Source organism: Lutra lutra, chromosome 2, assembly GCF_902655055.1.
Source record: "Lutra lutra chromosome 2, mLutLut1.2, whole genome shotgun sequence".
Classification (NCBI taxonomy): domain Eukaryota; kingdom Metazoa; phylum Chordata; class Mammalia; order Carnivora; family Mustelidae; genus Lutra; species Lutra lutra.
Window position 1 is genome coordinate 59,723,900 of NC_062279.1, and position 288,358 is coordinate 60,012,257.

Below are 288,358 nucleotides of genomic sequence, written 5' to 3' on the forward strand. Positions count from 1 at the left end.
TATTCTTATTTTTAAAAAATTCTCAAGGGGTGCCTGGATGTCCAACTCCTGATTTTGGCTCAGGTCATGATATCAGGGTTGTGAGATTGAGCCCCACACTGGGCATGGAGCCTGCTTAAGATTTTGTCTCTCACTTTTTCTCTGCTTTTCCCCACTTCTCTCTCCCTCTCTTAAAATAAACAAACAAATAAATATAATTTAAAAATAAAGGATTTTATTAATAGTGACTTAAAAATATAATTCTCAGGAAACAAGGAATAGAAAGGAATTTCCTCAACCTTATAAAGAATATCTATAAGGGGGTGCCTGGGTAGCTCAGTAGTTAGGTGTCTGTCTGCAGCTCAGGTCATGATCCCAGGGTCCTGGGATTGAGCCCTGCATCAGGCTCCCTGCTCAGCAAGAAGTCTGCTTGCTTCTTCCTATCCCACTCCCCTGCCTGTGTTCCCTCTCTCGCTGTGTCTCTCTCTGTCAAATGAATAAATAAAATCTTTTTTTTAAAAGAATATTTTAAAAAATCTTAGCAATGACATCATACTTTAAAAGACTAAATGTCTTCCCCATAAGATGAAGAACATGATAAAGATTTCTGTTCTCTCTGCTTCTATTTAACATTAGACTAGAAGCTCCAGCCAATGTAATAAGACATGAAAAAAAAATAAAGGCACCAAGATTAAAAAGAAAGAAGTAAAATCGTTTTTATTTGCAGAAAACCTAATTGTCTCAATAGAAAATTCAGTTGGAGCTACAAAAAGGTATACTGAAACAAATAAGCAAGATTAGCAAGATTGCAAGATCCATATACAAAGAGCAACTATGTATCTAAATACTATCAACAAATCAAAATTTATAAAACAATCACACTTCAAATAGCATCAAACTACAAGATGGGAAAAATCTGACAAAAATGAAAGATTTGGGGTGTCTGGGTGGCTCAGTCAGTTATGCATGTGTCTGTGGCTGATGTCATGATCCTGCTTCTCCCTCTCTGCTGCTCCTCATGCTTGTGCACTCTTGCTCTCTCTCTCTCTCTCTCTCTCTCTGTCAAATAAGTAAATAAAATCTTTTAAAGACTTTTTTAAAAAATGAAATATCTATACATTAAAAATCTATATACTCTGCCCTCAAATAGGGGCACAAACTCCCCACTACTTAGTGCAAGATATGCATGGTGACCTCTTTCCAAAGAGAATAATTTGTAAGAAAAGAAAAAATAGTAACTTCGCAGAATAAAAACCTGAAAAACTCTGTCTTAGCCAAGTGACCAAGATTCACATCAACACTGATAAATCATGTTAATAGTATACACCTAAAATGTAATATGATGAGATACATGTAATGACAATGACACTTTACTTCTGTAGTCATCCTCCCCAAACCAATAACCCCCATCTAATTGTGAGAAAAACACCAGACAGATCCCTACTGAGGGACGTTCTTCAAAGTATCTAACCAATACTCTTCAAAATATCAAGACCATCAAAAACAAGGAAAGTCTGAGAAACTGTCACAGCCAAGAGGAGCCCAAGGAGACAAGACAACTTGTCTCACTGGAGAGGACCCCATATCATAAAAGGCACATTAGGTAAAAACTAAGGAAATTTGAATAAAATATAGATTTTAGTTATTAATAATGTATCAATATTTATTCATTAAATGTGACAAATGTACCATACTTATGTAAGATGTTAAAGATAGGAGAAACTGGGTATGGGGGGGCATGTAAATCTCTGTAATATCTTCATATTTTTCTGTAACTCCAAAATTATTAAAAGTAAAAATAGATTGAAAATAAAAGTTTACATGCGGCAAGTAATTTTACAAAAGCCTTAAAAAAATGGAAAGATGTACTACATTTATGGGTTAGAAAACTCAATGTTGTAAAAAATTTCCATTCTCTCCCAAATTCATCTACTACACAATCCCAATCAGGCTTTTTCTGCAAAAATTGACAAACTCATTCTAAAATTCATATGGAAACTTAGGGGACCTAGAATAGCCAAAACAAATTTGAAAATGAAACAAGGTGGTACCGGGAAGGGAGACAAACCATGAGACTCTTCATCTCAAGAAACAAACTGAGGGTTGCTGGAAGGGAGAGTGGAGGGAGGAATGGGGTGGCTGGGTGATGGATATTGGGGAGAGTATGTGCTATGGTGAGTGCTGTGAATTATATAATACTGATGATTCACAGACCTGTATCCCTGGGGCAAATAATACATTATATGTTAATAAAATTTTTAAAAATTTAAATAAAAAATTAAAAAAACAAATTTTGAGGACTAACACTAACTGATTCTAAGACTTATTATCAAGACAGTGAAATACTGGTGTCAAGATACACAAATAGGTCAATGGCACAGAATAAGAAGTCCAGAAATAGGCCCACACATATATGAACATCTGCTTTTTAATAGAAGTATGAAAGCATTTCAATGGAGAATGAAAAGACAATCCCACAGACTGAAGAAAATATTTGCAAGATATACATCTGATAGAACCATGAACCCAGAATATTTTTAAACCCTCAAAAATTGATAATTGATAATTGCCAAAGAAAATATACACATGGTAAATAAGTATATGAAAAGATGATTCACATTATACTTCATAGGGGAAATACAATTTAAATATTAAAAAAAGACTGATCACATCACATGTTGGTTAGGGGAAGCACCAACTAGACCCCTCATACCTGCTGGTGGAAATGTAAAGTGGCACAGACTCTTGGAAAAATTTTGGCAATTTTTTATAAAAATGCAAATTTTATAAAAATGCAAAAAAATTGGCAATTTTTTATAAAAAAATGAAAAATGCCATATGATCTAAAAACCACTTCTAGGTTTTTACATACAAAAGCAGATGTCCATACAAAGACTGTACCTGAAAGCTCATGGCAGCCTTTACCGTAGCAGCAAAAAAGTGGAAACCATCCAAATGACTGTCAACAAGTAAATGGATAAACAACTTCTATGCAAGGTAACACTGTCCAGCCATGGAAAAGAATGAACTACTGATAGATGCAACAACATGCATGAATATAAAAATAATTATAGGGGCGCCTGGGTGGCTCAGTGGGTTAAGCTGCTGCCTTCGGCTCAGGTCATGATCTCAGGGTCCTGGGATCGAGCTCCGCATCGGGCTCTCTGCTCAGCAGGGAGCCTGCTTCTCCCTCTGCCTGCCATTCTGCCTGCTTGTGATCTCTCTCTGTCAAATAAATAAATAAAATCTTTAAAAAAAAATAAAAAATAAAAAATAAAAATAACAATAATTATACTAAGAGAAAGAAGCCAGGCAAAAATGAATCATACATACTATAGGATTCCAGTTATATGAAATTCTAGAAAATGCAAATTAGTTGCTAGGGACAGAAACCAGATCAACAGCTGCCTGTGGATAGGAATGATGGGGGGTGTGTACATGAATTACATGGGCACAATGAAATACAGGGGCATCTGCTCATTATCTTTATTCTGGTGATGGTGTCATACAAGTGCACAGGTGTCCAGACACCAGATTGTTCACTTTAAATATGTATAGTTTAGTATATTTCACTTATACCTCAATGAAGCTGTTAAAGAACTAGCAGAATTATAAAATATTTTTTAAAAGCAAATCATGTCAAAAAATGGGCAGAAGACATGAACAGACACTTCTCCAATGAAGACATACAAATGGCTAATAGACACATGAAAAAATGTTCATTATCACTAGCCATCAGGGAGATTCAAATCAAAACCACATTGAGATACCACCTTACACCAGGTAGAATGGCCAAAATCAACAAGACAGTAAACAACATGTGTTGGAGAAGATGTGGAGAAGGGGGTACCCTCTTACACTGTTGGTGGGAATGCAAGTTGGTGCAGCCACTTTGGAAACCAGTGTGGAGATTCCTCAAGAAATTAAAAATAGAGCTTCCCTATGACCCTGCAATTGCAGTACTGGGTATTTACCCCAAAGATACGGATGGAGTGAAAAGAAGGGCCATCTCTACCCCAATGTTCATAGCAGCAATGGCCACAATTGCCAAACTGAGGAAGAGCCAAGATACCCTTCAAGGGACAAATGGATAAGGAAGATATGATCCATATATACAATGGAGTATTATGCCTCCATCAGAAAGGATGAATACCCAACTTTTGTATCAACATGGGCGAGACTGTAATAGATTATGCTGAGTGAAGTAAGTCAAGCAGAGAGAGTCAATTATCGTATGGTTTCACTTACTTGTGGAGCATAAGGAATAACACGGAGGACATGGGGAGATGGAGAGGAGAAGGGAGTTGGGGGAAATCGGAGGGGGAGACAAACCTTGAGAGACTATGGATTCTGAAAAACAATCTGAAGGTTTTGGAGGGGAAGGGGTTGGGGGGGTTGGGTAAGCCTGGTGGTGCGTATTGCGTGGAGCACTGGGTGTGGTGCATAAACAATGAATTCTGGAACACTGAAAAGAAATTTTAAAAATAAATAATTTTTTTTTTTTAAAAGCAAATGATGAACAGGGTGCCTGGGTGTCTCAGACAGCTAATCGGCCGACTGTTGGTTTCAGCTCCCGTCATGATCTCAGGGTCCTGGGATTGAGCCTCATATCAGGCTCCTCAAATCAGCAGAGTTCTCTCTCTCCCTCTGCCGCTCTCCCCAACTCACACACACTCTCTCTTTCTCTCTCTCTCTCTCTAAAATAAACAAACAAATAAATCTTTTTTTAAAAAAGCAAAGGATGATTTAGGGAAATATTTGCAAATACATTAAATACATTACAGAGAAAGGGTAAATATCTGTATACAAAGGCTATACAGATCAATGGAAACAGTAAGCACTGTACATTTTAAATGGACAAATGACATGAATATGCAATTCATGAAGAATAAACACAAATATAAATAATAAAATAAATACAAGAAAGTGAAATAAATAAAAATAAATATAAGAAACAGTAATCAAAGAGCTATAAATAGCACAAAAATAGAATTCTCTTGCTATTTTTATGGTTAGTATATTCAGTGTTAGTGAGGATGTGAGGGCACTCAGGTAAATACTTTCTGATGGTCATTTTGACAATGCATATCACAGTCTTAAAATTTTTGACTAAAGAATTGGTTCCTAGCAATTTGTACTAAGGTTAAAATCATGAACGAACACAAATCTATCTGCAAGTATATTCGTTAAAGAGTGAATTATAACAGAAAAAAATGAAAACCAACAATAAAAACAGGGGATTGGTCAAATACATTACACGTTTTTTAGAATGGACTACTAATCGGCCATTAAAAATGACATTACTAGGGGTATGCTCTAGTAATACTGGCTCAGTATTAAGCATCTGACTTCTGCTCAGGTCATGATCCCTGGGTCCCAAGTTCAAGCCTGGCATCCGGCTCTCTGCTCAGCGGGAAGCCTGTTTCCCGCTCTCCCTCTGCCCCTGTTTGTTCTTCTCTTGCTGTGTTTCTCTCTGTCAAATAAATAAATAAAATCTTTAAAAAAAAACTCCTAAAAAAAAGGCATTACTAGGGACTCTTCCTCTGCTCTGCCCCTGCTTGTGCTCTCTGTCTCTCTCTCTCTCTGACAAATAAGTAATTAAATATTTTTTAAATGACATTATTAAAAAATATTTCTGTACGGTATATACAGACTGATACCAGGTTTTTTCCTGGGGGTTGGGGGGCGGAATACGTGAATGTACATAGCAAAATGTATTGCCTTCTTTGTGCTTTATGCTTTTTAGATACCTTTTTTTACACTTAATATGCTTTACTTTTGCTTTTAAATAGTTATTTTAAAATGCTTACTTGTTCTATGTTCCATTCATTTAGAGTGTTAAGCCTTAGTTAGCATAGATAGATGAATTTGTGTCAATGGTATATACGCAGCTAATATATTACCTATCCCAGTTATAATGCCTTGACTCGCTTAAAATACAATGTGAAGAGAACATCTCTCCAACATATGACTTTAGAGTGGAAAGACCATGCTTTTTAGGGTTTCTTAAATGACAGTGTGTAGATCGTATTCCTGTACATCAGACACAATAATGAAGCCAAATCTGGGCATGGGAGCAGGAAATGGGAACAGGAAGGAATGAAATGAAGTATGGTAACCAATTGGACCAGTCACTGGTAACTTCATCTGTATCGATAGAGACAGAAGGAAGAGAGAGAGAGAGAGAGACTTACTATAGGACATCAGCGTGAAACACCAAAACAGGCTACAAGAGGAAATGAAGAGCCCAACTGCCAAAGGGTCTGGCAGGCTAGCTGACAACACTGCTGAAAAAAAGCCACCCCCAACAGAAAGACCACCTTATTAATGGAGGACTTGAGACTTTGGCCCCCAGGAATCAGCTTTTTTAGTGACTCTTGTTAATCCTCCACACCACTTTGTATTAGCTCATAACTCTCCAAATTCAGAGTCATCCACTGGTCTCCTCATAGAACACAGCGCATCTCTGTATGTAGTGGATGGGTGCTTGTTCAGGAATGGGGGGTGCCCTGGCAGGTGCTGCTTTGGGTTCTCTGTTTCAAGCATTCCGAAGCTTGCTCTTGCAGAGCTGGTACACTGCTGCCATCTAATGGGCAAACTGTGCCGGAGCTGAGTTCTTAATGGGCTTCTTTCCAAATCCCTCCACAAATACTTTGTCAAATGAGACCATCCTGCCTTAAGCCTGTCAGCCAGGAGGAAAAGGGCATAGCGAGGACAGATGGGACCCTATATGAAAGTGGAGGGAAGCATTTAAAGGCAATCAGGTGAAGGACCCGTCTTCTAAGCAAGGTCCAGAAGGACAGAATGCCATTCTGGAATGAGTGGAGGCTGAGCTGTCTGGTGGGGTGTGGAGAAGATGAAGAAGCGGGAATGAGAAGCAGGAAGGACATTAATAATTCCAGTGGAGTAATCCTTTATGAAAGTTATAGCATTTTGATAAGTGTCGTGTTTGCAAATGAGTTACTAAGAACTGACAAATATTTCTTGGTGAATACAGAAGGAACAGAGAAACAGGACATCTGGTCACCTCAGTCCTAACCCAGTTTCATAAAATGTTCAAGTTCAAGCATCAGATTAGTATCCTTGGAGATTAACTGGGCCTGAGGTGTATATACAATGGGCCTGGGGGTCCCAGCCCTGCAGGAGCAGACTTCCCCATGTTTGTCTTTGTTCCATTTTCATTGTTTAAGACTCATTATTTCTTTGTGAAATCTTTCCCATTCCCTCAATTAGTACAATCTCCTGCTTGTGTGTCTTGTGGCTTATAATTCTGTTACAACACTAATTTGAGTTGTTTGTTTACAAGTCTGCCTTCCTCTCTGGAACGAAACCTCATTTGATCCCTCTGCTGTTGTACTGGGCATGCCCCCAGGCTCCTGGGCCTGCTAGAAGCCCACCTCTCCACAACCTGCACAGGAGGCAAGCAGAAGACACACCACACTGCCCTCTTCTCTGTGCCCAGCGAGCCCCCAGTGCGGGGACTTTATGGGTTCAGCACTGAGGACAGTACATCAAGAGCTGAGGCCATAACCAAGAGAGCTCTGAGATGCTGCTGGGATCTATCCATTCTGGCACCGAGAACTGCAATGCTGTGGAATCACTTTCCCATTTTTCTTTAAATGAAAGCGATGAGTATCACATTGTGGAGAAGCACTTGGGCCTTGCAAATCATCTTTAAATAATCTGAAGGTAGTAACATCAATAGCATTTTTCACTCCTCCTCTGCTCCTATCAGCCTGCTTTTCCTTTGGGGAACCATCTCATCCCTGGTGTGGCAGCGATCAGACACTGCGTTAAGCAAACTATAACACTTTCCCCTGGGATGCACAGGAAGTGCCCATATTTCCCAAGCTCCTTGCATAGGTGGGTCATAAGATGAGTCATGGCCAACGAACTGCAAGCGAAATGCCTCACGTGTGTCCAGGCCTGACCCAAATCTCCTCCCGCTCTCTCTTCTGGCAGACCATGTGCTAAGGATGGTGATTCCAGAAAACTAAAGGATCCAGGGTCCCCATGAAGTCAGGGACCAGGGTCTCTAGAAGAAAGACACACAGGAAAGCCAACCTTCTGGCGTGGAACAGCCATGCTGAAAAGTGCATGAATGGGGACGCAAATGAACAGTGGGGGCATTAGCCACGGAGATTTGAAGGCTGACTGTTCTAAAAAGCCTACAATCTACTTTGAGAGGTAAGAAAGGCACATTAGAAAGAAAATGACAGTAATAGCAAGTGCTTTACATAGTGCTTTTGATGAATCTGGTATTGTTCTAAGCCCTTCACATATAATAACTTCTCTAGTTGTCACTGTGAACTTCTAAGGTGGGAAATACTGCTTATCCCTTAATTTTTGAATGAGGAAGCTGGGGAGCAGAGTGCTTAAGTCACTCACTCGAGAGCACACAGCTAGTAAGCGGCAGGTCTGGGGTCTGAACCCAGATTAATCAGGCTCCAGAGTCTATGTTCCTAAGTATGCTGGCTGCTTCGCAGTACAGTTCAATGGACCTTTATTCAGTATCTGCTTGTGCAAGAAACCATGCTAAATGTTTATATGTAAAACTGAGAAGAATCTACTGAGGAGTACTGGGTTCAAGTATGGAGGGGTACTGGGGAGTACTGAGTATCGAGTACTGAGAAGTACTGAGTATGGATAACGTAAGAGGCCAAAGAAGGAAGAGCTGACAGTGCAGGAAGCATAGCAAGAACTAACACCCGTTGACCACTTAGTGGGCATAATAGAGCCTTTACACGCCAGCATATTCAAGCCTCACCACTGCCTTATGAGGTGTGTCCTATTCTTATCCCCACCCTACAAAGGAAGACAGGGGCACAGACTTCCCACGCACCAGCGGGGAGATGGCTAAGCTGGGATTCACGTCCACACAGCCTGGCTGCAGAGCCCAAGTGCTTACCCACCAGTCTGTCGGCCTCTGGGGACTCAGCAAAAGAACCCAGGATGAAACTCACAGGTTTCAAATTTTGCCATTTCCAGGAATAGGCGACTGGGCTCATTATTGAGCTTCCCTTAGCCTGAATTTCATCATCTGTAAAAAGAAGCTAATGATGTTTCCTCCACTCACTAAATTATATTTAGGGCTAGGATCATTGATGTTATTTTTATCAGTGGTATTGTCATTAGATAGAGAGGCAAACAAAAGAATAGAGAAGGATGGTGTTTGGAGCAAGTGCACTGAGGTCGAACTCAGAAATATATATAACCCAGGATGCCTGGGTGGCTCAGTCAGTTAAGTGTCTGCCTTCGGCTCAGGTCATGATCCCAGGGTCCTGGGATGGAGCCCCACAACAGGGTCCTTGCTCAGCAGGAAGCCTGCCTGCCTGCAGCTCCCTCTGCTTGTTCTCTCTCTCTCTCTCTCTCTCTCCCCCTCCCTCTCAAATAAAAACTAAAAGAAATATGTATAACCCTGCCACAAAATGTCTTGGGAGATCTGTCAGTCATAAGAAATAACTCAGTCCTGCTGACTCAGCTAATTGTAAATACACCTGGTGGGAATGTTTCTTAATTGCTTTATCAGGAACCTTCCCATCAGTGCCAGTTTTTCTGACTTGCTCCCAGGAATCTCTCCCCCACAGTTCCTCTGCAATCTTCCTTCCCTACCTTCTAACAAACACTATGGTGTTAGATAGATAGAAAGGGAATAGTCGAAGAAGAGATTGCCTAGGGAGAGAATGTAGGGTGAAATGAAATAAAAGAGCCATTGTGGCAGAGACTTGAAAGATTCTAAATACCAAGTCAAGTGATGAAGAAATGGCAAGCAAAGAATACCAAATAATGGCTGGAGAGACAGAAAGAAAATAAGGCAACTGACACCAGCGAGCATCAAAGAAGGAAAGGAGAAGTCAATTGCACCAAGTGCTCCCAAGAGGTAAGATAAGATAAAGATGGAAAATCTCCCCTGAATTTAGTAACAAGGAGGTAGGTCATTTTGCAGTCCAGTCAGGATTTGAATAGGTTAAGGAGTAAATGGGATGTGGAAAAACGGATCCAGTGAATCTAGATATCTCATCCAAGAAAGTTGGCTCTGGGGGCACCTGGCTGGCTCAGTGTTAGGTTAAAGCCTCTGCCGTCAGCTGAGGTCATGATCCCAGGGTCCTGGGATCGAGCCCCGCATCGGGCTCTCTGCTCCACAAGGAGCCTGCTTCCCTCTCTCTCTCTCTCTCTGCCTGCCTCTCTGCCTACTTGTGATCTCTGTCTGTCAAATAAATAAATAAAATCTTTAAAAAAAAAAAAAAGAAAGTTGGCTCTGAAGAGGGGAGGAAGACTAGAGTGGTATCAGAATGGAAATGTAGCCTTAGGAGAGGGATTTATTAAAGATATTTGAGCATGCTTTGATGTTGATAAAATTAACCAGGAGAGAGAGAGAGAGATTGAAAATATAGATAAAATTTTCTGAGAAGGTGGGTACAGCTGACACAGGTAGAGGGCCTGACTTAGACAAAATGTGGGACTGGAAAGGAAGACAGGGTGAATGGGGATAGCTACAATAGTTTTATTCATCTAGTGAAGAAATGTCAAAGATGTTTCTCCTTGATGGTTTACATCTTCCTTGTGAAATTGGGGGGAAAAACACCTCCTGAGGGGACATACAAAAAAGGAGGACAGAGATTTAAGATCTGGAAAGTAGGCCACCAGTATATAAATTTAAAAAAAAAAAAAAAAGATTCGTGGGAAATGTTCACAGGTCAGTGTTCAGTTGGAGTCAGTGACCAGGATTTTCTCATGATAGCAATCTGCTTTGTATAATTTTCCCTAGCAGAATTCCGTGGTGCAAGTTACAGGGGAGGATGGTTGGGTTCATCTAGGGTTGAGGTTTGACAAAGAGGATACCATGAAAAAGGGCAAAGGGTCAAGGAATTAGGATGGTGACAAGAGAAGAATGAAATGATGTACCATGAAATCCAAGTAGAATACAGAAGGAAGACAGGAGGAAGCTGGTGGATGGAGAAGCCAGATGGAATGAGGGACAGGGAGACTTGGTGCTGACAAAGAGCAGGAACGTAGGAAATACTTGACCAGCAGGCCAAGGGACCAGAGGATTGGTTAAAGAGGAAATGTGTAGAGTAGCAATTTCAGCAAAGTATTCAGGGAAACGAAATGGCCCAGGGAGCAGATAGCTAAGGTCGAGTGGAGAATGGATCGTACAGTTGAAGATTTCACATACTGGATGGGCCATCTCCATGGAGTTGAAGTAACTCCTACTGATGACAGGAGTTGTGTAGAGGGCAAAGCTACACCATGGTTTGATACCAAAGTCTTCCATAAATGAGAAGTGTCTCTGAATCAGTAAATTACAGCAGTGAGCAGGGTGTGAGAGCACCAGAGCCAAATGGCAGAGGATGGAGGAAGTATAGCTTGAGCAGGACGGCAGCCCCCTACCATCCTGGAGAATGCAGAGAGTGAGATACAGATGAACTTCCTCTTGAGAAGACTAGGGATGAAATTTTGTCCAGGAACCAAGTTTTTTTTTTAAAGATTTTATTTATTTGACGGAGATAGAGATCACATGTAGGCAGAGAGGCAGGCTGAGGTGGGGGGTGGGGGGAGCAGGCTCCCTGCTGAGCAAAGAGCCCGATGTGGGGCTCGATCCCAGGACCCTGAGATCATGACCTGAGCTGAAGGCAGAGGCTTAACCCTCTGAGCCACCCAGATGCTCCCCAGGATTTCTTTTTAAAATCAGAGCTGTAGAAGGGAATGTTCAGTGAAGATGGGAGTTTATTGAATTAGATGACTGAGTTTGTTGGTCTTCAAGCACGTATGTAGAGTTTGAGAGTGGGAGGTTTGGTCAAGAGGAGGAAGCACAGAAATGACAGATGCCCAGAACAACACGTGGGGTACAAGCGAGAACAGAATGGAAGGCTAGATGTCCCCTGTTGCACAGTAGTGCTTGGGCCTCTCAGAATCTAGTAGTGGCCTAGAGGGAGGCCAGGCAGCTAGGGATGGGTCATGAATTCTCATTCCTCGTGATTTGGCACATGGCATGGATGCCGGGGAGCAACTAAGCAATTGTCAGGAGATCCTTCACCCCAAAGCAGTTGTCCTTGTCCTCTGGGGTTGATGCTCTGGGTCAAGACAGAGTGGTGCAGGGGCTGCTCTGACAGGGTGCTGGCTGGCAGGGTTGCTGTGGTCAGGAATCCAGAGTTGGGTTCGTTCAACAGGTACAGTTTCAGGACATGGGTTCAAAGAAATTGAGGGAACTATTAAGAGAGTTCAAGTGCCTCCCATGGGGTCCTGGTGGATTGCCCGGGGGAGACTAACAGCCAGAGGACAACCAAGTCAACAGACTGAAGGTGTATGATGTCAAAACATGAGTATAGTCAGAGTGGGTGAGTAGAAATGCTGGTCAGAGTGGAAGATAACCCTGGGGGCCCATCTCCCTACATCTAGGCAAGATACCCACAGTCCATCCCAGCAGACAGCTAACCCTCCTCTTCGTTCTCTTGAGAAACAAAGCAGTCCTTGATTACATTCTGTGCTTTCTCACCTAACACTTAAGTAAGAAAAGATAAAAATGATTGTCTCCAGCAGAGGGAGCACAACACCACAGAGAAGCAGATTTGTCATAGGCTTATTGTGTACTCAGAGGACTTTTGAACTGCTGAGGGATAAAAAATGGCGGCCGTTTGGAGTGATAGGAAAAATCAAGTGGAATAACCACCAGAAATGGAAAGCCTCAGAAGCCTAGCCTCATCTAGTCCTCTCTGAAGAGAGATCAATCCTTAAGAGCTGTGAACAGCATACAATAAGTTCCCTCCTCCCCACTTGTTCCTGAGACATCTACACTTGGGTCCCATCGGAGGTCCCTGGTGTCCCCACAGTTGTAAGATAAAGCTGGAAACACTTGGTCCCAGCGAGGACATCACTGGAAGTGTATGGGCCACATTTCTCCGACCTCTACCCCATGCCCAACCCACACAGCAAGTTTCCAGAGAGGGATGAAGTTTATTAGGATGAGGAATGTTCGTGTAACTACAGCACAGACAAAGCTTAGTTGCCAAAGCTAATCACATAAATAATCTCAATGTAATACATTATTTGAACCATAATACTTTATGTGCTATCATGTTTGGTCTTCAATTCTCCCTGAGTTCCTTCCATGAGTCCCTCATGTTATGTCCCTCCTTCAAGACCCCAAGCCCCGAGTGGAGGCCATATTCTTCATTGCTACGGGTGGCATCTGCTGTTCCTGTCCTGACTGCCCACCCTTGACATCCAATCTTCAAAAACAGCAATGCACTTATGTATCTAGGTCCCTTTGCTCCTTTTCAAAGTATTTTCTTTTTATTTCTCTCTCTCTCTCTCTCTCTTTTTTTTTTCCAAACTCATGACCCTGAGCTCAAGACCTGAGTTGAGACCAAGAGTCGAATGATTAACTGACTGAGCCACCCAGGTGTCCCTCAAAGTATTTTCAACAGACATTACTTTTGAGGCTCCTGGGTGGCTCAATCGGTGGAGTAACTGCGTTCAGTTCAGCTCAGGATCCCAGAGTCCTGGGATCGAGTCCCACATTGGGCTCCCAGCTCAGTGGGGAGCCTGTTTCTCCCTCTCCCTCTGCCACTCCCCCTGCTTCTGCCTGCTCTCTCTCTTTATCTTAGATAAATAAATAAATAAAATATTTCCCAAAAAAATCGACATTCCTTTTTTTCTTTCCAGGTCCTTATAAAAATTATGTATATACATTTGTGTCTATACACAATTTGTAATTTTTCACCAAATCAATACAATTTCTCCAAATCTTCTCTATAAAACTCAACCATACTCAAGTTATTATTGTTATCCTTCTAACCCATTTTTCTCCTAGCCCTGTGTATTTTGTAGGCCTCTTATTTCTCTTATTTCTCTTAGAGCCCACAGGTCTCCAAATCTGTGTTGGCTGCATGAGATTGTCATGCTCTCTTTCACCACGCTCTCACAGGTCCACAATTTCCCTCCACGGATCTAACTGCCTACACAGGCTTACTCTCTGCCACTTTCCACCTTCTCTCTTTCCCATGTGCTTCTAAGCAGGAACTTAATCCTAAGAAATACTAAATAATACTCATGAAGAACATGAGCCCTGGCCCCAGACCGAATGGGTTCAAGGCCCAGCTCTGAGCAAGCTGTTTAACTCTCTGTACTTTTGACTTGTCCCCTGTACCCAGGGGCCCTCTCCTGGGTTGCTGCAAAGCCTAAGTGCACGGACATGTGAAATGCCTTTAGAGCAGAGCCTGGCACGTGATAATGTTAGCTACTGTCCAGCAGGGGACTTCAGCCAACAGATTGTTCTGTTTGACAATCGACAGCCTCTCTGATGTGTCACGGTAACAGGCTCAGCACTCTACTAAAGACCTCTGCCGTCACCAGTCATCTGCTAATCTAGTTCTATTTTAGGACAGACCCTGAGGACACTGTTTCCAGCAGCTTCCCATTGGTCTTTCACAATCCTCGGCTCTACACCCCATCTGATGTAAGGCTTGTCCTTTCCGATTTGGTCCTAAACCTGAGTTAGGTTGACGTCATCTCCATCTTGCAGGAAGGGTAAATAAGGCCCATGGAGGCTTTCCGAAAGATGTGCACCTCATCAGTGGCCCCATCCAAATCTATCCACACCTCAGTTGATGAGAAAAGAGTAAATCTCCCTTTTCTTACAAAATACATGGGCTACAGAAACTTATCGGAGGGTATTACCAACACGGGACAGAAACCCTTCCTACAGGGTCTGCATTCCACTTTGCTTTTCCTAGATGCTTTAAAATCTGTCTTCAGACAGGTGCCTGGGTGGCTCATGGGGTTAAGCCTCTGACTCCTGATTTTGGCTCAGGTCGTGATCTCAGGGTGGTGAGATCAGGCCCACGACAGGCTCCACGCTCAGGGCGGTGTGTACTTCTTTCTCCCTCTTTCTCTTGGCCCCTTGTGCATGCACGCTCTCTCTCTCTCTCTCTCTAGAAGAAGTAAATCTTTAAAACAATTATAAAATAAAATAAAATCTGTCTTGCATTAAATCACACCGCCAGAGAGTTCTCTGCCCACCTCCATCGTCTAGCCATGTGGCACCCATGGAACTTTCTCTTTAGAGCACCTGCTCCAGCTACCCTGCCATTCTCCACTCAGATGGACCCATGCCTCCTCCCAGCATCTACGTGGGCCTCTCCAGAGGGCAGACCTCACAGCCAGGGATGACAACCTTGGGGTGACTCTTTGCTAGGGGCTGAGCTGTCTGTCGGCATGAGCAAGGGGACTTTTTGGTGTAGGATGAAGCCAGGGTGGGAACAAGAGCATGGGCTGCGGGCCTGGATTTTCCCTTCTTGTCATGAGTCCTGTAATGGTTAGGGTGAGCCTTTCTGCCCCGTCTTCTGGACAGATTTGATTTTCCCGAGTGACGGTGATGTCACCTCATACAGTGAAGGCAGTAGCCAGACCCAGACATGCAACACTGGTTAACAGGGGGCCGCCAGGACTTGCCCATAGAGCTGAGAGCGGGTAATCTGTCTCCCTTCTGAAGGACTAATGTATATTCTGGTCACTATAAAGCTTTTGTGGTCTTCCGGCCCCATCTCCCTTTTTTGGATTTGCTGTTAGAGCTCCCTCCCAAGTTTACAACCTCAGGGCAGGTGTGTGGTACGAACTCCACTCAGGTCTTATTTTTCCTTGTTTTCCCTTTACTCAAACACTCTGGTATATAAAGTTTGGTATGGTGTGTGTATTTTTGTAAACCACCTCATATCCTATTTGGACAGGGCTGGATAGAAAACAATGAAAAAAGAAAGAGAGAAAGATTTCCTCAATCGCAGGATGGGCCTGGGGAGCCCCAAGCACACACCTCCTTCATTCAGTGTCTTCAGACCCAATATACCAGCATCAGTTAACAAGGGACTGTGGGAACCTAGCGGCCAGCCTGGCTGGGGTTGGCCCACCCCCCTCCCCAATCTGCATTCCCGGCACCTGCTCTGGGCATGGAGGAACACATACTCTATGTCCTGCTTTCCTGCAAGCTACTGACTGGTCCTTGCATGCAAGTCAACCCCGGTCTCTTTATCTTGTACACCCCCTTGTAGCTTGAAGATTTCCCGGGGTGAACCAGCTCTATGGACGCAGAGAGCACAGGAGTCACCACACCAACCCTACATGGTGCCCCCTAGACTCCCACTTCCAAACTTGGGTTTGCAGCTTGATTCTGGAAAGATATCACGCCCTCGCTAGGATAGTCTGTGACTGTCTGACACTCAGCTCTGCCATGTAGTGTTCCGTTTGGCCTTTGACCTCAGTGGCCTGGACACAAGCTCAGAACTGCCTGCAAGTTTATAACATGCAGTGAAAACTCTTGAACTGGGACTGTCAGCAAAGCCAGGCCAAAGACACCCGTGAATGCTTCGGGAAGGAAGGCTGCAGGCAGGCCGGACCCAGCACCGCCTCCTTGAACATCTCAACACAGACACACCCCTGAAACAACCACATTTTGCTTTATTAGGCGTTCCATGGTAATATAACACAGAGTTCTTAAGGAATAATAAACACGAGACTTTTTTTTTTTTACCATAATTATTTTGCCATTAAGACAGTGGTTAAAAAAAAAAAAAAAAAAGAAGGTACTCTCCTGGCTACACACATCATCAGCTTTAGCACTGAAAGTTCCTCCACTCATGAGTCACAATCACAATTCCAAGGGTTAGAAACCATCTATGATTAAATCCTACAATGTTTTTAGAGCATCAAGTCACTGTAGTTATTCAGTTCGGAGACACTGTCCATTTATTTTAGCATTTACATATGACATTCATTTAACAGACACACAAAGCAAGCCAACAGGTAAACATGCTTACACAGCCTGCAGAAATCTTCAGGTTTTAAATTGTTTAAAAAAAACAATCAAAATAACCAAAACCACCATGACCTGCTACAGGAAAAAAAAGGAAGACTCAGTGAATACTAAAAGAGCTGCAAGTGTTTCTTAGAATTGAAACAAAAAAAAATTTTTTTTCCAACTTGTTCAAATTTCCTCTAAGTGCAGGTGAGAAAAAAAAAGCAAATATATTAAGTTAACCAATTATTATTTAAAAGTGCAATTTACTTTTAAAATAACAAACAACAACAACAACCAAAAATAAACCCCAACCATAACCCCAAAGGCAAAACATGTGGAGAGACGAGTGTGATGTAAGTGACCTACTTCTCCGTATTATGCTTTACGAAAGCAGATTTGGTTCAGTAAAAGCCTGCAAACATTAACATTGCTTAAGAGAACCTGTAAACGCGTTTGGAAGGAAATGCAACAGGAATCGGCAAAGACAGGGCCCAACACGAAGGCAGCTAGCGGGAAATGTCATGGATACAAGGGCGGGGATGTGGACACAAGGTCACCTGCAGTCTCTATGGGGGCCACATGCTCGATTTGTAAGATCTTCTCCCCACAACAGCTCTGACGGGACCTATTACTCCTTCAACAGCTGTTCCCTGTCACAAAGTAAAATGGACTCTAAGTTGAATTTCCCAAGGATTTTCTGAGTTTATTAGGCCTCCTTATACAGTAGGTCCTGTTCATCTGTGGTCTTGCTTTTCGAGGCTTCAGTTCTTGGCAGTCAGCCAACGTCCACAAGCAAGTGCTCCTCCCTCTGACGTACTGTCAGGAGGTCAGCAGGAGCTGCCGCTCGTCACAGTGCCTACGTCATTCACGTCACTTCATCCCATCACATAGCCATCTTACCAGCTGACGTCATCCCAAGAAGGGTGAGTATGGAATAAGGTATTTTGAGAAAGAGAGACCACATCCACATCACTTTTATTACCATATATTGTTACAATTATTCTATTTTATTATTGTTGTTGTTAACTTCCTACAGTGCCTAATTTATAAATTAAAGTATATCACAAGTACATATGGGAAAAAAAACAATACATATCAAGTTTAGTACTATTTGCGATTTCAGGTATCCACTGGGGGTCTTGGAATGTATCTCGTGTAGAAGTACTGCATGACATCTCCCAAAATAATTGAACAAGAAAATATTTTTTGCCCCGAAGTGAGAAGCCCCGGCGTGCTCTGGAATCCCAAAAGATATTTTTAGCCAGGAAAGAGCAGGCCCCAGGGTCAGACTTGCACCAGCTCAACACTGAGCTGGTGGCTGGCTCCAGGATGACTGGTTCACTTGGGTCATGGCGCTCAATTTACAGATTTGACCGCATTTTTCTTTAGTTAGTTAGCATTGCACAGAGGAAAAAACTTATGTCCTATAGCCTCAGGCTTCTGCAACATCTCAGTACTGTTCGAGTTTCTATGCTGAGCCCACAGGTGAGTGTGGGTAGCTCAGCCCTTCCGCTGCACCTGGAAGCATCCCGAACTCAAACGCATATCCTGGTGGGGGTGGGTGGGTAGCACCAGTCGTGTGTGGACTAGGAAAGCATATTACTATGGCTGCAGTGACAAAGCTCAAACCCTTCTAGGCAGGTTCTTACGACCACGCTAAGACAGGAGACCTGGTCATCTGAGAAGACACAGGGGAGTGGGGAAAAAACATGGGTCTCGGAGACAAGGGCTGAAGGAAACACAAAGAAAGGGACAGACGTGAAAACAGTCATGAATGAAAAAGCTAGCGAGAGAGAGAGAGAGCAGAAAAGATGTTAAGAAAGGAGAAGAGAATCCTCGAGAAATGTAATCTGCAGCAAAATCTAGGCCAAAAGAAAACCTGCCTTTATCAACAATTGACGCAGAAGATGATGGAATGCAATGCGGACATTTTGGAGCCTCTCAGGAGGGACACGAGTCTGCCAACCACCCTGAAGCAGCTCAATGGTTACATAATTGCATCATTAGGATGTCCAGTTCAAACCCCTTGTACTAATATTGAATTAGGCGTCCCAATTTAGTATGTAAAAAGAAAAAAAAAATAAACAAAAACCTACTCTCCCCCCTCCCCCACCCACCCTCTCCCCAGACCCATGAAAAAAACTTTTCAAAATTTAAAAAGAAAAAGGCAGCTCTGGGCAATTCACTTTATCTTCCCCCCACCCCACCCCCCTCCCCCCATGAAAAGGAAGATGGTAACAAGTACAACAGAGGTTAGAGATGAAAAACGCCCTCGTTGTGATTTGCTTTGTTTCGCATGTCTGAGTGTTGGATGCAGTTCCGTGTATGGGGCTGGTGGGTAGACTTGGGTGTGATATTCCTTAGGTGTAGAGGGAAGTGGGTGAGCAAAATCAGTGACTCCGGGTGAGGGATGGAGTGCAGGGCCCAAGAGGGAGCCCCGTGAACTGGCTGCCCCACAGTAACTATCACAGGCTCTTAAAAAAAAAAGGAAGGAAGTCTCAGAATGTCCTCAGGTGTCCCATCCCCCATCCCCAAGTAGGCTGCGGGCCGGCCTCTAGCCCAGGCTGGTGATGTTGGCACGGCCACCAGGGGGAGCCACAATGCGCTGGGTGGTGCGGCGGGGAATGTTGTCATCGATCTGAGCACCTGGAGAGGAGACAGGGATGGGGGTCAAAAAGGGTCACATGAGGCGGGGGGGGCAGTTACAGGAGTTCCCCCTCTAAACCAAAACAGCACAGCCCAGGAGAAAAAGGGCCAGGCCCAGTGTCTGTCCCTCTCCCAAAACCTCACTGCAAGTTTAAACTGCAAAAAAGGGACCTGCCTAAGGTAGCCAAAGAAATCACCAACCCTGTAAAGCAGTCCTTGCGAATGCTGGTTGGGTCCCTCACTTGAAAGAGTCAAAGTGTATATAAAATAACACCAGCTGGAGACTGACTGAGACTGCAGCCTGCCCGTGTCCTTGTTAGTCAGACTGCATGGCTTCTCTGAAGGCTTCTACAGCCTTCTCTCCAGCATTCTGTTCCCCCAACTCTGTACCTCTGCTGTGTAACCAGGAATAAGAGTAAGGATGCTTCCCTAGATTGGAATGGTCCGGTCAGATAAAAGAGCACAGACATGATTATGCCCATTTCACTCTCTGACAAAACTAGCGCTTGTTCTTCTGAAAATTTTTTGAAAATTCGTAGATGGCTCAGTCGGTTGAGTCTCTAACTCTTGGTTTCGGCTCAGGTCATGATCATAGGGTCCTGAGATCAAGCCCCACGGGCTCTGCACTGGATGTGGTGCCTGTTAAGATTCTCTTTCTCGGGGCACCTGGGTGGCTCAGTGGGTTAAAGTCTCTGCCTTAGGCTCAAGTCATGATCCTGGGGTCTTGGGATCGAGCCCTGCATCAGGCTCTCTGCTCAGCGGGGAGCCTGCTTCCCTTCCTGTCTCTCTGCCTGCCTCTCTGCCTACTTGTGATCTCTGTCAAATAAATAAATAAAATATTTAAAAAAAAAAAAAAGATTATCTTTCTCCCTCTCCCTCTGTCCCTCCCCCCTCTAAAAAATAAAAAACCGAAATAATAAAATTTTTGAAAATTGGTAACCCACAGATGGAATTATACATGGTAATTTTCTGAAACCCAGCATATTTGACAAGGGAAAAAAAAAAAAAAACCTATCAGATTAACTGTTTCTTTAATGTCCCATAGAGGGTGGGATACTTATCTGTGGCTTAGGGAGCTTGAAAAGAAGGCTTTTAGCCATAGACCAAATGGAGGAGCACAAGTTTCAAGTAAGGAAGCCTGACAATCTGGACGGCTCACCTTTGCTGACATCACACAAATAACAACTATCAAATGGCTCTGCTGTGAGCACTTTACATGGATGGTCACTTGTTTAACCCTTCTGACAGCCCTACAAGGTAGCCACTACTCTTCTACCCATTCTATAGATGAGGGGACTGAGGCATAGCTGTGTCTGGCTACAGAGTCAAACTATTCAAGCTCCAGACCCCACAAGCTGAGCTACCATGATGTGCTGCATACATGGGGGCAAAGAGAGTTCTGAAATACCACAACACCCTCTTTTAGGATGGTCACGAGACTTTGGAGAAATGTCCTCTTACTACATCAAGTTCTATATATACAGAGTATACACATCATGACGTTGTATGTGATGTAAATTCATGTTAAGATTCCGAAATGACCCAACTGGTCATTTTGTAGGAATTACATATCTGGGATATTAGTATTTCTCATGAGCATCATTCCTTCCCAGTTCCCCCCTTTAACGAAAGCACGCCTTGGGGCACCTGGATGGCTCAGTCGGTTAAACATCTGCCTTCAGCTCAGGTCATGATCCCAGGGTCTTGAGATCGAGATCCACAAGGGGCTCCCTGCTCAGTGGGAAGCCTACTTCTACCTCCCCCTCTGCCATTCACTCCACTTGTGCTCTCTGGCTCTCTCTGTCAAATAAATAAATAAAATCTTTGGAGGAACAAAACAAAACAAAACAAAAAACGAGCCTTGCTGGTTCAGTGAGAAAGATCCCATGGAACCGGGCCCAACCAAACCATAACCGTACCAGACAAACTGAATCCAGACTGGTGCAGGTTCCGGACAGGTGGGGCCTGCTGCTTGGCAGGAGATGTCTTAGCCGAGGAGGCCGGAGTGACAGTCTTGGGTGTCACAGACACCTCACACACAGGTCCGTCGTACAGGCCACGAGGAACCCCTCTCAGCTCTGCCAGCTGCAAAACACAAAAGCCCCTTGACTCAGGCCACATTCACAGAGGACATCTCCCAGGCAACTCTCTGAAGGGGGAAGGAACGGCAGTTAGGACAGGCCTGTGAGATGTGGGGATGGAGGGCTCCCCTTATGGACACATACAGTGGGGACAGATGTCAATGAGGAGCCAGCCCCCACCACTCCAGGCTGAAGTTCCCCCAAGATGGACCATGGGTAGTTGGTTACTCTACAAAAACTAACGTCTCTTACATTGTCCCCCCCAGGCACTTTAACTTACACCCAAGTTCAAAACTCCACACATGTTGTGAAGAGATTTGAGCTCACATTCAAGATCAGGCGCTCAAACTTCTTTTCAATCTCACTTTCTCTGTAATTCCCTCACAGCTCTGTCCATTCTCTGCCTCACAGTCCTCAAGTACCAGTGCCTTACCACGCCCTGAATACACTGTACATCTTCCCTGTTCATGACATTCTAACTTCCTTGTCTCCCTTCTTTGACTTCTCAAACTCCTACCTAATCCTCAAAACCCAACTCGAAATGCCCTCTCCCCGTGACACTTTTCCCTAGGACTCCACAGCAGTGGCTACCTCCTCTGAACCACTATACATCCCAGCACACACCAGTCTTACTTCATTCTGGCTGGCTATGGACATACCTGACTCGTCTACTGGTATTCTGAGCTCCAGAAATAAAAAGATCATGTATCCCTTATTCGTGAGCCACCTCTCCTCCATACTCCTCCACCTCCTCCTCTCAATATTCTAACTCAAAGTGCTTAGTCGGCATGTACAGAATTGAACATAACCCACAAGAAAAACACTTTTTAAGATCAAAGGTACTCACTCTGCTCCTCGCCTTGATACGCTTGTAAACAAAATCAGGGAAGGGCTTCCGGGGAATGTAACGCCCAGAGCCTTCAGTGACATGCAGGGTGCCATCCTCCAGGACGATCTTCCCCTGGCTGATGACCACCAGTGGAGAGCCACGGCACTCCATGCCCTCGAAGATGTTGTACTCGAGAGACTAGGAAGAGAGAGCATGAAAACTTTAGCATACACCCTCCCCAAGATCTCACAGACAAAAGAAAGGCCCTGTCCCGAATGCCCACCCCAGCAGGCACTTAATCTTTCTGTCTTCATTTTCCTGTCTAGAATTATCTTTCCCTGCCTCTCAAAACTCTGGGGGGAAAACAGCTGAACAGAAAAACTGTGTGGAAAAGCATGAGGGTTTGTAAAGATCTCCTCTGACCAAGTTCTAAATTTTGAAATGGGGCCATCCATGAGCAGGTTTTCCCACTGGCTTTCCTGGTTTTCAATCTGTTAGCAACAAGGTTCAACGGCAGTCCCTGAGTGAAAAGCCTGTGGGAACTCGAGCCAATGCCTTCAATGAAATGTTGACGTCTAGTTAACTTCCAGAACCATGAAGCTATCCTCCTAGCCTCAGGCTTTGCAGGGTGACATATCTGGGCTTCCTCTTGGAAGACAGGCGGGATCTTTGCATGCATGTGAGTCTGCTGTTGCAGAAGAAGGCAACAGAAAAGAGGAGGCCCCAGTCCCAACCCCCAGCTTCAATTCACCCTGTGCTCTTTTCCCAGGTTCCACAATGCCCTACGCTTCTTCCTGCCTGCCCTGCTCCTGCGCACGAATTACTGTGGCTGGAGAATTCACAGGGAAGCTCTCACCAGAGAAAGCAGCATGGCTTTCTGGGGAAAGTCAGACAGGTTATCAGCATTCAGGGGTCAGTCGATGAAGAGAGAGCTGCGATGGGACAGTGCAGTTCGGGAGAACATTTCTGCCTGGCACAGTGGCTAGAAGGATGGGGAAGCCCTGGGCTGGCTTCACAGCTCACATTCAGTGTCGGAATGCCGTGTTATTGGTTAAAGACAGCAGGGAAAGGCTGTCGGCACTGCTCGAGACCCCAGAGAATCATCTGGAAGTTACCTAAGAAGTGAGGCAGAGACACATCTGCAGGAAGGAAGGGGTGGAGGAGTGGCTCCATACACGCACTCTGGGACCAGAGTGTGTGTCCTCAAGTCTGGACTGTTTTTCATCCATTTGAAGACACTCATGCCTGGAATCAGTGCGTGTCTCACAGCAACAGAATGAGCTCTGCTGGCGGGCTCTAGCTTGGCTTTTCCCACCGGCCTAGGGGGTGACCATGCTGAGGCCATTTCACATCAATTGCTCAGCCTAACATTTCTGTGGACTGCTGTGGCAGTAGGAATTCACACCACCAACATGTGGGAGGACTGGCTTGCAGCTCAGCCTCTCAGGAGACATTCTGCCTGCTCGGTACAAAATGCCGATGTTTCGAGGCACACAGGATTCTCTGCGCCCCCCCCCACCCCCGCAGGACAGAATCGCCTCTCAGTTGTCCTATGTGAAGCACAGGCGAGCCCTAAAGGAGTCTCATAGTAGACTCAAAGTGGTGCGTCTTCTTTCATGGTGGCATACAAACTCAGAGAATAGCTTCAAATCAAGGCATCTCAGATTTGGTGAAATCCAGGAGTTGTGTGTGGAACTCTGAGTAGGTCACTTGAATCCTGCCTCAGAACTACAGGTTCTCCATCTGCCTCTCCCCCAAGGCCTACGTGAATATAACAACAGGAAAGCAACATACACAGGTAGATCACACTGTCAGAGTCCTGTCATCTCTGACCTCGGACAGGGTGTGTGTCACCCTGAGGCCATCAAACCCCATCTTTTACTCCGCACCTGTGTCTACACTCCAACAAGCTCTTCTTACACCCTAATGGAGGACTGGCGACCACCCTGGATGTGGGGCCATCCGCCCTGGGTTCGTATCCCGGGTCTGCCATACCCCGGCTGTGTGACTTTGGACAAGTCCCTCACAGCTCCTCGTCTCCCTAGGATAAAGCCCGCCCCACAGGACTGATGCCAAGATTCAAGGAAATAAAAGGAACAGAAGCATCCAGCACGGTACTTGGCACAGACCAGGCATTTAGGAAATGTCCAGTCATCCACGGTCTAGTTTTTTTTCTACTGTCCTTTCACAATAGGACTGCGAGCTCTTTAATGACAGAGCCATTGCAACATGCCTAGGCTGACTTTAATTGCCTGTAAACGACAGATCACAAATGACTAAAAGTATTTTGAGCCATCCCCCATTTTGTAAAAGATGGGAAGAATCAGCCCCATGAATCTACGTCACTTTAAACTAACAAACTAACAAGCCCAATGGTTGGGTCACAGCTCAGGGAATACAGAACCGACTCTCCCCTCCGCCAAACTGCAAGGCAGTGAAGCTGCGTTGCTCACCAGGTATAGACAATTTTAACCTACATCCAACCCTGGGGCTCCCTAAAATGACTCATCTGGCTGGATGCCTGAAAAGCCCAGGAAGACGCTTCTAGCAACGGGCTCAGTAATAGTTAGCTAAATGCTCCAAATTAAAGCTAATTAGCCCAGTAGTATGAAACACCGTATTACGCTGGGAAACCCTCTCATTTGTATTTTCCCGGATGATTAATGCTGCACAAATGTGTTTAGTGTGGACTCTCTGAATCAATCAGGTGAGGACAGATCAGAGGCACTTCTCTTACATGGGGCTGTCTGGAAGTAGAGGCAGGGCAGTGCTATCAGTCGGGAAAATTTGGGAGTGACGCGTGAATGGCAGACTCTTGTCTCCTCAAATCCTCTCTTCCTCACAGTCTCTCTCCTGCCACGGTAAGGGCTCCACATGCACACCCCTCAGCTAGGTCACCCACAGCTTAAATAATGAGCCCCGTTCACCCATCCCCTCTACAGAAGGGACTGCCAGGGAGGGAAAGCATTGTCTCCATCTAAGCCTGCCCAAGAGGCTGCATGTGTGGTCTGCTAGGGAAGACCCCTGGACAATTGGGGGTTCTAGTTCTGGTTCTACCACAAAATAGCCATATAACAGCAGACTGGTCACATAAGCTCTCAAAGCTTCCGTTTCCTATCTTCCCACCAAACAACTATGGTGTTGTTGCCATCTCTTTACTGAGAAGGCCCCAGGAAGAATAAATGGGACAATGTTGTTAATGCATATGAACAGGTATGTTCACTGGGCAGGACCCTAGGAGCTCTCCCCGCCAAGGCCATTCTAGATCCCCAAAAGGTTGTGATCTAAGTTACACATAGGTGTAGCTATAAGACTATACTGGGAAGCTAAGCCAGCCAACGGGGAGGGAGGGAAAAAGTCAATTCAAAGTTCATTCCTTTAAGACCACAAGAGCATCTGTTATTGAGGGGTTTGGTCTAGAACACGGACATGAGAATGCAGTGGCTTAAAAAAATAGAAGTGCCCAATGGGCATCTGAATATTTGCTGTGGGTCCACTGTGGCAGGCACTGCCATGAACGGTGCTGCCCTCCACCATTAAAATGGGGCAGTGCCTGACTTCTAGAAGCTTCTGACATCTTGGCATGACTTTGGAGGCTCTGAAGGTCTACAGACAGAGAGCTCTACCTATAAAGAACTCCAAAATGCTGAGAAGAGGAACAGTCTTACTGTCCTGACCAAAGATAAGAAGATAGCTTTTTTTTTTTCCCCTCAGCAAATTATAAGTTATAATATACCCTGGGAAAAAGTTCATTCCTATCACAGCAAGCTCTTTCTGGGGACTCTCCCTCCCTCAGTCCCTTTCTGGGACTCTAATTTGTTCGCGATTGGGTCCATGCAGTTAACAGGACTTACGCTGTTGTGGGTCTTGGCAGAGATGGTTTTGACACTGTCGGGGTCCCAGATGACCAGGTCAGCATCAGATCCCACAGCAATGCGGCCTTTCCGAGGGTAAAGGTTGAAGACTTTGGCTGCATTGGTGCTGGTCACGGCCACAAACTGGTTCTCGTCCATCTTCCCAGTGACCTGAAGAATACGACACACACATACACCCCAAAAGCAAGTTAAAAGGCTGAGGGGTGGAACACTCCTTAGCAAAAGCAGGAACACGCATTAGATCCACAAAACAATTTGGATGGATGTTAAGGCCATTGTTCAGAGTGAAAGAGTAAAAGAACCAATCTCAAAAGGCCATATACCATACAGCTTTATTTCTAGCCCACTCTCAAAATAACAAGTTACAGAGATGGAGGACAGCAAGGGACGAGGTGGGGATTCTTCCAGGGACTGGGGGTCAGTGCGACTAGCACAGGGCAGCAAAAGGTGGGGATCTTCGTGGCGATGGATGAAATCTGGGTCCTGACTCTGGAGGTGGTTACATGACCCTATGTATGGCAAAATGACACAGAACCAAATGCGAACATTGCAACACTGTCACTCTGTGGGCTTGGGTATGGTGCCATAATCATGCATCAGTGAGACCAGATGAAGGATACATAGGACCCCTCTGTCTTGTCTTTGTTAACTTCCTCTGAATCTATAATATTTCAAAGTAAAAAGTTAAGAAAAAAAAAAAAATGAAGGGACACCTGGGTGGCTCAGTTGGTTAAGCAGCTGCCTTCGGCTCAGGTCATGATCCCAGCATCCTGGGATCGAGTCCCGCATAGGGGTCCTTGCTCAGCAGGGAGCCTGCTTCTCCCTCTGCCTCTGCCTGCCATTCTGTCTGCCTGTGCTCGCTCTCTCTCCCTCTCTCTCTGACAAATAAATAAAATCTTTAAAAAAAAAAAAAAATGAAGCACGGGCTCTTCAGGAAACATTGCTTGGCTGGAAAGACTGGTCTTTTCACAACCATGGTGCAGCCCTCGGCTTCCAGTCTGGCCCAGTCAGAGGTCCTAGGCCAGTGTCTGGCTGTCCATGGCATCCCATCGGGGCCAGCCCCGGTCTCTTCACAGCCTTCCCTGCAGCTCTTCGTCTCTACCGCTTGTCTTCCTCTTCCCTTCAGATAGAAACTCTGAGGAAATGACTGTTTCTGAGTTAAGGAGCCCGCTCTGAAGCTCGTAGAAAAATGAGCAAAGGAAACGAGCAGGTATCAAGAGAGAGAAAGACAAATGCCAAATTAAGGACACAAAAAAGAAACTCACTGTAATCAGTAACTGAAGAATTAAGTGTAAAACAAATTTGCCAGCCAGATCAGTAAGACTTATGTTTTGGGGCGCCTGGGTGGCTCAGTGGGTTAAAGCCTCTGCCTTCGGCTCAGGTCATGATCCCAGGGTCCTGGGATCGAGCCCCGCATCGGGCTCTCTGCTCAGCAGGGAGCCTGCTCCCCCCACCTTCTCTCTGCCTACTTGTGATCTCTGTCTGTCAAATAAATAAATAAAATCTTAAAAAAAAAAAAAGACTTACGTTTTGCTGGTGATAATACCAATTTGGGCCTGGTGGCAGAAGTCGGCATAAACAGCCTCAAAAATATATTACCCTCTGACCCACGAATACCACTTCTAGAAATCTCACCTACAAGCATCATTAAAGATCTGTCCAAGGATGTGTATACAATATGTTCATCCCAGTTAAAAAAAAAAATCAGAAAACAATATCAACATTCAAAGAATGACAAATGAATTATAGACCAGCATTAAGATAGAATCTACTGCTACCAAAGACCAAGTTCTTCAGGAACATTTAAGGAAGTGGTGATATTTTCATGATACCCTGTTTTCATAAAACACGCCACAAAAGAGTATAGATGATGCCAGTGTTACTTACCCACTCACGCACATACATATCACACACGCACGTGTGCTCTTACACCGGCAAAACCCGGAAGGACATTTGTCAAAAATGTTCATTGCAATTATCTGAAAGATGTGTGATGAGGGATTTTTTATTCCCTTCCCTACTCTTTTTGGAATAAGGATATATTATTTCCATAATCTAAAGAAATCGTTAAGAACCAGAAAAACCTGTTGTGTTAATACGTTTTAAAACACTGCAAATCAGAGCCCAAAGGACCCCCGAAAGGTTTGTGGACATTCAAAACAAGCCTGCCAGAAGCCTGCAGTAGGCAGAAAGGCTAACTCCAGAGAGCCCGAAGGGACAGTTTTAAGGAAACGGAGTCCATTTCCCAGAGTGGAAGATTGCCTGACACCGGTCACCAGGTTGCTAAAAAAGTGTTTTCCTGAGTGATCAAAAAAGTCCTTATTTTAAAGCGTCTCTGTGTTGGTTTTTTTTTTTCCCCCCAGTCTCCATTGACCCAGAGGACAATGATAATAAATACATATGTAATATTTAGGAGGAAATGACCTCTAAGGAGCTGTCTGGGATTCCCAAACTGGAAAAATACTGTCACACAAGTACCAGCTTCTAGAATTCTCTCCACTGCCATTTCAAGGCCTCCGTGAGACCTACGACCGTGAGACGAGGAGGCAGGGTCAAGCTGACATCAGTCCATGAGCGAGGCCCCTGTTCCTTACCACAGCCTTATCCCAGATGACAGACATCCGCTCCTCGGTGCCATTGGTGCCTTCAGGGATCAGGGTAAAGTTGTCCTTCCCTACAGCCTTCTGGGCAGTGTTGAATGTACAGTGGGCACTGCCAGTGACCTGCAGATCTCCGCTGGAAGGAAAACACACAGCCAGCTTTTAACTGATCTTTGACGTCCAGTCACCCTTGGACAGATATTTTTTTAATTGGCCAAACCACCGGAGGTTTCTGAACTAGCCTATCCTCCCGCCTCAGGAGACAGGACATTGAGGAGGAAGCAACCCGGTCCTGGAGCTTCATTATAACACTGCTGTGTATCTAAATCCCTTCCGTGAGGTATCTAATCTCTGGGTGCTGCAGGACCACACTGGAAGCCTTCTGATACCTCTCCTCGCTGGTTGACTTTCAAGATGGCACAGGTTTTATCTGGATTTTCCCCGAAGAACAACGTCAGTGCGATAATGCCCCGTTCCCGCTCTACAATCTGAATTTTGAGAACAAAGGTGTCTCTGTGTGCGAGTCTGCTTCTGCCCACCAGGCTGTACCCTGATGGGTCAGCCAGTCTGGGGAGAGGCTGGGAATGGGGAGCGTGACCGGGTCACCAAGACTCACCAGGACAGCAAGGAGTTCAGAAAGTCCGGAGTGGTCGGGTCAGGGCTCAGGGGCGGGGAGGTAACAAAAGCAGCGGCCTTGGCCCAGTTCTTGCTCCAGTAGTGGGAGCCATCGGTCCCCAAGCTAGCGGTGATGGGCTCACCATACACCACAGTTCCTGACAAACAGAAAGACAAGGCTGAGTGCTCACGATACAGTGCGAGAAGGAAACCCCCCCGGTGGGAATCACTGCTGGCCTGGCTGCGGTCTGCGGGCTCTTGCCATCCCCTCCAAGGAGGCACCAGTGCCCTCTCGCAGGTGAGGACACTGATGGCCAGACAGCCCCACCAGCCAAAGTCACCACCCAAAGTGTGCTCCCCAAGACTCCTCCTTTGGGCCCCACTCTTCTACCTCTAAAACTGCTGATTCCCATGCCTACTAACAACCTCCTGCACCCAGTCCCAAATGCCAACCAAGCACCCAGTCCCAAATGCCATCCAGACTTTCTCATTGGGGCCATCCACGGGACCATCCCTCCACCTCAAACTGAACCTCGCAGCTCACAAAACACTTCTCGGCTCTCCCAACACTGCCCCACTGCCTCCCTTTGCACTGCCCCCCTTTGCACTGCCCATTCTGGCTCTGGGGCTGAGCGAGGAAGTTAGACCTGAGACCAGTGGGCTGAAACACTTGGGAACCTGTCTACAGCCCTGTGGGTGGGTCCAAGAAACAAAGTGGATCCCTGAATCACTACATGAGGGCCACTGTCCCTGAGAGCCAGCAGAGGCACAGCCGACTTGGCAAGACTGAGAAATGAGGGACCCTGCACAGTTACACTGCTGAAATGTTAGTGTTTCCAGAAGCTTGGTCTAACTTAATACGTCATCTGAGAACATCAAATCGTGTCCTCCTCTCTGTTCCAGTGCAAGCCAGAAAATCGGGAATCCCAAAGCCACTGAATGCCAGTGCTTCGACACCTTAAATACATCCTTCCGTGGTCACCCCACATTCCTTCCCTTCCAGCAGGCCTTCTTCCTTGCTCCCTGGCTCATTCTGATGCAGCCTCCCAATCACAGCTCAGATTTGCTTTTGCTTTCTCCAAGTTCTTCCACACCCCCCTGCTCATTCCCTGTGACACTTTCAGAGCGATCTTCCCACACCATTCTCTTGCATAAACTCCTCCTAAGCAGCCCTCCTGCCTTCAAGATTGAAACAAACTTTCCAAGGAAGCACCTAATGCCCTTCCTTATCCAGCTTCGTATCAAAGTTCACCCATTCCTCAGCACCGTCCACAACCCACCCGGGTCTTCACCTCTAATAATCCAATCATCACCCAATTTTGAATTTTCTGGTTCTCCACCTGATGGGACAATTCCTAAGAAAAGAAGTTTGCCTGCACACAGTAGGCACTCAATAAATGTGTTTCACACTCATGAAAGGACATAATCGAGGGCATCAGTGCCGGAATTTGACCTCAGCCAGCCTTAACCACCATCAGGAATGCACCTCTCCTCGCCTCCTCCCTTCGTACACATGGCTGACTCACCCCCACAGCAACCCCCACAGGGTTCCCGCTTCTCCAAACACAAGGCCCTCAAGGCCAAACACTTTCCAGTCAGGAATGCACCTCCTTTCCTCTCCCCAGCCTCTTCCAAGGACTTTTCTCTTGATAATACACCACAACACCCTCCCTGCTGCTGGAGCCTCAGGAATTTTACAGAGGAGCAGCTCTCCAGCTGGGGGAGCGTACCTCGCCTGAGGAAATCAGTAACAATCCCAGGCAGGAGGGCCCACAGGCTACAGAACCCAGAGGAAAGCCTCACACAGCAGGAAGCCCCCCAGGCAGAACAGGGCCAAAGCTCAGAATCACCCACTCCTGAGTTCCTGATCCACTCAAAGCCTCCCAGGCAGGATTTGGTCTCGAGGAGCCAGCTGGGCAGCTGCACAAACGGCTCCAGCTCACCCCGAAGTGGAAGAACACTGCACAATGAGAAGGCCTTGGCTGCTGCCAGCACCATTTTTAAACGCAAATGGCCAAGCAAACCAGCGCTGGGCCCTGGGCTCTCATGGGAACTCCGGCTTCCAGCTTTTGGTTTGCACATTCAGCGGGACCTTCTGACCCAGCCGGGTCTGGAGGTCCCACTACTGCCTGAGCACAGAGGGGAGGTCTCTGCCAGTCATTAGGGAACCAAAGGATCCCACCCTAAAGGTTTCCTGGTTCTGTGGACATGAATAGGTTTGAGAGAGCGGAACGCTCAGAGAACAAGAGTGGTCAGACCTTCTTTGAAGATCCATGGGCAAGCATAAACATTTTCCGGTAACTTGTTCCTGCTCTTCCTCTCCCTGAAACTTTCGTACAAGGGGCATCTGGTTCCTGTAACACCTCCCGGATCCCACAACTGTGAGTGCCCTCGACCACCGTGGCCCTTCTGTGAAATACAAATCAGGCTGGGAGTCGAGTCCCGTCCTCTCTGTGCACAGGAACTCACAGTTCCCCACAAAGGGGTGAACCCGGCCAGCAGCTCCCCCCGCACCCTGGGAAGCCCAGCACGGGGTCAGAGCTCCAAGGCCATCGCACACCAGAACCTGCCTCCTGAGACTGAGGACGAGCAGGACACCTGGCCCAGGGCCGAACTAAGATGGGGATCCTGGAGAAGGAGGGAGGCATCTTGTGGCTCATGTCTGCTCTGGCCTGTTCACATTTCAAGGGATTCAGAGGTCCTTGCTGGCTCTCGGTCGATTTCTTTTCTTCAGCCCCCAAAGGCAGCGCAGGCGTTAAGCCGTTCTGTAGGGGACCTCCACCTCCAGGGAGATGTGGGACCACCAGGATGGGGCTCCACCACTCTGTCCTAAAGGCTGCCGAGTCCCTTCCCAGGGCACCTCTCCCATTTTATAAACCCTATATGGAAGGGAGCTGTGGATGAGCTTTTGGACCTCCGTCAGGCCACAGACCCCACTAAAGTGCGTGCCAGAGAGAACTCCCAATGATAATATAACATGAAATAAGCTGAAATTGCCTTCACGCACTCCTCCAAACACACTGCTGACTCGTCCTTGGCAGTAGTCAGACCCTCGTGATCTTCTTCTCCAGGCAAAGTCTGAACTGAAGGATGTGACCCCAAGCCAGCCTCTGGCAGGCCCTCTAGCATGGACAGGAACTGTGAGGCCCTGGCGGTGGTGTTTATTCACCAGGAGCCCAGGGCCTGAGGGCACCCGTGGAGAATAAATGCGAGGCTGGGGTTTAGAAGTGTTTGACAGCTCCCGGCTCTGACAGTTAGGTCATTTCCCATGAACGGGAAGCAGGAGGACAAATCCAGAGTACAAATAATGGGAAACCATGTGTGTGTATTTCAAAATGCAGCCACAAAAGTGCAGTAAGAAATCAACTGGGTGGGGGCGCCTGGGTGGCTCAGTGGGTTAAGCTTCTGCCTTCGGCTCAGGTCATGATCTTAGGGTCCTCGGATGGAGCCCCGCATCGGGCTCTCTGCTCAGCAGGGAGCCTGCTTCCTCCTCACTCTCTACCTGCCTCTCTGCCTACTTGTGATCTCCGTTCTGTCAAATAAATAAATAAAAATCTTAAAAAAAAAAAATCAACTGGGACAGGGACACACACACACACACACAGCCACTCTCCCTCTCCTCTCAGAGAACCCACAGCCAGAATTCAACAGCCTAGGGGCTCTCCACGGATAACCAGCACTACCAGTCCATGGCGTGTTGGGTCAACAGAGATGCACAAAATATCACCACTGGATTCCCCTATCAAATACTTCTCAGAAGAGGCTAAGTTTGGGTTGACCATGGATTTGATTCCTTAGAACATTTATGTCAAACTGAGCCTAACAAGAGTGGCTGGTTCTTCCTAATGACACTGGGCAAAGTGGGGAAAGAAAAGGATGAATCCAATGATTCAGACTCCAGGCCTGAGTGCTACAGAAATGACACAAAAGTTTCCACATCTGCCCTGAAAGAGAGCCTTATCTCCAGTAGTCTCAAAGTTCAGATGGCTGGAAACCAACCCCAGAGTCTCATCCTGCAAGTGGCTACACGACAACACGGCACTAACTCCCAGCCTGGCAAGGGCCCTGACTGGGAAGGAAGTCCGCCTCTAGACAGCCTCGGGCTCGGGCTCGGGCTGCGGCCTCGAATCTTCCGAGTCTGCGGGCCTGCCTGGGTTCAGACCTCACAGCACCCACAACAACCCTGAGAGCCTCTTGCTTCAGACCAGTCTGCTTCTCTCTCCCTCTCTTCCCCTGTCCCTCATTCTCTCTCTCCTTCCTTCCTTCTCTCCCCCCGCCCTCCCTGCCTCTCCATATACATATATGGGCTCTGTTTCTCTGAAGAGCCCTAACCCAGATTTTGGTGAGATTTTATGACATTCACGAGCCAACCCATATGTCAAGATGATTAAGTTGTGAATTAACTTAATGCTAAGGCTTCATCCCCAAGTTGGGGTGGTCCTCACGGGCTCCACGAACACAAGTTTCTCATGACGCCGGAGTCATTCCGATTGACCCACAGGGCGTAGGAAGTTTTGGTTCCAGCTTGGGTTCCCAGGGTTTAACATGCCTCAGCAGTCACCAGATGTTCTAAACAATTCCGCCTCTGAGTTACAGGGGTGGGCGAGGAGGAGGATGGAGAAGGACATCTGTCAGATGAGGTTATCAGGCACAGCTGACACACTACCATTCCTACACAGAAGGCACCAGGAGCCGCGCTAGATTCCATTTGCGGACAAAGCGGAGTCTGAGGGAGCCATTTCTAGAGAAATCCCCACCCTGGACCCTCAATGGAAAAAGGTGGCCAGGAGTCTGGAACCATGGGCTGGATGACCTGGGGCAAGATATTTACTTTCTGCATTTTAACTTCTCTTCCACGAAATGAGCCTACTGAATTGACCAATGTCTAAGTTCTTCTGAAGAGGAAAAGATGCCCCAAATATTTTTTTTCCAGGCTGTGTCTTCATTTCCTTATCTGCAGAATGGGGTGGATGATACGTAGTCCTGCTGATGGGCACAGCACAGAGGGAACAGCCCAAGTGACGCTGTCTCTCTGGGAGATGGGAGGACGGCAGGTGGTCGCACTGCATCTAGTGCACATAGAATATCTTCTCACTTACGGTCATCTCCCATCCTCACTAGCCTATATACCTCCTGTCTCAGACTTAGGACCAGCAGCCTTCTAGGTGGAGAAGCACATGGGCATTAAGAAGACATAAAATCATGGTCTTTCAACCGCTCCCACTGTAGAGAAATGTCGAGTCCCCTTATGCAGCCTGATCTCCCTGAGACAGGTGGGGTGTGTCTGTAAACAGTGGCCCCTTCCTCTGTGTGTTCTAACCATACCTGGCGTGCAACTGAGCATTTCCCATTATGACTTTCTATCCAAGTGTCCCACCCCAATGAGTGAAGGAGCTGAGGGCTGGGACCATGTCTTGCCTCCAGTGCAGAAGCCTGCAGGATCACATAATAAAGTTTGCCGAATAAATGAAGATTTCATCTATCCATTTTACAGATGAAGACAAGGAGCAGCAGTAAACTGGCAGTGCCTTACCACCTGCCACTGGGGACTGGAAGAGCGCTAGAATCCTTAGCAGAAAACCCCTAGCCTGGATCAGCAGGCATCCTTGCTATACTTCCAACCAACCCTTTACTCTTTGACCATGAGAACGGTGGGGAGTTATTATAAACATCTGTACGTCTATCACCTCTGTTAGGTGCCATCTTCACCCTACAAGATAAGTCACTATCGCTAGCCCCTGCCCTTGTAGAAAATAAGATCTAGTGACGGTATGGGAGCTGCCCGGCATCACATCCTCATGCACGCAAGCTGGGATTTGATCCAGGACAGAACACACTGATCCCAGAACGCAAATGTGTAATAAAACCTTATCCTATTTCCTTCTTGGTTGTCTGGGAATCTTTGCTTCTGTATTACACACAACTCTACTAGGTGACAAGCTCAAGTTTCTACCAGGTTTGTCAAGAAACAAAACCCCAATGGGGACACCTGGGTGGCTCAGTCAGTTAAACATCTGCCTTCAGCTCAGGTCATGATTCCAAGGTCCTGGGATAGAGACCCACATCGGGCTCCCTGCTCTGCGGGGAGCCTGCTTCTCCTTCTCCCTCTGCCTGCTGCTCCCCATGGTTGTATGCTCTCTTTCTCTGTGTCAAATAAATAAAATCTTAAAAAAAAAAAAAAAAGAAAAGAAAGAAAAAAAGAAACTAAACCCCAACACATCCCAACACTGCTCATTTCAAAATAATCTCAAAACATGAAGGTAACTCAGCTACCCGTGTGACTCTTTGGGCCTGAAGTCAGGCACCTGACAATCAAGCCCAATCCTACCACTCACTAGTTCTGAGCTTCGGTTTACTCAGCTGCAAAGTAAACCAAAGCACAAGAATTCCTGCCCAGACTGCCTCCCAAAGTTGTTATGATGAAGTCCCAACAAGATGGAAAGAGCCTTAAGAGCCAACAAGCAAGCAAGGATCTCTCATTCTTGCTCATTAGCACCCAAATGCACCGGAAATTCCCTTCTGGCAGCTCAGGCCCAAGGAAAGCAAAGGGTTCCACAGACTACAGGGGGTCAGTTGGAATGCAAAAAGCCACTGAGGGAACCGAGATGTAGGCACCACACTGAGGACTCACAGGTGGAAGGTTCTGGAACAGACCAAAGTAGTCCCTTCTTAGTGCTCGCTGCCCAATACACACAGGGTCAAAGTCCAAAAGATGACAGAGGGACTCATCAGGCACTGAGGTGAGAGTATTAGAGCGGGGCTGGACTTTCCAGTAACATACTCCATCTCTCCTTTTCAAGTAAGGAAACTGAGGCACGGGAAGGAGAAGCCCCTGAGCTGCCCGCCAAGCTGGCTCACAGGCCAGCACTCTGAGCCCCAGACCAGGGCTGGTGCCACCCGCCAGGGCCAGGTTCTCATGAGAGACTGACTCCTCCGCCCTCCTATTTGGACAAGTGAAAAGTCTGAATCAGAAAGCAGGTTCTCGGGTTTTCCATTCTGTTAAATGGAACGTTAAATTCTATTAAAATTATGTTAAAATGCCTTACGCTCTATGCCCCAGGAGACTCTTAACTCTTTGCTTATTATCATCATCTGGGTACAGCATTGTTCCTAAAATAACTAAAGCTACCCACTCACTTCCTCTTTCCAGACACCGTGCCAACTGTCCCCATGCTCCGTGGAAGCAGCGGTTCTGTGATCAGTGTTGGGGGCTGAGGCTGAAGCAAACATGTGCCCAGAAAGACAAAGGGCCCAGGCGAGGGAGGGTCATTGACAGAGATCATCCACAGCATCTCCCAGAAAACAACTCCACGCTGATTCTGAGTAGATGCCTTACTCCAGTGACTGTCGCTTTACTTCAAAAAGGCAATTCCTATTAGCAGCCAGGAGAGGGCAGGTGTCCAGGAGGATAGGAACACAGCAACCGTGCGTGGCCAAGCCTCCGGGCAGAGGCCCCTGGGAGAGCTCCAAGGAGCCCCGGCACGGAACTGCTGGGTCCGTCTGGAAGCCATCATCTCTGGGGACAAGCTGACTCAGTGGTCATTGAGCAATCTGTTCTAGGACTCGCACCAAGTCACCCACCATTGAAGGACTTCTACGGTCCTTCTGCATGCGATCACATCCCGCAGAAAACTGGAAACAGAAGCATAAAGGTCACACCGTTCCCTTCTTGGCAGAGAAAAAAAAAAACACAGAGATAAAGGGACAGAAAGAGAGAAAGAGAGAGAGACCAGGAGAAAGCCAGACAAAGATCAGGAAAGAAATGATGAGGCCAGGACATGCACCCTCACAAACCAGGCGCCACTGGGCTGTCCACAAACCTGGACTCCCAAGCCCAGGACACGTGGGTGGTGTGAGGACTCAAAACTCACAGTCCATGGCAGATGACAGGAGAGGTCTGTTGCATTCATAACGTATAAGGGGTGCCACGGACCAGCCTTTAGAAGCAGCAGGGGAGGCTGTACTTAGTCAACTAGCTCCCAAGAACCTTCTCGATGGGCTCCCTAGTGCTGACAAAGTGCCAGCCTCAGCCCCGAATAAGTCAATATAAATTTAAAGGGAGCGACTCAAGCACCCAGAGAACTAGACATGAGGAGAGCCCGGGGGCAAAACGCTCTGCCCTACACCCTCACAACACTGTCTTACTCACCCGGGCAGAAATCACTACCAGCCACAGAGCAGGGACTCATTTTGCAATGGAATGCTCTCCAGAAGGACTCTGGGGCAGATGAGAAGGACGCCATCTGCATGCCTAGTTTATGGGGACTGCATCGAGTCAAGGCTAACTTGTCTGTGGGAGCGGGGGCGGGAGGGAAATGTGCCCACCCACCCACTCTTTGTGCGCGGCTTTAAATAGACGGTGACGAGGCAGCCGCTGTGGAACAGACAGAAACTGGAGCTCCCCGCCTCGCTCGGTGGTAATTAGGTTAATGCTGGAACGTGATGAACACAGCCCACTTGGCACGCAGGTCTGGAAAAGGAGCCACCTGCCTCCCTCGCGAACCTGCCCGCAGTCAGACAGCTGGTAAGGCGACACTCACCCTTTTTCCGGGCCTGGGCGATGACTTCGGCCGCACTCTTGCTCATCACCTTGGTGACGTACAGGGGGCAGTTGGTCTGGTTGGCGATGGTAATCGAGCGGTTCACAGCTTCGGCCTCGACCTGCAGAGGAGCACGTGGATGTGAGAGCTGTGCCCCGTCTGCACCCTCAACCCACCAAGGGAGGCCGAGAGGAATGAAAAGCCACCACCACGTCCTCAGGGTTCTGCCCTGAGCAGCATCACAGGAGGGGGATGGGACTTTCCCAGGGTCACTCAAAACGGGTGGGTGGAAATGATGGGGCAATTCCTTCAGAGACCCTGTGAGTGGCTGGAAGGGTGCCCAGCAGACCTACACCATCAGCATCAGCTGGGAGCTGATAAGAAATGCAGACTCTCCGGCCCTTCTCGGAACCAACGGATCAGTAACTCTGGGGATGGGACCCAGAATGTGGGTTTTAAGAGCTCTAGGTGATTTTTAATGCTTGCTCCTCTGAGAAAACCACCGGGCACGGAAAGGGATTGCCCCCAAGTCAGTGCATTCCTTCTAGCTGCAGGTCTTGAGTCAAGCCATCCAGGGATGAGATTTTTGTGCTGGGCTTCTATCCGACACCCACAAATGGGACCCAAGGAGCAATGTGACCTCACATGGCTCTGGGAGCAGGCAGATTTGCGGCAAGCCATGGTCTTCAGTATGGGTAACATGTCTGTGGCTGCACAGGCTGGTATGACCCTCAGTGTGGGATGGGAGAGCTGTTCCAATTCATGATTCCTTAAACCTGATGCTTCAACAACTAATAACCCAGACGACCCAGTGATTACTGCTGACTACCTGGCCAAGTAAGACTACTAAGCTCAAGGTATACTCTACAGATATATGTGTTAGAACAGACAAGTGCAGAGCCCGTGCAATGATAGAATGATGGCTCTCAAAAAGCCTTTTGTTCCCTCCCTAAATCCTGGCAGAAGCTGTGACTTCAACACCTCACACCAAGGGGCTGGGTTCAACTCAGATTTTTTGTATCTTCTGTGCCCCAGTGTAGTGCCTGGTACACAGCGGTCGGCCCAAAATGTTTACTTATTGTATGTTAACATTTAAAGCGAGCTTCTACTTTTCCTAAGTGGTAGCTGAGCTCCTAACTGAATTATTTTAGCCAACCAAGCTTCCTCAGGAGCTTGACCAAGAGCTGAAGTTCTACAATGGCGTTAACTGGTAATCTAATTTAATAAACGAAAACAACTTCATTCACATTGGCCCTTTCGGGCATCAGCTATGTGAAGAGAGAGGCCTCAAAATTCAAAGGCAAACCAAATGGCTCTTGCAAAAGTTCATTAAACCTCCAAATGTTTTTAATTCCTGGAATAGCTGAGCCACCCGCCCTCCCTCTCCCTGACTCCAGTTACAACAGAAGTGCCTCTGACCAGGGGCAGCACAGAGGAGGGACAGTCGGAATCTCTGAGGTCACGTCAAGAGTCCACAGTGTGAAGCATGGAAAGGACTTTTCTAGAAGCCTCACGGCTTCCCAGGGGCGCCAGTGACTAACCCAATTAATGGGCCCAACACCAACACTTCTGAAAGTGAACAGAGGCACTATTAATAACAGCATGGGAGCAATGGGCATGGGCTGGGACTGTCCTGGGTGAACTGGAATGTGAAATCAGACCAATTAGGAAGTAAATGGAGCGAATGTGCCAGGTCTATGGGGGGCCCTGAAGGATGGGCATCCTGGGGCCCTGTGTGGATTTGCTCATCCTCCGTGAGGTGAGCTCTGACCCCTCCCCTGCCACAGCACATGCCCCGGTGAGGGCACAGGCCTGACTACAAGGTAACCTCATGGAAAGAGGTCACTTAAACCCCAAGTCTCTGGGTTCCTTCCAGAACCGTGAAGGGATCCACATTTACCCTTCTGTGTGTACCTGTACATGCCTCTTACACGCAGTGAATGGATTTAAATAGCACCTACTTGAAATATTGTGAAAATAGTATTACAGCTCAAAATTTTTTTTATTGTGTTTATCTCAGTAGAGTTATCAAGGGGTTGGAGGGGTCATCCAGCCTTGCTGATTTTTAAGGTCAGGCACCCCAAGATCCAGAGAGGACAGCCACTTGCCTAGGAACACACAACAGTGTCAGTATGCACCAGACAATCAGAATACACAGTAGTGTCTGTAACCACACACCCTTGCACGCCCAGTCCTCCATGTCTCATACCCAGTCGCACTTCCAACAGGGCCCAGCTGGAAAATTCCCTTCTCTGGGAATGATATTTTGTCCCTGTCACCCTCATCCCCGAGTCTCCCACTTTCTTCCCTGATGCCAGTCTTTCAGCCCAGAGCCCATCACAGTCTGCCCTTCCTAGTTACTCTCCACCTGTCTCTTCCTCCCCATCTCATCCTCAATCCCCTCCTCGTTTGTCTTGCTGTCCCAGCAGGCCCGGTCATTATGCACACGGGGCACCACTGGGCGGCCAGGCAGTTTCTAGATTTCCACATCCCCGGTGGTGTCTCCTCTCAATCTTCCCAGCTGGGCCTGGGGAGAACCGAGCCAAGTTAACCACCACGATGTGGCGACAGGGGACAACACCGAGAAGGAAGGACGTGTTCATATGAGGTCAACGGCTGCCACTGGCAAGCGGGCTGGATCTCCCTCACTGCCCTGCCCAGCTCAAGCTCCTGCTCTCTTCTCTTTTTTATCCACAGAGGGTCTAACACATGACAGATGCCCAGCAACAAACAGAAAAGTCATCACCAGGAGCTACGGGAGAAGGTGGCGGCTCATGCCTGCTGGCTCAAGGGGCTGTCCTTAAGGGTGCATCTGCTCAGGGGAAGAACCAAATGCTGGGGCCGACAGGGAGCCTCTGATCAGCTAAGAAGCAGGGGACCCTGGAAAGCACCCACTACAGCCTTTCATGAGACAACAGGGTGCTGCCCAAAAGCCCAGAGCTCCTCAAACTGGAGCACTCCAGACCTGTCAGTCCCCAAAGAAGGCCTAATAATCCACGTCTGGGGACCCCGAAATTCTCCACGCAACAACTGCTACAAGGGAAACCTCCTGTGTCTGATCGTGGAAGAACGGGTTTGACTTTAGTGGTCAAAAGAGCAACAAGAACAACTCTCCTCCAATAGCTTTTGCCCGTTTCACAAACCCTGGGCTTGCGTCCTGTGTTTAAGTCTGCAGGGATCTGGGGATACTAGGACAGACAGAAGGAGAGGAAAGCAAGCCCCCAGGAAGGCTCTTACAAGTTCAACAAGAGTCTGGCTCTCAGAAGTAGCCTCGTGAAACAAGGTAAGTGGCACTGGCTCTTCTCGGAGGGCAACACCTTCTCCCCCACCTGCAACTTCGACAACTGGACAAAGGGGAAAGCACACTTTCTGAGCCAGGTGCCATCGCTGGTTACAGGGGCCCACCGGCTTTATGGTGAGCTGGGGCTCCCGAGTGTGTGTTTGTGTGCACACGCGCACACAGTACATGCGTGCAAACATCCAAGGATGAGCATTCCCAGTATGCGTGTATACGTGTGTACACGTGTGTGTACATGTTACATGTACACACTGCTGTACAAAGCCAGCCTCGGTACTCTGAACATCAGCTACAGGGACTATCACCCTCTTTCTCTGATCAGTTCCTCCCCAAGTCCCTGTCTACCAGCCCCAGCGACAGCACGCACAGGACCTTCAACCCCCCTTCACCCATGTGCCAGCCCCAGCTCAGCCCTTCGGCTTTCTAGTGTGCGTGGAAGGTTGGATGGTATGACAGGAATCCTAAGGCCTGGAGCGGGACCGGACAGTACTGGAAATGTCGCAGTTTCTGTCCTTCAGCTGACAAGAGGAAGGTGCCCTGGTGTGTGTGTATGTCTGTGGCTCTGTCTCTATGTGTGTGTCTGTCTGTTTCTGTCTGTGTGCATGTGCATGTGCAGGAAGAAGGGCAGGACAAGGAAATACAAATCCTCTGTGTGCAGGACATTCCAAGGGCCTCCTCCCCCTTCTCTTTTTCCGGCCTCTTTCTGACTTTCTTTCTCCTTTTCCAGGCTCACTTCTTCCCCAAAGTCAGAGGAAAAAGGTTATAGATAGCCTGCCCTCCTACCCCAACCCGGATAATCTTGATGGCACCTTTGGTCTCCAAACCCTTACAAATCTATCTTCTTCTTAGGGGGAGCCGGTGGCCCCTGCACTACAGGTCAGAAACTGAACCCTTCCCAGGGCCAGAGGGAACCTCCCGTTCTCAAGCTCTGTGCTTTGCGGGCACTGGTCCCATTCATAGTCCTCTGATCAAGCATCTCCTTCCACTTGTTGCCACAAGGAAAAATCCTACTGTTAAAGCCAACAGCCAGCTCCTTGAGGACTGTCATTGCCTGTCACTTCTCTCCTGTAAGAAGAGTCTGTTTGTTTCCATGAGACATCCAGCATTCTCTTTGTTGAGAGCTGACCATGTCCACAAAAGCCTGACCTCCACGGAGCCTTTCATCAAGGAGCCGATTTCCGAAAAGGTCACAGATTCTAAGTTTAAAAAAACAGATTCCCCAGCATGTAAGATGTGAGTACCTCCCTTCTGTCTCACAAGCCTAACCATCCAAGACAGTGACTCTCAGCCTGCGTGCTCCTGCTCTCAGTGATCCCTCTGGGTCTGGAAGATCGTCTGCCCCTCTCTGCTGATATCCCGGCCAGACCTACCATGGAAAAACTGACAATTCTCTTTATGCCGTTTAGCAATTTAGAAGAGCTTTTAGATCCCCGTGACGATGTCCTGGCGATGGTGAGATTCTGGAGGCCCCACGTTATGAACCACAAAACCCACATTGCAGGAGGCTATTAAGAAGCTGTTTGTGTCTACCCAAGAAAGGACGTGGCGGCTCAGAGACACAAGGGAGAGCCTCCAGCCTAAACAACCCCCACGGCTCTCCTCCACAGCTCAGGCGAGGACCTCACATTGCCTATGTAGACACCCACACATGTAACCTGTGACTTCTCAGAGGGCCCAAATTCAGATCCTGAGAAGTCCCAGTCTCGACGGGAAGTGGGTTCTATGTGGCTCTGGCAGCCCCCAGGGGACACTGAGTCACGTGTCCCATTCAACAGATGTTCACCTCCTCAGGCCGGCTCAGCACATGACCCTCGGGGCCCGTGATGCCCAGATCCAGGATCCTCTGCTGTTCCTGCAAGGTTGAAAGAAAGCCAGGCCATCAGTGAGAGCTGGACTACACATGGGTCTGATGGCTAGAGATCTTTGACCCAAAAAGTTACTCAGGCAAGATGTAAAAAACAACATTTCTAACCGCTCAGCCCTCATCCCAGGACCTTGGGAATAGAAGGGCTCACCTCACTGTCCCCAGCCCTACCTGAGCTCCCAAGTGTGTTCAGCTCTTCCCCTGGGATGCTGAAACCCCATGTGTGCCCAGCTCTGGGCCACAGTGTCAAATATCTGCTGGGGTCACCCATCCCGCCCATCCCACCCACCCCGGAGGCAGCTCCGTGCCAGCACCGGGAGAAATGGCTCTTCTGTGGAAAGGGAACAGGCAGAGAGTCCCATAAAACACAGGAAGGTGCGTGTCACCAACATCCGTGCTGCCAGTGAGACTGCCAGCCCCGGGCCCTAGGACAGTGGCACCGGGTCACCCTGCTTTTTCCCCCTTGCAGCTGGGCTACAGAGTGCCTTCCCTTTCCCAAGCCCACCGCTCGCCCTGTAGGTCATGAAGACAGCACGAAGAGGAAAGCGCTGTACCTCTGCAATGATGTCACCGTTCTCTGCATGGACTTGGGCGATCGCACCGATATCCCGAATCACGCTCAGGACTTCATAGATCTGGCGGGGAGAACAGAGACAGGGGTTTCCATCTCCCCGTTTACAAGCACAGCCACGCCCCTGCCAGTCACAGAAGTCAGAAACAGCACCCACGGCTGCTCCTACTCAAGCCAGCTCTCTTGACAAGCCCCAAGGTCAAGGCTTCTGGCCCCCTGTGGCAGAGCAGGACCACTCAGGAATCAAGAGGCAGCATGACCTAAAGGACGGGGAGTAGGCGAGGCTCATGGAGGACACCCCTGGGCCATGTTGTCCCAAAGAGGAAGCTCCAAGGCCTACTCCAGAGCCTGGTGGAACACCAGTCCTGGGGGGCGGCCAGGACACTGGGGTCATACCCTCCCTAAAGGTAAAGTTACCCCAGGGCCCTCATCCACTAGTCACTCCCACGAAGCTAAGGGACATACATACACTGGAGGCAGCTTCCAAGACAACAGCATTGGCCCCGATGTATTAAATGCCCATGAGCTTGGGCAGAAAGCCAACTTTCCTTACCTGGGAATCGGTTAGCTGGAAGCGATCCTTGAAAGCCATGTACACGAGGAAGGAATTTACCCCTAGTGGATAGACAAAATAGAGGTGGAAATGTGACTTTAATGCATAAACCAAATAATCCGGAAGCAAGTAAGAAAGATATGATACAGTGCATATGTGTATAGAGAGAGAGACAAAGAGAGGAAGGACAGGAGAGAGAGAGAGCAGAGAAACAAAGATAAAGCACATGAGGTAAAACATAAAGAATTGGTAAAAACAAAAAACAAGAAAAAATAAGACTGGGATGCAAAAGTGGTTTTTAGTATCCTGACAGTTCTTCTCTAAGTTTATTGAAACTGGAAGTTGCCCGCTTTGTATACCCATCCAGATACACAGCGCTGTTACTCACAACAGCCAAAGGGCAGAAGTGTCCACTGACAGATGAATGGATACACGAAATGTCATACAGCCATACAACAGGACGGAAATCCTGTCACATGGATGAACCTTGAGGACATGATGCGAAGGAAAATGTGCCGGTCATTAAAGGACAGACATGCAGGACTCCATTAATATGTCAAACTTACAGAGGCAGAGAATTGGGCTTTACCAGGGGCTAGAGGAGGAGGCGGGGGTGAGGGGTTAGGGTTTGTGTTTAACAGGTGTGGAGTTCCTGTTTGGAAAGATTAAAAGTTCTGGGGATGGAAAGTATAATGATTGCCCACTGGACTGTACATTTAAAAGTGACTCAGGGGCGCCTGGGTGGCTCAGTGGGTTAAGCCGCTGCCTTCGGCTCAGGTCATGATCTCAGGGTCCTGGGATCGAGTCCCGCATCGGGCTCTCTGCTCAGCAGGGAGCCTGCTTCCTCCTCTCTCTCTCTGCCTGCCTCTCTGTCTACTTGTGATCTCTCTCTGTCAAATAAATAAATAAAATCTTAAAAAAAAAAAAATAAAAAAAATAAAAGTGACTCAGATGGTAAAATTTAGGTTATGCTGTATTTTACCACAATTTTAAAAATTGAAAAATAAAAGCTGCCCTCAACTGCTGGGACTTTAAGAAAACAAATGAGAAGATTCAGGGGGATGAAGGTCTGTAATAAATGCCTCGTCTTTGGTAAATAAACTACTCCAAGCTGATTTTTTAGAAACCTTTTAAGTAAGAAAGGGTCCAACAAGCCCATGTCGCAATTCTCACCCTGGCATTTCAGAGTCCTTGTCACCGAGGCACCAGACCAGACATCCCTGCCCCACATCCATCACAAACATAAGCCACCACACTGACAACCTAGTCCTGGAGCTTAATTCACACCACCTGGGGTGCTGGACGCTGCCCCAGGTTCAATGGCTCGAGACATCCCAGCCTTTCTCTCCTGTCAGGCAACAGTTGCTATGGTAACCCTCCTGGCTGATCTGAAAAGTCAATTTCTTTCAGTATGGAAAGTTAAACCCCCCGGAGCCTCAGTATTCTCAAAAATAAGAAAGGTCAAGGGTGACCTATTTTCTTTTAGGTAGGATCTTCATACCAGAAAGAATCTTAGGATATCTAGTCCAATACTCTCATGTGAGAGATTTTTTTTAAATTGAGACTTAAAAAATTTAAGTTAATTCCCCAAGATCATAGAAGTCCAGACTTTCATTCTGGGTGTTTTCTGCCATGTCTATGGATACCTACCATACCCGTGCCTGGAGATTTCCCTCCTACTATTTTACTCACAGCTCATGGTACTTCTGAGCTTATAAGTCTTGGAACCTGAGAGCAACAGATGCATCCCTGACAGTTAAGATCCAGTGAGGTCAACATGTCACCCCAGGAGTCTAGCCTATAGCCAAGCTCAAGAGGGCCCCAGCATATCATGGGACTTGGCGATAACACCCCAACTGCCAAGGTTCCTTTGGACAAAACGGTCCCAGAGGTACCTTGAGGTAGCTCCCATTCCTCCAGCCTCCCTGTGAATCTTCCAGGGCCCAACCTCTGGAATCCTACTCCCTAAAATAGTCCTATGGAATAAAAAGGAACTTGGAGACCTGGGTGGCTCAGGTAGTTACATGGCTGAGTCTTGGTTTTGGCTCAGGTCATGATCTCAGGGTCATGAGATCGAGCCCTGCATCGGGCTCTGCGCTCCAAGGGGAGTCCACTTGACATTCTCTCTCGCCTTCTACCCCTCCTCCTGCCACTCTCACTTCCTCTAAAATACATAAATAAATCTTTTTTTAAAAAAAGAAAGAAAGAAAGAAAGAAAGACTGTTCAGGTTGTCCCAGAGCCTCCTCACCCTCAAATCTATCCTGGTTCTTATGGGTCTGTACAACGAGCTTGCCTGAGTCCCCCACTCAGTGTCCTGGGCCCCCGCCCCATGACTGCCCAAATCCTTGGCCTCAACTCTGCAACCTGGCTGGGTGCAGTTCCCTCAAGCCAGTAAGCGGTGAACAGCTGTTCCATAAGAACCGGTCGCCATGGTGAGGCTCAAGTTCTCATGTCCACGGAAGCTTCTGCTACTGCACTGGGTATGGTCACCTCCAGTGGGCCCTAGCTCAGCCCAACCCTTTCTCTGGCAGATGAGGAGGTGAGGCACAGAAGGGATCTGCTAGCGAGATTCACAGAGCAATCCCTCACAGAGCTGCACCAGCTCAGGCACCGAAGGGGGACTCTCCCCAGAGCCCACTGGTCAGCACAACCTACCGTGGTCCTTCACCAGGGCCTCCATCTCCTCCTGGATGCCCTTATGCCATTCAGTGATATCCACGTGCAGAGAGTAGTCACAGCACGACTTGCTGTCAGCCCATTCCCTCCACTGGTCGAAGGCTGCCAGCAGGCTTGTCCCAGGCTCAGGCACGACATGGTCAACTAGAAAAGAAGAGACACCGGTCGTCACCAACAGAAGTCTCGAGGGCCAATGTCGGCAGCTGCTTTCCCGTTGCAACCTTGAACAAGGCTCCTTGGGTTCAAAATCGAGATGGTGATCTCTATAACCAGCTTCTAAGAATCACCCGAAAACAGCGGACTCCCCGAGAGGAAGAAAGCAGAAACTTGGCATGGTGTGCGTGATAACCCTGGTGAAACCACGCAGGCACTGCCCAGATCTGATCACCCAGCTCAAAGGCCCTGAAAGCACGTACCTCGGACACATTTCACGGACAATGAGTCCTTATGGACAATGGCAGTGTCAAATGGCCGGCCAGAGCTGCCAGCCCTTTTTGTGTGTTGATAGCTGCCAGTGAGACGTCCCCACCAGACGGCAAGGAACTTGAAGATGCTGGACCACAGCCATGCAGACTGGGGCTTTTAAAGGTTCCCGGCATATCCAATCTCTCTATGCCGCTCATATTTCTGCCGCATAATACCACTTTGTAATTTAAGGGAGATCTTTCGTCTTAAGAGCTCAAAGCATCTTTTAAAATGGTGGTCATTGTTATATTGGTATTGAGTTAGGAGGAGATGGAGGACAGGGGACTTCGGACTCCAGCTGACCCGAGTTGATCTCTGGCTCCAACGCCTACCAGTACGTGCTCTTGGATAAGCGGCTTAATCTCCAGCAACCTAAGTTTCTGGACTGTTTCAAATGGGGATATGAACGGCCACACACATTTCTTAGGAGGACTGGATGAAACAGCGTATCTACTGATCTTCTGTCATTCACTTATTTAAATCCTCCAACAATCTCCCCTTGCTCTTAAGATAGGGAATCGTGTCCCCAGCAAGGGCCAAAAGATTCTGCCCAGCTTGGCCCTTGCCTACGTCTGCAACATCACTCTGGATTATCTCCACCTTGCACTTTGCTCTCCAACCACGGGGGCTACCTTTCAGTTCCTGCTCCCTTCTGCCACAAGACCTTTGCAGAGGTACAGTATCTCTAAATCTCAGAGGGCTCTGACCCGGTTACTCTGATGACAAGTGGTTTACCAGAACAATTACTCCCCATCTTCTACACAGAGACACTAAAATATGAAGCAAAAAGGCTGGTCCAAGGTCAAACCAAACTTATGCAACAAAGAATATAAAACCCAGGACTCCACACACCTAAAGCAATGAATCATTCTTCTAAATAAAATATTAGATTGTCTACACCCAGGGAAGCAGTTCTCCACTAAAAAAAAATGCCAGCCCGGCAATGCTAGTGAGCTCGAATTTCTGAAACAGATCAAATCTTGCAGATGCTGCTGAACAGTAATCCACTGAGCTTGGTTTTATATGTCTCAAAAATGTGGGCCTCTAAGCTGAATCTTCTTTTGATGAAATGCTTTCTTAATAAGCAATAGTATATGTAATTAAATGGGTCCACGCACCGCTGGTATTGTATCACATGCAGAATTATCTAATGAAAGCAAAGAGGACGTCGTGCACTGGGAATGCGAGTCGGTTCCATCTGTATAATGCTAACATAGAAACCCTGACAAAACAGTTCCAATTTTCCTAAACTGTGCCCCCCCCCCGCAATGCCAGAAGAAGAAAGGGGGAGTCGGGGGGGAGAGAAGGGTGGGGGGAGGAGAAGAAAATACGACTTTGTGGCCATCACAGAATCTCCCTAGTCATTTGCTGGCTTCGTCGCCTGTCCCACCACACCACTCTGCATAAGCTCCCAAATGGATCTTCTTAAGTCTTTCCCCAGATCCTGTCACTCTGCCGATGAATTTTTTGGTAGCAGTCTGCCACCTTGAGAATCCAGATTCAAATCCCCTCCATTCATCCCGTGGACTGGGTCTCATCTCACCATGGTACTCTCTGCCCCGAGCCCTGCTCACTACCATCAGCCCCCAGCTGTTTTCATTCCTTGACCTGCCTGACCCCTCCCACCTCTGGGCCTCTGCACCAGCAGTTCTCGCTCTGGAAACCCCAGTCCCCTGGCTCTTACTTGGGCATCTTTGCCTCGTCATCACTATCCCAGGATCACATCCCCATCAGCAGTCATTTCTGCCCCTGTGCCCACTACCGTGGTTTGCTATCTGACTCCCCCACTAGGATGTAAACTCCCTCAGCGCAGGGACTGAGTGCCTGATAGAGGAAGTGCTTGATGAACGTTTCTGATGAATGAATGAATGCTCCCTTCCAGCTTGCACTCCTCCCAGCAAGATGGGGCCAAGCACAGAAGGAGGTGCCCTTCCAGGAACTCGGCCAGATTTTCCTGTTCAACCTCAAGTATATATAAGGTCGTCTGGTGCTAAGCTACTCAAACTTGAGTGTGTTTAAGAATTCTCTTGAGAGCTTATGAAAACACAGGTTCCTGGACATCACCCCCAGAGTTTCAGATTCTGTAGGTCTGGGCTGAGAATTCCCATTTGTAGTCATCTCTCTTGGAGCGGGTCTGTGTGCCTTGAACCAGTCTGAACATCACCGAGTGCAGATCTTTTCCCATTTCCTCCTCCTACCACCTGAATTCACTCCTGCCCATTTTACCCTGAGGGTCCCGTTGTATGACCCACCAGCATTATCATTTACAAACCACATCAGGTTCCCTGTGGCTGTAATATGATGGCTTCCCTCCGTGTCCAAAAACAGCTCCCAGAGTGACAAACTCATGCAAACTCGGGACACAGACAAAGCTGAGGGCTCCAGGGAAGCTAAGCTTCCGCTAAGAACTAACAGCACTCAAGTAACGTGGCCGCGAAAAGCTTCCTCGTGTTTTCCCACAGTTCTCTTTCCATAGGAGCTCTCTCCAGGGAAAAGCTGCTGCAGGGAACAGGGCAGAATGTCATCCTCACTTCCGGAGGGAGCAGAGATTCCCCACTGAAGACACAAGCCTGCAGAGGATTTGTCCAGAACTCACAGGCCTTCCCTCTGGTGATTTTCCTAAGCTATCTGTCCCTGCAAGAGCCTGGCTCCTGCCTTGCTGCTGACCTTCCCCCTCACGAAAGAGGTGAGAGAAAGCTCCTCAACCCAGCCCTCCGCCATGCAGGGAAGAGAATGACCCTGGGGTCAGCAAGCCGGGTGTGGCTGCGGCTATGCCCGGCTACATCTACTCTTTGGGAACTCCATTTCTTTACGCGTAAAACGTGGGCCTAAAACGACCGACTGGGAGGGCTGCCGCAGGTTAAAGGAAGCCTGTATGAAAGCACCTTGCAAAATGTCTGGCACACACCGAGTTTTCACTCCCCTGGGACAAGCCCTGGGCAACATGCTGTGGTTTCGGCGGTAGGCCCGTGAGTCTGGTCTAGGAGGGAGCCAAGAACGTGCCGTAGGACAGAGGCCGGAACCGACGAGTCACAACCAGGGTCCTGCCTCTAGAAGACGCCAGCTACTTCCAAAGGACTGTTATTACTTCTCTTAAAACTGTCAAAAGACCCGCAGTTTTTAAATAGCTGAATGGACACGTAATTCACATACTACATGATTCGCCCATTTAAACTATACGAGTCAACGGTTTTTAGGCGAGTCAGAGAGTTGTGCAACCGTCGTCACAATCTAATTGTGGAACACCGCCCAAGAAAGAAACCCCATACCCATCTGCCGTCCTTCCCCATTCCCTCTTAAGCCTGCTGCTCCCAGCCCCAGGCAACCACTCATTCACCCTCTGTCTCTGTAGGTTTGCCCCAGCTGGACATTCATGTAAATGGAATCACAGAGCATGCGCTCGTCAGTGTGTGGTTTCTTTTGCTCAACATCACGTTCTAGAGGTCCATCCATGCTGGCGCAGGCGTCAGCCCTCCATTCTTTATTGCCCTGAGTGCTTGTACTACCCTATTTTTATATTTAGAGGATATTGGCAAGGTGCTGAATGCAAAATATATAAGCTCCTCCTTGAAAATTCAAAGAGAGAACTCCTCTGAAGTTTGCAGGATTCAGAAGACCCTATTTTTTTGTTGTTGTTTGTTTGTTTTTTAAAGATTTTCTTTATTTGACAGAGAGAGATCACAAGTAGGCAGAGAGAGGGGGTGGGGACGCAGGCTCCCCGCTGAGCAGAGAGCCCAATGCAGGACTCGATCCCAGGACCTTGAGATCATGACCTGAGCTAAAGGCAAAGGCTTAACCCACTGAGCCACCCAGGTGCCCCCTATGTCTTTAACTTTAAACTTTGAGGTAACTACCGTTTCACAGGCAGTTGTGAGAGATCCTTGGACCCTCCACCCAGTGGAGGTCCTCCACCAGGACCCCCTCTTTGACAAAATCCAAGACCCCAAGTGTTTAGAAGGCCAGCAGGTGGTGTCTATGACCAGCTCTCAAGGGACCCAGCATAACTGAAGACACAGAGGGGCCAAAAAAGTCATCATCGTGGTCCCTGCTCAGGAATTGAAGTGGCTGAGCAGGAACTCCATCCCAAAAGTTTCCTGGAGAGAAGCAGGTGGAGTGGGAGAAAGAGGCAGACAGAACTGCTGGGTCCCCCACTGGCCCCAGCCTCTCTGAAGCCTCACACATGATGCACGGAGGGCAGAAGTTCTAGAAGCTCCATTTAGTACACGTACCACCTCGCACTCCCTGTGGCACTGAATCTATCAGAACTGCCCATCTCCTGCCTCCCATTCCAGGATCCTCCCTGCCTTACTCTCTAGTCCCTGCACTGAGCCATCTGTGCGTCTGCCTCTCCTGTTCCCGTCCTAGACAGAATCAGCAGAGTTGAATTAAAAGCAAATCATCAGGGAGATGATGGTTCATCTGTGGGGCATCGAGCTGCCACCTACTTACTCAGCAAAATGCTGGGTGACCTATTCAGCAGAGAACAGCTTTTTTTCGTGGAGAGATAAGAGCCTTCGGGAGCCCCCCGCCTGCCAGTTAGAGTAAGATGATTTTGTTCTGGAAAAAAGCAGGAAGGGAAGAAAAAGCACCTGTCCTTGGGACATTGGGGGCTCCTGGAGAAGCGGTAGTGGAGGAAATGGAGCTAGCACTAGTACCTAACCCACAGGGTTCCGGCAAGGTGGAAACGAGCTAGCCTGGGAACTCCTTAGAAGGATGCCAGCTATAGAGCCGTGCTCAAGAAACACCAGGAAGAAGGGAAAAAAAAGAAACACCAGGAGGGAGACAGTTACACTCCTTTATAAAGAAAATTGCCACACATAAACCCCTCTGAGAGGTAGTTTGGGTGCCTCCAAAGCACACGGTTATGGGGCTACCTACTTGCCTTGCGTAAATATACTGCTTCTCCAGCAAAGCATTATTCTGAAGATCTGGAAATACCTCAAATGCTTGTGCCTGATTTCTCCTCTACAAACCAGTGACCACGCACATCTCATAGCACCTTTGTGAGTGCTCGGTAAGGCAGTATTAGTTAACAACCAAGTGCTATTCTGATAGGAGCACATCCTCTTCCCTGGGTCCCCCAGAGCATCAAGTGGGAGGACTGGCATACAGAAGGTGCTCAATAAACAGAGGAGAGACCAAAGGTCACACATGCCTCTGGCAAGAAAGGTCTCTGGCCGACTCTAGAAACGGAGCACGGAGGAACCTCTTCCTCCAAAGAAGCCCAGCCATGGGGCTCTGTGATTGAACACTCCAGTCCAAGGCTCCCTAGCACTCCCTGGGAAAGCTCTCAGAGCACACAGCTTTCCCGGCCAACTGCCACACAGACTCCCTGTGGCAGGGTGTTACACCCCAGCCCTCCTGAACGCTGGCAAGAGGACCCACCGCAGTGACTACCTTTAACAGAAGTGTAATTCACACACTTCACAATGGGAGGAACAGTAACAATTATTCTTATCGAACACTTCCTATGTCTGCCGCGATGTCATGCGTCTTTCGTGGATTATCTCATTTCACTCCGACCTCGGCCCGCTAAGGCTGCAGCCAGCGTGGGCCCCACTGTCTAGCTGGAGAGGAGAAGCTGAGCACAGGGGGGTTAAGTAACCCCCTCGTATTACTTAAAAGGCAGAGATGCGTAGAAAAGAACTGCAACATTGATACCCCCAGTGCCACGGCCAAGCAAGGCCCTTGGGAGAACTCTGGAAAGTGGTCAGTAACGTGGCCATAGCTGTTACCACTGCTGACTGGCTGAGGTGGAATGTGAGCCCAGGAAGTCTGACTCCAGAGCCTCTCCACCTAAAAGAGGGGGGAGGGGTGGGTCACTGAGACGTGAAATGGAGCCTTATCCCTTTATATTTTATAACTACAGCATGTAGCTCAATTAATTCAATAAGCAGAAAACTGTATAATTAGCGTAGCAAGTCCAGGGATATTAACTCGGGCTCCTAACTGCTCGACCTTGGAGGCACCTGGGTAATCCCCTTATTTCTCTCTTTGCCAAACTTTGTTTAATGGAATCTTGCAGCAAAAGCTAAACAAGTACAGTCCTACCAAGCAAGCTGAGCCAGGAGAAACTGCTCCGCATCCAGTGATCACTGCTAGAATCATTAAGCCAGAATCTGGAGGGAGTAAGAGCTGAAGCGCGACCCAGTGAAATGTATTTATAAAACAAGCAAACAACCTCCGACGTGACCTGGTGATCAGTCAGCTTTGGAGCAAAACGAAAAGGTAGAAGATACAAACCATACCCCTAAAATGTTGAAAATCTAGTCTGGGAACAACAACAGCAAAAAAAGGCATTCAAGAGTCCAAGGAAGAAGTGATTCTGCTTGGTCCTCAGGCCCCCGCACATCCCCCACCCTGCCCTTCCCACCACGCTCTGCAAAGAGTGGAGTGCTATGGATGTCCCGCTTTGTCCCTCACTCTCGGCCCACTGCACCCTTGGCTCTACTGCGAGGACACCGCCCCAACAAGCTCTCAATTCTTCCCTCCCCTGGGGACCACCACCGCCCTCCGCAGCCTTGGCACAGCTGCCCACAGCACCCTGCCGCCCACACCCGCCCCAGCTTCCGGACAGCACTCCGCATATCTGCCTCTGCTTCTCGGAATAACTGTCCCCTGGCCCCTCTTTGGTCCCCACTGTCTTCAATGCTGACCTCACCAGGAGCTCTGTCTGACTTCATTAAATTCCACTTACATGTCTGTCATTTATTCCGAAGGTCCTGCGGCGGGGAGCTGAGCAGCAGAATCGCAGGCCCTTTCCTCTAGCTGGCCTGCACAGGGCTCTTGTCTCTTTTCTGCTCTCCTTGCCCCCGGCCATGTCCTGTCTTTCCTCCCTCCTGATCTCCCTCCTCCTCCGTCCTCTGCTTCCTGCAGTCGTCTGCTGTGTGTCTTGGGCTCAGCATTCGACAGATGATGGATATGGGGACTAGGCAAATCCCGGGATCCGCAGCTGGAAGCAGGGGAGCCCCACAGGCTAGAGCACCTGCTGGGGCTGGCTTCAGCCGCATGAAGGGAGCCACCCATCTAGAAGCTGGGGGTGGGCACCTGGGGTCCCCCCCCCTGCAGTCCACGCCTCCTGCCCACCCATTTCTCTTCTTGGGGCCTGCGCCGGCCAGAATGAGAATGCCATTCCTTCCAGACTGCTGGAAGATGACTGCGAGTCCAGGAGCTAGAGCTGGAGGCTGAAGGTGGGGAAGGAGAGGTGGGAAGCAGGGCAGAGAAGGCCCAGCTTCCAAACCCAGCATTATTTCTCATTCTAAAGACGATCCTAGACAACCTGAGCTTTCCACCATGTTCACAACTGAACACCAGCATTAGCAGAGCTGCCCCCAATAGAGAAATATATCCACCCCTCCAGAAGCATTTCTCAATGGGAATGGGACAATGGACCCATGTTAGAACTTCATACCACTGTCTGCATTTATCTGATGGCAAGAGTATCCACCTCACGTGGGTACCACTTTTCAGCAATTCACCAAGTGCTAGCATAGGCCTTTAACCCACTGGGATGCTTACACTAGCGAGGCAGACACATTTCTGATGCTGGCGTCACAAAGGAACCATGGCCGGGAGACTTGCCCACAGTCAAGGAGACACAAACTCACAGAGCAGGAGTCCAACCCCCCCACCTTGCATTACAGCCTTTACGAACCGCACCCTTCTTGACATTTCTAGGAATACCACTCACCTCAACTCTTCAAACCTGGGCTGTCTCCCACCATCGAAAACAACTGCAGGTTCACTTATGTGAGCAGCTAATGACCTTCACCGAGTGGACAGAGGAGGAAATGGCCAATGCGAGCCGGTGACAGTCAATTTGGGATGTCAGACAAAAAGCTTGTCAAAAATGTCCGCACCTCGTAAGACCCTTTTCTCTGAGGCTTGGCATAGGCTGCACATGGGCTTAACGAGCACATGGCCCGAAAGATCAAAGGCCAGGCTAATGAAAGCTGTGTGTGGCGATGAAGGGTCATTTATAACGTATAAATCCTTTCAGAGTGACAAACCGCACCATGGGCAGAATTCCTCTCCCTGACTGGGCAAGAGCAGACACGGCGAGACCGGGAGAGTCTGGGAGCCCATCTGCAGGCGGCATGGGCACCGTCTTCCCAGGGAAGGGCCCGGCAGAGTCGACCAGGGGGCTTGGGGGAAGCAAGTCACTTCCCCAGGACGGGTTCACTTCAACACCAGCCTCTGGGGTAGGACTTGGTAGTCTGCTCTCGATTCACTCAGAAACGATGTGCCTGGGCTGCTCAGTGCCCACGGGAAAGGTCCCACCAACCCAAGAATGGTGAGAACAAATCATAGGTGCACTATTTAACCACCAAGGACGTTCAAAGGCCTTCAACTGCGGGTGCGCAGTGAGGCTCCTGAGTGCTCGGGAGTCTGTCGTACTGACCGAGGCCAGTCTGGCAGATTCTCCATGAAGAGGAATCAATGGCAAGAATGAGGTTCAGATCCAGGATGCTTAGAAACTGTTCTGTCTTTTTACTGATGAGGAAATCGGAGTCCCAGGGAAGTTTCAAGAGTCGCTAAAGATACATGAGATAAGCAATACCAGAATTAACCCTAGGTCTGAAGCCAAACTCTATACGCTATTGCCTTTATAAATCCTTTCATATATATATATATATATATGTATATATATATATATACATATATATATATATATATGAGAAAATACTACCTATAATCTATTTATATATGAGAAAATACTACCTATAATCCCACCATCCTCATAGTAGCCATGAATCTTTCTCTCGATCATCTTCCAGATCTGTCTTTTGCATCTATTTTATATGGGAGTAACGACAGGCACACTTACTTTTTCCTTAATACCATGTTGCCTTACAGTCTTCGTAATTCCATTTTTTCTAAAAGCTGTTTTGGGAGGAATGTCCTATAACTTTCTAAACCGTCCTCCTCTGCTGACCCTATACACTGCTTCTGGTTTTCCTGTGTTACATAACATTCTCGGGAGCACATTCACACAAATACCTCTCCCCTCTTCTAGGTGCTCTTCTCTGGAGAAGGTCCTAGAGCTTGGATGAACGAGGGTTCTTAATACAGACGACCATGCTGCATTCCAAAAGCGTCACCCCTTCAGGCTGCCACCAGCAAGACGTCAGGATGTCACCCCAGCCGATGCTGGTGTTTTCGTTTCATTTGCTTACTATTTAAGGGGGTAAGAAACAAAGCTCTTTTCACTGGGCTATGCCATCTTCTCTGTTTGATACATGGCCACCTTCCAAGACCAAATCGGGAACGGAGTAATACACGAGAGACCAGACCAACCAGCTGTACAAAGGACTTACTGACTATTTAACAAGAACCTGATTAAATGGCCGCGTCCATCATCTTAGCTCTGGTAGCCCCTCAACCCCTCTCCCAGCTTTGTTGAAGGAGCCCAAAGACGGTTCGCACTAAGGCTGCCTTGCCAAGCATCCAGTATGTGAGCTGGAGAGGGCCCAGGTGCCCAAGGAGGCTGAGCTTTGTCTCAGCTCCATGTATGTTCACAGGAAGACAGATTCAAGAGGAAGTGCCATCCCCAAAGCACGATGATGAAATCGTGGCCTGGGGAGAAGGCGAGGAGAGCCAAAGGTGAAAATCCCAGCCAAATTCGTTAGAGTGCAAAGCTTCAAACTTCAGATCCATCGAGCATTCCTCCAAGAGATGTTGAAATCATTGGCTAACAGCGGGAGAGGGTTCTGTTTCCTGTAATTAGACAGGCATTTGGAGTCTGAAGAAAAGCCAGGTTTATGGCAACTCCTATCCACGCACCAGTGGAAGAACCACAAAGTTGGCTTCAGGCTAGCAGTTTGAGCCTGGAATTCCTCGGAGCATCATGATGTCCTGGGGAGTGACTCCTCCCTACTGGGCTTCACAGGCCCCGCAGTGTGCTGGCTCTCAAACGCCCTGCTCAGACCCCTGGGCCTCAGCACCACCATCTGCAAAGCTGGGCTCTCGCTCGTGAAGGAAATGCCAGAGAACCGGGAAATAGTGTCGTGTGGGAACAGTCTCTGATGCTCTAAGTGTCCATACTGAACGTGCTGGAAACATGATGTGATGAAAGCTCACAGGCAGGGGTGCCTGGGTGGCTCAGTCAGTTAAGCCTCTGACTTAGGCTCAGGTCGGGATCCCAGGGTCCTGGGATCAAACCCCACATCGGACTCCCTGCTCATCGGGGAGGCTTCTCCCTCTGCCTGCTCATGGTCTCTCTCTCAAATAAATAAATCTTTAAAAAAAAAAAAAAAAAAGTAAAGAAAAAAAAAAACAACCCACAGGAAGTGGGTTGAATCCCCAGCCCTGCCACCTACTAGGTTCTAGGACCTTAGGCAAACTACTTAAAAAAAAAAAAAAAAAGTGCCTCAGTTTCCTTTGCAAAATAAGAACAGCAACAGTGGCTTCTTCCTAGGAGGGGTTAAAAGCATGAACTCCGTAGTAAGACTGCCTGAACCAGCACCCCAGCTCTATCATCCATCCATGACCTGCATAACCCTTGCAACCTTTTCCCTCTCTGGGCCTCAGTTTCCTTGCCTGTAAAATGGACATTTTTTTTTTTAAAAAAAGATTTTATTTGTCAGAGAGAGAGAGAGAGAGAGAGTGAGCACAGGCAGATAGAATGGCAGGCAGAGGCAGAGGGAGAAGCAGGCTCCCTGCTGAGCAAGGAGCCCGATGTGGGACTCGATCCCAGGACTCTGGGATCATGACCTGAGCCCAAGGCAGCCGCTTAACCAACTGAGCCACCCAGGCGTCCCTAAAATGGACATTTTAATGGCACCCCCTCACAAGGTTGTTATGAAATGGCAATTATAAAAGGCTTAGGACACTACTTGCGCAAAAGGTCTTACATAAGCATTTGTTAACTTAAAAGCAAAATGGGATTGTCTTGAGGATAAAAGGCCGCTTGAACCAATTCCTGGCACGAAGTCAGCCTTCCCTAAGTGTTCCATTTTACTGAGAGGTATCACACAAAGGGCCCAGGGCCTAAGGCATCTTGGGGGTGGAGAATCTAGGAGGCCAGGGTATTCGCCAGTGCTGCTGGTGGACCAGGGGGCAGGGGAATGGCTCCGCTGGGTAGGCTCAGGTAGAAACCCCATGAGGAGTAACAGGATATGGGAAGGGACAGGATAAAGGTCTTACTGAAAGGAGGAGGCCTGGCTCCCAGGCCACAAGAAAGGCATGGAACTTTAAGTCTTTTGCATAAAACAGAATAAGACCAAGAGAAGCAAAACAAATCTGTCCTGTTGATGCGGCGAGTAGGCACTGGCTATAAAACCAAACACAGTAAATGCTAGCGCAGGAAGAATCAGAGACCCTCTTTTAAGCAACATAAGTGTAGACTTTTCACCTCCCAGGGAACCTCCCTCCTCAACCCTTCCCTAAACCCTGGATACTAGGATGGAAACAATCTTCCTATCAAATGGAATGTATTAGGAATGAATAAATTCATCCCATTTTATTATGAGTCAAACGCAAGAAAAACGACCCAATCAGAACAGAAAACACAAACCATTAACAGAGTCCCTGTAATTCCAATCACAAGCAAAGAAACCTGGGTCTACCCTGGAGACATCACTTCAGTTAAGTCTCCAGCCAGCTTTTAAAACACTGAAATGATCCATATTTTCAAATACCTCCAGGGATATGGGCACCACAGGCTGGGATCCAGTATCTAGGTTTGCCGGGTCCCCTTGGGGTAAGAGAGGACCTAGCTGGAGGTGAGCTTCCTAAGAGTTCCTAGCAAAGGCTGCTCGAGGGTCTGCAGATTTCCTGAGCACACCCGCTTCCATGGGCTCTGTTTACAACACACAATATCCTGGACGCCGGCTTGATGATGCAAGAGTATGTCCGTGCGCATGTGTGTGTGCGCGCGCATCTGTGTGTGCATGGGTGTGCGTGTGCATGCCTGTGTGAGCGTGACAGGGGCTGCGGGGAAGGAGGTGAGTTCCCTCTACCTCCTGGGGCCGTTGGGCTGCTTTAAGGAAACAGAGACTTCCCTGTTTCCACCACAAAGTCTGCCATAAAATAAAATCCAGACTGCAAACAGGTCCTGCAAAGGGTGCAGGAAAGTAAGAAGCAACAGGGACCCTCAGGGGTCAGGGCACAACAACCTGCAGGGTCTGCATGTGGGGCCTGGTCCGACTCCGCGCCAAGGAGCTCCAGCTCGAGAGAAGGGCAGCAGCTGGCAGCGCTGGGCCCAGATGAGGTGGCCGCGGAAACATGTGAGTAATGACACTTCCTCTGTTTGTCTCAGCTTTTGGTTGCCCGGGGCTACCGGACCACAGATTCAGGAATGGCTTGCCAAAAATAAGAGATTACAGGGCTGTGTGGAACATCACAAAAAAAATAAAAGTCATACTGCAAGGCTTCCACATGAAGAGTGGGTTTGTCTCCGTTTTCCTTCCTGATGGTCCCTCATTGGAAAGGGAATCCAACTATAAATTCGAGGACCTGTGACTTCCTAATTAGAGCCCAACAGAAATCCAAATACTCACATACATAATAATGGGTAGTACTGTGTCCAGTGCTACAGCCAAAGACCAAGGTCAAGGTCAACAACAGGAAAAAACAGGAAGCAAATTAAAGAAACATGGCCGTGTTTACATTCCTATTTAAGTAGCTAATCAGACAAACCCTGATTGCAGTCATCTTTGTGCAGAAATAGGGTCTGAAATAAAAGATGTGGTGTTCACACCCACCGTATTTCAGGACATCATTCATGGACACACACCAAATAATACAAAAAAAGACAAGAGCACCTAGTTCAAATAAGAACTGACGTGTACACAGGACTCTAATTAGCTAACGAGCTGCTAATCCACCAGCTGCTGTGACAGTCTCCCTGTATCTGGAAAAGAACAGATCAGCTCTTAGATTGGAGCTCAACCCAGAAACAAAAGCGTGAGGAGCCTGGTACCTATTCTGTTTATTCCAATGTTGCACAACTGTCCTCCTTGCATCCCCTCCAAAGAAAGTTGGGCAGGGAAGGAAGAGCTGGTGATGTCATATGTTGACTGGGCCCTATCTAGAGCCAACATAATTGACGGGTGTTTTCCTCCAAGGAACCTGGACCCAATTCAAAAACATAGCATAACATCTCTGGAGCCTGAACCATGGTCATTGTACCATCATGTGCTCTCCATCTCAGGCTGAGGGCTACCGTTCAATGGGTCTTTTTACCATAGTTGATTAATAAGACTCTGAATAACAGCCAATGTATCTGGACAATGAGGTTCAAGCCTGATAAGGGAACCAGTTGTTCAGGGAGTCTTTTTTTTTTTTTTTTTTTTTTTTAAGAGAAGAAGAGACACACAGAGAGAGAGAAAGAGAGCATGTATGCACACGAGCGGGGTGGTGGGGGAGGGACAGAGGAAGAGGGAGAGAGAGAATCCCAAGCAAACTCCACAATCAGAGTGAAGCCCGACACAGGGCTGGATCTCACGACCCTGAGATCACGACTTAAGCCCAAATCAAGAGTCAGATGCTCAAGTGACTGAGCCACCCAGGCGCCCGCAGGGAGCCTTTCATTAAACCTCACAACTCTGTGGGTAGTTGAAAGTTCACAAACACTAGCCACTGCCACTGTACATAAAATTCAAACACTTCCTCACATTATGTTCTCTTCCTTCCCACGAACGGCAGGGGTAAGAGATAATAAGCAGATGCAAAGGAGAGTTCCAAGGAAACTTCTCTTTTTATAAAATTCCTTTAAGTGAAAAAGTATTTAAATGCCAAAAACCTGGAAAACAAGAGAATTTAGGAAAAACCCAAAATTCTGTTAGTCCATCATCCAAAGAAAACACATACTGATGTACTCTACCTAATCTCTTTTCCTACCCACTTACATACCCACTTATATATTCTTTACAGAAGTGGTATCTTAATTTTACAATATGTAAATTATATTTCACTAAAGTTCTTTTTTAAAAAAATTGTATGAAATTGGACATATTGCTCATGGTCTGCTTTCTTCTATCAATATACTATGAACATATTCATATTAATATGTATTTTCCACAATGGTTTTTATTTTTTTTTTAAAGATTTTATTTATTTATTTGACAGAGAGAGATCACAGTAGGCAGAGAGGCAGGCAGAGAGAGAGAGGAGGAAGCAGGCTCCCCGCTGAGCAGGGAGCCCGATGCGGGGGCTCCATCCCAGGACCCTGGGATCATGACCTGAGCTGAAGGCAGAGGCTTAACCCACTGAGCCACCCAGGCGCCCCGTCCACAATGGTTTTTAATGACTACATACTACCTTTTCCTACAGATGGCCATCATTTACTTAACCAATCACCTATTTTGCTCATTTGGCTTGTTTTTAATTTTTTTCTCATCATCAATGTCACAATGAACTTCCTTAGAGGGAAATGTTGCACATCGGTAATTCGGAGTCACACAGTATGAATACCTTCTGCTTATACATTGTCAAGGCTCTTTGTTAGATACTTGTCTTACTGCTCTTCTAAAGGCCATACCAATGTGAGCACCTAGCAACAGTTTCAGAGTGCCCATTTCACATTAACAAGGAATTACAATTCTTTTCAGTATTTGAACATTTAGGAGACAAAAATTTAGCTCATTATTATTTTAATTTGTATTTTGTATTACTCATTCAGTTGAGTATTTTTTCATAAGTTTAATGGTAGAATTAATTCTCCTTTTGTGAATACCACGTTCATATCCTTTAGTTTTTCTTAGTGTTCATCTTTTTATTGAAGTGGTAAGATTTCGTATTTTAAATGCATCAATCCCTTATCATATTTTGCAAATCTAATTTCCTACTTTTGGTATTCCTTTTATTTATTTTACTCTGACAATGTCTTTCATTTCTTTTTTTTTTTTTAAGATTTTATTTATTTATTTGACAGAGAGAGACACAACAAGAGAGAGAACACAAGCAGGGGGAGTGGGAGAGGGAGAAGCAGGCTTCCCAGTGATCAAGGAGCCTGATGCGGAGCTTGATCCCAGGACCCTGAGATCATGACCTGAGCTGAAGGCACACGCCCTACGACTGAGCCACCCAGGCGCCCCGATGTCTTTCATTTCTATGTTGTCAAGTGTCTCTGTCTTTTCTGATTCTACCTCTGATAAAATATCTAAATTATAGGACACTTCATCTGTATTCTCTTCTCATTCTCTTTTGACTTTGTTGTTTAAATTTAACTTAACCCATCTAAAAGGTATTTGGATATAGGATGTAAGGTAAGGAATTTATCTTTCTTTGTTTTTCAAATGGCTAACTATGCCAGCATAATGTGCCATCATTTCACCATGAGCTTGAAACGTTCTTTATTTCAAACACTAAATACTTAGACACAGTTCCACTTATGCATTTTCTACTTCTTCTCATCAATATAGACGTCTCTTCTGGAGCTAATGCCATATCACTTTAATTATGACATTTTTAATGGTTTTTTAAATATCCCATTATACATGGCTTCCTACCCATTTCATTATTTTCTTTTAAAATATTTTCTTGGCTTTTACTGTCTGATGATTCTTTCACCTGAACCTTAGAATCATTCAGTCAAGAGTCAAAAAACAAAAATAACTTTTGAGGTTTTGCCTGGAATCACACTAAATTTATAGATTAATCCCTAAGGAACTTGCTTCTTTATAGTATTAGGTCTTTCTAGTCATTAACATAGTATATTTTTTATTAATTCCTCTCTCTTAATATAAGAATGTATTCTTAAAATTTCCAGTTATTTTCTATTTTGCATAGCTATTGTGAATAGGATTTTTAAATTATATTTTTCAATTGGTTATTTCTGGCATAAGAGAAAGCTGTTAATTTTGAATACATATTTTTAAACTGGTCATCTTAATAAACTTTCTTCTTAAATCCAGTATTTCCTTCAGTCAAAACATTCTTTTGAATGTTTAAGACCATCTAACAAATAACAATCATTTTAGTTTTCCTTTCTAATTATTTTTCCTGCTTATTTTTCTCGTCTTATTACATTGGCTAGGACTTCCAGAAATGATGTAAGTAACAAAGATAATAATTGGCATTCTGGTCTCTTACTCAGCAGAGAGGCAGACACTGAAGTATGACTGGGTCAGCACTAGGACTCCTGCCCAAGCATCACGGCCCAGAGACCTGATGCAAAATTAAAGCTCAAAGCAAAGAGAAGAGAGCAGCTCCTACACACTTTACAAAATGAACAAATGCCTCTGAGAAACAAATAAGATACTGGATAATAACAGACCAAATGAAGACAATGCTAATATCTCCTAGAAAAATATGACTTGACAGGGAGAGGATTAGAATGGAGATGGTCAGAGGTCAGACTTTTCCTGGGTCCTGTAGAGAAGGAGTGCCAAAGCACAGCGGCCACGGAGCCCAGGGGGCAGCCAGCAGCTGATTTCCCAGCTCTGTGCTTCCTCTGACTCTCTCCAGAGGAGGGAGATACATTCTCTCACGCATACATTCACCTCCCCTTTCCCCAGCTGGGCCCATTTCCCCTCCTGAGAGAAACCTTCTGAGATTATCCAGAGGGAAGCTGTCCACTTGGCCTTCAGATGTGACAGAGTACTCATCTGGCTTTCACTTCCTCCCTGGCATAATTTCCAAGATGCAATGACACCTCACTATCCAAATCTGGCCACCTGACTCCTAACTCCTAACTCCATAAAATTGCCAAAAAAACACTTCTATTCAATCAAAACAAACTGCTCTCAGAGAATTGTGATTACAGAATTTCCTTCAGCACCTGTCTCTTTCTACCTTTATACAACAGTGAGGATCTCGGTCATTTGGTCTCCAAGTAGCAGGGAGACTTGAAACATGAGCTTAAATGCAGGAGGGTGGCAACCCCAGTCAGATACGCTAACAGCACTAAGAGGGACAGGAAGGGAGGAGGCAGGAAAATGATGAAATGGAGATAAATATTCCCAACAGCTAGAAACCATTTGTGGGAGTTGTTAAAAGCCCAATTCTCTGAGGGCAGGACAGTGCTTTAACATAGATCCTAATAAGAACCCAGAGGCATCAAATTATTATGTTCCATTCTCTTCACTTAGAAGGGACCAGTCACTACCCTGAAGAGGTATTTTTTTTTAATGCATGAGAACAGCAAAGAACATTAATTTTTATTTATTTATTTTTTAAGTAAACTCTATGCCCAACGTGGGGCTCGAACTCACAACCCCGAGATCAAGATTCACATGCTCTATCAACTAAGCCAGCCAGGTATCTTTGAAGAGGTATTTTTCACCAAAAGAGTTTAAAGTCCTTTTGTTTTAGAGGGTACATCTTTCAGGAGTTTGGAAGGGGCCCTTCGGAAAGGAAGGGATTAACATTTATTACGTGCCTAGTGTATGTTCAGCAGTTTGTGTAATCTATCAAATTTAAGATGCACAGTAACCTTGAAACCTCATATTACGTATCAGAGAGATGTGGCTAAGAACTGCCGTATGACTCAGCATCTGCACTTCTGGGTATATATCCCAAAGGATTAAAAGGACTGCAACAGATTATCTGCTCACAGAAGACTGCTCACAACAAATAGCCAAAAGGTGGAAACAACCCAACAGATGCCCGTTGGCAGATGAGTAGATTGAAAAATATGGTATATCCATACAATGGAGTATCACCCCACCTTCAAAAGGAAGGGGATTCTGACACATGCACCAAGATGGACGGACCTCGAGGACATTACGCTGAATGCAACAAGCCAGTCACAAAAAATGACAAATACGATTCCAGAATTCACAGTCAAATCCATCGAGACAGAAAGTAGCATAGCAGTTGTTGGGGGCTGTGGGGAAGGGGACCATGGAGTTAGTGTTTAACGGGGGTAGAGTTTCATGCTGGGAAGATAAAAAAGTTCTGGAGATGGGCGGTGGTGACAGTTGCACAACAGCGGGAACGTAGGCAATGCCACTGAGCTGTATGCTGATCAAAACAATAAACTTTCAGTTGCGTATGCATGCGGGCCATTTCAAAAGAAATTAATTAAAAAGGAAGAAAGGAAGAAATAGCAAACTGGGGCTCAGAGCAATGAGGAGAACTTGCCCAACTGGTATGCAGTGAAGGCAGAACTCCAACACCATCTGGGCAAATCCGGAACCTGCCTCTCCATCACCATCACACCACCCCAGGACCTGCCCTGCGCCTAAGGCCGTCCTTGCACAAAGGGGATTTCCTGTCAATGCCCTGGTTCTGTCCTCCGGGCACCGACTCTCTAGAACCTGGGGTCCCTCAACATTGCCTATGACAGGACGGGATAGAAGGGAACAGAACCTGGAGAGGAGCAGGGGAAAAAAAAAAAAAAGCAAACAGGTGGCGGGGGCTCTCCTTTGACCACAGAGATGAGCGGCAACAACCAACAGGATGCTCTCTACAGTGTACCCTTCCCCACCAGCCTCCACTCCCCACTCCCCGTCCTTCTAGACTCTTCCTATGCCTGTTAGGCTAAAAACTCTTCTTTTTCATTTTTTTTTTTAATACCCAAAAATACTGATTGACTTGTAAATTCTAAAGCATGCCAGACTCTTATTTACCAGATCCCACATACCTCAATCCATTTATGCAAGCCTCTCGTTTGGCTGGATGCCTCCTCCTGCTGTCCGCCCCACAATCTGAGAGCTCTAGGGTGAAATCCTAACCTGCCTTCAAGCCTGGGCAGAAGTCTCCCCTGACCCTCTCAGGCAGATTTTAAAGATTTCTTCTCAGTTGCCCCTGAACCTTAGTGTAGGGATTACTGTGTTATAGGGTAAGCTTTCATTAGTTGGTCTCCCCAGTAGCCTGCAAATTTCTGGAGAACAGGGACCATAGCTGCAGCTCTAATGCCTAGACGGGTACCTACCATGTGGCGTAACAAACATCAGCTGAACGGATGAATGAACAGGGTTTTCTTAGGGGAAACCACAGCGCTAATTAACTTCGTTGAAGTGACCACATCCTCGTTATCGTCCTCCAGCAGCCCACATGAATGCAGCCCCAGCCGCCCAGCACAACACCGTCAGTTCTCAGATGCGGCAGGTGCTCATCGCCGTTACACCAGAAACACCCAGAAAGCAAAAGATGACGCCACCTGAAATCCAGCGCACGTCCTGAAACCATGTTCACGTGCCTGACGTCCCCTCACCTGGTGACAGAGGCCCAGCAACATGCCACCAGATGACCAGGACCTGAGTCTGCATCTGGCCTTGTATGAGCTGGGTGGCCTTGGGCAAGTCACTTAACCTCTCTGTTCTGCGATTCCCTCCTGGGAGGCGGGGGGACGTTTCCCGCCCTGTGTATCTTACAGTGTGGAAAGGAGGGTACCAGGAGAGAGCAGCTGCGTGTAAAGGCCTCTGTAACTATCAGTGCAGAAGGTAATTATCTGGCCTATGGCTTTGGGGGTGGTGCAGGCAGGAGGTGCCCATTTGAGGCAGGAATGATGGACTGGCCCAGGAGATTTCCGGTACTCAGCCAGGAGTTCCCTGACAGGCTAAAGAGCTTCTATCAAGTTCCCTCCCTGGCACAGGGCAATGACCTGCCCAACGTAAAGCAGAATGAAGGATAGTCACAAAGGGCAGTAAAAACAGGACTCACTCTGGGCCATGGGGGAGACAAGAACCAGTCTAGAGGGGGCAGAGATAGATATGGCAGCCAACCAGGACAGTGAACCCTGCCTTCCTGGAGTAGGCCTGATTTCAGGTCTTCTGTCCTACGGAGATGAGCACCCCTGTCCTTGTCACATCAGATGCCTGCATGCAGGGCTAGGAAAGCATACTCAAAACCAAGCTCTCACATCACAGATCAAGGTAAGTGTGACTAAGAGCCAGTGAACAAGCAGACTGGCCTCAAAATAAAGCCTGAGAGTCAAACCACAATGACATACCCCCATCCCCCCCCCCGCCCCCCACTCTCCGGATGGCTGTGATCAAAACAACAGACAATAACAAGTGTTGGCAAGGGTATGGAGAAATTGGAGGCTTCCTACACTGCCGGTGGGAATGGAAAATGGTGCCACTGGTAAAGTTTGGCAGGTCCTCGGAAAGTTAAAGATAGAATTAGCATAAACCCCAGCACTCCCTCTCTTGGATAGATACCCGAGACAAATGAAAACATATGTGCAGACACAAATTCTGTCCACCAATGAACATTATATCATTCACAACAGCCGCAGAGTAGAAACAACCCAAATGCCATCAACCAGTCGATGGATAAGCAAAACACAGTCTATCTCTACAACACACTATTCTTTTTTCAGCCATTAAAAAGAATGAAGAGCTGATTCACACTACGACAGGCACAAGCCTTGAAAACGTTCTGCTAAACACAAGAAGCCAGACACAAAAGGCCACATGTTATGTGATTCTGTTTATGCAAAATATCCCAATCCACAGAACCAGAGAGTGGCCGAGTGTCTGGCGTTAGCTGCGGGTGGGGGGTAGCTGCTAATTGGTATGGAGTTTCTTTTGGGGGTGGCGAGAATGTTCTGACATCAGATGGTAGTGTTGGTTGCACAATTCTATGAATATCCTGAAAGCCACTGAATTGTACACTTGAAAAGACTAAGTTTTATAGCGCATCAACTATACACCACACACACACACACACACACATTTAGAGAGTTGATATAGTTTGTGCAAACCGACATATAAATAATGAAAGCAAGAAAGAAGGAAGGAAGCCTGATCCAATGAGACCTTGTCACTCAGCATCTCTTCTGGATGAAATTCCTCGGAACAAGCAGAACGGATAGGCAGTTTTTATGCAAACTGCCTTCAGGACAAAGAGAATGAGAAAAGGCAAGGGTCAAGCCTATCCATGAAGAGGGAACACAATCAGGAAAATGGCATTTTTCTGGCACTCCCATGGATGGAAAACCGAACGGTCGCTAGAGGCCACCTTTAACTGGCAAGGAGACAATGGAAATCGGGGCTTTATGTCATAGAAACAAATGCGCAGAACACGGTCTCGGAATCATCTGACTCTCAGAACTGAGACATGAAAGTCATATGCCTATTTACTCCAGCCAAAGGCAGCAGGAATATCGTTGAATAAAAACTTTCTGTCCCCCTAAAGAAGAGAATCTATTTCCTTTTTATCAGTTTTTCCAGTCCATCTTTCTAAGGCGAAGAGGCCTCGCCATTTAATGAAAATCCCAGTTTTACCACAAAGAGGAATGATACCTTTTCCAGCTAGTCTCTAGAAAGGAAGTTTTTGGTAGAGATGAGCTTTGCATGGTGGAAAAGTTTCTCTTTGTGAGGACAGAGAGGGAACTTCTGCCAGCACTCACTGCTGATAGTAACCGAAAATGCACGTAAGACAGGTTAATACAGAGAGAAATATGTCCCATGGGAAACAGGGCTCAGCAGCCATCTCTGTCCCATCCCCGAGGTCACCCACCTCCTGGGCTTTGGTCTCCCTAAGGCAAAATGAAGAGACAGGCAATAAACAATCCCTAAGTCCCACACACGGGTCTCACCTGGAGCTCCCAGTCAGGTGTTGTACCATCATCCAGCCCCCAGGAACAAAGATTTTGGTGTTCAAATTTTACCTGTCCTTGCAGCCAGCCATTATTTAAAAGTAACTTTTTCGGGCACCTGGTTGGCTCAGTCATTAAGCGTCTGCATTCGGCTCAGATCACAATCCCAGGGTCCCGGGATAGAGCCCACATCAGGCTCCCTGCTCAGCGGGGAGTCTGCTTCTCCCTCTCCTACTCCCCCTGCTTGTGTTCCCTCTCTCGCTGCCTCTCTCTCTGTCAAATAAATACATAAAATCTTTTAAAGAATAAAATAAAATGAAAGCACCTTTTTCCTAACTAAATAAATGGGCCTTTTTGTAGAATACAAGGGAGAGAATGATCAGGTATCTTAAATTTCCCACTAAGCAGGATATGAAATTCAGCAAAGCAAATCCTCCTTTTCCAAAGAAAGGTGGAAACTATGTTTCCTGGGGCCGGGGAGTTCTTCAATAACAGAGTGAAATGCTTCCAGCAAGAACAGAAATTTGGGTGATGGAGAAGCTGTGCTACCATAATGTCCAAAAAAAAAAAAAAAAAAAATGCACTGACTCCTTTGATCAAATCTCGATGAGAGAAGGCGAGGCGTATAGATGACGAAATGTGGACGGGACTGCTGAGGTCAATCGCTACAAAACAAAGGTACCTTCAAATACTTCAGAGTCCAGGCATCACGATAAAAAGTTTTCACCGTCAAAATGCAAAACTAGGCTTTAGGGCCGACCCCCCCCACCACAACGTAACCTCAAATGCATCATCCCACTGAATCCTTCCTGCAACCCTATCAAGCAAGAAAGTCTGATCCAGGCCCTTCGGATGATGAACAAAAAACCAAGACAGGATTACAGGGCAACCTGCCTGAGCTAATGAACACACAGCAGAGTCTCTTCCAGAATCAAGGGCTCCTGATCCCCAGCTCTGTGGAGACAAGTTGTGAAGAAGTGCAGGCCTCAAATTCTTTCCACTCCACCGCATGCTTCTCCTTGGATCCTCTCCATAAAGGAAAACGCAACGTGCAGAACAGCAATCCCCAAATGGTCGGGTTTTCCTCCCCGTCCTTGCTCCTCCTCGAACGATGCCATCTGCCTGAGGTGTTTCCCAATCACACGGGTGAAGAGCTGAGCCTGGGGAACCTCGAGAGGGGTCATGCCAAAGTGAGTCAGAGAAATGAGGAAAGACGAGGCTCAGGCAAGGGCAAGAAGACCTTGGAAGCAGCTTGCGTGATGGGACACGGCACCATCAGGCCCTGCACAGAAGAGAGCTCCTGGGCCTCCCAGAAGCACGGTTAAGTTCAGCTCATGAATGCATGACGTCAGTTACGCCTCTCCATCACTACGGCTTCTCCCTTTCCCTCTGCCTCTCCCCTTACTCGTGTGCTCTCTCTCTCTCCCAAATACATTAATTTTTTTAAAGATTTTATTTATTTATTTATTTGGCAGCAGAGAGAGAGAGACAGCAAGAGCAGTTAACACAAGCAGGGGGAATGGGAGAGGGAGAAGCAGACTCCCCAATGAGCAGGGAGCCCGATGCAGGGCTCTATCCCACGACCCTGGGATCATGACCTGAGCTGAAGGCAAATGCTTAATGACTGAGCCACCCAGGCTCCCCTAAATTAAAAAAAAAAATTTTTTTAAATCAATAAATGAAAGTTGGATCAAAGAGCAATAGTGATAGAGCTTGAATACCAACATCTTTCTGTTTCAAGGAGATGGATATTAGCCCAATGCCTGATGGCAAACTCTAGGTGGGGGCTGCATCTAGAGCATCTGTGAAGCACCTGGCCCAGTGCTGGGCACAGAGCGGCATTCGTAAGCACACTTTTTATCTGTTAAAAAGCAAACAGCACCCCTTTATTCTATGACCTGCAGGATCTATCCTCCCAGAGCCTGGATTAGAATCCCAGTCCTAACACTTGCAAACTCCGTGGCTTTATGCAAGTTTCCTGGCTTCTCTGGGATTCCCATTCATTTCCTCATTTATGGCATGAGCAGAAGCCCACCCATCTTCAGGGCTGATGGAAGAAGTAGAAATGGCAGGCATAGGGCTGGGCTGGCATCAATGTTCCCTGGTACCAATGACCTGCTCCCTCTCAGTTACCCCACATTCTTCTAACCATCTCAAGTGCAAAAGACAGCCACGCCGCTCCACCCTGGGAATTCCTGCAGGCAGGGGGGGCAGGGTCAGAGAGAGCCGCTGAGTCATTTAGTTTCTCAGCATACGAGGACAAGAGAAGTCAATGCAAGCCCCTCAGAGGAACAGTGATGTTCATCTGGGTTTACCTGAGACTACCCTGGTTGATCCTGTTGTCCTGGGGTGACAATCAGGAGCACCCCGTCTTGCTGTCAAACGTGCATTCATCTGGACAAACACTAGAATGCACATCCCAGTCATAGGGCTGAAGCCCCCATCCAGCGCTGTCAAATGCACTGACAACACACCACCAATACTGGGCTCGAGCTGCAACGATCTGGCAGGTCTGCATGTAAAATTCTAAAGCAAAAATGACATTTCCTCCAAATACCAATGCCACAACCCCCTTCCCTTGGGCTCAGTATCCCCAAAATATCTGTCAACCCCTCAGGACGTGGTTTGCTAACGAAACTGCCTTCTTCCCTTCACGATGGATTTGTTCCGTCTGCTTTTTGACCCCCATGATTTTGTAGCTAATGAATCCAGGCAAGAAATAAATAAACAATAAATAATAAAGACTCCCAGCTGGGTGCGAGCAGCAGGGAATGTGCATGTCAAAGAAAAAGCAGCTGTTTGTCTCTGCCAGAACTGGCCAATAATGGATCAGAAACCGGCACTGTCATCTCTGAGGGGTCTAACACGGTCCCTTTATTCAATGTCAAATACAGGTGACTCACCGTGCCTGCCCAGAGAAGAGAGAGCTCAGCATTCTGCCCGGACTCTCGCCACGCTCTCTGCGTGTTGGGCCCCCTATGACTAAAGCCCTCCTTCGGTAGAACACCCACTGGGGAAGAATTTGTCACCAATGCTGCCAGAGGAGTGACCCCAGGCTGGGCTCGTGCGCTCGGTGAGCTGAGGGGAAAGAGGTATTTGTGCAGGGAAAGGAACGCAAACCTCCTTGCTGAGCCTGCAGGGAGTCCCCATGAGACACAGAGGGGCCCGCGCGTCCAACAGCACAGCCACGACCAAGTATCAAGCTGGCCTCATCTGAATTCCTGTTTGGCTGAAAATTCAAATCTGGCAAGAGTTATTGACTCGATGAGCTGTTTCCTGGTGACATCGCTTTGCATCTGTGGGGCGGAATGTGTTGTCAAGAAATTTGAGACCCAATTTTTCCAGTGATTATTTGGAGGGGGAGGCAGGAATTGAAAAGTAAAATTTTAAATTTCTGTATGAGAAGCCATTTTAGAGGGTTTCAGAGAGAGAGTGAGAGAGAGTCATTATTCCTGCTAGGATCAGAACACAATGTCCATTACAAGGGCTTGAAGGCAACACAAGCCTTGAACTCACCAAGTGGCAGCAAAGAGAGGTGAGCCATCTGGAATCAGCTCACACGTGACTGCACCCTTGGAGCCAGAGAGATGAACAGCTCATCCACACACCCACTGACACATCGATAGGTAGGCAGACATTAGATTATGCAGATGGATTAGACAGATAATACAGATTTATCTAAATGCATTGACTAGATAGAACAGATGACGATAAATCATATACAGAGATGAGAGAGGAGATACACAAGAGACAGACAGACAGAGATATTGGACAGACACGTAATAGATTAGATGGGTAGACAGACTGATCAATCGATTCACACATGTGCCAAGTGTCACACTAATCACTTACAAGTTGTGGTACAAACCACCTCACTTACTTTGCACATAACTCCACCAACATGTCCCCACATTATGGACGTGGGAACGGCCATCTAGAACTAAGGTATCACATGATCCCACTCATGCAACGCATCCTAGAAAGGACTAAACGGAGGTTTTTGGCCCCGTGGAGCTCTCTCACCCCTGCCTGCTGTGTCGCCCTCTGAAGCACGGTCCAGTCAATTTCACCCAGCTGGCAGACAGAGGCGGGGACAGAAAATCTGAATGGTTGCCTTAAAAGTCTATGATTCTATGTTATTACCAGGCTCTTTTGATTTTTCCCTCACAGGCTCCCCACAAGGAAGGATTCCAGTTCTGACCTATCATTAGAGGGAGATTAGGTCATAAACACTACTGATTCAACCTAAAGACAGTAGGGTTTTCTCAGGGAAACCAGCACAGCAGGTGGCCCACAGGGCTGGGGACATCAGTTCACATCCCAGCTCCAGCCTGACTTCAGCACTCCCCCAGCACCCACCTCCCACCCCACTTCCTCCAAGTGCTAACCAGTGCCCTATGAGGGCGTTAGCCAAGTACACCCTCCCAGGACACCAAGGACAGCAATTGAAGGAGGAGGCCCGTTTTGGTGACCTTAGCTCAGCCCCAACCTATTTCTTTAAGTTGTTTTTTTTTGTTGTTGTTGTTGGGGGTGGAGGGAGGCACAAGAGAGTAGCAGGCCCAGGGAAAAGCAGGCTCCCCACTGAGCAAGGACCCTGATATGGGATTCGATCCCAGGACTCTGGGATCATAACCTGAGCTAAAGACAGACACTTGGCCGGCTGAGCCACCCAGGTGCCCTTCCTGTTTGATAAGCTTCTAGAAGCCACCTGGCTACAGAATCCATACACCCCAGGCCCGAGACAGTCTAATCCTCACCCCTCTTCACAAAGAGGACAGGAGAGAGCAGGAAGCAGAGGGCAGAGGGCATCTCTATCTTTCAGAAAACCTTGACAGGGGGCGCCCAGGTGGCTCAGTCTGTTAAGCATCTGCCTTCAGCTCAGGTCATGATCCCAGGGTCCTGGGATTCCAGTCCCACATCGGGCTCCTTGCTCGCCGGGGAGCCTGCTTCTCTTTCTGCCTCTCCCCCACACTCACACTCACTTTCTCTTACAAAAATAAATAAAATAAAATAAAATAGAAAACCTTGACAGATAGTTTCAGCTGAACACCAACTGCTGGAATAAGATCCCTAGATCCATAGCTTTTAACCCTGGCCATTACCTGGAAGTTTTAAAAAACTAATGCCCAGGCCACCTAGAACAATTAAGTCAGAGGTTCTGGCCTCTGAAGTTTGTGAAAACTTCCCAGGGGAGTCTAGTGTGCAATTGAGGTTTGGAACTACTGCCCTGGTTCCCCCCAAAATTCCCTTCCCTGGAGAGGCAGCCTCAGCCAGAGCCCCAGTCCGCCCCCCACACCCTCTCTATCATTAGGGGAACATTTAGTCACATTCAAAGAAAGCTGCCTCCCAAATGGGTTGACCAGAAAGAACTCTAATTTCCACTCACTGTAATTACCCTTTATCATGACCATGGCAGTTAGGACGGCCTAAAATCAAGAAATTTGGGTAAATGGCTTCACCCAACAAGAGCAGGAAGTTAGAGGCAGAGCTCTCAAACCCAAAGAAATAATCCTTTTCCAAGGGAAAAAAAAAAAAAAAAAAAAAGGGAGGTCTTCTCCAAGAGGACAAAGGGGCATGCAGCCCAAATGGAGTGATCTGAGGCCAGAACTATGAATGGTAGATAGGAAAACGCAAACACCTAGGCCAGCCACTCCCTAAGACAGGCATCTGTCCCTTTAAAACACTGTGTGTCATTAATTTTGCAAATGAGGACAGGGTATTTAGCTATTATGGGCTTTCCGGAAAAGCCAAGCAAAGCAGTGGAAACCTAGGCAGGGAAAAGGACATGGGTGCTCTGTCCCAGTTCCTGTCTTGAACAGGAGAGATGACACAAAAACCGCCCCAAACTTCCCACGCGGTTAGGAGTTTTCTCCAATGACTAAGTGGGTATGTCCCTACTTATTAAACGTCCTCTTCCTCTACAACTCCGCTGTGCAGGGAGCAGTCACGTGGCTGGGTAGGGAAGGGAAGCAATGGGGAAGGCAATGTGGAATGGGGTGGTTTCCGAACTGGGCTTCCCCAAACCCTAGGATTCCCCAGAGGTAGAAGGGCTGTCAAGACAGGGAGCACAGTGAGAAAGGGGTGAGGACCTGGGCTCTCCCACAGCCAGAGCAGCTCTGCCTTCAATAGCCTTATCTGCCAGGTGGTGGGGAGCAGGAGGGGGAGGGCTGCCCAGGTAGGATTTTACGTGAGAAGAGGGGTCCCAGGACAACGATGTTAAGCTATGAAGGCCCTTGATCAGGCAGCCAGCAGAGGCAGCGTCCACACAGCCTAGGTGCCCTATATGAATGGACAGGGCATGATCCGTGCCTTCCAGAAGTCTCTGCCCAACTTACTGAGCCAGGACCTAGAACAAGGGTGTCCTCGGACACATATGTGTCATGCAGGCTCTAACTTAGCCACATGGAACCCTGATGCCATAGTATACTGACCACTGAGCTTATCCCTCACCATCCGGAGACTGGGAAGAACTTGCTGGAACTCAACATTTCCACTTCCCCGGCTACCACTCTTGGCTCTAGCTGTCACTGCAGGCAACAGGGTTGACAGGAAGTGCCCAAAAGTCTGAACAGCTCGCTCTATGGGAAGTCAGAGAATAGGCTCCGGGAGCATCAGAAGACTGAGACACCCCAAACTCTGAGGATTGCCGCCACATGTGATGCCATAGGGCCTACAGTCCCAAAGAGGAATAGCTCTGCTTCTGGAGGGGCCTTACCCTAAACCCCGAGGCCGATGAGGATGGCTGATCGAGCCCAACCCAACAGCCTCCTTTATGAAAACAGCACTTAGTAAAGTGGGTACACAGACCTTCGGGAAGAGCTGTGTCATCTCTCAGGATGCTTCACCTTTTCCCTCCCTTCCTCAATCCTGCTTAGCAGCTTGTAGTAGGTGATCAGCCCAAAATTCTGCAGGGAGTAGACACATTCTTCCAATCGTGCCGTTCCTGGCTGGGACTTACATGGCGCCACCTGGGTAGGCCCAGTCCCATGGGATCTGCTCACAGAGTGACCTCGCCCACATGGGCCTGGGGAGATGTGAGCAGAAGACAGGAGGAGCCTTCACCGACAGCCCATCAGCTAACGTGGCTTTCTAATCGCCAGGCCACGGGCAGATTCTGTGGCCGTGACTTTGGTCCTGGACTTTGAAACTTTAGTCTGATGTGGTCGGCCTTTTTTGTAAACATTTTCCAACCCGAGTCAAATGAATGGTGCAAAGGGAATAATCAAAGTATCAATTACAGACAATTCATATTATAGTGTGTGTGTGTTCACACGTGTGTCCTCATCAGAAGCAGGGAGCAAACCCACACGCCACATGGATGAAGAAATGACAAGCAGGAAATGTACCACAGTGACACCCCAAGCCACGTCTCCTGAGGAAAGCCTGGCCAGAGGAGCCCTGGGAAGCCACCTCGCCTTTCTGTCAGGCCTCCCGCCTCCACAGCCGAGACTCTGCAGAAAGGACAGAGACGGACCTGCCCAAGGGGAAGGCTGCTCCTCTCTCACAGTGGTCAGAGCTGCTCCTCAAACAGCTCAGACCCTGTGCGCCTAGAGCAAGCTCTCTCACAGGACAACTGCCTGACAGTGCAGCCCCGCCTCCTCCTTCAAGAATGATCCAGACAGAGGGAGAGGAGGGAGTGGTCCCTGATCATGACCTTAGTTAGGCCTGGAGCAACCGGGGCTCTCCCCTCCTGCCTCCCTCCCCCAACTGCCATGCTGGCTGACAGCAGACACAGGGGTCACTGTGGGAGACAGCTGCTTTCATCGAAACAGCCACGATGGACATCAGACATGCTAACCCCACCCCAGGATTCTCAGTCCTCTAGCAGCATGCTCAGATAAGTGTGAAACCAAGTCACCTTAGAGTCTCCATTCACTTATTCATTCATTCATTCAACAGGAAGTGACCATGGAGCACCTGGGGGGGTTGGAGACACACTGCTGAGTGCATGGGGAGGACTGAAATGAAAGGGGCAGGAGCCTTGACCAAACTATAACCCAGGAAGGATGCCCTGAGGGCCATGGGATAAAAACCCAAGGTCTGCCGAGGCACGGAGAAGCCCCTGTGGATTATGGTGAAGGGGGCTAAGCAGGGGCTCTGGGACAGAGTTAACACCCAGGTGGGCCTCCAGGGGTAAAAAAGCTTCCTGGAGGCAAAGAAAAGAAGGTAAGGGCATCCCTGGCTGAGGTGACAATGTGAGTCCAGACCCGGGCAGCAGCTCAAGTTCACATTTGGAGGGCTCTGCTGCCAGAGCTGAGTTCCTGGGCAGGAGGGAGCCACTGAGGGCTTCACCGGAGGGAGACCGCACTTATCCCCACCGTGCCAAAGAGCCCAGCGTGCAAGGACAGGTGCAGGCTGCAGAGACAGGATCCCAGAGGCAGTGGGGAGGCCAGAGCTGCAGGTGTGTTTTCCACGCCCACCACCCACACCAACGCAGGGGATAAGTGTCCACGAAGAACGCCCTTCCCCCCACCCAGGGCCTCACGTTTCCCGTCTATAAAATGGACGTAACCATTCCCATCTGCTTCCCGGAGATGCTGGGGTCTTCCCTTTGATGATCATAAAGCTCCCGGGGAGGCGAGCAACACTCCCCCCACGATGCAAAGCCAACCTCCGCGCCCCCGCCCCTGGGCTGGAAGGGGCCCACAGGGCACGTCTGGAAGCTCCGCCCACCCATCGCTGGATGGAAAGGGCAAAGTTGCCGGCACCGAGAGCCCCTTACAAAGATCTCCTTGTGCCATTCTCAATGGGAGGCTCTGTCTGATGGCAATAATATTATTTTCTGCTGCTGACGTGTCACCTCCATTTTTAAACTTGGACAGCTCAGCTACATTTTCCACCTTGGGCAGCGCCGATGCAGACAGACCTGAGAAGCACGCGGCAACGCAGAGAGATGGGAGCAAGATGGGTGTGGGCGGGGGGTACCAATGTACTTCGATGGCTTATTTCTGCAAGTGTTCACTGCAATCTTTTCAAGTGCCCTGAGCACTTCCGTTTGGCCTCCAGACTCATCAAAAATCAAGCTACGATCTCATTGAAGGAGGAGGTCGAAGGTACCAAACAAAGTCACATGAAGCAGCTAGTTCTTTCTCTTGTCCAAACTGTCTCCGTAAAGTGTGCCCGTGCCAGGGGACTCACTGGAAGCCACTGCAGAATGTATGACCGGCAAGCAGAAAAAACCCTGACTTCCTCACCTGTATTATTCCCACTTCCTAAGCGAAGGGCAGGCTGGTGGGCATTCAATAGAGGTCAGTAACCACCCGTGCTTATTTGCAAGGTAGTTACTATTTTTGTCAGGCTATAAAAGCAGTGGAGTTTGGGGTGTGACAACTCTGACTAAATCCCCACAATCACTTTCACTCTTTGGGGTTTGCTCATTAAATTCCCTTACTCTTTGCCTTGAGTTGCATGCATCACAAGCCCTATATTAAAACATGATCACAGGGGCGCCTGGGTGGCTCAGTGGGTTAAGGCCTCTGCCTTCATTTGGCTCAGGTCATGATCCCAGGGTTCTGGGATGGAGCCCCACGTCGGGCTCTCTGCTCAGCAGGGAGCCTGCTTCCTCCTCTCTCTCTCTGCCTGCCTCTCTGCCTGTTTGTGATCTGTCTGTCAAATAAATAAATAAAATCTTAAAAATAAAACAAAAACAAAAACATGATCACATTCTGCCCAATGAGGAGGGCAGATGGTCCAGTCCAACTCCTCACCTTCCCCTTCATTCTGACCTGCCATAAGGACATCTGCTGACTGTTCTCAGCCCCCAGGCCAGGGGCAGGACTGGTGGAGCCGTCCCTTGTTCCTGCTCAGAAGGAGCCCACCCAGAAGGAAGGGAAAAGAACCCCAGAGCTGCTGAGGAGGAAGGTCAGAAAGAAAGTCAGGGCATCGGCAAGAAAGGATGTGCCCTGGCTCGTGGTGAAGGTGGTGAAGGTGGTGGAGGATGGAAAAGCAGAGAAGAGACAAGAAGCAGAAAGAGGGACAAAAATGGGTCGAGTATAAGGAGCGAAAGGCACATTCAGGGATGCAGGAGAGGAAGAAACAGAATGATGGGGTCTTTCAAGCAAGGCTGAGAGAAAACAGGGGTTTTACACATCTGCTGAGCAAAGTGTGTTGGATCAGAGGCAAACTGTCTCTGAGCTCAGTGAATCACCAAATGTGGGAGCTGAAAGGGACATCCGAGGTCCTCTGGCACAAATCCTTTACTGTGCAGATGAGCAGCCCTGCCAAGGAAGGTGACTTGCCCGTGGTCACACAGCAACTTAATGCTGGACGGATCCCAGAATGTCAGACTCCAGGTTGGGGGCATTTCCACCAGGAAGTGCTCCTACCTAGCCATCCCTCCAGTGAGAGCCGTCACTGGCCACTCACTCGGGAAATATTACTTGTGGCTTCTTAACACTCTGTGACCAACGTGAGGGCCTACAGGGGCCTCAGATGAATTCCAAATGGAGGCAGATTATAACCTTGATGTGGCTCTGGAGGCTGACACCCAAGCAGTCTGTGCTTCTCAAAGCTCGAGTATGGCTCTGCAGCCAGCCCGAGGACGGGCAGCCATGCCTACTGGCACCAGGTGAGGCCTAACAGACGCCACTAACAAAATGGCAGCCTTCTGCAGGAGATCAGGATCCTGAGGTGTGTACAGGGGATCCCCTCACCTCTTGAGAATGGCCCCCATTAGGTTAGAAGGTGATGTGTGCAGCAAAAAAAATAAGTAGTAAGACTTAAATCTGCAGGCTCTGTCCTTAGAGAGCTGAACCAAGAGAGAACGGTCCCTCATCCTTCAGGCACTCTGGAGACCAGGACGAGGACTGAGAGAAGACCCGGAATGCGCAATTTAAAATGTAAGGGAACTCAAACTACAGAGGGATGGCAGGGTAACATTCACCTAAGTGGTAAGGTAGAAAAGAGGAAGTGAGAGACTAGACCATGAAGTTACAGAGGAAACGACCATCATTCTGGAAAATAAGCAGTAAAATGGGTTTCTCTAAAGCATGAAATAGGAAAGTTCTTTCTACTTTGACCCTCTTCTGAACTGAATTATAAGTTTTGAAGATAGACTATATATTTACTTTCACTCTCAGAGAAACTTGTTTTTTACCTATGTGTCTGAAGGGCCACCGTGTAGCTTGCCCACCTCCTCAAAAAAAAAGATCTGTTACAGGGACACAGGAGACACACTGGAAATTGACATGCTACAAGCAAACTCTTAACATGCGTGCTATAATTCCAGGAAACAGACTTTAGATTCAGATGAAGGAAAAGCATGAATTCTTTGGAGCGATGCATGAAGGACACCCAGCTGTTGGTGCTGGCAATTTTTATATCTAAATGACAATAATATCTGTGCGTCCCTCTCCAAGCAGGACTGTTCAATTCCATTTATGTCAAAGCCAGGCCATTTCCCCCATTTGATTTTCTCAGCAGTAGAATGGAGGCTGTCACTTCAACATTTCATTTACCGCACCCCATCTTCACTCCAGGAAGATACACCGTCAGGAACTCCTTAAAAACCAAAATCAAATACTTTGGAGCAAAGGCTCAAAACAGATAGCTTTGACAATTACTCCAAAGGCTATGTCTTTAAAATGACCACAATCAAATCATATTTTCAGGTTCAGGAAGACAAAAGTTCAAGCAGAAAAGCAAGAAGTCATTCCTTCTATCCTACCAAGATTCTCTAGAACCATAACCTCCAGTTCACCTGGACAACTCTGAGTTGGACATGAAAAAGAGGACAAGGACACCAAGACAGATGGCTGGCCCCACCCCACCCCCTTCCACAGGAAATCAATCCACTGCTCAGTCCAGCAACTTTTAGAAGGAAAGAACCAAACAACAAAGACTCGTTTTCAAATGATAATGGCTCCCAAGCTCTAAGATTATTTTTTGTAAGCTCTCTTACTGATCATGGTGGTTCCCCCAGCCAGGGCTGCCTTGGTGCCTTGAAAGAAGTCATCAGCTGACGTCATTCCTTGGTCAGGCATCTGGAAGCGGGTATGGACATCAATCCCTCCAGGGATCACCATCCTAGAATGGGCTTCAATGGTCTTCACCCCTCCTGGCACAATCAGGTTTTCCCCTATTTGCCTAAATAAAAAGGATGGATGTTAACAGCTGTAAATGAACCATCCCCAGATCGAATGGCATCTGACAGACATTTCATGAAGCCAACAACCATCCTCCCCTAGGTTCTATAGACTTTTTGGATTATTGTTAATTTTCATAATATGTGCGCTTCCCAGTCCCAAAGTCCAATTAAGAGGCAAAGCAGAGCATACTAGAAAACGAAATTTAAATAAATCACCAGAAGCCCTGATCAAAGAGGTTTAGTTGCCAGAAAACCCCTATGATCAAAGGATAATAAGACCCCCAAGATATCTACAGAAAAGGCCACAACGCTTTCTCCTTAACACACGTAGTTGAACTCATTATCTCACATCAATTTCTCTCCAGGCCTGGCTACAGGTTACAAACATTTATTTTCAACCCTGAGAAAGCAGGGGTGGAAAGGCAGTAGGAGAACAAAGCAAAAGAAAAACAAAACAAAAAAAGTGAGTATGATGATTACAGCAATTTAAAAATCTGGAAGCATGCACTCACCAACCCAGATACTAAGGACAGAATAACTGATATTATGTTGGAGGACACGGATTCATTTCCAATTTTTAAAAAACATCTGGGCTACATCTTCCTACCAGGTTTGTTTGTTTGTTTTTCCCAAAAGAAAAAGTAATCAAGGAGGAGTCGATGAAGTTCTAAAACAAATTAGTGTTGACTAAAAATAGCACGCAGGCTTGCTCACTTCTAGGCCAGTATCATGCTGCCTTCTAATTGGGGGAAAATGGAACATGAAAGTCATGGTATTTGAGAGCCTGGAACGGAGAATGTCACAAGTGAACACACATGGAGAAAACATTAAATGAGGAAACGTTAAAACCTATTTTAGGTTCATAAATCAGGGTGTGAGTTTCCAGGCAACAGACACATCCACTCCAGTTTTCCACTCCTCTGGACTGGTTTGCTGCTAGCACTTGATGAATGTTGCTTATTTAAAAGATGTCATTTGCTACAGTGTTTGTCTTTAAACAGATGTGCTCCTTCTCCAGGGCCTTGTGAGCTGTCCCAATCCGGAGGGCAGGATACTGGTATATACTCAGCTCACTTAACCCTCTGTTGGTTCTCTTCTGCGACACAATAAACACAAGGGCAGTCTTACTTGTGTTTGTTGCCACTTATAGAATGAAACCTACCACGCCCTCAGGATGAGGCAGTACTTTGTTACTTGGTGAATTGTTAATTTGGTGTCCATGCCCACCCCCCCTCACCCCCCCACCCCCCACCCCGCAACTTGGATTTTAATTAAGAAAGCAGATGTGTTATCTTGGTAGAAGAGGCTGTAACACTCCATTTGTGTTTTAGATTGGGGCAATCTACCGAAACAACTACAGTCTAGGAAAACCTTTAATATATTCAATAGATAATAAACCAAGCATTTGAACTTGCAGCGAGATACTGTGTCACCTCAGTTAAAATAGTAAATTACATAACACATAAGGAAATGGGTGTGCATTTAATTGTGGCTTTGAATTCCCTAAATGTGAATTTTCAAGTTCACTACTTACCACCAATCAAAATGAGCTTAAACAGACCCTAAGTTAGTCAGTCTCTGAAGTCTCCAAAGTTTGATCCTATGTACGTGAACTGTAAGTAATGCTTAGGAATAAGGGGAAGGTATACAAATTCATCTCTATAATGAGTTATACTTACTTGATCAACCCATCTTCCATGTATATGTCTGCATAGAATGACTGGTCATCATTAACAATTTTACCTCCTTTGATCAAAAGACGATCGCTCTGAAACAAAGAAAGTAGTAAGGTCACAATTCATACCTGACCTATAAGAAACACTGGTACTAACTAAGACAATGAGCTAAAGACATATTTTTCACTATTCAAAAGAGATGCTCGGGCGCCTGGGTGGCTCAGTGGGTTAAGCCGCTGCCTTCGGCTCGGGTCATGATCTCGGAGTCCTGGGATCGAGTCCCGCATCGGGCTCTCTGCTCAGCAGGGAGCCTGCTTCCTCCTGTCTCTCTGCCTGCCTCTCTGCCTGCTTGTGATCTCTCTCTGTCAAATAAATAAATAAAATCTTTAAAAAAAAAAAAGAGATGCTCAAAATGAGTCAATTTTGGAAAGGTTCAGTGACAAAGGGGAACCTGATGGACAACTTATTTATCACTTGATGAGTCAGAACCTACTGGCAAAAGCTCAAAGCTTATCCTGAGTTTAAAAACAAAACAAAACAAAAACTATCCCTTCCCAGTTAAAGAAAAGAGAGAAAATGAAAGAAGACACAACAATCTCCTTTAAAGAGCAATGAAAACATTTCAGATAAAGAAGACAATATTTTTTTAAATAGCTTTAGGCTAAACGTCACTTTAAAAAAAAATACACCCACATGTAAGGAAGTCAATTCTTGGCAAGGCTGGTTGAGGGGGGGGGGATTAACCAAGTCTGTTGTCATGGGATACACTACACAAACACACTTGGTTCAACCATTGCAAAGTTCCATTTCAATACATTCTTTATATTTGCTTTTTATCTTTGAGGTAAATCACAGAGATCGTTACAGAGGAGGAGAAACACCATTCAAATACACACCATTTTAACTACCAAGTTGTTAAGAAAAAGGTAGAGTTCTGTGATCAAGTAGATGACATGGCAAGTTCCAAAATCTATACCGTTGATGCACTTGTATTTTAATTAGTGCAGAATATGTATCTATGATGATCAGCAGCACATTGAGGGCCAGAAAAGCAACAGAAATGTTACATTATGACTCATCTCTATCACAAATGCTGTTGCTGGAGTGGGATATCATGGCCTGTGTTCAGTGGAGATGCACCTGTATTCTTCCAGACTGAGCTACAAGTTGAACCACAGATGCTCTTTTAATATACAAAACACTTTAAAGGATGGCAATCACTTTGATAATGGTTAACTTAAAATTCAGTTACAAACCCAATATTCTTACTAAGTGCTACTTGTGCTTATCGCCCACCAAAAAAAGAAAATTATAGCAAATCTCTAAAAAATATGGGTGGTGGCGGGAGGAATGAATGAATGAATGAATGAATGAATAAATAATAAAAAATAGATATAAGCTGCCAGACACCTAAGGGAAAAAGATACTTTTACACATAAATGCACACACAGCCAGGTACAGAAAGTATTTATTGTTTCCCTAACATAATGAAAAACAGTTAAGATCATTTTAATTTTGTGCACTGTAGGGTCCTTCATCTGCTATAGACTTCAGAAACTCAAATGGGAATAAACAGTCAACAGTAATTTCTGCACTTTTGTTAGGTAAATGTAAAGACCTTTACAAACTGCTGTCATGTATCCAAAGTCACCAAAGCCTCAAAACTCATCTGTGAGGTGGGTGGGGCCAGATTCTTATTACTATTACAGGTAAACAGATGAAGGCTGACAGGTCAAGCCACTTGCTCAAGGTCACCTGCTCCAGTGGCCTTTTCTGTCTATAATGATCTTCCTTCTTTCCCCCAGTCTCCAGCTCTAACAGGATAAATCTCGCCTAGAAGGAGAAGCCTTGCCCTTCACTACCAGCACCCTTAGTCACTGTGGTACCTGTCCCAGCCATCACTGCGAATCCCCGAGCCAACATCATGCTAAGAAAAAAAAGAGAGAGAGAGAGAGAGACATCACAGCCCGTCCACTCTAGTGCCTTCCAGAAGGCTTCTTACATAAGATGCTGGCCATGATGATGGAGGGAGGGAAACCATGCTATAGGTCCCAAGATAATGCAACCAGATTTTTAAGAGTAGAGGGGGCGCTCTTTAAAATCAAAACAAATTTTTTAAAAAAAAGGTCTTGATTGTTTGCTTTTTAAAATTTTTTTCTCCCCACACTGCCAAAATGAAACTTTTTCATTCACGAAGACAACAAATTTGAGGCTTGCAACAAATCTGCTCCCCACCCCCACTCCCTAGACTCCTTCCTCCGGAGCAGGGAAAACATAACGTGGGGTCAGTGGCCCTGAGCCCAGCCCTTTAGGATCTCTGGTCTTCCGCCTTCCAGAAAAAGCTAGTTACCGCCCCCCCCTCCCCGCGCTGTAGCACAGCTTGGCTCATCCCATAAAGTCCTCCCGAGCACACGCCCCCTCCCCTGTGCATTTGTTTCCACGTCTCTCTCCTGCGGATGGGTGTGCCCTTGTGCATCCAGAGGAAGCCGGGGTGTCCGTGGCTAAGGAGGAAACCAGAGCGAAAGCGCGCCCTCAAATCCAGCACTAAACACATCTTGAGTTTACCAGGATTCTTTCGGTCTCTGCCTCAGCCCTGGGTTCTACCCAGCAATCAACTGCCCAATTCCAATTGCATATCATTATATAACAATGAATTTCGCTCGCGTTCCTCCCTCCCCGGGATTTTATTCGGGTATGTAGAGAACTAGGACTGGTGAAATTTTTTTCCAGGGAAAGATGGAAAGAGGGTGGGGGCAGGAGAGCGGTGAAAGCAAGAACGGGTGGTTCAGCGCTGAAGCATCGCAAATTCATCGTTTAGATGTGTTTTTGGTTTTATTTTGTTTTTTTTTTTTTTTCCCTCGTGACTTACAAACTAACCACCCCAGGCCCCAGATCCGCGCCGACACCTCCGACCGCTGCGATCATTGTCTGGCCGAGGCCAGGCCGGGCCATCTGCTCCGCACGTCGTGCAGCGCCATTACCTCCGCGAGCCCGGCTCTGAGCTGTCCCCAACGCCCACCCTCCAAGCCCGCTTTGTATGCGCCAACACAGGCGCCTCCTTGACTGCAGAAGGGGCAGAAAGACACAAGAGAGCGAGTTCAGAGCCCGTCTCGGTTCCAGCCCCAGCGAGGGCGAGGAAGCCGAGAGGGACACCAAAACCCAGCCCCTGATCAACAAAAAGCCCACGCCTGGCCCCCCACCCTCCCGTGCTCATCACCGCGTCCCTGTTTTTCCTTCCCGTTTCCACATCATCCCGGTACTCCCTGCCCTTTCCAGCATCCCTCCGCTGTCATTACGCCTCCGGGCTGAACCCCGCTCGTTTTTCTAAGAAGCCGTAGGAAGGCTCCAGAAAGCCTTTATGGTGGGGGCGGGAGGCACAGGGAGAATCCATTTCTCCATCTCCCCCATCCAGCTCCCGGAGTCCAGCCTCGCAGCACGCAGCCCGGAGAACAATATCCGAGCTTCAACCATGCATATGCAATCTGGCATCCATTTGCTTACACCCCGCAGGCCAGCACTGCAGCATCTCGCGCTGACAATAAAAGGATACAGCGGCTCTGGCGCGCTACCTAAGACGTCCTTTAATGCACTTACGCTCCTATTTTAATGCCTTACAAATCACGTAGCTTACAGTTCTCTATGATTGCGTCTCCCACCACTCCGATCACCTTCTTTAGCAACAGGAAAAAAAGAAAAGAAAAAAGAAAAGTTGTGTTCCTCTTCCAACCCCTCCTTTTAAAAAAATTCCTCAGATGTTCTTTGCCACAAAAGGTTGCTGCTGGCCGACGGCAGATTTCCCAAGTACCAAACTCACCGTGATGCGTGGAATATTTTTCTTCCCCTGATAAGACATCTCTCTCCTGAGAAAAAAATAATTTCAAGAGGATAGCTGTAAAGCAAAAATTGCCAGGAAAGAGATGGGGGTTTTTTTGTTTTGTTTTGTTTTGTTTGCAGGATTGAAAAAGATGCAACTGCTTAGCTGGTCTTGCTGATAGCAGATTTCAGGAACGTAAAGGATAAATGCAATCCTCTGTCTCTCTTTCTTCCTCTGCTCCAACACAGCCCCAGCTAGGGCGGAAAAAAAAGAAAGAGAGAGAGAGAACAGGAGGGAAAGGGGTGGAAATAAACTACAGCAATAAAAGCCTCGGTTCAAGTCGGCCACCGCGGCGCATGCGCCGCCAGCCACTCCCTTTCCTCTCAGGCAAAAGCCATCCGCTTCGAGAGAGACGAGCCCTGATTGGCCTCAATCGTGGGATATGCAAATGAGCGCAGGCGGGGAGGGGAGCGGCGCGAGAGCGCGAAATGCTGCAGTGTGCCGCCGAGGGCGGCGGTCGATGCGTGCGCCCGAGCGGGGAGCGCGCCTTTCGCGCCCTTTCTTTAGGCCGCAGCACTGGGGACTGTAGCTGGCAGCCGCCCCAAACGCAGCATCGGCAGCTCAAGGACAATGGAGGGGTGGTCATTACGGTCCGGGGAAGTCCAGCCCGGCGACCGCGGGCTTCGCCGCAGCCCGTGCGGCACGCACCCGCTCGCGCGCGCCCCGCTGGATGCCCGCCCGCGCGCCAATCCGCGGAGGCCGCCGCTGCAGCCCCGCGTGGGGTGACTGCGCCGAGCCAATGGCTTTGCTGGCGGCGAGCGCGCGACTGCACCGCCGGCCGGCGCCGCGCCGCCCGGGAGGGGCGCCCGGGCCCTCCTCCCGCCGCCCTCGCCCTTCGCGAAGGCTCGCTCGGCCTCCGCCCAGGAGTCGATGGGGAATTCAGAGGGCAGCGAGCAGAGGGAAGGGGAGCCGGGCGAATAGCGGCACCGCTCCGGCCACGCCCGTCCGTCGCCCAGCTCCCGAGAGAGGGGCGGCTGGACGCGGGCCTGCGAGCCGGGCTGCGCGGGGGCGTGGGGCGCGCTGCCGGGCTGCCTGGGGCTCCGGGGCAAGCTGCGGGAGGAGAGCTATCCTGAGGGAAGGCGCCCGGCTGCAGGCTGCGGTGGCTTAAGCCCTTCGTACTGCGAGCAGTGGAGGGAGGCCGCGGGAAGGAGGTGGTCGGCTGCTGGAGCTGGGAGACAGATGGGCCCTCAAAGCCCTTTGGTGCCCGCGGGCCGCGCGTTGAGGCCCAGTGTAGGGCCCTGCTCTCTTGAGCCGTCACGCCTGCCCAGGCCGGGTGCTCAGGTGGTGCCTGCAGATCTGTCCAGGAGAAACTTGGCAGTACGATGCCATGGACAGGGCCTCCACATCACAGTGGGACAGAAAGAGGAGATGAGCTGTGGGGAAGCAAGAGGAATGAAAGAAGGGGAAACTGAGTCATGGAGAAAACCCCCGAATTCAGAGTTAAAAACACAGGCCACTCTTCACTTCCCAGTCAGAGGCACTAGTTACGATTCAGAACGCGTTCCAGGCCTCCCTTCTTGGCGCTACCAGCCGAACGGGCCTGGAACCCCTCGGCTCTGCTGGTCCAAATCGTGTAGTGGCACTCTAACTGCAGAATCCTTGTAGGAGAAAGAAGCCCGTCCACTTGATCCCAAGCAATCTACCAGGGGTCTCTGGAGATGTTGTCCAGGCAAGTACAATGACTACAACATCTGGGTAGGCCCATGGCTTTGGGTTTCTCTGCCTGAGATCAAACGATAGATAGAACCTTCCATAATCCAAGCCATCAGGCACGCATGGGGGGAAAAAATAGAATCTATTTAATTGGCTCATCCTGCTCAGCAAAGATTAGCCAGATAAATACAAAATAATCCTGGGGCCACTGTGGGCCCACGTTCCAGTGTCTTTCTGCATCTGGCCACCTGTCTGTCCAGAAGATGTAAGATTATACTCTTTCACTCCTATTCTGGTAAATCCTGAAGTCCCAGAAAAGAGCCACAGGGAGCTTCATAGCTGGCTAATTCATTCATGTTCCAATGAGCTATGCATCTTGAAAACAAAGTAGAACCAACCCCTCCAACTATGCGATGTGCTAAGGGCAACGTGACTTGATGTCAGCAGGTATTGGTGTCAAGCTGTAAGGGTTAAAGTCACAAGTCTGAGAAAGCTAAAACATGCCCTCCTACCAGTGAAAGCCAACTGTAGGTTCCAGAAGGGCCGGGGGCAAGTGTTCAATTAAATCATGAGTAAAATACCACTAGGAAAGCAAGCACATAATGAGATTCAAATTAATTTAAAACAGAATGACTTCTAATTAAATTAAGATTCTTGTTAAATTTTCCTGCTCCTGAACTGTTTGATCTTAACAGATTTAACTGTATCTTGTTACCTACTAACTTGCCAATGAATAGTTTGCTTTGTAATAAAAGCTTTAAAAAAAAAAAGTTATTTATTTGAGCGAGGGAGAGCAGGGGGAGGGGTGGGGGTAGGGAGAGAAAGAATCACAACCAGACTCCCTGCCAAACGGAGAGCCCCACAAAAGGATCTGTCCCATAACTCCCAGACCATGACCTGAGCTGAAACCAAGAGCCAGAAGCTCAACCGACTGAGCCACCCAGATGCCCCGGTAATAAAAGCTTTTATGCCAGTCTTCTTTGTATCAACCTTACTTCTATAGCCATCCGAATGAGGTTCTTAGTCCATGACAACTGATATTTCCGCTCAGACACATCCAAAGATTTAAGGTTTAAATTGATCTGTCTGTTCTGGCTAGAGCTTAACAGTATTTGGCACAAAGAGGATACCAAATAGTTTTAATTGGCCAGGGAACTGTCTGCAATCTGCATTTCCTACCATACTTACCGCTCAATGCAATGCAGAAAAGTAAAGGGGGTGGGGGAGAATTTTCCACCCACTCTGCACCGATAGACTTGTTAATATACACTGTTTTTTCACATTGTCTTTAGACAAACACTCCATGAAAACTCCTGTATAGTTACAAATCCTTATCCCTGAACCGAATATTTTAGTCTATTCTCGGACATAATTTTTCCAAAGTTCTAAAAAATTAAATGCATATCAGGGAACCTGGGTGGCTCAGTGGGTTGAGCATTGGCCTTCAGCTCAGGTCATGATCCCAGAGTCCTGGGATCGAGCTCTGCATCAGACTCCCTGCTCAGCAGGAGTTTGCCTCTCCCTCTAACCTTTCCCCCATGCTCATGATCTCTGAATCTCTCAAATAAATAAATAAAATCTCTTAAAAATTAAAAATTAAGTGCATATCAAACATGAAAAGAGAGCATTGTACCCAGGTTCTGCATCAGTCTCTGACCACAGCCTCCTCTGCAACCTCGCCTCCCATCCCTTGACACCCGTGCCTCCATCCCCATGCTCAGGTGGTGCATATAGACAGAGACCAGCACACGTGCTGCACCTCGAGGCTGTGTGCCTTTGCAAATCCGTGCCCTGGCCTATGTGGTTCCCTTCACCTCTCTCCCTTGTCCCTCAACTCTTCCTCTAAAAGTGAGCTTAAAGCTCAGCTCCTCAGTGCTCTCTGACTCCCTGCTGCCTCCTAAAGCGTTAAGCACAACCTCCTCTCTCCACCGCTACTGGAACATGCATCCTTCTGTATTACAATTATTTGTCCTCTTCTTCTGTCAGAGTAGGACTCCTGAAAGCCAAGAGCCTGGCATTTCTTCTTGTGGTGACCAGTACCCTCCTCCCTGACCTGTGGCAGGGGTCCTCAGTGTTTAGTATAAAACAAAATGCTTTCGTGCTATTCCCAGAGAATTGCCATGTTTCTTCCATGTCACTGCCATGGTGAGTTTTCATGTCAGCAAAATCCCCAGCTCAGCCTTTCCCTTAGCACTGTCGCCTTGCTGGGTCTTCCTTCTCTCCTCAAGTCCCAGAAACTTCGAGAGAGCCTTGCCATAATGCAGCTCATTATTCCTTGTGTGGCCGTAGCTGCCTGAATTTTCAGCTAAGCAGCCCCTAAACAAAGCTTCCATGTACCACCACGCCTGATAAAATCCAGGGAGAGGGCATCCCATTCAGAACTCTAGAATCCTACAAGGAGCCTCGAGTCATTTTTCCCCAGAGCACTAGTTCTTAGACTGTTCATCGCCACCCTTCCATTACTCTTTCTACGTGCCTGCGGGGAACCCTTTATCACATCTCCAACCTACACCATGCCATCCTCCCTTCTGGCATGACGAGGCGAGCAGGACTTTCCATTGAAAGCTGGCACTCACAAAGACTAGGAACTCTTTCAAAACGCTTCCTCATGCCTCACCCTTTACAGGGCCTGAAGGTGGAGGGGGTGAGGGGAGGGCTCCAGAGGGATGACATCCAGTCAGGATTTTTAAGATGTCCAAGTTGTACAGACTGCCGGGAATGGGGTGAGGAGATGAAGGACCGGGGACACCACAGGGTGACTGGGCTGTTTTCGGTTCCTCAGCTGCCGGCGCAGTCTGCCGTCCAGCCTCAGACCGGGCCCACCACTGTTTTTGGTTTCAGCTTCCCCCTTCGGGACGCTGCAGTAGCTGGTTCTGCTTCAACGGCCCCCTCTGGGCCTCCCTCTGTGGAAGGGCAACATTCAGGATGTCCCAGAATAGGGAAACCCCAAAACAGACATTTTGACCAAAAGAACAGAACCTAAACGTGGCAAAGAAGAGAAGTACCCCAGGCCCCCTCACTGCTGCAGGACTGCTGCTGAGGGCTGCGGCCTCAAATGCACCCTGCAGAGGAGGTTAAAATTAATGCAGTGGTAAAGAGAAGGCACCAGAATTCTTCCTTGCCAAAAACTAAGGGCACTGACTAGGACACTTGAGCTGGAAGTGACACCGTCTCTGCAGATGGAATCTGGCCATAACAGTCGTTTTCTCTGGGTGCAGAACCCTGAAGGGGCAGTCCACAGAGGGACAGGCACAGGCTGCCCGGTGCAAGCCTTTCCAGCGGGTGCGTCTTTTACCCAGGGTTGCCAAGTGCTGACCCACGAGGGTGGAAGTGACTGGCCTTCTGAGCCAGATGCCGCTTTTGCGAACACTGGAAAGAGTACTGGCCCACTCAGCAGGAGCTCTGAGAGCATCCCCACCCAGACCTTACTGGTTAAGACAAGAGGCTCATCTGTCCCAGTCCTGCTGGACACTGGGACACAGAGGAAAGCATGCACTTCAGAATCTCGTAGCCTTTGGCTTTCTCCTTTTACCACCCCTTCGTAACCTACCTTGTACATCATCCTCTGTATGACTACAGATTTTCCATAAGTTTTTTTCTGCCAGAGGCTGGAGAGACACAGCCCCTTGCTTTGGCCGTCGTGCCTCAGGCCCGCCCTCTGGTGGTCAATGAGGAGAGTGCGTTTTGGGTCCCCTCCGTCCTCAACTCAGAACTAGGAAAGGGCCCAGTCCCAGGGTTTTGGGGGGTGATTTTGCCTCTGCATTGGAATCATCTGGGACCCGGTCAGACCTCCTGATTAGAGTCTCCAGAGATAAGGCCCAGGGATGTTTTTTAACCGGTTTACCTCCAGCCAGTACCCGACCACATCCTGCTTTTTAACGGAAGAGGAAGCTGGGAGAACACGGACTAGCACTCAGGTCTGAGGCCCACCCAGGACTTCTCCACTCCCCAAAGTAGACCCATGGCCCTGCTCTGTACCCCATGGAAACATCTTATGAAAGAGTGGTAAATATTCCCGCTATCCGCCCACTTGATTGCCTTTTAGTAAAACACTTATATGGTCTGCAGGAGGTAACTAGCATTACTGAGCACCTGCTGTAGTCTATGAAAAGCAGAGTGCTTTAAATACACCTTATTTAACCCTCCCCAAAAACCTTACTAGGGAAGTCTTCATGTTCCTGTCGTATAACTAGGAGAATAAAATGCAAAGAAACCTGTCGTTCCAGGCCCAGCTGCGTGTAAGAGCGAGCATGGGATTCTAATCCAGATCTGGGTGACCCCACAGCCCGAGGCACTAGTTCTTTAAATGATAAAGTACTTCCGTAGCAGAAAGTGAAAGAGGTGAGTATGGGTGGCCTGCTGTCTCTTACCCCTTTCCCAGTCCCCCAGCTGCCACCATGGGAACTTCCAAGGACTTGCTGCATTCCTTCTGCCCTGCCCCTTGTCCGAAAATTCCCTCTCTCTCTTCATCACCAGGAGGGCTTCACTTTCTTTCAGTGGCCAGCTCTCCTCTCATTGGAAACATAATAGATGATTACCAACATGTAAATGAGCAATGAACCCTTACCTAGCTACCTCAGGGCTAAAAGGGCAAGCCCTCAATGAGGGCCTCAATAAAGAAAATGCAACTATCCAGACTGCCTTCTTTCCTGCCTCATCCTGCCCTCCCCACCTCCGCAGCACCCCGGTTTCCTGCTGCTGCAACTGTCCTCTCCTCTTCCCTTCCCTGCAGGGATGGTCCTTCTCACCCCTCCATGCCCTCTTCCGGGACACGGGCCCTGACTCCCTATCTAAAGTCACCCCACGTATTGGCTACCTTCCCTATCTCGGCAACCCCTCAACAGTGGGGACCCCAGTGGGAAGTGTTTCGTGTATTTGTTTCCATCTGTATGGTTTAGTCTCTACTTCACAACAACTGCAGCCTCCTTAAACCACCTTGTTCTCCACCCCACCAACAAAGAGCTCACAGCTCAATAAACAGGAGTTCCCACAGCAGCCCAAGAGCAGAGCCTCTCTGAGGACCTGGTGCAGATCACCTCCCACCGCCCTGCCCCAGCTTGCCAGCTCTCCAGCCTAGGTAACCCAGGCCTCCCTTTCCACCTCTGCCTCCCTGACTTGCACCTGTCCTCCTCCAATCCCCCACCAGTCCTCATTCATTCCTTTGTTTAAAACGCCAGATGGCAAGAATTCACCTCACTGGATTGGGTCACCTAGCCTCGTGGCTCCCTGTGGCAGATTTCTCTCCCACTGGGACCTGGCCTTCAGGTGCACTGGGCCTTGACCTTCACCAGGCAAGACTCCAGCCGCAGGTCTGCCTGTGGTACCTGCAGGTGGGTTCCCTTTTCCAAGCCCAGGCTTCGGGCTCGGGCTCCAACGCTCTTAGGAAATAAAGCAGTTGCTCATCCATCTGGGCCGTCCTTGGTTCAGAAGCTGTGTCAGTTCCCCAGAGGACGGAGAACACGTGTCAGCTGCATGTCCAGAGAGTCTAAATAACATGTCAGGAGCTTTGGTCTCTTTGAAGAATCCAGCTGTGTTCAGATACTGAGAACTACCCACTTACTCAAAAAACTTCTGTGCCTCTAGCCCAACTCATTCAAACAAGGGTCCCTGGAGACCTCGTTGGGGGCGATTTATTAGCTTAGTCTGTGAATTCTTGGAAGTAGACCATTTGGGTATGTAAAGAATTGCTGAATTTTCCCTTCTTCAGAACTGGCTTCCTCACTCCCCTCTCGCCTACCTACCCGCCATTCTAACTTCGAGTTAGAGTTTATTACGCAGTGTACCAGCCCAAGAGGACTGAAAGGTAATTGGGAGGTGAGCTCGCAAGCTCACACACAGCCTCTCCTCGGGCTGCAAGGCCTTGTGCTGGGCGAGGCCATGGGGTGAGGATACACGGTGCTTTCCAGGCCCCAGAGAAGCTCTGCTCTGCCACGGTCCTGGGCCCCCACAATGTCACCCACAAAATCACCAAAGACTAAGACCAAAGACCACCAAAGACTGAGCACCATCCCAGTTCTAAGCATGCCCGGCCTCCCTCGGTAAGCATAATGGGACCGGATGGGACATAAGCAGATAGGTAGGTGACTGTAAGCTACACCAGCTGGAGTAGACTCTCCACCACATATGTGGGCCTTTAAACCAGATCCCACATGTATGGGCCACACCGACTTCAGACAGGCGTGCCCTCTAACCAGGGGAGGAAGCCGAGTGCCTCAGGAATTCCCCTCTCTTCTTCAGGGATTGAGGAATGATGTTGAATTAGTAAAATGGCCACTTTAAGCTGATTGGCTGAGACAGGAAGAAAGTGATCCTGGGGGCCTGAGACACTAAGGGCCACTATCTCATTGGCGGTGTCACCATCTTTCCTGTGCTGAATTAAGGGCGCTGCTGCTTCTGGATCTTATGCTGTCCTGAATCAGTACTTTCCCCAAAGTGCAAATCTGATCCTGTTACTCTTCCATTTAAAATGCTTCCAACGTCTCCATGATACCTGTGTGACAAAGTCCAAGGTCCTTAGCACTGTGTCCAGGCTTTTTGCATAGTGTGGCTTCCACCTATTTCTTGTGCCTTCTCGAGTGCTGTCGGCATTCCTGTTCCACATCCCATGCTCCAGCCATGTCAAGCTCTTCACCTTCCCTGGAGGTGTCAGGCTGTTTGTAGCATGTGTTTGTACTCATATTCCCACGTCTCCCATCACTGCGTCCCCTCTCTGACCCCTCACACCATCACCTCCTCTATGCAGCACTCCTTGAGACCCCAGATAGAGCTCACCACTCCTTCTGTTGTGCACCACTGGACCCTATAAAGACTCCTTAGCGGAGTGCCTGAAGCAGTTTCCTGTGTTATTTCTTTATACGCTGTCTCCTCTTAGACAAGAAGCATCTGGATGGCAGATGACAGTACTTTCTTTCTGCAGCATGCACCATAAGGCCTTGTAGACACATCCATGCATTCTGAAGGAATGGATGGATGGGCAGATGGGCAGATGGACAGATGGATGATGGATGGATGACTAGATGGACGGATGGATGGTTGGATGATGGATGGATGGGTAAGCAGATGGACAGATGGATAGATGGGTGGATGAAGGATGGATGGGTGGGTAGATGGCTGGAAGGAAGGAGGGATAAAGGATAAACATATGAATAAATGAATAAGCTCCTTTAACAAAAGTCCCAGTTATCAAATATAGTTACACTGACAGTTGAGTCTAAAATGATCTTCCAAGGCACAAAGTTCACCACCAGGCTCTGTCTTAGCCCCTATCCATTTAGTCCAAGTTTCCAGGAGCACCAGTGGACACTCATGACAGCCATTCTCTCTTGCCAGAGAAGACTGCAGAACTTCCCCTTGGGCCCATGTACCTCTAACTTGCTGTCAGCACTACTGTGTACTTATAGATGGATTAGGCCCTCTCTGGGAGAGAACCTCCATGTTGCAGAAACTTCTAGGATCTTCAGACATATCCATAGACACTTCTCCTTGATGGGAATGGGATCGGAGACCTTAAACAAAGGGCCATCTTTACAACACTGGCATCCTCCAGTAAGACAAATGTCCCTGCTTGGTATGGGGAACGTTCAGACAGGCGAAGACAGGATGACCAAGTTTAACCTGTGGAATGTTCGTTTGTTCGTTCTTTCTTTCTTTCAAATTTTTATTTATTTATTTATTTATTTATTTATTTATTTATTTGAGAGAGAGAGACAGCATGAGAGGAGGGAAGGTCAGAGGGAGAAACAGACTCCCCATTTAGCTGGGAGCCCAACGCGACTCTGGGTTCATGACCTGAGCCGAAGGCAGTCACTTAACCAACTGAGCCACCCAGGCAGCCCTGGAATGTTCTTTCTTTCTTTTTTTTTTTTTTTTAAAGATTTTTTTATTTATTCATTTGACAGAGATCACAAGTAGGCAGAAAGGCAGGCAGAGTGGGGGGGGGGGGAAGCAGGCTCCCTGCTGAGCAGAGAGCCCGATGTGGGGCTCAATCCCAGGACCCCGGGATCATGACCTGAGCCGAAGGCAGCGGCTTTAACCCACTGAGCCACCCAGGCGCCCCTGGAATGTTCTTTCAATCCAATATTGAGACAAATGCTCCTTAGCTTTTATTCTTCCCCCTCCCACTTTTTTCCCTCCCTTTTTTTTTTTTTTTAATTTTTGGCTTTAACAAGTCATTTGACCATTTTTGCCTAGAAAGTGCCAGAAGCATCCATCATCTGGTGGACCACCAAGATTATGATCAGAGCTGCAGGGGTCTGAATGCTAAACTTGTGACTGCTGGGGAGCCTGAGGTTTGAGACCTTCCTTTCCAGCCCTCTTTAGGGTCGAAGCCAGAGCTAAGGGACAGCCTGAGCCCCACACCGATCCTTTCCAGAGTCATCCCCTGCTGTCAGATGGTGGAGAAGAGGTGGGAACGAATACTTCAAGGCTATTGTAATTTTGACTGCAAGGATGCAGCAAAATGTAAGCTGGTAGCATCACAATTAAAAAAAAACCAGTATGTGGTATCAGGACACGCAACCATTCCTGGCTTAAGCCAGCCCACCAGCCCACGGATAGCCACAGCCAGTTGGCCAAAATGCAGCTTGCTCGCATCACTATTTCAGCCCACTGAGTTTAATGCTCAGCAGCAGTTCTTACTGGGACAATCTGGAAATTTCCCCCATTTGCTTGTGAAAGTTAATTTTGTGCTCAGGATGACAGCGCTGACCATGGTCTAACCTGTCCTCCACATCATCTTCCTAGGATAGCCTTTGTGTCATCTTAAAAGCACCCTCTAGGCATCAGTTTTCTCTGTGTGGTTATTATTCTTTTGCCTCAAAAGTCCTACAGAAAACAAGAGGACAAAAAAGACCTTTGGTCAAATGTGGAGAGCTTCTTTTCTATTCCTTATCTCTTCAATTTTTTTGTCCTTTTCCTTCCCTGTCAGGTGTATGTTTGCCTCAAAGGCATTGTAAACATCCATACCTGCCCCCAATCCTGTGAATGCCCCATCATGTTTTTGACCACATTCCTCAGTTTCCAGACAAGTCCAAATGGGATATGAGGGTTGCAAGCTGTCACAGTCAGGGTTGAATATTAGGTATTTTTCTCTGAGAGGGGACACAGGATTTTGCAGCTCACTGGGCTCTTGTTCCACTCTCTCCACTTACTATTGCCCTCCTTCTACTGCAGGGACCCTTTGGGGGGCGTGGTCCTAGAAGTTGGAATTGGGGCCCAGCCCCTCTTAGGTGCCATCAACCTCTATGGATTGGGTCCTGCCAGGCTCTTGCTAGTCTCCCTCTTGAGGATGGATGTCCAGCCCTGGACCCCAGCCTGGTGGATTCCAGGAACAGAAATCTGATATGCATAGAGGACCTCCCAAGAAATGGTGGACCTCCCACAGAATGGCAGGTCTCCCGCAGAAAGGCTGTTGCCTACCTACCAGCTAGTGCTTCTCAGAGTGACCTGCTCTTGGACCCCATCCCAGGCTTCTAATTAACTGATGTACCACTGGCCTTTGCACCTTGGAGATTCCCCTTACCCCCCACAACCACTGCCACTGCTACCCATTTTGCCTGAAATGGGGTACAAGAAAGCTGAACTGCTAGATGGACTGTACTTGCCTGACTAAAGCATCAGTCCCAATCTCTTCCCAACAGTCACCTTCCTTGCATATCCATTCAACATAGAAGGACCTAGGATATACAGATCATGGTCCCTTCCCACTGGAGGAACCAAGTGTTCTGCCTGTAAGGTGTTAGGATGTCACACCTTCTCCTCACACAGGGTATGTATCTCATCCTGCACATCTGGAATGCAGTGGATAGAGCCAAGCTGGAGTGGAGGATTCTCCATCCATCCCACAGAGTCAAGTCTCCATAACTCACCAGCATTACAGCCCAGGGATGGGTCTTACACTTGTGTGTGAGACAACATGAAACTCTGTGAGTCTTTCCTCTGATCCCCATCTTGGCTGTGTGACAATACCGAATTCATCACGACAGATAAATCATAACAAAGGTCTAGGAAAGGGAACCACCTGTGACATGATACTATCTTTCATGCTTCTTCCATCTAGGGAGCTGTGTCTTATAAAAGAACTTTCTTCCATGAGGGGGATGTTCTATATCTGCTCTGTCCAACACAGTAGCCACCCCCCCACCCCCACCCATGGCTGTGGAGCATTCAAAAAACACAGTTAGTATGATGGGGGAGGGCCTCAATTTTTAATTTATTTCACTAAATTAATTTTAATGCAAATAGCTCCTTGTGGTTATGGCTGTTGTGTTCGGCAGTGTAGATCCAGGAGGCTTTAAGTGGTGGAGACTATGTAAGTCACAAACTGGTAGCCCATGGGCCATATCACCCCAGAGACGTACTTTGTTTCACCATATAGTGTTTTCAATGGATTTTTAATTTGGCCAACATTTTAGAGTGAGGAGGCCTCTCATGAAAAAGCCGCACCTTCACCTTCTTCCAGAAATCAGAAGCTCCAGGCAACTCTAGTGTCTGTTCCCAGGTGGCTAGAGAAGGGTAGCAGCTGCTCCTGGAGAAGGGTCCTGGGCTCTGCTTGTGTGACTTCTACACTCCATTGGCCCCCTCACACTGAGGCTGAGTTGCAGTTACTATCCAGCATTTACCTGGACCCTCTTCATTCACGTCTAGTGCACGTCTACCTACCTGGTTCCAGGTAGCCTTGATGTAAGGGCTGCTCTAGCCAATCACAGACCTCACCCAACTTCTTGAGCAAGATTTGTCTCTGTCTGTGACTTTGAAGAGCCTTAAATAAGCAGCAGAAGAGGGGCGCCTGGGTGGCTCAGTGGGTTAAAGCCGCTGCCTTCGGCTCGGGTCATGATCCCAGGGTCCTGGGATCGAGCCCCACATCGGGCTCTCTGCTCAGCGGGGAGCCTGCTTCCCTTCCTTTCTCTCTGCCTGCCTCTCTGCCTACTTGTGATCTGTCTGTCAAATAAATAAATAAAATCTTAAAAAAAAAAAAGAAAGAATAAGCAGCAGAAGAAAAATGACTTATGAAACAGCTGCTATTCACTAAAAATTACGACATACATAATCCATGGAATACTGTGAAGTCAGGGGCATCCATCCCATTTTACAGATGAAAAGACTAAAGCTGGAAGAAGTTAAATAATTAAATTGAATAACTGGGCCCAAATCAGAAAGCCAGAAAGTGACATAGCCAGCATTCAAACCAGATAAATCTGACTCATATACACTCCATCTGCCCACTGGACAAAATCATTTTCCAGACCATCACACACCCATTACCCCGTAGAAACCCCACCCTCCAGTGTGCTGTTATCTCTCAGTTTCCAGGGCACCTCTCCACATTTATCCAGGGTCTCAGTGATTGGATCAGCCTTTCTGTGGAACTGCAATGTGGCAGAGGCTGCTACCTGTTCACAAAATCCACGTTCTCCTCTTCTGGGACCCACAAGCGCACCACATGTCCCAGCCTACTTAGCAACTAGATGTGGCAGGGTTCTAGCCAACTGAATGGCTGGGGGAGAACTATGGTTGTCTCTTCGAGAGACAGAACTCTCTCTGTGCTCCTCCAAGCTTTCTCCTTCTGGCTGACTGAGATGGTGCTCCCTAGAAAACCTTGGGAGCCACATGTGCGCAGTAGAGCCATCAGCAGCCCGAGTCTCTAATTAAGTGCATGGAGCAGGGACCCTGTGCTCATCTCCACCTGCTGATCAGTCGCACACACCTTGAACTGTTCTATGATATGGACATAAACTCCTCTTGTGCTTGAGCCATTACATATATCGTCTATTTGTTATAGCAACAGTATTCCTTCTATCAACTCCTATCCTAATGCTGTTTGGATTCAAAATTTGTGGAACACACACACACACACACACCCTCAATTCCCTCATCTTCTTGATTCCAGCAACCTTGGCCTGCCCTTACCTTCAGCCATTGTCAAGGCTGGCTGAGTCACTTTCTTCATCCCAGCTGAATTCCATGGTCCATCACATGAACAACTCTCAGCAGCATTATTCCTCTAACCCTACAACGTCCCGATCCTGGAGCAACCCTAAACTCACTATTCCTGCACCAGTACTGTAGAGAGATGCCAAAGAAAACTCACGCAGCCTTAAAGATTAAGACAGATCATCTCAGAAAAGCCCTTGCCTTGGTCACACTCTCAGATGTATCTCAGAAGCTGTCATGACCTTTACTCTCTCCTGCTCTCATGGATCTCACCGTCTGGCTGGCCAGGCAGACGTGGAACAAAGAACTACACAGGAAGTGAGTATTCCTAGCAGAGAATGATGTGTGCTCATCTTCTCTCCTTGCCTACAATCTCATTGGAAGAGGACAGCCTGTTCAAAGGTTCTTTCTTAATCCATGTTTTGTCCAACCCTCTTCCTCCTGAACCTCATCTTTTCTGCTACTTGTTGCCTTCAGCTTAGAAACCCTCCCCAGGCCTTCCCATTCCCCCTCGGCCCTGTGTTCTCACCACTCATTGCCCTGGCATTGCTCTCATCACAGTCCGTGCCATGGTCTCCACCTCCTCAACTTCAGTTCCCACTAGCTTCTTAGCCGCTGTCAACTGGCTTTTCCCCTAACTGCACCGAAAGAGCTCTAGCAAAGAGCTCCCTCCTTGGTAAACTTAAGGAACATTTTGCAGTGTTCATCTTAGTTGGCCTCCCTATGATACTTAACATTATCAGCTCTGTTTTTCTTCGAGGCCCCCTCCCTTGTTTCTCGGTGCCTTTCTTCTGGCTCCCCTCATACCTTTATGTTCCTTTTATTTCAATGTTCATTCTCACCCCATTGTAAATACTGATGATTTTTTTAACATTATCTCCTGAGCTTCTTTCTCTGACACATTCAATGATTAAGCAGAAGTTTAGCCACTTCAACGTTTCTGACTTCTAAAGCTTCATTTCTGATCCCTCCCAACCTTCATTCATCATTCATCATTCAACCTTCATTCATTCATCCAACAAGGATATATTAAGTGCCTCCTACATGCCAAGGGATAGAGTAATGGGAAAAAAAATTAAAAAACAACTTACGACCTGTCCTCATGGAAGTTACATACTAAAAATAGGTAAAGAACATACACAGGATAACTACAGATTGCTCTAAGCACTATCAATGAGATAAACAGAGCATAGAAAGATGGAGGAACTTTATTTTTTTTTAAATTTTTTTAAAGATTTTATTTATTTAAGAGAGAGCACAAGCATGGGAGACAGGGAGAAGCAGACTGCCCACTGAGCAGGGAGCCTGAGGTGGGGCTCAATCCCAGGACCCTGGGATTATGACCTGAGTTGAAGGCAAATGCTGAACCAACTGAGCCACCCAGGCAGCCCAAGAGGGAGTCACTTTAGATATGGTGGCCTAGGAAGGTCTTTCTGGGTAGCCGATATTTAAGTGGGGATTTAGTCCCAAGAGCAAAAATAGGTCCTTGCCCCTGGAAGGAAATTTCTGGACTTAGCGTCAGGCAGCAGAAGTCAAGACCCTGACCCCACAGGAAGAAGTCAGAACATGTTGACTGGGAACTGAGTTTAGGCCTTTATCTCTGGAAGGAGCTATCAGGGCTTCATCACTGGCAGCAAAGTTTCAAAGTCATCCTGTCCCTTGAGAGTGAATACTTAATCCAAACTCTGAGAAGGAGCCAATCATGCAATCATCTGGGAGAAGAGAGTTCACATCAGAAAGTACAAAAAAGTGTAAAAATTCTGAGTTTAGGATTAGACAGTGTGTCTCTAGAACAGAAAGGAATCTGGTGTGACTGGAAAGCTGAGAGCAGAAGAGGGAGACAATGATAAGTAAGGCAGTATGAAAACACTGCCATAATTTTTCAATATCCTCCTACCTTCGGTGGGGTCCGAGTGCCCTCCCCTTTAATCTGAGTAGGACTGCCACTGCTTTGACTAAAAGAATATGTGAGAAGAGACGCTATTTGCCTTCCAAGTAACAGGTCATAAAAGACCATGTTCTGAATCTGAGCCACCATGTTAGGAACCCAACTACCCTGAGGCTGCCATGATGGAAAAACGTGCAAGTCGTGATGAAGTCGATGTAGGAATCTCAACAGACAGTCCCAGCTGAGCCCCGCTTTCCTGCCATCACTGCCAAGGTGCCAGATGATTCCATCCCCAGTTGTTCAAGTCACTCCAAGTCATTCAGTTTTCCCCAGATGGGTCCCCAAATATTGTGGAGTAGAGACAATACATCCCTCCTCTACTGTGTCCAAATTCCCAGCCCACAGGATCCATGGGTATAATAAAACTATTGTTGACTTTTGCCACTGCATTTGTTTGTTTGTTATGTTTATAGTTTGTCGTTTGTTTATAGTTTGTTATGCAGCAATATCTACCTTGTATAACTGAACTGAAAGCAGTAGAGAGGGGCCACATGTAGAAGACTTCCTAGGTCATGGAAATAAATTTAGACTTTCTGTGTTTAAAAGGAAACCATTTGAGGGTTTTAATCAGAGAGCAACAAAATCCGATTCATACTTTTGGTATATTGTTCTGGCTGCTGTACAGTAGGAGGATTGCTGGGACACAGTCTATAGGAAGGTGAAGCTGATTAAAACTAAGAGTAGGGTGGGGGCCAGTAGCAGTGAGAGAAAGTGGATGGGCATGTCATTTAGTTTGGGGATAAAGTAATATCAACAGTTAGCACTTTTTCAGGAATTGCTGTGTCAGGCATTGTTCTAAGAGCTTTATATGTATTAACTCGGGTTAATCCTCATAACCCTCACATTTAATCCTCACACAAACCCTGTGAGGTGCAGGGGGAAAACAGAGAGATTAAGGAGCTTTCTCTGGGACCCAAAACTAGTAAGTGGTAGGGACAGGAATCAAGCTTCTGCTGTCTGATCAGAGTCTATGTCTCTTCTCGTTGCTCCGGGCAATGGGAATCATGACTGGATTGGATGTAGGGAAGTTCAAGAAAACCACCAGGTGTGAATCCTAGATCTGACGCCTGACTGGAGGGGAATGATGGAACTCCCGGTCAATGTAAGAAAGCCCATGAGAGTAGCAGGCTGATGTGGGGGATATGAAGCTGGTCAACATTTCCATGGGAGTGGAAGGGATTTCCATTTGAGGCATGGTGATTTGAGATGTCTTTTAGACACCAAATGGAAATAATAAAGTGCTCATGTGAGAAGCTTAGGTGAATTAGTTAGGATTCATCAGCTAATGGATGGTAACTGCTATAGACTGATTGCCTGTGACCTCCCAAAATTTTTATATTGACTCCTAATCCCCAACGGGGTGGCCTTAAGAGGTGAGGCTTTGGGAGATGGTTACATCATGGGGGAAGAGCCCTCATGAATGGGAAGAATGTGCTTATAACTGTGGCCCCAGAGAGCTCCCTTCCCCTTCTGCCATGTGAGGACACAGGGAGAAGAGCTATCTATGAACCAAGAAGCAGCCTCCCACTAGACACCAATCTGCCCGTGCCTTGACCTTGGATTTCCCAGCCTCCAGAACTGTGAGAAAGAAATATCTGTTGTTTATAAACCACCTAGGCTATGGGATCCTGTTATGACAGCCTAAAGAACTAGGACAGTCATTAAAGCCAGAGGACACCATGAGACCACACGGGGACAAAGGGAGGATGGTGGACAGAAGAGGGCTCTGCTTTGATGTTTCCACTATAATTAGAAAAAAATATATATATATGCCTGTGAAGACTCAAAAGCATTGGCCAAAAGACAGGGGGTTGTGGTATGGTTTTTTTTTGTTGTTGTTTTTTGTTTTGAGAGAGAGAGAGAGAGCACACGAGTGGGGATGAGGGGCAGAGGAAAAAGGAAAGAGAGATCCTAAGCAGGCTCCATGCTCAACATGAAGCCTGATGCGGTGTTTGATCTCACAACCCTGAGATCATGACCTGAGCTGAAATCAAGAGTAGGACACTGAACCAACTGAGCCATCCAGGTGCCCCATTTCTATATAAACTTTAAAATCAGTTTGGTAGTGGGGCACCTGGGTGGCTCAGTGGGTTAAAGCCTCTGCTTTCGGCTCAGGTCATGATCTCAGGGTCCTGGGATAGAGCCCCACATCGGGTTCTCTGCTCAGCGGGGAGCCTGCTTCCTCCTCTCTCTCTCTGCCTGTGTCTCTGACTACTTGTGATCTCTATCAAATAAATAAATTAAAAAAAAATCTTTGGGAAAAAAATCAGTTTGGTAGTATTAATGAAATAACTGATTGGGATTGCACTGATTGTATAGATTAAGTTAGGAATAAACGACATCTTAACAACATTGAATCTTCTTATCCACAAACATGGGTTATTTCTCTATTTAGACCTTCTATGATTTCTTTCATCAGAGAATTATAGGTTTCTTACAGGTTTTAATGGATTTATACCTATGATGTTAATAAAAATATTTTATAATTATAAACTCCAGTTGTTCATTGCTGCTGTGGTAAAGCAATTGACTTTTTAAATATTAACATTCTACAACTTTGTTATATCACTTACTTGTTCCAGGAGGGTTTTCTTTGTTTGGTTCTTCAGAATTTATGACTTAAACAATTATGTCCTATGCAAACAAAGACAATTTTATTTCTTCCTTTCCAATCTGTATACCTTTTATTTCCTGTTCTTATCTTATCGTATTAGGTAGGCCTTTCAATACCACGTTGAACAGAAGTGGTGAGAAGATAGATCCTTGGCTTGTTCCTAATGTTAACGGGAAAGTGTTTGGTTTCTCATCATTAACCATGTTGTTAGCTATAATATTCCTAATTTTCTGTGAATATTTATCATGAATGGATGTTGGATTTTATCAAAAACTTTTTCTGCATATCTCAATAGATACGATCAAACGATTTTTTTTCTTTAGCCCATGAATGTGATGAGTTACACTAATTGGTTTTTTTTTTTAAGATTTTATTTATTTATTTGACAGGCAGAGATCACAAGTAGTCAGAGAAGCAGGCAGAGAGAGGGAAAGGGAAGCAGGCTCCCTGCTGAGCAGAGAGCCCGATGCGGGGCTGGATCCCAGAACCCTGGGATCATGACCTGAGCCGAAGGCAGAGGCTTTAACCTCTGAGCCACCCAGGTGCCCCCACTAATTGGTTTTTGAATGTTGAACCAAACTTGCATATCTGGAATAAATTCCACTTGGTTGTGGTATAGAACTCTTTTTATGTTTTGTTGGATTTTACTTGTTAATATTTCATTGAGGATTTTTACATCTATGTTCATGAGAAACATTGGTTTATAGATTTTTTTTTCTTGTAATGCTTATGCCTGGTTTTAGTATTAGGGTAATGTTGGCCTCACAGAATGGGTTAGAAAGTAGTACCACCTTCTATTTTCTGGAAGCCATTGCGAAGAACCAGTATGTTTTCTTCCTTGTTTGGTAGAATTCACGGACATTTTCTGTTTTAGAAGATTATTGATTATTGATTCCAGTTCCTTAATAGATATATCTATTCAGATTTTGTATTTCTTCTTCTGTGAATTTAGGTATATGTGCCTATCAAGGGATAAGTCCATTTAATCTCTTTTACCAAATTTGTGGATATGGAATTGTTCATGATACTCTTTTATTATCCTTTTCAAATCCCTAGAATCAGTTATGATTCCTCTTTCATTTCTGATATTAGTAATTTGTTTCTTCTCTCTTTTGCCTTTAGTCAGTATCTTTAGAGATCTGTCAATTTTACTTGTTCTTTAAAAAACTACTTTAAAAAAAAGATTTTATTTATTCATTTGACAGAGAGAGAGACGGTGAGAGAGGGAACAAGCAGGGGGAGTGGGAGAAGAAACAGGCTTCCCACTGTGCAGGGAGCCTGATGCGGGGCTTGATCCCAGGATCCAGGGGTCATGACCTGAGCTGAAGGCAAACACAAAAACTGAGCCACACAGGCACCCCCAAAACACCAGTTCTTGGTTCCATTGATTTTCTCTAGTCATTTCCTGTTTCAATTGTATTGATATCTGTTCCCATTTTTAGTACTTATTTCCTTCTGCTTACTTTTTCTTTTTTTTTTAAGATTTTATTTATTTATTTATTTATTTATTTATTTATTTGAGAGAGGGAGCAAGAGAGGACAAGCAGAGGAATGGGCAGAGGGAGAGGGAGAAGCACGCTCCCCACTGAGCAGGGAGCCTGATGTGGGACTCAGTCATGACCTTAGCTGAAGGCAGATGCTTAACTGAATGAGCCACCTAAGAGCCCTTACTTTGGATTGTAATTTGCTCTCCTTTCTCTGGTTTCCCAAGGTGGAAGCTCAGGTTAGTGACTTGAGATCTTTCCTCTTTTCTAAAAAATGCATGCAATTCTATAGAATTCCCTCATTGTGCTGATTTTTCTGCATCTTTATTCTTTTTTTTTTTTTGCCCCCCCCCCACTCTTTGCTGCCTTCTCTGGTTTTAATTAAGCATTTTCTCTCCTCTCTAAGTATATCCTTTTTACTTCTTTTAAACTTTTTTTTAGTGGTGGTATTAGAGTTTGCAATACACATTTAGAACTAATCCAAGTCCACTTTCAAATGTCACTAAACTGCTTCCCTGGTGGTGCGTGTACCTTATAACAAAGGATTCCCAAATCTTCCCCCCCATCTCCTCTATCATTGCTTTTACTCACTGCACTTCATAAGCTATCAATACAAGTATGTTGTTGGTATTATTATGAACAGTTATCCTTTAGGTCCACAAAGAACAAGAAAAATAAATAATTTCATTTTATCTTTATTCCTTCTCTGGTGCTCTTCCTTCCTTTATGTAGATCTGAGTTTCTGACCTGGATCATTTTCCTTCTCTCTGAAGAGGTCCTCTGAAGAATTCCTTCTCGCAAGGCAAATCTACATGCAACAAATTCCCTCAATTTTGCTTGAGAAGGTATTTATTTCTCCTTGTCTTTTGAAAGCTAATTTCATTGGATACAAGATTCCAAGTTGATAGGGCTGATGCTCCTGTTCTTGTTTTCTTCATCACTTTAAATATTTCACTGTATTCTCTTCTCCTTTGCATGGGTCTGAAGAGAAATCTTAGGTATTTCTTGTTCCTCTCTGCACAAGCTCTTCTCTCCCCTCTTTGGCTTCTTTCAAGATTTTGTTTCTTGGTGTGTCTGGGTGGCTCAGTGGGTTAAGCTCCTGCCTTCAGCTCAGGTCATGATCTCAGTGTCCTGGGATCGAGCCCCGCATCAGGCTCTCTTCTCAGCGGAGAGTCTGTTTCCCCCTCCCCCCTGCCTGTCTCTCTGCCTACTTGTGATTTCTTTCTCACTGTCAAATAAATAAATAAAATCTTTTAAAAAATATTTTATTTCTCTTGAATTTTGTGCATTTTTCAATATGATATGTCTAGGGATAACAGGTGGTTATCCTTGAGGTGGAATTAGATAAGAATCACCTCTTTATTCTTTTCTATAATTTCTGATTTTTTTTCACAATGAGCATATACTACTTCTATAATAAAATAAATAAAGATATTGTCTTGAAAAACAAACCAAGTAGGAATGCAAGGCAGCTGGGGGAGGAAATCAGAGAAAACGTGCCAAAGTCAAATCTACACTGCTCTTACATTATCCAGTCCTAAGAATACATTACCACTTGTCTCCATAGTGGGCTGTGGTCCATATATTTATCCAGCATAAAATTTTAGACAAGTGTTTTGGAAACATTTGACCACAGTTCTTTAGTTAAAAAAAAAAATACGTTTTATATCATGACCTAACATACATATGTGTCTGTGCAACTAAAATAAAACAAAATATTTTCTTTCTTAAAAATGGGTAACAATTAAGTATGATGATCTCAACCCCCCGTTAGCCCCAGCTGATAACTATAATGGAGAATAATTGAGACAACATGACCATAAGTCCCTTTCCTTGACTTTTAGCGAAACATCAGGAGTTTAGAGGGTAAGTCTATGTATACATTTTGTCTTCACAACTCATCTGCCCCAGAGATTGTATATCTACTGTTCAAAACTGGACAAATCCCATGGTCTTTTGAGGTTCTGGTGTACCACATAGCAAGCAACTTCTGCAAAAATCACCAGCTCCCAGGACCTGGACTTCACGAAATCCTCAGAAGAACCCCCTCCAGGCAAACTCAGCGGTGAAGCCGGAGCCTTAGGACTCAACAGTCCTGCACAGTCAGCAGGTTCTGGTCCTACTCAGTAACTGCAGGAGAGCAAATCTGACCTTGGAGCTCAAGACAGATCACTCAGATTCCTGCAACCCCACATCTGATCAGACAGTAAACCAAACTCCCAAGAATAAAGACTTTTGAAATGTATCCTGCTTGGTGTCCTCTGAGATTCCTAGGTTTCTGTTGTGGTGTCTATCATTAATTTTGAGAAAATCTCAGTTATTATTGCTTCAAGTATTTCTTCCGTTCTTTTCTTTATTTCCTCTCCTTCTGGTATTCCCACTACATATATGTTATGCTTTTTATAACTCTCCCACAGTTCTTGTTTTTTTTTAAAGGTTTATTTATTTATTTATTTATTTGAGAGAGAGAGAGAGAGCACAGTAGGGAAGGGCAGAGGGAGAGAGAAAATCTTTTTTTTTTAAATTTTTAAAATTTTTTATTAACATATAATGTATTATTAACCCCAGGGGAGAGAGAAAATCTTGAGCAGGTTCCCCACTGAGCATGGAGCCCAATGTGGGGTTCCATCTCTTAACCCTGAAATAATGACCTCAGCCAAAATCAAGAGTCAGCCACTTAACCGACTAAGCCACCAGCTACCCTGACCCCATAGTTCTTGTATATTCTGTTCTGTCATTTTCATTCTTTCTTCCCTTTCTGCATTTCAGTTTGGGAAGTGTCTATTAAAGTTTCTTCAAGCTCATTGATCCTTTTTTGTCTGTGTCTAGTCTCTCGATAAGTTCATCAAAGGTATTCTTCATTACTGTTACAGTGTTTCTGTTTTCTAGGGTTTCCCTTTGATTCTTTCTTAGAGTTTCCATCTGTTCTTGCATGTTTTCTACTTTTTCCATTAGAACTTTTAGTTATATTAATGATAGTCGTTTTAAATTCCATGTTTGACAAATCCAAAGTCTCTGTCGTATCTGAGTCTTGTTATGGTGTTTGCTCTGTGACTTCAAACTATGTTGTCTTTTAGTATGCTCTGTAATTTTTTGTTGAAAGCCGGCAACCGTGTCTTGGATAAAGAAATCCTTGCTTGTTTTTATGGAGGGTCTCTGCCCCAGTAAGATGATTCTCTCTATTAGTTTGTCTCTCCAATTGTGGTTATAATAGTTTGACCTGTAACCTGGGTTATCTGATGGATTTAAAGAGAGTTGTTCATTTTTCATTTGTTCAGCTTTATTTTTATTGTGAAAACAGAAATCATGACTTCCAAACTTCAAATATGTCAGACCAAAAACCAGAATCCCTCTCATCTGGTCCTGTTTATTCTTAATGTAATATACACAGTGTATATACACACAATAAATGTAAATAAATATATGTGTATAAATTCCTTTAAAAGACTCTAAAAGGATATATACCAAAATGTTAATATTATTAATATTTCTTGAGCAGCCACTGTGTGCCAAGTATTATTTTACACTCTCCTCAGTAATTAATTTTTATTATATTATGTAATTATGATTCTATTATATCAGTACTAATAATGATGATTAGTTAGTTAAGTAATTAATTAAATAATTGTTTAAATGTTTAAATAAATAGTTCATTTATTCTTGACACCAACTAATAAGAGGCACTGAAGAAAGGAGCAGATGTGTTTTGAAAATATCTACAGTGTGGAGCATGGGTTCCAGAAGACTCAGACTGGACAAGAGGAGAGCAGATAGTAGACTATCACAGGATGTCCTGGGGAGGCAGAGGGCAGCTGGAACAGTACTGCATAGTGAAGGGAGACCCAGACTAATTCCAGTCCTGCCTGTGTCAGAGATTTACTGTGTCACCATGGGCAGCAACATCTTGCTGAGCCCCAAGCTCACAAGTGTCAATTTCACAAGTATGATGAGAATTAAATAGGAAAAAGTCCTGACAATTGTAAAATGCTACACACTGACATAAGAAGCATTTTTTCTCTACAGTAGGCAGACTTCTAAGGTGCTCCATAGTAGCCCCTTCCTCCTGGTACTCACACCTTTATGTAATCTCATGAACTGTTCCAGATTGAAGAATATTAAAGAGATGAAAACTAAGTATAAATCCTGACTTACAGGGTGGCTGGGTGGCTCAGTCAGTCAAGCATACAACTATTGATTTCGGCTGGGCTGGGATCATGATCTCAGGGCCATGAGATTGAGCCTCTCATCAGGCTCTGCACTCGGCATGGAGTCTGCTTAAGAGATTCTCCCTCTCCCTCTGCCCCACCCCTCCCTGCTCTCATTCTCTCTCTCTTAAAAAAAAAAAAAGTCCTGATTTAGATGTTAAACCCCAAAAAAGGACATTGATTGGCAAAATTGTAATGGCACTTGAAGATTAGATGGTAGTACTGTATCAATGTTAATTTTCTACTTTTGATGGTTATACTTGGTTATGGAGGAGAGTGTCCTTGTCTGTTAGGAAATACAAACTAGGATGTGAGGGCGATCTGGCTGCGACATCTGTCACCCCATTGATCGCCAGGGTTGATTCGGCTGATCTGGCTGGCTAGGCGGGTGTCCCCTTCCTCCCTCACCGCTCCATGTGCGTCCCTCCCGAAGCTGCGCGCTCGGTCGAAGAGGACGACCTTCCCCGATAGAGGAGAGGACCGTTCTTCGGTCAAGGGTATACGAGTAGCTGCGCTCCCCTGCTAGAACCTCCAAACAAGCTCTCAAGGAAATACAAACTAAAGTATTAATGAGTGATGGGCATTATATCTATAACTTTCAAATAATTCAGAAAAAACACATTTAGAGGTGTGTGTGTATGTTTAAAGAGAGAGAAAGCTTTAAAGAGAGAATAAGGCTACATCTGGAAGTAAAATGCCGTGCTCGCTTCGGCAGCACATATACTAAAATTGGAAGTAAAGTGCCAACAATTTAGAGAAACTGGTCAAAGTGATAGAGAAAGTCTATACTATTTCTGTACCATTTCTCTAAATTTTAAATTTCTTCAAAATATTAAAGTTAAAAAATAAGCTTAAGGGATGCCTGAGTGGCTCAGTGGGTTAAGCCTCTGCCTTCGGCTCGGGTCATGATCCCGGGGTCCTGGGATCGAGCCCCGCATTGGGCTCTCTGCTCAGCAGGGAGCCTGCTTCCCTTCCTCTCTCTCTGCCTGCCTCTCTGCCTACTTGTGATCTCTCTCTGTCAAATAAATAAATAAAAATCTTTTAAAAAAATAAGCTTAAAAGAAGTTGATTTTATTAAATACTGCATAAATAAAGACTGCCCCAGATGTAACAAAAACTAGCAAACGTCTGGAGTTAGGGACCCCAGGCTGAATCACCCTGCAGCTGCTGCTCTTGCCTCCATTCTGCAGAGCTGGGGCAACCTGCCCAAATCAGGCTCCACTAAATCAGCAAGTGGAGAATCAAGGCCATCCCTCAGCTTCTCCCAGAACACTTGATTTTGACCTAATCATCCAAATATTCAGGCAGCTGTGAAGAAACCGTTGCCCAATCATTTCTGTAAGAATGATTTTCACTCCATACAGACTGTTAATATAAATTTAGCTGTGAGCAAATCTACTTATGCCACTAATCAGAAAATCAATTTTTAAAATTCTCTATCAAATAAATATATCCTTATGACCTATCATAAACTTCCTTTGCATGCCTGTCAACAATGAAGGGATGTCAGGTTTAATAGGCATCACCAGAGTCCCCTCAGTGGCCTAAATCAAGCTGTACTTCCCATCTTCCTCATTGTTCCTTCATCGCCTGTCAATAAATCTGCAGTCAGGGTCTTTACCATTTCTCTTATCAGATGCAAATGTTTCTCTTTCATTTCTGTTCTACTTCTCTTAGATTTATTTCCAGATTCTTCTTTACTGTCCTTCATGAATCCACCATTCATGTCTCACACACCTAGTAATTTACCTTTTGGAAGCATGTTACCAACAGAGAAATTACTGTTTAGATGAAAGAAAGCTATCTGAGCTTGTAATGATAGTGTGCAAGGATAATAGCATTGTGTGTTAACATAAAGTCCCTGTCCTTGTTGAAGTGGAACATGCGGACCCTGTGTCCTGGCACATTTATTTCAAGACAATGTCAACAAGTTAACAATCTCATCTTGACCAGTTCATCGAAGTAAATAACCCATTTACATCCCAATTCATAATATTGTTCTACATGACCCTTACACTGAAAAAAAAATCCAAATCTCAATATTTAATTGTGCATGAACAGGCCTAAAACACAGTATGTTTCTATTTTTTTGTTGTTGTTGTTTTCTACCACAGGTGCCATACCTACATTCTATGAAATAAATTCAGGCTTTAGGCTTGAGCAGGAAAAGTTCCTATAATATCAGAGGTAATAGTTTAGTTTTTACTATATGCCAACTCACGCTCTCAAAACTGTATATGTATCACACATTTAATCCCCCTAAACAACCCGAATGTTATGGACTGAATATTTATGTCCCCTCAAAATTCATATTTTGAAATCTTAACCCCCAATGTCATGGTATCTGGAGGTGGGGTCTTTGGGAGAGGATTAGGTCATGAAGGTAGAGCCCTCATGAATGGGACTAGTGCCTTTATAAGAAAAAGCTGCAGAGCCGGCTCGCTCTCTTTTCTACCATGTGAGGATACATGAAGAAGCTGGTTGCCTACAACCTGGAGCGGGGAGGGGGTCTCATGAGAACCCACCCAAGCTAACACCCTGATCTCAGACTTCCGGCCTCCAGAACTCTGAGAAATAAATGCTTGTTGTTTAAGTTCCCAATCTATATCTGTTATATCAGCCCAAACATATTAAGACACCTAAAGGCTTAGGGCACCTGGGTGGCTCAGTCAGTTAAGCATCTGCTTTCAGTTCAGGTCATGATCCCGGTGTCTTGGAATTGAGCCCCTGAATTGACATCTAAACATACCATCCCTTGAGAACCTTCCAGGAGAGTTCCATCAGACCTTTAAAACATAGGTAAACCCAATGTTATTTAAACCATTCCAGAGCAGGTGGTGCCTGGGTGGCTCAGTCAGTTAAGCACTGGACTCTTAATTTCAGCTCAGGTCATGATCTCAGGGTCATAAGATTGAGCCCCATGTCAGGCTCTGCACTGAGTATGGAGCCTGCTCGAGGTTCTTTCTCTCCGTCTTTCTGCTCCTTCCCACTCCACTCTCGAAGAAAGGAAGAAAGGAAGGAAGGAAAAGAAAAAAAGAAAAAAGAAAGAAATGTGACTAGTCTGAATTGAGATACATTGTAAGTATAAATAAGATACATTCCAGACTTCAAAGACTTGGTATGGAGAGATAGCAACAAGATGAATGAATAAGACACCCTTCACTTATATCCCTTCAACCAACAATTTCACATCTTTTTACAGACAGATGTGCTTTTGTGGGAGCTATGGGATCCCCACAATGTGTGTAGGTATCCAGGAGTAGCCTCACACCCTGTGTGTTGGGTAAAAGGCACACAGACCTCAGTCTCAGCTTGGACTCTGAAATAGCCCATGAAACAACTCCAGTCCCTCTCAGCCATAGCCAAGAACCTCCTGGAGAACATTGTCTTAGATAATCGTTCACAGATACAGGAGCCCTTATGGAAGCCCAGGATTCCAGCAGAGAAGTTCCAGCATACCATCGGAGAAAAAAACAAACCCATGAGTTTGGATGCATTGGCATGGTAAGAGGGACAGCTTGAATTACCTGCATCACACCTGCCCCAGGATGGCACAGCTCTTTGCCATGAGCCCTTATTGACTGTGATTCCTCCCACAGAGAAAAGTTAGAACATGTGAATGAGCACCCAGTTTCCCCAGCTATGTGGGAGGCTGCCAAACAGGCCCTTTCTTTCTCATCCAGATTACTAAATCCTGAGATGCATGACTGGGGGGTATGTAGAGGCTGGGAGAGCAGCAGATAAGACAATCAAAGGGCAATAAAGTAATTTAACTGCAACAATCAGGAAGCCAGCCCAGGAGCCACTGGAGATGCCTCGTTTGTGGACCCTTCCAGCTGGCTCACAGGTACCCTCAGTGCTGTGAGCACCTCCTCTGCACACACCCTACTCTGGGGCTGGCTCCCTGTGCACGCTCCTAACCGTGGCGAAAGTGGCAAGAGAAAGCTTTGGCAGACAAATCGTGAACACATGTGAATAGCTAACCCAAATTTATGGGACAAGGAGAGGACCACAAACTTGAGCTTTCGCTCCAGGCTTGGGCAAGCAAAGGGGAGGCTCTGAGAATCTGAGTCCTGCAGGGCATGGTTGAGAGAAAGCAGACAAGCTTAAGGATTCTGCCACAAGAGGGAGCAAGAAGTGTGGAGCAGATACATCCATAGCCAATCTGAGAAGTCTCAGAAGTCCTAGTAAGGCTGACAAAGGGCACTTCTTCCCCAAGTCAGGGAGTAAAGACTGGAGGTGGGATGCCTGGATGGCTCAGTTGGTAGACCATGCAACTCTTGATCTTGGGGTTGTACGTTCAAGCCCAACTTTGGGTATAGAGAGTACTTAAAAATAATAATATCTCGCTCTCACTCTCTCCTAAATAAATATATATAAAATCCTTTTAAAAAAAAGAAATTAAAATGGAAATTTAAAAATATCTTTAAACAAATGAAAATGAAAATACAACATACCAAAACTTGTGGGATACAGCAAAAGCAGTTCTAAGAGGAGAATTTATAGCAACAAACACCTACATTTTAAAAAATAATAATAAAGGTCACAAATAACCTACATTTATACCTTGAGGAACTAGAAAAAAGGAGAACAAACTAAGCCCAAAGTTAGCAGAAGTAAGGAAATAAAAAAGATCAGAGAGAAAATAAATTAATTGGAGACCAGAAAAAAAATGGAAAACAAAAACAAAACAAAACTAAGAGATGAGTTTTTTTTTTTTAAAGATTTTATTTATTTATTTGACAGAGAGAGATCACAAGTAGGCAGAGAGGCAGGCAGAGAGAGAGGAAGGAAAGCAGGCTCCCTGCTGAGCAGAGAGCCCGACGTGGGGCTCGATCCCACAACCCTGGGATCATGACCCGAGCCGAAAGCAGAGGCTTTAACCCACTGAGCCACCCAGGTGCCCCAAGATGAGTTTTTTTAAAAATAGAAAAACAGTCAAAACTTCAGCTACACTAACTTGGGAAAAGTGAGAGAGGATCCAAACAAATTAAATCATAACCGAAAGAGGAAACATGACAACTGTTACCACACGAATATGAAAGGTAATAAGAGACTACTATGAACAATTATACTCCAATAAACTGGACATCCTAGAAGAAGTGGATAAATTCCTAGAAACATAGAACCTACCAAGACTGAATCATGAAGAAATAGAAAATCTGAACAGACCAATGAGTAAAGAGACTGAACCTAATCAAAACCCTCCCAACAGGGGCGCCTGGGTGGCTCAGTGGGTTAAGCCTCTGCCTTCGGCTCAGGTCATGGTCTCAGGTCCTGGGATCAAGCCCCGCATCGGGCTCTCTGCTCAGCAGGGAGCTTGTTTCCCTTCCTCTCTCTCTCTGCCTGCCTCTCTGCCTACTTGTGATCTCTGTCTGTCAAATAAATAAATAAAATCTTTAAAAAAAAACAAAAACAAAAACAAAAACCTCCCAACAGAAGCACCTGGGTGGTGCCTTTGGTTGAGCATCTGACTGACTATTCATGTCAACTCAAGTCATGATCTCAGGGTTGTGAGATTGAGCCCTGCATCAGGCTCTACACGCAGTGGGGAGTCTGCTTGAGATTCTCTCCGCCCTTCTCCCTCTGCCTCTTCCCCCCTATTCTCTTACTCCCCCTATCAAATAAATAAATAAATCTTTTTTTTAAAGATTTTTTATTTATTTATTTGAGAGAGAGACAGTGAGAGAGAACATGAGCGAGGAGAAGGTCAGAGAGAGAAGCGGACTCCCCACGGAGCCGGGAGCCCGATGCGGGACTCGATCCAGGGACTCCAGGATCATGACCTGAGCCGAAGGCAGTCGTCCAACCAACTGAGCCACCCAGGCGTCCCTAATAAATAAATAAATCTTAAAAAAAAACAAAAACAAAAACAAAAAAACAACCAGCAACAAAGAAAGGCCCAGGACCAGATGGTTTTCCTGGTGAATTCTGTCAAACATTTAAAGAAGAATTAACAGCAATCCTTCTCAAACGTGTCCAAAAAAATGAAGAGGAGAGAGTACTTCCAAACTTATTTTATAAGGTCACCATTACCCTGATACCAGAGCCAGTTAAGGACATTACAAGAAAAAGAAAAGTCTAGGTCAATAATCCTGATGAAAATAGATGCAAAAGTTCTCAACAAAATATATGCAAACCAAATTCAATAGCACATTAAAAGGCTCTCACACCATGTTCAAGTTGGATTTATAGCAGGGATGCAGGTGTGAGGCAACATCTGCAAATGAGTCAGTGTGATGCACCACTTAATACAATGAAGGATGAAAAATTGTATGATCATCTCAATAAATGCAGAAAAATCTTTTTACAAAACAATATCCTTTCATGACAGAAACCATAATAAGAAGGGTGTACTTCAACATAATAAAGGTCATATATGACAAGGCCATAGCTAACATCATATTCAATACCTCCTAGTACTGGAAGTCCTACCCAGACCAATAAGGTGAGAAAAAAGTTAATTAAAAAACATCTAAATTGGAAAAGAAAAAGCAAAATTGTGTCTGTTTGCAGATATATGATCCTAATGACTCCACAAAAAAATCTATTAGAACTAATCAAGGAATCCAGTAACATTGCAGGATACAAAGTGAACAGACAGAAATCAGTTGCATTTCTATACAACAGCAATGAATTATCTGAAAAAGAAATAAAGCAATCCCATTCATAATAACCAAGGAGCCACCTTAACCATGGAGAAAAAGATCTGTATGTCAAAACCTGTGAGACCCTGCTGAAAGAAATCGAAGGAGATACAAATAAATCCTGTGTTCATGTATCAGAAGAACGAATATTGTTAAAATGTCCATACTACCCCCAAATCATCTACAGATGCATTTTCACAGAAAAAGAAATAAACAATCCTAAAATTTGTAATGAACAAAAGGACTGCAAACAGCCAAAGCAAACCTGAGAAAGAACAAAGCTGAGGCATCACACTTCTTGACTTCTCACTGTATAACAAAGCTGTAATAATCGAAACAGTATGGTACTGACTTACAAAAACACGTAGACCAGTGGGACAGAATCCAGAGCCCAGAAACAAACTCATATTTGGTCATAGGAAGCCAAAACATATTTGACAAGGAAACCAAGAATACTTAATGGGGTAAGAATAATTTCTACAATAAATGATGCTAGGAAAACTGGAAAATCAGATACAGAAGAAATTAAACCCTTATCTTACAGTACTCACAAAAAATAACTCCAAATGGATTATAAATTTAAATATAAGACTGGAAATTTAAAAATTCCTAGAAGAAAAAAATGGGAAAAATCTCCTTGGAATTGGTCTTAGCAATGATATTTTTTAAATTTTTTTTATTTTTTTGTAAACATATAATGTATTATTAGCCCCAGGGGTACAGGTCTGTGAATCGCCAGGTTTACACACTTCACAGCACTCACCATATCACATACCCTCCCCAATGTCCATAACCCCACTACCCTCTCCCTTCCCCTCTCCCCCTGCCACCCTCAGTTTGTTTTGTGACATTAAGATTCTCTTATGGTTTGTCTCCCTCCGGATCCCATCTTGTTTCATTTATTCTTTTCCTAGCCCCCAAACCCCCCATGTTTAGCAATGATATTTTGAATATGACACCAATTGCACAAGCAACAAGGCAAAACTAAAAAACTGGGACTAATCAAACTAAAATGTTCTCCGCACAGCAAAAGAAACAATTAACAAAATGAAAAGGCAACTTATAGAATGGAAGAAAATATTTGCAAGCCATCTATCTGATAAGAGGTTAATATCTTAAATATATAAGGAACTCACACAATTCAATAGTAGAAACAAAACAAAAAACCTGATTAAAAAATGGGCAGAGAAACTGACTAGACATTTATACAGATGGCCAACGGGTACATGAAAAGGTGCTCAACATCACTAATCATCAGCAAATCAAAACCACAAAATATCACCTCACACCTATAAGAATGGCCATTATCAAAAAGACCAGAGACAACGTTAGTGGCAAAGATGTGGGAAAAAGGGAACACCCATACACTGTTGGTGGGAATGTAAATTCGCACAGCCACTATGCAAAATGGTATGGAGGTTCCTGAAAAAATTAAAATTAGAACTGTCATATGATGTAGCAATTCCACTTCTGTGTACATGTCCAAAGAAGATGAAATCACTAACTAGAAGAGATATCTATACTCCTGTGTTCATTGCAGCATCATTCACAATGGCCAAGATATGAAAACAACCTAAGCACCTATCTGTGGATCAATGGATAAAGAAGATGTGATACACACACACACACACACACACACACACACACACACACACAGGAATATTACTCAGTCAAGAGAAAGAAGGAAGTCTTGACATTTGTGATAACACAAATGTACATTGAGGGCACAATGATGTTAAGTAAAGTAAGACAGAGAAAGATAAATACTGTATGAGATCACTTATATATGGAATCTAAAAAAGCCAAACTCATAGAAACAGAGTAGAATGATGGTTGCCAAGGGCTCTGGGGTTACAAATTTCTTATTATAAGATGAATAAGTGGGCACCTGGGTGGCTCAGTTGGTTAAGCCGCTGCCTTTGGCTAGGGTCATGATCCCAGGGTCCTGGGATCGAGTCCCGCATCGGGCTCTCTGCTCAGCAGGGAGCCTGCTTGTCCCCCTCCCATCTCTGTCTGCCTCTCTGCCTACTTGTGATCTGTCTGTCAAATAAATAAATAAAATCTTAAGAAAGAATAAGATGAATAAGCTGACATACTTAACAGTACTGTAGTATATATTTGAAAGTGGCTAAGAGAGGACGTCTTAAATGTTCTTAAATGTCTTAAATGTTTGTCCCCCCAAAAAACAGTAATTATATGAGGTAATGGAGATGTTAACTAACCCTACTGTGATAATCATTTTGTAGTACCCGCGCATAACAAGTCATCGCGTTGTACACCTTAAAATTCCACAATGTATGTCAATTATATTTCAACAAGGCTAAAAAAAACTTAGTATGAGCAAAAGAATATAAAAGATGTCATTGATGGGGTGCCTGGGTGGCTCAGTCAGTGAAGCTTCCAACTCTTGGTTTCAGCTCAGGTCATGATCTCAGGGTCATAAGATCGAGCCCTGCATTGGGCTCTGCAGTGGGTGTGGAGCCCGCTTGGGATTCTCTCCCTCTCTCTCTGTCCTTCCCTTCACCTTCTCAAATATGTAAATAAATAAATAAAGCAAGCAAACCCTAGTTATCTTTTAAAAAAGAAGTCATTAGTGATTTTATAACAATTTCATATTGAAATTACAATATTTGGGATATGTTTGGGTCAAGTGTATTATATTAAAATTAATTTTCACATAGTTCTTTTTACTTTTTCGATGTGGCTACTAGAAAGTGTGAAGTTACCTAGCCCATCATATTTCTACTGGACAGAACTGCTTAGATAAAGGGGAGCCTTTCTGTAGGGCTTGCTGTAGGAAGATCTTGCTATAAAGGTGATATTCAAATCGAGACCTGAAACATAAGCAAGAATTATTCATGCAAAGAACTGATGAAAGAATGATTCAAGTAGAGGGAAGAGATGATACAAAGACTGAAAGTTGAGAAAGAGATTGCCATGTTCAAGGAAAAGAAAAGAATCCTGAGAAAATAGAGTATAATAAATAAAGGGATGAGTGATCTGGATGTGAATGGGGTGGAAGACAATTGCCAAATCATGAAGAGTCTTTGGGAAACAAACACTAAAGCCAGAATGAGCTTAGGTAGAAGAATGACACAATCTACTTTGCATTTTTTAAAAAAATCATTGTAGCTGCTGTGGGAGAGTTGGATTATAGTAGCACAACAGTTAATCAACAGTAATAATTAGGAGACTGTTACTACGGTCCAGGTGAAAAAACATGGTAGCTACCACCAAGTGGTAAGTGTAGAGATGGGTGGAGAGGAGTCAGTGGATTTTAACTGTGTTATGAAGGTAAACACTATAAACTTCCTAATGGGATGGATATAAGGGATGAGGAACAGAGAAACATTGGATGTGTACTGTGATTTCTGACTTGCACATTCATGTCGGTGGTGCAATGCATTAAGATGACCAGTAGATAAGCATATTTAGGAGAAGGCAAAAGTTCTATTTTGGACATGTTAATTTTGAGATGTCTATGAGATATATAGGTGAAAATGCTGAGTAGGCAAGTGGATAAGTCTACGTTAGAGATACAAATTTAAAGTCATTAGCACATGTATTTAAAGCTGTGCGTTTGGAGGACATCATCTAGGTAGACATAGAGGATTTAGGCTCTAGTCTGAGTCCTAAGGCACTCACTCCAGCACTGGGTTCCTGCAGGGAGGTCTGGAAGATCAGAACTATTACTATTATAATAATACCAAGATGTAATCTGTTTTCAATTCCATTCTCACATGAGTATATAGTATGATTTTCCAAAGGCTGTAGGATATGTGATAATATAGCTCCAACAGTTACCAGAATATGTTCTTATGCATCATTATGTTTTCTAGAATTTTCTAAAGTGGTAGGTTTGAGTTACAAATATGTGTGTTTTCAGAGATTTGTTCTTTTCTTGGGACTTATACTCTGTTCTTGCCATCTATCATCAGTTACACCTACTATATCTCTATAGTCTCATTATCATTCAACAAACAGTTATGTTGAAATCCCAGAATTTCCTTGAGCCCATGTGGAAACATAACTAGAACTAAGTATAATTTGTTTCCTTGTCTTATAACAATGATTTTAATAAATTTTTAAATTTTATCTTGGGTGTTATTAGGAAATTTCATTCTTTAATAAAATTCATTTATATTTAATTATATCTAAGGAAAGATTGTTGGCTTTAAAAAAGATTAGAAGACTCAATTTCTAGACATATAGTATACTGTCTACACTTAAAGATGATGAAAACAAAATCAATATATAAGAAGGTCCTTTAGTCACTTTTCATGTAAAAGATGTTATGTTAACTTGAAATGGGTTTACTACTGTTATTTTTAAATAAATGAATAAATGTATTTTAACTCCTCAGTCCTAATTTCTAAAACAGTAAATATAGACAAATATGACCTGCAAAAACAAAGGCTCTTTGGGGAACCTCAATTTTTCAAAATTTAAAGGCATCCTGAGTCCACAAAATTTGAGAATTGCTGGTCTAGAGGATGGATTGCAGGTGGGAATCAGCAAACTGGACTAAGAGAGCAGTGATTAGGAAGAAAACCTGACTGCAGCATCATGTAAATCAGAAGAGTTTCGAAAAGAGTGTTAAGTAAATGGGTTACAGATGGCCCCTATATATTGGGCCCTACGTTGTTTTTTCATCACAGTACACTGGGACTTCAGGTTCAAAGTCCGCCAACACCAAACTCAAATTTTTACACACTTAATTGCTGTAAATGCATTTTTTTAAAGATTTTATTTATTTATTTGACAGACAGAGATCACAAGTAGGCAGAGAGGCAGACAGAGAGAGAGGGGGAAGCAGGCTCCCTGCAGAGCACAGAGCCCGATGTGGGGCTCGATCCCAGGACACTGGGACCATGACCTGAGCCGAAGGCAGAGGCTTTAACCCACTGAGCCACCCAGGTGCCCCTGTAAATGCATTTTTTTAAAGCAATTTAGAGCCTGCCTGCTTTGCAGATTCCACAAAACTGCACCCAATACGGCTAACCCAACCTTACAGCTATAAAGGGAAACAACCCCCAGGCTGCTGCTGCCCTTTGAAGTCTTCTGACCCAGAGACACCCCACTGGGCTGCTGAGAACATCACCCAGGCATGGAAACCCCAACCCCGTCGCCTAGTGTGTCCCTCTCCCCAAGGAGCTCCCTTGCTCTCTTCCCCTTTTGCATGGTGGCTCGCTCTCCGCCCCTGGAAGGTCTCTAGCTCTGAGCGACTTCCTCTCTCTGGCATCTTGTCAAAGGACCCACCCAAATAAGACTGTTGCGTGCTACTGCCATCTAGCGGTCATGTTTTTCCTTCACTAGCTCCGAGACCCTCCACCCCACTACAGCGGGCGTGGTCACGACCTACTGAGAGAAGGACGACAGAGAGATCTACTGAAGCCACTGTATGAAGGATCCTATGACCTCAACCAGTTTTAGTAGAGACAGAAGCCATAGGGAAGCGATCTGTATGAGCTGTGGTATCCAAAATAGGTAAACTCTTACAAACAGAAAAGAAAAAGACAAATATTCCCACAGAAAAACAGGTAAAGATTATAAACAGGCAGCTCATAAAAGAAACTCTGTAAATAACTAGCGACCATAGGAAAAGATGTTCCACCCACCAGCACAAGTGAAACTGGGGCGCCTGGGTGGCGCAGTTGGTTAAGCAGCTGACGCTTGTTTTCTGCTCAGGTTGTCATCTCAGGGTAGTGAGATCGAGTCCCATGTTGGGCTCCGTGCTCAGTGGAGAGTCGGCTTGGGACTCTCCCTCTCCCTCTGTCCCTCCCTCTGCACCCTCTCCTTCTCTTCCAGCAAAATAAATAAATAACTCTTTTTTAAAAAGAAAAAGGCAAGTGAAACTTATGAGATACCATTTTTAACCTGTACGATTGCAAAATTTTTAAAATTTTGGTAAAACGATAAAGAAATGTTATGCTCCTATCTGGTGGCTGAGACTATGAAATGGAGAGGCCCTCTGAAAGAGGATTTGACAATATCCATAACGGTAAATGTGCTCACCCCATGACCCAGAACTTTCCTCTCCAGCATCTACCATCGAGAAGTGCACACCCCTGCACAAGCTAGCAAGCATTTACAAGATGCTCGCTGAGGCATTGTTAATTATTAATAACAACTGTAAATAACAGAAACCCAGCTCAATCAGCCATGGTATATTCATACTGTACAACAATGGCTTGATTAATAACACAGAATCTGGAGCCCCTGATTTTACACCCTAACATCATCATTTATTGAGCATATAACCTTAATTAAGCAAGTTACTTTGTGTTTTTCTGCCTCAGTTTCCTCATTCGAGTGGAGACAGCAGGGGTGCCTGGGTGGCTCAGTTGGTTAAGTGGCCGACTCTCAATTTTGGCTCAGGTCCTCATCTCAGGTGGTGAGTTGGAGCCCCATGACCAGCTAGAGCTGGGTGTGAAGCCTGCTTGAGATTCTCTCTCTCCCTCTGCCCCTCCCCCTCGTCCCCCACTCTGTCTCTGTCTCTCTCTCTTAAATAAATAAATAAATCTTTTTTAAAAATGGAGACAAGAGGGCGCCTGGGTGGCTCAGTGGGTTAAGCCGCTGCCTTCGGCTCAGGTCATGATCTCGGAGTCCTGGGATCGAGTCCCGCATTGGGCTCTCTGCTCAGCAGAGAGCCTGCTTCCTCCTGTCTCTCTGCCTGCCTCTCTGCCTGCTTGTGATCTCTCTCTGTCAAATAAATAAATAAAATCTTTAAAAAAAAAAAAATGGAGACAAGAAATCCTACTCCCCAGTGCCATTGAAAGGGCTAAATAAGTAACCACATGTAAAACATGGGACATGGTCAGCACACAATAAATATTAGTAATTATTAATAGAATCAGAAGCTAAAAGAATATAAGTTTATGTGAATTAAAATAATTTTTATATAGTAACACAGACTTCTGAAACAAAGAGAGAAAAGAGATAAATTGCTGATACGGGGTGGTATCATTTAGGTAAAACATTTAGGTAAAACACACTAATAAGACTACACGTTTTTGCAAGGACATATGCACACGTACATATGTGGAAACGGGGCCGGAAGGATACAAGGCAACACATAAATCTTGGTCAGGGAAGAGACAGGATGGGGAAAATGCTCGAAGTGGGCTTTAGCCATACCTCCATGCTTAATAATATATTTCTGTGTGATATACAGAAAATTCATTTTCTTTTTAAGTTTTTATTTATTTATTTAGTGGGAAAGAGAGCATGCAAGCTGGGGGAGGGGCAGAGGCAGAGGGAAAAGGAGAGAGAATCTCAAGCAGGCCCCACGCTCATTGCGGAGCCTAATGCCAGGCTGGATCTCACGACCCTGAGATCATGACCTGAGCCAAATTCAAGAGTCGGATGTTTAACAGACTGAGCCACACCCTAGAAAGTTCATTTTCTAAACAGGAAGCTGAAGAAATGGAGACAGCAAACACATGCAAGACTTCAGAAAAGTTTGCTAAGAAAAGAAACAGAAAAATAGTAGCTCTGCAGGAGATTGTAGAGTCAAGAGAGGATTCTGTGAGTTTTGTTGTTGCTGTTTTTAATGGAGGTGTTAAAGGACGTTTGTATGTGGTAGAAACGATGCAGTAGAGGTGACGGGGGTGGACAGTTTCAGGAGGTAAGAAGTAATGCATTCAGGTCGTAGGTGAGCAGATGGTCGGAGAGACAGTAGGACCTTTCTTCTGCTGTGAGCAGCAAGAGGGCAGGACAGTACCAGGGACGGAAGGCGATATAGTTAGCGGTAAGAAGATACATGGGTTCCTCTCTCAAAACTTGTTCCCCCTACAACCTCAGGGTGAATCCTGTGAAGTGAACCACTGACAGAAGGAGGATGGAGAGTGTGTAAGACCTGAGTGTAGAGAAGACGTTGAGCATTTGTCTTTGTCCCGGAAAGGCTTCCAAGTCCACTTATGGTTTGTCGCCGTAAGTTAACAGAAAAGAAACACTTCCCACCTTGGTGTCCCCACAGCAGGGCTTCTGTACCTCTGTTATGGACCTCACCAAATGGCACTTTAATTATTCATACACGTGTCCATCTCCTCACTTAGGCCAAGCACTTCACATGCGATACCACCAGTCTTCACACTAACCTGTGAGTCGCTCTTTTGACGCCCGCTTTTCAAATGAGAAAGCAGGTCTAAAAGAAATGGGTGATTTGCTCGAAGTCACCCTCTGGTATAAGCAAAGGCTCTCTGTACCATGGAACAGTCACCCTAATCTTTTACACACTAAGTTCTCCAGTGACATTCAAGGAAACCTTAAGAACTGAGTGTGCCATGCACAACACGGGAGTGGTTTTCTCACAGAAATACATCTTCTGTCCTAACTAAATGGCCACAAGGAAGGAAAAAGGACCAAGTGGTGATAATGCTAAACATTAAAGAATTCTAAAAGCAGCCCTTGGTCCTGTTGGGTTAGAGAAGTTTGTAGACCATCCCCACATTGCTTCCTCTGATTTCAAACTTGGGTAATTCCACATAGGGCTTAATTCCTGAATCTTGCAGGATGATTTTAGAGTCCACACCTTCATTAGGCTACCTCAGACCAGTTAAAGGTTATTTCCAGAAGAACATTACAAAGATACCCTTCTGCTCATGTGCTGTGGTGAGGCTGAGGGAACTGGGATAACGCCATGATTAGTGGGCTCATGGCCACTGGATGAACTCACAATCTGAAGGTCAAGCTGATCCTGCCCAGAAATCCTGCTTTTGCGAATTCTGTCCTTGAAGCTGGAGGAGATTTAGGGCGCAGAACTGTGGATGAGAATTTTTTGCGGTTGATTTTTTTTCTCCTAGCTCTCTTCACTACCAGCTTTGGCATGATCATACGCTCTGTAAGAAATGTAGTTCATTTATATAAAGAAATAAAGCAGTGGAATGAGCAGGTTTTGGTTCCATTTCTTTTAGTGATTGTAACTATAACTCTGAACACACATCAAGTTTTTAAAAGTTGAGTTATGGATTTCCAGACTTAAAAAGGCATTGGGCCAGAAATCGCAGATAAAACATTCCAAATAAGTACTAATGAAGAATGTACAAGCACAAAAGTGTCCAGTAATTCTGTAAACCTAAGACCAAGAGACATCTAAGTCCAGGATCTTGTAATATTCTTAAGTCTACTATTGTCAGCTAGTACTGTATTCAATCGTGTCTTTTTAAGTTCTGTATTTCTGGTGCTAGGACATCCGGGGCTTTACTGACCCTAGAAAGACTGCCCCTCGCAGGACTAGACAATTCCTACATTCCCAAACTCTCTTGGGAGTGCACCTTTCATACCCAAATGAAACAAGAGCCCATACAGTCATCTACCTCATTTTTGAAGCTCTTAAACTCAAGGCCATTGTCCAACTGCCCTATTCACCCCAGGGCCAAGTATCGGACAACTAGGAAGAGATCTTGTGCCCCAGGGTCCCTAAAATTATCCAAACTAAGTCTATTTTCCTTGCCTTGCATGTTCCTTACCAGAAACCACAATAATGGCTCTTAGCCTTGTCTTCCCCTCATCCCACTGCCTCTTGACAAACCCGGGTGCTTCCCCTTGGAGCTCCGTGTGCATGCTCTGTCTCCCGTTCTAGGGATCCATGAGGATAGAAACCTCCTCCTTCAGCACAGCCGTTTCCATACTGTGTGTCTCACTACCCCGGTTGTAACAAATCCCAGGTGCATTTGAGAACAATTGCTTATCCTAGCCGGTGAGAGGTGGTCCTTTATCCGACAGAGATAACAACTTCTGGAAAGAGACTACTCAAGAAAGGACTGACGAGGAGAAGCAAGAAAGAGACCACCTCCACCATGCTGGTTTGGTAGCTGATGCTAGGCTGCCTGGGGCAAAGTGTTCATGCACTAGGTCAAAGTGAGAAAAATGAGGATAAGACATGTAATTTTTCATAAAGCTCAATTTATGCATACTTCTAAATCCTGGAGTTATTTTCCCTTTAATGGCTTTGGCGCTAAATTGTTCTTTGCGTTAGGGGATGACACTGTGTAGTAATGTTTTTGTTTGGTTTGGTTTGGTTCTTTAGTGTCCCTATTTTGGCAACAGAAAAATTTGGCAACCCTTAGCTTGTTCCCCAAATTTGTTTTTGAAATTTCACTGGAGTGTGAAAGCCAAAGTCTGCCAACGCAGTTTCCAGAAAATGGGAATGGGACAGGCAGCTGGTGCTCGAATCAAGCCTCAAACTATAAGCCTAGTAAAGATTCAGCGATGCATGTAGTCAGTTCACACATCCCTCTGCTAAAAGCATGGATTCTGATGGGATCTCACTTTAATTGAAGGTAAGAACACAGGTAAAAAAAATATATATATATATAATAATAACAAGCTTACCAAAAACTATTAGAGAACAAGGGATAGGAGGTATCATGGGGGGTGAAGGGGAGGAAACACTCAAGAAATTATTTGGCATCTCCATTCGAGGGTAGGAAAGTATTGCTAAAACAGAAACAGATAGGAAACACACTAGATGATCTATCTATCAGATCAAATCAATTTTTTTTTTCACAAAATGTATTCATCTTCCTTGGAACTGAAAAATAAATCTATGTACAAAACAGGAAGAGATCAGGCTCCCCTCACCCACTCGCAAACCTTTGCAGATTTCCTCCGGAGTCCCCTGAGATGGGCGGGACCTCGGGGAGGTTCCCAGAGGGTCGGAAAGAGGTCTGCTCTGATCCGGGGCCAGTTTGGTCAGGAAGGGGGCGGGGCTCAGGATTCACAGGCCAGAGACTGCGTCCCAGACTCACAGGGCAGAGAAGGGAAGAAGCTAGGATTTCCAAACTCTGAAAGTTTAAGTTCTTTGGGGTCTGGGGCTTGGATTCCCAAGGGATGGAATTCTGAGTATATTGAGAAACAGAAAATACTTGCCAAGAGCTGGGCTGGGTGTTGTTCTGTTGAACATCAGTTTCACAGAGTATTACTGACATCGGAACACTCCGTGACCATGACGGATCAAGACAAAAATGAAACCTCTCTATAAGCATGTCTGATAAAATATAAACATTGTCCAAGTCACAAAGTACCAAATCCCCCTATCCTAACTGCTCTAAGTACCTGCTGCTTCTTTCCAAATCACAGCTCGGGCTCTGTCTCATCAATCTCTCCTTGTACAGGTAAGATATATTGAGACAACAAATCGTAGAATTGCTTTCCTTTTTGCATCCCCGGCCCATGCGGAACCCTCATTTCCTTGGACCCTCCCCCAAATCACCCCACTGAAACCCAAATAATCTCTCTCAAGTATCCCCTCACAAAGATGCCCCATAGTCCTCCACAGTGTGTGTTCTCCCTCACTACAATAATAAACCCATCTCGTTCAACCGCAAGTCCGCTCCTAGGGGTTGCTGACTGAAGGATGTTACCAGTAGGCTCAAGTAGGAATTCAATGATTATTTAACATGTTGGAAATCTCTCTCTCAAACAATAGTGAGGTATAGAGACCTTCTCATTAAAGTCAATTATCAAACAGGGAGCCCTAATACTTCCACCATTATCCAACATTGTTCTAGAAGCTCCAATCAATGTAGTCAGACACAGAAAAGAAATAATAAGTAAAGGCAGTGGAAAAAAGACATAAAAGTAATATTAGGTAATAAAACTGCCCCAAGAGAATCAATTGGAAAATATTAGAGCCAAGAGTAAATCGAATAGTGTACTCTGCTATTAATTAATATAAAACTCAAGCATCACACAGAATGTAAACTACACAATATAATGACAATTATATTCACAATAACAACAAAGCACTGGGAATAATACAACAAAAAAATTTCAGAGCAACAGAACAGAATACCTGAAAAGATAAAAGGGAAGCCCAGGGGTGCCTGGGTGGCTCAGTGGATTAAAGCCTCTGCCTTCGGCTCAGGTCATGATCCCAGGGTCCTGGGATCGAGCCCCGCATCAGGCTCTGCTCAGTGCAGAGCCTGCTTCTCTCTCTCTCTCTCTCTGCCTGCCTCTCTGCCTACTTGTGTTCTCTGTCTGTCAAATAAATAAATAAAATCTTAAAAAAAAAAAAAAAAAGGGAAGCCCATACTATAAGCTTAGGTAGAAAGACTTGTTATCTTAAAAATTATATATATCTTCCAGTTCACTAGATAAATTTCACATAATTCTGGTAAAAATCATATCAGCTTTCTGTAACTGAAAATATCTTTCACAGAAAATTCAGTTGAATGGTGGCAAAACAGAAAAAAATAAAAATATTTAAAAGCAAAAGTAACTAAAGCAGTTTTGAACCACTACATCAGTAAGGCAGATCCATGAAACAGCAAGAAGCCAAAATTGATATCCAGACACATGGAAAGGTGGAGTATATAAAAAATAAGTCAAGAAACATAATTATTCACTAAATGCCATTAGGACAACAGGCTAGCTATTTGGAAAATTAGGTTACACCTAATTTCAAGGTATTGAAAAATTAATTGCATTTAATTTTTATATAAATATAAATTTAAATATAAATAAACACAGAATCCAAAAAGGTTTTAGAAGAAAATATAAGTAAATAATAATCTTGAAAGGTAGGAACATATAAGAAAAGATAAACTGATTTAAGTTCAAAATTTAAATTTGGATGTCAAAATATAAAGGCCACAAAAAAATCAGATGCAAACTAACAAAAAAATGTGTAACAAGTTGACATTGAAGTGGATATATTCTAATATAGAATTTTTATAAATCAGTGTTTAAAATATGAATGCTTTAGTAGGAAAACTGGCAAAAAGCAAGATATCACTTGTCACCTACAAATTTGGGAAATATCTATAAAAATGATAATACCTAGTGATATCAGAAATGCTGAAAAACAGCATTTCTCATTCATTTTTGGTGGGAGTATAAAAACTGGAAAAAATATTATACCAAAATGTTATCAATGCTTATTTTTAGATAATCAGATTATCAAGGATTTCTTTCTTTTAAAAAAATTTGCTCATCACGTATACAATAAATATGGTACTGTCATGCTATTTCTAAAGAAAAAAATAGAACAAAATAAAATTCGATTTGTTTCTCAAATTTGTTTTTTCCTAAATTCAGCTTTTTAGTCATTGCCCTCCTCAAAACCATCCCTGTGGTTCCCAAACCACTGGAAAGATAGATAGGTAGATAGATAGATAGATTGATTGATATTTATTACATATATAATTGAAGTTGAAAACTTGTGTGTATATATATTTATATAAAATACCAATTATGTGTGTGAATACACACAAAGGAAAGAAATTTCTTTATATGAACAGGATCATGAAATAGATCAGACTTAGGTAGTACACAAAACACTCAAGAATACTGACCTAGGGCGCCTGGGTGGCTCAGTGGTTTAAGCCACTGCCTTCGGCTCAGGTCATGATCTCAGGGTCCTGGGATCGAGTCCCACATCGGGCTCTCTGCTCAGCAGGGAGCCTGCTTCCCTCCGTCTCTCTGCCTGCCTCTCTGTCTACTTGTGATCTCTCTCTGTCAAATAAATAAATAAAATCTTAAAAAAAAAAAAGAATACTGACCTATTGGAAATACTATTCTAAATGAATTTCAAAACTCCCATAAAGTAACGGAACTTAGTTACATAACTATCATTCCAAGAAATGAGGCCCTGGAACTTCTTCCCTAGATTTCAGTTGATCCAGTAGTTTTGAGAATAACTGGGAATAATAATAACACCAAAAGCTGAAGCAACAAAAGTAAAGATAGATAAATCAGGCTTCACCAAAATTAAAAATTTCTGTGCATCAAAAGGCACATATGAAGATTAAAAAAAAAACAGCCCAAAGACTGGGAGGAAAATAGGGGTACCTGGGTGGCTCAGTCAGTTGAGCACCCAGCTCTTGTCTTTTCCACTCAGGTCTTGATTCATGATCTCAGGATCCTGAGGTAAAGCCCCCTGTGGGGCTCTGTGATGCACTGGGTGTGGAGCCTGCAATTTTGAGTCTTTGATTTTGATCTTGATTCTTGGATTCTGCAATAAGATTCTTTCTGTTCCTCTCCATCTGCCCCACCCCCTGTTTGTGCACACTCTCTCTAAAATAAATAAATAAATCTTTAAAAGAAATGGGAAAAATATTTGCAAATCACGTATCTGATATTTAGAATATATAAACAACTCTCGTGGGGTTGCCTGGCTGGCTCAGTCAGTTGACCACAACCTTGGGATTGTGAATGTAAGCCTCACGTTGGGTGTAGAGATTACTTAAAAATAAAATCTTAAAAATCAAACAAACAAAAAAATGACTCATACAATACAAGAACAAAAGGACAAACAACTCGTTTTTTAAAAGTGGCAAAGCACTCGAATAGACATTCTTCCAAAGAAGGTATGCAAATGGACAACAAGGACATGAAAAGCTGCTTAGATTCTTGGTCATTGGGGAAATGCAAATCAAAACCACAATGAGATACCATTTCACAACCACTGGGGCAGCTATAATCCATAAAAGGGGGGAAACACTGTGTTGTGGAGGATGAGCAGAAAGAAATTGGAACCCTTGTACATTGATGGTGGAAATGTAAAATGGAAGTAAAATTGTGAGAAACGGTTTGGCAGCTCCCCAAAAAGCTAGAACACAGAAAACCGTGTGATCTAGAAGTTCCGTGCCTAGGTGTATACCTAAAAGAACCGAAAACATATATTTAAACCAATACCTGTAGAAGAATGGTAACTGTGGTATTATTCATGAAAGCCAAAAAGTGGAAACAACCCAAATGTCCATAAACTGGTGAATGGATAAATGAAATGTGATATATACAAACAATGGAATCTTGTTCAGCGATGGAAAGGAATGAAGGACTGACACAAGCCATTGTGAGTGTTCACCTTGAGACCGTTACAAGGAGTGAAAGAAGCCAGACACAAAAGGCCACATGTTGTAGGATGCCATGTATGCAAAATGTCCCGAACAGGCCAAATCCACAGAGACAGACGTGGATTTGTGGTCGCCATAGGCTGGGGTGAGAGGGTATTGAGGAGTAGCTGCTTAATGCATATGGGGTTTCTTTTTGGAGCCATGAAATGTTCTGGAATTAAATGGTTGCACAAGACTGTGAATGTCCTAGAAGTCACTGAATTGTAGATAATGGTTTAAAGGAGAATTTGATGTTATATGAATTTTATCTCAATGTTGAAAACAAACAAACAAAAAAGAACAGCTGGGGACAGCATCACTTTCTTTAGAGCCTTTAGTGGAAATGAGAGGAGTCTTGGAGGTCAAGGCCCAGCCTGATGACAGCTCAGGTTAGGTGACTGTGCAGATGGCTCAGCTAGTGAACAAGAGCCAGGACTATGGGCTGGGTTTCCTGACTCCTACTTCAGAGTTCTTTCCGCTGGAGAGCTGTCTTGAAATCAGAGACCGGGCAAGCAGTCTATAACATGTCTCAGAAACACACCCCAAGCCACCACCTTGAAGACCAGATACTTCCCCTTCAAGGCACTATTTGCGTGCAGCTCTTGGCCTATGCTACCAGCCTTTGCCCCAGGTTGCAGCCAACCAAATTCAAGTGTCCATCAGCCCATCTGCCAATGCTTTTATTGATGGCTCCCTCGTTATTTGCTTGTAGTTCGTGATTTACATCCAGTGGAAAAATCACATTGTTATTACATTGCTCTCATCTTAGAAAAGCATGTCATTCACACTGTCAGATTGGGTCTCTGTCCCAGTGATATCTGAAGACATTTCTTGGGTTAAAAAAAAAAAAAAATGATGGACAGAATATCAGCAGGTTAGGGCACATTCATAAAGACAGATCAACAGTCCTTTTTACAAATGGCTTCAAAGAGTACACCGCAAAACAGAAAACAAACAAAGGTAGGCACTCAGAACTATTTTGTAATAGTTAATTCTTTGGAGATAAAATGACAAAAGAATAATTAATAAAGAAAGCAATTCAGGGACGCCTGTGTGGCTCAGTTGGTTAAGCAGCTGCCTTCGGCTCAGGTCATGATCTCAGCGATCCTGGGATAGAGTCCCACATTGGGCTCCTTGCTCAGCAGGGAGCCTGCTTCTCCCTCTGCCTCTGTCTGCCTGTGCTCACTCTCTCTCCCTCTCTCTCTCTGACAAATAAATAAATAAAATCTTTATAAAAAAAAAAAAGAAAGCAATTCAGTACATCATAATGATTAAAAGACTATTTAGTCACGTGGACCTGGGTTCAAATTCTACTTTTGGTTAGCAAGTTGCTTTGCAAGTTTCTTTTACCTTCAGATATTTCTTTTGCAAAATAAGGGTAACAGTAGCACCTACTCAATAGAATTACCTTATGATTAATAAGATAGCACACATAAAGCATTTAGCACAGAGCCTACCCCATAGAACATACAAAGTTTGATGGGATACAGAATATTTTGCCTGCAAAACTAAATTGTACCTTTAAGCTCACTAACTATCTCTGGCAGTGGAATGGAGCCACAGAATGGTATAGTGCAAGAAGTATGGCCCTGATGGGCACCTGGGTGGCACAGTTGGTTGAGCATACAACTCTCGATTTTAGCTTATGTCATGATCTCAGGGTTGTGGGATCAAGCCCCATGTCAGGCTCACACTCAGCATGGAGTCTGCTTGTCCTTCTCCCTTTGCCCCTCCTCCCCACACCCTCTCTCTCCTATCTCAAATAAATAAATAAAATCTTAAAAAAAAAAAGAAGTATGGCACTGAGTCAGGTTCAGATTCTAGGTCATACATTAACTACAGAGCAAGACCTTGGGAGTGGTCAGTAAATATCACTAAATCTCAGTGTCATTTATAAAAAGGGAAAATGCCTATAACAGAAGGTGTTGAGGCAAGTTTCAAAATAATATATTCTACACATTCTAAAATACAGGATCTAGAATATAAATGTACATTCTAGAATTATATAATGCTACCAAAATAACAAGATTTTACTGGTATAGGACTGCAGTGGGACTGGGGAGTCAGAGGCTTCCAAACTCACCCTGAAACCATCATGAGAATTCTGTGGGATGAAGCATAATTTTTCTGGGCATCACTTTCTCCACTGCTAGAATGAGGTGATTAAATAATCATTAGGCCTCTTTCAAGCTCTACCATCCAATGGCAGTGTACATTCAACTCCATGGTCAATTCTGACTCTCCCAAGAAAGGAGAAAGGGGCACTGGCACCAAAGGACCCACAAGAAGAGCTGGCCTGTCACTCTCTGCGCTCAGACCTGGTTCGCAGCGACATGGCTCGACGCACCAAGAAGGCTGGAATCATAGGTAAATACGGAACCCGTTATGGTGCCTCCCTCAGGAAAATGGCAAAGAGGAGTGAAATAAGTCAGCAAGCCAAATACACTTGCTCCTTCTGTGGCAAAACCAAGACAAAAGGAGGAGCTGTGGGGATCTGGCTCTGTGGCTCCTGCATGGAAACCGTTGCTGGTGGCCCCTGGACCAGCAACACCACATCTGCCTCACAGTAAACTCGGCCATCAGAGGACTGAAGAAGTTGAAAGACCATTAGAAGCTCCACCATTTGAAACATTGCTCGCCTATAATAAATGGGTTAATTTATGTAACAAAAAAGAAAAGAAAAAAGAAAAACTAGCCTATCTTTACCAAGGGTAGGAAAATGCCCAGCCCATTCCTGATTCCCACGGCCCATGAGTTTATGAACTATGGGGCATTCAACCAGATGTTGCCATTGGACCTTCAATAACAGCAATTTTCTTCTCCACCTTTGAGCCACATAATAGAGGCTGTTTAGCTGGTGAGAGTTTTCTTCCATTCAGGTCTCTGGCTGGAAGAGTCTATTTCATTCCCAGTGTAACCCTTCTTACTTCCTCCCACAATTAATTGATTGCAAAACTATTAATTGTGCCACAAATTTTCAATCATCAATGACTTATTAAAATTTAACAAATTATATTATTCAACCTTTAAAAAAGAAAGAAATCTTGTCACATGCTAGAACATGGTTTAACCTTAAGGACGTTATGCTAAGTGATGTAAGCCAGTCACAGGAAGATAAATGCTGTACAATTCCACTTATAGGAGGTATCTAGAGTAGTCAAGTCCATAGAGACAGAAAGTAAAATGATTGATACCAGGACCTGGGGGAGGGGGATATGGGAGTTAGTGTTTAATGGGCACAGAGTTCAGTTTTGAAAAGGAAAGGTTCTGGAGTCTGATTACACAACAATAGGAGTGTACTTACACTACTGAATTATATATTTAAAAATGATCAATATAAACTGTATGTTATATGTTTTTCATCACAATGATTTTTTTAGTTATGGATTATCACCATTTCTTTCTCTTCCCTTTGTTCCCTGATGGGTCTTGGGCTTTTTGGAATCCTGAACATACAAATGTTCATATTTATGTCTCCTCTTTTGAAACAATGTGGCCGCTACAGTATCAAATGAATACCCTTGTTCATGGCTTCCAGCCAAAGCTCTACCACGTATCTGGCTAACTAGATGTTCATTTTGTTGAACAGGCTAGCCTACTATCAAACACGTATCTCTGGAGGCAACCTACATATCAGTCATTCACATAACAGATAGAAGCCTTCAATCACTGGGATGTCTTTCTAGCTAAGATAAACACAAGGAAGGGATTTTTGAATGGGAGGTGAGGGCAAAGGAGAAGAGTGATTTCAGAACTTGTTGCTTTGGAGGAAGAAAGACCTAGAAGGGCATCAGCATCAGGATAAGTAAGAGTGGCCTTGAATAGCAAGAAGGCAGCATGGCCACTGGGCACCAGTGGCTGTGAGTTATCAGCTTGGAGAGGGGATGAGGGGAGACACAATAGCAGGGAATATCAAAAAGCATTTTACAGATCTGGGAATTTTATCAAGTTCAGTGGAACTCCTATATAGTTTACTCACTGGCACCCGCCCTGCAGAAATGGAGAATCACTCCCCAGCCACATAGGTTTGCTGTGGGAAGAAGAGCCTGTGAGCAACTTTGGAAGAAAAGCTCATGATCCAGCATCCCTGGTTAAACTGTGTCTGAGGGAGAATAAAGGGAATTCTTAAGAGGAAGGGAGGAGGCTGAGGGACCTCTGGGCACAAGAAAGGGGGAATTGGGCCAATAGTACAGCTTTTCTGCTCTCTTCCAAGAGGCTCAGAGTCCTTCACAGATGGGAACCAATCTAACCTCACTGCAGCTCAAAGAGGAACTTGCCAAGGACACAAAGGAAAAGAGTAAAGAGGTAGCTTTCCTCAGTCATTCACTACACTGGCTTTTCCCTTCACCAAAACCTAACATCCCAGCCAGAGCCACACCCATTTTTTCTGATGATTACCTGCTAGCACCTGTAAATGCAAATGTAGACACCAGTGTCCCACAAGCCACATGGTGTATGGGTTGAGGAAGCCTGTTCCCTCCTTTCCCAAAGCCTTGCTAGAGAACAGCAGACCCCTCCACAACAGGTGGACAAAGCCACTTCTGACCAACCTATATACATTAACAATACCTATAAATACAGATTCAGCGGAGGAGATAGGTGCAAATCAGGGACCCCAGGGCCCACTCACTGTAGTTCTCCTCCTGTTTCTGTCCCAAGGCTTCAGAAAGGAATGCACTGAGAGATTGGCAGTCATGTTTCTCATTAGCAGAAAATTAAGTGATGGCTACTCAAGTCAATCAGAATGGTGGGCCCAACTGTGCCTTTGAGAATCACTATTGTTACACACACACACACACCAAATACCTTTTCTCTCTTGTATAGACATGAAATATTCAACCACTGTAAGTACTGATCCCAGTAAGCACTCTTAGTCATGAATGAAACCAATCCCCAGGAATAGCCCTTATGTGATAAGGCAAGATTGAATGAAAATTCATGGAAGGCTGCAGAAAAACCAAGCAGAATCATCCTCTGTTGCTAATAATTGGGCAACTAAAGCAAATGTGAATTTGCAGAGGCTAAAAGTAGCTGGGGTTCTGGTTGTGTATTTCCTCTTCAAATCTCCCCCTCCATACACCTCAGGTTTACAATTTCAAATGCCTATTAAAATCAGGGAGTGTTCATACAAGAAGATGATGCTCAAACATCTAAGCTTCCAGATGGACAGGAAAAGAGATGTATTATTCAACCTAATGAAACTCTTCCTTTGAAACCTGAGTTTTAATTCACTGCCATTATTATAAGGGTGGCCATTCTCAAACTCTGCCCCCTGATCTGCCATTTTAAAAATAATCCCTTCCTTACCTCAAAGAATTTTTCTGTTCCCTTTAAGAAATTAGGATTACCAGCACAACTTGTTAAAGATGAGGATACTCGCACAACCACGGTGCTATATGATCATGGTTTGGCCCTCATCCAATGTAATGTGTTCACATGGGAAAGTATTTCACACTCCCTCACGTTTCAATATTAGTTACATTTTTAAAAACTTTTGCTTCAATTGTCTGATCACTTGAATTCAGGTGAGTTTTCTGGATTAAGTTCTTTGGGCTGACTCATAGTGAAATACGGGTATCAGGTACCCCCTATATGGAATAAATCAGAGGACAGAGCTGGGAGAGGAGGAATCAACTAAGTAATTAATAGTCCCACCTTTTGAAAATGACAGTAAATGGCTTATCTTTCCTAGAATTTGTGCAATAAAAGTCGAAAGCTGCAAAACTATGCCGTGTCAGGAAACAGTAACGTGTTCCGGCCATTATAACCAACTCATTAATTGTCCTCCATGCATTCACTGTAAGAACACAGCCTGAATACTAAATAAATGCTGGTGGAATCAGGGAATATGTATAGACCACTCCCAACTACTCTGAAAGCCCCTTTAGAAGAAATCAACCTTGAACTTTTTATAGCTAACCTCCCTGCCCCACAAGGCAAGGCACACAATGGGTATTCGATAATCAATCATTGACTGATTTCTCCTCTTCACCAGTAGGCATGGTAGAGAAACAGCAAACAAGTGTTAAAACATTTCACAGTGTAATCTATCGGTGGAGAAATTAAGGATGTGGGGGAAAATGCACAAGTATGAAGGTCACCCTGATAAAGAAAAAAAATGTGTGAGAAGACTACGGCACTTAAAATGCACACTGCTCACCATAGCCAGAGATAACAGATATTTTCTAAATTCAAGGTTCGCAAATTGGTCTTCTTTGTTTCTCCATTAACACGGTACAGGGGTTCTAGTCCATCTTTGACCATCTATTCAAAATGAAAGGGATTTTCCCCTTTTCTTTTCTTTCCTTTTCTTTTCTTTTTTCACCCTTTGAACATAATCCACTAAGTCTCCATTCCCAAAGCACCTCCCAAATAGCGGCGAGGGGGAGCACTCTGGGAAGCCCTTGCTGAGAGACTTAGCGGAACTTTGTTCTCCACATGGGCTATTTGGAGCGTCTCGGATTCCTTGGGTGACTCCACAGCCTCCCTCGTTTCTCGCGGCGAACTGGAGTAGGGCGAGGAGATCCTCCCAGGCGGTCCGCGGAGGCGCTGACCATGGTCCTGGCCTCGGAGCTCCGGACGCGAGCGCCGAGGGCGCCTGAGCGGGTATCGAGGGACAGGGCTCAGGGCGCGGCGGGGAGCGGCTGTCTAAGCCCCCACCCCTCCCGAACCCCGCGGAGCCTTCGGGCCTGCACGCTAACCCTTCACTGCACGCTCCGAGATGCATCAAAAAAGGGTGGGGCACCCAGCCACAACTGCAATCGGAAGCCGCCCGGAAGGATTTAAGAAGAATGGAATCGGTTCAACCCTCCCCCACACCACCATACGACCCCCAACAGGGCATCGGGATCGGTTCATCCTTTACTCCCACCCCCCACCTACCAGGCCCAGGGAGGAGCCGGCAGCCTTTGTGGGCGCACAGCCGCCCACCGCCGCGCCCGAGCCTCTCTGCACCGTGTACGTAGAAGGGGCAAGTAGGGCGGGGTGCATGTACAGATTTGAGGATGCAATATTCAAGTGAGGCAGGACGATGGGCACGCTGGGCTCCTCGGTTCTCCGCCGAGCTGGAAGGGAGCCTAGGGAGGAGAGACCCCACGTCTGGTACTGCGTCTCGAACACCCCCTCCCCGCCCCCATACCAACCTGGTCGTAGATGTTCTGCAAGGCTTCCTTGCCCGAGGCCCGCCGGATCTCCACCTTCCGGCTCGATTCAACAGATGGCTCCCCGCCGGCGCGCCGGCTCTGCCGGGAGTACGGCGGCTGCGGGTCCGGGCCCAAGTGGGCGACGTCCCGCTGCTGAGCCACCACCTGCCCCGAGCCCCGGCCCACAGACAACGAGTCGAAGTCGATGGTCTTGTTCTCGGAGGACCCTTCCACCGGACAGAACATGCCACAGAATTTCTGCCGGGGCTTGGGGCTGCCTGAGCCCAGGTTTTTAAAAAAGGCAGGGACTTCTTCGTCCTCTGCCGGCTTCCCGGATTGCTTCCTCTCAGCCATGGCGCGGGAGCTCGGGGAGGGTCCTCTCCGTCCGTCCGTCTGCCGGTCCCTAAATCGGTCTCTCTGTGAACAAACCCCCTGGCTGCCGCGAGGCTGCCGCTCTCTGCCTACCGCAAGGTGTACAGAAAGGAAGGAGGGCTGGCGAGCGAGCGACCCACCCCTGCCGGTCCCTCCCTCTGACCCCGCTTTCTCCCCTCCTTGCCCACGCCCCCCGCCGCCGCGCCAGCTCCCGCGAGCAGCAAAGTTGGGTTTGGGAGGGCCGCCGCTGCGGCAGCGAGAGCGGAGAGGCGGCCAGTTCCAGGCAGCAGCAGGAGGAGGGAGGCGCGGGCGGGGCGGGGGCGGGGCGCGGCGCAGGGGAGGGGAGCGGAGCGCAGGGGAGGGAGGGGAGGGCCGCGCTCCGGAAGTGAAGCGGCCAGACCACCCGCTAATGGATGCGGAGCGCAGGGCCTGCTGACCGCTTTCCGCGCCAGGGTAAGTATGGGGCAGGGTACACAGGGGCGAAGACCCGAGGGCGCAGCCCCTGGCCCCTGCGCCCCTCTCCCCCACCTACCTGGGCCAGCAGTCTCTCCCCCTACCGCATTGCAGAGGTGGGCCAGGGGCAAGGGTCCACCAGAGTGAGGGCTTCCTCCCCTTTACCCAGGGTGTAAGCTGATGAATGGGGAAAAGGGGACGAACCGACTGACGCCTGGACACCCGGGGAGGGAGGAAGGGGCAGCACTGACGATGGGGAAGGGATGGCGCAGACTGTATGAAGAGGTGGGGGCCTTACGATGTACGGGATACGAAACCTGGATACCCGTGGGCCTTGGTGGGCTATGCAGTGATTGAAACGAAGAGGTTCTCACTCACCGCACCCACAGTGGTGGGGGGCGCCTAGCCTGGCCGGGAGAAATGCAGAAGGGCGTAGCAAACGCGGCGGGCGGGGTGTGTGTGTGTGTGTGTGTGTGTGTGTGTGTGTATAAAGACAGAGGTCTGCGCGCCGTGGGAGTGTAGCAAAAAGTGCAGTCTGCAAATTCTGGCACCGAACGGCAAGTTGTAGTAAGAGTGGGATGAGACCTGTTCTATTGCCCAAAGGCGTCAAGTACAGTAACTGCGCCACTGCATCAAGAAGGACCCAGGAGATTGTCTTGATTTGGTATCTTCCGCCCCTCCTTCCTTGCCAAAAAAGAGGGTAAGACGCAGATTGAAGCCCACTCCCCAAGTCCCCAGCCCTCGGCGCCCAGAGTGCCCCGCCTCGATCCCCCTCCCGCGTGGCGCACTGCGCCAGAGCCGCTGGGTTTCCCAGGTTGCCAGACGCCAAGTGCCTGGGATGTAAAGTGCGTGCGTGCGAGTCCAGTGGTGGGGTAGGAGATGGGGTGCAGTCTGTGATGGTGCCTTGAATTGTGTGAGGCCACGCGGGGGAAAGGTGTGTGGACTTGCTGTGCACGTGCAGTTAAACCAGCCACAGCTACTGGGTTGGTGGGCAGATAAGGGGCATTTTGATTTGTTCCGGTAACGCGGTTTCTGAGAGTCCTTCATTGCTTTTTCCTGTCCCCACGTCTTTTCCATGTATCAATCCCTGCCTCTGGTCGATTACAGCCCCGCCCCTCTTTCCATAGTGGCAAAATCCTGCAGGAAAGATGCCCATCCTTTGGCTGCTGGAGAGGGAGATCTGGGCATGCTCAGTAACCAGGGTGGGTTTGGGTTCGGAGAAGCTGTATACCGCAAGACCGTTGCGCAGGGTAGTGCGACCAAGGATCCATTCCCATTGTCAGCCCTTGCCCCTGGAAGGGTAAGTTCAGATACCTCCCCACCCCACCCCCCATCGTGAGGGACAGTTTGGGGAATGGAGTTAAATTTGGAGGACGACCAGTGACAGTTTGAAGACTAGCCCAGCATTACAGGTGGGAAGGAGGACCCGGCTGAGAACAAGGAGACTGCCAGAGGGGAAGAATAATTGTGTGGAGGGGCCCGAGAGAACCAGAGGTAGGCGTTTGGACTCTGCATCCGATGTGCTTCGGATTTGAATAAAGTGCTTCCACAGAAATTACATCATTTCCTACCCAGAGCAAGCCCATGAGAGGAGTGCTTTTATTATCACCCATTTCCAGAGCAGGAAGCCGATTTAGAGAGAGTGAGGCACTTTGGCCAAGGTCACTATCTAGCTAAATGATCCAGCAATTACAGGTTCCTTTTCCAATGTATCCCATCTTTACATGAGAAAATACAAGATTTCTACTTTTTTTCTTTTTTTTTTCATGTCCAAATATTTCCATTGCAGGTAGAGATCACCTTTGGAAAAAGCTGCTGGCCAAAGGTAGCCTAACCTCAACATGGCCTTTATTATGTAGACCTTGGAGATGTTTCTTCCTGGGCAGTTGATACCTTTATACAGTTCCTATTTCCTCTAAATATTATGAGGAGAAGAAGGTTACCCCTCATATCTTAGAAGGGAAAGTATGGCATGGAGAAGCTCAGATCCTTGGGGCTGCTGGCTGGGGGTCAGATCCAATATTTTGCTTTCCTGGCCTTCTGGCACATGCCAGGTCTTCAGCACCTTCCAGAAGGACTCAGAAAATGTGCCTGCGGCGGGAGAAGCTGCCACCATAGCTGTGGGCTGACATCTGTGGCATACGGACCCCATTTGGACTGATGGGGATGTTTCAGGCCTACCGAAGGATATTCGTAGCCCCGTAACACACAGCACATGGCAGTAAGTGGGAGACGGTAGGAACTCTTCCCTTCCTATATCCCCTGGTCTCCACCACTCTCCACACATGTGCTTCCTGTTTTTCTTTTTCCTCCAATGACCTGTTCACATTTAAATGTTATGAAGCATTTTTAACATTCATAGCAAAAGAAACACCTAGTTGTGCATTTGCAAAGTCTGCCCACACATAACAAAAGAGAATTCATAATTCCAAGTTTAACACATTTGGTTCTGAGATTTTTTTTTTTTTAATTGTTAAACCTAGGGACACCTGAGTGGCTCAGTTGCTTAAGCCTCTGCCTTTGGCTCAGGTTATGATTCCAGGGTTCTGGATGGAGCCCCGCATTGGGCTCCTTGCTCAGTAGGGGTTCTGCTTCTCCCTCTCCCTCTCCCTCTGCTCCTGCTTGTTCTCTCTTTCTCACTTGTTCTTTCTCTCTCTCAAATAAATAAATTAAATCTTTTAAAAAATGGTTAACCTATACTAAATCATTATGCCTATAGTATAGTATGGTATGGTAAATAAGTTAAATTATTATACCTATATTAAGTTGGTTTTAAATGTTTGAGTGATTAATTGGATTTTTTAGTCAAAGAAATGGGGCAACTCCATATTGTTTAGTAGACTTAATTATATTGTAAAGGATTGTCATTTTTAAAATAAGTTCATTAACAGTCATCACTGGATATCATCAAGCCATAAATATATATTATTGTTATTTATGTGTAACAGGGCAGCTTGGCTTGGCTGGAACTAAGAAGGACCCAGACACACCATTGTGTGGAGATGGGTGACACCTTCCTTTTCTAGAAGCTACTACATAAGCTTGTGACTCTTATGAACAACCGGAACACATACACAGGTATCTAGCCATATCTAATTTCATTCTTCACATGGGGGAAAATCTCGAGTCCTGTCTTCAACCATGGCTCAGACATTAATTGGCATGCCTGATGAGCAAATGATGGGGAAGCCAGATTGCAGGAGGGTCCCCCAAGACAAAAAAAAGAAAGTCACTCTAAGCAAAGAAGAGGTCTGACAGAATGGGGCAGATGCAAATCCAAAATGATACAGAACCCCTGGTCTACCCCCACTTGCATCCTGAACCAAAGCACAGTGCTCCCCAGGGAGGAGAGAGCTGTGTGGTAAAACTGACCATTGTTTCACTAGGAGTCCAAGCCACCTTGCTGGGACACTTCTCTTCGGGATCACTGGGTGCCCAAGTGAAGACCTTTCCCAGTGGCTAGCGAGAGCAGCTCTTGCAGGTGGCTGGGGCCATTGGAGAAAGGTCAACACCACCACGTGGCCGCTAGAGTCCGGGAGAGAGCCACAGCAGCCCCTGGATAGCAGAGCCACAGGGAGTGGCGCTGGCATTACCAAGATACCCAACCAGGCATCTTGGCTCAGGTCTAGAGACAGAACTGGCAGTGCTGTGTTCTTACCACTACACGAGTAAGGGTTATTGGTCCCCAAGACTTGGGGACTGCTGGGAGAGTGGCCTAGGACCCATTCACGGGGGAAGTAGAAGTTCAGGAGCTCATCCAGGATATTCTGAGTTCTACTGCAGTGCGTATCTGCACCACAAAGGAGTTGGTAGCCCTAGAGTTAGAGCAAGTGAATACCGGCACCATGGCACTGGCCCTGTTGGAGGACTGGTGCAGGATCATGAGCGTGGATGAACAGAAGTCACTGATGGTTATGGGGATACCAGTGGACTGTAATGAGGCTGAGATTCAGGAGGTCCTCCAGGAGACTTTGAAGTCTCTGGGCAGGTATAGACTGCTTGGCAAAATATTCAGGAAGCAGGAGAATGCCAATGCGGTCTTACTAGAGCTTATGGAAGATACTGACGTCTCGGTGATCCCCAATGAGGTTCAGGGAAAGGGGGGGATCTGGAAAGTAGTCTTCAAGACCCCTAACCAAGACACGGAATTTCTTGAACGACTGAACCTATTTCTGGAAAAAGAGGGACAGACAGTCTCGGGGATGTTCCGAGCCCTCGGGCATGAGGGAGTGTCCCCGGCCACCGCGCCCTGCGTATCACCAGAGTTATTGGCGCATTGGTTGGGACAGGCGATGGCACATGCCCCGCAGCCTCTGCTGCCCATGAGATACCGGAAACTGAGAGTGTTCTCAGGGAGTGCCGTGCCTGCTCCCGAGGAAGAGCCCTTTGAAATCTGGTTGGAACAAGCCACTGAGATCGTCAAAGAGTGGCCGGTAGCGGAGGCAGAAAAGAAAAGGTGGTTGATGGAAAGCCTGCGCGGCCCTGCCCTGGACCTCATGCACATAGTGCAGGCAGACAATGCGGCCATCAGCGTGGAAGAGTGTTTGGAGGCATTTAAGCAAGTGTTCGGAAGCCTGGAGAGCCGCAGGACCTCCCAGGTGAAGTACCTGAAGACCTATCAGGAGGAGGGGGAGAAGGTCTCAGCCTACGTGTTGCGGCTAGAAACCCTGCTCCGGCGAGCGGTGGAGAAAAGAGCCATCCCCAGGAATATCGCAGACCAGGTACGCCTGGAGCAGGTGATGGCGGGAGCCAACCTCAGTGAGGTCCTTTGGTGCAGGCTGAGGGAGCTGAAGGATCAGGGCCCGCCTCCCAGCTTTCTTGAGCTAATGAAGGTAATCCGGGAGGAAGAGGAGGAAGAGGCCTCTTTTGAAACCGAGAATACTGAAGAGCCCAATGAAGGGGATGGCTATGGCCGCTGGGATCACGAGGCAGAGGACTAAAACTCAGCTCAGCACAGGATCCACGGCCAGCGCGCCTAGGGACATTTGCTTTATCCGGCTGATACCAGGCTGAGTCGCTCTTTTTGTCGTTGAATGTATGCAACTGAAATCGAGGCTTGGAGCCAGGTCTTAATGCTTCCCTCTCAGAAAAAAATTATCCGAGGGTTTCTTGGACCCTGCATGGATGATGAGAAGAAACACCAGATTCAATTCCAAATATGAACTAGGAAGCCGAAGGACTCTGAGGCACTTGAGGTCTCCCAAATAGACCAAAGTTTACCCCTACCGTAGAAAAAAAGAAATGACATGAGGAAGAAAATATCTTTTGTAATTTATTTAAAAATAGAAGCTCTTGGACTTGTCAGGTGATTTCCCTTCTCAAATCAACACCTTCTCTCTGAGTGCCTAGCAGTGTGAGGCGCTGGTCAAGGAGGTCAGGATCCTAAATATAAGAGAATGGGTGGTGCTCTCAGGGAGCTTACCACCTCCTTGAGGATGTGGCCTTGGTGGCGGCATGGGAGAAGCTAAATAACCATGTGTAAATAAGTCACCACACCAGTAGACGCACCATTGCCAAATGAATACAACCACCTCCCCTATGATGTTTCTTTTCTTTACTTGGGATGCACTCCTCCACTTCTCCACTAGATGGCAGATGGATAGTTCCAGGCACTGTGTTAGGCCCCCAAGGCACAGATGACTCAGCCTAATCTCTGCTTGTATGAGATCTACAGTGTGCCAGACACCTTTGAGAAAGAGTGGACATTATGGGAAAACATGCTAGAGGGGGAGGATTGGATTTAGTGAGCTGACCGTTCTGGTAAGAGAAGATTTTTATTGGCAACAAAGGGGATGGAGGAGAGGAAAGGAGCTCATATTTATTGAGGGTCTGTTATGTCCCAGGTGTTTCACATGTATCTATTGTATTTATTGTACACAGCAATCCCAGTATGCTACCATTTTGCCTTTTTTGAAAGAGAAGACGAAGCTCAGATGAGTTAAATGGTCCCTCAGTTTCGAAATAATAACAAGTGGTTATTAAGAGCTGAGATAGAAGTCTGGAACTTTCTGTCTCTTGGTAATCCTCTGGCCACTACCATTGTGATTTTCAGTTGTGCTCCATAGTTCTGCAGAGATTTTTCAGGAGTTCCATCTTTAAAATGTATTTTGAAGTCTTCACATCTCTACTGAAAAACAGGTAGATTCAAGCTGTGTTGATATACAAATGTCTTCACACTTGCATTCACCCACAGCTCCCTGATGTTTCCAAAGGGACCTTGTGCAGACCTTGGAAGTAACATTCTGTTGTGATATCTGAGCGCATATCTGGACTTCTCTCAATTGTTCAAAGATTAAAGAAGTTATGGCACCTCACAGGTGTTTAAATCATATTCATGCATGCCCTGTGATGTAATGTGTGCTTGGAGAGCACAAATGAGCACCATTCAGTTAAATGCTAGTTGATAGATAGCATCGTGGTAGCTTTTTTAATACAAAAATCAGTTTCCTTATCAAGAAAATGGGAACATAAAAGAATAGGATTGTTGTTAGGCTCCAATGATGTAATGCCTTTGAATCACTTAGCATGATGTCTGGAACATAGAAGGCCTACAATAAGGCTTAAGACTCCTGATTTTCATGATATTTATTGTATGTTTAATGCATGCTGTCTTTATTGTTCTAACAGTGCTGTGGTAACAAGTAAATATGTAATCTGTCAGTCAAGTTGTGACCACATTGCATTGGAAACCATTTTAACTCCCCTCGTACATTTGAGTGCTTGTTGTCTGTTATCTTTGTGATAAGTATGTCAGCAGCTGTTGATTGTTGTTAGTGATTTGACTTGGAAACAATTAATTATATTTTCTGATGGTGGATAATTTTAATGGAAGAATATCCTGAGATTCTAAGAGAAGCATTTTTTTAAAAGGTATCATTTGTGATCACTTCTAAGTTACAATTTTTCAATACTGTTCAACCAAATACACTCTGATTTCAGGTTTTTTGTATTCATGAAAATGGCCTCATTGTTTTCAGTTATTGACAGGATACAAAGTAAAATGTTGTAAACATGAATTTATAAAATAAATATATGCTAACACAATTCTGAAGTTTTTTGTTTCATGTATTGTGATTCTGTGTTAGCTGTTGCTTGAAGGAGTTTCATTACAAAAAAAAAAAAAATTGATAGGTAAAGTTAGAAAATCAAACCAAAGCCAAAAGATCTTGAATTCTTCTAGATAGGAAACCCCGAGAGCCAAGTGCTGAAATAAGGGTACTTGAGCTTTGTCTCCAGGGATGAAAGAGGGTGCAGTCCACTCATCATCGATTTCCCTTTTAAATTCCATAAAAACAACAGATGGAGGCCTGTTCCCTCAGAGACCTCAAACTCATTTTCTTGGTCAAGTTCTGTACAGATAAATTCTCCATATCTGTTCTGCCAAGAGTGAAATGACCTAGAGGTAAAACATTGCATCTTTTGGATGAAGCTGTTTTCTTTTTACCTTGCAGATGTGTAGGAGGAAAATTCCTCTTGCCATAGGCCTTCTCAAAATTTTTTTCTCTTCCACTTTTCTGCAGTGCAGTGAGGGAGGATTCATCCCTGGGCTATACACAGTGCAGAGCAGCATATCACAAGATGAGTGTCCTGAGGGATGCCCAACACCGTCTCCCAATCACTTGAGCAAAAAACCCCATAAAAAAATTGGCTGCACTTTATACTTACTATGTCTCCAGTCCTGACCCTTGGACATTGAGACCTCCAAGATTACTTAGCACACTGCTGAAGACAACTTTTCACCATGGCCATCAGCTTTCTCAGGCCTTAGGGTCATCTGACATCTCCACTGCACCAACCAGTACTGCCAAGCCTCACATCCTATTGTCATCCGCCGTCCACCCCAAATCAAGATTCTGATCATCAGTCTCATCTTTGCTCTCCTGTCCACGCTGCACTGTGTTTCCTTGCAGTGCTGATCTTCAAGGTCATCCAACATGCCTTCCTGATACTCATGATGTCCTAGACAAACTAGCCTATATCATCAGAGTCCTTGCAAAATTCCCTGGCACCATATTCCTTCATTGAACTCTGGTCCTCCTGGTAGCCTGCTGCCCTCATGTCTCTTGAGTAGAAGCTGCTCAGTCTCCCACCTCAGGAAAGATTGGAGAGTGCTGGTGGGGCTTCTTTCAGTTCACCATCCTTACCTTCCCACTTGCAAATGCATTTCCTGGCATAACTGACTCCCTCTGCCCCACCACTCGCTGTAGGTCAGTCCTGGCAAGCCTAGACCGAGGATTGGCAAAGCAACCTGATGTGGGAAGAGCCTATTTAGGATGGCACCTGGCCAGATGTTATCTCTAGCAAGAAAAAGTAGGAAGAGGAAGAAAATGAATGTAAGCCTTATCTAAGGGAGTCCTCCAAGTCAAGACTGGGAAAGCAAAGATGGTTGGAAGCTAGAGTTTCAAGGAGTGGAGCCTGAAATGAAACATAGAAGTGAAGTAAGAGGATCTGAGACAGTCTTGTCAAGTACACTCAGAGTTCATTTTTTGTTGACCATCAGCATAACCTTTGAATGGCCTAAAGACTCATGATCAGAGCAGACATCTCTCCGAACTCCTTTCTTTCAGGGTGGGCCAGGAGCTCCTCTAGTTAACTCAGGGAAGACTTCTACTCATTTGAAAGTCTCCTGGGCCTGGGGTCCAAGATGGTGTCCAGAGATGGGCTTCCTAGAAACTAGCCTCCCCACAGTAGCAGGCTCTGGATTTGTCCCTGGTCCTGTCCTGCATTACATAGCCTTCTGCTGTACCTGAGTGGCCCTTGTTATCCCAGATGAACATTTTCTTAAAAACTAGAGTAACTCTGGAAGTGAATGCAAATCAATTCGATCATAAGGAAAAAAAAGGTGTAGGATTTCAGTCTGTCTTTCAGGACACCAGCTGGAGCTGCCCATTAATTGTGTGGGGTGCTTAAAGCAGCAGCTGAGGTTTTTTCCCAATCTACCCCACCCCCACCCACCCTTGCAGGGAAAGGTTAAGCAAAGGAAGGTGATACCCAAACTGTGGGTAGTGCTGAGGCTAGGAGCTGAGGCAGAAAGTTCCCAGAGAGGGCAAGGAAGGCTCACCTCCAAACCATCCTGTCCCAGACCTACCCCTGCTCGGCACAGCCTAAAGGCAGTTCTGCTGAAGGCCCTCCATGTCTTCTTGGTACAACAGCTTTCCCAATTAATTTAGCTCCTAACACAGCTTTCTTGAAATAACAGGCAATTGTCACAAAAGTAAACTTTATTTTTTTCCTGCTTTATTTAAGGTATAATTGACAAGTAAAAATTGTGTATATTTAAGGAGTACAATGTGATGTTTTGATGTCCTTATGAATTGTGAAATGGTCCCCACAATCAAACTAATTAACACGTTCATCACCTCACATGGTTACCGTGTGTGTACATGCACGCATGCGTGTGGTGAGAACACTGAAAATCTACTCTCTGCAAATTTTAGGTACACAAATGGTATTATTAATTGTAGTTACCGTGTTATACATTAGATCTCCAGAACTTATGCATCCTGTATAAGCGAAAGTTTATACCCTTTGACCAGCATTTTCCCGTTTCTCTCACCTTCCAGACCCTAGTAACGGCCATTCTACTCTCTGCCTCTACGAGTTCTACTTTTTTTGATTCCTCGTGTAAATGAGATAATGCACTATCTGTCTTTCTATGTCTGGCTTATTTCACTTAGTATAATGTCCTCCTGGCTCACACATGGCAGGATTTCCTTCTACAAAAGTAAACTTTATATTGTAGGTGAACATAAGAAAGATAGCAGAAACCAGGTTGAGGAATAAGGACCTAAGGGACATGGAGTTCTGTTAATTAACAATCACATTGCATTCCCCAGTAAAAACCCATACAAGGGATGGCAAGCCTCTAATGACATTTGTTGAACTTAGGAACCCCCACTATTCCAAATAGTAGCTAGTGGACATTTTAAAGGTTCTAAATAGAAAGCTTCTACATGAGCCTAAGACAACTGTAAAAGTCTGAGGCTAGATGTGCTGCCATCTTGGGAAAAATATCTAACAACCCAGAATTGCCAATTACTGTTTCAAATTGCAGGGTGATTCATGGGTCTAAAACTAAGGTAGTGATCCTTTGTGATTGATAATATAGATACATTTTGGTCCTCCAGACACAGTTTCTTGCTTACAGCTCCCCAAACCCTTGGAATTTCCTAAGTGATAAGAACAATGGGAGCATCATTTGTTCTATTTGGTCTCAGTGTCCTCTGTTCCTTAAATGACTTCAGAGCCACAGAGGTGAAATGGGTGTCTTACTATTCACGACAAGCTTCTTTAAACCACTGGGTTTAAGTTAATGATGCGATTTTGAACCGACCATGGATAGAGGGTTGGTCCCGCCCTCTGATTTCCAGTCAGGGGAGAGGGTACAGGAGGTTGAATCAATCACCAATGGCCAATGATTAATCAATTGTGCCTAAGTGATAAAGCCTCGGCAAAAAAAAGAAATGGAGGGGGGTGGGGTTAAAAGGCTTTCCAGGTTGATGAACTGGAATGCACCCTTATGGCAAAAACTTCAGATACAGAGTGAATTCCTTGGCTACAAATATCCAATCACAGTGTGAAGCAGAATCACAAAAGGACTCTTTGAAAGTGAAATGTGACCCTGGCCACATATATGATTACATGGCCCCTTGTCTTAGAAAACTTGAAAGTAAAAAAACCTGCCTCTGGCTTGATATAATTTTCTAGGGTGTTTAGGCCAGGTATCCTCCTGTGTATTTTGTGTTAATTACCCAAGCCAACCTGAATACCTAAAGTTGACTGTGCAGAAATCCTATTTCTTTTCCCTGTATTGGACAAGCCCAGACAAGAGTATCGTAAGTTCACCCCAAACAACCACTATCATCATAAAAGATTAATTATGCTAAAACAAGTAATTATCATAAAGCCTGTGAAAAGACAGCTCGTTATTTTTTAAATATTAATATTGTCATATATGTGAGTACTTTATAGTATAATACTACCCTCACATATATTTTGGTTCTCCCCAATAACCTGTGACATAGATGTTTTCTGAGACATTTAACATAATTTCCAAGGTTGTATAACTATGAAGTAACTGAAGCAGATGAGAAACTAGATATTCTAATTTCATATCCCATGGCCTGTCCAGTAGGTATTTGGTAATCTCAAGATCTATACAGCCGATAAAATGTTATATGCTTAAGCCTTCTACAGGCACCTCAAACCTAAATTTTGCTTCAGTTTGCTAGAATGTACCAATGAAGCCAACAGGACCTGGAGATTGATTTAGGGAAATGTCTTAATTATTTTATTATTTTTAAGTAGGCTCCATGCCCAACCTGGGACTCAAATTTAAAACCCTGAGATTAAGAGTCACGTGCTATACCAATTGAACCAGACAAGAGTCCCTAGGGAAAGGTTTTATTACAAATTCAAGCCATTCCAATTTTCTATTTTTTATTGAGTCAGTTCTGGCAATTTCAAGAAATTCATGCATTTCATCTAAGTGATCAAATTTATTGTCAAAAAATGTTATTGTCACAATAAATGTATTGCTCATAATATACCCTTTGTATCCTTTCCAAGACTGTAGGAGCCTTAGTATTCCCTCCTCCCCCTCCCCACGTTCATTCCTGATATTAATATTTTGCATCTACTCTTTTTCCCTTGATCACCCTAACTAGAGGTTTGTCAGTGTTATTGACTATTTTAACAACACAACTTTTGGTTTTACTGATTGCTCTATTTGTTCATTTTCTATTTCATAGATTTCTGCTTTTACCTTAATTATTTTCTATCTCCTTACTTTGTGCTTAATATCTTTTTTCTAGCTTCTTAAGGTGGAATATAAGTATTGAAAGCTACAAATTTCCCTTTATAGACTATTTTGCCTGCATTTCACAACTTTTTATACATCTTTATTAGTAGTCATTTCAAAATATTTCCTACTTTCTCTTGTGATTTTTTCTTTGATTTATGAACTACTTAATAATATGTTGTCCAGTTTCCAATATTTGGGGTTTTTCAATCATCTTCCCATTACTGATTTCTCATCAAATTCTCTTGTGGCAATGGAATACACTCTGTGATTTCAAAGGTATTGAGACTCAGCTTATGATCTAATATGCAGTCTATTGTGGTGAGGGTTCAATGTGCCCATAGAAATAATGTGGACACTAGTATTGAAGCTTATACGTTTTGTTAACCTTCAAAATAAAACTGCCAGTTATTTTACCAACAAAAATAGGTTTATTCATGAATAGCTGAGAATTTCAATCCAGAACAAGCAAGCTACTGCTAAACCATGGACAAGTCCCAGAGAACAAAAGAAAGAAATGCTTTTTTACAGAGAAAAGGCAGAGTTGGGAGAAACTGTTATAAACTAAAAGTCCATTGGAATAAACTGGGAGTTCAAAATATCATCACTTTTCATTGGCTGAGCTGTGACTGTCTCTCATTGGCTAGACTGTTACCAGGGTAGGAAGAAATCTTTCTTCCTCTTGCTAGGATAATAGTACTATCGACTTGCAAGGTCTGTCTTTTCCTTTCGGATTTACAATTGACAACAAGGGCTGGACATGACAGCTCCCCCAGTTAGCTTCCCGATGCCATTCTAAATGAATTTTCTTTTTATTAATTTTTACAGTTTTAACTAAATCAAATTGGTTGAAAAGATTGGCAGTTTTTTAAATTTTCTTACTCAACTGTCTACATGCTTTATGAATTACTGAGAGGAGTATTACAATATCCAATTATAATTGTAGATTTTTCTATTTCTCTCATTTAGTTCTTCCAGTTTTGGCTTCTTTTTTTATCTCTTTTGCATATGGATATCCAATTGTTCAGGCACCATTTGTTGAAAAGACTATCATTTCTACTAAATTGCCTTTAAATCATTGTCAAAAATCAGTTGGCCATATATGGAGGTGCTTATTTCTGTACTTTATTGTATCCTATTGATCTGTTTGTCTATCTTGGCATCAATTCCCACTGTTATGTTTACTGTAGCAATATAATGTCTTGATGTCAAGTAGTATAAGTTCTCCAATTTTGTTCTTTTTTGATGTTGTTTTAGCTATTCAAGATCCTTTGAATTTCCATGTGAATTTTAGAACCAACTTTTCAATCTCTAGCCAAAAAGCCTTCTGGAATTTTGTTTGGATTGTCTTTAATCTATAGATCAATGTGGGGATAATTGCATCATGACAATAGTTAACCTTCCGATCTACCAATAGGTAGATTTATTTATTTATTAGGTCATTTTTCTTTTTATAACAAAGGTTTTTAGTTTTGAGTATTGATGTCTTATGCATATTTTGTCAAATATAATCATAAGTATTTCATTTTTAATGCTATTGTAAGTCATCTTGTCCCTTAATCTGTGTCCTGCAACCTTATTAAACTCAGTTTTCAGTTTTAGTAAGTTTTTTTTAAAAAGTTTTATTTATTTATTTGAGAGAGAGAGAGCATGAGCAGAGGGGAAGTGATGGGGGAGAGGGAGAAGCAGGCTCCCTTGGGGCTCAATCCCAAGACCCAGACCGTGACCCAAGCTGAAGGCAGATGCTTAACCAACTAAACCACCCAGGCACCCCATAGTCACTTTCTAAAAGATTTCATGGGAGTTTTTAACTGTTTAACTTCTTTCTGTTAAAGAAGACTGTTTAATTTCTTTCTTTCCAATCTAAGTATAATTTTATTTCTTTTTCTTGCCTAATGGCACTGGCTAGAACCTACCAGTACCATATTGAATAAAAGTGGTGAGAACATTATTGTCTTGTTCCTGATTTAAGGGAAAACCATTATTTTTTACCATTAAGTTTGATGGTAGTGAGGTTTTTCATAAATATTTGTCATAGGTAGAATTTCTAAAATGGCTTCCCAAAGATGTTCTTCCTAATCCTTTGAAAATCTGATTATACAACTACCAGAGCATGTATAAAAGTAGAATATGACCCAAAACTTCTGCAGCAACTACTCTCAAGTAGTCAGCACTTGGTCAATAACTGCCAGTTTCCCTAATTAGTTCCCACTTCAAACTTAAAAACAGTAAGAGAAAGACAAATATGTTCCCCTAAGAAACCACACAGGATGTCTTGCTTCTGTTTAGCCCAGTTCAGTTTTCCTATACCAACAGTCTCCAATCAGAGTGTACTCTAAACCTTCTCCTTTTCCACTATAAAGTCTTCTGGTTCCCCAACCTGACTTTGAGAGTCTGCAAAACGCAAATGATGGTGTCTGCCCACCCTGTAAGGCCTAAGTAAGTAGCTTTTGTTTGTTCTTATTTGAGTAGTCTTCATTTACTCCCATGACCTGGAACCTGTGAATATAATGAGATCTCAGTCCTGCAATTATGTTATGCTATATGACACAATTGACCTTGAGAGATTATCTATGGGCCTTATCTAATCATATGAACCCTGAAAATTAGAGACCTTTATGGACCAAAGACCTTAATAGACACTTACCAAAGAAGATACCCAGATGATAAGCATGTAAAAAGAAAAAAAAAAAAAATGTGCCCCAACTCTCCCAACTCCCTGTGGCTCTATCGTGTTTTGTTTTTTGTTTTTGTTTTTTTTTTTTGTTTGTTTTTTGCTCTTTGGTTTCCTTTTGGTTTATTTCTATTGCTGTGTCTTCTGTTCATTAATCTTTTCTTCTGCAGTAGCTAATCTTTTACTGACCTTTTTCAGCGTATTTTTAATTTCAGTTTATTTCTACTTTTCCATCTCTAGAAATTTACTTTGGGTCTTTTTTTAATATCTTGCATATCTCCACTTATTGTGCTTAAATTTTCTTCTAGCTTCTTAAACATATGGAATACAATCCTAATAATTGTTTTAATGATCTCTTCTAATTCTATCTGATGAGTCATTTGGGTGAGTTTCAATTTATTTTCTTCTCATTGTGAGTCATACACTTCTAGTTCTTTGTATGCTATGCATGGTGGTTTTTGCCATATTTTGTGAATTTTGCCTGCTGGATAATTTTTTAATCTTATAAACGTTCTTGAGCTTTGTTCTGGGATATGGGCAAGTTACTTGGTAACAGTTTTATCCTTTTGATTTTTACTTTTAAACAGTTAGACAATACCAGAAGAATAGAATTTAATCGAAGTCTAATTTTACCCAATATGAGGCAAAACCTTTAGAAGTACTATACCTAATGCCGCATAAATTAAGAAACTTTCTACTCTGGATTGTGGGAACAAGCACTATTCCTGGACCTCATATGAGTACCAGGAGGACTGTTCTCATCAGTCCTTTGAAGTGATTCTTTTCTTTGTATTATTTAGTTTCTTCACACACATAAGCTAATCAGTAGTTAGCTGGATCCTTAGGGGATTTCTTCAAATCTCTGAAATTCTTACTGTGTGAAAGCTATCTTATTTCCAATACTCTGGCTTATGAATTATATGAATTGTCTTTGTGCTCCCACCTCCATGTATTTAACTCAGGGAACCCACCAAGTTCTACCTGGTTCCTTCTCCCTGCACTACAGTTGAAATTCCCTTCAGGCAGAAAGCTGGGGCAATTATGGAGGTCACTTCATTTGTTTCCTCATTCTCAGGGATCACTGGCCTTTGGTACCTGATAGTCAATATCCTATGAACTGTTTTTTTCGTATTTTTTTTCTGGTTGTTTCAGACAAAAAAAAGAGTGTAAATCCAATTCCTGTTCATCCATCTTGGTTGAAAACAAGTCTTCTGGGTTCAATTTTCTTTTAACCAGATTTTAAAACTAGAACAAATGTCTTTTAGATTTAATATTTTTAACACTATTCATTTTTTTGTGCTCAGTTGAGTTTCCATCTAATATCATTTTCTTTCAGTCTGAGGACACAATGGTTTCTTTAGTGCTAGTTTACCGGCAATGAATTATCTTAGCTTGTTTATATGAAAATGTCTTTATTTTGTCTATACTTTTAAGGAATATTTTTACTAGATATAGAATTCAAGGTTTGTAATTTTTTTTTTATTGTAGCATGATAAAAACCTTTCCTTTATCTTCTGGTTTACACTGCTCCTGACAAAAATACCATGGTAGATCTCATTTTGTTCTCCTGTATATAATGCATTTTTTTCCCCTCCTGTTTCTTTAAGATTTTCTCTTTCTTACTGGTTTTCATCAACTAAGATTATAATGTGCTTTGATATGGTATTTATTCTTCTTAGCGTTCATTGAGCTTCTTGAATAGTGAGGTTCATATTTTTCATCACATTTGGAAAATTTTAACTATTTTTTTCAAACTATTTGCTAATTCCACTCTCTTTTGGAACTCCACTTTCACATATGTTAGACCACCTTATATTGTCCTCACAGTCATTGAGAATCTGTTCTTTTTGTTCAGCCTTTTTTTTCTCTCTGTGCTTCAACTTTGAGAGTTGCTATTATTATGTCTACAAGTTTATTAATATTTTTCTTTTGTGGTAAAAGTAAAAAATAATTGGTAAATTTTTCATGTTAGATATTTTATTTTCAGCTCTAGATGTCCATTTGTTTCCTTTTATGACTTCTATTTATCTCATTATCTAAAGTTTTCCCTTTAAATTCTTTTTTTTTTAAATAATGTTCTTTAGTTATTTATTTATTTTTTAAAGTAATCTCTACACACAACGTGGGGCTTGAATTCATGACCCTGGGATCAAGAATCACATGATCTACCAACTGAGTCAGCCTCCTTTAAATACTTAAGTATGTTTATTATAGATTTTTAAAAATCTTTTTCTATTACTTCCATAATTTCTCTCATATATAGGTCAGTTTATATTTTTTTCCTGGTTATGGGTCCCATTTTCCTGCTTCATTGAATGTCCAGTATTTCTTAATGAATGCTGAATGAGATGGCTTTGTAATATGTCGAGTTGGCTAGGCTGAGCTACACCCTGCAGAGTTGTGTTTCTGGTGAAAATTGTACCCAGTTAGGATAGGGTACAAGGAGTATTATTTCATGGAAGTTGGCGTATAGAAGGAAATCAACAGTGGTTTTGTAGCCACACACACCTTTTCCAAATTATTGAATCAAACACAAATCTAGTTGGTGTTTTGAAGGAATTTTACAGATGTAATTCAAGTCCATATTCAGTTGTCTCTAAGTTAATAAAAAGGACATTATTACAAGTGGGCCTGACTTTATCATTTGGAAGCCTTTAAAAGAGGGCTCACACCTCCCAGAGCTCAGAGACTCCAAACAACAGTTGGGCTGAAATTACTCTTCTTTGTTCTTTCTCTCCTCCTTCCAGTCTGCTGTGATCTCTCCTTCCTGACTGTCTGCAGTATGGACTTCAGGCTCTCTTAGCCAGTTCATATAATTATGTAAGCCCTCTTCTAATAAATCCACACACACACACACACACACACACACACACACACACACACCCTTTTTGTTTTTTACAGTCTTGAGAGGTTTTTGTTTGTTTGCTTATTTTTGCACTTTTCATGCTATGAATTCATGAGGAATCGGTTCCAGCAGCTCAGGCTCCTCTCTCAAGTTCTCACAAAGTGTGCTTCTCTGGGTGGAGCTGGCTGGTGCTTCAGTTGAGCCTAAATATCTTTCTCTTTGGCTTCCTTCTTTTTCTGATAATTTTCCTTCACACACTTCAGGAAGCTGTCTTGGCTCTTTGAGTACTTAGTATGCTCAATATGCATATTAATTCTCTTGACAAGAATCTTGCCCTTGTTTGGGGGCACCTGGGTGGCTCAGTGGGTTAAGCTGCTGTCTTTGGCTCGGGTCATGATCTCAGGGTCCTGGGATCGAGTCCCGCATCGGGCTCTCTGCTCAGCGGGGAGCCTGCTTCCCTCTCTCTCTCTCTCTTTGCCTGCCTCTCCATCTACTTGTGATCTCTCCCTGTCAAATAAATAAATAAAATCTTTAAAAAAAAAAAGAATCTTGCTCTTGTTTGTTTACAACAATGCCAACAGCATGCTGGGTAACATTGTAGTTTTGCCCTAGTAACATTTGTGGGGTATTCCTTTTTGAACAGTGCCCATTCCCTTAATATCTACAATATCACCTTTCTTGTAGATTCACAAGTATGTGGCCACAGAAATGACTCCATGTTTCCTAAAAAGCTTAGAGAACTTACAGTGGGCCTCTCCTCTTTCTTTTTGTGTTGGTCATTTTGGCAAATTACTGGAAGATGGAGGTTCCAGCTGAAAGGCACACATACATATTTCTTACACACTGACACTTGAATGATGCAGGAGTTAGGGATACCAACTGCCTGTGCAGTCAAAAATCTATAAAAAACTTTGACACCCCCTCCAAATTTAACTACTAATAGCCAATTGTTGACTGGAAGTCTTACTAATAACATAAACAGTTGATTAACACTTATTTTATAATATATATGTTATACACTATATTCTTTTTTTTTTTTAAAGATTTTATTTATTTATTTGACAGAGAGAGATCGCAGGTAGGCAGAGAGAGAGAGAGGAGGAAGCAGGCTCCCTGCGGAGCAGAGAGCCAGATGCGGGGCTCGATCCCAGGACCCTGGGATCATGACCTGAGCCGAAGGCAGAGGCTTTAACCCACTGAGCCACCCAGGTGCCCCTACACTATATTCTTACAATAACGTAAACTAAAGAAAAGAAAGCATTATTAAAAACATCATAAGAAAAAATACAGTTGGGCGCCTGGGTGGCTCAGTGGGTTAAGCCTCTGCCTTCGGCTCAGGTCGTGATCTCAGGGTCCTGGGATCAAGGCCCGCATCGGGCTCTCTGCTCAGCGGGGAGCCTGCTTTCTCCTCTCTCTCTCTATGCCTGCCTCTCTGCCTACTTGTGATCTCTCTCTCTCTGTTTCAAATAAATAAATAAATAAATCTTAAAAAAAAAAAGAAAAAAGAAAAAATACAGTTATAATAGTATACTGTATTTATTTTTTTTAAAAATCTGTGTATAAGTGGACCCATGGAGTTCAAACCCATATTGTTCAAGGGTCAACTACATAGAGTGATGATAGGTAGGTAGATAGATAGATAGGTAGATAGGTAGATAGATAATAGATAGATTATAGTCTCCTACTCATTCTGCCCTTCTGGTTGAACTCTGATTACTTAACCCTGACAATACACTGGTCATTGTGAATGTTAGGTTGTTGAATGCCTAGATTTTGTTCTCTTCCCTTAAATGTGTTGAAGTTAGTTCTGGCAGATAGGTAAATTCTCTGTGAACAAGCTTCAACCTTTTGAAGCTTGTTTTTAAACTTCACTAAAAGGAGTCAACTTGGGGCGCCTGGGTGGCTCAGTGGTTAAGCCTCTGCTTTAGGTTCAGGTCATGGTCTCAGAGTCCTGGGATCAAGCCCCACATCGGGCTCTCTGCTCAGTGGGGAGCCTGCTCCCCCCTCCTGCCTACTTGTGATCTCTGTCAAATAAATAAATAAAATCTTAAAAAAAAAAAAAAAAAAGGAGCCAACTAGGGCTAATTCAGCTGTGATCCTTCTGGAGTCTCGTGAATGCTCCCAGTACTCAGAGGCTTCACTCTTTCAATTAGCATAACTCAGACAAGTCTAAGCCCTGTGTGAGCTCTGGGAATGTTTGGTTTTAGAAACTGCACTTTTCTTTGCCTGGTGATGTGGAGTGTTTTTTATAGAGGCATAATTAAGTATTTAGCCAAAGATTCAAGGGGACACCATGCTTATATATGGAGCTCTTTTCTCTACACAGCTCACTTCTCTCTAATACTCTGCCTGACAAATTCCAATACGCTGGCTCTCCTTCAACTCAATGCGACCACTGTCTCTGCTTGAGTCCCTCTTCCTTGCACCAATATCAAGAAAGTGTCTTTGGGAAGAAAGCCAGGGCAATCCTAGGGCTCATCTAATTTGTCTCCTATCTATCAGGAATCACAGTTCTACACTGCCTACAGTCTAATGTCTGAACACATTTTTTTTTCATAATATTTATCCTGTTTATGGATGTTTACAGCAGGAAGGCAAGTCTGGTGTCATACTAGGTGTTACATCATGGACAAAAGTGTAAGTCCACCTCCTTGTTTGAAATATATAAAAAACATCCAGTGCATTAAATACTGGTAGGAAAGAACCACTAAAGAGGAAGCTGAAGATGGAGAAGAGGAGTGATTGAGGGTCAAGTTCTCTGAGGAGTAAGGTTCTTTGCACACAAGGCCTTAGGGAAGAAGAAAGAGAGAGTTGAAGGCTCTATGATGAGGACCTATTTGGGTTGATGCTCAGTCAAAATATTAAGGCCAGGTTGTCTTAGAGATTGTCCAGTCTAAAATCCCACCTGTATAAAAGAAGAAATTTCAACTGCAGAGTTTGTGACTTGCCCAAGGTCATGGTTTCTCTGAGTGGCAAAGGCAAGGGCAATACCTCTGTCTTTGTCTCTCCAGGCTTTCTTCCTAACTTATAGTCCTATTTTACAATGCTCTGTAGGTTCCTTTTCTGCCACTCATGCCTTCCAGACCCCAAATCCCCCTGCTTTTATTTGTGCACCAAGCCAAAAGGTGGAGCAGGGGGAGGCTTCAGTCAAGCTTAAAGATGTAGGCAACTTCAGGATGGACAAGTAATGAAAAGAAGGGTGATCTGAGTCTGGGGGAAAAAGCAGAGCAGAGTTACAATGGATGCATTTTTCTGGGACCAGAAAGGAAACTAAGCCACCTAGAGCAAAAGATTGTATCTGTGAAGACTGGAAATTAGGGACCAGAGCATGGAGAACTGGGAATGCCAGGGGAAAAAATTAAGAGTTATTTCTTTCATTTATCCATTATTCATTTTTTTAAATTGTATTGAGTGCTTACTATGTGCACTGTCTTTGCTTGGAACCATGGACATTGATAGCCATTAATAGTCTGAGTGAAGGGAATAGAAAGATGAAACAGGTGACTCCTAGTAAGTACACAGTCAAAGCAGGTCCCCTGAGACGTAACACATACATTCATACTTGGTTGCTGTCCCTGAGACATTGCGCCTGACTGAACATATAGGTGTGGTCCTTATTCTCCTGAAGCGGGTTCACACACAGTGAGCCTTGTATTAAGTTACGGAATGAGAGAGCAGAACTATTCCTGAGCTGAGATCCAGGAGACCTTGGTTTAAGTGCTGGTTCTGTCTCTCAGCCACTTCAGTTCCCTAAGCCTTTGTCTTTTCTTAAAACAAAACAACAACAAAAAACCCAAAAACATTAGAAACAGAAGACCACCAATTTTCTTTTTCTGGGCCAGAATAAGATTAATTAATGCATTCAGAAATACTTACTTCATGTCTTCATGCTAAGTACAGTCCCCGTAGCCGGGATACCAAGCGAAAGTAGAGAGCATCCTGACCGCAAGGAATCCCGTTATGGGATCTCACATAGATTACATATATGGTAAAGGTGGGAATGTAGAAGAAGCAAGGACGGAACCACTTGTGTGGGCCAGCCCTCCCTAAGCTGAATCACTCAGACCAACCTTGGCCTCCTTTTGCTGGGAACTGTGGATGGCTAGGCTTCCATCAGCAACTTCCCAGGTTGCTGTATCCAGTGAGAAAAAAGACCTTCAGACACGTCAAGACACAAGCATATCATGTGAGGGCAGCCAGCCTGCCGGTGCCCCCTGAGGACCCCACGCTCTCTGAACGGGGATGTACAGCAGGATGATTTGAGGCTGACGTTTCTGAGTCTGACAAGTGGAGCTTCGGCAGCCCAGAGGGAAGTCATTAGTTTGCTCAGGCAGCCACAGCAAAGTACCACAGACTGGGCGTCCCAAACAACAGACATGTATTTCTCCCAGCTCCGGAGGCTGGAGAGGCCACAATGAGACGCCGGCAGGCTGGGTTTCTCCTGAGGCCTCGCTCTCTGGCTTGCTGATAACCGTCTTCTCATCAGGTCCTCACAAGGTCTTTGCTCTGTGCTTGCACACCGCTGGTGTCTCTTCCGTGTGTTCCAATTTCCCATTCTTATAAGGACACAACTCAATTGGATCAGTAGCCCCCTTCCCGCAATAGCCTCGTTATAACTTCCTTGAAGGCCCTGTTTCCCCCAGTCCCATTCTGAGATCCTGGGAGTTGGGGCTCCGACATAAGATTGGGGGTGTGGGGCACCTCCCCCGGGAACAGAAGTCAAGTCTGGGTCTCTCACTGCTTAGCACAGGGGGGACAAGGGTGAGGACCGGGGGCCAGAGGCAGCTCTCCTCTGAGGGGAAAGCACTGCCCACGTGCCATGACTGACAAAGAAACAAAAAAAAAAGGGAAGCCAGCCACTTCCAGGGCGGGCGCGAGGCTCAGAATGTGCGAACATGGCCCTTTTCCAAAATTAGAGAGCTCTGCAGATACTCTGTTGCTCTAAATAGCGCCTGTTGATGCCACTTTCAGCTTTTTTCAGACCTCATCTTTTAACCCCTTGGTGACCACCAGCGTGCCACCCCCCCCTCCAAGAGATACGTTGAGATGTACCCCCTCCCGCCCAGCCTGCTGGCTCCGTGTGTCCAGACTCTCTCTCCTTGTCTCAGCAGATCTCATTTTCCATGCTGGCCATTACTCTCAAGAAGAGAAAGGCGGGGGTCTGGCACACCGAACAAGAAATTATTTCAAAGAAAGCCTGTTGCCATGGGAACCGGTTTGTCAAATGCTTTTCTGCGAGGGAGGTGTCAAGAGTGGGGCCCAGCAGCTTTGCCCAGGCCCTGCCTGCTTTTCTCCTTCATTTGCAACAAGAACAATGAATGATTGGAGAGGGGGCTGGGGAAGAAAGCACTCATCTGTCAGAAATTCCTCCTGAAAGTGAGCCCAAGGGCTTAAGGTATGGCAGGCTCTAATGGAACCTTCAAATGGCAGTGCTGAGGGGCAGGCCTGGGGAGGGGCTGGAAACAATGGGGATGGCGAAGTCGTGGGAAGCCACCTCAGATGGATCAGAAAATGTTCCCGTGGCTTTTCCTCTGTACTCAGCCTGGGGCCAGGCTCTGTCAGGGATGCCAAGAGAGTGTCAAATCTAGACCGAAGCTTTGGAGAACTGGCGGTCTCCATGGGTCAGGGAACCCAAGCCCCTGAGAACACGAAGACCCCAACCCTGCCCTCCACTGAGCCCAGGCACCCTATGTGGCCTCTCCATCCCCGACACTAGGCTTTTCCTCCACTGTCCCCGGAAACTCTATCTGGTTGTATCTCTCTGCAGCCTTGTGTTTCCCATTTTGGGCTCAGGGATGCCTCAGAATCTGGAAAACAAATGCAGTTTCAGAGGCAGGGGAAGAAATGCCTCCATTCAGGCTTTTTCTTCCTAAATTATCCAGAGATGGTTTCTGTCACCTGTCACTAAGAGCCTTTATGATTCGGGCATGAGGGGACACTGGATTACAGGAGTGACTTTTTCTCACGAGGCCGCAGGAAATTTTACATCTGAAGAGACACTGGGATGAAACAAGTCCCACAGAGAAGTGCTAAAGTGCAACAGAATTTATTTTTATTTGTATTTTTTATTAAGTAAACTCAAAGTCACAACTCGGAGATCAAGAGTCCCATATTCTACCAACTGAGCCAGCCCAGTGCCCCAAAAGTGTAACAGTATTAATCATATACAAGGCCGATATTAATTATAAGGAGGTCTAATAACTCCAATGTTCAAAGCAAATCTCTCCGAGCTTCTTTGAAAAAGGACGAGTGTGAATGGTCTGAGATTCGCAGTACGATTCCCTCAGCTCCGGGCGTCCCCAACTCACTGAGCCTGCATCCTCACCTAGATTTCCTTCTGACGGCTGGGCACGTACTTGCTTCGATTAGAAGCCCCAGTGAACGAGGAAGAGTAAATGTGGGTGTCAGGGTCGCATCGAGTACCCCCAAGACTCATATGCTGAAGTGCTAGCCCCCAATACCTCAGGAAGTGACCTTATTTGGAGATAGGATCATTGCAGATAGAATTAGTTAGGAAGAGGTCATAGCGGAGCAGGGTGGGCCCTTAATCCAGTATACCTGGTGTCCTAATAAGAAGAGAAAGCACAGGGGCACCTGGATGGCTCAGTGGGTTAAACCTCTGCCTTCGGCTCGGGATCGAGCCCCGCATCAGGCTCTCTGCTCAGTAGGGAGCCTGCTTCCTCCTCTCTCTCTCTCTCTCTCTGCCTGCCTCTCCACCTACTTGAGATTGAAATAAGTAATATCTTTAAAAAAAAAAAAAAAAGAAGAGAAAGCAAAGACTTATGAGGAGACACAGAGGCTGAGACTGGAAAGATGCAGCTATAAACCAAAGAGCATCCACCAGAAGTGAGGGGAGAGGCATGGAACAGACTTCCTGATGACCCTAAGAAGGCACCAACCCCGAAGACACCTCGGTCTCAGATTTCCACCCTCCCCAACTGGGATACTATGAACGTCTATTGTTTCATGATGTCATTTATATGTGGAATTTAAGAAACAAAACAGAGCAGCATAGGGGAGGGGAAGGAAAAATAAAATAAGATGAAAACAGAGAGGGAGGGAAACCATGAGAGAGTCTTAACTGTAGGAAACAAAGTGAAAGTTGTTCGAGGGGAGGTGGGTGGGGGATGAGGTAACTGGGTGATGGGCATTAAGGAAGGCATGTGATGTGATGAGCACTGGGTGTTGCATGCAACTGATGAATCACTATAATATGAAACACAATAATATAAAATAAAATAATTATAAAATTTAAGAATTAAACTAAACTAAAATAATAAAATAAAAAATAAAACAAAATAATAAAACAAAAGTAAAATAAAATAATAACATTAAAATAAAATAATAAAATTGAGATAAAATACAATAAAATAAACATCTGTTGTTCAAGCCACTCGGTTTGTGGTACCTTATTATGGCCCTATTGACCATCCCGTGCTTAATTAAATTCCTTAAGACCAGTGACACAGCCAGGAGAGCCTCCTTTGTTTTTTTTTGTTTGTTTGTTTGTTTGTTTATTTTTTTTTTAAGATGTTATTTCTTTACTTGACAGAGAGAGAGAGAGAGATCATAAGCAGGCAGAGAGGCAGGCAGAGAGAGAGGAGGAAGCAGGCTTCCTGCTGAGCAGAGAGCCCGATGGGGGCCTCGATCCCAGGACCCTGGGATCATGACCTGAGCCAAAGGCAGAGGCTTTTACCCACTGAGCCACCCAGGCACCCCAAGATCTTCCTTTGTTTATCCTTTGCTCAGCATCACCCCCCCCCCACCCCGGCTCACCTAGACTTTGGGATCCTGACTAACCCTTGAGTGTGTCCCCTCTGCCCTGGTTCAGTGCCCCCTTGTGGACTCTCTTGTTTCTCACACTAGACTTCCTCCCCTGAAGACACTCATAAACAACCTCAGGGAGTTCAGTTCTCCTCCCCTAGCCTCTGTCCCTGGAAGCAGTGACCTTCCACGGGAGTTCAGGCTGTAGGGTGTCTGCCCAGTTCCTCCCCGGCAAGGCCCAGGCTCCCCGCTGGCCAGCCGCCTAGGAAGGGAATGGTCACCAAAGTTGTCTCAGCTGCCACATGTTCCCTGAGGGCCCCAGGCTGGCCCGGCTGCCGCCCCACCCCCGGCCCCGCCCGAGGCCAACTTAATTCTACTTGCATTTGCCAGTAGCCGAGACATTTAATAAGCGGAACAGAGCAGTCATCTCATTGTGAAATGTCAGGCACTAGGACAGCTGGTAGGGGAGCAGTTTGGGGGCCGGAGATGTAGTCCAAATCACACCTCACGGAAGGCTCCCTGTGCTGCCTCCTCAGACGGGGCAGCCCTGATCCCAACACCCTCCCTGGGACCAGAAGTGACTTCAATGCTCCTTTAGCTTTCTCTTAAAATTAATGACTTTGTCCATGTGGAGTTGAAGGCCTTATTAATAGATGGAGAACCGACACCAAGGGAAGTAGAACAGTGGGATTATTTAGGGAATTAGAGAAACATACGTTACCAACACAATTAAATTCCCGAGGTGGGAGAATATCAGCTTACTTTTGCTGGATGGCTCTATCTTCTCAACAGACTTTTCCACAAGGGTTTTTTTTTGGTCAGATTCCCCCCACCTCACCCAGGGACCTCATGCTTGCGCCTCTTCATACAGCAAAAAGAGCAGAGAAGACCTGAGGCAGGATGGGGGATGAGGGCTAAAATGCAGAAATCAGTCCACCTGTGGGGCCCGCCAGGGGCTTGGGGGTACCACTTTGCTCAGGGGCCCGTGGAAGGAAAGTGCTGTCTGATCTTCATGTTGGATCTCAGATAACCACTGTTCCAGGCGGTGGGCCAGGCCAACAGTTGGCAGTACGTTGGAAGTGGGCGTTGGGGGGCTGATCTTAGAACTAGAAAGGAAGGGACTGGTCCTTATTTACCTCTTCCCATGTGCCAAACACTGTGCCAGCAACTTTACAGAAACTGTTTTATTTAACCTCATGGAAATCTTTATGAGAGAGTCCCATTTTACAGATGAGGACACCAAGATCCACAGGTCACACAGCTGGTAAACAACAGGGACAAAATTTGACCCAGATCCCTAACTCAGAGCCCAGAGTCTCTCCCCACAATACTAAAGCATTTGAGAAAAGAGCTAAAAGGTACTGGGAACACAGGGACTTAATGGCAGATTCCAATCCTTTCCAGGAGGTCTAGAAAGAGATGGCAGATTCCAATCCTTACCAGGAGGTCTAGAAAGAGAAAGACCATTTTCCCCCCAACTACAGGACCAAAGTATTCAAGGGTCACCAGGGCAGGAAGCAAAGGGCAGACCACCTGATGGTCAGGTTATCATATGTGGGGCTGAAGCTGCTTGAATCCCTTCTGCCCTGGGTCTGGTTTCGCCTGCAATATCTATTTTCCTACCACTTGTCTTCCTTACTAAGCCATGAGTCCCTTACGTGTTCTTTGTTGTATAGTACTGGGTGCTGGCTGGGTGCCCCATAAGTAACGATGGAATGAATGAATGAATAAATGAGTCCTTCTCTGAGGGGCAGCACCACAGAAATGTCTAGATCTTGCAGTGACTGTGCAGATATGGTGTCAGTCCCCTGCAGAAATATCCACTGTCCTAGCTCAAATTCTGTCCTAGGATTCTTTGTCCTTTTATATGGGTTTGATAGGTATGAGTTTTTAAAACCCACACATTCTTGGTCTATAAAAATAAACACTGGTTTGGGGGGGAGGTGGTTCCTACATGCTGAAGACTGAATTAACTTGATTTTTCATTCCCTTGTCTTTTGCATGTGTAGTGGGAGGGGCTGTAAACAGTGTTAGAGAAGGAAGCCCAGAACCTTCTCAGAAGCATCCGATCCATTGTTTATCCAAGGCCACAAAGAGCCCAGAATGCTAGCATCCTCCTTCTGAGTTGTTCCCATGGAAACCAGGCTTGTGCTGTGCATATAGAAGGGCAACTTCTAGTGTGATCTGCTCTGGCTCCTGAGAGAATGTAGTGCCTAAGGTAGGAAACCACAGACAAGCCACGAGCAGGGAAAAGCAAAAAGACTGCTGTTTGTTCTCCAACCAGAACATACACTTTCCTCATCCCCCCTCCCACCCCCGCTTCCCTGATACCCCAGTGGGAATTGTGCTAGCCCTCAAGGACACTGATTGCAGACCTTCCTTGGGCTGAGTGACAGGTCAAACAGGCACCTGCTTATGAAGACTAGAGTGTTAATTGCACCCTGTCATGTCAGAGGAGGGAAGGGATGGGGCCGAGGGGCAGAGAAGGAATTCTGCACAGGGCATTGTCTGAGGCATTGTGCAGCCTGGACAGATGAGGGTCAGGCATACCCAGGACAGGAGAGACGTGCCGCTGCTTTCCTGGGCAGGGAGACAATGGCCACCCCGCCATCCCCACCCACTTCCGTTCAGCCCATCGATCTCTCAGGCAAGCCACTGGAGTTGCCATCTTAGTTTCTGATGTCAGCTCCATATCTGTTTCCATGCCACCTACTAGTTAGCTGTGTGACCTTGGGACATTGCATGACTTCTCTGAGGCTCTGTTTCCTTGCCTGTCACAGGAGGATGATAAGATCTGCTGCTTAAGTTTCTTGAAGATCTTTTTTTTTTTTTAAGATTTTATTCATTTATTTGACAGAAGACCTAGAGAGCATAAGCAGAGGGAGGAGCAGAGGGAGAGGGAGAAGCAGGCTGGATGTGGGGCTTGATCCCAGGAACCTGGGATCACGACCTGAGCCAAGGGGAGATGCTTAACCATCTGAGTCACCCAGGTGCCCCAGTTTCTTGAGATTCAAAACAGAGTTGATACACAGGAGGTTCCCAGCACACGGCTGGGCCCAAATGAGCATCCAGCCAATGTCCGTGTCCTCTTCCTGCTCTACCTGCAAGCTAACATCCACTCTCAGGAGGACTGGAGTTCCTGCCTTTGAAATGTCTCTCAACATGCCCCTCTCCCCACCCTTCTCTGTCTCTATTTATAAAAAACAGGCATCTGCCAAGGAAGTGCTCAAGTGCAAATTAGAATCTCTTAAAGGATGCGGGGGTATCTTGTGGAATACTGAGATGGGAAACCCAGCCCGGGACAGGAACATGGACCGAACGGTCCCTTGTCTTATTGTGTGGCAGGGTACCTGTCTCTCTCTGCTTCTTTGCTTGCCCTGCCACTGTGTGCACGTGGAAAAAACAGTCATGGTGGCCCTGACTGCTCATGGCCTTCCGACTTGTCTGTCCGGTGAGAACTAGAAGAGTCTCTATGCCAGCTCCCAGTTCCGGGAAGATCATCTCATTTACCTGCACTCGGTCAGGTGTCCCCGTGCAGTCTATTCAGTTATGGCCACAGATAGTGCCTCTGGTCGGACCTTCCCCTTCCGCAGGAGGAATTCACTGACAAGGAGCACAAAAAATGAGCGGGCACGCAAAGTCTTCTTTGGTTCTTCAAAGCCCGCACCCCCCCCCACCCCCGGCTGCTCCCCACACTGGCCCTGCCTTAGTGAATTTGTTCCTAAATCTTAGGACAGATGACTCAGTGGGAAGTTCTGGTCCAGACTTTCTTCTAACACATGCCCTGTCCTGGAAGAAATAGAGGTGCCCCCTCTGTACCCATGATATGTCCACATCCTCCGTATGCAAGAGGAGGCAGACAGAGCTGAACCTAGGGACTTCCCTTCTGCTGGTCATACAGTAGGGTGCTGAAATTCAGATCTCACAAATGTGTCTGACTGTTGGCATCTGAAGTCCTGAGCGCTTCCCTCAAGCTCTAAGGAAATGGGGGTGATGTAAAATGCAGGCTAGGTCCCAAGTATAGCTGTGTGTTGGGAGAAAGAAACAGTATCTGCTTGTACTGGGTCCTTCCACAGAAAGTCAAAAGCCATTCTCCATAGCAGAGTTTAATAGGATGTATCTGTGTTAATCCCTCATGGTGCGGGGTGCTGCTTTGTCTGCATTATTACACCAGCCTTAGGAGGAGACAGCCAGGAGGCTCGGTCCTGCTTGTAGAATTCTAGATGGAAATTATTTATTTAGTCCTTCATTCATTCAGCAAATATTTGTTGAGTGACTGCTATGAGTATGACAGTGTATTAAGCACTGGGGACAAAATGGTGACCAAAGCAGGAAAAATCCCCAGTTTCATGGAGTTCACTGACTAATGGCGAAAGCACACTACACTGATCACACAAGCTTTAAAAATTGTAGCTGTGACCGGAGTTCCACAGGAGAGGGAGCCTGAGCTGTGAGATGGAGGCTTGTCCCACTCAGGGAGTTAGCTTCCTTGACAAGTGATGATTGCTTGAGCTGAGTTATGAATACTGAGCAGGTGTTCCCAGGTATTGAAATAAGGAAGGATACTAACTAGAGGAAACTGCACATGCAAAGAGCCTGAGGTCTGAAGGACATGGAGAGGAGGGACTAAATCGGTCAATGTGAGTAGAGTAGGGAGTGGTCGTTGTAGGGCAGGACCATGTTAGGGCTTTGACCTATTCTTGAAGCAAGAGGGTGACATGAAGAGACTTGCATGGTGAGTCTAGCTATTGTCTCACTTGCAGTAATTCTGCTGAGAAAAAATAAAGCCTCCGGTGCCTGGGTGGTTCAGTCATTTAAGCAGCTGCCTTAGGCTCAGGTCATGATCCCAGCCTCAGCAGGAAGCCTGCTTCTCCCTCTGCCTCTTCTCCCTCTGCTTGCCACTCCCCTGTTTGTGTTCTCTTTCTTTGTGTGTCAAATAAATAAAATCTTTTTTAAAAAAGAAAGGAAAAGAAAAAGAAAAAAATATAGCCTGAACAAGGTTGTTATTGTTTTTGGTCGTGGTAGTGGCAGTGGAGATGAGTAGATTTGAGAAATCTTTTGGAGTTACAATTGACCATAACTTGAATACGAGGATGAGAGAGAGGAGGGGAGGGTGGCCCTGAGGGCTCTGGCTTTCCCCAGGAGGATGGTGACATGCACAGAGACAGGGGCTGCCAGAGGAGGGCCAGGACTGGACGCTGAGCATTAGAAATTCCTCCACTCTGAACAGACTTTCCTTGTCTAATCTAGTCTAGATTTCTCAAAAAGAGGGATTAGCCCTTTCACAGAACTTAGAATAAGGGGGTTAATAAATCCTATCTGACTTCAAGGGACCTGAAACCCCAGCTGTCACCCACTTACAGATTTTACAAAGAGAGAGCGACAGATGGAAAATAAACATCTGAGCTGATACACAGCATGATATGTCACGAGATGACTGCAAATTAAAGCCACAGGGAAACACCACTGCACACCTATTAGAGCAGCTAACATCCAAAGATCTGACAATTGCAAATGTTGACAAGAGCCACAGTAACTGTCATCCATTGCTGGCGGGAATGCAAAATGGTGTGGCCACTTTGGAGGATAGCTGGGCAGTTTCTCACAAAATTAAACCTACCCTTACCATACCATCCAGCAATCATACTTCTTGGTATGTATACCCAAATGAGTTTAAAACTCAGGTCCACACGAAAACCTGCACACAGATATTGATGCTCATAATTATGGACACTTGGAAACTACCAAGATGTCCTCTGGGTGAGGGAGGGATAAGTAAACTGTGCATTCAGACAATGGAATAGTAGTCCATGCTAAAAAGAATGAGCTAGCAAACCAGGAGAAACCTGGAGAAGCCTCAAGTGCGTATTACTAAGTGAAAGAAGCCAATCTGAAATAGCTACATGCTATGTGTTTCCAACTATACATTCCAGAAAAGACAAAACTATGGAGACAGTGAAAAGATCAGTGGCTTCCAAGGGTTGGGTGGTGGTGGGGAGGAGAAAAGGGATGAGTAAGTGAAGCACAGGCAATATTTAAGGAAGTGAAATTCACCGGCATGGTATTGTAGCAGTGGACACACGTCGCTACACATTTGTCCAAACCCATAGGATTCTTTGTCCAAGCCAGAGAGTGAAACTTGATGTAAACTACAGACTTCAGTTCATAACAGTGTATCAATACTGGCTCATTAATTGTCAGGGATACACCACACTAATGTAAGACATTAAAAAATAGGGGAAAGTGGGGGAGACAGGAATAGCATATAGGAATTTTTTGTGCTCTCTGTTCAATTTTTCTGTAAACCTAAACCTTCTAAAACATAAAATCAATTAGTGCGAAAGGAGAGCATATAGGCAATGTTTATCTCTGTGTGCTGAGGCTGTGGCACCTTCTTCTTTTCTATTTGGCTGTAATCTCAAACTTTCAACACAAGAAGTTTTTATTGCTGGGACACCTGGATGGCTCAGTCAGTTAAACCTCTGACTCTTGATTTCAAGGTTGCGGGATGGAGCCTCACATGCGGCTCCATGCTGGGTGGGGAACCTGCTTAGGATTCTCTCTCTCCCTCTTCCTCTGCCCCTCAACCCCCCAAAATGTTTTATTGTTATGTATCTTAAAAGTTGTTAATTACCTGATTTATACACAAATAATTCCTTATTGAAAATATTTGAGGGGCGCCTGGGTGGCTCATGACCCTTTGCTCAGGTCGTGATTCTGGAGTCCGGGATTGGAGTCCCACATTGGACTCTTTGATTGCCAAGGAGTCTGTTTCTCCCGCTGACCTCTCTCCTCTCATGCTCTCTCTCTCACTCATTCTCTCTCTCTCAAATAAATAAATAAAAATCTAAAAAAAAAAAAAGAAAAATATTTGAAACCCTATAAAACTATTTAGAAGAAAAAGTCAGCCACACTCCATTCCAGAGTGATAATCATAAACAATTTGGTGAGAATCCTTCTGGATATTCTCTGTTTATCTTTTCTGGATGTACATAAACTGTTAGGAATGTTTTCATCTAGAAATTTTAACCAAAACTAACTTAAACAAATAGGGATTTTTTTTTTAAATTCACAATCCAAGAATTCCAGACACAAGTAGTGTGGGAGTTAGCTCAGTGGCTCTGTGATCGTAGGTGGCACCAGTGTCCCGATGATTCTCTGGAACTTTCGCTAATGTTTATGACATCATCACTGCAAGATGACACTCCCCTTCCATCAATCCACCTGCTACACATCTCTGTTCAGACTGGGAGAAGAGGCAGGTGCTGCTGTATCTGACATTTGATCAGAAAAACAAAAATTTCCTGGAAACCTACCAACAGAATTCCGTGTGCATTTCATTTGCCAAATGTGTCACATGGCCAGCGCTAGCCACAGGAGACTGAAAAGCAAGCATTTCACTCTTCCAACCACTAGGGGAGTTGGCATCAAAGAGGCAGTATGGCAATTGCTTTGGGGTCTGCCAACAGCTGTATCTGACAAAACAGCTATTTTTTTTATTCAGTTTGTGTATGTTTTCAATTCATAATATGTCTCAGAAATTTTCTCTTAAGTGCATTTATATCATCCTTTTTCATTCTGTGATATTCCATAGTATAAATACATGATGATTTTTGTTTTAGGTTGATAATCATGGAGATGACTCTTAAATTTCCCAACTTCAAACAATGCTGCAGCAAACTCCAGGACAAATTTCTTCAGGAACAGGTGATATATCTTTTTAGGATAGCCATAAGTGCAACTGTTTGTCAAACGATAACTGACTTTAAAATGTGGATAGTTGAAAATAGACTTAGCCTATGCCCAAGCAATTGCACCTCTGGGTATTTACCCCAAAGATACAGATGTAGTGATCCGAAGGGGCACCTGCACCCCAATGTCTATAGCAGCAATGTCCACAATAGCCAAACTATGGAAAGAGCTGAGATTCCCATTGATAGATGAATGGATAAAGATGTGGTACACACACACACACACACACACACACACACACACACACAGGAATATTACACAGCCATCAAAAATGAAATCTTGTCATTTGCAATGACACAGATGGAAATAGAGGGTATTATGCTAAGCAAGATAAGTCAATCAGAGAAAGACAGTTATAATATGATTTCATTCATATGTGGAATTTAAGAAATAAGGCAGAGGATCACAGGGATAGAGAAGAAAAAATGAAACAAGACAAAACCAGAGAAGGAGACAAACCATAAGAGACTGTTAATCATAGGAAACAAACTGATAGTTGCTGGATGGGAGGGGGATGGAGGGATGAGATAACTGGGTGATGGACATTGGGAGGGTTTGTGCTGTAATGAGCACTGGCTATTATGTAAGACTGATGAATCACAGACCTATACCCCTGAAACAAATAATACACTATATGTTAATTAATTGAATGTAAATTTTTAAAAAAATTTAAAAAATTAAACTGTGGATAGATTCTGCTGAATTACCCTCAAAAATGGGCTGATTTACCTCCCTACTAATCCTGTGTGTGGGTGATGGTTTCCCATATCCCTACACACAGAGGACATTCTAAATTTTATCCAAATAAGGGGAAAAATATCACATTGTTTTATTCTTATTTGTTGGAATAAATAAGATATATAAATATAAATATATAGAGTATATTACATATATATACATAAATATAAATATATAAATAAAATACTACGTGTCTCAACTGATTGTCTAGGATGTTTGTAGTAGATAATTGCAGTAATGCAAATAACAGTCTTCTCTCTTCAACCTGTGAAATTTTATTTGGATTAGCCTTTCTTTTAGTTTTGAGGGGGCCTTAAAAAAAGTCTTTTTTCAGTTAAAACTTAGTTCTTTTATGTTCTTTGTTTACTATTTTCTAATATGTGCATTTGAGGCTATACATTCCCTCTGGCTACTGCTTTGTATTCACCCGCAGGTTTTGAAAAATAATGGTACTTTGCTTATTGAGTATCTTATTCCTTTGTTACTTTATATATTTGTTACTTTAGACGCTTCAGATTACTTTACATACTTTGCACACTGATATACTCAGATTACTGATGTACTTAATAAAAAATTCAAGCAAATACTTCATGCATGAGAGGGTATGTAAAAATTTCCAGACCCACCTCCAACTCTTCCCCAGAAATAATCACTACCAATGGGTTTTGATTCTTTCTTAAATTAACATATGACTGTTTTCATTTTTTGCTTTCTTTTGCAATCGTTTTCATTGTTGTGACCCTCTTGCATTTTTGGTATTAAGATTTTCTTTCTGACCTGGTAGTTAATTTTTATTCATGTATGTTAAATGTGTAAAAATAATATAGTTCCTCTTTCTTGTGTATAAAATTCTACATATAGTTATTTGTAAAGTGTTCATTTATTCAAACCCTCTGCATCCTTGCTTTAGTTTTGCTTACTTTGTCAATATCTAAAAGAGATGTTTTCAATCTCCCACTATGATTATGGATTCATTCATTTCTCTTTATACTTCTGTCAGTTTATGCCTACTATGTTGTTTTTTTTTAAGACTTTATTTATTTATTTGACACAGAGACAGAGATCACAAGTAGGCAGAGAGACGGGCAGAGGGCGGGGGGAATGGGGAAGCAGGTTTCCCTGCTGAGCAGAGAGCCCCGATGTGGGGCTCCATCCCAGGACCCTGAGACCATGACCTGAGCTGAAGGCAGAAGCTTAACCCTTTGAGCCACCCAGGTGCCCCTTACTATGTTTTGAAGCTACATTATTGGTTGCATAAAGATTTATAATTGTTATAATTCCTTGATGAATTATAACTTCTAAAAATAAAAAATAACCTCTCTCATAATTTCACTTCTCTCATAATTTTCACTTTGAATTCTATTTTGGTCTGATGTTTTGTTAACATTTGCTTAAACCATCTTTTTCATGTTTTGTTTTCAGCTGTCCTAAGACATTTCATTTTAAGAAGTTCTCCTAAAAAGTGTGTATTCCTGGATTTGAAGTTGTTTTTCTTTTTCTAGCTCAATCTGAGAGACTTTTAATAGAATTTTCTAACCCACTTTCATTTGATGTGATTACTGATGTACTTGGATTTATTCCTGGTTATCTTTTATGTTTTTTACTTGCCATGCTTTCTCGTTCTTTATTTTATGTCTTTTCTGGTTTTTATTAGATTGTATTTTCTTCTAAGGATCTGGGGATTCTACATGTTGATTCTATTTTTTTTTTTTTACTGATATTCTTTAATTTAAAATTGATTTTTTCCATCAAAATCTAGGGTTAATCAGAAAGATTAACTCTCTCTCTTCTTTAAGATTTTATTTAGTTATTTGAGAAAGAGCTAGAGAGGGTGAAAGAGAGATCAGGAGCAGGGAAGAGCAAAGGGAGAGGGAGAAGCAGGCCCCCCACTGAGCAGGGAGCCCATGTGGGGCTCAATCTCAGGACCCTGGGATCATGACCCAAGCTGAAGGCAGACACTTAACCAGCTGAGCCACTCAGACGCCCCAGAAATACATCATTCTTCTTACCACTCTCAGTACAGGTAGAGGGAAACCATTGTGTTTGAACCTGAAGGCCCTCCTTGACAAAGACCTATGTTTTGTCATTTCATTGGATTTGGGATAAGAGAAGAAATAGATCCATATATCATTTTGATTCAATTTCTATTCTTTTGTTGTACAGAGAAAAGTAATTGAGAAAGCATATTTCAAAACAAAAAAGAAAGTGAGAGAAAGCAGAGGATGATGCTAAGGGCAAAGGGAACCATCTGATGATGGGAAAATTTAAAGCATCAGAGTGAGCTGATATGGGGTGTTGGAGACTTTTTAAGGCAACTCCAATTACCCTGTGAAGGTAAACTTCTCTTCCAAGCATAAGTTCAGCTCTGCTTGTTGTGTCTGGGTTGACACTGGCTAGAGAGAAAGGAAAGCAGGTTAGTAGCAGGTTTGGCTGAAGAACCAGGTGACAAGCTTAATCCTTGATTAAAAAGTCAAGGCCAAGACCAAGGAGCCAAGTTCCATTTTGAATGTCACCAAGAATTGCCAAGATTTGAGCCAAAGAGAAGCTGTAAGTCGTTGTAAATTGTATCTGGGATTTTTTTTTTAAGATTTTATTTATTTATTTGACACAGAGAGAGAGAGATCACAAGTAGGCAGAGAGGCAGGCAGAGAGAGAGGGAAGCAGGCTCCCTGCTCAGCAGAGAGCCTGGTGCGGGGCTCAATCCCAGGACCCTGAGATCATGACCTGAGCCAAAGGCAGAGGCTTAACCCACTGAGCCACCCAGGCGTCCTGTATCTGAGATTGTTTTAATCAGGTACAGTGACTGTCATGAAGGAAGTATTTCACACACACACCTAAAACTAGGGTACATGGCACTCCATGCAGGGACACACTGGGAAGCACCAGCATCAGGAGGGAGAGAAAGCCAGGGGGATACAGGGACAGGAGCCTTTACTGTGGCTTTTGCTGGGAAGGCAAAGCAAGGAAGCAGGTTTAGTACTGGCTAGTCTGAGACATTTGGGTGGGCTCTGGGGCATAGAAGGTGCTCGTAGTTGTCCAGTGTCCAGCCCTGGGGCGGTTACAGTAAGCAGATAGGGGAATGGAGTGTGGGAGCCGGATAAGGGATGTTGGGGTGTGGGCTTTGGATTGGTCAGACCGCTTAGGAAAGACGTATTTGCAGGCAGGTCTTCATGATCTCTAGGTCTGAGAGGGGTAGTCCCTGCAGCATGAGCAAGGCCCCAGATGTCAAACGTCAGAAATTAAAAGGCTTGATTAATACAAAAGTGTCAGGTCAAAGTGGGAACTGAGGATCAGGAACCAACAACAAAGTCGAAGTGCCTGCAGACCAGAAGATTACAAATGTTTATGTGGAGATCTGATATTCGCCAAAGAAGACCTTGGGGACGTTTCAAAACGCTGTGCCCACACGGCGCGACGTCTGATGTTGCCCAGAAACAGAAAATTGTCTTCCCACCTGGAACATCTTGTCTCTCGGTTTCCCCATAGCTCACTGCAACACAAAATGTAAGGGCAAGGGGCTTTCTGAAGGATTTGTAAAATCGGTGGCTATACATTTTAAAAAAACTTCACAATGCTATAAAACGTACCTCACGTTCAACAGCTACGTTTAGCACTTGGTCTCCGTTCCAGGGAACCAAGTAACGATCATCTGAACGAGTCCAGAAGAAACGCAGACGTAACTCAGCGTGTTCCTCCGGATACGGGGAGATCTGGTTTCTATTAGGTGATGGACAGATGGACAGATCCAGCTCCCCCTCCCGATGAGCTTCCGAGGAGAAGGCAGACGCACAGGGAAGCTGCCAGGCCCGCAGACAGGCGCACACAAGAGGCTGATGTACAAATCCGCCACAGAGGACCGGCCCACTTACCCGGGCTCTCCCGCTAGGCCAAGTCCAGCTGAGATGTTAAACAGAGCCCATCGGTGACAGGAAGCCAGGCCAGCCAAGAGCTAATGAAAAGGCCTTTGGCTGGTAGCCCTAGAGGCAACAAGTACAAGCCTCTGACACGTCCGAGGCGCCTGCCTCAGACCCCTGAGTCTGCAGTCTTGGCCGCTGCGCTTGGTCCGCGGCAGGGCGGCTCTGACCCAGAGTTTACAATTTGGAGAGGGCAGGAGAAAGAAAGCTCTGTCAGTTCCTTTTCAGCTGCCTTCCCGTCAGGGTGGGAGGCAACAAAGCCGGGGGCTGTGGACTCTCACCCATTTTTATAACCATCGAGCATTTTGTGCGGCCCCTCCAGGTCCGGCGCCTGGCAAAGCGCAAAGCATACAATCCGGGCTCTGCCCTTGGCAAGCTCATGGACCAGAAAGGGGTGAGGTCAGCACACAAGACCCAGACACGCAGGGAAAGGGAGTCAGAAACGGTATCGTGGGGAGGCAAAGCGTCTCCCGAAACCAGCAGCACCCTAGGGCTGGTTGGAGCAGACTTTGCTGGGAGCCAGAGCAAGGACGTCATCTTCACTCTCTTGGAAATTCAGTCTAGTGCGGGGAGCAAAGGGAGGCGCGCAAACACCTCCAAGCCAGTGCTCTATATGCAGTAATCGAACCACAGAAATAGTGCAGTGGAGCACTTGAGCTGGGTTTTTGAAGCATAGGGTTTCAACAGCCGGGAGGAGTGAAAATCAAGGCTCCGGCCAGAGGGAGCAGCGCTCGCCAAGACCGAGAGGCGGGATGTCCAGGGCATGTCCAGGTTAGGCAAGCCAGACACCAGACGTGGGTGGGGCTTCCAAAGCCAAGGTGCAGAAGATCGATTTAGGCCCTTAATCCATCTGGCATTTTTAAACACTGAGGCGAAAAGCATCTAACATAAAATTGACCATCCTAACCGTTTTTAAGTGTACCGCTCAATAGTGTTAAGTGTATCCATGTTGTGAAACACATCTCCAGAAGTTTTTCCTCTTGCAAATTGAAACTCTGTACCTAGTAGACAACAAATCCTCTTCCCTCCAGAAGCCGCCCCAACCTCCAGGTACTTCCCCATTCTACCTTCTGCCTCTATAAATGTGACTGCTCTAGGTAACCTCATTTAAGTGGAATCATATAATTTGCTTTTTTTGCGATGGGCTTACTTCCCTTAACTTTAAGATTCATCCACATTGTGTCATGTGACAGGATTTCCTTCACTTTTAAGGCTGAATAATATTCCATTATAGGTATATACCACATTTTGTTTATGTATTTGTCTGTTGATAAACAGTTGTGCTATTTCCCCCTCTTGGCTATCATGAATAATGCTGCCATGAACATAGGTGTGCACATATCTCTTTGAGTCCCTGCTTTTAATCCTTTGGGGGTGTGTACCCGGAAGTGGGATTGCTGCATCATACAGTAGTTCTATCTTTAGTTTTTTGAGGAACCACCTCAATGCACTGTACTCAATGTACCCAATGGCTGTGCCATTGTACTTTTCCACCCACAGGACATGAGGCTTCCAATTTCTCCACATCCTCACCAGCATTTGTTACTTTCTGTTTTTCATAGTAGGCATCCTTGTGTGTCTAAGCATCACTGGTCATTTCTGAGTGGAGCATGATGAACCAGAGCCGTTGGTTGGAAGTTCTCTCCGGCAGCAGAAAAGCCAAGAGGCAGAAGATGGTCAAGGATTTGGCAGCGGTCAGACTAGAGGGAGGGACTCCTGTCAAAGTGTGGCAGCAGAGGAAAACAGGGCCACCAAAGAAAAAGAAGTAGCCAGACTCAGGACAGGAGAGTGGATGCCAGAGAGACACCAGAGAGAGGTGCTAAATGGGACTCGAGTTGCAAGCAAAAAGACTGAGAAAATAGCACTACAGGGAGGAAAAATGGAAAGTTGGGACAGGGTGCTGCTTGTGGGGAGGTGCCGAGATGTGAGAGGTGCCTGCAGGTGATAGGTTTAGTTGTCGATGCAAGACTGGTGTCCCAAAGAGAGACCAAGGCTAGACATAGTCGTGGCATTCATTTGTAAAGCACTTTTATTTATATGAGCTCCTCGATGCTCATGACACCTGGTAAGGTCAGTCCAAGCAGATGTCTTTTCCATCAGTTAAGCAACAAGAAAGCAGGAAGTACAAGGGACAAGCCTCATTGCATATCAGACGGCATGAGATCCTGGGTAAAGTCCTGAATCTGCTTCTAGTTGAGTGGCCTCTACTTTTCCTGAGATAAGACTTTTCCTAGGAGCACACATAGGGTCCAATCATTGGAAGACACATTCGTTCATTTGACAAATTTTGAATGCCAGGTGCTGCAGATTCACTAGTTAATAAAACAGACAGAATAGACAAGATCTTGCCATCATGGAGCCTATATTTTTGTAGATGGTGGAACAATCCAGCTGACCTTTAGGGTATCTTCCAAGAAGCCCAAAGAATTCCCCGGGCATATCTGTCCCTTGAAGAGAAAGGTAGTCTGATCTGTTTGTCATGCTAACTCAAGTTGGACTCACTTGCAGTCTTGACAGACCACACTCAGGACAACAACAAAGGAGAGCACTGCCTAGAATAAGCTTATAAATTATTCAGGCACAAAGAGTACTTAGAGTTGACTTTAAGGGAAAACACTTCTTTCTCCCTATTTTCCTTCCCTTTTACTTGAAACTCGTCAGCCAGAAGTCTGTCTTCTTCACTAAATACCAACAATCCGTGTCTACAGAGATGGTTTCCAATATACCCATTTTTATAGCAGCATTATTTACAATAGCCAAAAGGTGGAAAGAACCCAAATGTCCATCAACAGATGGCTGGATAAACAAAACGTGGTCTACAAGTACAATGGAATATTATTCGGCTTTACAGAGGAAGGAAATGCTGTCACATGCCACAACATGGATGAACCTTGAAGACATCATGCTAAGTGAAATAAGCCAGGCATAAAATGACAAATATTGGATGATTCCACTATATATGTATGGAGGTTCCATGGACTTAGAGTCGTCAAATTCATAGAGACAGAAAGTAGAATAGTAGTTACCAGGGTCTGGGGATGGGAGAAATGGGAGTAACTGTAATATTAGGGTATAGAGTTTCAGTTTATGAGAATGCTGAGAAATTTCTGGAGATGGGTGTTGGTGTTGGCTGTACAATTTTATGAATGTACCTACTGCCACAGGACCATACACTTCAAATGGCTAGAATGGTAAATTTTATGTTATCTATTTTAGCCTGCTGCCAAAAGGAAAGTCAATAAATCACTTTCCCATCTCATCCTTGTCATCATCTTTTATAAGAGGTGCTATCTAGGGGCACCTGGGTGGCTCAGTGGGTTAAGCCTCTGCCTTCGGCTCAGGTCATGATCTCAGGGTCCTGGGATCGAGCCCCGCATCGGGCTCTCTGCTCAGTGGAGAGCCTGCTTCCCTTCCTCTCTCTCTGCCTGCCTCTCTGTCTACTTATGATCTATGTCTGTCAAATAAATAAATTAAATCTTAAAAAAAAAAAGAGGTGCTAACTGGACGTTTCTTGGTCTATGATCTAATGTTTCCATGGTAACCACTGTAATGCAGAGAGAAGCCTGGTGGGCCCGATCTCACCAGATCAACAGGGTTCACTCTACTGGCCTCTCTCCCAACCATTCCACTCTCTAAGCTGCTCCACCAAGAGCAAAAAATCAGTGTCGCATTGCGTGCTTCTCTGCACCTCACACCATCTTCAGCCATTCCGAGGCTCGGTGCTTCGAGCACTCCACGTGATAGTTTGCTCCCAGCCAGTCATACATGCTCATCTTTCCACTCCAGAACATCTTTTCCTTCTGCTCCTACCCCACGTCCCCACCTTGTTCCTTTACTAGCTCTTCCTCCTCCTCAGGATTCTTCAAGGCTCTCATGAGGTGTCTCTTCCTCCAAGAAGCCTTCCTTTCCTGAATGCCCAGATGATGTTATGTCTCCTAGTTCATGGTCCTGTGGGAAAAAACCATGGTGAGAGTGAGAAAATCAGGCAGCAGGAAAAGGGAGTCATCCTAAATGCCTTTTATTTAAATTAGACCAAAGCCTATAAACATAATGGACTTTGGATTAAGAATCCATCCGACCAGAAACCCCAGATGTCCTGCTCACAAGCTCTGTAACCGTAAGCAAGCTACTTAACTGCTCCCAGACCCTTTCCTCTTCTGTAAAGCCAGATGAAATGTCCTAACTTTCCTGGGTGCTGAAAACGTGAGGTAGGGGAGCTGCATATCCCAAACCTTCTTGTCTTGGGCCACTCCCCACCCCGGTTAAATGTCCTCACCAACTCCCAGATTCCCACCTGCGCTCTACTCCCCCTCCAGCCCACTTCTCAGGTTGCACTCGGAGCATCTTTTTAAACTGCACATGTCGGGCGCCTGGGTGGTACAGTCGGTTAAACTTCAGACTCCTGATTTGGGCTCAGGTCATGATCTCAGGGTCATGGGATAGAGCCCCATGTCTAGCTCTGTGCTCAGCAGAGAGTCAGATTGGGATTCTTTCTCTCACTCTCTCCCTTCCTCTCAGACTCTCCCCTTGCTGACTCTAAATAAATAAATAACATCTTTAAAAATGAAATGAAATAAACTGCATATGTGACAAGCCCCTGCTTGCCTGTAGGAGAAAATTCTCATTCATAGTTGGTCCCTGCCTTCTCTCTTGGGTCCTCCTGTCTCGCTACTGACCCCATGCCCTGAGTTCCAGCCATACCGAGTTCCGGCCTCAGGCTCTTTCAGGCCTGTGGGTCTTCCCACACATTTCCTCCTCCTTAGGAAAGACCCTCTCCTACCCCACCTTCTGCCTGACAACACTTATATATCCTCTGGTAGTTTCTTCTGCGAAGCCTCGCCCGACCGCCACCACTTGCACACACAGCCTTGTTTGTTATGGTTTCCCTGCCCCTTCCTTACTGCACTTTTTCTGTGCATTAAGTTTGTTTTAATTTTGGCTTTAACAACTTTACTAACATGCAATTGGCATGTAATAAGCTGTATATACGTGAGTGTATAACTTGATAAGTTTTGACTTACGTAAGCATCCATGAAAGAATGACCACAATAAAAAAAGGGGGGGATTTTTCTATGAACCCCCAAATTTCCCTTGTGGCCCCTGGCAATCTCTTCTTCCTGCCCTCCCTGACCTCTCTCTCATTTATAGGCAACCACTGATTGACTCTCTATTACCGTATAGTAGTTAACATTTTCTAAAATTTTATATAAATGTAGTCATACAGTATGTACTTTTTTTGGCCTGGCTTTTTTTGCCCAGCACAATTATTTTGAGATTCGTCCATGTAATAGCAATGGTTCATCCTCTTCTTTTTTGTTGTCAAGTAGTATTCCATTGTACGCATGTAACACAGTTTGTTTATCCATGTATCTGTTGATGGACATTTGTATTGTTTCCTGTTTGTATGAACGTATGATTTTATTTCTCCTGGGTAAATCTGTAGGAGTGCAATGGCTGGGTCATGTAACAGGATAACTGTTTTCCAAAGTGGTTGTACCATTTCACATTCTCACCAGGAGTATATGAGAGTTCCATTAGCTCTACATCCTCATCAACACTGGGTATGGTCAATGTCTTCGGTTTTAACCATTTAGGTTTGTCATGGTGTCTTATTCTGGTTTTAAGTTATATTTTCTTTTCTTTTTTTTTTTAAGTTATATTTTCTTAATGACTAATGATGTGGAGTCTCTTTTCTTTTTTTTTTTTCGTTTTAAGATTTTTTATTCATTTATTTGACAGACAGAGATCACAGGTAGGCAGAGAGGCAGGCAGAGAGAGAGGAGGAAGCAGGCTCCCTGCTGAGCAGAGAACCTGATGATGATGCAGGGCTTGATCCCAGGACTCTGGGATCACGACCTGAGCCTGAGCCGAAGGCAGAGGCTTTAACCCACTGAGCCACCCAGACGCCCCTGGAGCCTCTTTTCATGTGCTTATTTGTTAACCATACATCTTGGTAACCCATGTGTCTGTTCAAAAACTTTTAAAAGAAAACAAATTGTAAAAGCTAAACCCATTAGGTAAGTTTATTTTCATGAACTTAATTTATATGCTTTATTTCACTATGTAAAGGTAGTATCATTTTTTCCACACTTAAAAATATTGTGTTAAAATATACACAACATAAAACTTACATTTTCACCATTTTTAACTGCACGGTTCAGTGGCACTAAGTACACTGCCCTTGTCACGCAACCATCACCACCATCTGTCCTCAGAAATTTTGTCATCATTCCAAATTGAAACTCTGTACCCAATAAACACTAACTCTCCACTCCTTGTCCCAACCGCCTACCTCAAGCCCCTGGCAACCACCATTCTACTTTCTATCTTTCTGAATTTGGCTACTCTATATACCTCAAATGAATCATATGGTATCTGTTCTTTTGTGACTGGCTTATTTCACTTAGTACAATGTCTTCAAGGTTTGTCCATGGTGTAGCCTGTATCAGAATTTCCTTCCTTTTTTACAGGTGAATAATATTCTTTTGTATGTATATACATTTTGTTTATCCACTATCCATCAGTGGACACTTGGGTGCTTTCTAACTTTTGGGCTATTGTGAATAAAACTGTTACAAACATGGGTGTACAGATATCTGAGTCCCTTAGTGATTGCATTTTTGATTTTGTAATATACTTTTTAACCAATTGCATTTTTTTAAAGATTTATTTATTTATTTATTTATTAGAGAGAGAGCGTGTGAGCACATGTGGGGAGAGGGGAAGAAGGAGAGAATCTTCCAGCAAACTCCATAATGAGCAGGGAGCTTGACAGGGCTCACTCATGACCCATGAGGTCATGACCTAAGCAAAAACCAAGAGTCAGAAGCTTAACCAACTGAGCCACTCAGATGCCCCTAATCGCTTGCATTTTAATGGTTGCATCCCATTGCCTACCACAGGGCCTGACACGTAGCAAGTGTTTAATAACTACATGTGACATTACTGGCCAAAGGAAAGAATGAGTGAGTGAGTGTGAGTGATGGCTCACACGGTTACTTCATTCGTCCTGTAGGTGTCAGTCACGGTGTCCTAACGCCAGGCTGCTTTGTCTGTGAGAAAACCCATCTCAGAATCCCTTCCAAGAAGTGCACAAAACACTACCCCTGACTTGGTTTGTCACCCTGGCCACCACTGTTGTCCCACAGGAGGCCCAGCTGCCTGAAGACTCTGTGTTAGTCATAAGCTACTAACTCAGGGGGAGGCATAGCTGAGGTTACTCCGAGAAGGAATTCTCTCCTCCCAGACATCTGGGGAACCACTCACTGCATTCCTTCCCATGAGATCACAACAATATCAACAGCTCACATACTTGTGTGCTGACTCTCTGTCAGGTGCCCCAGAAGCAGTATCTCAGTTAACTGACAAATACCCCCGAATTAGGCACTATAAGATTCCTCATATAAAACAAACAAACAAAAAGGCACAGAGAAGTTAATGGACTTACCCAAGGTCATCAAGCTGAGATCCGAATCCAGGCTTTCTACTCCAGAACCTACCAGGCAGAAGGGAAAAATAAATAAATAAATAAAACCACAACAAACCACTCAGGCTAAAGGCAGTTTTCAATTAGTTATGTTGAAATTAACCAGAGTCCTTCTAAAATACTTTTTTTTCCCCAAAGTTTGAATAATATTTATTGACTGTATTTTGGAAAACATATTTAAAAACTTTAAGCCACATAAGCCCACCAAAAAAGATCATCCTTGTTAGCACATTAAAATGTTTCCTCCTTAAAACAACGTTTTCCCCTTACTTATATATTTTAATTCAGGTGATATAATGAGTGTCTTCATTCTTTTAAGAAAGGGGCATTAATCCTCTGTTGATGTATCCACCATTCGCACCCGCTCCTCCTGCCTTCTCTCTGGCATCTCTAACGTGTCCCTGACAGAGGACGCAGTAAACCATAAAAATGTTAATGTATAGTCACAGTGATGGCAGATGACAATGAGTGCCCTCCACGAGCCAGGCATTGTGCTGAGGAAGCACCTCACATACGTTACCACATGGGCTGCTCATGGCAACCATATTAGGTGGGAGCCATTATTCTGCTCATTTTACTGATGAGGAACCTCAGACTTAACATTTAACACGTGGCTCTTCCTCTTCCCTTCTCTTCCTGAAGAACTCAGTCCTAACACCACTGGCTGAGGCCCAGAAAGGTATGTGTCCACACAGGGGGTTGTAAGGGGTCGAGACTGGGGTATCAAAGCCCCCATGTTGCCCCAAGCAGATGAAGAATATGTCTGTATGTCTGCATGAGGGCAAAAGAGCTTCTTGGTATAGGGGGACTCAACGTGGGGGTATGAGGCCACAAAGAGGGTGAAGAGAGCCAATGGTGGTATGAGAGGGTGCCCCAGTGCGGGGTGTCAGAACCTGAGCAGACGGAAGAGGGAGTCTATGCAGGAAGTCGGGGGGCTACATGGAGTATGAGATCCTTGGCAGGGAAAGGGGACTGTGGGTGGGAGTGGGGTGCTGAAGCCCAAGCCGGGGGAGGATGGCATCGGCATGCAGGAGGGACACAGTGACAATGGGAGACTGGTTATAGGAAGGGGAGGCGATCACTAAGCAGTCATATGACACGCAATGCAAGCCAGAGGTGTCTCTGCTGGATAGTCATGAATAAGTCGAGGGAGGAAGCTAGAAGGAATCCTGCGGTGCTAGACTGACATTGAGCTCTTGGTGTGAGGTCAATGTAGTCAACAGTATGGCAGACACAGAAATAAATATATATGTGTAGATGTAAATATATGAATGTCTCTTCATGGATCTCCCTGGCTTTGACCACTGAGAGGGCCTGGGAGCCACAACACCCCAATTGTAACAAGCCTACCTACCGCTCCCATCTTGGTTTCTAGTTCATTCTCTGCTAAACAGAACCAGTGTTATCGGGACAAATGGCCAAGAGAAGACTAGAATATTCGGATGTTACTCATATAAGGAAGTGCTCAAAGACTGATGGGGACATCTGGAAAGGACACAGGAGCCAGCTCAGGGAGGCTCCCACTGGTCCAAGAGAGGACAATTTGATATCATAATTAAAAAAACAATACTATAGTAATAGACTACAGCTTAGTAAACAACACAGGAATCCATGATTCCATGCTCATGTAAGTAACTAAGTGAATTAAAGTCTCATGAAAAACAGGTTTCAAAGGACCTCCCACAAAATAAGTAATAATTACAGTGGAAAAAGTAACTTTACAGGGGAGAGAGCGTGGCAGGCACTGTATTAATCAAATGGCAAAAGTAATCCTTCCAGGAACGGTTCAAGTTGAAATCAGGAGCAACCTGAGAGATCAAAGTGAAAATGACACAGTCACTTGTGTGATGTTCCTGCCAAGGATTCACAGCCTGAATCCAAAGAAGAGGAAACACTAGACAAACCCAAACTAAGGACATTCCACAAGACAACTAACGTGTAATCTGTAGATGGTTTAAGCTTCTGCAGGCCAAGGCTGAAAAGCAGTTCCACACTGAGCCGAATGCAGTGTGTGGCCCTGGGTTAGATACTTTGCTACAAAGAATATTACTGGAAGAAAGGATAACTTTCTAGCCTAAAGATTAGATGGTAGAAAGGTATTAATGTCAGTTTCCTGACTTTGACGGCTGTGTCCCACACAAGTGGAAGGTCTTATTTGTGGGAAGGACATGCCAAGGCACTGGGGCATGACACAACACAGACACTTATTCTTATAAAGGCTCAGCAGAGAAAAAAACGAATTTTTGTTTTATTTGCAACTTCTCTAGGTTTTTTACTTTTTTTTTTTTTTTTAAGATGAATTAACATATCCAAGGTCACCTAAGTAGTTAGAGACAGGATTTAAACCCAGATCTAAAAACCAAGTTCCCCATCTCTAAACTGTTCGTTCACTCCTTTGTAAGACAGTTCTTCTGGCATGGGGAGGTGGGCTGGGGGCCAGGAGCCCCATTCAGCTGGGTTCTGTGTCTTTGAAATGTCCCTGTTGATCTTTGAGCACTTCCTTATAATAACAGAATATTGGGAGGCCTAGGTGGCTCGGTCGGTTAAGAGTCTGCTTTCAGCTCAGGGGTCCTGGCTGATTCCCGGGGTCCTGGGATCGAGCCCCAGCATCGCTTCTCCCTCTCCCTCTGGCCCTTCCCACCACTCACACTGGTGCACGCGCGTGCGCTCTCTCTCTCTCTCTCTCTCTCTCACTCTCTTTCTCCCAAATAAATAAAGTCTTCAAAAAATAATGACAGAGTATTGTAGGCACCTTCTATCCTCTCTTGGTCCGGGACTTGCCCTAGGAGCAGTAGTTCCTCCTGGCAGAGTTGGGGGAAGGCACAGCTCATCACAAACCCAAGAGCAACCACCAAAGCGACCCCCAGAAGTCACATACTCAATGGTACCACCGTGTATTTGTTTCTAGGCCCGGCTTCCTCATTCGCCTTCAATCCCCACGTGTCCAGCACCGGCCTGGATCCTAAACATGAAAGAACATAGTACTACCCATGTGTGGTATGTAATACAGCAGAAGCAAGAGTGGAAGGGCCACGTGCACCTTGCCTGCGTGGCACCCAGCGGAAGGGGAACACAGCCAGGCCCCTTCCCCCTTGGTCGGCCTCCCCCAGGTGCTGGTCAGCACAGGGCCCTGCCCCGATGCAGGTAGTCAATGCCGGCACAGGAGTTTCTAACTGGTGAACGTTCTCAACTCAGTCGATGAGACTGATGGCATTATTTCCTTTGCTTCTTGGGCCAGGCAGAGCACACGTCTTGGCACTCAGCAGTATGTCTTTATTCGAGAGAGATCGAGCATGAGTGGGGGGTGGGGGTAAAGGGAGAGGGAGCTGAGCAGGGAGCCAACACAGGACTGGATCTCAGGACCCTGGGATCATAGGTTGAGCTGAAGGCAAATGCTTAAGCTTAACCGACAGAGCCACCCCACCACGCGGCAGTATCACAGCTTCCTGGGCTGCTCCAGATCTTACTCCAGAGGTAGCTGAGCCGTGTCTGGGCCCCTAGAGGGATCTGGCCTCTTCCCACCTGAGGGCTAAGGCCAGAGGTGCCCAGGCCCAGAAGGCTGCAGATAGGGGTAATGACTAATGGTGGTGGTGGTGGTGGGGGGTGTCCTGCAGTGACCATGAGGGGCCATGCCCACTCAGAAGGGCCCTTCCTACCACAGAGGGGCTTGGGATCACACAGCTGCCCATAACAGCTTCACTCTCTGATGCTCAGTAAGCATCAGGATGAGAGACAATGGGTTTTTTCCTTCCTGAAAAGCCTCGAGCAACCATTTACACACATAGCTCTTCTGGATTTTCTATTTAGGATTTTCTATTAGAGGGAACTTCTTAACATCCACACAGATATTTGTTGAACCTGTGCCCCTTGGGGGTGGAAAGCCAGAAGGTAAGCTTGACTGTCAGGAAGAAAGTGGTCCTAGTCTGACACAGACCCAGGATGGCACCAAGCAGTTGCTCACTTTTCCTCTGGATCTCGTGGGCACCATACTGCCCCAGGTGGGCCTCAGCAGCCCCTCTCTCGGCTCTTCTTTTCCTCCTCCCCTATGGAGCCTCCCTCTCCCTACCTGGGGCCCTCCCCACACAGTCCAGGCGGAATCACGAGCCTCTGGCTCAGGCAGCACAAGGGATCCACCAGGTTTAAAGGCAGTGGCACTGGAGGGGAAGCAGGTCTGGTGAGCTGAGAGGGCGGGGGTGCGGAGGGGGTGTCATGCCGGGGAGGGGAGGGGGGATGGGCCCTCCCAGGCTCCTGCACAGTGACATTTCTAAAAGACTTGCCTCTCTTAAAGAGGTAGTGTGGTTTTAAAAAAAGCCACAACCATCCCTCCCACTCCGCCTGCCTTTTTATGGTGTGACTCTCGCCAGTCCTCCTATTAAGAGATGGGGTCCATGTCCCCCCAGAGTCTTGGCTGGCCCTGTTTTTTAGTCAGTAGAATGCAGAAGTGACACAGAGTGACTCCTAGGCTTTGGCAAGAAAGGCCTCTCGGAAGGAAGCAGCCATGATGTGAAGTGTTGGCTTGGCCCATGGAGAGGATGAGAGGCTCCATGGAGAACTGAGGAGCTGCCCCTGAGGGCACTGACTGCAGCCGTGTGAGGGAGGCCATTTGGATCCGCGCAGAGCAGATGGGCTCCCAGCCCACGGCAACCACACAAGCCACCCCAGGCAAGAATGGGCCCTGAAAGCGCCGCCCGAGCCCAGCCTGGCTGGCTTCCCTTCATGAGCAAATGGTTGGTTTTAAGTCACTAAGTTTTGAGAGGAGGAGGTTGTTACACTGAAAAGATAATGAAAGTGCCGTTAAAGCTGACTGCTTTCCCTTAGCAAGGCCCTGGCGTGTTGGTATACCCCTTCTTCCATCTCACCAAGACCCTGCCTCATCTTCCTAGCTGGCCACGGCCCTGAGCCCCAGCACGGGGAGAAAGAAAGGAATACAGCCTGCCAGTTTATACCCAGAAGTATTTTGTGAGAGCCCGAAACTCATTCAGCATCACTTTCAGGGCCGTAGGGTACCAAAACATATCTGGGAGCCTCTCTGCCACCAGGAAACCTACATGCCAGAGGAAGAGTTAAATTCATAAATGCGGAGCAATGGCAGGTACCTCACGATCGCATACAAGTGTGTGGAGGCACTCCGAATGCTGTTGGTTCCCAGAGCCAGGCTGGGGCTGTCAGGGAAGGACTGAAGACGGAGTTTGCGCAAGCCCTTGAGGATGGGAAGGACTGGCTGAGATGGGAGAGAACATTCTAGGTGTGCATAGGAGGGTGTTTAATCATAGGTAAAAAGATATAAATGAGCTTGCTGAGGAGAGGGGGAGCATAAGGCCGAGAGGACAAAGAGGTGGGAAGACAACAGCAGGCCAGAATGAAAAGGGGTCTCACAAGCCAGGGCTGTCTCTAGAGTTCCCTGGGATGTTTCAGTGACATTTAAGAGCTGACATAAGCAAAGGCCGCTCAGCATGGCATTCTGTAAAGCCCTTTGGAAGAGCTCCAAGAAGGAGGCTTTCGTCAGAGCTGGGTGCACTTGGAGAAGGAAACGAGGCAGCGGCCAGGGTCAGGAGGGTTTGGCTGGCTGCAGCACTCAGGCGGGAAGAAGGGGCACACCTGCATGCAATTCATGTGGGGCAGCCCTGATGATGCCATCGATCAAACCACGTCCTAAACCGGAGTCCACGTTTGTTACAAAGGGAAGCTTCCCCCATCCTGGCCAGCATCTAGGCATTCAGACAGCCATGTTCTGCCCCTGGGAAGAGGACACTGGGAACCCCAGGGTCATGATGTCTCTCTCCACCAAACCTGCCACACCTCTCTAGCCTTCTTCCTCCCCTCCCTTTAGTGGGGGTACCACCCTCTCCGACAGGCTTCTCCTGGCTCCTCCGTGTTGCTTCAGCCATGCCAGGGCACTGAACTCACTGGAAGGTGGCACCCACACCATCCCACAAAAATGACATTCCCACCCACCAGCTGCCTTAAAGTGGGAGGAGCTATTTAAGACTGTACCTACCCTAAGGGAAGCTCTACAGCCCATGTCCTTGCTCCTAATTTATAGGTGGTGATACTGAGTCATGAGAATGATTTACCAGGGCATTTTCAACACTCTAGTGACTCATCAGGGTCAAAATCCCACAAAGCCCAACCTACAAGTTGTGTGACCTTGGGCACGTTTCTCTGTTCTGTGCTCTATTGCCAACAGTGGGCCTCTCTGGTGCCTGAAGTTTTGCCTAGGTCTCTGCCAGAGCAGTACCGGGGTCCCACCTCTCAGACCCTGTTAGGTCTCTATTCTTAAGGCTAGAATCCCATACCCAACCAACATCGAGTTGCAAATCAAGGAATTCTGATTGAGGATAACCTGGGCAGTTGTGTGAACCTGTGAGGGAGGGAGTGCTGTCAAATGTGTGTCTTTGTCTGTGCGTGCTCATGCTGAAGCAGTCAGTTCAGTAATTCCCCTCTGTTGTGCTGTGTAAGAATTCTTAAAAAGAATTTAAAGAGTTGAGCTCCTGGCCTTACTGTAGACCCAGCCTATAAGGGGATGTGCATTCCAGAAATAGACGGCCAGCTAGGCCAGGCACCTATTACCGACTCAGCAATTCTGTTGGACTCTGTTTGGCTGTGTTCCTAGTGTCACAGAAGCCTCACAAGTTGACTTCCTTCTCCTTCCAGAAGGGAAAGGCACAATTTCATTCACATGTCTTGGAAATCCTTCCAACTGCGAGCTACAGTCCCACCTATCCATGAGGACACCAAGGACACCGTGGCTCACAAAGGCTACCTTTGCCAAGTCACACTGCTGAGTATGGGGGCCTCATCTTTCACCAGGCAGGCTCTGCAGGGCACTAGACTGACCTGGAACCTCAGGCTCCCTCCCTACCCCCTCCAGTCCTTGACTCCTTCAAACCATGCCCCTGCCTCCATCGCATCTATCCCTCTGCCTGGAGCAGGCACCTCTCCGCAGGCCAGATCGCCCCCTCCCCGCCAAGGCCCACACCTCCTCCACCCCCGAGCTTGCATATCCCATGATCACACTCCCTCAAGGACCCCCTATAGCTGCCCCTCTCTCGGGGTCCTCCTGGTTGCCCGTATTCCCGTCCCCATCCCACTCACCCACACCGCACCGGGCACGCAGTAGGTCCCACTAGAGGTCACTGAGTGTCCCCCACCCCTCCACCCAGCCCGCAAGCACCAAGGGGCACAACCCAAACGTCCCTGCCCTCGGGCGCGGGGTCAGGCAGCCGAAGGAGGTAAGTAAGGGCGGCGGCTGGAGAAGGACCTGGATAGCACCAAAACGCCCAGAAACGTGCAGTCACCAGAAAACTCCTGGCCGAGGCAACAGAGCGAGAGCCAAGGTTCACCGGCGCGGGTGCGCCGGTCCTGGCCCCGCCGGCCCTGGACCGATTCCTCCCGCGCGGGCGGCCCGGTCCCATCCCCTGATGGAGCGGTAATGATTCTCTAGGGCCACTGTCTCCGGTGGGAAGAGGGACGCGGCCACCGGGGTTGAGACCAGGCCTCCGCCCCGCAGCGCAAAAACCACTCCCGCCCTCCTCCCTCCGCAACGCTGCCGCGGGGCTCACCCTAGCTTGTCCCCCTCCCCTCCTCCTCCCCTTTCCTCTCCTGCTCCTCCGCCCCTCCCCCTCCTCTCCCTCCCTCTTTGCCTCGCTGCTCCCACCCCGCCCCTCCGTGCCTCCGCGCCCTTCCTGGCGCCGCGCGTCACTGCTCTGCCCACCTCCTCCACAGCCAATCCCTGCTCTCCTCCGCGTCCGGCCTGTCCTCCCGGGGGAAACCTGTGGCCCCGGACGTGGAATCCAGAACAGCGTATGCAGCTACCGTGCGCGAGTGAGGCTCCGATGCAGAAGAGGCCAGAAAATGGGAGCTCATCCGTGGCATGAGGAGCGCGCCACCAGTCCTGTGGCTGTAATGGTGGCGCTGCCACTGTCGCGTGTGTTTCATTTAGTGCTTTATGACTTACAAAATGCTTTCCTATGAATGATCTCTCACTTGGGGCTCGAAACAACCCAGGGAGGCCGGTGGTTATCTCCTTTCACAGGGGAGGAAATGAAAGCTGGGAGAGGTAGAGGAATGCGCCTCCAGGTCCCAGACCCGGTGGCGGAGCCCGGTAGCGGCAGACCCCACCCAGGCCGCCTCCACCGCCCTCCCGCTCGGAAACCGAGGACAAGTTCAAGCATGGGTGACCGTCTCAGACAGCCCCGATCTAGGTCTGAGATCCACTTGCCTGGTCTACACTTTTAAGAGCGTCGATGGTTCGGGCATGGGAAAACGGGAAAACGCTGGGGAGAAGGGCGGAGTTTACAGAAGACATTTAGATTGAGGAAGCCAAGAGAAAGGAGTAAATTCAAAGGGTTACTTAGCGGTTTCCTCAGCTACGGGACTGACAGGGGAGAATTTGCATCTTAAAAGGAAAGCCCAAGATGTTAGAGCTTTAGATCGAATGGCAGAAACTCGAGGCAAATAAAGTTTTACTTGTGAATAACCCCCAAGTAAGCACTGGGCAGGGGGCCTGCTGCATCCCCAGGCTTGGGGGATGCAGCGTTGGAACCAGCGCCCCAAACCACCCAAAACAGAGGGCCTGGGATAAAGACTTACTGAGCGTGAGTCGGGTGCAACCGGATGCTGCTTCACCGGCTCCCAGTGCCCCGGTGGGAGGGGGTGGCCCTTAGCATTAGCTGCAGCTTCTTCCTCCAGGTATGTGCTGAGCTCACCTCTGGCACCCCAAGGACTCCTTCCCAGCGAGGCCTCCCTGACCCCTGATGTCGGAAAGGTTTGAGTTTGGAGCCAATGGCCCAGAAAGAATTCTTGAGACATCTTTGGTGCAAAAAGTTGCTTTTATTAAAGCACAGGGAACAGGACCTGTAGACAGAAAGTACTGGGGTGTGGAGAAGTGCCAGATTGTATACGTTCAAGGTGGGAGGGCCTTAGGGATAGGTCTCCAAGGAATTTTGGAAGCAAGGTTTCCAGGACCTCGATGGAGCTAGCTATTGTTGGGAAAAGGACATTTATCACTGTCTAATAAAACCTGAGTCTTGAGACCCTTCTGATGTATATCAGTGGGCCATTGCCTTGGAAGATGATTGCCAACAGGAATGGGGGGGTGTTAAGAGATAAAGGAAGTTTCCAAATGAACTTTTATATGTTACAGGGTAATGTTAAGCTAAGATTGCCTTTTGCCCTTAGCAAAGTATTAGCATTAAGGCAGCTGAGCTGGTAGAGAGATATCACTGTGCCTGTTTCAAGGACTTGTCAATGGGCTGTAGTTAGTAAGGAAATTTAATTTATCTTTTGCCCCTCCTGCCTAATTTTCCTAAAACCCTAGCACTCAGTAGGGGCTAAGTGGTGCGTCTCAAACTTGAATGTGCCTGTGAATCATTTGGCCATCTTTCTAGGACCCAAAGCCACACTCAGCAGGCTCAGGACGGGTCCCCGAGTTTCTAACACGTTCCCCCATGGTGTTGCCGCTGCCCTTCTGCCTGTGAATCTGTGGAGGACACTCTAAATAGAAAAGATCAAAGACACTGTACTATATTTTCACATGATCTTTTTCACTTCCTTCCTCCCTACACAAGAACGTAAAGCTCAGAAGGGTAAAGATTTGGTATATTTTGTTCCCTACTAGTTCTCCAGCACCTACAAGGGCACCTGACACACAGGTGGGACAGTGGTTATTTCCAAGCAGTGGTTCCCAATGAAGGAGTAAATGAAAGACAAGCCAAGAAAGGAAACAGAGGGATGAATGTGTCATACCAAATAGAATTCAAGGGGAAAGTGTAAACGGAACAAAGGTTTATTTGGCATTTGTGAAAAAAAGGAAGAAATAACAACCACAAACCCTTAGGTCTTGAATAGTATGATGTCAACTTATTTAAAGTAAAAACTGTCCAAGGAACAAAAAAAATGCAAATATTACATTGATTTTAGAAACTTTAACTCCCTCGCTCTTGGTCACATCTCACAGGCAGAAGGTTGATGTGGAAAACTTGAAGAAATAAATTAATTTTAGGGCTCTGTATATATCTTTTTATTGTGGTAAAATAGACATAGCATAAAATTTAGCATTTTAGCCATATTTAAAAGTAGGGTTTGGGGACATTAAGTATGTTCACATTTTTTGTAACCATAAGCACCATCTATGTCCAGAACTTTCCATCTTCCCAAGCTGAAGCTCTGTCCCCATTCTCCCTTCCCCCAACCCAAGGCAACCCCCATCCTAATTTCTGTCTCTGAATTTGACCTCTCAAGGTAACTCACATAAATGAAATCATACAGTATTTTTTCTTTTGTAACTGGCCTATCTCACCTGGCACGATGTTCACCAGGCTCACCTGTTGTGGGGCCCGTGTCAGAATGTCCTTCCTTTTTAAAGCTATTTTAAATAGTATTCCATTTTATGTACATACCACATTTTACTTACCTGTTCATCAGCTGATGGACATTGGAGTTGTTTCTACCTTGTGGCTATGGCAAATAACGCTGTTAGAACACAGGTGTACAAATATTCAAGTTCCTGCTTTCAGTTCCTCTGAGTATGCACCCAGACATGGGATGGCACAATTATCTGGACCGTTTTTTGTGTAATTTTTTGAGGAACCACCATACTGTTTCCCACAGCAGCTGTACCATTTTTATAACCCTTCTGGCAAAGCACAAGGATTCCAATTTGTGTATATCCTTGCCTACATTTCTTTCTTTCTTTTTTTCTTTCTTTCTTTCTTTCTTTCTTTCTTTCTTTCTTTCTTTCTTTCTTTCTTTCTTTTTTTCTTTCTTCCTTTCATAATAGCCATCTTGCTGGGTGCCAAGTGGTATCTCATTATGGTTTTGATTTGCATTTCCTTAGGGCTTAGTGATGCTGAGCATCTTTTCATCTGCTTATTGGTCATTTGGATATCTTCTGTGGGGAAGTGTCTATTCAAGTCTTTTGCCCATTTTTGAATTGGATCATTTGGTTTTTGCTGTTGAGTTGTAAGAGTTTGTTATGTATTCTGGATATAATCACTTACCAGGCATGTGATTTACAAATATTTTCTCCTATTTTATAGGTTGCCTTTTCATTTTGTTGGTAGTACCCTTTGAAGCACAAAAGTGTTTTGTTTTGTTTTTTTTTTTTAAGAGAATTTACTGGGGAGAGAGAGAGAGAGCAAGGGAGTTGGGGTGGGGAGAGCAGAGAAAGAGAGAGAGAAGCACACTCCCCACCAACCCTGAGATTGTGACCTGAGCTGAAACCAAGAGTTGGATGCCTAACTGACTGAGCCACCCAGGTGTCCCAAAGGTTTTTAATTTTGATGAAGTCCAATTTATTTTTTCTTTTGTGCCCCAGGTTTTTGGTGTCATACCTAAGAAATCATTGGCAAATCCCTTGTCAGGAAGCTTTTCCCCCGTTTTCTTCTCAAGAGTTTTGTAGTCTTAAGAACTCTTGATTGACTTTTACAGAGAAGATCTTTCTTTTTTTTTTTTTAAACATTTTATTTATTTATTTATTTGGCAGACAGAGATCACAAGCAGGCAGGCAGAGAGGCAGGCAGAGAGAGAGAGGAAGGGAAGCAGGCTTCCTGCTTAGCAGAGAGCCAGATGCTGGGCTCAATCCCAGGACCCCCGGAGACCATGACCTGAGCCAAAGGCAGAGGCTTTAACCCACTGAGCCACCCAGGCACCCCAAAGATCTATTCTTTTTAAAAGTCCCATACAGTTCAAAGGTTGACATTGTACAGGCCACAATATCTAGCTGCAAAACAGTAGAAACTAGTAATGACTAATAATGAGTATTCTAGTAATTATATGTTTGAGCATTATGAAGAGAGTAGATCTTAAAAATTCTCATCACAAGGAAAAAAATGCGAAACTATGGAATGAGTGTTAACTAAACTTACCATGGTGATCATTTTGCAAGATATACAATGGTATTTCCAGCGGAGGCTTTCCCTCCTTACCCTCACGCCCTCATCTGCGTAGATGCAGAGAGAGAACATAGCCTGGCTGCACTCTGGAATCACCCCCCACATTCCACGATAATCCTCTTCAATTGTTATGATTTGGGCAAGTTGCCTCCATCCCTCAAAAGATGGGCTTGTGACCTGTGACTCCTATGGTGGGGGTGCCATAGACTTGGAGAAGACCTTTGTCTGAGATTACCTTTGTAAACCTGAATGTAACAGTTTGGGTGGAGGGTGATCTTAGCCATCCTGTGTAGGGATCCTTCCTGAGAATGAAGTAACACTGAGGATGGCAGATCAACTCCCATGTGCTTCAGATTTTGCCAGTAGACACACTCCCTTTCTTCCCCTCAAGCCAGAGCTTGTCTGACACTTTCAACCAGAGCAGTGCTAATAGACCTATGGTGGGTTGAATTGTGTCCATCCAAAGATCATTCAAGTCCCAACCTCTGATATCTGTGGATATGACCTTATTTGAAATTAAGGTCTCTACAGATGTGATCAAGCTAAGATGAGGTCATCGTGGATTAGGGTGGGTTTTATAAGACAGGAAATTTGAGCCCATAGACACACGCAGGGGAGAACACCATGTGAAGACAGAGACATAGATTGGTGTGATGTGTCTACGAGCCAGTAGGCACCAAGGATTATCGGGAGCCTCCAACAACTAGGAGAGAGGCAAGGAAACTCCCCCTCAGATTCTCTCACCAAACCTCCAGAAGGAACCAATCCTGCTGACACCTGGATTTTGGACATCCAGCTTCCAGATCCATGACAGCATGAATTTCTGTTGTTAAGCCAGTTTGTGGTCCTTTATTATAGCAGCTCTAGGAACCTAAAACAACCCTAAGGGACAGTGTTGAAGAGTATCACCTCCTTCCTCTTCCTTCTTAGAAACACATGCAAGAGGCTTTTATGAAGTAAAATCAGCAGTATGCCCTATTTTACCAAAAGATGACGTTTTGGTAGCTGTTTTTATCAGATCCCTGACCTCTTGGATATCCTGCCAACTCTTCCCCCAGCAACTATGCTAACAGAAATTTTAGTGTGGGCCCTCATCATGTCTTGACTGGATTGCTATAACGAGTCTGTCATCAGGGCACCTGGGTGGCTCAGTCAGTTAAGCATCTGACTTCAGCTCAGGTTATGATCTCAGAGTCCTGGGATTGAACCCCACATCAGGCTCTCTGCTCAGCAGAGAGTGTGCTTCTCCCTCCCTCACCACTGCTCATGCTCTCTCTCTTGCTCTACTCTCTCTTTCAAATAAATAAAATCTTTGAAAAAAAAAAAAGTTTGTCATCTTTTTCTCTCTTAGTTCCTCTACCCATTGTCACTTTTCCCCAAACACTGATTTCATCATTGGTTACCCAGGCTCTATAGAAAATTCCAAGCTCACCAGCATGTCATTCAAGAAGTTAAAGAATCTCATCTCAACCTCTCTCTGTGTTGCTCACCATCTCCCCCTTGCCTTATGCCCTATACTTTGGTGATACCAAATTATTTGATCTTAAATATTCCACACACTTTCACAGCTGCATGTTTTTGCAAATATGGTTCTGTTTAAAATGATCAGTCTGGGGGTGCCTGGGTGGCTAGTCATTAACTGTCTGCCTTTGGTTCAGGTCATGGTCCCAGGGTCCTGGGATCGAGCCCTGAAAAGGGCTCCCTGCTCAGCGGGAAGCCTGCTTATCCCTCTCCAACTCCCCCTACTTGTGTTCCTGCTCTCATTGTGTCTCTCTCTGTCAAATAAAATCTTTAAAATAAAATAAAATAAATCTGTCTGTTAGTTGGCTCACTCAGGAGCCCGTTCCAACCCCCTTCTCTGACCTGGCTTGCCGTATAGAAGCTGGAAAAGGCAAATCGTCTCTTTCCCAGACTCTGTTGGTGCTAAGGTTAGTTATGTGACACAGCTCTGGCCAATGAGATATAAGGAGAAATCTGCCAGGAGGTTTCTGGGAGTTTTTGCTTTCCTGATAGAAGGAGAAAACATGGCTGGCCCTGTCCTCCTCCTCATCTTTCTCCTTTGAATGTGGACACAATGTCTGGACTGTGGCAGCCAACCTGTGACTATGACTAAAAGGTCATGAGAATTCCAGACACTTCAACCCTGATATTGTGGAGCTAATGAGTCATCTTGAGTGCCTAACCTATTTATTATAATAGATATATATTATATATATCATATATGTTATATATAATATTTCTTTATCATTATTATTATTATTTAAAGATTGATTTATGCTAAGAAAGTAGCGTAATCAGGGGCACCTGGGTGAGAGAGAGAGCGAGAGAGCATGCAAACATGGTGAGGGAGAGGAGAGAGAATCTTGAGCAGACTCTGTGCTGAGTGTGGAGCCAGACACAGGACTCAGTCTCATGACCCTGACATCATGACCTGAGCTGAAACCAAGAGTCGGATGCTTAACCGACTGAGTCACCCAGGAACCCCTGTTATTATTATTTTTTAAACCACTGCTAGTTAAACATTCTGTTACTTGCAGCTGAGGACATTTCTAACCAACACACTGGTAAGCTCTCTGATGTTCTAGATCTTTCTAGTTAAATTGTTGCTTTCTATGAGAAGTAGTCCCAGACATCCTCGCCAGACTGTGACTTCCTCCTCTAAGCACCCATGACTTTGGCACTTAGCTTAGTTGCGGTACACATCCCATTAGAATGAATTGCTTACTTCCTGCAGTAGGACTATGAGCTCTGATTTTAGTCTTGCACCTACCTCCCTAAGGCATGCCGGCACCCAGCAGAGTGGCCTGTACAGAGGAAGGATTCCCAAAACACAGTGCAGCTGGAGGATTCCATTCATGGCAGCCCCTCACTGTATTGTAGCCAGGGGCAAGGAGTCTCACCTTTTGAAATCTGCAAGACAATAGCTGACCCACCTCTCTGAAGCCTTTCCACAGTCTGTCTAGGCAGATTGTGTTCTGCAAGTCAATCTCTCTAGCAGATAACCCCCACCCCCCATCCCGTGCTTTCCTGTGGAAGATGCTGTAGTATGCTCTGCGCAGGACAGAAAGGAAGGCACATCTTGTGTTTTAAGGAAGTTAATGTTTCTCTTGCCTATGTCTTTTTTTTTTTTTGAAGATTTTATTTATTTATTTGACAGAGAGAGAGATCACAAGTAGGAAGAGAGGCAGGCAGTGAGAGAGCGGAAAGCAGGCTCCCTGCTGAGCAGAGAGCCCGATGATGATGATGATGATGATGATGATGATGATGATGATGATGATGTGGGGGCTCCATCCCAGGACCCTGGGATCATGACCTGAGCCGAAGGCAGAGGCTTTAACCCACTGAGCCACCCAGGTGCCCCACTCTCTTGCCTATGTCTTAAATAACAATGCAACCAGAGGAGAGGAAGAAATATATATTTGTTTGCAACCATAGTTCTCACTCCTGGCTGCATGTTAGAATGATCTGGGAGGTTAAAAAAAAAAAAAAGGCAAATGCCCAGGGGTACCTGGGTGGCTCAGTTAGTTAAACATCCAACTCTTGATTTCAGCTCAGGTCATGATCTCAGGATTGTGAGATGCAGGCCCCTATCTGGCTCAGGGAGGAGTCTGATCAAGATTCTCTCTCTCCCCCACCCCTCACCCCATCATGCTCATGCTCTCCCTCTCTCTCTCAAATAAATAAATAATATATGGATATTTTTTAAAAAGGCAAATTCCCAGGCACTCTCCCTGGAGAGCCTAATGAAGTTGGTCTGCTGCTCCCTTCCCCACCCCGTCTAATATTTTGAAGCTCCCTGGGTGATTCTAACATCCAGTCAGAGGTGAGAACCACTGACTTAAAAGAGGGAGAGATGTAGACTAGGAAGGCATCTTGGAGGCCATGGTCTCTGGGCCAAACCTTGAGGTGTAAGGGAAGGTTGGACAACAGGGAGCCGGGGTATCTGAGGAGGGAGGAGTGGCAAGAACGAAACATCAGTCTAGCTGTCAGCCAATCAGCCAGACTAGTTGCAAAAGAGAGTTGTAATGAGGTCCGTAACGGGAGATGCAACTGGAAATATGAGTGGGTGTGGGGCGGAAGGGCCTTGAATGCCAGGCCAAAACTGTCAGACCGTTCTGAAGGCAAGGATAACCGTTCTGATGGCAATTTTTATGCTAAGAGAGTAGCATGATCAGGGACCCCTGGGTGGCTCAGTTGGTGAAGCATCTGACTCTTGATCTCAGCTCAGGGCTCAAGCTCAGTGTCATGAGTTCAAGCCCCATGTTGGGCTCCACGCTGGGAGTAGAGCCCACTTTAAAAAAACAAAACAACGGGGCGCCTGCGTGGCTCAGTGGGTTAAGCCGCTGCCTTCGGCTCAGGTCATGATCTCAGGGTCCTGGAATCGAGTCCCACATCAGGCTCTCTGCTCAGCAGGGAGCCTGCTTCCCTCTCTCTCTCTCTCTCTCCGCCTCTCCATCTACTTGTGATCTCTCTGTCAAATAAATAAATAAAATCTTTAAAACAAAACAAAACAAAACAAAACAAAAACCTACCAAAAAAATTTTTTTAAAAGAAAGTGTGGTCAAAAAGAAATGGATGAATACGAGTTGTATGAATTAGTAAACAATGATATTGTCTGTTGAGATAATTACACTCCAGCTAACGCAGCCATCAGTGAGGTAGCCCATGGCCCTGAGGTACTCCCAGGTTAACCTGCTTTTCTCCACAACTTCCACCGCAGCTCCTGCCCAGTACAGACACGCTCAGACCTAAATGATGTTTTGAAGAGAACCCCATGTTTTTTTGGAGTTCCTTGGTATCAACCCTCATTTTCCTTTCATCCTTTTCTGCCTAATGCCTATCATAGCTCATCACAGTGTCTGGCACCTCTCAGGTTCTCGGGAAACACTTTCAGAAAGGAAGAACCCCCCTGCCCCAACAACTCAGGTAGGCTCAGCTGCAAGTCATCCTGGGAGCTCAGAAACATGAGATGGTAGAGAAATGGAAGAGAAGGTCAGACCCAGTTGGAGCTGAAATAACTCTCTCTCAGGCTGGCCTCAGGCATGAGTGGAAGACGGTAAAATACAGAACATTCCAGGGGCCATGGTGAGGCACCAGGAACTAACGAAGGCTGGGAGCCAAGGAAGCACAAACTTGGGAAGGTTGGGAGGACCCCAGCATGGTAGTGTCCAGGTTGCAGACCTGCTGAAGAACAGGTGGAAAGGAAACTGCAATCCCAGCTGTTCTCAGGGTTCTGGCCAAGGAGAATGGTCTGAGAGCTCGGCTGGGTATCAGGTCCAGACCAGAGTGGAAGGCCAAACAGAGCATGGGGCCACGTACCCCCAATGGAATGACAAGACCAGCACAGCCGGCGTCAGGGTCAAGTTGTAGCTCTGAAGGCATATGAGGGTCTGAGCTTCCCCTGAACCTGGGGCTCATGGCAGCAGGGACAGGTCTGGCCCCCACTGGGTGGTGGGATTAATACAACCAGTGCTCTACCCAGCACTGACTCTGGGGCTGCTGGGGGACATCGCACCGGCCACATCTCCAGCCGATCAAAATGGGGAGGTGCTGAAGATGCCCAGGACCAAGGTGCCCATGAGAAACAAAATAGGAGTTGCTGGTTTGTTTTCAAGACCTAGCACGGGGTCCAAATCAATGAAATGAAAACACACTCTTTTATCCTCTCTGCAAGAGAGATGATGTGACTGATATCCTTTTCCTGTGCCTTGCCTCTCCAGGACCATAGAGGCCCCACCTGTCCCTTGTCCATCCCAACCTTGCTGAGCCTGCCCTCATGTGCTCTCCCCAGGGGCCTCAGGCAGCCAAGAGTTTCTCCAGGGCAGACACCATAGGAGGCAGACAGACAGGCAGTGGACTGTTGGGGAAAGAGCCCTGGCCTCGAGTCAGAAGATCCAAGTTCCGGCCCGATTGCATCATTAATTTACTGCATGCCCTTGAGCACAGTACACACAAGGCCTGTCATTTTGCCCACACACCGCCCAGATGTTTTCCAAGGTCCCTTCCTGCTCTCCCACTCTGAGGTTTCCCATTAGTGTGCGGAGAGCAGGCCAGGCTGAGTTAGAACCAAAGCCAAATGGCCACTTGGAGTCTATCCCTTAGTGGCTGCCCCTTCTCGCGTCTCTCCCAGCCCTTCCCGATGCTGCTGCTGGCTCATCGTGCTGAGTTGGTCACTGTGCTGTGCAATGCACGGCAGGAGGAAGAGAAGGGCAGTTGTTGGGAAATGGTGTCGACACTGAGAATTCAGACGGCTTTCGTGAGGTAGAAGCCATGATGCCCGGCCCAGAACCACTGCCAGGCCCCTGTGCCAAGTGGCTGTGGGGGACCCTGAGGGCAACCCCTCTCGCCTCCACGGTGACCCTTCCCTGATGAAGGAAGCTGCAAACTGATGTCGTTTACAAAGCTGCTTCTTTTGCCTCAGGGTGGGTCAGTTCTACAGTGCAGTTTATGTTCTAGAAGCTTCCCCCTGTGGATTAAGCCAAACCTATATTTTACTTATTTTTTTTTTAGTTGAAAGAGAGTCGACAATGTTATATCTGTTTCAGGTGTATGATATAATGGTTCCACAAGTCTCTATGTATCCTGGCCCACCACAGTGTAACTACTACCACTGTCTGTCACCACAATGCCACTGACCATCTTCCATGTTGTGCTTTTCATCCTCATGACTTACTCCTTCTGTACTGGGAGCCTGAACTTCCCACGCCCACCCCTTCACCCATTTTGCCCATCTCCCTCCCTCCCTCCCTCCCTCCCTCTGGCAACCACCAGTTTGTTCTCTAAATTTATGGCTCTGTTTCTGCTCTTTTGTGTGTTTCATACCTAAACTTAACTTGAGATGACATCTTTGCTTGACCACAGCCCTCCCCCACAGTCCCTCACAGGATTTTCCCGTAGAGCATTCTCTGAATAAATCACTTCCACAAGAGTATCTGTCTCAGGTCCTGCTTCCTGGGACTTGATCCAAGACAGGATGTTTTTAATAAATGAAAGTGAAATGCCGTCAATGGGTAGAACACGAATGTAGACAAAATATGTTTGAGAGTATGGGAAATACGTTCCCAGATTCTTTTTTTTTTTTTTTTTTAGGAAAAAAGGAAAGTCTGCAATAGTCTGTTTTGGGGAGGGAAGGAAGCAAAGACTAGCTTCCTGTTTGTCCCTGAAGGGCAGTAAGCTGAGAGGTTCCCTTCCCTGGTACTGAAATGCCATTTGCCTCATGCTTCTCCTAAATATCACAGGGCGGCTGAGAGCTCCCCAAATCAAGATCGGTCGCACTTTCTTGAACAGCTCCCGTCTATGAACTACCTAACTCATGCAAGTAACCAAATCCTCTTCTGATTATTAAAGGGGCAGGAGCTGCTTATAATGAAACTCTCATAGTGAACGTGGCGTTTTTCTTTTAGAAACCAGGCTGATCCGTTAAGAGTCCCACTCAAAAAGGCTACACAGACCAAAACACCCAAACTCCCCCAGGCCGCGGTGACCACTCGTGTCCGAAGGAGGTGACCTAAATAAAGGCCGTGCCTAATGAAAAGCTCTCCCAGGCCCCCGAACTGTTGTCAGGCACGTCTTTCTGATGTTCTCGCATGGTTGTTGATGGCGCAAGTTTAGAGTCACCATGCCCAAGTTTGATTCCTGGCTCTACCCCTTGCTAGCGGTGTGGCCTTGCCTCAGCGTCCTCATGTATCAGACGAAGGGCTCATGTGTTATTAAATGCATCAGTCCAAGGATGAGTTGAGCACAGTGTTTGGCACAAACTGAGCTGAGACACATGTTAGCTTGTTATTATCGTAAACCAATTGCTCATTCACTGGAGGGCACTTGGCTCTCCATCACTACGTGGCTCTATGTATCTGAGCAAAACATTTAAGCACTTTGCGCTCTTAAACACAAGGTTCAGCAGGATGCCCTCTGCAGGCCTTTCCGGACCTAAAATTATATGAGTCAATCAACTACTGATGTCAGCATTTTTTTAAAAAAATTATTTATTTATTTATTTGACATAGAGAGATCACAAGTAGGCAGAGAGGCAGGCAGAGAGAGAGGGGGAAGCAGGCTCCCCACCGAGCAGAGAGCCCGATGTGGGGCTCGATCCCAGGACTCTGGGATCACGACCTGAGCTGAAGGCAGAGGCTTTAACCCACTGAGCCACCCAGGTGCCCCCTGATGTCAGCTTTGAACTCATTTTCAGGTCCTGAACTGTTTTTCTCATTTATCCATGAGATTTGCGATGTTGATAATTTTGTGTGTCGACCAGACTGGACCACGGGATGCCCAGATATTTGGTTAAAGGAGATTCTGGTTGGGTCTGCGTGGGTGTTTCTGAGTGAGGCAAACACGTGAATCAGGAGACCGAGGAAAGCAGATTGCCCTCGCCAGTGTAGGTGGGCCTCGTCCCACCTGCTGGAGGCCTGACTAGGACAGAAAGGTGGAAGAAGGAACAAGTTACTCTCTCTGCCTGTTTTTGAGCTGGTACATGGCCCTTCTGCCCTCCGGCTGGAACTTCACCACCTGATTTACAGTAAGACCAAAATATAGTAAGACATAACATAAAATAAGTCTATTTATGTATTATCCCGGTATCCAGGACATGGCTGTATTAATTTGCGAGGGCTGCCATAGGAAAAAAAGCACAGTTTGGGTGACTTAAAGAAGAGAAATTTATCTTCTCACAGTCTGGATGCTGCAAGTTCAAGATCAAGGTGTTGGCTGGGTTGGTTTCTGTTTCCTCTCTCCTTGCTTGAAATGGCTGTCTTCTCCTGTGTCTTCACATCGTCTTCTCTCTGTGTGGGTCCATGTCTTAATCTCCTCTTCTTGTGAGGACACCAGTCATATTGGTGGGTTCCACCCCACTGACCTCATTTTATCTTCATTACCTCTTTAAAGGGTCTATCTCCAAATACAGTCATTTTCTGAGGTGCTAGGGATTCTGGCTTCAACCCTAACCACACTCAATCCAATATGAATTTTTGGAGGACATAATTCATAGCAACAGCTTAACATATAGTAGGCATGCAACAAACATGTATTGGACAAATGATAAAACGATGAGCATACCAATAGAAAAATAAGTGAAAGAAATACACTAGAAAATCACAAAAGAAAAACTCAGCTGGACAGTAAACACACAAAAATATATTCAGGGTCATTGGAGCCTCAGAAACACAAATTAAGTCAACACTGAGATATTATCATTGTGCCTATCAAAATGGCCAAGATGAAAAAGAACAGATAATAGCCACCCAGCAGAATACAGATATGGGGAACCCAGGTCTTTGCTACCTTGCTAGTAAGAAGGCACTTGGAACACACCCTGACCAAGGCAGCTTAGCATCATTTTTTTAAAGTGCCGTGTTCCAGCAGGTGAGCAGACATCCTTGAAGAAGTGACCTGAAGGGTGGGTCTTAGTCTAGTGAAGGAGGGAGGAGCAAATAAGGCAGAGATAACAGTTTGTGTGAAGGCCCCGTGGCCAGAAAACACAGCACCTTTGAAGAGACGGAGAGTAAGGAGGGGAGGGGCCCCCTCATGCTGTCCTCTCCCAGACCAAGGTCAACATGACTGTCTTCTTCCTCCCCAAATCCCACTGCATCAACGTCTACTTTCACATCTAGTGCATCACCCTGGTTTATTTGCTTGATCGCAACTTATCATCATCTAAAGGGCCTTTGTTTATACAATTTATTTAAATATCTGTTAATATATCTGTTTCTTCCTCCACTCGACAAGACTAAGACATAGGTCTTTTTACCGATGGCAGTTGTAAGCCACTGAAGGGATTTGAGCAGAAGCTGATATGCATTTTCAAAAGATCACTCAGCTATTGTGTGCAAAATCCTCTGAAGGTTGGAGGCAGGGGGCACATTAGGAGGCTGCTCTGTAACCTGACCAAAGATTACAGTGACCAAACCAGCAGAGGAACAGTAGGGAGTGAGAAAGTAGGTGGATGCTGGAAAAATATCAGAGTCAACATCAGTAGACTTGCAATGTATTTGACCTTGGGAGAAGGGGTAGAGAAGGGAGTGTGGGTGCCATCGAGTTTTTGGCTGGAGGAGTTGAATGGTGGTAATGCTTTCCAAGGGAGTAAAGGAACAGGAGGAGGAGTTTGAGGGAAAGAGGTCAATTTCTATCTTAAACACATTGGGTTTGAAGTATTAGGAGATATTCCCATGGAGAAGTCCTAGGAGGCAACATATAATATCTATATAAAGTGAAAAGTGGAACCCAAAATCTATAATTGGGATGAAACAGCCCACATAGGGTGCTATGGCTACCCAGGACCTGTCCACAGAGCCCGAGCCACTAGGGTCCTAAACAACACAAATCAAGGCCCATCTCCTGGGGCTGCCAGGACATGGGAGACATTACAGGTTTCATCATGAGGCCAGCACCATATGGAAGGTGAACATTGTCCTTACATTAGGCTGATTCTGAGAGAAAGATTTCACAAAGATTTTATGAAGTCCAAAAATGATAATAGAGTATCTTTTATAAAGGCCCTTCCTTGGGCTCCTGGGTGGCTCAGTCGTTAAGCATCTGCCTTTGGCTCAGGTCATGATCCCAGGGTCCTGGGATCGAGCCAGCATTGAGCTCCCTGCTCAGCAGGGGATCTGCTTCTCCCTCTCCCACTCCCCCTGCTTGTGTTCCCTCTCTCACTGTCTCTGTCAAATAAATAAATAAAATCTTTAAAAAAAAAAAAAGTAAAAATAAGGGCCCTTCCTTAACCCCAGCATCCTCCATTTCCGACAGAGTAACCATGTACTTACAAATCAGAATGAGGGGAGGATGCCTTAAAGAAGAGACAATTTTTTCTTCGTCATGTGTGTTGAAAACCTTTTCTCAGCTCATTGTTTTATCTTTTGACTTGGTGGGTGGTTTGCTGTTGTTTTTGCAGTATACTTGACAGGTGACATTTTTTAAAAAGATTTTATTTATTTATTTCAGAGAGAGGGTGAGAGCAATAGAGAGAGCAAAAGTGAGGGGAGTGAGGAGGGGGAGAAACAGACTCCCGCTGGGCAGGAAGCTTTAACTAGGGCTCCATCCCAGCACCCTGAGATCATGATCTGAACTGAAGGCAGACGTCTCACTGACTGAGCCACCCAGGCACCCCAACAGATAATATTTTACTAGGTTCAGGTATGTAACATCATGATTCAATATTTATAGATATTGCAAAATGATCACACAAATCTAGTTAACATCTGTCACCACACAGCTACAGAATTCTTTTTTCTTGTGATGAGAATGCTTAAGATCTACTCTTTTAACAACTTTCAAATATACAGTGCAGTACCATTAACTCTAGTCAGCATAATGTATACTATATCCCCATGATTTACTTTTTTTTTTTTTGAGATAGTATTTTTAAAGTAATCTTTACACCCAACTTGGGGCTCAAACTCACAACCCTGAGATCAAGAGTCTCATGTTCTACCAACTGAGCCAGCCAGGTGTCCCTTACTTATATTTTAATTTGAAGTTTATACTTTTCGACTCCCTTTACCCATTTAGCCCAGCCTCCATCCTACAACTCTGACAACCACCAATCTGTTCCATGTATCTGTAAGGTTATTTTTTTTAGTTCCACATACATGTGAGATTACATAGTATTTGTCTTTGTCTGTCTGACTGATTTCCCTTAGCATAATGCCTTCATGGTCCATCCATGTTGTCACAAATGGCAAAGTTTCATTCTTCTTAATAGTTGAATAACACCACACACACACACACACACACACACACACACACACACACACACACATTTCCTTTACCCATTCATCTGTCTGTAGATACTTGGGCACTTGGGATGCTTCCCTATCTTGGCCATAAGGCAGCAGTGAACATGGGGCTGCAGACATCTTTTCAAGTTAGTGTTTTTCTTTTCTTTGGATAAATACCCAGTAATGGAATTACTGGATCACAGAGTACTTTTGTTTTTAACTCTTTGAGAAACATCCACACTCTCTTCCACAGTGGCCGCTGGCTTACATTGTCACCAATGGTGCACAAGGGTCTCTTTCCCCACTGTTTTTGGTATTGTTCATACACAAGAGTATACATGTTTTCAGAAATCAAATTTAAGTCATCAACTATTTCCTTGGGATTTTTGAGGTTAAGCTTGGGACTCCCAGTGTTCAGTAAAACCCCCTTTCTCTTTGTCCTTTATGAGTCAATTCTAAAGATTAAAAACAAACAAACAAACAAACAAACAAAACACAAGCACCCACAAGGACAAGATAGGATCGGCAGTATCTTAGGTGGTAACTGTATTTTCTATATAAGCCAGGTCATGGTTTGCTGCTCCACTGAATTGTAAAAATTCAGTGTTGCGTTTATTCTAGAATTAATTGTTGTGGATGCAGGCATTCACAGGACATTGTGTCCTTTTTTTAATACCTCTCAGGAAAGGGGCGCCTGGGTGGCTCAGTGGGTTAAGCCTCTGCCTTCAGCTCAGGTCATGATCCCAGGTTCCTGGGATCGAGCCCCGCATCGAGCCCCGCATCGAGCCCCGCATCGAGCCCCGCATCGAGCCCCGCATCGAGCCCCGCATCGAGCCCCGCATCGGGCTCTCTGCTCACCGGGGAGCCTGCTAAAACAAACAAACAAACAAACAAACAAACAAACAAACACCTCTCAGGAAAAAAAATCAGGCATCACTAATCAGACCTATACAATCGGCTTGTTTCAGTTTTTGGACCGTGTAAATGTGGATTTGGATTATGTTTCTCCCTTTGCACAGGAGGCTAGGATGCTCAGATCCAACCTTATTTATGCTTCCTTTAACAAAAAGTTTATCTTCCCAAAGTGTGTTTGGGAATTAATATTTGCTCTGCTTTTAAGTTTTTTCTATCTTTTCTTTCCCTTCCTCCAATTTATCTTCTAATTTTTTTACTTGTCTTTAATATAGCGTATCAAATCCTTATTGAAAGGAACGGGAAAGGAGCGCCTGGATGGTTCAGTCAGTTAAGCATCCAACTCTTGATTTGGGTCAGGTCATGATCTCAGGGTTGGAAGATCTGGCCTGGAGTTGGCTCTGTGCTGGGCCTGGAGCCTGCTTGGGGTTCTCTCTCTCCCTCTGCCCCTTCCCTCCACACCCTCTCCCCTCGCACATACTCCTGTGTGCTCTCTTTCTCTCAAAAAATAAGGAGGGGGGGTGTAAGAATGGGGGTTAAAAGCGAGAGACAGGGGGTGGTAAGGAACAGACTCTCCTAAGACATGTGCTTAGCAATCAACATTCATTATTTATATTACCAAATTACATTTAACTTCACCATGGGGTTCCTTCATGTAGAATTTCCTGAAAACATTTACATGTTCACTTGCTTTAAGAAAAAGCAGTTTCCCATAGTCACAGGATCTCTCCAACATGTCTGCTGTGTAAAGCAAATTTTATCTGTATTTCAAAAGAGTTGTACCCAGGTCCAGCAACATCAGTGTATGATGGGAAGAACTCAGCTCCACGTTAAACTTGAGCCTCCTCGGGTTGTTTCTCTTTGTCTATCCTAGCTGGCCGTGGGGTGAAGTGCCTGAGTGTCTCAGCCAGCTCTCCTACACGCATGTGCCTTTCCATCCTCAGTGGGTACCAACCCCAAGTGTCAGAGGCAAAGCAGATGAGAACTCCTGTCTCCACTCCCTGGGTGTTGCCACTACATCACATTGACTCCTTCTCTCCCAAATGATTCCAATTATGTTCTCACTGCTATTTAGCAAAAATATACTGTGTACATCTGTGCAGTAGTCTCTCTCTCTTAGACACACACATGCACACAGACACTTTTAACTATGATGTATAGCTTATTAGATATACAACATTTCCAGGTCAAAGTTAAAAATATTAATCTTGGGCAGGTGCCTGGGTGGCTCAGTCAGCTGAGGGTCCGACTCTTGTTTTAGGCTCAGGCCATGATTTCGGGGTTGTGATAGAGCCCCACATCAGGCTCCATGCTCAGTGGGGTGTCTGCTTGGGATTCTCTCTCTCCCTCTCCCTCTGTCCCTCCCACCTACCCAGATGTGTGCTCTCCTTCTCACTCTCTCTCTAAAATAAATAAATTTAAGTACACACACACACACACACACCCCTTGGTCTCCTTACACCCACTACAATGACTACTAAAACAACAAAAAATAGGGGGGAAAAACAGAAAATAACAAGTGTTGGCAAGGATGTGTAGAAATCGAACCCCTTGTGAACCACAAGGTTCATTGGTACAGCTGCAATGGAAAATAACATGGAGGTTCCTCAAATAATTCAAAACAAAATTACTATATGATTCACCAATCCTACTTCTGGGTATATACCCAAAAGAACTGAGAGCAAGTTCTCAAAGAAATTTGCATATCTTTGTTCATTATAGCATTATTTCCAATATAGCCAAGAGAATAAGCTAAGTGTCCATCAACATTTGAATGGATAAAGAAAATGTGGTGTATGAATAAAGAAGATGTGGTACATATATATACACATACAATGGACTATTATTCAGCCTTTTTTTAAAAAAAGATTTTATTTATTTATGACAGTGAGAGAGAGAGAGAGGGAGCAGAAACACAAGCAGGGGGAGTGGGAGAGGGAAAGAAGGCTTTCCGCCAAGTGGGGAGCCCAGTGAGGGGCTTGATCCCAGGACCCTGGGGTCATACATGAGCCAAAGGCAGACGCTTAACGATGGAGCCACCCAGGCACCCCAGAATATTATTCAGCCATAAAAAGAAGGAAACTCTGTCATATGTTACAACATAGATGCACCTTGAGGACATTACATTCAGGAAAACAAGCTAGTTATGAAAAGAGAGTTACTATATGATTCCATATAATATGAGGTATCTAGAATAGTAAAATTCATAGAGATACTGCAATACATAGAGAAAATACAGAAGTGGTTGTAGGGGCTGGGGATCAGGGGAAATGGAGAGATGTTACTTAGTGTAGAATTTCAGTTTTGCAAGATGGAAGAGTTCCAGAGATTTGTTGCACAATAATGTGCATATAGTTAAGACTACTGAGCTGCACATTTTAAAAAGGTAAGATGACTCAAAATGGACCACAAACCTAAATGTAAAATGCCAACTCATAGAAGATAACATAAGAGAAAATCTAGATGACCTTGATGACTTTCTAGATATGACACCAAAGGCACAATCCTTGAAAGAAAGGATTAATAAGCAGGACTTCATTAAAATTAAAATTTTCTGCTCTTTGAAAGATAATGTCAACAGAATGAAAAGACAAGACACAGACTTGAAAAAAAAAGTATTTACAAAAGACACATCAACAAAGGACAGTTAGCCAAAATTTTCAAAGAACTCTTAAAACTAAAAAAAAAAAAAAGAACTCTTAAAACCCAACAATAAGAAAACAAACAACTTGATTAAAAAATGGACCAGTGACCTTAACAGACACCTTGCCAAAGAAGATATATAGATGGCAAATAAGTATGTGAAAAGGTAATCCATGTTGTATGTTATCAGAGATAGACAAATTTAAAAAAACAGTAAATATCTCTACACAATTATTAAAATGGCTAAAATCCAGAACACTGACAACCCCAAATGCTGATAAGAATGTGGAGTCACAGATACTCTCATTCATTGTTGGTGGGAATACACAATGGTATAGCAGCTTTGGAGGACAGCTCAGCAGTTTCATACCAAATGAAACATACTCTTACTATATGATCCAACAGTCACACTGTTTCATATTTACCCAGAGGGATTAAAAACTTACACCCACACAAAAATCTTTACACTGGGGGTGCTTGGATGGCTCAGTGGGTTAAGCCTCTGCCTTTGGCTTGGGTCATGATCTCAGGGTCCTGGGATGGAGGCCCACATGTGTCTCTCTGCTCAGCGAGGAGCCTGCTTCACCCCCTCTCTCTGCCGGCCTCTCTGCCCACTTGTGATCTCTCTCTCTGTCAAATAAATAAATAAAATCTTTAAAAACAAATCTTCACACTGATGTCTATGTGGTTTTGTTCATAATTGCCCAAACTCAGAAGCAACCAAGATGTCTTTCAGTAGAAGAAGGGATAAATAAAATATTATTCAGTGACTTTATTACTTTTAAAAGATTTATTTATTTGAGAGAGAGAGCATGAGTAGGGGGAGGGGGAGAGTGAGGAAAAGAGAAGCAGCATGGAGCCCAATGAGGGGCTTGATTCCACTACCCAGAGATCATGACCTGAGCCAAAATCAAGAGTGAGACATCCAACTGACTGAGCCACCCAGGTGCCCCTATTCAGCGACTTTAAAAATGAGTTCTGAAGCCATGAAAAGAGATGAAGGAAACTTAAATGCATGTGACTGAGTGAAAGAAACCCATCTGAAAGTACCATGTATGATATGATTCCAACTATATTGCATTCTTGGAAAGGCAAAAGTATGGAGACAGTAAAAAGATCAGTGGTTGCCAGGGGTTGGGAGAGGGAGGGATTAGTAGGAGCACAGAGGATTTTGAGGCAGTGAAATTGTTCTGTATGATACTGTAATGATAGTTACATGTCAGTATACATTCATCCAAACCCACAGAACATACACCAAGAGTGAACCCTAATGTGAACTATGGACACTGGAGGATAACAATATGTTAGTGTGGGTTCATCAATTGGAATAAATGGACCCCACTGCTAGAGGATGCTGATAGTGGGGGAGGCTGTGCATATGTAGATCAGGGAGTATATGGGAACTCTGTACCTTCCACTCAGTTTTGCTGGGAACCTAAAACTGCTCTGGAAAATAGACTACTAAAAAATAATAATTGAAAAACTGGTTAAGATGGTAAATTTTGTTATGTCTTACTATAATTAAAAAACAACACTTGTTTGGTCTCTAAGGGACTAAACTGTATCAGTTTGAGACATTCCAAATTTGACTTTCATGAGAAAAGATGAATAAATTTGGGTTTTGGGGGGCACCTGTCCACCTCAGTCAGTAGAGAATACTACTCTTGATCTCAGGGTTGTGAGTTTGAGCACTACGTTGGGGGTAGAGTTTACTTAAAAAAAATAAAACTAGATAAGTTAGTGTTTGCAAATGTCGGTATATCAATAGACCCACATATTGTAGTAAAAAAATTCCGATTATATGCTAATTCAAAAAGCTGAAAAGGATTTCATTCAGTAGCACTATCAGTTTGTCTAAGATATTAAGCTCTTAAATGTTGATTTGTCCTGTGCTTCTCCCCACCCCCCACCTTTGAATTATGAAGTGTCTTTCTCTGCCCTCTCCCAGTCAGTCCTCGAATCTGATGCATATCCATCACACTGAACCCAATTTCATGAAACTCCTTACAGACACAGGGAGACAAGGAGACTCCACCTTGGGGCTTATGGATCTCAGAAGTACATAGAAACAGCTTAGTTTGAGGCAGAGCCAGAATCAGGAGGGGGTTAGCTGGGCATTGCCAGGGCTTCAGTCCCTGGGAGTCCTGAGACATCACTGTAAGTGTAAGGAGAGGGCAAATTCCAAGTTCCTTTGGCATTCTGCTTCCATAATGGTGCTGAAGTCAGTCTGCTGACACTTCTCTCCTTCTCTTTATAAGGATCGATTTATACCTTTATTGAGTTTTTCTCCCTTAATTTGGATAGAGTCTTAGGAGGGAGAGGAGATTAATATTTGTAATTATAACTCCTAAAGCTATGATCCTCTTTGATACTGTGTGTGTACGCATGTGTTCATTTGTGGGTATGTGTGTATGTATGTGCGCACGGATTTCAGGACAAGAACAGAATTTGGCAGGCAAGCAAGTTGCTCTGGAAGCCACTGTGGAAACTTTGTGTTTCAAAGGTAGAGACCCACCTCAGCAATTTAAGTGTATTGTCCATGAGGTGGTAGAGGCCAGCTTTTGGTGGGAAGAGGGAAGTGGCCCAACTTTAGGAAGAGTAGAATCCCTGAGCCTGAAGGAGGAAGGGCTAGTGGGTTTGGGGGAGAGCAGACACCTGAGCCCCACTCGTGTATAACCGAATCCAGCTTTGTATATTTACAGTCACAGCTAAATTTTATTTCAGGAAAGCACAAATGAATTTACTTTAAATCACTTAATATAATTTGCCACACTAACATATGAAGGAAAAAAATTTTTTCTCAACAGATGCAGGAAAGGTTTTCAGTGTAAGTCAAAGCCCATTGGTGGCAAATATTTTTTTCCCGTTTTTTAAAAAATAGGCATGTGTATGTGACATAAATAGCATCCTGTCATAAAGCTGTTTTAGTTGCCTGAACTCCCTTCACCTGTATCAGGTCCTCCATCTCCACACATCCCCTTAGTCATTTTTCTCTGAAGTCATGCAATGCCATTCACACTCCATGTGCCGTGCTTGGAACAATTGTCCCCTACCCCTTGCCAGCAAGCATTACCCATTGGCCTTTTTGAAGCAATAAGGGGCTTGGAGACTGAGATACCACCAAGACATCTTGAGAAGGCTTTGTCTTCTGTGTCATAAAACTTAACATGTCAAAAAACAGAAAACCCTGCCCCTTGTCATCCCTCACCCTCATCTCCAACTTCTCTATTACATCCCTTCCATAAATATTTATTTTTTTAAAGATTTTATTTATTCATTTGACAGACAGAGATTACAAGTAGGCAGAGAGGCAGGCAGATAGAGAGAGGGAAGCAGGCTCCCTGCTGAGCAGAGAGCCCGATGAGGGACTCGATCCCAGGACCCCGAGATCATGACTGAGCTGAAGGCAGAGGCTTTAACCCACTGAGCCACCCAGGCGCCCCCCTTCCATAAATATTTAAGTATGTTCAAATTTGTTCCATCTTTTAAAAAAAAGATCCTCCCCCAAGTTCTATCCCATTACCACCCCATTGCTTTCTTGTCCTCTGTGGCGCATTTTCCAGAAAGGGCCATCCCTCTTTCTTCCTCTTCTCACTCAGCAAATTGTTCCAGTCTAGTTCCCATCCCCTGGAATCTTTGAGTCTGCGGTTCCCATCGATGGTGAACCCAATCAACTGCTGTGCAGTTCCTCATTTAAACTCATCCTAAATCACGTGGCACGACAGCTCTATAAAACGCTCTTCTTCCCGGTCCCATGGCCTGGTTTTCCTTCCAGTTTCTTTCTGTCTCTTCAACCTCCTTTTAGTTTCTCCTCTATCCAAATTTGTCAGTGCCGCAGGCCCCTGGGGCTTCTCCTAGATTTCTTCTCTTTCCCTCTCTCCCCTAGACTACATTATCCATGCTATACCTTCATTGATCACCCTTTGCTGATTAAGACCAAAATCTGCAACTGCAGACCAGCTCCTTCTTTGGGGTTCCAGACTCATCTATCCAGTGACCGGTGTACACTTGGAGTGGATTCTCCAATGAGCCCCTGAATCCTCGGGACCACTGGGCTGGCTGTCCTTCAGGAAACGGCGCCATCATTCAGTAGCAATCAAGAAGTAACCCTTTTTACCTTGGGGTGGCCTGTCCCATCATTCACCCCATCTTGTTGATTTTATCTCCTGGATATTTCTCAAATCCATTTTTTGCTCATCTCCACAAACATAAATTTAGTTTGAAGCCACTATATAACCTCTTCATCCTCACCAGTCATTCCACATCCATTTTTTCCTTCTCAAGGTCATTCTTTAAGTTTAAAAGAGTGTTTTTTTGTTTTAAGATTTTATTTATTTGAAAGAGAGAGAGCATGAGCTGGGTGAGAGGCAGATGGAGAAGGAGAGGTAGACTCTCTGGTGAGCAGGGAGCCTGATGTGGGGCTTGATCTTAGGACCCTGGGATCATGACCTAAGCTGAAGGCAAAAAGGGGCAGACTCAATTAACCAATTGAGTCCCCCAGATTCCCCAAGAGTGGTCTTTTAATAATGCAAATCTATGCTTTTTGCTCCACTGCTTGAAATCCTTCAATGGCTTTCTCAAGCTCTTGGAATGACATCCATCATCATGAGCTTGGCCTCCGAGGCCTATTTTGTTTGTTGCCCGTCTCTCTGACTGCTGTCAGCCTCATCACTGACCTTCTCCCAGTTTTCTGCACATGTTTTTCTTACTTTAACAGCACATGCTGCTCCCTCTGCCTGGAATGTTCTCTGCCTCCCCCCCCCCCCCGGCGGTTTCAGCTCAGCGTCCAGGGTGTGGTCTCAGGCGACCTCCTCTGCTCCCTCACATTTCTTCAAGTCCCCATGTCACAGGCTCAGAGTGTTCTTCACTTCGTCCTAACACTTATTATAATTTGTGTATTTTTGATGTTCACTTTTCCTGCTAGATGGGAAGTCCCATTATCTGTTCTGTTCAGTCATAGATGACATTTATCTTTCCTCATAGTGACCCTGCACCAGCACTTTTATGTCAGAACAATCAACCACTTTATGAATCTTGGTGGGAGAGGGATGGAGCCCAAAAGAGCATCCCCAGCTCTGCTCACTTTCCCAGACCCTCCTTTAGACAGGACACAGACAATCCCCCCATCAACACATCCTTAAAGAATTTGGGTTCAGGAACTGGTAACATAGAAGGAAAGGGGAAATTCACATCTCTCTTTCAGGCGGAAGCAGTGGTGTGGTGTCTCCTGGCACAGAAGCAGCTTGGGTGCTGGCTGCATCAGTGGCTACCCCATGAGTTCCGAGAACAGAATGAAAACACTGCCCTTTGTGTTCAGCAGTTGCCCTCTGGGCAGTGAGGTGGCTTTCCAGTCCTCTCAAGGATTCTGTCACTTGTAATCAACTTTTTAATAGACACTATGTCACTAGAGTGAGACTCTACCAGAATCTACTAGTCAGAATTGACTAATATAACAGTTATAAATCTGGTGTCCCAGAGGAGTCCCTGGCACAGAGCATGTGCACAATGAACACTTGCTGGCTTAAAGAATGCATGAAACATAAGGTTCCTAGGTGCCCTTGTGGACTGGGGATCCCTTATTCTTACACAGAATAGTTTTTAAAGGTCCCATCCTCCTTACATTTAAAAGGTAAAAATCACAAATATTAAACCAGTTTGGAAAATACTGCATTGGTTGATATTGAAAATTCCTTAGAAATTGCACCCACTGGATTACCATGATTTCTCTCCCCACCAGGAAAAGCTCACATCCACCAAAGAATAGTTGACCCCACAACCAGGGAGCATGTACTGGGTGAAGGACAGTTCACTTGGAGGTGTCACTTAGCTATAGACTAAAACTCAAAGGGATCCAGGAGCTGTTCTATGAGAAAGGATGCGGGGCAGCGACCTGCTTCATTTACTGAACCCAGATTTTCTTTTCTGTAAAACCCAAAAAACAACTACCTCAAATGGATTGTTATGTCATTTAAATTGCAGAATGTTAAGCTCTCTGAAGTCCATGTCTGGCCCATGCTTAGCACTCCCTCCATGTTTCTATATTTTCTCCACCTCCACCCCTCCGGCCCCGTTGCCCCTCTGTCCTCACCCAAAACAGTGATCTGTTTAATAAATTATGTGGCAATGTTTAAAAAAAACAGCGATAGTGACAGTTTGTCATGCTATTCTCACCCTAAATTACACGCCCCCCAACATGGATTCTTTGGCAGGAACATGGTAGCATTTCCAAAAGCACAGATGATATGAAGATTAGCTTCCAGAAATGGTTAAAATGTCTATGAATTTCCTTTTCCAGATTTATTCATGATGCTGAATCTGATGCCCAAATGGATAGCTTGAAGCTCAAAGATCTGCCTCTACCCAAGGATCATTAGTGTTGCCAAATGTGACAAAGTGCACCATGCTGCCAACACTGCCCAGCACTGGATCCCATTCTGTTTATCTCCTACATCTACTGGTAAAACTGTTGATAAGCATTTTCAAGAATATTAATGATCGCATAATGTTTGGTGAGAAGCTGTGATTTTTCAGGATAAATTGATATTGCAGAATTATTTTGAGAAAACTAAGACACCCCAGATGCTTGATTTAAAAAGAACTGGGGCCCTGGAAAGTACTTTTGCTTTAAATTGGCATCCTGTCATTTATTAATGGTGGGATGCGGGCTAATTGTTGAACACCTCTGAGCCTTGGGTCCTTCGCAGTAAAATAACCTATAGGATTCTATTAACTGACAGCCACAACAATGCTCAGCAAAAAGAAAATCTCCAACAGATGTAGTTTTTCTTAACAAGCAGTGGAGGTAAGTTGTAAGAAACTCGCCCCACCTTTCTCTGTAGGCTGAATTTTAGTCCAGACACCTCCCACATGCAGTCATCTCATTGCAAGACATCTAATTCAATCCCACCCCATAAACAAGGTTATCTGGCGAAAATGAATCAGTTCCATGTATAAGTCATGCTAGCCAACCCTGCAGTACCCCCTAATCCCATTATTGAAACAAATGGCCACATAGAGTGGCCATTTTTGCATGTGACAATCCTAATACAAAACTCACAGGGCACCCACTTGGCCAGGGTGAAGAGGAGATTCTGGGTTTCATCAGAATCTTAAGTAATCAATTTGACTTGTCACTTCAGGGGATTTCAGGTGTCTGTGGGCTCTATTCTTTTCCTGAAGTGTTTCTCAACATTTTCCTCTTCTGTCTTAAAAACAAAACTTCAAAAATCTAGTGCAATTTTATTCAACTGTTCTTATGAGTTCAATCTTTCCGGATTTCCTGGGTTATTTCAAAATATTCCATCTTGCTATTCCACTTATTTAATTCAGGTAAATTAAATAAAACTAGCCCAAAACTAGGTTGGTTTTTCATGGTTTGTGTGTGTGTGTGTGTGTGTCAAAAATAAAATTCAGTCATTTTCAGTATTTTTAGCATGCATCATATGACAAGCATTGTCAGTTCTGGGATGGTGGAAAATAAACAAGATTTGGGCTTCCCTGGAGGACCTCACAGCCTATCAGGAAAACGACAAGTGTTAAAGAATTGTAATCCAGGGCAAATGCTAGTAAATGCCAAATGTTCAGGGGGATTACCAGAGAGGCACCTAACCCACGTGTGTGTGTGTGTGTGTGTGTGTGTGTGTGTGTGTGTGTGTGTGTGTGTGTGATGGCTGTCAAGAAGGCTTCCCAGAGGAAGTGAACTGTGAGCTGAGCCCTGAAAAGTGGAGGAAAAGCGGTGGGGGAAAGGAGATCCGCTGCAGAGGAAAGAGCACTTAAAAAGGTGACAGGCCTGCAGAGCACGAAGGTATATTCATAATTTGGGGAGGTGGTGGCAGGCAACCATGGGGAGGTAAGGCTGGAGATGAGCAGGACCTGAAGAGGAAGGGCCTGACACCAACTTTGGGAACTTTATCCTCAGGACAATGGGAAAGCATTTAATGGTTTCAAGTGACAGTGGTACGATCAGATTTTAGTTTTATTTTACTTCCCATATAAATGGGAGGGGTAAGGAGTGGGCGACAGAATGCCAAGCAGACTCCCTGATGAGTGCAGACCCTGGACCTGGGGGCTTGATCCCACTACCCCGAGATCATGACTTGAGCAGAAACCAAAAGTCAGACGTTCAACCATCTGCATCACCCAGGCGTCCTTTGATTTGACTTTTGGAAAGGTTACTGTGGCTGCTTGAAAGTATAGAGCCCTAGAGACCAGCTGGGAAACTCTTGCAGTGACCCAAGTAATGCTGGGGGCAGTGGCCTGAATTAAGGTAGTGGAAGGTGGAAGCAGCTGCGGGAGCTGAGATATTCTGAAGGTGGAATTAACAGGCATGGTGACTAGATGCATGGGTGGAGGACTGGCAGGTTTCTGGTTTGGGCAATTGAGGGGATACTTATGCTCTTCACAAACGACACAAGAGGGGTACATGGAAGGAAAGAGGAAGAGAGATGGGGAATACAAGTTCAGGAGGTGCTAAGTGGCCATGTCTAAGGGGTAGTTGGACTAAAGGGTCTGGAGCCCAGCACACACCTGGCTTGATTACAGCTGCAGGCACCACTCGCATTTACCTGTGGGTCAGTGACCTGGTTGTGTGTCAGCGTCACTTTGGAAGCACTTAAAAAAAAAAAAAAAACCTGTTATTTGTTTCTTTATTAAATATACCACATTTTTTCTGTATTCATGCTAGGAGTGGGAGTGGAGGACAGGACTCTGTTGAGATGGAGCACAGGTAAAATTCATTGAGGTTGGGGAACTAAAGCTTTTTTTGTTTTGTGAGCATTTCAAAACATGATACAAACTGCAGAGGAGGTAGGTGTAACTTCACTAAGTGGTAACCAAGTAATTTTAGTATGATTTGTACTCCTTCCCTCAGCCCAAGTTTCCAACCCCATTCCACTTAAGCTAACTTTAAATTTGCATTTCAAAGTGTAAGAATTGATCAGCAGCTTAACCACCCATTGGTACTTACTCAAAAACCCCTCGAAACACATCCAAATGCTCTTTTCAGTTATTTATAAAACTTGCTATTGTCTAATAACTTCTGATGAGCTGTCTTCTCAGCTACAGAAATAAAACCTTTGTCAAAACTTTTACCCTTGATTTGAATTCATAAACTGGCTAATTTCATGACCTTTATATTTGTATTTCTACCATTGCAAAGTAAGAAATAATAATAAGTGAAGCAGAGGACATCTTTACAAACTGATACCGGTACCTCATGAAGCAGAAGAGGTACAATTAATCATCCCCAGGCTAAAACACATGGAAGTTAAAATGTCACGAATGGGGCCTACAAGTTTATTGATTATTAACCATTTGTGATGTGGAATGTTAGCTCACCTAAACTTAGAATTTATAGCTTTTTCCCTGAATTCTGGTTATCTTACCAAGAGGCATAAAGGAAACATTTAAAATAAACACACACATTCTTATTCCACTACCAAATATAAAGTATTATTTCTAGGATTCTGTAATGTCTATACCTAATCCAGCCGTTCGCAATCCTGCTTTTTAGACTGAACTGTAATTTACTAAGAGCAAGGACAGAATTAAAAGGCCCCAAGAGATCAGTTAGTCCAATCTAAGGTGGCTGAAGCTCAAAAGCATCAAGTCAACTAGGCTGCAAAGTGGGGAGCCTAGTCTGGGTCGACTGGACTGATGCTTTTGGTTTTACTGGAGAATAATGGCAGGAGCAGTTATAAGGCTTCAAGAATCTTATGCTTTAATTCCAGTCTCCTTTCAGATCAGGAGATACTGATTGAGAACAATCCCATTTTCCTTCTCCATCTACACCGTCTTCATCTTCAAAACCTAGTCTTTATAGACAGAATGGTCTATTAGACTTGAATTTCCTCAACTCCTCATTCTTTTGCTCCTCAAAGACCTCTCTTGATGCTTGCTCGCCTATCTCTCCACTTCCCATCATGAATGTTTAGGTTTGTGCAATGGTTCCAAAAGTCCTTCTCCCCCTTTCCAAGGTCAATCTCCCCTCTGAGTCCTTAATATATCCTAACTACTCCCTTCAGGCTCTTACTCCAGTATTTTCCTGCTCCCTTGTGTCTTCCTTTTGTGCTCTTTTGTTAGACCTACTCCTATCCTATATCCGACTTAAGTAAACAATAGTATCACCTGGTTTCCTCTTAAGAAATCTTCCCTTCCTTTTGGTCATCTCCAGATTGAGAAAAGCCAGCATTTCCTTGCTATTCTTTCACTGACCCAATATAATCTTGCCTGGGACCCCTCTTTTGCTCCTACAGAAAATGCTCTTTCAAGGATCAGTGATTCAACAACCAAAATCAAAATGTTCTCTTCAATTTACCTCCTTAACCACTAAGTCTGACGGGACTGGCCACCTCCTCCCCTTTCAGGGGGGTGGTTCTCCTACCTTACTATTTACATCACTCACCTTTTTGAGCTTCTCTTCTGCTCAGTCTTCAAATGTTGGAATTCACTGTTTTCTCCTTTCCTCCTGGTCAAATCTTCAAATAGTATATAATACACATGCATAAATGCCTTGTGTATTTCATTTCCATTCCAGACCTTTCTCCTGAGTTCTAGTGCTAGGGAAGAAGTGTCTACTTGTTAGGTTCCAACCAGGTTCAGGGTATTCAAAATTGAAGTCATCTTTCCTTCCTCCCACTACTCCCATTTCTCCTCCTGTCCTCCCTTTCTCAGTTAATGGCATCAATTGAAAGTCAAAGCAAAAAAAAAAAAAAAGTGGGGGCGGGACAGGCACACATGCATCTTCCTCTCTAAATCATCTTTTCACCACTGACTTTGGTTTTCCCTCAGATCTTCATATCCACCCTGGCCCAGCTGTCCCATCCCTGGGGTTTACCCCTTGGGCAGGCCCTATTCCTTACCTAGAGAACCAACTCTCTTATTGCCTCTGGAGCTTTCTCCTCACTCTACCAGGACCATCTACAACTTCATCTTCAGATATTTCCCTGCATTTAACCCCCAAGGACATTCCACTAACTATAAGTAAATTCAGCTCCCAGAAGAGCACATAAACCTCAACTTGGTTCAATGTTAAACTACACTTTCAATTTCCTCTCTACCCATCCTGCTTTCCAGTCACAATGACCTTCCAGTTCTTTCTAGAATGTATTTTTCACATGTCAGTTTCTGCCATTCCTTTACAGGCATACTCTCGATTCCCTTTTGCACCTGTTGAACAAGTACTTACTCATCTTTCAATACATCACCTCTTCTGTAAAAATAGCCTGATGCCATCTGCACCACAAAAGTTCTGAATGATCTGGCCCCATCATACTTCATACACACTTCTCCGATGAATAATATTTTGTGGTGATGGTCTCCCTGCGAGTAGGGAAGTCAGGAAGACAGGAATAGCATTTGTTCCCATGCACCTACACACTGTTAGGCCCTCAGTATTTGAGGAACTTAGTGATGGAAAACTTCATCTCTAAACTCCAAGCCACACACATGACATAAAATGATATGCTGACAGAAGTTGTTTTGTGAGAGCTTTAATGGCACAAAATGTTTATAGCTACAAGTTATACATGTCTTGTAAACTGTATATAATGATACAAAGTGCTAACTAAATAGATGAAGAATGCATATCACTTTGGCTCAGTAAATTCCAATAATTTCAACAACTGGTTCACTTAAAAATTCACCCGACTGGCTAAATCTTCAATTTTCACTTTTAGAATAGTAAGTATTTTTACTGCAAAGTAACTTGTCGCACTTTTCAATGTGCAAGTTTGTGCAGTTTTGCTCATGATTCTGTTTACAAGTACTGTTAGCCAGTTTTCATCAATCAAGAAAAATGAAGGCTGCCTTTTCATCCCCAAATTGTAAACAGGTATAAAGCTTTTTGAACATTAATCTTAAAACGTCAACTGTTAATTGTCAAAGTCTCCTTTCCAACCATGCAATGTTTCTGTTCAACACAAATCTGGGTAGGAGCATAAACATGTATTCCGTATGTTAGAGCTATCAATAAATACTGCATGATTTCATCTTAGGAGAAGTTTTACTATGATCATGTATTTATGTTTTAAGTAATAGTCCAAAATTTCACAGATAGTTTAAGAAAAAGGCAGAACTAAATTTATTTCCAATGTTGAAAAGAAATCATAAATATACCCAAGTTTAACCACACTACTGATAGAATTCTATTGAATTTCAAAGGACGGCAATGTGTTACCTGTAAAAAAAAAATTGCTCTTATTTTAAGGTTGACTTTACTTTTTCCCTCCCAGGATACCAACTGTAATACAAGCTGCATACTGTAGCAGTTTAACGGTTTACTTCTTTCACCTCTATCGGCCTTTCCAATTTTACTCGGGGTTTTCAAAATCAGAGGGCTGTCAGGTTCACTTTCCTTCCAAAGAAATCCAAGTATGAACACTTGAAATAAATAGGTTACAGAAGGCAAATCAAGTGTTACCAGGTTTGAGAATAAGATAGAAACAAGGTATAATAAAAAGATATCCAAAGTTACTTAGGCATCAAGTGCTAGAAAGAAAACATAAAATGATTCAGAAAACAATTCTGGATATATCATCTTTCTTAAAGATAACCAGCTATGTTTATGAAAAAAGATAGTCAGAAATTAACTTTTTTGTTTAATCTGTAGGTTATTTTCCACTATAACATGTCCATTTTACAAAACTTAATGTGAAAGACATCTTCTGTCTTTCTACAAACTGGCAAATCTGGTTGCCAGTGTTCTCATCCAAGTCAAACCTGATGCGCTTTATTTAATGAATAAATGGCCAGTTTTAAAATTAACAATGATTCTCTACATTGTCAGGAGTAATGTCTACATCATAAACAGTAATTATTTATATATAAAACATATAATAGTATCCCCTTCAGAGTCATGCTAGTTCCAAAATCCAATAAATCTACTTGGAATAACTGGTAATCCTGCTGCTTTCTAACAGTTTGGTCCTAAAGCTTCACATTTTAGATACGAACAAACAAAACAGAAACGGTCTATCACTGAAGGAAGCTGCCGAGCGCTCTGGGACTGCAGGAGTCGAGCACGACTGAAAAGATGGCCCCGGGAGAACGTGACCGGTGCCCGCACAGTCCCGGGCACCACCTTGGGAGGCTTGTGCAGGTCAACAGTAAAAGGGAGAGATCCAAAGAAAACAAATGGCATCTTCTCAGAACTTTGTCAACTGTTCCCACAACCCAAGTCTGGTTTTCAAAGTTGCACAAGTGCTTGAAATTACTCTGAAACAATTATCTTCAGAGTTTAAAGGCTTCAGAGTGTAAGTGGAGCTTCCTAAAATAAGAAGCCTATATTTATACCACAAATTGGAACTCATTCCAAAGCCCCTTCTTAGAAAAGAATTAAAAAAAAAAAACAAAAACAAAAAACAAAACCAAAACTTAAAAGTCATGAAAAATTCACATGCAGCTAAAGCTAATTAAACAAAAATACCAAATACACACAAATCCCCAAAGCAATTTTGTATAGTTCTAGGCCTGAGACGTTCTTTAGGAGAAATAAAGATTCTACACCATAGAAAAGACAGCATTACAACATACTATTATTAAAATCTGTTGATGTAGTTTAGTTCTCATTTTACTTCACACCCATCACTTACGTAGCCGGCCTCCTATAAATGAAAAGGCGCCATTAGGAGGCTGTTTAGACAAAACGTGGCTCCAAAGCTTTTTTAAAATAATTTTTTATTGCCCAGGATATTTTTTTCTTGTGTCTTGTTTTTTTGTTTTCTTTTTTTAATAACTATAAATTCAAGCTTAGTGAAGCTTGCTTTGTCTTGAAAAAACAAAACAACAAAGCTGTTCTATCAATTGCTAATCTGATCTCATTTGAAGAGAGAGATGGTAGTTATCTTGCAAGTGTAAAATTTATACCATGAATGATGCAGGTCTAAGTCTGGTGGCACTAAAAGGAGACGATAGCATTGTTGACAAAATTATAATCTGCTGGTGGCATTTGCGGAAAAGAAGCCCTTGCAAATTTCTAAATAACAGTAAACTCTGTTAGGAAATTCTAAAGTGTCTTACAGGCCAAAAAGGGAATGAGGTTAGTAAAATGCCTCAACAGAGTTTGAATAAAATACTGGGTTTGAGAGTTACTGGAACTTGGATATGTAAAAATAGGGTGGCAGGTTGGGTCATGCTTACAATGGTCTCAAGTTCAAATAAACTACTGTGACAATACACCATTTCACAGGTCACACGCTTTTCTGGGGCTGTTCTTTCCTTCAGTAGGTGCTGGCAGAAGGTGTGCTGAGTCGCTTTCCAATATAGATGCTGAAAGGAAACAGAGTACAGAGTGTTTCATCAGTGTCAATGGATGCAAACCAGTTGTCCACAGGCCGAACTGCACCTAAAAACTCCATGTTGTAAAAGACTCTAAAGGTGTAGGTGCACAGTTCCCTAACACCCTGAAATCACTGCTGCCTTCCTTAAAACCAGTCACCAGGCAGCCAAACTGGTTTTATGTAATTATGTTTACTCATTAGGCAGGACTGAACAGCACAGGGGCAGTGATCAGATGAAGTAAAACCAGAGAGAACAGATCTCTCCAAATGACAAAGCACAGCCAACTTCCTTTGACACGTTCCCTTACAGCAGACAGAAAGTTCTACTGGTATTTTACATACAAAATACAGTAACATGCCAAATCACAGAGCTGCCAGTGCTTTATAGTGGGCTCTTAACTAATCATTTAACTCTTCAGGCTTCAGGCCTAGTATTACTTTTCCCTGCCAAGCAAGTATTTTACCAGTAAATAACATAAGCAGAAGGGAAGTTAAGGAAAATAGGAAGCTAGTCCCACCAACCTCCAGTGTAATGAAACCAACTTTCTCAAATCCTTTTTTTTCTATACTCATCTATAACAATAGTTACACTTATACAAGCAAGCGAGACAATCTAAAGACTCATGAAAGGAAGAGCTACTGGAAGTTATAAAAACCAAGTTCTTGAGGGCAAATGAACTACTGTGCAGTCAATACCAAAGGGGAATTTGAACTCCTCCCCCTGCCTGCCCTCACACCAACCCTGTTCAACACTCACACACTCCCTTCCTCCACAAACCCATCCATCCATTCTGCTGTTTGTGATCATGGCCTTCGCCATCACAAAAACAGATGAGGTACTCAGGAAGACAAAAGGAGTTTATGGGAAAGTCATGTGTATGTTTCCATGTTTATGACTGTGAGTAAATCTCTCCCATATGCTGAGCTCCTTACAGAAGAGATAAGGGATCACAGAGCTTTTGCATATTATATAGAGAAAATGATTCTTTGCACATGCTTAAAGAGAATAACAGATATTGCTTAAAGAGAATAACATATATCTTATAAAAAGAAAAAAAACAACTAGGGTTTAACTCCTCCTTCAAAAACAGATTTCCTGGGCGCCTGGGTGGCTCAGTGGGTTAAGCCGCTGCCTTCGGCTGAGGTCATGATCTCAGGGTCCTGGGATCAAGTCCCGCATCGGGCTCTCTGCTCAGCAGGGAGCCTGCTTCCCTCTCTCTCTCTCTCTCTCTCTGCCTGCCTCTCTGTCTACTTGTGATCTCTCTCTGTCAAATAAATAAATAAAATCTTTAAAAACAAACAAACAAACAAAAAAAAACCAGATTTCAACTGTTCCATCAAGACCAAAAAAAAAAAAAAAAAAAAGAAAGAATTTAAAAGACATTCTTAAAAAAATTCATTATTTATAGGTAAATGTGGGGTCAACTTTAGAAGAATAAATAAAAATGCCACAAAAAAAGAAAAAACAGGATCCTGAACCAACCTACCAGTTTCACTCAAGGACTATTCAATAGAATGGTGTATTTTCCCTTCTGGGGGAAAAAAAAATGTTCAAATCAACCCTAAATTTATACACTTAAAGGTTAGTTTACTTTAAAACTTAGCTAATCTTGATAAATCACTAAATTCTATCCCTAAAATGAATATACTGTATGTTAACTAAATTGAACTTAAATGAAAAAATAAATAAAACTTAGCTAATCTTGAATAATTTATAAACAAGAAAAAAGGAAAAATTCAAGCACAGAAGAGCCCACTTAAAAATGACCATTGGTGGGGGTGGGGGAGTGGGGAGGGGGTAGGAAGAGGACCTTTGAGATGATTAACATGAATAACTTATTTTCAAGTAAGAAAAATAAAACTCCCCTATTGAAAATGCTTACCAGTGTACCAATACTGTATCAGCTTCAATAATTCTTTTAAGCTCTCCCTATTTGCACTGAAACATTAAAAGCAAAACAAACTGTTTCACATCTATTTCTTTCTTTCTTTTTTTTTTTTTAAAGATTTTATTTATTTATTTGACAGAGAGAAAGATCACAAATAGGCAGAGAGGCAGGTAGAGAGAGAGGGGGAAGCAGGCTCCCTGCTGAGCAGAGAGTCCAATGCGGGGCTCGATCCCAGGACCCCGAGATCATGACCTGAGCCGAAGGCAGAGGCTTAACCCACTGAGCTACCCAGGCGCCCCTCACATCTATTTCTCATGTCTGGAAACACAACAGGGGATGAAACGAAGGGAAAACCCATTAGGAGTCCACCAGTACTTACCCTAGGCCCAAAGCCAAAACATGAGAGAGGAAGAGAGACGGAATGAACACCTTAAGGAATTCTGCGGAGAAAATACCCCCTTTCTTCATGGCCCCACTTTTCCTCATGCTTAAAGAGACAGAGCGTTTGGGGTGTCTGAAGTGGAACTCCCTGGGGGAAGAAAAGCAGAGGCAGGGGTCAGTAACTCAGAAACGCACTTGCTGAAAGCATCCTGGGAGTGAGCAGGTCCACTGTCTGTGAGTGGGAATGGTGTCTGCCATGTCCCCTGAGAAGACATGTGCAAGGACTTACTTAGGTGGAATGTTTTCAGGTCTACTGGACCAGTCAGACACCCAGTCAACGCTTTTCTTCAACGCATCAACTTCTTTCTCTCCTTCTGCAACTTCTTCTTCTGACTGTGAAGAAGAATTACAACTTTAAAAAAGAAAAAAAGGGAGCCCAATTGTTCCCACTACAAAAGAGAAATCTAGACAGAAAATATACTAAAACTCTTAAGGTTGTGCATCAGTAATTTTCATGTAAGAAACATGCCAGTTTTCTAAAAAGGCTGACCCAGTGATCTGAGATCAGGGCATTTACTATCTTAAAAAGAACCTGAGTGGGCCTCACTGTTGTTCTACCGAAGCATAGGATGTGAACCTGGAAAGTACACTCCTGGCTATAATGTTCACTGAAATGTGGAGAGCTTCATTAACTGCCGCATCCGGGTGATACTTACACAGAGGCCCACTGCAACATTCTCTCTACTTCTGTTCATACTCAAAACTTTTCATTATTAAAAATTAAAAAATCTCCAAAAGCATATGCTAACCAATATAAAGTGATGACAAAACAAGTGGGAGATGTGATGAGGAAATAAGTAATAACAGTATTAATCATTTATCAAGAGATAAGCATCATTCTAAGCACATTACATGCATTAATGATTTTTACTTGGCAACAATGCCATAAAAACAGAAATTATTAATATTCCATTTTACAGATGAGGAAACAAAGACGTAAGTGCCTGAAGTTTTGTAAGGAGCAAGAGATAAGGCCAGTATTTAAACCAGGTAAACAGTCTCTTCCAGTCCCCAACTCCTAAGCATTAGGCTTTACTTCCTTAGACAAATCACTATCGAAATATTTCCCAAGGTTTATTCAAAATTATGTAAGCTAAAAGACTTTGGAATAATTTATTTTATAATGACTTAGAATTTGACATTTTTTTCCATCAGGTAAAAGAAAAGTAAGTCCTTTTTCTTGGTAATGATAACCCACAGTTTCAGGCCAAGAACAAGCAAAATTCCCAATAGCTTCTCTTTCACAAGAACCCTCGGGAATGAGATGGTCCTAAAAATGAACAGTACTATTCCCTCAGCTTTAAGGAACGTGATGCTAGGACCTCAGACCCAAGGGTCTCAAAGCTAAGAACTGTTTTGATTTGTTACTCTGTTTGAATAGGGTTCATTCTTTTTGGTAGATAGCTATGAAATGCAGAACTTGATATAAGCATGTGTTTTGTGTTTTTGTTTTTTTTTTTTTTTACAGTGTTAGTTCTCTGTGAACTAGGTGCCCCAGGAAGGTAGTTCAGAGAGTAAGAGAGGCTACCCTACCTCTAGAGACTATCAAACCAAAAGTAAAATCCCTGTGGATTTTTGCTACTCTGGTAGTATCATTCTTACTTAGTTCTGCTGGACTTGGCAAATTCCACTGAATGACACAATGTAGCCTTTAGGATTAAGCTTTTTCCATTGGGTATTGAGATTACTCAGAATCATGAGTTGGCTCTTTTTGGAATAAATCTGAAAACATCCTAAATCAAAAAGAAGTTGCTATAATTTACTTATAGATCAGTTTGTGTACACACAATATCTGACTATATTCAACACATTCGTGTCACTTCTGGCTACAGTTTCCAACTCTGGTCTCGCATCTCTCTCCTTAAAACTGCTCAAAGACTGAGGTTTAAATTTGTGAACAAGTTAATATTTCCTACCTTCCAAGAGAATGAAAATGTAGTAAGATTTTATGGCTTAATTTACTTTATGATGTCATTTTCTCTCAGCTGAGTGAAGCAAAGTTATCTTTGGACTACTAGTAAGAACAAATTCCCAAAATCAGTTTAGAATGCTTACCTTAAGAACCAAGAATCCTATGCTATCCTCATTTACTACTGCTGTGTGCTTCCCTTTATTAATCTTAAATTTGCCAGTTTCAGGTTTTAAACTACCTTCCAATCCTTGGAAAAATGTACTTAATATGGTAATAATGCACTTTATCTACAAATACGATTCATACTTTTAAAGGAATCAATAACCCTCCTCTGACTATTTTAGCCTGTTCTCAGTGCAAGTCCTTTACCTTCAAAGCACTTCACATTCTCCTTCCATGGCCCATGTCAAGTTCTTTCTTGACATGGTCTCTATGTGCAGATATTAAAACCACACAGAATGGGGTCCATAAACCCCAGTTTTACCACAGGGGAAAGGGAGGACATTTTGCTCTGTACCAGTAATAGTGATACCCAACACTGTGCTGGCCCCTTCAATCCCAGAAACACACTACAAAAAGGACTTCAAGAGACCTAAATAAAACGGAGACTCTTGAGGACTATGGTCCTAAAAGTATAGTCTGAATGATCCTTTTCCTAAATGCATTATACCTTAGGCTTCCTCATACCATAACTCACCCAGCACATCTTAGGTCATTCTCAGGACCTTGTGAGCTCTCCTGAAATCAACTCCGTGCATGGATTTAGTTTAGTAGAAGGCACAAGAGCTGCAGGTTCAGACAGCCCTGGTTTCAATCCTAGCTCTCTCACCCACTGGCTTTGTGATCTTAGATCAGTGATTTAATGAAGACAAAGCCCCACTTCTCCCATTTGTTCTCAGGGCTAATATCACCTCTTTCACTAGAATGAGAACACTGGAAGTGGGAAAAACCTTTTTTAAAAATACATTTAGCACCTAGAATACTTCTAGTATGTATTAGTGTCTTTCCTTCCTCCTCCTAGAACAGGCTGAAAACATTCTCTGTTCCTCGTATAGACAATATATAAATGTTTGATAAGAGCAATCCCATAACAGTCCTGTGGTAAATGCTTCTGTTTGCTAACCCTGAGCTTGCTTCTCGCTCATGAAAAAAACCCACCCTCCCGAAACCTAAAGTTGTTAATTTTTTTTTTTCTTAAAGATTTTATTTATTTATTTGACAGAGAGAGAGAGAGAGAGATCACAAGTAGGCAGAGAGACAGGCGGTAGGGGGGAGCAGGCTCCTCACCGAGCAGAGAGCCTGACGCGGGGCTTGATCCCAGAACTCTGAGGTCATGACCTGAGCCAAAGGCAGAGGCTTAAACCACTGAGCTACCCAGGCGCCCCTAAAGTTGTTAATTTTTAAATGATCATTTCTTCAATTTTAAAAAAGTAATGGAAAAGGCTTTGTGAAAGTTTAAATAAGTCATACCTACTGATTTCTCTTTTACTAAAAGTCTTATTCTAAAAAAACATATTTTTCTTAAAGGACTTAAAACTGCTTTTCCAAAGATGTATCATGTTTATATGGACTGCTCTGATTATTAATATAGTTTATCCAACAACGTTGATGGTAACTAATATTCCTTTAGGTACTGACTTCTGAATTGGGACCACATGAGCAATACTATCATAATCTGACACAGGAGCCAAAAATGTTGTATTTTCTCCCCTGACTTTCATAAATTCCTCTGGAATTCTAGGTTGGATGCAGTCAGCTCTACAATTTTATTTAAGTTCAAGTATCAGTTAAGGCTAAATGTATACTGCCACTCCATCAATCACTTATGAGAGTGTTCCATTAGGTTGTTAGGTAGATTATTAGGGGGAAAATGTATGTGTGTCGGGGAGGGAGGTCTAAGATCAAATAAGCTTGGGAAACACTTGGTTTAAACTAAGAGATTCTGCTGCAGGAATTGTCAGAGCCTTTAATGGGCTACCATGTGCTGTGACTACTGGGGATGGGGGGGAGGGGGAAGGAAGGGAGCCCACGAACTGTATTACTTCCACTTGACTTTGGAACTATCTTATGGAGCTTCCCATTGAGCAAATGTTTGTTGAAACACATTCTGTAAAATGCTAATCTAGATTTTCAAAGTACCCGTACAAAAGACAGTATGAAATGAGGGCATCTTCCTCAGGAAAGACTACAACAAAGAATTAATTTCACTTCTCTTCCTTGGGATTCCTTAGTACACTTTTGCATGCAAACTACTATTTTCTTCTTCATTATAGCTTATGCACGTGGCAAAACCAACATACATCAGCCAGCAATTCAACAACTGCAGTCAGAACATCTCTGTACACGACAGTCTTATCTATAATATAAAGCTCATCATAAAACAAATTTATATTCAGTCCATAGATTTTCTAGGTTTTAGAGAACAGCACAGACTATGAAAAAAGCAGGGAGAAACTGCAGCCTTCTGAAACAGAAGAATACTGGGTGCACCCCATGTTATCATGCACAGTCTTTCCAGTGCAGGGAATAGGACACTATGCAGGGAGAATCCCACAATGCAAAGTTTCTGTCCAAATGCATTTTTAACATTCCTTCCACAAATACTCTGCCAGCCCATGAACATGGTAGAGAGAGACAATGGTTCTGGTCCTCACAAATTTGCACTCTGGCACTTTTAGGCGAGTCAACACATCAATACAGTCAAGGGCCAGTTATGAGCATTTTAAATCGCTAATAACAATTACTTCTCGTGGATTTCAGAATACTAATTGTTGTATACTTTCAATACTACAGCCATCTATTTTACTGATAACGTCAACTCTTAGCGAACTACATTTATCTTCTTTAAGGGACCCTGCAAAATTCAGATGAATATTCTCTCTAGCTGTTGAAATTCATCTCAAAAGTCACTGGTTTGCTGTTAGATGCAGGAAAAAGTTTTCATGCCTGATTCTCCAACTTTCCTTTTCATTCATTTTGTGACCTTAAATAAAACATCTGTCTCAGCTTTCTATTTATAAACTCAAGAAACTAGCCTGGAATACTGGAATGATACATTACAGACAAGAATTTTCCAATTCTTTTACAGTGAGAGGACCCCAAATGCTCAACTGCAAGGCGTACAATGAGAGCTGTATCATCCTAAGTAAATTCCAGGGACGCCTGGGTGGCTCAGTTGGTTATGCCGCTGCCTTCAGCTCAGGTCATGATCCCAGCGTCCTAAGTAAATTCCAAAATCAGAAACTGAAGAACTTAAAACAGCTTCAAACTACTTTTTAAAGTTTTCTTACTCTTTAATATATTTTAGTAAAACATACTTATTTAGAGGTTCACATTCCTAATTATTTAATGTACATCAGAAAAACAAGCACACACCCACCCAAAAACATGTACACACACCTGAGAGCTATGGTCCCTGCTGGTGTGCATCTCCACATCAAACATAATCTGCCCATCTTCTTGTGGGGAAGGGCTAGAAGAGAAAGAATTTAGCCATTACTTTTAATTCTCTTTTTGTCAAGTAAATTAACCTCCACTGGAAATTAGAAAGTTGAAAGTTACAACAGTAGTATGGTTTTGAAAAAGCAGCAATCAAAAAGTATTATCTTGACCCCAAAGAACAAATGAAATAGAGCACTCTTATGCCCAAAATATTCTGGAATTTTGTGATGATGACAGTGAGGTGAGCAGATCACACCAACCTCCCAAATTTTAAAAGTATATAGAAGCCTTAACTGGGTTTAGTCACGTATGCTATTCAAACTCAACACCATGTTTCTGTCTCAAGGTTATGTTCTTTTTTTTTTTTTTTTTTTTTTAAGATTTTGTTTAAGATCACAAGTAGGCAGAGAAGCAGGCAGAGAGAGGGGAAGCAGGCTCCCCACTGAGCAGAGAGCCCAATGCGGGGCTCCATCCCAGGACCCTGAGATCATGACCTGAGAGGAAGGCCCAGTGACCCACTGAGCCACCCGCCACCCAGGCGCCCCTCAAGGCTATATTCTTGAGTCAGCTTCTGGGAGCCAGGAAGGCAGGCAGAATGCACATTCCAGGAGCAGGGGAGGGAATGGGGAGCTTCCAATTGCCCAAGTCCAGCTCCAGGGTCAACCTGCGGTCATGTCTTCTTGAACACCTCCCCCAACACTCTTTCAAAGGGTCTTCAAGGCTAAAATTGTTTTCATGATACTATTATGATTTGCCTTTTTTTATTCTTATTCTGTCATGTCTGTCATTCTTATTCCATGGATCATGAAATTTTCCAAAGGCTACATGAAATGTTTTATCATTACAGAATGAATGCAAAAGCAAATGAGAATCCAGCTGTTTTCTATTAAGCCAGATAATAAAGAGATTTGCAAAAATGTAAAACAATGCTACTACTTATTTATTTATTTTTGGTTACGAAAAAAGTTATTTTTCATTCTAAAAAAGTTACTCGCACAGAAATGCGATGGTTTTATTATTGCTAAATGAATACATTTTTAAATCTGTTTTAATTTCTAATGTAATTAAATACCAAAATCTATAACCCACATATACAAAAGATCTTTGGGGATCCCAGTAATTTTTAGGGATGTAAAGGAGTATGGAGACTAGAACCACCATTCTACTTATTTCATAAATACTTGCTTTGAGATATTTCAGAGTGAATTATATAAGCTTATATACGAATATAGAACCTTCAATAAAAAGTACAAGATGTATTTCCAGAAACAAAATTTACAGGTAAACTTTTACATAAAAACACATGATCATGAACTATACTTGATGTGATAGATGAAAACAACATGGTAAGTTCTATTCTTAACCTTATCAATGATTGCTAACCCTAACCCTAACCCACAGCAGGGTGGGTTTTCCACTCCACACCCCACACTGCCAAATCTAATTGAAAGTAGAGATGAAAACTCTCCAGGCTTAACCAGTCCAAAGGAGATGTTATCTGTTAAAGCCCCCAAGAGCTCGTATACAATGTTAACATATAGAGATGATGGTGAGACAGATTCAAAAATAAATAAGATCACCCAAAATGTGTCAGACTGATTTGGCCTTGGACTATTATAATTAACATAAAAGAGCCTTAAATGTGGACAGCAAAAGAGAAAGAGAAAAGCTGGTTCTGTATCACACAAATATGTTAGTGTATTTAGACATTTCTTTGAACTAGAAATCTCAGGCTAGAACACAGGAACCAGATGGAAGGAGGCGCTTTTACTGTCCTCAGTTTACTGTCATTATGCTCATATGACACTGTTGCATTCACAGCCAGATATCAAATTAAGGGCCATTCTCACAGAGCCAGGAGTAGGTCAAGGCAGTAAATGAAATAGTCAAGAACCCTACAGAAGCACTGTTCCACTTCTACACTCCTATCACTGCACCAATCTCACTTAGAAGAGTACTAAACATTTCACTGGTGAACCATTTACTAACAATTTGGAATGCATTAGAGCTTCAACCCTGGCTCATATTAGAATTAGCTGGTGAGCTTTTAAAATACCCTCATGTCTCTACCCCATCCCTGATGACAGAATATGAACCTCCAGGGACGTGGCCTGTGCACTGGTAATTTTAAAAGCTCTCTGGGTCTCCCTACTGTGTAGGTTGACAACTCCTGCAGTAGGGTAAAATGCAATACAAAACACATAGGGGTTATCTTCTAATGACCACTACAGTGACAAAAATGTATCTCTGGAATAATTTTTAAATTGAAAATATGGTTGACTGTTGAACATTGTAGGGTATTGGACCCACCCTGAACAGTTAAAAATCTGTGTATAACTTCTGACCCCCCCCAAACCTAATTACTAATAACCTGCTTTTGGCAAGAAGCCTTATAGATAACAGAGTCAATTCATACATATCTTGTACATTATAGGCCTTATGTAGTGTATTCTTACAATAAAGTAGGCTAGAGGAAAAAAAATGTTAAAGAAACTCACAGGGAAGAGAAACTACATTTACAGTACTATACTAGATTTATGGAAGAAAAATCCACACGGCTATGCATTTCAGAGCCATGTTGTTCAAGGGTCACTATATATATAAATTAGCTCTGGGACGAATATCCAACAGCCTTAAAAATGCTTCCACCTACCAAACACTTCTCGACGACTTCAAGTATTGAGATGCCTGGCAATTCAAAAGGCATGAATTATGAAGACATTTTAAAATGTTATGGTGGGTTAATACAGGAGAGTACTACTGAGCTATAGTCATAGGCCTTCTCTGAAAGATGACCAGGAACCCAAAGCCTAAAGATACAGAAGCTGAGGGATAGGGAAGTGTTCAAAAGCACGTGCCACACCTTGCTTCATGTATTTAGAAACCTAACTTAAACCTGATCATGGGAAGGTAAATTCCTATCCGATCACAAGTAGAACTACAACCACAAGTGATATATGATGACCAGAAAAGCAAGCAGGTGCCTTTTTCTCTGCTCAATGACAACAGCAAGTGAACAACAGGTTAAGAGACATGCTGATACCAATGATCAAGGGTCATGTACTTGAATGCATAGTAAAAGTCTTACAAACAGGCCCAGAAGAAGCAGAAAACTTCAGAAATCCCTTACAAGTCCCATAATATAAATGTAATTAATATAAACTTCAGTCTGAAGACAGACGAATGCTGCTGCAACTGGAATCATTGGGAAGCTGCTCAGCAAAGAGCCATCTGCTCTGCTTCTGCTTATAACAAGAGCCATCCCAGGCTCCTAAGAAGCACAGGGACAAAGGCAGAGATGAGACGGGGTGGCGGGGGCGCACAGAGTGCCAGAGCCAGCAAACCGGTCCTCTGCTACCTTGGTAACATCAGTGGATTATAAGATATGTAGGAACTTCAAACATGACTGAACTCCTGTTACTCCTTTTAAACTTTTCCTGACAAATAAAATATGCTACATATACAATTTTTACAAAGTACAAAAATGTTCAGAAGAAAAATATTCACAATTCCATCACTTGGAGATAATCACTTTTATTTTTAGTACACATTTTTAAGTGTTTCCTCAGTCTTTGCCTTGTGCATCTGCATTTTCTACATGACTAATATCTGTTAACTCTTCATCAACCAGAAGATCATCCAGTAGCCCATAATGCTAACAGCATGGCTATCACCAGTCTAAAACTGTCACATATACCACCCATCCCTCCAGAAAAAAAATCAAAGCTTACACTGCAAAATAAATGAACAACTCAGTTTCATTTTACTCATACATATCACTGTATCCTTACTCTTTCACCAAAAAGCAGCCCTTCAACAGTGGAATTACTTTCCCAAAGGCCAATGTAGAAAAATGAGGTATGAAATAGAAGCTCCTCTGAAGACACAGAATGGCCTTCCAAATTAACTATCTTTGCAGACCTTGGTTGGTGTTTCCAACGATGCAAATACCACTATAACTTGAATCAACCTGCAGTTTCTAGGACCCAAACGTTTACTGAGTGTTACTGCACACCAGCATGACGACTGTCAAGGGTACAAAGGAGATGAAACATGACTCCTGTCTTTTGGTGCCTCACAGTCCAGAAGGGGGGATAGATACGTAACTCGCAGAATGTGATCTGTTAAATAGGACACAACGGAAAATGGGAGAAAGTTTAATACTACAAGTAAATATTTATGGCATTGACTTTAAAACTGATAAACATCAAAAAATGATACAATCTGAACAAGGAAATTGATTTAATCCAGTGAAAAACACCAGGCACTCAAATATTTGTCAATTAGCTATCTGATTTAAATATACATGCTGTGATAAACCAAGAGTTGTATTCTGTAAAATGAAAGTGAAAGTAAATTTATTATTTTTTTTTTAATGGGAATTAACCTTGTAACCCATCTGTATGGATCTTACTTACCTGTCACAGTGAGAACTGGCTCTTGAACTACTCTGTCCTGATTCGTGTTGTGCATCCAAAAGAATCTTCTCCATGTCTCCATTGTGGATAGAGGATGAAGACGGTACATGTTCTAGTCCCCCATTTTTCCCATTGCCATTATCATTGCCATTGCTGCTGTTCATGGGTAGCTCCACCCAGGAACCTGTTGGACAAGTCAGATAGCTTAAGTTAACCACAGCAGAACCAAACTCTGTCATGTGCACACAGATGTGAATGCGGTGAATTCTGATAAGAATTCGGTCTGGCCTCAAAGCAAATGCAAGAGTATTCTGAAAAAAATAAATAAGGAGCAACAGAAGTCTAAAAATATATATAGTTCCTGTTCCTGAAGTAGCTCATGCAATCAACCAATTTAGAAGAAGCTGGAACTCTACAACTAGTATCTTAGAAAATGCGTCTTTTAGCCAATTTTCTCTCTAGTTAAAGCTTAGTTTATATATGATAAGCACTTACAGAAAACTCTGAGATTGCTTTTCAAAAAATAAGTGGCTACTTTATTACTACTTATCTTTATTATTTTAATTACGTATGTTTAACAGAACATATTTATGCATATTTCCCCGTAGTCTACTGCAGCTACTTAGTTGTGTCCTCCCCTCGGATGAAGTAAACCTATGGCTTAGAAACTTCTTAGAAGTCATCTAAATAAGTTAACAACTGTCCTAATCAGCACAATTAGAATCTTCTAGAGAACTTAAATCCAATTGTAAAATTTTCAATTTGTGTACAAATGTGCAACATAAAATTAATGCACACAGCTCTAATTAAATCTGGTGATAATACTAAAAAAAATCTGAAAAAAGCTTTCTTTCTACCCCACAAATTAGTTTATTCCTTTCCTTTATACCTCACCTCTTTCTATCCTCTCCCTATGCACCAACCATACCTCGTGGACTTGTCCTTTCTTCTCTCCCACCACTTCCTATTTCCGAGAGTTTCACAAAGCCTTGTTGGTTTTAGGGAAGAAACTGCGCATCTGTACAGGAGACACCGAAGTTTTCTCAGGCCAACAGTCAAAGAGGGTGGAGCCACAGGAAAGGGAACGTGGCCCTGGTAATCTGGATAGCTCTTGAAAATATTTATTTATTGGCTCAGTGAGTTTGCTGAACACATTACAGTGCTTTAATCTTAATAAGAATTGGTAACAGCAGCCAATTCACAACAAAAAGAAACACTGCTGAATTTTCTTCCTAATTCCCATTCTGTATAATAAATTTTATTTTATAAAATATAACCAAGCAGATTGATAGGGCCATTCCTCCAAACTCTCAGCAGAAGCATTAGAGTTCTGGGGCCGAAGAGTCTTCCATCAGTAAATCAGAACCATCACCAAAAGAGGCTCAAACCCTAAAATGCACTCTCAGTGAGGTGAGGACTATTCTAGATCCAAAGTAAACTCAACCTCATCCTTACTGGAAGGAAAAGCTCAAAGGCAGACCTGAGTGGAAAACTGACTCTACCACCTAGTCTTTGCCTGTCTTTCTGAGCTTCAGTATTCTCTGTAAAACAGGGATACAAAAATACAGATCCCTAAGAGCAGCTCTGAGGATTAAACACAGGACACAGGTAAAGTACCCAGTAGGTGGAGATATTCATTCAGCTATCCACTAGTTAAAAGAGCTTACATTTGTCAAGTACTTAGAACAGCGTTGGCTAAATGAAAATGAAGTTACCGTTTCCGTCCTTTCCCTCTAAGGCAGTCCCAGTATGTGTCACAGTCCCATAACCACCGCCAAATCTTTGGGACTGTACTGCCAAACAACACAGTTGCAGGACATCTCTGTGACCTCATTCTATACACAAAAATGGGCACAGACTAGACAGAACTCAAAATGGATTAACAAGTTCAACTAGCAAAGCTAAGACAGATTTAACACTAACTAAAGGTAATTTAACTAAATACTTCGAGTGCCTCTGGAGTATATGAGAAATATGCCAAAGCATCCCTAAATTTAGAGTTCTGCAAAGTATTTTAACAGAAAGAGACAGAAAAAGAAAGAGGTATATGATAAATTTTTTTTCTACTCATACTGTTTTCTAGGATTGTCAAACTTATTTTAAACCAACAGAATCCATTCTTCTTGTATAGAAGACTGAAGTGTAAAATAAACAAAACAACCAAAAGACCTGAGCTGCTCTGACAGGAGAAAAACTAAGGAATCAGGAGTTCATGATGGGTCTCTGTGGAAGTCAGTCTTCCCTTAAATATAGTTAAAGTTCACTTCAAGTAGCTGATCAAAGAAAAAAGTGCTGTAGTAGTATTAGCTTTTCCAGACCTTACTTTTTTGAAGGACTTCCAAACCAATATCTAAATTCTACTTTCTGCATTAAAAACGCATGAGCAATCATAACCTAGGAACTTGAGAAGACATACCTGGAAAACCTTAGTAAAACTGATCTCTGTGATTAGCTTCATACCCAGCATAACTGAAGTCATTTCTACTTAAGGCAGACAATATTTATCTGGCATATACTAATATGGTGGTTAAGAGCAGAAAGTGAAGGCAGACTCCCACTCTAACACTTACAGCTGTTACACCCTAGACAGGTTACTTAACCCCCTAACAGTTTTATCATCTGTAAACTGGGGATAATAATTACATCTACCTCATAGGATTGTTAGAAGGTTGAAATGAATAAAGCATGGAGAAAAATAAAGAAGGTCACTAGTATATGGAAAGTGCTATGTGTTAGCCACTACTGTAAGAATATTCTGTATCTTTTAAAAATATATCTTATTGCAAAAATGTGTTTCTTGAAAATAAACATATAAAGTAAAAATACCTCTCCTCCCAAGCTCCCATTTCTATTCCTAAAGGCTACTTTTCAAAGGTTCCTATGTCAACTTCCAGAGCTTTTTCAATGAAATACAGTGCTGTTTTTTGGTTTTGTTTTTACAGAAAAACTGAACTGTACTATACATATTTTTCTCTAAGAAGCGTTTCTTTCTTTTCTTTTTCAAAAGATTTTATCTATTTGAGAGAGAGAGAGTGCCAGCATGAGCAGAGGGAAGGGCAGAAGAAGAAGCAGACTCCCCACCAAGCAGAGAGCCTGATACAGGGCTTGACCCCAGGACCCTGAGATCATGACCAGAGCCAAAGGCAGACACCTAATCCACTGAGCCACCCAGGGGCCCTGTAAGAAGCATTTCTTACCTAACAGCTTACAGAGAGATGTCTTTCAATGTCAATGTATATTACCTTACTTCAAAACAACTGCTTTGCATCTCATCTCATACCATACTTTAACCATTATCCAAATGTCAAGGTTAACCATTACTCAAATTGTTTCTAATATTATGTTATTTATAATCATGTCTTCAATAAATGATAATCTGACAATGTGCATTAAGACACCTAAGAAGGTAGACTTCCCTTAATAATTATCTTCCAGATAGGTATCTATGGACATAAACAGCATTGCACAAAAAGTTATGCACACAAATTATTAAAACCTTCATTTTTTTACTAAGATGGGAAAAAACAAACTTATCTTTCTCAATAGATGTACTACACATGCTTTTCATTACCTAGTTCATTCCTGATTTACAGCCTCAGAATTTCTTGATGTTCTAACTCCACCAATTCTCACAAAGTCCCCTTCTCCTTGGAAAGGAAACAAGACAAGATATGAGGATTGTGCTGTCCAAGCAATACAAAGTAGAAAAAAATCTGAGTGAATTCTCTTCCTAATAATCAGACTTTAAAATTAAAAACTACAGGCTCTCTCCACTATAGTAAAACACTACTTAAAACTGAAAAGACCTCTCTTATGCCAGACTCTACACATACACAATACATGAGATATATTTTAGTTTAAGTGTCTGAGAATTCCTAAGAGATTCACACTTCTACATTTTGTAATATAATATATTGTGAAGGTTGGCCCAGTAATTGCGAAGGAGGAGGGAGTGGGAGAGCTGAGGGGTAGAGGAAGGGAGAGAAGAAAGAAGAGTAGTTCTCCTCTTTTCCCACAACTTTCCAAGGTCCCATGTATAACTCTTATCCTAACCAGGGGTAACACATTCCATTATGTCTGATGTTCTTTCCTTAAAGCCTTTATTTTATTTAAAGTACTGGATGCTGGAATCCAGACCAAGAACAGTCACCAAAATTCTTCTAAAAAAAAAAAAAAAGTTGGGGCGCCTGGGTAGCTCAGTGGGTTAAAGCCTCTGCCTTTGGCTCAGGTCATGATCCCAGGGTCCGGGGATCAAGCCCCACATTGGGCTCTCTGCTCAGCGGCGAGCCTGCTTCCCCCCTCTCACTCTGCCTGCCTCTCTGCCTACTTGTGATCTCTCTGTGTCAAATAAATAAATAAAATCTTAAAAAAAAAAAAAAAAGTTGGTCATTTTCCACAAGTGGATACTTACACACCAGTTACTTATGTATTCAAAACAGTATCATGAAGCAGTGACATCTCACATGCCATAGCCTTAAAAGCCTTCTCACCATACTGGGGGAGCAAGTACATCACAGCTGAAGATGTTTAAAACAGGGGGAAAAAAAAAAAGGAAGAAGAAAAAGAAAGGCTATACTTCCTACATTAAAAGTAATAAGATTTTCTTGTATTACCTACCAACTTATATAGCATAAATGTATACAGATATTCTTACATAACTTGTTAGTTTTCTTAAGAATAAAACTGAAACTGGAAACTGGAAAAATGTTGTTTTAACTTTGCCAGTAGTTCAGATATTTATCTACTGATTTTGTAAGGAAAATGAATAGTTTCCCGATGGTAAACTAAAAAAAAAAGTCAGAGAAAGGTTTCATTATTCCAAATATTTCAATAATTTGCTGTTTTAAAACTGTCTTGACCCCTGAACTGAAGAAAAATTCCAAACCACAGATAATCTGTATAATGAGTTCATCTCCTGTGTTTCATAGTTATGCAACTTTACAGAACAAAGAACTTCAACTTATCAGCAATTTGGGTAATATTAGATATCTGAATAAGTTGTTTTACCTAGCGCCCAAAAATCACTTGAAGGAATCAGTAAGGCTTCTTGTTTTGTTTAAACCACTGTTGTATAATGAACTGAAAACACAAAATAAAAGAGGGGAGAAATTAAATATGGCACTAGCTAAAAGGTTTTCAGTAACTTTTCAAAGCTCACCCTACTCAAAAAAAGTATTTTCTATCCAGCAGACTTCCCAAAGCCAACATTTTGGTATCACACACAGACGAAGTGTTCTTCCACTTCTGTTAAGGTTAATATAAACGTAGCAGTAACTCAATGACCAAAAACATCAAATACCTCTTATGTCTATCAGACACAGAGATAAACAATCACAGACAACTCGACCCCATTTGTTGTTTTTGTTAAATTGTCAAAGGAAACTAAAACTCCTTTTTTCCTGTGAAATCATGTATGCATACTAACCAAACAGCCAACTTGAGAGTACGGCAGGAAAATGGTGAGTACAATCAAGAAACAGTACACTATAGAAAGCTAGATAGGCAGGTCACCTCTGTACATCAGGTAGAATAACCTACTGGGAAAATAGGAAACACACATTACCAGGGGATTCTGGGCTACTATCAGAAAGTAAAAAATCTCAGCTCTAAGTCCTAGCCTGTTGTGAACTTGAGACAACATACTTTACTCTTGCTCTCTTTACCAGTAAATAACAGAGACAGTAAGCTCTAAAGTGTCTTCCCATTCTAAAACTCCATGCTTCTAAAACAGTATGCTAAAAATGGTAAGCAGTGTTTTAAGTGCACATTAAATACATGAAGCAAATGTTTAAAGACACATAAATTAATCCTTTCTGTGGGAAATAACATATAAATCTTAAATTCAGAATGTAAGACACCTGAGTTTCAAAAACTCAACATTTAAGAAAAATTTATCCATCAAAAGATGGAACAGCAGCAATAAGCAATGAAAATATCTTAAAATACTCAAATTCTATCCCCATCTTGTGGGGAGGAACTCTTTTCCCTAAAATAATTTTTAGGCCACGTTGGAACACCTCCCTCTTATGAAAGAGACTGCGATGCCTTTGAATGTCATTTAAGCAACCAAATGATTTTTAAACGATTTCATCTGGCCATATGCTAACTGTCCCAACTGCCTCTTTCATGAGATCAATTACAGAAAGGTTGGGCAACGATCTTTCCAAGAAAACTGAGCTTTCAAGACAACTGGGAAAAACCTTAGGACAAGATGTCTGAGCACCAGAATGTTATGATAAGCAATTGTAGCTGGTCGTAACTCAAATATTGCACATTAACTTTCAAGCGCCCGACTGTATCAGTGTGGTTTTAATCCCGTTTCTGAACATTTATTGCCCCAGATTCCGTAATTTATGCAATCTTGCATAATCTTCAAGAGGCTGTTCACAAAAGGTTTTCAGGGCACACAGCCCCATCGTTTAAAAACCAAAACCAAAAAACTCACTTGGGCCAACTCTCATAAAAAAAAAAAATTAACAAAACACGAAAAAAAGTAGCACAGCCTCCTCACCCCCCACCATCAAACAAGTAACCACTAAATTACCAAATGATTTTCCTGACCAGCCTGTGGTAACAAAGGAAGGGAACTGGAGGGCTTACATTCCGAGCCCTAAGGGGAGGCCGACCCAGAGAGCTGGGGTCAACCCGGCCAGGCGCGAGCCCCCCCGCGCACCTGACCGCCCGCGCGTCCTCCCGCCGCCCCCTCCCCTCGGCCCGCCGCCCGCGTCCATCCCCTGGCGTCCCAGCTGCACGTCCCCATCCCTGCCCACGTCCCCTCCGCCGCCCGCTCCGCCCACCGCGCTCTCCGCGCCCCCAAGGCCCGCCCCCCCGCGTTCCGATTGGCTACACTAGGGGCCCAGCGCAGGTGGGATCGACTCGCTCCCCTCTCCTCCCACCCACCAGCCCTCCCCAACTGCAAGCCCAAGCAGCCCCCCGACCGAGACCAGGAGGGAGGGGAGTAGGGCCACAGGAAGACAGGAGCCACTCCTCCTGACAGGTGACGGGAGCTGTCAGTCACCCGCAACATCCTCAGCCTCGGCCAATGGACTGCCTTCTCCTCCCGCCCCCCGCGCAGAGCTGGCGGCGGCGGCCGGAGCAGCTCCTCCCCCGCCCCCCCCCCTTCGCCGAGCCCACTGGCCCAGCACTCACTGTTGAGGCCGGCTGGCGGGGGCAAAGGTTGTTCACCTTCCTCGCAGTTGTTGTTGTTGTTGTGCGGGGGCGGCGGCTGCTCTACTAAATGAGACGACATTGTCAGGTGGCTGGAAGGGCTTGCGGCCGCAGCAGGACCGTCTCTGGTTCTCCGGCAGCAACACAACAAGCCGAGTCCCCCGCCCCCTTTTCTGCGCCTGCGCAATCCCTCCCACCCTGACGTCAGGGTCCGTTCCGGCCACGTGATGACAACACAACAAGCGACGGGGCGGGGAGGGGGCGTTCCCCGGCGAGCTTCAGACCTGGAGACGCGGGAGTCACGCTGACGCGCGCACCTGGAATGAATTCTTGCGTGTCATTGTACCGGCCTGATGGAGTGACTTATGCGACTGGAACTGATACAGAGGTTAGGGAGAAATGTGTAATGAGGAAGGGTTAACTGCTCATATTTGGCACACAGATCTCCTACAGCGACATTGTTTTAGCCAATCCCTGAGCATTTCTTTTTCACTATCTATAAGGATTCATTTCTGTAATAGGTTTCGTGGTGACACAAAGGAAGAAAAAACCCCGGCGCCTCCCTGTCATAAAGCTAGCACAAAGCTGGCAATATATGAATGCCCCAAACAGGGAACAATGTAAGGCAGGCCAGAATTTTTAGTTATTAGAGATTTTTTTAAAATTTTAAGTTATAAATGAAACACGTGATCATTGTAAAAAATGGAAAATTCCAGGAAAACATGCGGAAGAAAATAACTACCCGAATTCCATCATCTAATCTATTTCTGGGACTTGACATGGGAAGCTATGCTCGGTATACTTGGGTGACAGTAAACTACTTTATATTCTTAAACACTCCACCTATTTCATATAACCGTGTCTTTGTCCATTCCTTGGTCTGTGTGGCATATATTTCTCTTTGTCTGTCACTTGTCTTTTAACTTTGTTTCACCCTGAGGAAGTTCAAAATTTTCTTGCAATCAAATCTATTATTTTCGTATGATTTGGAAGCACCCTCACACTAAGATTTTATATCTATTCCTTATAAATTTTCTAATCTTCTTATAGGCTTAGTTTTTATATTTAGGTCCTTGATCCATCTGAGATTTATTTTTGAAGTCTTGTAAATTAATTAACTTCAATTTTTCCCAACTGGGTAGTCAACCGACTCAACAGTATTTATTAATTTTTAATTTTTAAGTCATCCTTTACACATTGATTTGAAACTGTACCTTTACCACGTTCTAAATTTCCTCAAAAGCATAAGTCCATTTAAGGCCTCTCTAAAGAGCTCTATTAGATAAAAGGAAGAGAAAGTTTGTCCTCTTTTGTCTTTTCAAAACTTTTCATGACTACCTTTAGATGAATTTAAAAGTTGACTGTCCAAAATTGACCACGTGTTGGTAATTATTGAAGCTTGGTGATGGTTACATTAAACTATTATTCTAGTTTTGAAAACATTTGCAAAGTTCCATGCCAAAAATTTTTTAAAAGATTTTATTTATTTATTTGACAGAGATCACAAGTAGGCAGAGAGGCAGGCAGAGAGTGGGGGCGGGGGAAGCAGGCTCCCCACTGAGCAGAGAGCCCGATGTGGGGCTGGATCCCAGGACCCTGAGACCATGACCTGAGCCGAAGGCAGAGGCTTAACCCACTGAGCCACCCAGGCGTCCCCCAAAATGTTTTTTTAAGGATTAATTTGTCAAACTGCATTGCAATTTTTTAAAAGATTTTGGTCAGAAATGTATTCAATTAATAGATTAATTGGGAGGATAACTGACATATTTACAAAGTTGCCTTCCCATTCAGGACTACTGTCAATCATTAAAAGAAAAAAGTAAGCAGTGCAGCCAGCAAAATTGAGTTTTTTCAGGAAGAACAGAGGAGTTGCAAACCATGGTGAACCATAGGGAAGTCTGAAGAAGAAAGAAGAAAGCAATTTTTAAGAAGAAAGGAGGAGGTTTGGAGCAAGAAGAGCAAGAATTTGATGTTGTGACAGCTTCTCATTGGCTGAGCTGTTGCCAAGCAAGAGGAAAATCTTCCTTCTTCTTGCTGGGGTATGTAAAGTAAGTTTCTTCCTGCTGAAGTATGTAAGGTAAGCTGCCAAGAGTGGTACCTGAGTGAAAATCTTCCCTTCATTGAGTCCCTTCTCCATTTTGAATTAGGTTTGCTTTATTCATTTTCCCATTTCCCTGTTTTGATCAAGATCTTTCCTTGAAAGCATTGCTACTCAAGCATTTGGTTGGTTATTTACTTAATCATTAAAAAATTAATCATTTTTTTCTGTCTGTGTCCCTCAGTGGCAGAGGGGACCTTTCCTGGTATTCCTGTCCCAGGCTGCGGGGAGACCTTGAGGTGATGGAAACCACAGGAACCACATTTGTGCAACAAAGAAAGTAGGAGAAGGAGCTCTCAGGTATTTTCCACTCCTAAGGTTGTTTCTTGTCTAGATTGTAAGCTTTGGAAATCATCTTAAAGTATTGAGCTACATTATTCTATTTGGTGCATCACTTCTGTAGAGACTTGACAAGCAGCAAGTTTAAAAATAATTATACGAGGGCGCCTGGGTGGCTCAGTGGGTTAAGCCGCTGCCTTCGGCTCAGGTCATGATCTCGGGGTCCTGGGATCGAGTCCCGCATCGGGCTCTCTGCTCGGCAGGGAGCCTGCTTCCCTCTCTCTCTCTCTCTCTGCCTGCCTCTCCGTCTAAATGTGATCTCTCTCTGTCAAATAAATAAATAAAATCTTTAAAAAAAATAATTATACGAAATAGAATTAAAAGTAACATGACAAATCCAGTATGTATAATGGTTCTGAACCATGACCCAAATCTGAAGGTTGCCAACTGAACACGTCAAAGGACTGGGGAGATCAGGTGAAATTTGTTGTAACCAGTGTGCTTGTTCCTTGATCTTGTGTAATTGAGTTTCTATCTCTCCAGAGGCATTTATCCAGGTGCAACAGGTGGTGTTTGCTGTTGCACAAATGCCTCCTTGTTCAGCAAGTAGTCAGGGGCTATACAATTGTCCAAAACTATCTTAGCCAATGAGTCAAATTATGAGTGTTGGGCTGCTACTGCTTTCGTGTGGAATTGGCTAGCTCTCCTAGTATTAGAGCTCATTGGTAGTTACTCTAACCCAAGGAAGAAAACCTTTCCCTACCGAGTCTTGATGCCTTTTGGAAGTTCATTTAAGGCAGCCACAGAGGCTCAATGGGTGGACCAATGAGAGGCTTCTGATTTGTTATGCATGTTAACAGGAATGGTTAAATGTCCCAATAAGCACTGATCTCCAGTTCACCAGCTATCTAAACATTCATATGCCCATGAAAATGCCATCCACTGCAGACAAAACTGAAACCAGGTGGAGCATAGAGGACTTCAGTTAAGGTCTCGTTATTAGTAGATACATTAACTGGAATTTCCTGATTGAAATTTTCAAGCCAGAGGTCAGAGAAATTAGGATGACATTCTGTAAAGTGCCATCCCATCCTAAAGCTGTCTTTTCTAAAAGCCTTTCAAAGAGGAGTTAGCCCATTGGTACTACCCTTGAGTACAGGCAAATGATGATATTTAAGTAAGGAAAAGATGTGTTTTGGGAGGAAATAAAGGTTGTATGATTGGCAAAGGTAGAAGTGTCTAGCTGAGCTAACATAGTTATGACTGGGGTAAGTATGGGAACACCTGACTATAATAACCTAGCCCCCTAGGTAACATGCACAAGTTTGTGGGTTTAATCAGTAGTGGTATTTGATACTAAGGAGAAATTGATGACAGGTAAGACCAAGGAGTCTCTGACATTTTGAATAGATTAGAGTTTCTGGCAATAGATGCAGCTGTCAGAAAGATTTGCCTTTTGCAATAGATTGGAAAAAGGAAATAAGAGCATTGTCTTTCCAAGAAGGAAAGAAAGAAAAAAAGGCAAGAAGCAATAGCAAGAAAAAAGTGTACATGCCTAGCCCAATCATTTGGGAAAGTCATCTGCCTTGGCTGTCATTTGCTTCAATTCCTGGTAAGGTCCCTTCTGACCGCAAGATTGGAGGGACTCTTGCTAAAAGTGTCTTTTCTAGGAGATGAAGTCTCCAGGCTGCAGGTTACAATGATGTCTAATGGTTTTGTCTCCTGGGAGCACTGTGGAAAGATTGTTCTACCAAGTATGCTCGTTCTCTTAGGATTTTATTAGACCTTAGCAAAATTGAAGTATATGTCCCTTTATCAGCTGTGGATCAAAGGAAGCAGGAGCTAGCTAGGTACTTTGGGCATATTGTGATTATCCCAAAAAGGGAGTTTTCCAGTTTCAAAAGGGGTGGATCTGAGATTCAGAAGAACCAAAGGCAGTGCTTTTGGCCAGGATATTTCAAGGGGTCTTACAAATTTTGCTAATTCAGTCTTAATGATGAATTAGTAATTCAACTGGTTCTGAAAATCAAGGGTGGTAGGCACAGTGAAAATGTTGCAAAAGTGGTCAAACAGCACAAATTTGTTGAAGCACCTGACCAGTAAAGTGGGTTCCTCAATTGCTAGGAAGTTTAGACGTGGGAGGTAGAGGGAATTCCCCAGGTAGGAATGATCCTTTCTAATAGGATCTTAGCCAAGATGGAAGCGGTGGCCTGTTTACAAGGAGAACAGATTCTTATTGAACTCATACAAATAATTATACTGCCATGAGAAAAAATACACAAGTTTCTGAATTCTGGAGGAATCACTTAGGAAGAAAAAAATCATTTTGTCTTTATTCACAAAGATTTTACCAATTTGTTGTAAGCCATAGACCACTTAAGAGAAAAAGTTTTATGTTCAGTTCAGTTATATGATCCTAAAGCTATCAGAGACCTGTATTCTACAGTATTTGTCAGAGTTCTTTTCATGAATTTCTCCTTAAATGAAATACATTTGCAAAAGCATCAGAGTAAAACAATAACAAGTAACTTAAAAATGCCCGTTATTAAATATCTGATGACAGGTCAGTTAAGAGGAATTGACAAGAAATTTGCTTATTTCTGCGACACATATTTTTAAATTATGACTGATAACATTTTATCAGGACACCAGAATTTTAGAAATATTATATAAATTTTGGAGCACATAATTACATATCCAAATATAACGTAAAAAAGGTTTGGTGTTTCTTCTTATTTGACAAGTTTCTCATATAAAAGCCTAATTAGTTTAAAATTTCCCTTTTGGTAGGGAGAGAGAACAAATGTTCTAGAAACCTTTGAGATGTTCTAGTAACCCTCTGAAAAAACTCAAGATAGTTCAAGTTCAAAAAGATTTCACCCAGAATTTGAATTTTGTTAAGTCCATCAAAAATATGAAAAGATTTTAAACACCTGACCAAAGAGGATCACAGAAAGTTATGAAACAAGACATAATTATCCATTTAACTAGAGTGACAAAAACATTTTAAAGGCAAATACAGAAGATCCTATAGTTGCCAAAAGCATTAGCTCTTTTTTAATAGAGAAGGCTCCAGTTTTCTTTTTTCTTTTACTTTTATTTTTATTTTTAAAATTTCTTTTCAGTGTTCCAGAATTCATTGTTTATGCACCACACGCAGTGCTCCATGCAATGTGCCCTCCTTAATACCCACCACCAGGCTCACAAGTTTCCATTTTTCCAAGAAATCAAAGACTTGATAAAGATAAAACAGAATCTTTGTTCCCTAGGCGGATTACATTAAAGGTAAAGAAACTTTGTTTACAATTTCTTATTAAAAGCAAAGCAATAATCTAAGAAAACTCTGTCCTTTTAATAGAAAAAACAAATTTTAATTCTGTACCAGTGTATTTTTGATACTAAAATTCTTTCTCTGTCTTTTTTTTTTAAACTTAAAAAAACCCATTTCAGGGCGCCCGGGTGGTTCAGTTGGTTGAGCAACTGCCTTCAGCTCAGGTCATGATCCCGGACTTCCAGGATCTAGTCCCGCATCGGGCTCCCAGCTCCTTGGGGAGTCTGCTTCTCCCTCTGACCTTCTCCTCTCTCATGCTTTCTCTCACTCATTCTCCCTCAAATAAATAAATAAAATCTTTAAAAAACAAAAAACAAAAAACAAAAAACCATTTCAATTTTAGTTGGACCACAAAAATATTTCTTTCTGGAGAGTCTTTTTTCACAATCCTTCTACAACTTACTGTATCTATTCCACTTTTGTTCCTTTTCCTCTCTTATTCTGGTAATCATTTTTCTTTAAGATAAAATTACTGTCTTTTTCCTCAACAAGAAGATGCATATCCATTCTAATACTTATTGTTGCTGAAAACAGACATCCTATTTTTCTTGCTTACCTTTCATAAATAATCATCTTCTTTCACCCCCATTGTTTCTAGTAGCTCTATTTTTACATATATCAACTAGCTTTCTTAATCCTAGAATCTTCAGTTCCTAGTGAAAGCTAAGAAGTAAGCAATGATGGACTGGCAAACTTATATATAAATACAGTTCATAATTCTAGAAGCATATGTCCTTTTAACTAGTACAGTCTTTCAATGTGGCACAAGATGTTGTTACCCACAGACCCAAATTTATCTTCAGTTTTTCTGAAATAGAAACCCCAAAGTAGATAAACCTATGTTCAGTAATTAACATTTTAGTATTTGGTCTTGGTGAAAAATGGTCTAGATAGTCAATGAAATTCCATCATTTAAAGTTTCAAGTTACCAAAGATTTGGGGAAGGTATGTTTTAAGCACACATACCATAAAACATAATTGTTCTACCTTAAAAGATTCTCATTCCATTTTCATTTATCTATATCACTTGCTCCCCCAAATTATGTTTAGATTACTCACAAAAGCTTAATGAGACATTTGACAAAATCAGCAATCATCTCAAGTGAATTTTCTTGCTGACAAATTTTGCAACAGAAATAACATGAACTTAACTGATTACGTTTAATGCTGATAACTCTGAAGACATGCTTATTTTTATGAAACCAACAAACTTAAACTAGCTTTTAGTTTATTTCAGAGCATGTGAATTCAAAAAACATTTGAACCAGTCTACTTAATTTATAGAAGCATTTGTAACCCACTGAGCCACCCAGATGCCCCTAGAAGCATTTTTTAAAGCCAATTAAATAGAGTTCTTTACAAATTAATTTTGGTAATATCATCCAGAGTTAGAAAAATATCACATATCTATAACATACATACATAGACCTACATAATATATAGACAGACACAGAGAACTTACAACTTTTGTTTTAGAAATTTTAGCTATGTGTCAGGTATAAAACTCAAAAGAATAGTTAGATCCAAATTATGTTTCTGGAAGATGGCCTAAGTTAATTTTACCTCCTCAGATGGCCAAAGTTTTTACTAAAGATTTTTTTTATTTGTATACTATAAGGATCCTTTCAGAGCTGTTTTTGGAGTCATTTGGTCTTTCAGGATCTTCTGCATTCCAATCTAAGAATGCATTCCATTGTCACTGAGATGTTGCAAACTTCTCTTTTAAGGGATCCCCTTAAGGTGGATTTATCTAAAACAAAGTTCCCCCAGAATGGCCATTACTAATTCCAAAGTATCCAAAAGTTTACCCAGTTTTCAGAAAGGCACAAGAATCTGGTCCAAGGATTAAATGGAAACTATCTTCGGACTCTCTAAAACATAACATGAGGGGCCCTATTTTCCAATAGCTGTTTTATAACACTAGAAATCACGTGTATTCTCATCTTTTGAACAGGATGGGTGACTTACCAAAAAGCTTCAACAAATGGAAACAGAAACAGAAGGGAGTTAACAGAAATAGAGAACAAGTATGCACAGTAAAGTTGGAGAGCTCAGAACACAAACAAAATAAAACAACCAGAAATTTAGAAAACAAAATAATACTCAACAGAAAGGGTGATATTTTTAGAAAAACAGACCCCAAGTAAAGTCCAAAAGATTGACCAAAAGGAGAGAGCTTGAATCAGAGAGGAGACTTACCCAAATCACAATAGAAGAAGACAATGCACCTTGCAAAGAGTATGAGGAGCTCAAGTGGGTACTGTGCATAGTTCTGGGTGTCAGTAGTTCTCCAGAGTTTGTCTCCTTTGATTCCACTTCCAACATCAAGAAATGTCAACCATCAAAAGAAGGTAAGCAGTTTAGCCAACAAAAGCAACCTTGGTTTGGAATAGCAGAGGAAATCAGGACAAGCAAACTTTGGCTATCCCCAAGCAAGTCCAAAGAGAGGAGGAGAGCATCCTTATATAGAGGAAAGGAGAAAGTTTGGAGAGGTTGTTTTGAACAAAAATTCATTGGAGGAGAAGAAGAGTTTGGGATTGTGACGTTTTCTCATTGGCTGGGTTGTCGCTGGGCAAGGGGAAAATCTTCCTTTTTCTGGATGACATATGTAAAGTAAGCTATGACTCTTGATCTTGGGGTTGAGTTCAAGCTCTACATTGGGCATGGGACTACTTAAAAAAATAAATTAAATTTATATATTTTCTCCCTCTTTATGTGTCATGGATTTCAAGACGTCATTTCCCACTGCTGATATGATTATATTCTTTCTGTCTCTTTTTTATACTTGATACTTCAGTAATTGACTCACAGGTATTCATACCTGTCTCTTTATTATAATGAAGTGGTCATAATTTTGCCCTCAGTTCAAATTTTTCTGATACTTACATCATGATCCTAGTTTCTGTTGTGGTGGTGGTTTTTATTTAGTTGCAACATTGTAGTGTGCCTTTACCTGCTCTTTTAATTTTCTACCTTTCTGGATAACATTCTATTAGATGTATTACATGATAACAGCAAAAAATGACTTTGTGTTAGGATCTAATCAGAACTTTTTTTTTTAAGATTTTATTTACTTGACAGACAGAGATCACAAGCAGGCAGAGAGTAGGCAGAGAGAGAGAGGAGGAAGCAGGCTCTCCATGGAACAGAGAGCCTGATGTGGGGCTTGATCCCAGGATCCTGGGATCATGACCTGAGCCAAAGGCAGAGGCTTTAACCCACTGAGCCACCCAGGCACCCTAATCAGAACTTTTTAATACAGTCATTTAACACATTTATATCCATTAATAATATAAACATATTTGTCTTTAATATTGTTATTTTATATCATACCCTCTGTTTAATATCTCAAAATATCTTTCACCATAGGTCTCTTCATATAATATATTTCATCCTATAACTTAGAAATCTTATTTTTGTTCAACTAGTTCCTGTTACAACTATATATTTATATAATTTCTATAATCCTCCATTTCTTCAGTTCTTTTAATGTCCAGAAAGGAACGATAATGAAATTAGTGTAATTCTTTTCTTCCACCTTTCCTTCTACTACCCATTTTTAAATCATATTCTCTTAATATTTATTTTTGTAGTTTTAGATATAGTTGTACATCTATCACTTGATTTATCAACTTAATCTAATAAATTTTGATGAGTAGAAATAAATTAGCATATCTCCTCTCTTACTTTTCTCCCTTTTCTCCACACTACCACTGTTTGTTAATTAATCAGTTCAATATTATTAGTTTATACATCACAGTATATATATGTATCCAATAGCTATTACCACAGTCATGCTGAATAATGAGCCATCCCAAACTCACCCTAACCTCACCCAAACTTATTCTCTCTCATGCACCTGAAGGATAATTAATATAGACTCAGCTCAGGTAGATTTGGTTTCAAGGTGAAAGGTGATCCAGCTCTGCTTCCCTGTCTGTCATCTTCCTTGGACCATGGGTTGGCCAGGTCATGTTCCCTGCATAATGATGGAAGAAATTCGAGAATAATGAGCACATGCAACTCTGAGCTATCATTCTGTGCACATTCCAAAGCAAGTCAGAGAGTCAACTGCTATGTCACATTGCAAAGGGAATGGATTCTAGGAAGCTAAAAAAAAAACTTGGAAGCAGTAGTATACTCTTCACAAATATGTTAGCATAATTCCCACATTTGTTTTAGCTCAGTTATGTAGTTACAGATTCATTGCTCATTATGGATCCTATTGCCACAATTTATGCAATTATCTCTGGCTTGCTGAAGTTTTCTTCCTGAGAATAGTATCCCCTAAGATAATGCATGTTCTAAAATGTTGGCCTATTGGCTATGAATTTTTTTTCTTGAAATAACTTTTTTTTTTTTGCACAATAATTGAAATAAAACAAATCACATGTTTTATAAGTACACAATTTGATAACCTTGGACTTAACGTATACACTGTGAAACCATCACCACAGCCAGATAGTGGACATACTCCTCATCCTCAACATTTCCCTACTGCCCCTTTTATTCTGTCCCTCCTGTCCTTTCCCTCCTTTCACTCTCAATTGATCAGCGCTCTGGTTTCTGTCCCTCTAATTAGCATTGTCCAGAGTTTTATGTTAATGAAATCATGTATTACATACTTTTTTTTTAACCAGGTTTCTTTTACTCAATATAATTACATTGACATTTATTTATGTAGTTTGTATATTAGTGGTTTGTTGCTTTTTATTGCTAAGTAACATTACTTTGAATGGATATACCTAATTTGTTTCTCCATTCATTTACTGGTGGCACATTTAGGTTGTTTTCAGTTTGGGGCTATTACAAATATGGCCACTATGAACATTTATGTATAAACCCTTATATGGACATATATTTCCTTTTATCTTTGGTAAATACCTAGAAGGTAAATGAATGGATCATATGGTAGGAGTATGTTTAACATCTTGAGAAACTGCTTAAATATTTTCAAGAGTGACTTTATGTTTTCCCCAACAGTGTTTGAAAGTTGTTTCCTCAATAACCTTGTTAACACCTGGTATTGTATTAATTTTAATTTAACTTTAGTTATTCTCATGGGAGTGTAGTGTTGTTTCACTGTGAATTTAATTCGCATTTTCTTTAATGATAAAGTTATTGAGCAGCTTTTCATATGCTTGTTATCCATATATCTTATTTGATGAAATGTCTGTTCAAATAATTTACTCGTGTTTTAAATTGAGTTGCTTTCTTATTTTTAAGTTATGAGAGTTCTTTATATATTCACAATACACATCTTTTTTTAGGCATATGATTTGCAAAGATTTTCCCCAATACACATACTTGTCTTTTGTTTCTCTTAGCAGTGTCTTTTGAAGAACAGAAGTTTTCAATTTTGATAAAGTCCAGTTTATCAATCTATTCTTTTATGTATTGTGTTTTTAATGTCATATATTACCCAATTCAAGGTCACAAAAATTTTCTACTAGGTTTTCTTCTAGGATTTTGATACAATTACACTGAAGATGTAGATTGTTTTAGGTAGTATTAACATTTTAACAATAATGTTTTCCAATCCATGAACATGGGATGTCTTTCCATCTATTTAAATATGCTTTCATTGGGGCGCCTGGGTGGCTCAGTGGGTTGAGCCTCTGCCTTCGGCTCTGGTCATGATCTCAGGGTCCTGGGATTGAGCCCCGTGTCGGGCTCTCTGCTCAGCAGGGAGCCTGCTTCCTCCTCTCTCTCTGCCTGTCTCTCTGCCTACTTGTGATCTCTGTCTGTCAAATAAATAAAAATAAAATATTTAAAAATAAATAAATAAATATGCTTTCATTGCTTCCAGCAATGTTTTATATTTTTCAGTGTACACATTTCTGACTTCCTTGATTAAATTTATTCCCAGTTATTTTATTCTTTGCGTGCAATTATAGATTAATTATTTTGTAAATTTTCTTTTCAAATTGTTCATTGCTTATATATAGAAAAACAATGGATTTTTATATGTTGATATTATACCTTATAAACTTGGCTGAATTCATTTATTAGCTCTAGTAGTTTTCTTTTAATTCTTTGGTATTTCCTATGTATAAAATCATGTCATGTGACAATACAGGTAGTTTTATGTCTTCCTTTCTAATTGAGTGCCTTTTAATTATTTTTTTTCCTTGCCTAACTGCTTTACTCAGAACCTCCAGTACAGTGTTGAATAGCTTTGGTGAAAGTAGGCATCCTTGTTTTATAACTAATCTTAGAGAAAGCCTTCAGTCTTTGACCTTTGAGTATGTTAGCTGTGGGTTTTTCATTAATGCCCTTTATCATGTTGAGGAATTTCACTACTATTTCTGGTTTTCTAAGTATTTTTATCATGAAAAGATACATTTTGTCAAATTAATTTTTGTGTCAATTGAGATGATAATGTGGATTTTCCCCTTCATTCTGTTAATGCGGTATTTTCTTATGTTAAACTACCCTTGCTTCCTGAGATAAATCCCACTTGGTCATTGTATATAATCCCTGAATCCTTGGATTCAGTTTGCTAGTATTTTGTTAAGAGTTTTTACATCTACATTCATAAAGGATATTAGTCTGTAGGTTTTTTTTTATGGTAACTTTGTCAGCCTTTTGTGTTGGGATAATACTTGCTTTATAGAATGAGTTAGGAAGTCTTCCTTCTTCTACTTTTTGGAAAAGTTTGAGAAGGATTGTTGTTAATTTTTTCTTAAATGTTTGGAAAAATTCACCAGTGAGGCCATCTGGTCCCGAGTTTTTCATGTTAAGAGGTTTACTATGACTACTGCTTCAATCTCTATACTTGCTACACTATACCGTAGGCCTACTTAAATTTTTCTGTGTCTTCTTGAATGGGTTTTGGTAATTTATATCTTTCTAAGAATGTGTCCATTTCATGTAGGCTTTATAATTTATTGGCATATAATTTTTCTTATTATTCTTATTTCTGTAAAACCAGTAGTAATATCTCCATTTTTTTTTTAAAGATTTTGTTTATTTATTTGACACAGAGAGAGATCACAAGTAGGCAGAAAGGCAGGCAGAGAGAGAGCCGGAAGCAGGCTCCCTGCTGAGCAGAGAGCCCGATGTGGGGCTTGATCCCAGGACCCTGGGATCATGACCTGAGCCAAAGGCAGAGGCTTAACCCACTGAGCCACCCAGGTGCCCCAATATCTCCATTTTTATTTCTGATTTTAGTTATTTGTTTTTTTGTTCTTAGTTTGTCAATTTTGTTATCTTTTCAAAGAATCAACTTTTGGTTTCATTTATTCTCTTTTGTTTTACTAGTTGTCTAATCTTTAAGATTTAATATATTTCTTTATTCTAGAGAGAGAGAGAGAGAGAGAGAGAAAATGTGAGTAATGGGAGGGGCAGAGGGAGAGAGAATCTCAACCAGCCTCCATGCTGAGTGTGGAGTCTTGTACAGGGCTCAATCTCATAACCTTGAGATCATGACCTGAGTCAAAATCAAGAGCTGGACACTTAACCTGCTGAGCCACACAGGAACCCCTCTCTCTAATCTTTATTATTTATTTCCTTCTGCTACCTTTTGGCTTGTTTGGTCTTCTTTTTCCAATACTTTCATTCAGAAAGCTAAATTATGGGCTCACAGTCTTTCTTCTTTTTTAATGTAAGCATTTCCCGTAGTAAATTTTCCTCTGAACACTTCTTTTTCTGTATCCCATAAATATATTATCCTTCTATCCTTTTGCCTCCTTGGTTTTGATGAGAAATAACTTTTGTCTAGATTTTCTAGATTTTTATGTGTCTGGCTTTTCACAATTCAAATATAATGTGTAAATTTCTTTGCATTTATCATTGTGAGATTTATTGAACTTGTTGGGTATTTATCAAATTTATTTCCAAATTTGATAAATTTGGAAAGTTTTTGCCATTATTTCTGCAAATATTCTCTAGGACTTCCATTATGCATAAGATGGTATGCATCCCATAGGTATCATATGCAGTGTTCATTTTTCTTATTCTTTTTCTTTCTTTCTTTTTTTTTTTTTTGAAATAGACTTTAATTCTCAGAACAGTTTTAGGCTCACAGCAATATCAGTTGAAACAGGGTCTCCTACTTTTCCACCATCTTGCCCTCTCTCCAGAATGGTTTGAAAACTATCTAGTTAAATTCCTTGTGGCAGATGAAATGAAGGTCTCCTAGTCCTCTGCCATCTTGGACTCTCTCTCTCTTCTTTCTCCAGATTGCTCTGGGTATTTGGGGGTCTTTTGTTATTCCTTACAAATTTTAGGACTGTCCTTTATTTCTTGAAATAATGCCATTGGAATTCAGATAGGGATTTCATCACATCTGTAGATTGCTTTGGGTATGGTGGACATGTTAACATTATTAACTCTTCTAGTTAATGAGCATGGCATATGCTTCCATTTGTGTCATCTTCCAAATCTTTGGCCAATACCTTCACCCCCCACAACATGCACATGTTTTTCCTTCCTTTTCCAGCATGTGTTTAGTATACCAAGTCTTTCTCATTCTTGGTTACTTTTATTCCTAGATTTTTTTTTTTCTTGATGCAATTATCAATGGCATTAATTTCTTAATTTCTCTTTGTGGAATTTGGTCATCAGTATATAGAAATACAAGTTGGGGTACTTGGGTGGCTCAGCCAGTTAAGTGTCTGCCTTCAGGTCAGGTTATGATCCTGGGGTTCTGGGAATGAGTCTGGCATTGGGCTCCTTGGGCCCAGTAGGGATTGGGCTCAGCCGGGAGTCTGCTTTTCACTCACCCTCTGCTGCTCTCTCTGCTTGTGCTCTCTCTCTCTCTCTCTTTCTCTCTCTCTGTTAAATAAATACAATCTTTTTAAAATAGAAATGCAACAGGTTTCTGTATATTGACTTCGTATCCTGCAGCTAATTTATTCAAATTTGTTTATTTGTTAATAAAAAATTTGTTATTTTGTGGACTCTTTAGGGATTTCTACATATAATATCATGTCATCTGCAAATAGTGACCATTTTCTTTTCCTATTTAGATTTCATATCTTTTTTTGTCTTGTTTTCTTGTGTAAATTCTTTGGCTAGGGCTTTCAATACTATGAGGAGTGAAAGTGCTAAGAGGGGGCATCTTTTTCTTGTTCTTGCTGGTAGTAGAAAAGTTTTCAGCATTTCACCCTCAAGTATAATGTCAGCTATGGGCTTTTCATATAGGGCCTTTGGCTGAGGTATGTTTCTCAATACCCAGATGGTTTAGAGTCTTTATCATAAATGTATATTGATTCTTGTCAAGTGTTCTTTCTGCATCTATTGTAACAATTGTATGATTTTTATCTTTTAATTTATTAAGGTGGTGTATCCCATTGGTGGATGTGCAGATGTGGAATCATCTTTGCATCCCTGGAATAAATCCCACTGGATCCTGTTGTGTGATTCTCCTGATGTATTGTTGAATTAATTTTGCCAATAATTTGTTGAGAATTTTTGCATCTCTGTTCATGAGACATATAGGCCTTTCCTTTTCTTATTAGTCCTTATAAGTCCTTTTCTTGTTTTGGTAGGAGGGTAATGCTGCCTTCATAAAATGAGTTGGACAGATGCCCTTCTCTCCTATCTTTTAAACAGTCTGACAAGGGTTGGTATTAAATCTTCTTATACCATCTGGTTGAACTCCTCAGTGAAACTGTCTGGTCTTGGGCATTTGTTTGTTTGGAGGATTTGATTATCAAATCACTCTTTATACTAGTGATCAGTCTGTTTAGATTTCTTTTTTCCCTTCATAGTTCATTCTAGGTTGTTGTTAGGAACTTATCCATTTCTTCTAGGTTGTCCAAGGTGTTTTCCTCTACTTGTTCATAGTACTAACAATCCTTTGTGTTTTAGTGATATTCATTGTAATAGCTTATGTTTCTTTTTTAAAAAGTTTTTCACATTTTTAATTTAAATTAACTTAGGCAAGGTATCATTTTGATGTAATGGCCAATGATTCATTAGTTGCATGTAACACCCAGGGCTCATCACCACATGTCCCCTCCTTAATACCCATCACCCAATTACCCCATCACCCAGCCTACCTCTCCTCCCATTTGTTTCCTGTGATTGAGAGTCTCTCATGGTTTGTCTCCCTCTCTGATTTCTTCCCATTCAGCTTTCCTTCCCTTCCCCTGTGGTCCTTGACACTATTCCTTGTGTTCCACATATGAGTTACACCACATGATTATTGTCATTCTATGCTTGACTTATTTCATTTAGCATAACCCCTCCAGTTCCATCCATGTTAATGCAAATGGTGAGCATTCATCCCTTCTGATGGCTGAATACTATTCTATGGTATATATGTACCACATCTTCTTTATCCATTCCTTTGTTGAAGGGCATCTCAGCTTCTTCCACAGTTTGGCTCTTGTGGACATTGCTGCTATGGACATTGGGGAGCATGTGCCCCTTCTTTTCACTGTGTCTGTATCTTTGGGGTAAATACCAAGGAGTGCAATTGCTGGGTAGTAGAGCAGCTCTATTTTTAACTTTTTGAGGAACCTCCATGTTGTTTTCCAGAGTGACTGCACCAGCTTGCATTCCCAACAACAGTGTAAGAGGGTTCCCCTTTCTCCACATCCTCACCAACAGTTGTTGTTTTCTGTCCTGTTAATTTTAGCCATCCTAACTGCTGGAAGGTGGTATCTCATTGTGGTTTTGAATTCTCTGATGACAAGTGATGTAGAGAATTTTTTCATGGAATGTTGGTCATTTGTGTGTCTTTTTTGGAGAAGTATCTCTTTCTGTCTTCTGCCCATTTCTTGAGGGGTTCTTTGTTTCTTGGATGTTGAGTTTGAGCAGTTCTTTGTAGATCTTGGATACCAGACCTTTATCTGTCATGCCATTTGCAAATATCTTCTATTCTGTAGGTTGCCTTTAAGTTTAGTTCATTGTTTCCTTTGCTGTGAAGAAACTGTTTACATTGATGGAGTCTCAATAGTTCATTTTTGCTTTCGTTTCCCTGGCCTTTAGAGATATGTCTTGCAAGAAGTTGCAGTGCCCAAGGTTGAAGAGGTTGTTGTCTGTGTTCTCCTCTAGGATTTTGAAATGACACAGGAATCAATTATCTTTCCTAATTGTATTTGAGCCCTCTCTTTTTCTTAGTGAGTCTAGCTAAAAGTTTGTCAGTTTTGTTTATCTTTCCAAAAAAGGCAGCTCATATTTTCATTGATCTTTTGTCTTTTTAGTCTCCATTGGATTTATTTCCACTTTCCATCTTGTTATTTCCTTCTATCTACTGATTTGGGGCTTTGCTTGTTTTTTTTTTCCCCCCACTTCTTTCCCATGTATATTAGGTTATTTATTGGAGAGCTTTCAGGTGGGTTGATGAGGACCTGAATTTCTATGAACTTCCCCCTTAGAGCTACTTTTGATGCATCCCCTAACTTTTCATAAGTTCTCTTTTTTATTTGTCTCAAGTTCCTTTTAAATTTTTCTTTTAATTTCTTATTTGACTATTGGTTGTTTACTAGCATGCTGTTAAATTTCCACATATTTTGATTGTCCCATTTTCTTCTTGTGACTGACTTCTACTTTCATACTATTGTGGTTGGAAAAGATTTGAATCAAAGTGTGAAGGGAGCATTCAGTTTAAAGGTTAGTTTCCTGGGGTATTTCTGAGGGGAGACCATGACTTCCATGGGGACAGAGAAAGGTTTTGTGAGACTGGCAGGGGGAGGTGGTCAACCCTTGTTAGATTACTGATTACTATCATGCAGGCTGTGTACTATTGTTCACTCTGTAGCCCTGATGGACTTGTACTTCCTTAGAAACATTTTCCAGGGGGTGCGGGGTGGCCTTCTCTAACAGAAAGGTGCCATGTGGGTTCATGGCATGGCCCCAAGTCAGCAACCAGGATGTATGGTAAATTGGGGTATCAGAACCCAATTTTCAGTTGGAAGTGACAGAAACAGGGCATGGTGAGTTTTGTGACAATAGCTGAGGTCCCAAGTGACCCACTGGGTGTTGGTGGTGGGTAGGGTAGTGGGGCCTGTGGATCTGTTTCATCAATACCTGTGGAATTTAGGGACCCCCCCCTGTCTGTTAAGTTCTGTGGGGACAGGTAGACAGCAGTCTCTGGCCAGGCATGAGGGTCACACTAGACCACCACTGGGGGACAGTGTGTGGTGAAAGCCAGTGCTCAGTTTCCATGAAAACCGATCAGGATCTGGTGACTGTGATTCCTAGCAGCAGCATAGAGAGAGGAGGACGGTGATGGTGCACACTTCCTAGGTTGTGGCTAGGACTAATCTGGAGTCCACCGAAGTGAATCGTGCCTGGCACAGAAGGCACGCAGTCACTATAGCTGTGGGCACTGTGTCCATGGCACTTTCATGCTGGGGCTCCCATGCTGCCACCTCGTACTTTTCATCATCTTCATGATCATGAGCCTTTGCTTTTGCCCCATGGTCCCCAGGGTATTGTCCTCCCTCCATGTGGCCCTCCCCTTCTGCCTTGTGCAACTGGATGCCAGGGTAGACTTTTCAAGAGGCAGCTCTGTCAGTCCCCTGAGGGAACACTTCCATGGATCCCCTATGAGGTAAGGATGATGCCCTGCCCTGGAAGGGGGCTGCAGGTCTCCAATCAGGAGAGCCACGTCTTCCTTTTCAGCCTGGCCTGCCCTTCCCTCAGTCCTCCTCAGAGAAGCTGTTCCCACCTCCTCAACTGACAGCTCTGACCTTAAAAACCTATATTGTTTTCTGTTTCTCCATGCCTTAGTTCATCCATGGCATGTCTTTTGAACCTCTCAGTGGGTTTTCAGCAGTCCTGCAGGGCTGTCTGCTCAAAGAGGGGATGACCTCAGAGGGGCAGCCTTCCCCGCCACCTCCCTCAGCATGTCTCTGAGCCCTGGAGTTCGCTGCCTCACTGAGTGCTGAGGGACCTGAGCCAGCCCATCCTGAGCCCAGGCTGTGTCAGCAGTGTGGACTGAGGTATGCCAGGAATGGTGGGCAACTGGCATGGGACAGGTGCAGGCAGTTTCTCTTCCACATTCCTTCCCCCCTCTCCCTCTCAGAGGTAGCTCAGAGCAGCCTCCACACCCCACATCATGAGGTCGCTTGACCCGTGTCTCCTGCATTCAGCTGGTGAGCTTGGTTTTCTCCTGTTGCTTCTGTCTCCCATACCCGCACCCATGCCAGTTCCTGGATCAGGGGAGGAATTGTACCCTTGTCTGTACTTGATCCTCTTCCTATCCTGTACTGAGCCCACCCACTTTTGTTTCTTCCATGGATGTGCCTGGAAGCAAGCTCATCCACAGGGAACCTATTAGCCAAATGGATCCAAGTAACAACCACTGAATTAGTGATCCAGGACAGAGAACAAACCTGCTCTGAAATCTGTTCCATATTCTGTGACCATCTCATACTAAAACAGAAACAGTAATAGCTTTCTGGATTATGATGTGGCATATATCTCTACTTAAACTCTGTTGAATGTGTAGGTGCTGATCCTGGATGGAAAGGGACCATGGCTTCTGTGGGCTAGGATTAAGAGGTAAAATGTAAGAATTCAGTGAAATTTGAATTCAAGGAATAGAGTGAATAAATATTGTCCAGGAAATACTCCCAAGTAGGGTGTATGAACATTGTGTACCAAAGGTTTTTCAAATAGGTTACTGAAAGAAAAATTGTTTTTATCGTTTATTTTAATTCCAGTTGAGTTAACATACAGTGTTATATTAGTTTCAGGTGTACAATAGCGTGAATCAGTAATTCTATATATTACTCACTGCTCATCAAGAAAAGGGTACTCTTAGTCCCCTTCATCTATTTCACTCATCCCTCCATCCACCTCCCCTTTGGTAACCTTCAGTTTGTTCTCCATTGTTAAGAATCTGTATTTTGGTTTGTCTCTTCTTTCTCCTTTATTTATGTATGTTTGTTTCTTCAATTCTACCTAAGAGTGACATCATATGGTATTGTCTTTCTCTGACTGACTGATTTCACTTAGGATAATCCTCTCTAGATCCATCCGAGTGGCTGCAAATGGCAGGATTTCACTCTATTTATGGCTGAGTAATATGCCACTGTGTGTGTGTGTGTGTGTGTATGTGTGTGTGTGTACACATCTCTTATCTCATCTATCACTTTATCAATGGACACTTGGGTTGCTTCCATATTGTGATCTTGTAAATAATGCTGCAAGAAACATAGGGGTGCATGCATCCTTTTGAGTTATTGTTTTCGTATGTTTTGGGTAAATACCCAGTAGTGCGGTTGCTGGATCCTAGGGTAGCTCTATTTTTAACATCTTGAGGACGCTCCATACTGTTTTCCAGAGTGGCTGCAGCAGATTGCTTTTCCACCAACAGTGTATGAGGGTTCCCCTTTTTCCACATCCTCCCAACACCTGTTTTTTTCTTGAGCTGTTGATGAGTGCCATTCTGACAGTATGTGGTAATATCTCATTATACTTTTGATTTGCATTTTCCTGAGCTTGGTGATGGTGAACATCTTTTCATGGGACCTTTGGCCATCTGTGTTTCTTCTTTGGAGAAATGTCTGTTCATGTCTTCTGACTATTTTTTTTTAACTGGATTATTATTTTTATGGGTGTTGAGTTGTACATGTATTTTGGACACTATCCCTTTACTGCATAGAATATTTGCAAAATCTTCTCCATTTCAGTAGGTTTTCTTCTTATTATTACTTCTTCCTAGTTCTTCTGCTCTGTGGAAAATTTTTATTTTGATATAGTCCCAGTAGTTGATTTTTGCTTTTATTTCCTTTGCCTTAGGAGACAATCTAGAAAAATGTTGCTTTGGTCCATGTCAAGAAGTTACTGTCTGTGCCTTCTTGTAGTATTTTTATGGTTTCAGGTTTTCCATTGAGATTTTGAAACTCTTTTGAGTTTATTTGTCTGTATGGTGTAAGGAAGCAGAATAATTTCATTCTTTTTTTTTAAACTTTATTTTTTATTTTTTCAGTGTTCCAAGATTCATTGTTCATGCATCATACCCAGTGCTCCATGCAATACATACCCTCCTTAATACCCACCATGAGACTCACGAACCCCCACCCCTTCCCCTCCAAAACACACAGTCTCTCATGGTTCATCTCTCCCTTCTATTTCTCCTAACTCCCTTCTTTCCTTCTTCCAATGTCCTCTGTGTTATTCCTTATGCTCCACAAGTGAGACCATATGATAACTCTCTCTGCTTGACTTATTTCACTCAGCATAATCTCCTCCAGTCCCATCCATGTTGATACAAAGGTTGGGTATTCATCCTTCCTGATGGAGGCATAATATTCCATTGTATATATGGACCATATCTTCTTTATCCATTCGTCTGTTGAAGGGGAACTTGGCTCTTTCCAGTTTGGTGACTGTGGCCATTGCTGCTATGAATGTTGGGGTAAAGATGGCCCTTCTTTTCACTACATCTGTATCTTTGGGATAAATACCCAGTAGTGCAATTGCAGGGGCATAGGGTAGCTCTATTTTTAATTTCTTAAGGAATCTCCACACTGTTTTCCAAAGTGGCTGCACCAACTTGCATTCCCACCAACAGTGCAAGAGGGTTCCCCTTTCTCCACATCCTCTCCAGCACTTGTTTACTATCTTGTTAATTTTTGCCATTCTAACTGGTGTAAGGTGGTATCTCAATGTAGTTTTGATTTGACACTTCCTGATGGCTGATGATGATGAACATTTTTTCATGTGTCTGTTAGCCATTTATATGTCTTCTTTGGGAAAGTGTCTGTTCATGTCTTCTGCCCGTTTTTTGATGTGATTATCTGGTTTTTTGAGTGTTGAGTTTGAGGAGTTCTTATAGATCTTGGATATCAGCCCTTTGTCTGTAGTGTCATTTGAGAACATATTCTCCCATTTTGAGGGTTGCTCTTTGTTTTGTTGATGGTTTCCTTTGCTGTGCAGAAGTTTTTGATCTTGATGAAGTACCAAAAGTTCATTTTTGCTTTTGTTTCCTTTGCCTTTGGAGACATGTCTTGAAAGAAGTTGCTGTGGCTGATGTTGAAGAGGTTACTGCCTATGTTCTCCTCTATGATTTTGATAGATTCCTGCCTCACTTTGAGGTCTTTTATCCATTTTGAGTTTATCTTTGTGTATGGTGTAAGAGAATGGTCAAGCTTCATTCTATACATAGCTGTCCAATTTTTCCAATAATTTCATTCTTCTGGAGGCTGTTGATTCTCCTTTGTAATCCTCTGAACTGCACTATTTTGTGTGGATTCAGTGCGGTTAGTCGACACAAATTCTTCCTGAAAAGAAGTGGAATAGAAATCATCCTTGTTTCCTAAGTAGACCTGAATAGATTCAATAGTAATAGCCTTTTCCCAGGCACCTGGGCCTTCATGGGCTCACCAAGTCTGAGATTTTAGAAAACATCTTCTATTCTTAACAGGTTGAAAGAATTAGTTTTGTTTTTAAAAAATTCAGCAAAGTCACACTTTTCATAATCTATACAATGATCTGTAAACATTGAATGAACAAAGTTTCACAGGATGAAGGAAGAATTGTCTTTGCAGTGGGGTTTGCGGCAATGTTTACTCACTGTTTCCCCCGTGTGGCCACTCTCCAGATAGCACTGGCCAAATGTGCTGACTTACCAGATTCACGGGAGAATAAAACAGAAAAGGTTGGTCCCTAAATTCCTTAGCTCCTAAAACTCATCCTCTAATTACGAGAAATATTCTAAATTGAGTATATCTTAACTAGCTTTTAGAGTTAGGGTCAGGGTCAAGTTACATACATTAACTATGGGCAGCTTTTTGTACGTCAATTTTTCCTGCCTAAGGTGTTTTTAAAAAATAAAATGGGAGAGGATTTAGTCACCAAAGCACTGAGCACATTACCTGTCTCAGGAAATAGGTAACTAAACAAAATTATTGTTTCATCTTAGCTGAGGACCAGGAACTGGTCCTACAGGTACTTGCAGGTAGCATCTGTGGCCAGCTGGGCATCTCTCCCTGACACCCACACCCAGCTCAGCACATCCTCTGCTCTGCTCAAGGGCAGCAAACAGACAGACCAGGTGCAGGTGTGACTCCCCCTTGTCAGGCATGGCTTGCTTCCGACAGGTAGAGAAGTGGGCCAGCTCACATGCACACGATGCGTTCTTTTGGTTCCTTGCTATCTGCCTCCCCTTCCTGTCACCCTGGTTCTGAACCTTCAGCTCCTGTGACAACTTGGGTTTGTGGATTTTTGTTGACATTTCAAAGTGCAGATCTGTGTTGCCTTTTTTCCCTGTCCTTGGGTCAGAAATGAAGGCGGGAAAAGTCATCATACTCTGAAAGCAGAGTATAAAATATCCAGTGTGCTCTGTCCCTGGCACCTCAGACTTGAAAGCAATGGCCAACTACATATTTCATGTTCTACACAATCAGCTTTAGGGACTCACAGATGCATGTGAAGTGAAATCGTACTGAAAGAAATCTCATTACCAAACTTTTGCCTTGCAGAAGACAGTTTAGGGACACCGCCCCTCACCCGCCTGCCCTTTCGTTTCCGGTCTGGCCAATGCCCGGTCACACTGACACATGTAGCCACACACGGGCACAACTGTGACATCCTCCTGGAGCACTCCTGGTCCCCCTGCTCCCAGTCTGGCCAACCCTGCACACCCCAGTCCTCCGAAGCATCCCCCATAGTGACATAGCTGTGATCACCCTCCTGGAGCATTCCTGGTCCCCCTACCCCCAGGTCTGGCCAACCCTGCACACCCCCAGTCCTTCTGAGTGTCCCCTGTTGTGGCACTTGTCACACAAGGCTGTCATTTGTTGTCGGTCGGTCTGCCCTTTCTGCTTGGAGTAGATCTCTCTCACAGATGCCTGGCTGGATGACAGGCGGATGAATAGTTTCAGGATCTTTTGCCCTGGAACAGCAGGCATCCTTCAAAACCCTGATGGGTGGGGGAAGTCTCTGTTCCTCTGTGTGCCCCCAGCCGCGGTGGAACATAGTGTCCAGGACAAGGGATTTGGGAGTCCTCCCAGATGAAGTTTGTTCTATGAAGGTGGATGTCTTCTGAGATCATTATGGAACTACATTGCATGGCCATTCCTGTGGGACAGAAAGCATGCTACTGCATTGTATTCTCCTTGCACACTGTGGCTAATAAAGAGGAAACACATGCTCACCCTCACAATTTCACCTTTACACCTCTGTTTCTTAGCATCACTACCAAGTAAACGACAGTGAATTCCCGTTGGGCTGCAGACATGTAGATGTGCCATTCAAGGTGTAAATAGAGGAGAATGGAGATGGACTTCTGGCTAAAAGGATGGAAGCCCTTGCCTTTGGGGGTGAAGAAATGAGATTTTACCCAGAGGCACTATGTTCTACTCAAAGAAGGGACATGATCCTAGGATCTTTGAGATCAGGGATTGGCACAGACTTTCCTGTAAAGTCTTCTTTTAAGATTTTCTGTTAGGGGGGCGCCTGGGTGGCTCAGTGGATTAAAGTCTCTGCCTTCGGCTCAGGTCATGATCCCAGAGTCCTGGAATCGAGCCCCGCATCGGGCTCTCTGCTCGGCAGGGAGCCTGATTCCTCCTCTCTCTCTGCCTGCCTCTCTGCCTACTTGTGATCTCTGTCAAATAAAATAAAATCTTAAAAAAAAAAAAAGATTTTCTGTTAGGTATTGCAGTCCATGTGGTGTCTCTGACAATGACTCCACTCTTGCACTGTGGCTTGGAAGCAGCCATAGACCTCCATAACTAATGTTCTAACCATACTTGATTGACAGATTACAGGGGGAGGTCCCATTTGGCCCATGGGTAGTAGTTTCCCACACTCCAGATTTGCAACATGATGGATGATGAGAGAGAGGGCTCTTCCTTTCCAAAGGCAGAGCGGGTGTACACTTTCCCAGTATCAGAGGCGGAGTACGCTGGGATCTATCCTTCCTGACCCCAGCCCCTCCACTTGAAAGGAAAAAAAAGACAACAATTAAGGAATTCTCCCACCTTTCTCTTTAGGCCTTAAGCTTGCCATAAAATATTTGTCTGTGGTTGAATTCCATGTAGGTATTGTTTGGCTGAGTATGTCTTCATTGCCTGGCGGGTATATCCTGCAGGTTATATACCACAGAGATGGTCATCTTGTTTAGGCCAAGACCATGAGCCCATGTAGGGTTCTCCTGAGTTAGTGGAGGATTTGGCATGTGCGGGCTTCAGGACGAGTCCGACAGCCCTCAGCAATGTTATGGAACACCTGGCTTCCTGGGTCCTCTGTGGCACTGGCATGGGCCTGGCCGAGGCCACTTCTGCAAGTGCAATGGAAAAGTTCCTGGCCTGGGTGATCCACCCCATGCTTGGCTCTGCAGGCTGAGATCTGAGGTTCCTCCCACCTCATTGGCTGAAACCAGGTCACATGCCCATGGATGAGCCAATCCCTGGAGCCAGGGAGTGGAGCCAAGGAGATTGGCACAGATTGTTGGGACCTTTGTTGTCATGATTTTTCTAATGGCTGTGGTGGCAAGATCTTCTGGGATGCACCTGTTAATAAAAAGAATATTAATTTCTGATAGTAAGTGGGTCCAAGGTGCTGGCTTAGCACCTAGCACCTCAGTCCCAGCACCTTGGTACTACTGTACTACTCTGCAGAGACAATGGCTGAGAATGAGCAAAGTGGACAGAAACTGGTCTGGAGTGCATAAGGGAAGTGTGTAGGAGATTGGGGATAATAGCTCTGGCCAAGGTGTATCTCAAATTTACCAAGGTTCAAGAAGGTGCAGGGAATCCTTGGTGTTTCATCATCCATCATTTTGCAGATGAAGAATATGCCTTTTTCATGGAGTATGGCAAGACTTGTTCCAAGCATTCTCTAGTTGGCACAGAAGTCAGGGAGAGCAACACCCTCCATCTGCTAGGATAGGCGTGAGAGGCTGAGTGCTCTCAAGAAGGTGTCTGGCTTTTTCAGGGCTCACTGTGAGCCTGCACACAGGACTGATGAGGCGAGTTCACGGTTTTGTTCTGAGGATGGAGTATTGGAAGAATGCGGTGTCCGTGTCATCCTGAGAAAGGGACAGATCTGGAGTCCACTGTAGAGTTACTTCATGGGTGTGGTGGTGATCTGCAGCATCCACTTCATGAGATGTCTGTCCTTTATTGAGTTCTGGGTGTGGTTTCTGTGACTTTGTCCTAATGGCTGGGATTTCCAAGGAGTGGGATTTTTTTGGCTTCACTGTAAGAGTTGGTCCATCAGGAGTGGGCAAGTCCTGTTCTGCTGCTGAGAAGTGTGTCTCTAGCGGTTGGAATGTGTATTATAAGCCTAGAGGTCAAGAGGTGAGGTGGTTACAGTGGTCAGCAGGCTGTTGTTATTGATGATTTTTATTGGTGAATTCCATAGGATGAGATGTTATATCTTATGGTTAGGGATCCTCATTAAGTGCCCATAAAGGGTGCTTTTACTGAGTTTCACGTTCAATATCTTTTTATTGCTACTAATAGCCCTCCTTGTACTTGGTATTCCAATGAGCAGTGCATTACAACATTGCCTGCATTTTACCCATGCGTTGATGAGGATTTGAGAAAGGAAAATGTTGTCAGTGCTTCCTCAAATTGTACACTGGAACAGCCGAATAAAATTTTATTTTTGACACAAAGTAGGATGTACCCTGCTGTGATTCTTAGTTTAAAGCTGGGGAGGAGGCCCTCTTTCTGTGCTGGTAATGAGTACCATAGGCCTTCCTAGGGAACATTATCAGATTCTATTGGAAACTTGGTCTTTGTTATTGTGGAAGAATCAGAAGTCGACCAATTATTTGTTTCCTGTTTCATTTTCCAAGAACATTTCCCCAATATTTGGTTTCACAGCTCTACCATTGTGAAGCCATCCCAACTTTGGCAGCAGCTCGCCCTTCTCTGCCAAGGGTATGTTTGAGCCAAGACAAAAGTGAATTGTGGGTGACTGGGAGACCCTTGGATCAGAATGCTGTTGGTAGGGAGTTACTGAGATCTCAAATTCTAAACCATCTCCTCACATCCAGATGAAATACATTTCAGATTTAGAAACTTCTGGTAGAAATTTTGTGTCCATGATGACAACTGAAGAAAATGTGTCATCCCTAAAACTAACCTTAACCCCTAACTTTAACACTGAAACCTAACCTGACCTTAAAGCTCAAACTGGAACCCTGAATCCCAAACCTGAAATTGAACCTGAGGCCTGAACTCTAAACCTGAGCCCTGGATCCAAGCCCTGAACCATGAACCCAAACCTCAAAGCAGAACTCTGAGCCATGAACCCTGAACCCAAATCCCAGCATGAACCCAAACCCCAAATTTGACCTTGAACTTTATCCCAGAAGCCCTGAGTCTTAAACCCTAAATCATAAACCTAAAACACTAAACTCTTAACTGTTCCCTTGCCCCTCATTCTAAATCCTAACCCTGACCCTAAACCCAAGGCCTGATGTAGAACTCTGACTGAAACCTGAACCTGAAACCAAATTCAAACCCTTCACCACACTTTGTTTATGCATTCACCATTGATGGATAATTGCAGTTTCTACTTTTTGATTGTTGTGAACATTGTTTGTGTTGGGAGCTAGAGTTAGGGTCATGGATTGGGGTCAGGGCCAGGCTTGAGAACAAGTTGAGGTCAGAGTGTGGATCTGTGTCAGAGCCAGAGTCATGTTCGGTGTCACCGTTTGGGTCCGGGACTGTTGTCATTCCATATTGTTTCCAGTTAATTGTTCCTTAGCTATTTTTGGAGAAGTTGGGGGATATCAGGCTCAATGCAGCTTGAATTTCCAGAATGAAATGGCTTTAGCTGGACTCTGGGAGGGAGCAGGTGCTTCCATTAAAGGGTAAGCTCCCCTAGTCCTACACTTGCCTCCACTGCCTACAGAGGATGCAGGACCCCAGCTCCTGTCTTAAGCCTGGCCTGTGCAGTTGAGCTGGGACAGGAGCCTGGCCTCCTCAGGACCTGCTGTGGGGACTTCTAGAGGACATGGGGCACTCCCATGGTGACAGGACAAGCTGGAGAGGATGTGGGTCCACTTCCACACTGACAGGACCCTCTATGGAGGACGTGCAGCCATGTCCACACTCATGGCAGATGACTCCTGCCACCTGAGTGGGGACTGGTGAGGGGTTGCATGATCTCAGGACCCCATGGAGGAAGGGTGTGCTGTGTAGATACTGGGGCTACCATGGTTTTGTGTGTGGTGACATGGCCTCCCATGGTGCTGTGTGTGGGGCTGGGAGGTCTCCCCTTTCTGGGCTCAGATGCACACCCCAGGTCCCGCAGCTGTGTTTATGCACATGCAGATTCAGTTCCTGGGGCTCCTCTGACAGTCTGCAGTCAGGGAGCTGATGCCTGGCACAATACTTGTTCTCCTCCTGCCTTGGCCTTGCAGGGTCCTTCCTGTGTCCATACCCACTTCAGGGTTGGTCTGGAGTCTGGAAGTTTGGGAGCAACAGCACAAACTGTGTAGCTGACTTTGGGGAGAGTAGGTATTTTCCCAGTGTTGGTTCTTCCCTAAGCACAGAGTGTCTTCCTGTCTCCTTGTGTCTCCCTCCCTGTCTGTCATCAGTGTCCCACAGCTGTCAGAGGACTGGTCTGTCACCTCCTTGGTTCAGGGGACTCCTAGGTATCTTGTTCTTTTGGATGTGGTAGTAAATGAAATTGTTTTCCATAGTCTCTTTCTGATGGATCCTTCTGAGCATGTAGAAATGCAATTCATTTGGGTGTATTGATTTTGTTCCTTGCAAGTTTCTTGAATTTATTAGTTCTGTTCTCCTTAAGCTCAAATTGCCAGTTATTTGACCAGAAAAAAATGGGTTTATTTGGGAAGAGCAGAGAATGGCAATCTGGGATGAGTAAGCTATAGTCACATCACGGGCAAGTGCAAGAAACAAAGGAGAGGAACATTAATTCATGGAGAAGGAGGAAGAAGTTGGAAGGGTTGCTTGGAGGGAAAGTCCACTGGAGAAAGGCAAGGGTTCAGGGTGATGGAGGATTCTCACCAGCTGAGCTGCTGGGATGGTGGATTTCTTGTAGGAGATGAACTCTCTAGCTTCCCTTGTGGGGCCTGGAATGGATGAGTCTCTCCAGTGGGGGATTATAATGCGGGGTCTGTAATGGGCACTGAGTGCCAGGTGCCCCCTTCCAGTCTCCCCTTCTGGCATCCCCAGTGCATTTTACTGAGGCTTCCCTTCATGCTTTTTCACAGTTCTAACCGGGTTGTGGCAGAACATTGTGGAGAATTGGAATTCCAAATCCCACTGCTTCTACTGAACCCAAGACATGGGGGTGCCCAATTTAATCCTCCCATGAGTCTCTTGCTAATATGTGGCCTCCTCCAATGGTTAGTGGTCTCTCCATGGTGGGTGAACTGGATATGGGAGGGCTTGGCCTCCATCCCAAAGTCTGATGTCCTTTCTGCTTCTGTGACGTGGTGCTAATGTGGATGTTTGGAAGAGTCATTTCCTCTTCAGTGATTTCAAATCTGCAGTAGCTTGTCACAGCAGCAAAAATACATTTTATCTCCACACTCAGACTCCCAGGTGTTGTTTCTTTACCACGTTTGCCACTTCACGTGGGCTACTTCGGTGCTTTTTACCCCAAACAGGGACACTGTCCTACAGAACCACCATGTAACCCCAAGTGAGGAAATCATGATGTTCCCCACATTTGAACCCAGACCACAGGCCCACTTTGGCTGTCAACACCTGCCCAACAGTCTGAAATATCTTATCCATTTGGATCCAGGTTTCTTCTTCTGGAATTTCTTCCAGAACTTTCCCTTATTTGGGTAACCTTGACAGACTTAAGGAACACAGATAGCTCCCATCTGAGTGGTATTTCTATATGTCTTATGTCATTGGGGCTGTTTTCAGTGTTCATCCATGTTGTGACATGCATCAGTCCTTCATTCACTTTTTCACAGTGACTAAACATAAGAACATTGACCCCTTAAAACATTTCAGGTACACAATTCTCTGGCCTTAGCTGAGTTCGCATGGTTGTACATCATTCTTCAGAACTTTCTCATTCTCCCCAAGGGAGCCTGTATGCATGAAACACCAACTCCCCATTGTTCTTTCCCTTTAGCCCCCTGCAGCCACATCTGGCTTTGTGTCCCAGACATTTCATCCAAGTGGAACCATACAGTATTTGTCCTTCTGTGACTGGTTGATTTCACTCAGCATGATGACTTCCAGGTTCAACCCTGTGTCAGAACTCCCTTGTTTTTAAGGCTGAATCATGTTCCACAGAGTATGAACCACATTTTGTTTATCCATTCATCTGTTGGTGGACACTTGAGTGACTTCCACCTTTTGGCTGTTGTGAGAAATGCTACTCTGAATATGGGTACTTCTACTTTCAATTTGGGGGGGGGCATATAGGCTGTAATGGAATTCTGTGTTTAATATTTTAAGGAACCACCATATTTTTCCCCCCACAAATGAACCATTTTACTTCATTCCTTCATAGGGCAGAATAAGATGGCCATTTATGGATCTACCTCATTTTGTTTATCTTCATTTTGTTTATGGATGGACATTTGCATAGTTTCTGGTTTTTGCTTATTGTGAACACTGCTGCTGTGAATATTCCTGTACATTTTGTTTCTTTGTTTGAACCAGTGTTTTCAATTTGGGGGGGTGTATGTCTAGGAGTACAATTGTTGAGTCATATGGTAATTCTGCTTTGATCTATTTGAGTAAATGTTAAACTATTTTATATGTAGACTGCACCATTTTTCACAAGCAAGTTTTAAGGGTTTCAGTTTCTCAACATCCTTTTGTTATTTTTAGTTTTCTTGATCATAGTGATTCTACTTGTGTAAAAGGACATCTAACTGGTTTAAATCTTCATTTCCATAAAAACTAATGACGTTTAACGTCTATTCATGTGCTATTCACCATTTGTATGATTCCTCTGGAGAAGGGTCTATCCAAGTCCTTCGTCCATTTTAAAAATGGGGCTGTCTCTTTGTTGAGTTGTAAAAGCTCTTTACATATTCTGGGCAACAGATTCTTATTAGATAAATAATGTACAAATATTTTCTTCCATTCTGGGGGCTGTCTTTTCACTTTCTGGATAGTATCTTCTGATGTACAAATATTTTTAATTTTTTTTTACATTTCTTTTTTAAGAGTGAGTGAGAGAGACAGTGTGTGTGCAAGTGGACAAGGGCAGAGGGAGAAGGAAAGAGAATCTTAAACAGGCCCACACTTAAACTCAGTGTGGAGCCTGACATGGGGCTCAATCTCATGTCCCTGAAATCATGATCTGAACCAAAATTAAGAGTCGGATGGTTAACCAACTGAGCCATCCAGGCACCCAGGACAGATTTTTATTTTTGAGGATATTATTTTATCTATTTTTTTTCTTTCCCTTCTTATGCTTTGGTGTCATATCTAAAAGCATTGCTAAATCCAAGATTATGAAGATTTATACCCATTTGTTTCTTCTAGAGTTTATACTTTCACCTCTTACATTTAAACCTTTAACTTATTTTGAGTTAATGTTTATACGGGATGTGTGGTAAGGGTCCAGTTCCATTCCTCTGTACATGGATAGCTAATTGTCTAGCACCTTTCGTTGAAAAGACATTCTGTCCCCCCAGTGTAATATTGTCTACCTTTCTCAAAATTCAGTGGGCCATTGATGAAGGGGTTTATTTCTGGGCTCTCAGTTAAATCCCACTGATCTGATGCATACTTCAAAAAAAATTTATTTTCTTAAAAATTTTTTAAATTTAAATGCAACTAATTAACGTATAATGTGTTATTTGTTTCAGGGTATATCCATACCTTTATGGCAGTATCACAGTGTTTTATTTGCTGTTGCTTTGTATTAAGATTTGAACTTTGAAAGTATGATCTTTCACGTTCAGTTTTCTTTTTCAAGATGGTTTTGGCTATCTTGTGGTCCCTTAAAATTCCATATGACTGTTATGATTAGCTTGTACATTTCTTCCCAAAGGCCTTTGTGAAATTTCTTGGGAACATATTGAATTTCCACATTGCTTCGTGTACTGTTGCCATCTTATCAATAGTATGTCTTTTCATCACCATGGGGTGTCCTCAGATTTACTTAGGTTTCCCTTTCTTTCAGCAATGTTTTATAATTTTTGGTGTACAATGTACACCTTGATTCCTAAGTATTTTGTCAATGTTGATGTTCCCTAAAATGGAATTGTCTTCTTAAATTCCTTTTTGGATGATTCATTGCTAGTGTATACAAATAAGAGATTTTTATGTATTACTATTTTGACCTGTAACTTTGTGGAATTAGGGAACTGGCTGTAATAATTTTTTGTTGATTCTTTACGAAGCTTTCTATATAAGATGATGCCATCTCTGGTCTCTGAATAGACCTAGTTCTACTGTTTCCTTTCACATGTGGATTCCTTATTTCTTGCCTTACTGTTCTGGATAGAACTTTCAGTACAATACTGGGCAAGGAATGAAAGCCAGCATGATGGAGTTGTTTGTGATTTCAGAGTACAGCTGTCAGTCCTCAAAATTGAGCATGATATTTGATTAGGGTTAGGGTGGGGTTAGGGTTAGGGCTTAGGGTTAGGGTCTCCCTGTCCTCTGCTGTACAGAGCCCATTCTTCTCTGGTAACCAGCAGAGTGATCTTTTCAGAACATAACTTTTGAGCCTCTCTGTGATCCACTCCCCAGCTGCCTGTCCTCTCCAGCCTTTCCTCTCCCACCGCATCCTCCCCACCTCCCACCATATCCCACCCCACCTCCCCAGGCGTGTGCCTCGAGCCTGACTCCAGGCCTCTACATTCTCTCTGCCCTCTGCCAAGAGTACTTGTCTCTCCCCCTGCTTCATGTCTGGCTTGTTCCCCTGTTGGCTGGACCTGGACTTGCGCCCTGGTGACCTGACTCATGTTTGCCAGCTGTGTGTGGCCTTGTCCTCAATTTAAATGTAGTGCTCACTTTCCCTGTGTGAGCGATTTACTAAGCTGCCAGGTATGGGGCAGACACAGGGAAGTAGCCTTAGTGCGTGTGTGAAAAAATCAGTCTCAGGGTGCCTGAGTGGCCCAGTCCTTAAGCATCTGCTTCAGCTCAGGTCAAGATCCCAGGGTCCTGGGATTGAACTCTGCCATGTTGGGCTCCCTGCTCAGCAGGAAGCATGCTTCTCTCTCCCCAACTCCCCCTGCTTATATTCCCTCTCTAGCTCTCTGTGTAAAATAAATAAAGCCTTAAAAAAATCAATCTCATAGGGTCTCACCACCCTTGCTGACAATGGGGAGCTGCTGTCCCCACAGGTAGTCACCTCAAAGAGACAAAACTTTCAACTTCTTGAAGCCGGGGGGGATATAGACCTGGACCTGGAAGCTTCCACTCTTGGACTCATGGCTGGGGCCTAAGCAAGCCCTCTCTTTTTTCAGCAGTCTTCTTTCTCCTTCCCTGCCCATGGGCTGGACCTGATTCCTGATCTGGGGGAGTTCGAGGGTGATCCCTCCTAGGAATAGCAGTGGTTGACTGATGGACCTTGTCAGCAAGAGGCCCAGTAGCCTTCAAGGGAGGACCCTATGGGGGCGGAGACAGCGCTGTGGAGACCAGCAACAACCCACTCAAAGCAAAGTGGGGCAGGAGGCCGCCCTGCTGATTCTAGCCAGTCTATAGGCCATATAAAGGAGGGCTGTGCCCAAAGGTGCTCCACTCCTGGCAGGTGGGGCAGGACCTGAAAGGGGTTGCCCAGGGGAGGGCACCTTCAGGGTTTGCCTTGGAATTCGACACAGGGGAAGGGTTGCTGACTCCAGCATGCTGACTGTGGGGTTGGTTTCCTGCCTCTGAAGCCTCAGGTTCCCCTTTGTATGATGGGGTGCTGATGGCCCCCATCTCTGGGAGCAGAAGGTAGGGAACACCCACAAGCAGACTTGCTTAGGACAGGCTGATAGAGTGGCTGTTGCTTAAAGCAGCCCAAGGCCTGTCCCCTAGAAGAAGGTGCACATGTCCATGGCCCCCAGCTCTGGGGTCTTCCCGCCAGCATCTGACAGTGACCCTCCTCCCACCTTGTCCCTCATCCATATAGATAGGTGGTCTTCCTGAAGCTGTTCCTGCAGAGGGCAGAGAAGCCCATCATGGTGGGACATAGGGTCACCTACTAGGTCGTCACTGACCAGCGGTCTCCCAGACCGTGTGCACCCCTGGGAGTGTTGGAGGTCCTCGGGGACCTCGAAGTCCCTGGCGCCCCGCACTGGCAGGATGTGTCCATGCAGCACATGGTGATGGTCAGCTGCTTCTGTGAGCAACGCTTCCTCCATGAGGTGGACGACCTGGTGTGTGCAGATGTGGACATGAAGTTCTTTGATCATGTGGGCATGGAGATCCTGTCCCCCCTTTTTGGCCTCATGCACCCCAGTTCCTACCAGGTGTCCCATGAAGACTTCAGCTACCAGTGCCAGCCACAGTCCCAGGCCCACATCCCCAGGGACCAGGGGGACATTTACTACATGGAGGCCTTTTGGTGGGGGTTGGTGGTGGAGGTTCACTGATTGACCTTGGCCTGTCACCAGGTGATGGGGGTCAACCTGACCAATGGGATCGAGGTTGTGTGGCATGACAAGAGCCACTTGAACAGGTACCTGCTGGACCACAAGCCCACCAAGGTGCTATTCCCAGAGGACCTGTGGGACCCACAGCAGCTGGGCTGCCCTTCCCACCCTTCACGAAGAAGCTGAGATTCAGGCCATGTCCAAGTATCACCAGGGCATCTGGGACTCATGAGGGGCTGTCCCAGGACCACCTGTGACCTGCGGCTGCTGGGCCATCCCCTGGAGGACCTGTGGGACCATGGTGGCTGGGCTACCCCCACCCCCTTTATGAAGAAGCTGAGATTCAGGCCATGCCCAAGAATCACCAGGACATCCAGACTCATGAGGGGCTGTCCCCATCTCCATCAGGGGGGTGCTGTCTTGAGCAGAGCTATCAGAGCAGGTTCCTACTTCTGTCCCTTCGAGGGAGACTGTGGAGCCCAGCCCTGCCCACACGGAAATGTCTAGTGCCCCCAGCTGCACCTGCACACAGGAGGCCTGCCTGGGGACACAAGGTCCTCTCTTTGTGATCACTACATGTTGATAACTTCTGGGTCATTTGCAGCTGTGAACAGCTCTAGTTTTATGTCAGATGTTTTTCTGTGTCAATCCTAAGCAACCATCTCTAAAAAGAACAATTAAGGGAAAAGGTTTTTTTCCTGATTCTAGACAGACACTGCCTGGTGGGGCTGGGAGTGGTCCTGCAGTGGCCGTGGAGCCAGGATGGCCTCTGGTTGGGTCTTCCCTCCCAGTCCCTGCACCTTGCCATGGCCATGGGGCTTCATGGAAAGGGGAACACTGAGCCACCTCTCAAACCTTCAGTCCCCTGGCCACCAGAGGCCTTGGCTGTGTCCACTAGCTCAGCTTCCAGGAGCACAGAGCCCTCTGAGTTATGTACAGTTTCTGCCTTGGTTTTATTTTTTATTTTTTAATTTATTTTTTAAATTTTAAATTCACTAGTCAATATAGTACATCAGTAGATTTTAATGTAGTGTTCAGTGATTCATTAGTTGCCTGTAACACCCAGTGCTCATCACATGTGCCCTCCTTAATACCTGTCACCCAGCTACCCCATCCCCTCACCCCTCTCCATTCTGTAACCCTCAGTTTGGTTCCCAGAGTCCAGAGTCTCTTATGGTTTGTCTCCCTCTCTGATTTCTTCCCATTCAGTTTTCCCTCCCTTCCCCTGCAGTCCTCCTCTCTATTCCTTATGTTCCACGTATGAGTGAAGCCATATGATTTTTGTCTTCTCTGCTTGACTTATTTCACTCAGCATAATCCCCTCCAGTTCCATCCAGTTGATGCAAATGGTGGGCATTCGTCTTTTCTGATGGCTGAGGAATATTCCTTTATATATATGGACCACATCTTCTTTATCCATTCATCTGTTGAAGGACATCTAGGCTCTTTCCACAATTTGGCTATTGTGGACATCGCTGCTATGAATATTGGGGTGCAGGTGGCCCTTCTTTTCACTACATCTGTATCATTGGGGTAAATACTCAGGAGCTCAGTTCCTGGGTCAGAGGGTAGCTCTATTTTCAACTTCTTGAGGAAACTCCATACTGTTTTCCAGAGGGACTTCACCAGCTTGCATTCCCACCAACAGTGTAAAAATGTTCCTTTTCTCCACAGCCTCACTAGCACTTGTTTCCTGTCTTGTTAATTTTAGCCATTCTAACTGGTGTAAGGTGGTATCTCATTATAGTTTTGATTTGTATTTCCCTCATGTCAAGGAATGTTGAGCAATTTTTTATGTGTCTGTTATGAGCCTCCTCAGTCTCCTGCTCCCCTCATTTTCCTCCTCAGCCTGAAGATGATCCCAACCAATCTGCAGCTTTGAAGACCAGTTCAGTCCTGATGCCAGGAGCATAACCCGGGGGTCTCAGCCTCACCTATTGCATCTGAGGTGACTGCTCCCCTCCCCCCACCAGCTGGCCACTGCTCCTCTCACAGATGTCCCCATCTCAGGAGAGGGAAACACCAGACCCTTGGATTCCTCTGTGACTTGTTGCCTTCCACCACTTCTCCCACTAGTGAGGTGGCTCCTGGAGGACATTCAGTGTCCAAACCATTTAAAGGCATATGTACGTCTCTGCTCCCTAGGGCAATGGATAATACTTGGGGCAAATAGAAACCAAGCAGAATCACTGGGAGAAAGGCTGAGTGATGAGCTTTAGGGAAGAAGGGCCTGGAAGCTCTGACCTATTCCCAAGCCCCTGGGACATTGCATGTGTGGTCTGGGTGCCTGCTCAGGGCTGACCTGGGAAGGCCCTAGGCTCTTCCCTCTGGTGGTTGTCAGACTTGGCAAGTAGGAAGTGAAGGCCAAGGAAGAGTGCTAAGAGGCCTGGCTGGTGCTGAAGATATATCCTGACACCCACACACCAAGACCCCTCTTCCCCATCTGCAAAGACTGGAAGGGTTTTTTGTTGTTGTTCTGTTTTGTTTTTTGTTTTTGTTTTTTAGAAGGAGGGAAGTTTCCAGGGGTTAAGGAAATCTCACCCAGTTGACCACTACATTCACAGACCAGACACTTCTGTGGCTACGTAGACACAACAAAGGATACAGGTTTGACAGAATCAGCTCAGAAATGTCAGTAGGCCAAGAGCAGAATGGCAGTGAGAGGAGCAGCAGCAGTGAACTTTGGGGAGGGGAAGAACTGGTACTTCACTTGCTACATTACACCATTCACGGTGTCCCAGATCCAATGGCAGAGAGATGAGTAGTGGTGACACAGGAAAGGAATGTATTTCAGTGCAGTCGACACCAGAAGTCCAAGGACTGGCATGGTCTCAGGGTGTTGAAAACACTTCTGGGCTTTTATATGAGGAAAATCTAGGACAAAGGTCGGTAGGCAGGTGTGAGGGTGGCCAGTAAAGGTCCGGCCAATCATTGTTTTGGGGTCCATCATGCGGGGTCTTGCTGGTGTCAGGCTATGGTTATTGCTTGAGGGGTTGTTTGGTGCTCAAGGGGTCTTTGACTTAACAGATGAACCTGAGGAGGGATGTCATCAGTTAGGAAGTACACATGAAGGTCAGAGAGGAGGTGGGTGAAGGCCTCTTTCACTCCAAGAGCAGGGGATCTCTGAGCCTCTGCTACACACCTTGCCCTGCTCATTGCTTCCAGCTGCCTGGTCCTGAGTTCTGTCCTTTTAAGGAACTGGTCATCTAGTAAGTAATGTGTTTCTCTGAGTTCCATGAGCCACTCAAGCAGACTATTTGAACCTGAGGAGGAGGTTGTGGGGCCCTCCAATCTGTAGCCATAGCTCAGAAACATGGGTGCCCTCTCTGCCCAGTCACTGGCTGACCACTAAGTTAATAGTACAGGGAATCAGTGGTGACAAACAGCAAAGAACACAGACTTGACAAAGTTAGTTCAGAAAAGTCACCAAGCCAACAGGAGCAACCCCAATGAGCAGCAATAATGAAGCCTAGGGTGGGGAAGTCTGATATTCAGGATGCTTCCATTATAATATTCATCATCACACCCTGGACTTGTCAGTGGGGCCAAGTGCCCTGGCTGGGGGTCAGGTAGCTTCCTACAGGTTCCACCTGCCTCTCCCTGGTTCTCCCAGCCATGCACAGCCCTGTGCTGCTTCCCAGCAGAGGGTGGTTTTAACCAAGGTCAGGAAGATGGGATGGATTTTTCAGACTCCACCTGACACCACCCCCTGCCCAGAGCTGCAAGAGAGGAAACTCCTTCAACTCCTCTTAAGGTCCCTGGCTGGGTCTGGAAATTGACAAAGACAGATGAACAGGAGAAAACTGGCCAAGTGTATTGATTTTTTTGGTGGGAACCTCACAAGAACATGGAGACCATCAGAGGCAATTGGAGCAGACAGTTCTTCTATGTTTTAGGCAAAGAAGCAATAAATATGTGAGGAATTGAGAGACACAGGGGTTTGAGCTACGGCAGGTAATCAGTAAAAAATGTAACTAGGAAGATGGTTAGTTTAACCAGGTTTGTTCCTATAGCCTTTGTGACCCTAAATTCCTTGACTCTGGTGATCAGCATGTCCTCCCTGCAGTCTGGGGAGAGAAAGTGCCACACGGGAGTACTCTGACCTGCTTCAGGGAAGAAGGGCTAATGGCTGGGGATCAGAGGGAACTTCCTGCTTCTGCTTTATGGAAAACTTTCAGTTTCTATATTTAATTTTCCAAGGTACCATATTTGCAGTAGTGTGTCCTGACCCTCACTGGCCTGGTGCTATACTCCGTCTCCTCCTAGTATCCAGGACATTGAATGCACTTCTGTGGAGACCTCACAGCCCTGGGGCAGCCCCTTGTCCAGGGAGGTACCTGCCTCCAGGGGAGGGTTGCCTATGACTTCCCATGCAGGTGCCCTGTTGCTAAGGGTGGCCGGGTGGCCGCCCCTCCTTGAGGATATTGGGTGAGAGTGTGCAGATCTTACCTGGAGAAACTGACTTCATTTCCTGCAAATGTCTACCCAGTAGTGGGATCATACAGGAGTTCTATTTTTAGTATTTTGGGGAAACTCCAGACTTTTCCCAGCATGACTGTGCCAACCAAGGTCAATTCTGGATGATTTTACCTATAAACCAGAGATTTTTCAAGAACCTCTCTAGCAGAGAACATGGGGAGAACATTTTTAAGGCCTTGCAAAATATACTAACCATAGGAACAAACCAGTAACTCAGAAACTATTGAAATGAAGAACTGGTTCTCCTCCTTCCATGTCTGGCTAGTGTGCTGGTCTGTAGCTCGACCCCACCTTAGGCAACTGAAAGGTTGACCTCCCAGGTCAGCTGCCACTGAGATGGCTACTGTTTCCAGAAATTCTTTGGGGGGTGTGGCAGGGTTTCCCCACCTGTGCACAGATCAAGTTGGTGAGCTCTGACAGTGGAGCCATGGGTCCTCCTGGTATAGTCCCCAACCCGTCTCCCAGTGGAGCCATCCCACTAAGGGCTTAGGGGGAGCTGCCCCTAGGCAAAGCCACCCAAGATTCCCACTGTCCCTACCTGACCTTCAGATGCTCCTCAGTTACTCCTGTGCCTCTGGTGTCTTCCTGGAGCCCTGACCTGTTTTCTGACAGCTTGTCCAGCAGTATGCTCACTTTCTGGGAGGAGAGTTTACTGCAATCCACAGTGTGTCCTGCTGCCCCACCTAGATCGCTTTTTGAAGGCACATCATCTGGGCCATCTGAAGACCCAAGACTGTGGGTCTGTGGTCTGGTGGGATTCTGAGCAGAGCTGGTGGGTTGGGAGGGCTGCAAGGCACAGTGGCAGGTTTCCAGAAAGCTGTCTGGGGTCCCTGGCATTCTACCATTTTTGAATCAAAGCCCTGAGATCTTTAAAATGCCAGCAACGTTACAGCGTGGGCCAGAAAATCACATGTCTCTGTGTGTCCAACACCACCTAAACTATTGGCCATTTCTTGCACTTGAGCTGAGTACAAAGGATTTGGAGTAGGAGTTTGAAGGGAGGTCCTGGGCCAGACTTTGTGTTTGGGGACACAGGCCATCCAGACAAGCTTGTGCTGAGCCTCATGAGGGGGCCTGTGTGGAGCCCCCAGCTGCAGACACTGATGTCTGCTGATGTCCCCTCAGTCCGCACCAGTGCACCTGCTGCTGGGGGAATGCCTGCCCCCTCCTCTCTACCTGAGTGCTCTCTTCTATACCAGGCATGCCCATCTCCTGCCAGTCACTGCCAGCCTGCAACCTGGGAGGGTGGACACCTGGAAGACCTCCAGCCCTGGGGACAGATCCATTGCGGGTGGGATGTGGTCTCCCAGCAGGCCTGAGCACCAGGCCCCCATGGTGCTCACTCTCCTGGGGGCTCGCTGTGCCATATCCTCCCTCAGGGTCCCTGAGCCCAACTCCTCCTCTGCTCAGGGGCCCCTCCTGGCCCAGGCTCCACACGCTGGGTCTGGGAGCAGGTTGTCTGGACCTTCTGGACTCGCATTTTCATGCTCAAGACATGGGCACAGGCTGGCCTCACAGACTCATCAGAGGATGCCTAGTGCAGGAAGATGCAGGCCGCTTCAAGGCCGCTTGGACTGGGAGCAGGTTGTCTGGACTTCTGGAGTCACATTTCCATGCCCAAGACATGGGCACATCCTGGCCTCACAGACTCATCAGAGGTTGCCCAGTGCAGGAAGATGCAGGAAGATGCTAGGTGACCCTAGAGGGAGTGCACAGGCCTTTCACAAAACATAGGGCTCATGTAGCCCAGTGTGGGATGTGGGCACCCAGCCAAGGGGCATGGGGAATCCTGGCGAAAGTGGCCCTGGCAGGGGGAGAGGAGACCACAGAAGGGTCGCAGAAAAGGCAGGAGACAAGGAAGACAACAGGACAGAGCTTCCCAAGGAGGTCATGGAAGAGTCAGAGGATCACAGAGACCCTTGGGAAAACTGGAGGCCCTGGAGATGTTGGCTGAAACGCTGTCATTTGGTCAGAAAAGTTGTGTCACAAAACCCCAGTAGACACTGGATGATTTACTCTTTGTTGCTTCCAGGAATCAGGGCATATGGGCCATTAGCACTCACATTGCATGAAGTCAAGGATGTATTTACTTTTCATCACTTTTCAGGGCTAGATTTTTCTAGAGGAAGTGCTAACCATGGGTCTCTCCATTCTTTTCTTTGTGCAACTGGTCTCTGTTTTCAGGAGCAGATTCCTGGTGCTCATCACCACTGCTAGCCCTGAAGACTGCCCTCTGTCACCTCCCACAGTGGACAAGACCATGTGGGTTTGGGGGCTCACTGATGAAGCCCTAGTGCCCAGTACAGAGCAGGGACCCCAGATCTTCTGCTGAATGAAGGAGGGCAAGAGGGAGGGAGGGAGTGGAGGAAGGGTTAGGAGGAAGGGAAGGAAAGGAGGAAGGGATGGGGGAGGCAGGGAGGGAGTGAGGGAGAAAGGGAAGAGAGAGAAGGAGAATAGCAGGGTGGGAGTAAGAGAGGATGGGAGTGGGGAGATATGGGAGGGAAGGCAGGAGGATGGGAGGGAGGGAGAGGAGAGAAAAAGAGGGAGGATGAGAGGGGGAGAGGAGAAGGAGGGAGGAAGGGAAGATGAGTGGGAGGAAGTGAGAGGAAGGAAGGAGGAGGGATTGGAGGGAGGCAGGGAGGGTGATGGAGTGGGGGAGGGGAGGGAGGGGTGGAGGGATAGAAGAGAGGGGGTAATGAATGAATCAGTGAATAAATGAGGTAGGGAAAGAGGGAATGAAAGAGCAGAAGTCCAGTCCATACATCAGGAGCCATTATTTGGGGTGAGGTCCGAGGGCATCACAGCCTGGGCCCTGGATGGGGGCTCAGGGCACATCCCTCTGTCCTCCCAGTGCTGACCTTCCTTCTCCTGGCCCTGCTATCACCCTGGATCCTCTCCACCTCCTCAATTCTGAATGTTTCCAAGGTGGCAGGAGGGGCATCTCAGGAGGGGCTTCCTGGATCCTGTGCCTGGAAAACACTGGGACAGTCGCTACAGGACATTCTCTCATGAGGACTGGGACCGTGGATCCCTTCATCTCCTTGGGCATTAGCATTATTCCATTCCCTGCTCTCTCCACCACCACTGCGTTGAACACTCCTGACGATACATCTATGAAAAATCGTGCCAGAGTTTCTGGGACTGTCTGAGGCCAAATACTGCTAGGTGATGGGTGCATCTGTGGCCTGGGAAGGGTGCTGCTCACTGTTCTCCCAGACAGGCGTGCCTGTCACCCTTCTCTCCAGGGGACCTAAATTGGGCCTCTGGTTCTTCACATTCTCCCCAGGGCTGCTGGTCCCCAGACCACACCTGCTGCTCTGAGGGTGACCAGCGCTGCCTCCATAGGGTTTCCTTTGCCAGAGTCCTTCCCTGGGAGCTCTCGCATCTCTGATATACTCTCCCCACATGCCTATCCTCTCCCCTGGACTTGTATGCATTTGCTCTCTGTCCCTGTGGAACCCCGTGACTTGGAGACTGGTTTGAAGCAGAGTCAGGTGAAACTTTTCTCTGCTTTTGGGTTGTGAGCAACGCATTTGCCCTCTGTGGTGTGTCATCCAGCCTTCTGCATTTCTCTGGTTTCTGTGTGGGCCACAGGAGGAACTAGCCGTGTCCTGTCTGGGGTCAGGCTCTGGTGTCCTAGCAGGAACATGGTCTTGACCCCGAGATTGTGCCCATAATTTCTAAAGGGGCCTCTATGATTACATCTCATCTGTAACCCATTGGGGGTTTTAATATAGAATAAGAGAAATTCTATGTCACATAAACACAGAAAAAATTGAGTCCCCTTTGAAAATAGGTGGCCAGACACATAGGCTCATATTGTGTGATTCCACATACAGAAACATCCAGAACAGGTAAAGAACAGAGAGAGAAAACAGCTTCTCCTTTGGGGAAGGAGATATCCTGCAGCAATGTTCTGTGATGTGGTGGCACAGCGTTGGGAATGTACTTAACACTCGTGACGTGTTCAAGTGAAAACAAGCAATTCTACTTGAAAACAAATAATAAGCAGTATGCAGAACATGGAAAGATAAAATAACAGTTAATATGTACCAGAGAGAAAGAATATACAGGTAGAGTTCAGCCCAGGGCCTCCCAGAGAAGCTACAGCCAGGAAGGAACCCTCACTGGGACATCTCCCCAACTGCAGTCCAGCTGCTGGGTCCTCTGAGCCCAGTCCTTGCTCCTGGCCCCACACCAGCCTCTGGGGTCTCCTGCCTGTGGGACCTAGCACCAACCCAGCCCCAGATATCCACGTACACCCAGTCCCAGGCTTCTTGCCCTTGAGCTTGGCCTCCATAGGCTCCAGATCCTGGACAATAGTCCAGTGTGGTACCACCACAGACAGTG

The 288,358-nt window shown here is 44.5% G+C and overlaps 3 protein-coding genes, 1 long non-coding RNA gene and 2 pseudogenes across 8 annotated transcripts; 2 read left to right on the plus strand and 4 right to left on the minus strand.

Annotated features, from left to right (window-relative positions):
* Window positions 1-16,411: 16,411 nt before the first annotated feature.
* Window positions 16,412-139,367, minus strand: DPYSL2 (dihydropyrimidinase like 2). 2 transcript variants are annotated; one of them, XM_047717536.1, is made up of 14 exons: window positions 138,918-139,367; window positions 82,583-82,671; window positions 80,718-80,902; window positions 46,900-47,064; window positions 44,244-44,305; window positions 43,674-43,754; window positions 43,039-43,107; window positions 37,958-38,078; window positions 29,419-29,575; window positions 28,797-28,938; window positions 26,182-26,352; window positions 22,346-22,525; window positions 21,337-21,502; window positions 16,412-19,417 (listed from the first exon to the last, which is right to left on the minus strand). In XM_047717536.1, the coding sequence occupies exons 1-14, from the start codon at window positions 139,269-139,271 to the stop codon at window positions 19,326-19,328; spliced, it is 2,034 nt and encodes a 677-aa protein (XP_047573492.1). In that variant the 5' UTR covers window positions 139,272-139,367; the 3' UTR covers window positions 16,412-19,325. The 2 variants fall into 2 exon arrangements, with proteins under 2 accessions (XP_047573492.1, XP_047573493.1); XM_047717537.1 differs by lacking the exon at window positions 138,918-139,367 and adding an exon at window positions 86,394-86,752.
* On the minus strand, window positions 27,064-28,787 carry LOC125092985 (uncharacterized). The gene is made up of 3 exons (XR_007125125.1): window positions 27,730-28,787; window positions 27,657-27,661; window positions 27,064-27,525 (listed from the first exon to the last, which is right to left on the minus strand). It is a non-coding gene; the product is annotated as an uncharacterized LOC125092985 (long non-coding RNA).
* Window positions 139,368-139,656: 289 nt separating the features above from the next.
* PNMA2 (PNMA family member 2) lies at window positions 139,657-144,992 on the plus strand. Of its 2 annotated transcripts, XM_047717539.1 has the most exons (4): window positions 139,663-139,742; window positions 141,532-141,567; window positions 142,691-142,820; window positions 143,129-144,992. In XM_047717539.1, the coding sequence occupies exon 4, from the start codon at window positions 143,588-143,590 to the stop codon at window positions 144,680-144,682; it is 1,095 nt and encodes a 364-aa protein (XP_047573495.1). In that variant the 5' UTR covers window positions 139,663-139,742; window positions 141,532-141,567; window positions 142,691-142,820; window positions 143,129-143,587; the 3' UTR covers window positions 144,683-144,992. The 2 variants fall into 2 exon arrangements, with proteins under 2 accessions (XP_047573494.1, XP_047573495.1); XM_047717538.1 differs by lacking the exon at window positions 141,532-141,567 and having other exon boundaries at window positions 139,657-139,742.
* Window positions 144,993-157,157: 12,165 nt separating this feature from the next.
* Window positions 157,158-157,844, minus strand: LOC125094272 (60S ribosomal protein L21-like; annotated as a pseudogene).
* A 67,741-nt stretch (window positions 157,845-225,585) lies between these two features.
* BNIP3L (BCL2 interacting protein 3 like) lies at window positions 225,586-245,605 on the minus strand. 3 transcript variants are annotated; one of them, XM_047717540.1, is made up of 6 exons: window positions 245,408-245,605; window positions 238,259-238,442; window positions 233,799-233,871; window positions 228,717-228,820; window positions 228,426-228,575; window positions 225,586-226,146 (listed from the first exon to the last, which is right to left on the minus strand). In XM_047717540.1, the coding sequence occupies exons 1-6, from the start codon at window positions 245,505-245,507 to the stop codon at window positions 226,098-226,100; spliced, it is 660 nt and encodes a 219-aa protein (XP_047573496.1). In that variant the 5' UTR covers window positions 245,508-245,605; the 3' UTR covers window positions 225,586-226,097. The 3 variants fall into 3 exon arrangements, with proteins under 3 accessions (XP_047573496.1, XP_047573497.1, XP_047573498.1); XM_047717541.1 differs by having other exon boundaries at window positions 245,444-245,603; XM_047717542.1 differs by lacking the exon at window positions 245,408-245,605 and adding an exon at window positions 239,187-239,311.
* Window positions 245,606-267,601: 21,996 nt separating this feature from the next.
* On the plus strand, window positions 267,602-279,786 carry LOC125094066 (histo-blood group ABO system transferase-like; annotated as a pseudogene).
* Window positions 279,787-288,358: the final 8,572 nt, after the last annotated feature.

What these genes read in the sequence shown, in the direction of transcription:
- PNMA2 (XM_047717538.1), top strand. Translation starts at nt 143,588, where the DNA reads ATGGCACTGGCCCTGTTGGAGGACTGGTGCAGGATCATGAGCGTGGAT.
- DPYSL2 (XM_047717536.1), bottom strand. Translation starts at nt 139,271, where the DNA reads ATGGCTGAGAGGAAGCAATCCGGGAAGCCGGCAGAGGACGAAGAAGTC. An exon ending in TCCAGCTAACCGATTCCCAG is followed by an intron (nt 43,755 to 44,243) that starts GTAAGGAAAGTT and finishes TCTCCCCGCCAG; the next exon opens with ATCTATGAAGTCCTGAGCGT. An exon ending in GTATCAAGGCGAGGAGCAGA is followed by an intron (nt 21,503 to 22,345) that starts GTGAGTACCTTT and finishes TGTGTTTTGCAG; the next exon opens with CTGGCAGAGCTGAGAGGGGT.
- BNIP3L (XM_047717540.1), bottom strand. Translation starts at nt 245,507, where the DNA reads ATGTCGTCTCATTTAGTAGAGCAGCCGCCGCCCCCGCACAACAACAAC. An exon ending in GCCAGTTCTCACTGTGACAG is followed by an intron (nt 233,872 to 238,258) that starts GTAAGTAAGATC and finishes TTTCTCTTCTAG; the next exon opens with CCCTTCCCCACAAGAAGATG. An exon ending in CCTGAAAACATTCCACCTAA is followed by an intron (nt 228,576 to 228,716) that starts GTAAGTCCTTGC and finishes TTCTTCCCCCAG; the next exon opens with GGAGTTCCACTTCAGACACC.